The sequence below is a fragment of the Lepisma saccharinum genome, chromosome 12 (assembly GCF_977018435.1).
Source record: "Lepisma saccharinum chromosome 12, izLepSacc3.1, whole genome shotgun sequence".
Classification (NCBI taxonomy): Eukaryota; Metazoa; Arthropoda; class Insecta; order Zygentoma; family Lepismatidae; genus Lepisma; species Lepisma saccharinum.
This window is the reverse complement of record NC_139240.1, coordinates 25,785,705-26,074,062: the sequence shown is the minus strand read 5'-3', so window position 1 is coordinate 26,074,062 and position 288,358 is coordinate 25,785,705. Positions and strand designations below refer to the sequence as shown.

At 37.6% G+C, this 288,358-nt stretch overlaps 1 protein-coding gene and 1 non-coding gene across 2 annotated transcripts; one reads left to right on the top strand and one right to left on the bottom strand.

The window, feature by feature from the left end:
- Positions 1-4,918: 4,918 nt before the first annotated feature.
- TRNAK-UUU (transfer RNA lysine (anticodon UUU)) lies at positions 4,919-4,991 on the bottom strand. Its single transcript has one exon. It is a non-coding gene; the product is annotated as a tRNA-Lys (tRNA).
- Positions 4,992-49,440: 44,449 nt separating this feature from the next.
- LOC145996279 (uncharacterized) lies at positions 49,441-223,896 on the top strand. The gene is made up of 5 exons (XM_083132706.1): positions 49,441-49,585; positions 53,735-53,865; positions 89,724-90,214; positions 173,940-174,277; positions 223,880-223,896. The coding sequence occupies exons 3-5, from the start codon at positions 89,826-89,828 to the stop codon at positions 223,894-223,896; spliced, it is 744 nt and encodes a 247-aa protein (XP_082988832.1). The 5' UTR covers positions 49,441-49,585; positions 53,735-53,865; positions 89,724-89,825.
- Positions 223,897-288,358: the final 64,462 nt, after the last annotated feature.

Below are 288,358 nucleotides of genomic sequence, written 5' to 3'. Positions count from 1 at the left end.
GCTTCTGTTCAATTCAAGCCGGTTCTGGAGTGTAATTTCTCGCTTGTTTTGTACAAGGTACTTGCTTTGTCGTTCCAGAATGGTTTTTTTTCTTTTTAATACGTAATTTCGTATGGAATGTTGAACAGTGAAGAGGGGCAATCACATATATTGAACAACGCATATAGATTGCGCATGTAGTGAAGCTTGATCACTAATCCCCCCCCCCCCTTCTACCTTTGACTGACCCTTATGCTTCCCGTGCAAGCTTCTTGAACGGCGTACTCTGAGTTTCAAGTAACTAGTGTACTGGTTTATGGGAGCTATTTACCGGATGTTTTCATTTCTGTGCTTCCTTGGCGCGGGCGGGAACTTTACTTCCGGTTTTCAATAGAATAACATGGAGTTCAAAGGTGTAAAGGCAGTGTCTTAAGAAAAGGCGACAATCATTGTGTGGCTTTTGGTTACAACACGAGGTTGAGTGTCATTATTGGGAGTGTCACTATTCATCTTAGTGACCACGTAAACTAAGGATTTCACACTAATATCGGTCATTTTACATGTCACCCCCTTCCCACCTTCTCCCCTAGGGGTGTATTGGAGTTGAACGGCATTGGGAGTGTCACTATTCGTGTTAGTGACCACGTAAACTGAGGATTCCACACTAATATCGGTCATTTTCGCAACACAAAGTCATATCAGCCTGAATGTTTGACAACCCCAGAAACACCATCGTTGTGCGGGATTGCATAGAGTCACGGATGTCTGCTTGTGCGGAATTTAATATCGGTCGTTTTGGATTATTTTTACATGTCACCCCTTCCCACACCACCCCTAGGGGTGCCAGGGGTATCTTACCCCCCCCCCCCTCAAATATTATTTCCAGATTGCAAGTGATACGTGTACCAAGTTTGGTTGAAATTGCTCCAGGCCCAGGCGTTCGAGAGTTATGCCGGAACAAACAAACATACACACCCACACATCCATTTTTATATACGAGATAAGCTCGGTGACGATCTGTATTCCACTTGTTTACATTGGAAAATTACCCAAAGCGGAAGTTCTTTCCCCGCCATCTATAATCGAATTGTTTGATCGATTATTTTTTGTGTACTCAGTCGAGTCCACAACACTCCTCCACCTTGCGCACGGGGAGCAAGAGGGGGCAATTGCCCCCTAATCATCGCCGACCGCAGATTTTTTTTTTTTCCAGGGAGAGGCAAGCAGCGTATTTTTTTCCAGGTGGTAAACGAGGCATATGACGCCCATAATACAGTTGACTTCTCAACAAACACCACTTGAGTTTGAAATTATTACGTTCCTGCTTCCCCATTATAATAATTAATGTAAATATTATATATGAAATAAAATTATATGCGTGAAACATATACTTTTAGATTGACGTTCATTTTCCAGGGAGAGGCCATCCTTGCCCCCCTTCGGAACGTTCATGTCCCAATATTATTAGAACTTTCATCTAGAAATTTAGTGTAGAGGGATCTTTATCGTCGTTTCTAAATAAATACATTTTTTTAAAAAATGAAGAATTATCAAGCCGATGTATACAGGGAAGGGGGTGGGTGAGTAGATATCACTGGAGATAGTACCAAACAATAGACCCTTTAATTGACATTAATGGCTTTTTTATTCATTTTGAGGGGTGACGCTATTGTTAATTAATCTAGCGCCACGTGTCGGGGGTGGAGGAGGAGATGAGTCACCGATGACTCATGCACACGTGTGAGTTTGAAATTAATGGTTTTCCATTAGTGCACAAAAGACACTATTATGTATTCCGTTTTTGACCTAAGCTAACACTATTGTTGTATATTATATATGCGTTTCTGCCGGATATGAGTCACAGATGATTTATACTGACGTTGGAGTTTGGAATTAATGGTTTTTCCATTAAGGTACAAAAGACACTATTATGGAGTTCGTTTTCGGACTATTCTAACACTATTGTTGTATATTATATATGCGTTTCTGCCGGATATGAGTCAGGGTGCTTTATGCACACGTGGGAACTTGGAATTAATGGTTTTTCCATTAATGTACAAAAGACATTTTCGGCCTATTCTAAGGCGTCACGTCCGGCCATTTTGGCGTCGGTGGTGAGTCATATTTGGTATAATTGAGGAGCTCGAACGGTCCTGGGTAGAGGCTAGAAAATATTAACCAATGAGAGAAGGTTTTTAATAAATGATTCAACCAATCAGAGAAGAGTAATGAAAATAATATTTATATTGACTGGCCTTTTGTCTAAGAATCTATAAATATCGAGCGGAAGACGAAGCGGTCCAAGAGAGTTCTCAAGTGTTTGGCTTGAAAGTCGTACTGATTTTTTAGCGTGACTGAGTTGTTGCAGTGCAACTAAAGGCTTTTTAACTTGGTAAGTATCTTTTTTTGTGTACTATTCTTTATTTCAAGTTGTTTTTTAACTGCCATGCAAACAAAGTTTAAGCGTTTTGCATTATTTTTGAAAAGATTATACAAAGAATACTCGAAAATAACACTAACAATATGTATTGTTATTGTTCCAGGTTCTGTCACTTTCTCTTTTTCTGAATTCCACCCATTCTTTTGTCACTGCGATGTTTTTTAAAAAATATTATACAAAAATATTAGAAAATATCACTAACAATGTGTATTGTTATTGTTGCAGGTTCTTTCTGAGAAGCAGATGTGAAGTACTCTGCAAAGAACTGAAAGCCCGATTGGAAGAAACGAATAGTGAAAACGGACGTTGCTGAGCAGGACCCCAGGGAGATGAGTGATTTGGTGCTTATATGTCCATGTTTCTTCGATTATATCGATATGGATTGTGTGCTGGAGGCTTTGAAAAAGTATACCCCTTACAAGTACATTACATGCTGGGGGTGTTATTCAAATGAAGGCAACCAACTAGCCCACGATTGCGTTATTAAACATTTTTACGAGTGCGAGGATGTGCGCGGTAAAGACGAAGTTCAACTCTCCGATTGTTTTATCATTTGCCAAGAGGAATGCGGAGAGAATGAATGCCAGAATTGTGTAGAGTGGATGTGCGAGAGAATCCAGCGTTATCTGCAGGATCCGGACAATACAAGTCATATTTTCGATTTTTATCTTGATAATCATGAAGATGTAGGTGATGGTTTGAAGGCACAGGAGGAATCCACAGGATACAGAGACTTTTACAGTGTGTTGTGTGAAATTTCAAATGATTTCGAACTAGTAAAAACTCTTATAGCGCCTATACGAGAAGCGGAGCTTGCTCGTGGTTAAGAAACAATATTTGTTAATATCTAAAGTGAAAATGGCGCAATATATTATTGATGCGCAAGGTTTTATGTACAATAATAAATTTATATTGCGTGAGATGTGTGTTAGTTCTACAAATTTGGATACTGTGTATTATGCTCTTGTAAAAGTGCCAGAATATTTCAAAGACAATAATGAATCCCAATGGGTGAAAGAAAATATTCATGCTTTATCGTACGATACTCCTCTGGGATGTGAAGTGTACTATGTTCGTAGTGTAATTAGAAATTTGAACTGTCAAGGTTCAACTTTCTATTGCAAGGGAGAAGAAAAATCCAAACTTCTCAAAGATTTGTTCAATATTTATAATATTGTAGATTTGCAAAGTGCAAACTGTCCTTCGCTTAGAAATTTGTATATGTTTCAAGGAGGATTGTGCAAGTATCATTCTGATACTTCGCCTCCATCAGAACAAGGTTGTGCATTCAGAAATGTACAAAGACTTGTATCTTGGTACAATACTAAAATTACCAATATGTAATGTATTTTAGAGCAAATAATAAAAGATTTGTGAAAAAATAATTGTTTTCTATGTTGTTATTTAGCCTTACAGTCCTTTTTTCAAGAACTATTGACTTTTTGAGTGTTTAGTAATACCAGGGATTATTTGTGGGCGTTATATCATGTGAGTCTTATTTTTACTACAGTCAGGACTAAATTCCGCTGACTGAAGCTTAAAGCTTACGCTCTATAGCATGTTGATTGGTTAATCACAAGGCAATATGAACTTTACAGAGGGTTGTAACAGAGGCATAGGAACGCATGGCAGAGCATTATTAGTGTTCAAGAACCTTTTACATCGAGAAATAATGCTGCCTTGTATCTGTTTTTTAGTTTACATATTCATTTAGGATTCAAATGAAACAATTGCAGTATTTTTTAAAAGTTTATTTTTATTCAAGAATATATCAGATTTATATACACGAAAAGTAGACTACCAATAAGCGAAAATCACATAGTCATTACAATTTAGTCGTCGTTGGAATTCCTCCATGAGGGTGTCATAGTAAGAGAGAAATTTTCGCCATTGTTCAAAATTTAGTGTGACTTCTCCAGTGGCGTTGCTGATTTCCACTTTTATGTTTTCTCCACTGCCCTCGAAGGTGAAGTAAAGTTCTCCTATAATGTTTATAGATCTGCATCTCTCTTCTCGTGTGGGGAATCTGTTCTTGTAAGTGTCGAAGATCGCATCTCATTTGTACACGCATGCTGGGTACTCATCGCTATTTAGGACAATGTAATTTTTTTCATGTTTCAAAATCAATTCAGTGTCGGTGAAAGTACCTCGAATAACGACATCCATGTTGTTATCAATGTTGTAGCGGCTTTCTGGTTCCATCTTGTGTTTTTTATGTGTATCTCTAGTAGACTGCAATGCTTAGTGATTTTGTTGGATATATATATATATATATATATATATATATATATATATATATATATATATTTCAAAATAGGCGCAAAGTACTACAAAAAGCAAGCTTTACCAGTTACACAGCCAATATTTCCTAATTCAAGTAACTACATGTACCAGAAGCACTTGCACCCCAACACTAACTAGACAGAATTACAAAAGCAGATTCTGCTATGTAAATAGCCTTTTGCAAAAGTCCGATGACAAAAGTTTAAAAATTGTAACAGCCCAGACAGGGACTCGAACCCTGGACCAATAGGTTAAAAGCCTAATGCTATACCAACTAAGCTATCCGGGCACGCACTCTACACGTGAAAAGTTGGTTATGTTAAGAAATATCCAAGGGATCAATAGCATACAAACGTTTTGCGGGGAGCAAAGAAAAACTGCCAGACCCTAACCCAGGGGGGAAAATTTTCCCACCAGTCGCTCGCACGGGGGTGAGCCTCCATTGTTAGTTCTCGCGGTCTTTGCTAAAAGGTTTTTTCCCTCTCATCTATAGGGCATTACGCCCTGCCTCTATTATGATTTTTGAATGGTGCTTAAATTTGTAGTGGTTAGCACGTGTGGCCAATATTTTATTTTGGAAAGTTGCACGCGCCCCGGGATAGTCGAGACTTCAGTGAAAAAACATCTATAATTGTTTACCGAATATAGATAGTTTTACTGGAAAAAGAAATGCCACATATCTCACATTCTATAAATAGGAAGAAATAAGTTATGTATCCGGGAGGGCTACGAAGCGACTGCAAGACTGAATAGCAAAGTTAGCGGGTAAAATGAAAGCTGGATTTTTTATAAGGTACTTTATGATGCTTGGGGGTATATAGACGCTCCCTCTTGTAATCTGATACCAAATTGTTACTTTGGAGTGTAGTGAGAAGACCTTTCTATCCAAAGATGACATCTTTGCCTATCAGTATTGTAAGTATTGTAATTATATTTTCAAGTACCTTTTTTAGTAACTCAATTCCACTTTTTATAAATGAAACAAATGGTTTCTACACACGAAATTTTTATTTTCACAAACTAGTCTACTACAAAGTATGTAATACATCAAGCTTTTTCAATTGTTACATATCATTCTACTACAAAGTAGCGTTATACTAACGCTTTTTTTATCTTAAATATACATTTGTAAACATTACATTATTGTTTGAGAAAGAGCTCCTCTTTTTTTTTTTGCTAGTTTTTGGATTGATTGTTGCAAATTGCCTCCCAGAACTCATCCTCTAAAGAACGATCATGAATGTGAGCAGGGTGCGTATGTAATGCACACGTGGAGTCGAGTACATATATTGGTCCCTGACCACAAAAGTGAAACTTTTTTGACGGGACTTCATTATATCTAAACAAACAGTGACGTACGGGATTACCGTACAACTCCCTTGTTCGTAATGTCTGTATGGGGGTACCAGAAAAATACACTTTATTATCATTGGTGACAAATTTATTTATGTGGCTTACTCCTTTTTGCTCAGTCCTTGATTTGTTTCCTGGCCACAGATCATTGCATGTATATGCAAAGCTGACCTGAAGATCAGATAGCATTTTGGTATATAATTGCATAACAAGAGTAATATCCAGACTGTCTATTTTTGTTTCAAAGACTTGTTTATTTCTCACTACTATTCTGTTGTGACTGGATTGAAATAGGCCCCACACGCGTCCTTTGTATTTGTTGATCAACTGCTTCATTTTTTCTTTCTTTATGCACTCAAGATTAAGGCATCTATGATTGCTTTCTTCTTTTTCTCCAAGCTCGCATTCCACACAAGTAGGATGAGGATAGTAAAACACTATTGTCTGGGCCACAGCTTCTACGAGGCACTGCTCATTGATTAGGCTCTCACAGCATCCACACTGTTGATAAAGTCAAGAAAATCACATTTGTAAATTATTATTTTTTTTCAAATCTTTCGCAAAGATATTGTGTATCAGTTCCTGCTACACATTGGTCAAGGAATAATTATTCTGTTTATACACCAACAAAGGCACCTGCGTTTCAAAAACGCTGTCACAGAAGCACTGGGGTTTTCACCAAAACTGTCAAAGTATGTTCCGTGGCAATTCGAATCAATGTACAGGGCAGTCCAATGTATTCCAGGCCCCGAATCTCTGTCTTTATTGAAACTTGATATTTTTCGGTAACGTATTGTCTGCAAACACTCCAACAAAAATTTTCACATAGAACACTGACATGACTATGCTTATGGTATCCATTTTGCACCCGAATTCAATGAATATAAGTTCTCGTCTGACGACGAGATGCTGCCTTCTTTGTAGTCTGATGACGAGTTGTTCTCGTCTTGGGTTGAGGCACATGCAGGTACAACGTGCTGAATGAAACTGTAGTGGTGTAGAAACTGACCGTACAGGTGCACGTTTCTCAGAGCACAAGCTATTTTTCTCAGGCGGTGGTTCTTCTCACAGCAGGTATAGGTAGGGAAACTTAGTAGAGCTGATTTAGGGCATCCAAGCTGCTCCAAGTTAATCACAGTGCGTTGAAGTAAGGTAGAAAGGAAATGGCACTTTTCTGCGCCAAAGGAATAAATGCCTGCGGCATTTTCGGTACAGCAGGATAAAATAGTGGACATATTGGTAAAATTCACTTCTCCAGCTTGCCAAGAGAGGCCGTGCACATTTTGAGTTTCCCATAAATTTTCATTTTGTATTCTGATATCGAGATCATCCCATGCGCACGGAGGTTTAAATACCCATGATTGCAAACAATTAGAATCTGGATCCACAACAGCTATTTCTTTCGGAATATATTTTCCATGATTATTCCGAAATCCTATAAAATCAATAACGGCTCTCATATTGTGATCCAACTTTGTGGCTGACACTCACTCAACTGAAGGCTTATTTGCTATAATCAAAATATCCGTCACAATAAGACCCCCGTGAAATCAGTTTCAATAGTAGGAGAAAGAATAAAGATATACAGAACAGATTATTTTAGAGTTTCTTTGTTATTTAGAAGCAGGTAAAATTTTACCATTTTATTGAGGCTTGGTGGGTCCTAGAGCCACTTTATGCATGAGCTGAAAATTTCGAAGTCAGATAACCCCCAACCTTCTGTCAGAGTATAATATTTGTTACATGGTACATTTTTTGTTTTCAGGAAGACATAAAGCAAGAGTGCACCTTCTGCGAAATTGAAGGGTTTAGGGGGAAGAGAGAACTATTGCAGCATATATATTTGCATCATCCCCCTTACCTAAGAAGAAGAAGAAGAAGATCATCAAGGAGGCTGCACTCAACAATAACATTTATCACTATAAATGAAAAACAATATAATAGTGAGTGAAAAAAGGACTGTAAGGCTAAATAACAACATAGAAAACAATTATTTTTTCACAAATCTTTTATTATTTGCTCTAAAATACATTACATATTGGTAATTTTAGTATTGTACCAAGATACAAGTCTTTGTACATTTCTGAATGCACAACCTTGTTCTGATGGAGGCGAAGTATCAGAATGATACTTGCACAATCCTCCTTGAAACATATACAAATTTCTAAGCGAAGGACAGTTTGCACTTTGCAAATCTACAATATTATAAATATTGAACAAATCTTTGAGAAGTTTGGGTTTTTCTTCTCCCTTGCAATAGAAAGTTGAACCTTGACAGTTCAAATTTCTAATTACACTACGAACATAGTACACTTCACATCCCAGAGGAGTATCGTACGATAAAGCATGAATATTTTCTTTCACCCATTGGGATTCATTATTGTCTTTGAAATATTCTGGCACTTTTACAAGAGCATAATACACAGTATCCAAATTTGTAGAACTAACACACATCTCACGCAATATAAATTTATTATTGTACATAAAACCTTGCGCATCAATAATATATTGCGCCATTTTCACTTTAGATATTAACAAATATTGTTTCTTAACCACGAGCAAGCTCCGCTTCTCGTATAGGCGCTATAAGAGTTTTTACTAGTTCGAAATCATTTGAAATTTCACACAACACACTGTAAAAGTCTCTGTATCCTGTGGATTCCTCCTGTGCCTTCAAACCATCACCTACATCTTCATGATTATCAAGATAAAAATCGAAAATATGACTTGTATTGTCCGGATCCTGCAGATAACGCTGGATTCTCTCGCACATCCACTCTACACAATTCTGGCATTCATTCTCTCCGCATTCCTCTTGGCAAATGATAAAACAATCGGAGAGTTGAACTTCGTCTTTACCGCGCACATCCTCGCACTCGTAAAAATGTTTAATAACGCAATCGTGGGCTAGTTGGTTGCCTTCATTTGAATAACACCCCCAGCATGTAATGTACTTGTAAGGGGTATACTTTTTCAAAGCCTCCAGCACACATTCCATATCGATATAATCGAAGAAACATGGACATATAAGCACCAAATCACTCATCTCCCTGGGGTCCTGCTCAGCAACGTCCGTTTTCACTATTCGTTTCTTCCAATCGGGCTTTCAGTTCTTTGCAGAGTACTTCACATCTGCTTCTCAGAAAGAACCTGCAACAATAACAATACACATTGTTAGTGATATTTTCTAATATTTTTGTATAATATTTTTTAAAAAACATCGCAGTGACAAAAGAATGGGTGGAATTCAGAAAAAGAGAAAGTGACAGAACCTGGAACAATAACAATACATATTGTTAGTGTTATTTTCGAGTATTCTTTGTATAATCTTTTCAAAAATAATGCAAAACGCTTAAACTTTGTTTGCATGGCAGTTAAAAAACAACTTGAAATAAAGAATAGTACACAAAAAAAGATACTTACCAAGTTAAAAAGCCTTTAGTTGCACTGCAACAACTCAGTCACGCTAAAAAATCAGTACGACTTTCAAGCCAAACACTTGAGAACTCTCTTGGACCGCTTCGTCTTCCGCTCGATATTTATAGATTCTTAGACAAAAGGCCAGTCAATATAAATATTATTTTCATTACTCTTCTCTGATTGGTTGAATCATTTATTAAAAACCTTCTCTCATTGGTTAATATTTTCTAGCCTCTACCCAGGACCGTTCGAGCTCCTCAATTATACCAAATATGACTCACCACCGACGCCAAAATGGCCGGACGTGACGCCTTAGAATAGGCCGAAAATGTCTTTTGTACATTAATGGAAAAACCATTAATTCCAAGTTCCCACGTGTGCATAAAGCACCCTGACTCATATCCGGCAGAAACGCATATATAATATACAACAATAGTGTTAGAATAGTCCGAAAACGAACTCCATAATAGTGTATTTTGTACCTTAATGGAAAAACCATTAATTCCAAACTCCAACGTCAGTATAAATCATCTGTGACTCATATCCGGCAGAAACGCATATATAATATACAACAATAGTGTTAGCTTAGGTCAAAAACGGCATACATAATAGTGTCTTTTGTGCACTAATGGAAAACCATTAATTTCAAACTCACACGTGTGCATGAGTCATCGGTGACTCATCTCCTCCTCCACCCCCGACACGTGGCGCTAGATTAATTAACAATAGCGTCACCCCTCAAAATGAATAAAAAAGCCATTAATGTCAATTAAAGGGTCTATTGTTTGGTACTATCTCCAGTGATATCTACTGCCATCCACTTTAACTTGTAGATACTGGAACTGAATGTTCCTAGTTCAGCCAAATTCCTTACGGTTTTGGTCAAATAGTCTTTGCAATGTTACGAAAGGCGGCAGAAATACCGCGTAGATTACTTCCACCAAATAAAATTGGAACCTCAAAAAAATCAATACTCGTGTGTAAAAATTTGGCGACACTTGACTTCCATTCAACTTCGGAAGAAGACCAAGCGAAGGGGGCCGTAACAATGGCGACCCTTTCTTCCCCCACGCGTGTCCATGAACGCGCGCGGTTTGGGGGTGCCGATGAATGCAACCACATAACAGGTTCTTCCGTAACAGGTTAATATTAATAACATGGATTCCGCTCGCATACTTCGTTTTCATATAGAATACATCGTTCAATTTCTTCGCCTTTAAAGCGAACATGTGTTATAATATCTTCTACCTCCGATCGAACGCGTCGGCACCGGTTGAATACGAGTAAATCCTGATCCTTAATTATACCAAATATGACTCACCACCGACGCCAAAATGGCCGGACGTGACGCCTTAGAATAGGCCGAAAATGTGTTTTGTACATTAATGGAAAAACCATTAATTCCAAGTTCCCACGTGTGCATAAAGCACCCCTGACTCATATCCGGCAGAAACGCATTTATAATATACAACAATAGTGTTAGAATAGTCCGAAAACGAACTCCATAATAGTGTCTTTTGTACCTTAATGGAAAAACCATTAATTCCAAACTCCAACGTCAGTATAAATCATCTGTGACTCATATCCGGCAGAAACGCATTAATAAAATACCACAATAGTGTTAGCTTAGATCGAAAACGGAATACATAATAGTGTCTTTTGTACCTTAATGGAAAACCATTAATTTCAAACTCACACGTGTGCATGAGTCATCGATGACTCATCTCCTCCTCCACCCACGACACGTGGCGCTAGATTAATTAACAATAGCGTCTCCCCTCAAAATGAATAAAAAACCCATTAATGTCAATTAAAGGGTCTATTGTTTGGTACTAACTCCAGTGATATCTACTGATGGCATTCACTATTTGCCCTTATTTCTGGGTTGCGAACCACAGCCCATTTGATTATTGGGTTATAAACATCAGGATTCAAGAAAAATTGACCAGATGTTTTTACTGTTAGAGACAATATTTCGCATTTTTATGTGTTTTTTTACTCAGAAAACGCTATTTGAACGATTCAAGCAAGAGTTCGCATGGCAATTTAGACACACAAACTGTGTTTCTTCAACTTTAGTTGAAGTTTAGGTTTATTTTTAATACTGGGGTGGATTATTTACTTTTCAAGTACCCTTTTTTTTTTTTTTTAGTAACTTAATACCACTTTTTATAAATGAAACAAATGGTTTCTACACACGAAATTTTTATTTTCACAAACTAGTCTACTACAAAGTATGTAATACATCAAGCTTTTTCAATTGTTACATATCATTCTACTACAAAGTAGCGTTATACTAACGCTTTTTTTATCTCTAATATAATTTCTTCACAAGTGCGATATTCAGGCTGATTGTTTTTTACTGTTCACTCAAAATTCTGCTATCCATGTTCACATTTTACCCAAGTACTCTGAGGCTAACGAACCTCCAGCTACTACAAAGCTCTGTGCCCTGATTAGGCTCTCACAGCATCCACACTGTTGATAAAGTCAAGAAAATGCATTTGTAAATTTTTTTCTCACTATGCGGTCATTCTTTTTCAAATCTTTCCCAAAGAAAGATAGAAAGTATTCCATAGTTAGATTTCTGCTGGCATAATAGAGGAACATAATACAGTACAATCCGCACACACTGGACAACGGATTCTGAATAACTGTTCTGTTTATACACCAACAAAGGCACCTGCGTTTCAAAAACGCTGTCACAGAAGCACTGGGGTTTTCACCAAAACTGTCAAAATATGTTCCGTGGCAATTCGAATCAATGTACAGGGCAGTCCAATGTATTCCAGGCCCCGAATCTCTGTCTTTATTGAAACTTGATATTTTTCGGTAACGTATTGTCTGCAAACACTCCAACAAAAATTTTCACATAGAACACTGACATGACTATGCTTATGGTATCCATTTTGCACCCGAATTCAATGAATATAAGTTCTCGTCTGACGACGAGATGCTGCCTTCTTTGTAGTCTGATGACGAGTTGTTCTCGTCTTGGGTTGAGGCACATGCAGGTACAACGTGCTGAATGAAACTGTAGTGGTGTAGAAACTGACCGTACAGGTGCACGTTTCTCAGAGCACAAGCTATTTTTCTCAGGCGGTGGTTCTTCTCACAGCAGGTATAGGTAGGGAAACTTAGTAGAGCTGATTTAGGGCATCCAAGCTGCTCCAAGTTAATCACAGTGCGTTGAAGTAAGGTAGAAAGGAAATGGCACTTTTCTGCGCCAAAGGAATAAATGCCTGCGGCATTTTCGGTACAGCAGGATAAAATAGTGGACATATTGGTAAAATTCACTTCTCCAGCTTGCCAAGAGAGGCCGTGCACATTTTGAGTTTCCCATAAATTTTCATTTTGTATTCTGATATCGAGATCATCCCATGCGCACGGAGGTTTAAATACCCATGATTGCAAACAATTAGAATCTGGATCCACAACAGCTATTTCTTTCGGAATATATTTTCCATGATTATTCCGAAATCCTATAAAATCAATAACGGCTCTCATATTGTGATCCAACTTTGTGGCTGACACTCACTCAACTGAAGGCTTATTTGCTATAATCAAAATATCCGTCACAATAAGACCCCCGTGAAATCAGTTTCAATAGTAGGAGAAAGAATAAAGATATACAGAACAGATTATTTTAGAGTTTCTTTGTTATTTAGAAGCAGGTAAAATTTTACCATTTTATTGAGGCTTGGTGGGTCCTAGAGCCACTTTATGCATGAGCTGAAAATTTCGAAGTCAGATAACCCCCAACCTTCTGTCAGAGTATAATATTTGTTACATGGTACATTTTTTGTTTTCAGGAAGACATAAAGCAAGAGTGCACCTTCTGCGAAATTGAAGGGTTTAGGGGGAAGAGAGAACTATTGCAGCATATATATTTGCATCATCCCCCTTACCTAAGAAGAAGAAGAAGAAGATCATCAAGGAGGCTGCACTCAACAATAACATTTATCACTATAAATGAAAAACAATATAATAGTGAGTGAAAAAAGGACTGTAAGGCTAAATAACAACATAGAAAACAATTATTTTTTCACAAATCTTTTATTATTTGCTCTAAAATACATTACATATTGGTAATTTTAGTATTGTACCAAGATACAAGTCTTTGTACATTTCTGAATGCACAACCTTGTTCTGATGGAGGCGAAGTATCAGAATGATACTTGCACAATCCTCCTTGAAACATATACAAATTTCTAAGCGAAGGACAGTTTGCACTTTGCAAATCTACAATATTATAAATATTGAACAAATCTTTGAGAAGTTTGGGTTTTTCTTCTCCCTTGCAATAGAAAGTTGAACCTTGACAGTTCAAATTTCTAATTACACTACGAACATAGTACACTTCACATCCCAGAGGAGTATCGTACGATAAAGCATGAATATTTTCTTTCACCCATTGGGATTCATTATTGTCTTTGAAATATTCTGGCACTTTTACAAGAGCATAATACACAGTATCCAAATTTGTAGAACTAACACACATCTCACGCAATATAAATTTATTATTGTACATAAAACCTTGCGCATCAATAATATATTGCGCCATTTTCACTTTAGATATTAACAAATATTGTTTCTTAACCACGAGCAAGCTCCGCTTCTCGTATAGGCGCTATAAGAGTTTTTACTAGTTCGAAATCATTTGAAATTTCACACAACACACTGTAAAAGTCTCTGTATCCTGTGGATTCCTCCTGTGCCTTCAAACCATCACCTACATCTTCATGATTATCAAGATAAAAATCGAAAATATGACTTGTATTGTCCGGATCCTGCAGATAACGCTGGATTCTCTCGCACATCCACTCTACACAATTCTGGCATTCATTCTCTCCGCATTCCTCTTGGCAAATGATAAAACAATCGGAGAGTTGAACTTCGTCTTTACCGCGCACATCCTCGCACTCGTAAAAATGTTTAATAACGCAATCGTGGGCTAGTTGGTTGCCTTCATTTGAATAACACCCCCAGCATGTAATGTACTTGTAAGGGGTATACTTTTTCAAAGCCTCCAGCACACATTCCATATCGATATAATCGAAGAAACATGGACATATAAGCACCAAATCACTCATCTCCCTGGGGTCCTGCTCAGCAACGTCCGTTTTCACTATTCGTTTCTTCCAATCGGGCTTTCAGTTCTTTGCAGAGTACTTCACATCTGCTTCTCAGAAAGAACCTGCAACAATAACAATACACATTGTTAGTGATATTTTCTAATATTTTTGTATAATATTTTTTAAAAAACATCGCAGTGACAAAAGAATGGGTGGAATTCAGAAAAAGAGAAAGTGACAGAACCTGGAACAATAACAATACATATTGTTAGTGTTATTTTCGAGTATTCTTTGTATAATCTTTTCAAAAATAATGCAAAACGCTTAAACTTTGTTTGCATGGCAGTTAAAAAACAACTTGAAATAAAGAATAGTACACAAAAAAAGATACTTACCAAGTTAAAAAGCCTTTAGTTGCACTGCAACAACTCAGTCACGCTAAAAAATCAGTACGACTTTCAAGCCAAACACTTGAGAACTCTCTTGGACCGCTTCGTCTTCCGCTCGATATTTATAGATTCTTAGACAAAAGGCCAGTCAATATAAATATTATTTTCATTACTCTTCTCTGATTGGTTGAATCATTTATTAAAAACCTTCTCTCATTGGTTAATATTTTCTAGCCTCTACCCAGGACCGTTCGAGCTCCTCAATTATACCAAATATGACTCACCACCGACGCCAAAATGGCCGGACGTGACGCCTTAGAATAGGCCGAAAATGTCTTTTGTACATTAATGGAAAAACCATTAATTCCAAGTTCCCACGTGTGCATAAAGCACCCTGACTCATATCCGGCAGAAACGCATATATAATATACAACAATAGTGTTAGAATAGTCCGAAAACGAACTCCATAATAGTGTCTTTTGTACCTTAATGGAAAAACCATTAATTCCAAACTCCAACGTCAGTATAAATCATCTGTGACTCATATCCGGCAGAAACGCATATATAATATACAACAATAGTGTTAGCTTAGGTCAAAAACGGCATACATAATAGTGTCTTTTGTGCACTAATGGAAAACCATTAATTTCAAACTCACACGTGTGCATGAGTCATCGGTGACTCATCTCCTCCTCCACCCCCGACACGTGGCGCTAGATTAATTAACAATAGCGTCACCCCTCAAAATGAATAAAAAAGCCATTAATGTCAATTAAAGGGTCTATTGTTTGGTACTATCTCCAGTGATATCTACTTGGGTGCATTTTATCCTATGTAATTGGGCTATCCCGCTTCGTTCTCTAACACGTTTCTTGTTATTAATACTCCCACATGCTTTATTAGTCAGTTGTGATGTTTCTATGTTGCTGCATTTAATATTATAAAACGTTTAAATTACAGTAAAATTCAGTGGCTCCGGATATACGACCCCCGTATCCATCATTACAATAAAACATGACATGGAATAAGGTTTTTCTTTCCCGACTGAACTTTCATCAAGGCTTATGCCCCCCCCTTTCCTAATCTGCGCACCCCATTGTTCTCCACCTGTAATAAACGCTTTCATTAATTAATGCGCCTGGTCAGGCAAAGGTAATTGTAAGTAACAGAACTATTGTGACGAAAGAAAGATAACGGCCGTTGATCTTTATAGAGACTGCCGCCCAGTGGCGTAGCGCAGTTCTCTGGGGCCCCCCTGCAAGTAAAATATCGGGGGCCCCCCAGTGAAAAAAAGAAACATCAAGATGATGCCAGAGTGGGACGGACACACAATAGATGGCACCCCCCCCCAGTTGTAAAATGAATTAACTTTAACTCTTCCTTTCCATTTTTTTGTCATCGACAGGCTATATATCAGTTTAGTAGTTTGTCGAAACTAAATCAGGATGGTCTGAATCTGTGATAAACAACTGGATGAAGAAATTATAAATATTTTCTCTTAGTTAAACGCAGTGGCACAACCAGGATTCTTTTTTTAAGGAGGGTGGAGGCTTCACACAGCCAACTATTTTGTTCGTGATCCTTTGTATTTTTCTTCGAAACTTTTTTTTAATGTAGGTTACATATAATACTGTTTGGGGAAATCGTTTAAAGGATATTAAACACTCCTTTTTTGAACTTAGAGGTGGATGTACCTTGTGCCAAAAACGCCATCTTCTAAGCTATGACAGACCAAGATTCAACGTAAAAGCCTTTCACATTACGCTTATAATACTAATAGTGAGTTATATACTCAAGCAAACTTATCATTTCAGTTATGGGCTTTGAACTGGACTTCTAAAATGTCGATGGTGACCTAACATCCAAAGGTAAATTGCAATCTGCTACGAAGAAATAGCAACGGACTCAAGTCTTGAGAGATAGAAAATTAAGCAGCGACTGGATTTTATTCACTGAAAATTTGTCACTAAATGAAATGCCGATTCGAGGGATTGGAGCACTTTTAGCACAGTACACGATGTATACCCTGCGTGGCGGAATTTGGGCTACTGGACCTAAGGGCAAAGGGAAAATTGCTCCTGGGCTCAACATCCTGAGTTTTTGAAGTAAAACATAGGAGGTGTGAATGGTATGGGAAATTTATCTCAGATCTTATTTCAATCTCGTACTGAGGCTTGGGGCCCCCCTTGAGAATATTTGGTGGGAAGTTACATTTTAAATATCACGTAACATAAAAAAGGTCATAAATTATCAAGTTTGTTTGTTTGTTTCGACCGGTTGAGCAATTGAATCTTTCTACTAGATTCACAACTACACTACACTACACTAATATTACGAAAACCACGTAGCTATAAAAGCATGAGATGAGAGAGGTTTCCTATCGATTGCCATCTATGAGCCAGTAACATAATTCTGAATTTCGGAGGAGGCCCATAATGTCAAGTTGCCCGCAGGGACGGCGACAGGGGTGGGCATGGGTGGGCAAGCGCCCACCCAAAAATTCCTGTGCCCACCCGATTGCCCACCCAATCAAATTCACTAAGTACATATACTTCGAGATATGTGAAGTGAATGTTGCAATAAATAAGTGTATTGTGGTGTTCATTACATGTATATTTTACTAATGAATATTATATTGCTAGAGATCTTGAAACAAGAAAACTGTGACCAATTTAATACTTCTATGACTAGAAGCAGCTAGTGAGCTTAGGAGGCGCAAAATTATGCAGGGTATGGTCAAAATAAGATCAGGATTCAGGGTGAGCTTCAGGGCTGCAACTCCGGGCCTTCACTGGGGAAGAAACTGCTTTGAAAAGTACCACATAAAGAAAAAATTAGGTAGTTTGGATGTGATGTAAAAATGTAGAAATACGTATAACTAACCAAACCGACTAAACCTACAGTTTAAAGTGGAGTCCGAACCAGTGTGCATTGTACTTCCACCAGGGGAGGGAGCAGTAGAAACCAGAACCTCTTCATTATAAGGCGACAACGTTATGCCATTGGAGAAAAAATGTACAGAAAGAACCCACAAGGAACGTGTCATTTTATCACCATAAAAGATGCGTTCATATAAGAGGGTGTATTGCCAGAGAAAAATATTTGAGACTTTTGGAAAACAACGTTATTGTTCACGAAGTTAGCTGCCTTGATCCAACAATGAAACAATATGAAATTGAAACTACCACCTCAACTTTCGAATTGGTATGAACTAATGGAACTCCACTTTTAGAAGAGCAAGTTGTTGCTGATTCGACTGATTTGTTCTATGTGAAGTCACTTTTGTGCTAATTTTGGCTAATGGCGACAATGAGGTCCAATGGTGATTAGATGAAAGTGACGAAAGGGAGGGGAGGGGGCCAAATACACACGACATTGAAAATACAACCCCCACACAAATTATTATTTTGACTGTGGTTCCAGGCGCCAGAGAATCGTTCGCTTGCAAGATTAAAGTTTCCAGGGTGTACTGCGCAGGATAGAGGTTGACATTTGAGCGCTTTCGAAAAGGTCAAGCCATACAACCCAAGTCGTCTGTGAAAAAAGAGATGAATTACCGGGTATAGTGATCAATTTCGATGAATTCCTTGTGTCCAAAATCACATTCTGCAAAATGTAAACTATTTGTTACCTCAGTGCATGTGTTCATCTAACCATACGTGTATCACTTCTCCCGCATGAGTAACAAAGACTTACTTCGGAAAACTAATAACAACTTAGCTAACAGATTTTTCAATGTTACTTGACTATTACTTTTGGGCGATATTTTGTCAAATTAGCCTTTCATAAGCCTGGGGATACTTTATCCAGGATGAATAAAATTGGCTTTTACGTGTCTGTTTACATTCCCAACAACACATTAATTTTAATCCAAATATCCAGTGGCGGCGATTAGGATGAGTGAGGGGGAATCACCCCCGCCACATTTTGCCACTTGTTGCACCCGCACTATGGCCTCTTAATGCTAAGACTTTTCTACCAAAAAAGTAAACTGTCCTTGCCCCCAAGTTGTTGGTACCCGATAGCCGTTACTGCAAACATTCAGATCCATTTGTCAGTTGTAATAACCTTGTTAGCTAAGAAAAGTGATCATTAACCCCCAATTTTCAGTCAAAAACTCATATGATGAAAATAATATGATCAGGAACACGCATTTAAAGTACAAAAAAGTAATTTAATTCTTCACCATTGTCTGCCATCACAATTTCTATCAGTGTCGCCTAATATATAAAGTGGAGTAGGTATGTACCTTGCATTTTTGTACTTGAAGGACAAAATGTGATGCAACCAATTCACATTGATTTCACTACATTGACATGAAGGAAAGAATGATTAGATGGTTGCACACACACAAATACTTCCTTGAAATAATTGTGTCCATCGGCAAGGGCGTATCCAGGGGTTCTGGGCCCCCAATTCCCTTCTTCTTTTTGAAAATGCTATGGAGATTCAGCATACTTTCCGATGAGACACTTGATGTGGCAGGGATAGAAAATTCTCGGTGTGTGCACGGTTTGTGGATTCCGAAAATAACATCCACTCATTTTTTTTTTTAGTTTTACACTGGGTAGTGGTATAACAGCTGAAACTGTTTTTGTACATTTCATATCTATTCACCATATTCCAAGTTATAAGGAACTATTTCGTAGATGTTCATGAAACCGTTATAAAATTACAAATAAAATATATTCACAAGCTTAGATATACTAATACGAAGAAAGAAATTCAGAGTTAAATTTCAAATGCATGTGTATAAAGTAATTCCAGAAGTACAGAGCTATATCTGAGTATTTAACTTTTTTTGCAGATAACGTTTACAATATTGAGGCGACAGAATAATTAGGAACTGTAGGTCCAAGAAAACAAAGGGCGTAGTGTATTGGTTAGAGTTCTTGAAAGCATTGCGGTCCCATGTTCGATCCTCCATACTAGATGTTCCTTAAAAAATAATCCCTTCCATTAAACAAGAGCATGGTAACATTATTTGTAAGAGCAGTATATAGTGGCTACATTGTTCTGCATATGGAATTTATAAGAAAAAAAATAAACAAATAAATGAATTGACACACGTTCAACGGGATATTTTTATATATAAGATCGTGAATTATGACACTCTAACGATAATTGTGTACTGCTTCAAAGACATTGACAAATGTTAATGAAATAACTATTTATATGTGTGGCAATTCAGGACATGCATATTTAACCCCTTTTCCCACTTGAGTTCAATGCAAGGATACCTCCGCAAATATCGAATGAAAAGTTCTGAAAAAGTGCAATTCTCCATTAAATGTTTTCGCCGAGTCGTACTACTTTCGTTTTCTTTGTTACAAACAATACTTGTTTGCACGTTACATGCAGAAGAGTTACATCTACATTTCGCATTGGTCAGCTCCTTCTACCTGCGTTAAGGAGCGGAAGCTTGTAGGGTAGTGGCTACCGTTCAGGATTGTCAATCTGATGGTCGTAGGTTCAAACCCTTCCGGTGGCAGAAAATTTTCGTAAGTTTTAGACATATCCCATTGTGTTCATTGTCCACGCCGTGTGAAACGGAATGATTCAGTTTGGAATTAACGATGGGGGAGGGGAAATATTGAATTACAAAATCTCAATTTCAACGAACCGAGAAGTGGAGAAAAATGGGATAATTCTTATAAATATTAAAAATTACGTTCATTTTTTTAGTGGTGTAATCGCAGGTAAATTCAAATATCTTACATGGAAGATTTTAATTTGCTCTGAACTCAGCCAAAAGGCATTTCGCACCGATGTAATATATTCTCCAATACATTTCAAAATGTTCTTGATTGTTTCATGTCGATAATTTGACCAATGCATCCATTCTTGACGCTCAGACGATATTTTCTGCAACTGCCTCTTCTCTCCAGTTCCTTCTCCTTCTTCTCTCCCCTCTTTCTGTTCTGCTTTTATCTCATATCGCCTTCCCTACTTTTCTCGCATCGTATCTCCATCCCACTCTTCTCCACTCCTCTTATCTCCTTTCCTGTCTTAGATTTCCGACTCCACTGCACTCTCTTTTTTCGATCTTCTCTTTTTCTCTCCTTTACTCTACTCTCCACTTCCCTCTGCTCGTCTCCTCCTATCCTCTCCTCTCGATTTCCTCCTCTTTTGTCTTCTTTGTTCTTTTTTTCCTCATCTCTCCTCGAATCTTTTTCCATTCTCCTCACTACATCTCCTCTCCTCGTCTATCCTATCTTTCTTCTCTCCTCTACTTTTCCTCTTCTCCTTTCGCTTTCTCTTTTTCCTCTCCTTTGTAACCTTTCGTTTCCTCTCACCTCTTTTCCTTACTGTAGACTCATCAGCGATGAAATACTAGAAAACCTAGTTTTTTCTTTCAGAAAGAATTTTGTCATTTGCGATATAATAGTGATATTTTTAATAATTTTATACAATAATACTTGTTTATATTTCTTTCGCGTATTTTATAAATATCTATTGTGCATGTGGCAACCCTGAAATTGAGCCTAACTCTGCACGCAACCCACCAACGGCTTGTGTAAATTGGGTTGCCTAGTTTAAAATGTCGTTGTCCTAAAACTTTTGAGAGACACTGTACAATAAGTGAAGTTTGTGTCTTTTTATAAATAATAAATGCAGAGGTGAAATACTAGAAACAAATATATTGATGATTGCATTATGTACCAGACAGTAAAAACAAACTATTTTTAGTGTGTGAAACTCGATTTCTAGAAAAACATGATTCACTCCTTTTGGTTAAATGTCTTCAACCTTGTCAGTCAAGTGGAGCTGTCTGAGTGAACCATCCCAAGCAAGTGATCTAGCCGCAATTGAAAAGTGGACTTCCTTTATTGTGAAAAGGTTCTCAGTTTTACTGTACAGTTGCCAAAGTATTTAAAACCCTCATCACAATTTAGCCTCTACTCTTTCTTAATCCAAGAGACGTCACAGAACTGCTTCAGAAACTTCGTGAAATATTTCGAACTGCTTCTGAAAAGTGTTAACAGATTCAATTCTGAAATTTGCTATCATCGTAAATGTAGATAACTATAATCGTATTATTATAGAGGGGGACACGCCAATGGCCTTGGACAAGACCATCTTAGAGAGGCTCAGGCCGCAGCGCTCAGTCCTGACGTCATCATCTGGAGGCGATCATCTTAACACTACAAGGAAGACAATATTTTATCGTAGAGAATTTAAGTTCATTTATTTTTCTTTTGGAAGGACTGGAAGCTCAGAGGAAGTTACATTTGAACATTTATCCTCACCGTAAATATAGTTAGAAGAGATAGAAGAAATATTAAATATTTACACCAACATTCTTCGTTCAAGAAGCAACTTTGGCCACCACAAAAAAATCCCTAATGTCACACAAATTCATGTTCAAAATCGTTCAAACTTCCTGGTGGAAATTTTTTAAATAATGCGTGTATTTGTGATATATTATCGGTAATATTTTTAAGTTTTACATAGAACTCGTTACAGTTTTTATATATATATAAAAAGTAAAAACAAATAGAATAAGTTAAACCCCGCATGTTACGTTCAGAGAAAATTCGCCGAGTTGCCTAATCAATTAATAAACTCACAGAATCATCGCTAGCACTTTCATTATTATTATTATTATTATTTCATTGTCTTTCCGTTCATGAAAAGACGACGATAGATAGCACTTTATTACAAACATCAATTATTTTTTCAACAATTAATAAGGCAAACAGCAAAGAAGTTTAGAGTGTGGAGAGTTTCCTTCTTTTGTGTCGGCCTTCAACAAAGTTATTTACTTTTTTACAATAATTATTTAACAAAGCATTTGTTGAGGACCACAAAATTATTCTCAAAACCTTTTCGCATTCGTGTCCATTATTGCAGCTCACCCACCACTTATCTTCATCTTCTCTCAACTTCACAAGACTGAGATTGAATGCCACTTCCCGCTGGTTTACTGCTTTCAAGAATTCCACTTCATATTCACGGCTTATCAGTTTTTTCACAACAACATAATTGATCAGCACAATATCAACAACCACCTCGGAAGGACACAACAATCCACCTCTATCCAAACTTTTTATAAAATCCAATGAATCGTTTCAAAGATATTGCATAGTCTTGTCCAAAACTAGAATGTTGCTGCAGTCATCACACGTCAATTTTTTTCTTGCAATGTAAGAGCAATAGCCTGCTAGGTACATCAAAATAGGAGGATCTCTCTTCGCTTCCATAATATCCGCAGCACAAATTTTCAAACTCTGAAACATAGCCAAGTCTGTAACTGCCAGGGTCAATTCAGATGTACCATGCTCGTCAATTTGATTTACAAAGATGTCACCATATTTTAGTGACTTCAGTTTCAACTTCATTCTGCTGGCAAGACGCAGTTTGTGTTCCGTCTCAAAAATATGATGGAGAAAGACGTTGTACTGCGCACCTGCCAACTGTCGGTATTGGCCAAATCTCGCTTCAAGTGTGTCTGATTGAAATTTTCCTGGCAAAAGGTATTGCATTCCTAACTCTTCTGTACAATATCTGGTTATTTCAATTAGCCCATGTGTGGTTATTTTCAGGGCACTGGAAGTTTCTCTAGTGAGTTTTCCTGACGAGATGTTCAAACTTTCCCACTTTTCCAACCAATCAAGGAATTTATGTAGGTACAAGAGTCTCTCATCTGAGGCTTCGTTTGTCTTAGGATACTGTAAAATGTTTCTTAACCTCGCACCTTTCCATGGAGACTTGACATTAACTACTTCCCACCAGTTTAAAACAATCTTAATGAACTCTGCAGTGTCTTCATAGTTCGGCAAATTGTGTTTTGGCCCTTGTTGCTTTAAACCTTCAATTATCATATGGTTGAAAACTTGAGCAACTAGTTTCACGTTTTGTCTTTCTAGGGAAGTTGGCCACAGAGATTTTAATGATAAATTATGAGCATATTTTAGGATATTATCACTTTCCATACTAAAGAGTGTTCTTAAAGTTGCGAATGATGCAACATGAATATCACACAGGTTTTCAAAATCTGGGTAAACAACACTCACATTTTCATTTTTCTGATTGATTCAGTTGTTTCTAATACACTTAAATAAGTGCACAGTGTCCACAAGATAAAACAAAGGCCTCTTCTTATCACATGGGTGAATATACACAAAGTTCTGTTTATGTTCAACATTAAACATGGACATAGATTTCCTATTTATCATGTTGTTATCTGAAACAACACATATAATCTTAATACCTAAATTTTCAAGTCCCAATATGACATTCTTAATTACGCAATGCAATGAATCAGCAGTTAAAGTTTTCATGGGTAATATATGTACAACTTCCTTGTACTTAGAGAGCACACTGTTAATCATAAATAGGTGAGCACTTTTTGCAGCTTCAGAACTATCATATGCAGTGCCAACAATTGTACCTCCCTTATAATCAGTGTAGGATTTGATATGAATTTCATCCAATATCAATGAGCAGTACAACTCATGGTCTTTAAGGTGAGCCACTTTCTCTTGCATATGCATTAGAAAATTGCCTTCACTTTGCTCTGCGATTGGACTTGCGTGGATATCTGAACATAATTTCTTCAAAGTATTTGGATGGGGTAAAATAAAATATCCTGAATCACGGATGAACCTATATGCACATGGAGACATAAAATTCAACAACGATGAGAAAACAATAATCTCAGAATCATGTCTCAGCCGTTCTTTACGAACATTTAACAGCCGTATCTGCGATTTTATAAAATGAAGCACTGACACTCTACTATCATGTACAGTCTCTTTTACATTGTCCAGAAGGATTTCAATGGCTTCCAAAACATCACTAATATTACATGCTGATTCTACACTGTCGAACATTTCCAGAAAATGTATTGCATCTTCAATAGCATGTGTAGTTGATACCTTACGTGAAAATCTCTTCTCATTAATTTCAACTCCACGATAAAACATTGACAAAGAAAGTGAGTCATTTACAACAACATACTTAACTGCATGGGGCTTTTCAGAGAGGTTGAGGGATAAGAAAATAATGCAACTTTTCTTTTGCAAAATATCCCACTGCAAAGAACGATAGATTTTGTTAATCTGATCCTTCAGTTCATTTAAAGTCGAAAATGTGTGAGTTGCGTCATACTCCTTTTTTGTCCCTATACTTCTTTTCTGGACATTCTCGTGCCTCTTCATATTGCGTTCCAGAAGACAGGTACGATGGACATCCAGGGAAAATTGGTGGGATTGCACCTGGACGGATCCGAGGTCTTGCCAAAGCAACCCTGAAGATTTTTCCTGTACGGTTATCCACATGCACAGTCTCCCATTCAATGTCCCCAGTCTTGAAATGTGCCTGGCACACCTAGAAATAGCATAATGAAAAATGGCATTATAACTGGGAACATAAAGGTAAAGCGGGAGCTTTAGAATGAAGTGAACTATTAGGTACTTGCTTTATACAAGCAGAACTTAAGATATAAGGGAATGCAAATCTTGCAGAAATTGTGACCGTTTTCGAAATATAGAAATACAAGTGTGTGGTTACCATGAAAATTTTCAGCAAATCATGACGTGAGGTTAAGAATGCCAGGAATTGGCAGTAAAAAGACCATAGGCGGGTATGACATTCATTTTCACCAGCATAGAATGAACAAACTGGTAAAGCTCTTACAATTTATTGACAATACACATGTACAGTATTTAGTTACTTAATCTGTCCTCAAGTAGACATGTAATACTTTTGTTGAAAGGAAAATAATATTCTCTCATTGAGGTCACCTGACATCAGAATCGACTCGGTGGCTGAGAGGTTAGCACAACTCACTACAACGCCAGGGGATCCGGGGTTCGAATCCGACCGGGGCACGGATGTTCTTTGTGAGTGCTACATCAATTTCATCATATCGTCATTCGTTCTCATCGTCGCAATTAACCAAAAATTGTAGAAAAGCGACGCTAAATAACAACAATGAAACATGACATCAGCAAGTCTCAGTACTAGTAGTTATACAATTTTTTTAAAATTTTGAACCAATACTTTTTACAAGACTGTTTAAGGATTCAGGTTACGGTTGGTACAGAGAAAAAAATATTTGCTTAGACTAACGAAAAAGGTTAGGTTGACAGTTTGGCGATTTATTTGTTTGCAATAACCAAACATCAGTAAAAATTTCTAAATAATTTTGTTTAGGAATACCAAAAATAACTGTCACATAAAAGTTTGTAGAGCCAAAATGATTTATACACATGCAAGTAAAGAATATGATTAAATATATTCAAGAAAAAGAAAGTTAAACGAAATGACTATGTTTGCTTATTCACATAGCTCGGTAAAAAGTATGTTTTTTTGTGTGAAAACGTTTATTTGAAACATAAACAATATATTCTTGTATAATTATACAAGAAAATATTCCAACAAATTGCTTGTTATTACAAATGTACTTTGTATTTCAATGCATAACCTAAATATCAACTTGCCTTCTATTATCTCCGATTAACCTAAAGAGGCAGATCAACGGGCTAAAAATAAGATTATAAATGTGCATATATTTCAATTTTGCTCAGTTCTATAGTTTTCTTTCCTTAAGCATACTTTGAAACTAAAAATTTGTATAGAATTCTCGATGACGAACATGTTATCGAAAAAGACTGCTTTGGTAGATGTAACAATATTTTATAACGTTGAACATTTCATTTTGCATCGATAAACAACTATGTAACGTTAACCAAATATAGTAATTGAAGTTAAATTTGGCATTTCTAAAGAAATTAGCTTGGTTAGATTTACCAATTCGATACTGGTGATCAAGAATGATTTGCAAGAAACAAGTAAAACTTGACCAAATCTGAAATTATGTTAGATGCCTATTTCGTGCACATTAAATCTTTACATTATGAACTAAACTATCTCTCGTTTATTTATAAGTATAAAGTCTGTGTTACTTACCCTGGAGTTCATCGTAGGGTCAAAATTACGTGGAATTGCCCTAATCCATTTCCGTCTTTCAGTAACATCTTGAGGAAATCTAAATACATTAGTCTTACTGTTCTCATCATAATTTCCTCTACAATTGAGAACACAACACTTATAGACCATATTCCTTGCACGCTCCCAATTCACTTATACTTCGTTGCAGTTCTTAAAATTGCATTGCAATTCCACATACGCTAAAAACGATCCAACATTGCTTCCAACAAATAAATCAAACATGGCGACTGTCTCGCCTACAGATGATGACGTCGCTCACGTGACTAGAACAAGCCATTCGGCTTTCTCCAGTTTGAGAAGGTGATGCCTTGGAGGATGGGCACCCCTGGCTGCAAGGTACCTTTATTAGGTATGCCGTTCCCGAGGTTTCGAAATTTTTTCCCATGATTCTGTGCACGCTATGACGTCATTAAGAGGACAGAATGGAACTTACTTCGTTAGCGTATACGGAAGCTTGAGATAATTTGGTCGATTATTTACTTATACACACCTTTTCTTGAATGCCGGTAGAATGAGAACAAATCACCCTGTTTGTGCTCTTGCCACGTGCAATAATAATATAAGAAAATCGCCTGGAATAAAGTAATCATCGCTTCGCAAAAAAGAAGTTGCTGCAGCAGGATTGATTCAATTTGCTCCTCCAAATTTCGGACTTACTCAGTAGTGCAACCACAGGGTGGGCAGGGGCATTGCCCCCCAACCTTCGACAGAAGTCAATTCTAGGAGGGGCAAACATTGATGGCCAAAGGCACCTGTAGGGGGCACAGTCGAGCAATTGCCCCCTTCTATTTCAAATTTTATACAAATAAAAATACATTTCGTAAAATGTTCTTGCTCGCTTCGCTTGCAGTGCCTGCTTTTCTCAGTCTCGTCAAGTTCAGAGCCGTAGCTAGGAGGCGGCGGGAGTCGGCCATGGGCGCCAAATAATCTAAATTTTTAAAAAAAAGTTGTGAAAGAGAGAATGCCTTGGCGCCATGTGATATTATTTGTTCCCTATTAAATCAATATTATTTGCAAAAATTGGATCTAAAAATTTTCTTTCTCGCTTCGCTCGCAATATAATTGTTTTCTGTAATGTGATGTATTTAAATAATATGTTTTGCATATATGTAATGAATAAACTTTGAATACGTACATAATTTAGTGTTAGCATCTTGCATATGTATTTTCTCATTTTACGTCGCTCCATGTTGCATATGTGTAAAACATATGAAAGTTATACATGTTATATGTACAAAAAAATATCTTCGGCATGCATTTGTCATTCATTTTCTGCCATTCAAAAATACAGTTTGTGTGCTTGTTTTCAATTATTAGCTAATGTAAAATTTCTGGTGTTGAAAAAAAGAATGAAATTGTTTGTTCCAAAGAAATGCTTTAGCATGAAAACTTCATGAAAACTGTTTTGAGGTTCACCAGGGGTCTAAGAAATTAGTATTTTGGGGGCCGGAACGTGATGCTAACACCACCTTCATAAATGGCCGGGATTGTGAATCATAATTCCTATTCATTCATGGCATGTTACAACGCGCAGAAGGTACTTTTGCTTTTAAAACTTAGTGCAAATTTAGTCCACACCGTGGCCGTTCGGTCTAAGACGTCATGCTTTGGGCTCTGGCTACGGAACGCGCAGGTTCGAGTCTCCTAGGGGAGGCGCAACAACTTTCCTTCTGAGGTTTCGGACTGCGTATGGGACCGGTGGCCACCCACCATTGGGAGGAAATTGGAGAGCTACGAATGAGTAGCGTAATCCGGTCATGGAAACTTACAAAAATGACTGGGGGGGGTCGTCGTGCTGACCACACGCCACCTCGTAACAGGTTGGATGATCTCCCGCCTCGGCAGGTCGAAGTGAGGCCGGCAGTCGATAGGTAGGACTTAGCCCTGTATTAGTACACATTTGAATATATGCCGCGAGAATACACATTATGAAATTTGTTTGACTCAACTCAAACATACTGCAGTGTAGATTTAATAGCCGGCATCCGTGGCAGAGTGGTTAGCACATCGCGCTACGACGCCAAGGATCCCAGGTTCGAATCCCGGCCTGGGTATGGATGTTTGTGAGTGTCCATTCATCAATTTCATCATCATGAGTCATCCCCATCTTCGCAATTAGCCAAAAGTGAAGTAAAATAAACCAAATAAAAAAAAACTAGATTTAATATTTCATATTTGTGTTGCTTCATTGAATTGGCGTTTTAAGTCCGCTTTTTGCACAGAAAGGCTAATTGGGACTGGACCTACAGTTTAAAGTTGGATCCAAACCACTATGTGCCTACACCGAGTATCGAACCCGGGATCCCTTGACTACAAGGCGACGGCGCTGCCACCAGGCCAACGGGGAAGACATATTTATGTTGCTTCACAAGACTTATTTTCTCATTGAGCACTGTATTATTAGTAAAACACATTTTATGTGTGTGTTGGATATGGTATGAGATTTAATTAGGAAAAGCGATGGATAATGTAATATTTATACAAAGTAAATTAATGTATTATGTTCTTACAACAAATGTAACTATTACAGAATAGGAAGCCAGTGCCGAAATTAGCCGCAAGTTTCTTTTTAATTCTTCGCAGTAGTAAATATTGTTACAAATAAAATCTAAAAATTTAGTTCCTCAACTCAGGTGGATAAGAGACCAAATTATAATTCTCAGCTTGCATTTACCTCCGATTATTAGAAGTATCATTCGACCGAAAAGCAATCTCTGACTGTTGGCTGATAAATGCGACGTGCCTAAAATACAGGAAAACGTAACAGCATAATCGTTCCATTATTTTTGTTTTGTATTTGTATTGCTTTTGTTTTATTTCAAGTGTAATTTACCCCTTGGCTAATCGCAAAGATGAAAATGAATGGTGAGTAGATGAAATGGATGAAGGGATGATCACAAATCCATGTGGATCACAAACAGTGCAGAGTAATACACAGATTGTTGGTTGTTGATTGTTGGATTGTTGTTGATCCCTTCGGCTCTCGACCCGAACTAGCACTACACTGAGGCTCCGGAAATTCCGCTGTCGTTAATTTCTTCAGCTTTGGACCCAAACTGGAACTAGTAGTAGACTTCGTTACTTTACGGTATTTAGTCCTTTTCATCTTCGAATCACTAGATCTTATAAAGCCACCAATAGACACTGACTGATCACTAATCGACAGTATGAACTGTCACACTTATCTTTGAATTCTCATTAACCGATTCTGTTGTACAGATCAACCGGGAAATTGAAGCCGCGTATTTATATCCTCATTATATTCTAAAACGTTCCGCAGATAAAACGATTCGTAAATATTGCCAGTAGTTCGACTCCTCTAATTCAAGAACGTTTCCTCTCGCGCTTTCCAGAGATTAAAAAAAATACAATGAATCGCCATACGTGTGGCGCTACGTTTGCAGCTTCCAAATGGTGACAAGTCTTTACATAGTGCTGCGACAACACCGAAAGCTCAAAAAAAGTTTTAATGCAATATTATCAACAACAGGGTTATAGAACATTCTCCGTGTTGCCTTGGTAAGTATTTCTCTCCTTATATTATCGGCATACTATTCAAGAAAACAAAAACCTAATTTTATGTAGTGTAAACTGAAAAAAATTAAGGGGGGACTCCAGCCCCCTGATCCCACCTTGATACGCGCTATTAACAATAACAGGGTTATAGAACATTCTGTGTCTTGCTTCGATAATTATTTCTCTCAAATTATCATCACATTATTCAAGAAGCCATGAACCTAATTTTATGTAGCGTAATTTCCTGAAGGGGGTGCTGGAGCCATCTGATTCTCACCTTGGATACGTGCTTGACTCGATAATTATTTCTCTCCTTAAATTATCGTCACTATTTTATTTCCCACCACAAGAAACCAAAAACCTCATTTTATCTATTGTAAACAGCAAACTTTCGGGGGGGGGGGCTCGAGCCCCCTAAGCTCCCCCTTGGATACGTGCCTGCTGCGAGTGTCCCTTCATCAATTTAAACTAATCGTCACTCATCCTGTTCGTCGCGATTAGCCAAAAGTGGAAGAAGACGTTAAATAACAAAAACAGATTTATCCTCATCGTGGCGATCAACTAGAGAATCTTAAAAGTAGCGTAAAAATATTAAAGGGAAATTCCAGGACATTCAGTAAAAATTCATATCAGAATATGCCCGGACAAGAACTTTCCTTAGAATTATACATTTAAAATAAAGGCAATATGTTAGCTGGAAAGAAAAGCCGGCAGTGGACTACAGCCTACAGGGACAAGATATCACGCAAAAAATAAACTATGCATTGTTTCGGAATAAATGTATTCTTCTATCGCGTATTTGATCTCTTGTTGTCAAATTAAATTAACAGCTTTGGTGTATAATATCAAAAGATGCATGAAAACACAGCGTTTCATGTGCCATCTGCTACATTCTACGCATAGATTTCTTCCGCTCATGTCCTCTTGGTGACGTCACAAGCTCTAGCCAATAACGTGCAAGTCGCGGAGTGGCCCCCTCTGCCTGGCTGGACTCCCCCCTTCAAATTTTATTTCTGGATACGCCCCTGCCCATCGGAGACAAAGAAGTGGAAAAAGATGCTAGAATAGATTAGAAAGGAAAGAGGAAAGACACAAACACACACACATGTGATGTGTGTGTGCATGTAAGTTAAGAGAAACATTTGAAGAATTGAAGGAGAGACAGTCAAAGGGAGAAAGAGGTAACAAGCTGAGAAAGAAAGATATAAGAAAGCATTAGGGAGTAAAACAGAAAAGATGAAAAGGAAAGGGAAAAGAAGTGAAGGGAAATCGGGAGTAAGAGAGAAGGTTATACATAAGCATATGTCGTATATATATATATTTATTTATTTATTTATTTATACATACTCCCCATAACAGAGCTATTGCTCCACTTACAACGGGGGCTTACAAGTAAATAAACTATGGTACATAATATCCATATACATAAACATAATATTAACATATACATAAACACAAATATTAACATATACAAACACATAAACCAATTGCATATACACAAATAATTAAATGATATTAATGCCTATTTTCAGTTTGTGTTATATTATATTGTATTATAAAATTATATTTAGCATTGATAAAATAACTAAAAATATAAAATTACAATTTTTTTTAGACAAAATACTAATTATGAATAAATTGTTTAATGACAGATAAATATCTCTCGTAGGACATAGCAAAATCAATATTAACATTATTTTGTATTAGTACATTATGAGCTTTACATATTTGAACCATTACTGAATTCTGATGTACAATATTTTTAGAATTAACCAAAGAAAATGGCAAATAAGAACGCAACGTTCTAGGTTTAATTGTGAATCCTATCAACTGAAGACAATCTTGAGCATCAATTAAGTTATTTATAAATTTATAAAGTAAAATATGTTTGGCTAGTTCTCTTCTTGATTGTAATGAAGAGAACCCAAATTCAGATAAAATAGTATTATAGGATATTCTTTCTAAATATGAAGATCTTTTAAATTTTTTGTAATATAAATATCTTACGAACTTATTCTGAACATTTTCAATTAAATCACGGTAGCATTGAAAATAAGGATCCCAGATGACACTAACATACTCTAACTTACTTCTTAATATCGAATTGTATATTGAAGCAATAGCTTGAATATTATTAATTTCTCTGGTAGTTCTAAATATAAAGCCTAAAATTCTAAATGCATCCGATACTAATGTTTGTACGTGCTCTCTGTAAGTAAGCCTTGAGTCGAGTAAAAGTCCCAAATCCTTTATAAGTTTAACTCTATTTAAAACTATTCCATTCATAGTATAGTTATGAGTATAAGATAAGTTATGTCTGCTAAACGTAATAGTTCTGCATTTACTTATATTAAAATCTAACCTATTGGTGACACTCCACTGAAAGCAATTGTTTATATCTTTCTGTAATTGCGCTAAATCACTTATATTTGTAATGGATTTAAATATTTTTAGGTCATCAGCATATAGCAGATAATTAGAATTTTTTATAACAGAGGATAAATCATTAATAAATATTATAAAAAGTAAGGGACCCAAGTTTGAGCCTTGCGGAACACCAGATGTAACATTATATAAAGGGGATGATTCAAAATTGTAGGTGACATAGAATTTCCTATTTTTTAAATACGATGCTATTAATTTTAATAATGGAAACGAAAAACCGAAATTTGCTAACTTATATATTAATATATCATGATCTAACTTATCAAAAGCTTTAGCAAAATCTGTATAAATAGTATCAACAGAGTAACCATTGTTAAATGAGTCTGCCAAAAATTGGGTAAATGAGATAAGATTAGTTAAGGTTGATCTTTTGGATATAAAACCATGCTGATGGTGAGTTATATACGGTTTAACATGATAACAAATTCTATTATATAAAATGTGTTCAAAAATTTTTGCTGGTGTTGAAATTAAAGATATAGGCCTATAATTGATGATTTCCTTGGCGTTACCAGATTTTGGTATAGGAGTTACTTTACTTATTTTCCACCTATCGGGGAAAATTTGGGTGGTTATAATCAGATTAAATATGGTGCATAGAGGAAACAATAAGCAATCAGTACATCCTTTAAATATGTAAACGGGTATACTATCTGGACCACTAGCTTTCTTCGATTTCAGTTTTCTAATAGAAGTTTTACATTCAGATTCAGTAATACTATCTAATACTAATGGTTGATTTACTATCATAGGTACTTCACTGGGAATTGAGTAAGTTGGAATAGAATCATTAAAAACGCTCTTAAAGAATTGCGCAAAACCATTAGCTATATCTTTGTTATTGTCAAGTGATACTCCATTGTAGGTTAAACTACACTGATTATTAGTTGATTTCTTTTTACCTTTAATATAACTCCAAAAAGACCTAGGATTATTTTTTATGGATTCTTCAGAATTCTTTATGTAAATCTTATAAGCTTTGGTTATCATAGATTTTGATTTTCTACGTAATTCAACAAATTTCTTCTGGTTATATTCTGACAATTTACGTCTATGTCTATAATACTCTTTATATTTAAGTAATCTTATAATATCCAGTGTAAACCAAGGCGGGTACGATTTTCTCTTATTACGCTTCCTTATGGGTATATATATATATATGTGTGTGTGTGTGTGTGTGTGTGTGTGTGTGTGTGTGTGTGTGTGTGTGTGTGTGTGTGTGTGTGTGTGTGTGTGTGTGTGTGTGATCTTACATTTATACCTGCCCACCCTAATCTATCGATATACAGATTCTGCCCACCCGGTCGAAAATTTCTGGCGCCGCCCCTGGTTGCCCGGACCCCTCTGGCTAAGACAACACACCACTGCTTATTATCGCAGACGTCGTCATATGATATGTTACGGGGAACAAACTTTCTGTTTCGAATTTTTTTTTTTTTTTTAAATAAACGACACTAACTGTTGAATTTCCGGGGTTTGCGGGGTCGGCTGCTGCCGCCAGTACAGGAAGATATATGCGGCTTCCTCTTTCAGAGTAGGATCAATGCTTCTTGCTGTTGCATACAATAGCAGCGGTATCACTTCAAGTTCAATACCCAACACTCAGTGCACAATGTGACATAATATGACGCTTTAAGAGTTAATGTTTTTGGTTGAACATGTAGATTTTGAAAAGGGGGGCGGAAGAAACGACCCCGTCCTGGCGCCGCCCCTGCTCTCTGGCATAACCACACGCTATTTAGCCCGTTAGAACTACCTTGCCATTGCGCTTCAATATATTAATTCTTAGCGTTACAAGAATGCTATTTTTGGAAACTTTTGACTTGCGACATTATCTAAAAGGTTTTCAAAATACATTTTTATTGTCGATTTAGACTAGAAATTCTTCACTTCGGTGAAAGTAACGTTTAAAAAGCCACTGCGTTGCCCTCCAATGTACAGCTTAGAGCAACCAAATGACGAACGAAATTCTCCAAGGACATAACTTTGCTGGCGCCGTCACCCATTTTGTGTTTTACTGTCTTTCAACTGTGGTTTCAACAAGTACAGTAATCTGTGAGAGGGTAGTCAATCAGCTGATCGAGAAATGTAAACTAAGGCTGTGTCCGAAAGCTGCAAGACCATACTTGAAGCGAGCATACTTCGAGAGCATACTCGCAGTGCGGTCTTGAAGCCTGGAAGCGGAAAGCTTTCGAACTGCACTTCGACTGCAGCGCCAACACAAGTGAGGAATGCAACAAAAGTTGCTTCGAAACTAAAATTATCAAACATCGACTGTATGTGCCACTCTTGTTTTCCGTGAACAACACACACATGACTCGGCGTGCAGTTTATATAACACGGCACCTTATTAATTATAGAAATATGAAAGAAATTTGCTCTTTCAAATTAATTTTCACACATTCCGCAACATGGTTTACGATCGCGGGAAAAGAAATTGTTTTCTCACTTTTAAACACCTTCTCACTATAGAAGAAAGAAACCACGCATATATGAATAAAACCAATAAATAAAATTACATAGTATTTTAAAAACTTCTTTACTTACATTTCCACACAATGGAAGAACTACAACTACCAGCTGATTGACTTCAGACGTCCATTTTTTTAACAAATGAAAAGCAAGCACAGATCGCAAGTGTGCACCGCTCGTGTGCTGCGTCCTCTGGTCTTGTACACTCGTTTGCTTGGCGCTTTCGAACTGCACTAGGTGACGTCACTTCCGTCAAGACTGTACTTCAAGTATGTACTTTGTACCTTTTGGACACAGCCTAAATTCTACAAAACCGTTGAGGTTTCTCTGTTGCTGAAAAATTACAACCATATAAGAAAGTGTAAGAATAGATCATTTGTGTTACCTACGAATATAAAGATGACCATGCTTCTTACGTATTATGCAATACGAAAGAGAAAGCGGCTGTGTGAATTTCTCTCATGAACATGAGAATAATTATGCATCAAGAGTTCATGTCATGGAAAGCAAAGGAACCGTGGAAGTTGAAAACAAAAGTTACATTGGAGTTGAACGTCTACATCTAATTACTGCAGTAGTTTCATGAAGTCGGTGTTATAAATATCGTGCTGACAAGATCACTGCACTTGAGACCTAATTTGTCATTCTCAATTCAGTTTGAAAAATGATGGAAGAATCGAGTTATACACTGGACCTTACAAGAGATTTGGAAAATTGGATGCAGTATTTACCAGATGAGCTAAAAAACGTACCATTAATTCACCTAGCAATTCCAGGTAAAGATCATAAAAAATGTCAAAATTCGAGGGTGTAGAATAGGGTACCCGACCCAGATCATTATTTGAATTTCGATCAATATTTTATGTAAACAAGCGACAAACAAAAGACTTGCCGAAGTGCACTTATTTAGTGCTAATATAAATTAATGTAGCACTGTGATCGTTCAATATATATGGTGCATTTGTATAAATTTACACTACAGCATGTTTTATTGCAATATATCATGGGAGAATTGTACAAGTAAACAGTTCTGTGGGTAATCATGTACAATTGGGTTGTATTAATACGCATGCGCGAGATCCATGCATTTCGCGAGACGGAAGATATACAACGTTGCCAGTTTTCTTTGCAGCGTCTTACGCTGGCATTAGGGGTGTGTAGATGGCAGTACTCATATTAATGAGCAATTGCACATTCCAATATCTACCGGTATCGTGGGTATTTCTTGTTGCAGAATTTTTGAAATCCCGATATTCCCTGCATTCGGGATGTGAAAAATTCGCCATTTCCGGACTAAGTCGGGAAATTTTCCGGAAAGGAAGTGGTAGACATTTCCCGAACTTCTATAAATCTCGAATTGTACACGTCATTTTTACCTTAAGTCATTGTTTTTGCATTTCTGGAATAAAAACTAACAATTTCCGATAATTTTCAAACACTTGATTTTAAAACGACCGTTCGGCATTTCTCGACTGCTTAGGATAACGAAAAGTCGGGAAATCATTTCCCGATTTCGGGATCGGAACGGAAATTTTTTCCCCCGATATCCGGGTCACAACTTTTCGGGATCCCGTACACTGCATTTACATCATTTGAGGAATGTGCGGTATTCCGAAAAGTCGGGACTGGGATCGCGAATAAAATATATCTACAATTTCACTATTCGAATTACGTTAATTCTTTCTAGATATCTCAGGGAGGCAAATGCCCTCCCCCCCCCTGCGGTCACCTATGCATAATGTGGACTTTAATCAATCAACCATGCATGCTAACGGGTAGATATTAGAATGTGCAATTGCTCATTAATGACGCATTAGCTTGTGAATGGCTAGACCTAAGTGGGAAACGAAAATATGCTGGCAGCACCCCTGTTCAATCCCTACGCTTTTGATGGCCAATTGTTCTCCCATTTAAATACATAGGGAATAGCGTGCTTCTATTACATTAAATTGCAAGTTTAATTTCATCTTAACTTTAGAAATTATTTCAGATCATGATAGACGATTAATCAGTGCTGTGACACTAAGAATTTTAATGAGACAATTGTCAACAGAACAGACATCGGAACTAAAAAAAAGCCTTAAATTTTTCACAATTTAAGTGCTCTATTCATGTGAATCTGGTAAATAATAATACATAATACTTCCACGCGACTGTATTTTTATTTTTATAGTTATTATTTCATAACTAACTCTTTTTTTTAACGTGATATCATACTTTTCTATCATGGCTACTAAATATGGTTTTCTATTTTATACATGCACATTTATCGAGAAAAGTTATTACCAAAAATATTGTATACTCTGTTTCATGTCTTGCAATCTCTACCGCTTTCTTATTTACAGGAACTATAATTTTAAAATTGTTGTAACCAAAGAAATAAAGGACGAAAATAGGAGGGAAAGGAAAAATGCGTTAATATTTTAATATCGGATAGGGTACAGTGTCATCGTGTATAATAATAAAAAATATCATGCGCTTACGCACTTAATACATTTTCTTTTCAATTTTGAGAAGTTTATATCAGATTCCTACTTCCACTGTTGAATTAGTATTCGCAACCAGGAAAAGAAAACATTAGGCGTAGTGTAAAAAGTCTAACTTTTTTTATTTTCGACCCATGGCTGCTAGGCAAGGCCCAATTACATCAAATTTAGTGTTCTTTGTTTATAAACATACTATATTTAACCCGTCTCAGCTACCTTGCCGTTGCGCTTTAATATATTAATTCTTACGTTCAGGAGAATGTCTACACCGAAACATCAGGCGATAAACGGCACTCAACAGGCGACAAAAGACGGGGACCCGTTCAGTCAATGGGACCATTCAGATCGAAGCGACAGGCCACACGTGTCGTATGTGTCGGCAACCGACTCTCAGAAATGTAGTGTAGCCGACGAGACGAGACGAGACGAGACTTTGGTCTGTCCCGTCTCGTCTCGTGAAAGTAATCCAGGATATTATGCCAACAAAAGTTATAACTGGGAGACATCACAAATATTATTCTCGAAAATTGGTTAAACCTGTAATCACTTTGCTCACTGTAGCTATAGTGAGAATAAATATGATTCCTTAATCATAAGAACATGAGTATATGAAATAAAGTTTGTTGATTATCAATAGCTAGATAATGTATAGAATCTGCCTTGCTTTTCTAGCTCCCATCCACTCTTTATCCATCGTACACGCAGGGAGCTTTCAGACAGAAGGAACAGGCGACGAGCCACACGGGGTTTTACACTGAAGTTACAAGCGACAGGATCCCCTTCCGTTCCGTCTATGATAAAAGTATTCACCGCACGAGAAGTACAAACAGATCGAAGCGATTCTACGCTCGATATTAAGAAAACGAACCAATTTGAGCGACACGCAAGCGACAAGAGACACGTGATGCTTCGGTTCGGAAGGTTACTTTTACTGAGGGAGGGTTCGTATCCAAGCGAAACATGTTGCTGGTAATCATGTACAGTTGGGTTGTATTAATACGCAGGCGCGGGATCCATGCATTTTGTGAGGCGGAAGATCTACAACGTTGCCAGTTCTCTTTGTAACGTCTTCGATGGCATTAGGGGTGTGTAGGTGGCAGCACGCATATTAATGAGCAATTGCACATTCCAATATCTACCGGTATCATGGGTATTTGTTGTTGCAGATTTTTGCTCGGAAATTCACGTTTTGCGAGGTGGAAGATCTCCAACGTTGCCAGTTCTCTCCTTTTTAGCATCTTCGCTGTCATTAGGCGTGTGAGGGAAAGATTTTTTGGGGTCAGGACGCGAATTTTTAAAATCCCAACATTCCTTGCATTCGGGATGGGAAAAAATCGTCATTTCCGGACCAAGTCGGGAAATTTTCCGGAAAGGAAGTGGTCGAAATTTCCAGAACTTCTGTAAATCTCGAATTGTACAGTAGAATAGGTAAGACAAGAAACTCCTCGCGGCCTCACGCCCAAGCCATACGTAGGGGAAGGACGCACAGAAGCAGGGTTGGCAGTGCATAGGGGTCAAATGTCTACGCAGAACGAGAACACAAGAAAACTAAGCAAGACGATCTGAGTGGTATGGTGGTAAACATACAACTGAATGACCGCGTTCTGCTAAGATGGAATCAATTTTGAACATCTTCAAACGGGGTTTGTTAATTTTCACCAAGGAATACAATTCTGGTGTGCGTCAAAGGGGGTGTTGTTTTGAACGAGCCACTGAATGAATCATAATGTCTTTTCGGGAGGAGGAAGAAGTGGCAGGATTTATTTGTACGTTATGGCATGAGGCGTTGTCAACAACAACAACACTGTTTCGTGTCAAATTTGTGGTATTAATCGCCAAAAGATTTTCCAGATTTGAACATTAACCTCCAGCATGTACAACAATTACACGTTGCCCTTTAGACACCGGTGCTTTGACGGCAGCCGCGGTTCCATCCACCCAAGCTTCTTTCTTTGTTGTCGAGCTGTGAAAATAAGTCCGTCAACGTAAACAATGGGTCGTCCTTTTCGACGAAAGATTTTTATGGCTTTGAGGTACGATGAACGTAAACTTCTTATTTCGTCCTTTTCTATAAGCAATTGTCTATTATTTTCTGCTTTTCCCACTTAAACTCTAGGTCACGTATTATCTTCCGCACACACCAGACACTGCCTTGGAACTCTATTCTTTGTTTCAAAACCCTTCGGATACCTTCCCCGTCCGTAAGGTGAAATTCGTGCACAACACGCCTAACAACACACTTATCGAACTCGTCTATATGACTTTTGATTTTTCGGCGAGATCGTGTTCTATGGGGCGTATGAAAGTGTTTCTTCAACGTAGTGCATGCTTTAATTTCTATTAGTACAATTCTTCTCACACTGCTGAAGGAAACACCACATGCGCGAGCCACCCTCCTTTGCAATTGGTTTTCGGACATACGAACTCCCACCTGGTCTTTCATAAATGCATTGACATTATATACAATTTCTCGCCCTTGGCTGTGGATTACTTTCCGTCCACCGAGTTTACTTGCTTTCTCTGAACTGCAAGCTTCCATGCTAGCAAGTACACAGCACACAAAACAAACACATACTTTAAAAGAAGACAGGCAAGTCGATCGCATTGTTTCTCGGTGCTCACACAACATTAAGACGTTCGGCAACCCTGCCTGTGTGCACGATAGGGGAAGTTCGCGCATGCGCTTGCCGCGTTTCCGATCCAGCACATCGGTGGGAGAGTTTCTTGTCTCACCTCTTCTACTGTACAGTGGGATCCATGAGTATTACCGTGCAAATTGTCCATGACTATTTTCATTATTATTTTTTTAAAACCTGTGTGTTTTTAAGCGATGGATTTTTATGTACAGCTTGTTTTGAGTTTTTTTAAAATTATTGAAGCTGTTATTGTGTCAAATAAAGTGCACGAACATGGTGATGGACAATTTGCAAGGTAATACTCATGGATCCCACTGTACACGTCATTTTTACCTTAAGTCATTGTTTTCGCATTTCTGGAATAAAAACTAACAATTTCCGATAATTTTCACACTTCATTTTAAAACGACCATTCGGTATTTCTCGACTGATTAGGTTAACGAAAAGTCGGGAAATCATTTCCCGAATTCGGGATCGGGACGGGAGATTTTTCCCCGATATCCGGGTCCCAACTTTTCGGGATCCCGCACACAGCATTTACATCATTTGAGGGATGTGCGAGATTCCGAAAAGTCGGGACTGGAATCGCGAAAAAAATTCCCGTCCCGATCCAGACTTTTCTGGATCCTGAGCAGTCGAGAAATACCGAATGGTCATTTTAAATAGTGTACGAGAAATGAGAAAACAATCAACTAAGGTGAAAATGATGTGTAAATTTCGGGATTTTCAGATATTCGGGAAATTTCAAACATTTCCCGTCCCCATCCCGTCCCGACCCAGAAAATTCGGTCCCGCACACCCCTGATTATTATTAAAGATTTTTTTTTTACCTGGAATCCTAAAATTTATTGTCTTCCAATTTTCAACTTATACATCTGCATTTAAACAGCATTACATTATTATACAAACATTAAACAAATGTCATCTGGAATCGTAAAATATATTGTCTTCCAATTTTCAGTTTCACGTTGCTTAATGTTTCTGCGAATGCACAAAGAGGAGAAAATATGCTTGCATAAATAGAATTTTTTAATAAATATGTATTTATTTTAAATACTAAAAAGAGATATAACAACTTTCTTATACTCGGATTTGGAGCTATTGTTCATGTACGGAGATGTTTATTATATTTATTTTGTGATTACACGACAACATGTTACAGGTGGACCATTAGTTCCTCTAAGTAGTAATATACGGAATTTTCCTTGCACTTGAATAGCCTACGTTGTGAAATGTAAAATGTGTTTGCATTTTCCCGAATGGAAAGAAATATTGAAACAACAGTGGCGCTTGTCCTCTCGGATGTAAATTTTGCACAAAACAAATAATATTTGAAGTAAAATATGTATCATTTATATATCGGGAGGAGAGAAAGCTTTACCAACTAAAATGCAACGTGCTCGGTTCATAAAGCTTCGACATGTTCACAGACTCACGTAGTGTGCTGAAAAAAAGATAATCACAACAATAAGTTTATAAATTTATGTAAATATTGTGTACATAGACGGTCATACTTTCATGTATTATTTTTTCTCCTCTCTCTTGTTATTTATTCACAGTGTATTATGTTCAACATAATTGGGAAATGTATCCTGTGCTGAACACATAAATAATAATAATAATAATAATAATAATATATACACTACAACCAAAGTTACATGATCTGTTCCATTCTGCGGACAACATTGAATTGCAATAACACTTGGCTGGATGCAGTAAAGCGAAATGGTAATATTTTTATACTCCCTCTTCATCCCAACGCAAGTTTTACAAAGATATATCAACAAGAAAATGTAAGCGGGTCTATTATCGGTTTGTATCAACACTCGATTGTTCTCGAGTTACTTTTCTCTGATCGTGCAATTAAACAATGTTACAATATGCTATTGCAGTCATTTAAGGTAAATTTAAAGAAAAAAATACATGGTATTTTAAACAGTAAATAACAATGATACACGATATATGGAAAGAAAGAAGAATGGAAGAAATATTTATCATTGTTCACCTCGTTGTTCATGCTTCTTCTTTATTATTATGGAAACAGGATTTTATGAATTGATTCTCCCGTCTTGCCGCATACGTCCACTTGCAACACATTTTACAAGCAAATATTCGTTAGTACAGCCATGTTACAACAGCTGAACTACGGTCAATGTCTGCTGACCGGAGAAAAATCGCGGATCAACTTTGATCGCAGATCGCAGGGACTTAATCTCAGTTCAACACAAAATCAGAGTTCAGCGTGACTGCAGATCAATTTTACTGGCTAATCGAGGATCAACTTTTTATACAATCGGGCGTTACACTGGGTACTGATTATTAACACATATTAAAAATTCACTGAAAATGCTAGTGTGTGGGAACTGGTTTCTCCAGATAAATTCATGCAAGTATGAGGGAAACAGGGCTTCAGAGGTACCAAAATGGCATCTAAGTATCCTTTTTGCTCTCATCCACATGTTCTCAACATTTTGTGTGTGAACCTGTGCATCATTGGGGTCTACAAAGTTTTCCTGGTGGACCACAACCTGATGTTCGGAGACGCCGCCTCCAATTTCGTTTATACGGTTATAGACTCTCCAGGCATCTGACACAATGATAGTGCCAGGTAGTATAAAATTGAAAGAGGTGTAAAATGTTTTTAACACTAGAACGGCGAAAGATTTGATACCCCGTAGAACAGCGGAAAGGGGATATTTTGACCCCTCATAAGGAATGCATTTAAAATTATAATTATTTTACAATGGGAACATATTTTTATTTTGTATTATTTTCTGCGCTTTAGGTATTATAATCACAGTGTTTAGGTGGGTTTATGATATATTTTGATATCAAATAAAAATGATAATCGTCAACAACTGAATACTACAGAATACGCAACATTTCACTACGAGAAACTGTTACTTGATGCCAATGTCCATGAAGACTTTCTCCTACCCCCCTTGAAGAGGTCTGTTCTTAACAACCTCTTTTCCGCGAGGGGCCGGGATTGTAAATTTGTGACGTCATCGCGGACGCAAGCTTTCCCTCTGTCTTGAAAAACTCATTTGAAAACAACGATGAGTTGTCAATATTTTCCAATAGTTACAAGTAATTTTTTACTCATTATATCGTTTACTCACTATAAGGAATTGTATTATTATTACTATTGTCTTTTGTATTTCTAGTTACTTTTTTGTATGCAACTAATTCCTATGTATTTTTTTCTTCATTTTTTTGTATCTGTTCTTTTATTATTACGTTTAGTTTACTGCTCCATAAGTTTATCTAATCTTATATGTATTATCATATTGACAAGGGTTAGGTGGCAGAGCAGCCCTTGGCTGAACCTCGCCCGCTGAATAAAGAAAATTTATTATTATTAAATTTATTATTATTACTTTTTTTCTGGGGCATGGCATAGACGTGTAGGTGCTTATCTAGAAATATATTTCGGGAAGAGTTCTCAATTATATCACATGTAATAATACTAGCAAAATTGTCTTCATATTACAATCAAAAGCGTTATATGGTCGACTTTCGATCTCGCCACCGAAGTTCCCGTGTCTTGGTCTGGCCATGAGTGTTCTTCACCAATTTCAGCCAATTATCACTCATCGTTGCGATTAACCAAAAGTGGTAGAAATAATTATGGATTAGCTATGTCAATAGAGGCCGGGAGGGCGTCTGATTGTTACGAGACAGAGTTCGATCCCTTATGTGTGTGATCTAAGGTCGGAAATTTTTCCGGCTTTGTCCCTGCATGAAGCGACTTTGGGGTTCATCCAGCCTCAGAAGCTTGCATTGGTGAAATCCTCAAAGCGGTACTTATCACTTGTTGTTTCGATATGAAATTGTATCTATTCATACCGAAGCGACAAACACATGGCGCTTTGAAGCAAACCCTCAGAATGAACTTTTCGACCGGAAACGACACGGCAAGCTTCCATGTGTCACTCAGACTGGTCCGTTTTCCCAATAACATATATCGTCTCGCCCCGGTCTGTTTGTAGCGCATGCACGGTGAATACTTGCTTTTAGGGAGATTTTACACCGAAGCGACACGCGGCATGTGTAGCTTAAGGATTTCACCAATCGAAGGCAGGCTTTGTGCGACCTGTCACGCCTTTACAGCGTGAAACGTTGCTGTTGATTGGCTCGTTCTCAAGTGCTATGTGCCCGATCCTGTGGCCGAATGGTTAGCACATCGCGCTGCGACGCCAAGGGTCCCGGGTTCGAATCCTGGTCGGGCTTGGTTGTTTGTGAATGTCCATTCATCAATTTCATCATTTCATCACTCATCCCCATCTTCGCAAATTAGCCAAGAGGCACAAAACGCGAAGTAAAATAAACTAAAATCAATCAATCAATCAAGTGGTATGTGACACGCGAGTGCTTGAGAATTCACACCGGAGTGGCAAGCGACATGGGCCTGCCCCTTTAGTCCAAGGGAGAATTCACACCAAAGCGACAGGCGACATGTGTCGCTTGAGGATTTCACCAACCGAATGCAGGTTTGTGCGGCCTGTCATCAGCTACTGTGTGAAACGTTGCTATTGATTGGTTCGTACCCAAGCGACACGTGCCGCCTGTCGCTTCGGTGTAAATTCTTCCCAAGGCAAAATATTTACCGCAGTTGAGCGAACAACACAACGAAGCGACACTATGCATGATGTTGGAAAAATGACTGTATCCAAGTGACACGCGAGCGACAAGCGACACGTGTAGTTTGTCGTGTCCCTTTGGTTTAAAAAAAAAATGCATTCATTTCTGTAGTGTTGCCCACGAGACGGGACAGGCTTTTTAAAATTCGAGACGGGACGAGACTGACCATTGCTCCTGAAAAGTCTCGTCTCGTCTCGAAAGTCTCGAAAAAATATAAACAAAGTATCTAATCAATTGCAAATATTTATTTATTCGGAATAAAGCATTTTCTTTGAAACCCAAAACAGCTTCTATTACATGAATGAATCTGTAAGATTCCCCCTCGAAAAATCCTAATTCGTCGCACATTGTCCGGAACGAATTTGCCCAGACATTAGCCTCGTGTCCCTGTATCTTTCTACTGAAATTTCCTCAGAATACCTTAAATCTGGCAACTATCTGCTACCCCAAGAGCTCTGTTCCATTCATCCTTGCGCAAAACGATCCGTAGGTAGTCACTGCCATTGTTTTCCACGGCCCTGTTCCAACCATACTGGCGACAATCGTCATAAAATTTCTCGCCCAAACAGACCCTTCTTTCATTTGCGACCCTCTTCTCAAAATCCACAGCAGCCTCGAGTGGTGGTTGCAAACTTCAAAGATTTCGCACTAAAAACCTAGGTAAAGGTAAAGTTCCAAGTGCATATAACACAGTGCCATGAAGGCAGATTTACGGGATGTGGGGGAAAGGTCATTTTGGAGGCGAAGTGATCAGCATCACACTCCGGCCGCTTTTGCCCTCCAGGATTGCCCACATGCACCCATTAATATGAGGCTGTTGAGCCCCGGAGCTACTTTATGCGGGAACAATCCGGAATAATTCCGACCTTTATTCACCCACTCCGGGATTCGAACCCGGGTCTCCCGCCGGCAGTCAGACGCCCTAACAACTACACCACCGCGGCTCTAAAAAGCTAGTGCAATTAGATACTCTGCTTTGACTTAACGAACATAAAATTTGCCTGAAGTCAGAGGAGTAATAAGCGACATGCGACAGCAACAAGTGTCGCTTTGAAATTAACCCACAGTAATAAATGCAACCTTCCGAACGGAAGCGACTAGACCGGCAAGCGGCACCTGTTGCTTTGTCGCTTGCGTGTCGTTCGGACTGGGCAGTTTTTTAATAGCTTGCATTGTGTCGCCTCTGTCTGTTGGTAGTGAATTCACAGTGAAAGCTTGCTTATAGACTAAGGGAGATTTCACATCGAAGCGACACGCGACCCGTAACACGTGTCGCTTCAGGATTTCACCAATCGAACGCAGGTTTGTGCTGCCTGCCATGCTCCTACGCTGTGAAACGTTGCTGTTGATTGGCTCGTTCCAAAGCAAATTGTCTCGCGTGTTGCTTGTCGCTCCGGTCTGAAATCTCCCTAAAGGAGCGTGTCGCTCGTTGCTTTGATGTGGAAATCCTGTGTCGCTTGTCGCCTGTCGCTTCAACCTGAAAGCTATCTTGTGGAAATTTCACACTGAAGTTACAAGCGACACGTATAATTCACACCCAAGCGACAAGCGACACAATCCTCTTCAGTCGGAAGGAAAACATTCACACCGCATCCGTGAACAACGGACCGAGGCTACAAGAGACACGTGCAGTTTTTAGTGTCTCTTCTGTTCGAAAGGTTGAATTGACTATTGAAAGTTCGCTTCCAAGCGACTCGTGTCGCTTGTCGCCTGTAACTTTGGTGTGAAGTAATCTTGCTCACAGCAAACTCTTCGAACCGAAGCTGCACGTCTCGCTTGTCGCTTGCTTGTTGTTCTGCTTAGGCCGTTTTCTGGATACCGCATGCGCGATGAATGCTTGCTTATAAACTGAAGTGTTTCTGTCGTTCGTTGCTTCAGTGTGATACTTCCGTGTCGCTTGTCACATTGAACAAGTCACAGGAGAGAAGCGACAAGCAACATGTTTCGCTTGGATACGAACCCTCAGTAAACGTAACCTTCCGAACCGAAGCATCACGTGTCTCTTGTCGCTTGCGTGTCGCTCAAATTGGTTCGTTTTCTTAATATCGAGCGTAGAATCGCCTCGATCTGTTTGTACTTCTCGTGCGGTGAATACTTTTATCATAGACGGAACGGAAGGGGATCCTGTCGCTTGTAACTTCAGTGTAAAACCCCGTGTGGCTCGTCGCCTGTTCCTTCTGTCTGAAAGCTCCCTGCGTGTACGATGGATAAAGAGTGGATGGGAGCTAGAAAAGCAAGGCAGATTCTATACATTATCTAGCTATTGATAATCAACAAACTTTATTTCATATACTCATGTTCTTATGATTAAGGAATCATATTTATTCTCACTATAGCTACAGTGAGCAAAGTGATTACAGGTTTAACCAATTTTCGAGAATAATATTTGTGATGTCTCCCAGTTATAACTTTTGTTGGCATAATATCCTGGATTACTTTCACGAGACGAGACGGGACAGACCAAAGTCTCGTCTCGTCTCGTCTCGTCGGCTACACTACATTTCTGAGAGTCGGTTGCCGACACATACGACACGTGTGGCCTGTCGCTTCGATCTGAATGGTCCCATTGACTGAACGGGTCCCCGTCTTTTGTCGCCTGTTGAGTGCCGTTTATCGCCTGATGTTTCGGTGTAGACATTCTCCTGAACGTAAGAATTAATATATTAAAGCGCAACGGCAAGGTAGCTGAGACGGGTTAAATATAGTATGTTTATAAACAAAGAACACTAAATTTGATGTAATTGGGCCTTGCCTAGCAGCCATGGGTCGAAAATAAAAAAAGTTAGACTTTTTACACTACGCCTAATGTTTTCTTTTCCTGGTTGCGAATACTAATTCAACAGTGGAAGTAGGAATCTGATATAAACTTCTCAAAATTGAAAAGAAAATGTATTAAGTGCGTAAGCGCATGATATTTTTTATTATTATACACGATGACACTGTACCCTATCCGATATTAAAATATTAACGCATTTTTCCTTTCCCTCCTATTTTCGTCCTTTATTTCTTTGGTTACAACAATTTTAAAATTATAGTTCCTGTAAATAAGAAAGCGGTAGAGATTGCAAGACATGAAACAGAGTATACAATATTTTTGGTAATAACTTTTCTCGATAAATGTGCATGTATAAAATAGAAAACCATATTTAGTAGCCATGATAGAAAAGTATGATATCACGTTAAAAAAAAGAGTTAGTTATGAAATAATAACTATAAAAATAAAAATACAGTCGCGTGGAAGTATTATGTATTATTATTTACCAGATTCACATGAATAGAGCACTTAAATTGTGAAAAATTTAAGGCTTTTTTTTAGTTCCGATGTCTGTTCTGTTGACAATTGTCTCATTAAAATTCTTAGTGTCACAGCACTGATTAATCGTCTATCATGATCTGAAATAATTTCTAAAGTTAAGATGAAATTAAACTTGCAATTTAATGTAATAGAAGCACGCTATTCCCTATGTATTTAAATGGGAGAACAATTGGCCATCAAAAGCGTAGGGATTGAACAGGGGTGCTGCCAGCATATTTTCGTTTCCCACTTAGGTCTAGCCATTCACAAGCTAATGCGTCATTAATGAGCAATTGCACATTCTAATATCTACCCGTTAGCATGCATGGTTGATTGATTAAAGTCCACATTATGCATAGGTGACCGCAGGGGGGGGAGGGCATTTGCCTCCCTGAGATATCTAGAAAGAATTAACGTAATTCGAATAGTGAAATTGTAGATATATTTTATTCGCGATCCCAGTCCCGACTTTTCGGAATACCGCACATTCCTCAAATGATGTAAATGCTGTGTACGGGATCCCGAAAAGTTGTGACCCGGATATCGGGGGAAAAAATTTCCGTTCCGATCCCGAAATCGGGAAATGATTTCCCGACTTTTCGTTATCCTAAGCAGTCGAGAAATGCCGAACGGTCGTTTTAAAATCAAGTGTTTGAAAATTATCGGAAATTGTTAGTTTTTATTCCAGAAATGCAAAAACAATGACTTAAGGTAAAAATGACGTGTACAATTCGAGATTTATAGAAGTTCGGGAAATGTCTACCACTTCCTTTCCGGAAAATTTCCCGACTTAGTCCGGAAATGGCGAATTTTTCACATCCCGAATGCAGGGAATATCGGGATTTCAAAAATTCTGCACCAAGAAATACCCACGATACCGGTAGATATTGGAATGTGCAATTGCTCATTAATATGAGTACTGCCATCTACACACCCCTAATGCCAGCGTAAGACGCTGCAAAGAAAACTGGCAACGTTGTACATCTTCCGTCTCGCGAAATGCATGGATCTCGCGCATGCGTATTAATACAACCCAATTGTACAAATTTTTATAAGCAGACAGAAATAGGGGAGGATTACCATAATTTATGTCGGCTTTGCTTGACAAACACTAGTTCGAAACTGAACATCTGCCTAGATGAAGGACAAAGACGAGATATTCAAAGGAAAATATTAAATTGTCTATCCCTCATTGTGAGTATATTTTATTATTTGTAAGCATCACTTTTCATTTATTAGTTCATGAAGCTTGGATAATATATACCTTTAACAATATTTTGGGGGCTCACCTAGCCTTTGGCAAACCTTTGGAATAAAGGCGGCCAGAGTGTGTTGCTGATCACATCACATCCAAAATGCCCGAGATCTGGAATATGCAGGGCACTACGCCCTGCCTTTGTGGCACGATGCTAAATGCACGGGGAACATTTCCTTGGTACTAGCTAGTTTACTATCCTTCGGACAGACTTCTTCATTTCTACAGAAGAAACTACTTACCGTAATAAGTTCCTGTAGTATTGTCTAACATCTGGAAGGTGTTTTGTGTGATGTGGGAATGTTTCATAGCGGAAATTCAACCATTGACGCATAGCCCGACGAACCATTTCCGGTAAGGTTAGGTTAGGTAGGATCACAATAGGTTACAATAGTTAAAAATTGGTTTCGAAAAAAATATGCGTAGCCCCACACACCATTCTCACATAGCCCCACAAACCATTTGCGGAAACGTACGTTCTTCAGTTACAAAAACACTTTTTTTTAAAAAAAAAAAAAAATTGATCAAAAAAATGTGAATACACATTAAAAAATGATCCGCGAAGCAGATAGGTAAGTACAAATATCAAAAATTGACGAAACTCACGAGGTTATAGGTGTCCAAAGGATAGTAAAAATTTACCGGTTTTTGGGGCTAACGTCAATGGTTTGTGAGGCTAACGTCAATGGTTTGTGACGTATTAGCATAATTTCAAATCCGGGCAGGTATTTTCTGGTGAACGAGGTTGCAACACTGCATAAATCGACAAAACACTTCCACAATGTGCCCTGAACCAGTACGCTATCGCCCGCCATAATGTGTTACAGAATCGAAATAACAAGTAACAGTAAGTACTTGTAAATCTAAGAAATAGACATTGAGATGCATTATTTCACTTTAGGAAATGTTCCGCATTCCAAAATAGTACGTTAGCAATGTAAAAAAGTCCGAAATATATGTTTCATAGGTGTTTCCCCCATACTATAATGGTACCCTCATTACTTTAAGGAAGGTTCAAATTTCGTGTGACAATGATTTCCAAAATTCTACGATAATTAGTCTTTGTGCTAGGAGAAATCATGGTAAATATCCGATATCGCCCGAACGGATTTCTTCAAATTTACAGGAGAAACTATTTACTGAAATCAGTTTCCGTAGGATTGTCGAAGTTCTTGGAGGTATTTTCGGTAACAGTTTCATAGATCGGAGACATATTAAAATAGCATAGTTTGTGTTTCACATGGTTCGTACTTACCAATTGTGTATTGTGGAACACAGTTCGAGGTGCCATTATGCTTTTTACACGAAAACAAACTCAATTTTTCACATTCCGAGTGCTTTTTTTTAATTCCTTTCTTCGCTTCCGGAACACATAGTATGGTGGGCACATCTTGACTCACGTTGTGGTTATGCAGTGTTTCAACCTTCTTCACCGAAAAATACCTACTATCGTGTTCGTCACCAGTGGAAATTATACATTATGCACGGGTAGCTGACGGATAGCCCCACAAACCATTTCCAAAAAGGTTAGGTTAGGTTTGGTTGGGTTAGGCAAGCATAGTAAAAAAAAAAGGGGTTGAAACACTGACAGGGGCTGACGTCATCAAATGTACGCAGCATCCGGTTGTTGTAGGGCAAGCAAATGAAAGCAACATCAATTGTGCGTTGCTGTGATATTTCTCTTGAAAAATGAATGATTTCCCGGTTAAATATATTCCAGATGAAAGAAAATACCTTGACGAACGTTGTAAACCTTTGAAAACCTCATTTCCGTAAGTAGTTTCTTGTGTAAAATTGAAGAAATGTGTCTCCGATGTATGAAACTGTTACCGTATTTTCTTTCGCGGAAACTGAAAACTTTACCAATGCTGCAGAAGAAGAAATAATCGCTTTTTAAGTAAGGAACTTGCATTTTCTGTATCATTATGCCGTTGTTTCCATTATGTGTGTGCAGATGGCATGAGCATCAAAAGTCACACGGTCTCGCCATTGTTTTCAAACGTGCCTTTTTTTACGAGATTTTTTTTAAACTATGCTTACCTAACCCAACCTAACCTAACCTTGCTGGGAATGGTTCGTGGGGCTATCGTGAATGGTTTTTGGGGCTATCCATCATTGGTTCGTGGGGCTATCCATCAATGGTTTGTGGGGCTATCGTGAATGTTTTTTTTGGGGCTATCCGTCAATGGTTTGTGATAACATAATGAACATGAAAGTAGGTATTTTTTTGGTTAAGAAGGTTGAAACACTGCATACCCACTCTAAATCGACAAAACACAAGCAGATGCCCGATGATCCATGACGAGTGCATGCCATATTGTCTGTTACCTAAGCAGAACAAGGAAGACAAATAATGACTCGTAATATGAATAGTTGACACTATTTTATAGAAAAAGGCATAACCTCACCTTAAAGAATCTTCCGCAATGCTGAATAGGTAAGTATCAATGCTAAAATTAATTAAATAAACGAGTGAGAGGTGCTCGGGTATTATCGGATAATTTCCGAAATTATAAAACAATCGGAACCGTTACCGGTGCAGACAACAAATACACTACTTGACTCCAAATCAATGAACTAGACGACTCGGTGTTGCACCGTGCAACCAACTAGACGCTAAGGTGCAAACAGAGTCAAATCTAGTCAAAAAGTGCAGCCAACTACATGGGGCTATAGGAATATATGGGTAAAAATTTGGTATTCCCCGGTCACCTATAACTTCTTCTTTTGACATTCGTACTTACCTATCTGCTTCGCGGAACATTCTTTAAGGTGTATTCAAGTTCTTTTAATAAAAGTAATTGCAATTTTTCACATTACGAGTACTTCTTTCTTTCTTTCTTTTCGCTTGCCTGAGACACAATATGGTGCGTACACCTTCCTAGATTATCGCACGTCGTGCTTGTGTTTTGCTGATTTTCATTCGTTATGCAATGTTTCAACCTTCAGAACCCAAGAAATACTCATGAAAAAAGCTCATCTGATCTAATATTTTTAAAAAGTTTTTCACATTGTTTTACGAAGAAAATTGTAATGATTCGTGGGGCTTTCCATGAATGATTTTTGGGGCTATCCGTCCCGGAATTGGTGGGAAATTTGAACAAAAAAAAATATTTTCATTTGAAATTTTTGAGTCCAAATTTCCCACAGATTCCGGGCTCCACCCCTGGGGTAATTGACCTACCACTACCGTGGCCCTGCCTCAACTCTGGCTACCTGACTTTCTCTATAGAGTCCCTGTTAAAAGCATGTTAGAAATTGGCCGGAGTCACCTGCCCCCAAATGGGCCCTAAACTTTTAAATTTGAAAAAATCTGTTTTCTGTTCAAATCTACATGGAACTCTTTTAAACTGTAACTTCTCACGTCCCTGGACTCTCTTTGAACACGCATATACCCACAGCCCATTCCTTCAAATGAGTAGCTTACATTCACTGCCACATTTTGGACATTCCTTTCCTTTCTTCAAGATCCCATGTTCAATTAAAAAATCCACAGGATGTTCCGCACCCGGTACAAATTTCACCACGACACGTTTTGTTTCTAACTTTTGTTGCTAACACAGACAGTTTGAAACACTGGATACCCAATGAACATGAACAAAACACAGTCACGATGCGTGATGATGTACGAAAGGGTATGCGCCAAAGGCTATTCTCTGTCAGAGAATTAATTTTCAACAAAGAACATGAATTTTCGCTATCACACAAAACACCTTCCAGATGTTAGACAATGCTACAGGAACTTATTACCATAAGTAGTTTCTTCTGTAAAAATGAAGAAATCTGTCCGGGGAATATCAGATTAGTACCCAAAAGGGTCACATTTTTCTTATAGTGAAACCAACATTTTTCACTTGGTGGTTTATTTTCTTATGTATTTTAAGATATCCATTTCCTATAACCCTATCTATAGCAAAAGTAACCACAAGTAATTGGAGTATCGAAGTCTGACATTTAATATGCAATTTGTAAATATCTACTTTTGGGGTAGGCAAATAACATTTTCATAAATACCTATTATTTACCTACACAGTTTGTAAATACCCATGCTCCAACCCTACTTATGAATTCAATTTTCTCCATCTCAGGTTACAGAGGATGACAGTTTGCCAAAGTTTGTGTGCTATTCGTGTGTAGACAAGCTAGAAGATTTCCAGGATTTCTCAAGGAATACCTGTCGTCTGCAGAAAAGGGGCGCAAGAGGAAGTCGAGTGTTAAGGTAAAGATAATTTTATACTTGAACAAATGGTGGCATGTTTAAAAGTAAGTCATACTTTATTTGTTCATTGCGTGGTAATACATAGATGCATTTTTAAAAATTAAAATTTTTACACCTGCTATTACTGAGAATGGAATCATGTATTCTTTTGTGAAGACCCATAGTGAAAGTGGTATGTGGTTTTCTGGGCTCTTGTGTATAAAATTGTTTTTTTATTACTCTATTCTCCTCAATATTTTGAATAGCAATGCATTTTTGTGGATGTAGGAAGTGACCCTTTCCAAAGACATCCAAATGACAACCTCGCTTACACATAGCAGACTCTGGTCTGCATTGTTGCAGACTAACGAGGCTCTAGCACTTGAACCTGTAGCCTGTAAGTAGATAGCAAAATGTGGCTTCGAGCGCACCTAAATTTAAGGGGCAACTTTTCACCCAAAATCATAATACCTTTGATCCTTGCTTTCTGAATAAAGCATCTAAAACATTCTGTGGAAAATATTTTAAAGTTTCTCTTAATTGTTTCGATTCTAAGTTGGATGATAGAGCATCTAAACTGCTTGCTAGGAATCTAAACAAATCTATAAATCTTAATTCAATATAACCACCATCAGCCATTCTTAAAACTTTACTAAATGAAATGTATTTTTCTTCATTGTCTGCAATTAATTTAAGATTACTCTTAATGCCTTTGGCCTGAGCCTCTGCACTGTCCTCTCCCAGGTTTCTGACAAATAGATGACAATCATAAGAACTTAAATTATGGAACAGAATTGGAATAAACAATGGCCGTCTATATTTTAAATTACAATTTCTACAGGCCGCACCTCTGTACTTTGAGCTATAGTGATCGTGTTCTCTGACTTTCTGATTTTGTTTGGTAAACTCTTTTTTGCATAGATAGCATATTTTAGCCTTCATGTGCTCATCCCAATTTACATCTGTCATAGTTTCATTTTCCTTTAATAGTTTATAGATCCTTTTGGCTTGGACTGTAATCTGTTTTATAAATCTTTTATCAGCATTTTCTCCTCTATAAATTTTTATAGGATTTGTAATGTTTTCGTAAACACTCTTAATATAAAGTCCATAACTACAAGGAATATGGAGTTGAGTTTTTTGAGTATACGAATTTTCTGGATTTGGTTCACAGCTTTGAATTGGTTTTAGAATGGATTCAAAATCGGAATAAATTACATACGGATGCCTCAACATTCTTTGAATATTTTTAAATGATATTTTAGGTTTAATTTCTATTCCATTTTCTATGTTAGATTTAGGCATAACAGGTAAACAGGTTTCATTGTTATTACATATTACTTGATGTTTCTTAACAGCTTCTTCTCTTCTAGAACTATAATTTAAACATCTTCTACAGAAATATTTTTTATCTCTATTAATTTCTAATTGATTATTCAATAAACGACTTAAATTTTTAATCCAACAATAATGATTTCAAAATAAAGTAGATCAATATTTTTATTATATTCTTGTTTCTTGTTATGGTATAATGGATAAAATACTTGTTCTTTATCTTCAAACCCAAATACCGTTATGTTAAGTTTATTTAATTTTTCAAATTTAGGAATGTCTTGAATTTTAACTGGAAATTCAATTCCATTAAAATTTAATAAATCTTTGTATTGTGGCCTATCAAGAGTCACTGATGTGCAGCTCTGTTGCACATAATGTGACCATCTTTGTGGATCTTTTTTTGGGTTTTTTTAATGCACATGAAACTGAATATTTAAAACACTTATTATCTTTGTTTCTAATATTAATACAAGGCTGTTTATCCTTAATTAATTTGGGTAAATCTTTATGTGATGATCCGCTTAATGGTTTATATTTATTAATATTAATTCTTAAATTGTTTATTCTGCTTAAAGTCCAACCTGATCCTTTGGCTTCTAATTCATCACATCTGTCTATAAATAGATCTCTTTGTATATCCCAGAAATTAATTAAATCATTTTCTCCTCTTATTATTACATTGGGTAACTGAAACTTATGAACCATTTCTTGTTCTAAATTTTTAAAATCACATTCTAACTCTAAATTAATTTTAATGTTTTTATGCATATCTAAAGCATTTTTAATAAGATTATTTGCTTTATCCTTAATTGAGTTCATATAGTAAGACAAATCAGAATCTCCTTCTTTATTGTTATGTTGATAAGTTAATAACCTACCTTTAAAAGCAACTTCAACTAAAATAAAATCAGGTTCAGGATTATGTTTTGCTTTATGAAGCTGAAGTCTAGTTTCTTTAATATACTTTCCACAAAGCACGGCTTCGCCATTTGGTGATGTACCAATCACCGCATCACATTTTATTTGTTTGACTCTCTTTTTCTTTTGAGGAGCTATTATACTTTCATCAAAAGGAAATACATCGTTGATTTTCTTATTTTCTTTTTCTCTTTTGATTCTTTTATATTGCTTAATAATTTCTCTTATTAAATCAGATTTTTTATATCTTGTAATGTATTGTATTTTTAGTTCTTTAGCAATATTATATAACTCTGGTAGTTTAAGTTTATTTAAACGTTGTTCCATTTTAAGACAACCAATTTATTATAAAAAAAATTATTCAATAAACACCTATTCCCCTTTTGTGTAAATTTGATTGCAGGTGTCTTTTATAGAGTGTTTTAGTATAATATTTACCACATTCACATAGCAAACGCTCACAATTTGTGTAGATTTTACATTGTTTACATCTTCGATCAGTATGTTTGCAGTTGTAAAATTCATCTGGATGTTTAAATAGTAAACAAACAGAACATCGAATGTCATCCATTTATTTAGGAAAAGATATTTTCAATAAATCCATTTTGGCTAAAGTTTTAATTTTATTCTCGTGTTCTTTAAATTGAGCATTCATATTTCTAATTATTATTCTTTCTAACTCATTTTTTGCAGAATCTTCGGATCTGTATAAACCTTGCACTCTTCTTTGAAATTCAGCGATTTGTATTGAATCAACTTGATTCATTTATTTATACCCAATATTTTTTCAATTTAGAAAATTGGGCTAAGCCACAAAGTGTTCGAAGGACTTAGTAAAGTGCGCGTGCATTATAATTATAAATAAAATAATTATAATAAAAACAAGAATAACAATAAATACTCTAAGGTTTATTTAAGTTTGAAGTTTTAGGCAAATCATCTTTGCTGATCAAAGACGAACTCTTAACATTTTTTATTGCTTTGTTTCTGTAAATAATGATTTCCTTCATTGGATGCTTTTACATAAGCTCTGCTTACTTTATTTTTATAATCTTCAGGAATAGAAATTCTTTTAAATTTTTTATCTAATTCTTCTTCATCTACATCAATTTCATTCATTAATTGAACACATTCGTCTGGTTTAAGTGTTTTACTTTCTCTTGAAGTTAATGACAGTGATATGCCTGGAATACTAACTTTTGCTTCTTTTTGTTTCTCGTTGTACTTCTTTGCTAGAGCATTATGTTCATCACGTTCTTTTTGGTATGCCTCTTCTAATTTATTAATTATATCCTTATACTTTTTATTCTTTTGAATTGAAGCACTTAACATTATCCGTTTACAATCTGATTCACACATTTTGGAAAATAAAATAACAAATAATGAACGGAAGTGTTGTTTTTGTTCATCTGTAACATCTAAACTATCTATTTTATCAATTAATTCGTTCATCAAACCATTATATTGTTTCGCCGTTTTAGTAGTCAACTTATTATTACTAAACGCTAAAATATCATTAAAATTGATTTTAGATAAATCTTGAACACTTTTAACTGTGTCATGAAATGTTTTTAGAGTTATTTGGTTTGCCATTTAGTAAGATAATTTTTTTTTATTTTTCCTTTTACCGATTACCAATTACCAGTTACTATTCCTATAGCTGTTCCTATTACCTTGCCAATTACTATTCCTATTACCGTTCCGATTTCCTTACCTTTTGCTTTTCTAGTAGTGCAGATTAGAGAGTTCAACGTCAGAAAATGGGGCTCGGTGGGGCTTGCCTTAATGGATTTTTCTCGTAAGGCATGAGCCCCATTTTCTGGCAGTGTTGCCAGCTGCTTACTCGAAAAAATCACCAAGATTTTTTTTTGGGTCTAACCTAGCCTAAAAACAAGGAGCTGGCAATCTTGCTTGAGGCTCGCCTTAATGGTTTGCTCTTGTAAGGCATAAGCTCTATTTTCTTGCAGTGTTGCCAATATTTTACTTGAAAAAATCACCAAGGTTTTTTTTTTGGGTCTAACCTAGCCTAAAGCAAGGAGCTGGCAACCTTGCTTGAGGCTTGCCTTACAGTGCATAAAGCAAGAAGCTGGCAACCTTGCTTGAGGCTTGCCTTACAGTGCATAAAGCAAAGTTGCCAACCTACTGGTACTTTTGCCATAGCCTTTTACAAAAAAGAGAGAGGAGAGAGAGAGGGAAGAGTTAAACAACCGACAGCTGCCAACACCCACCTACAGCCTTTTTTTTTTCTTGGTCTAACCTAGCCTAAAGCAAGGAGCTGGCAACTTTGCTTGAGGCTTGCCTTACAGTGCATAAAGCAATTTTTGCCAACCTACACACACTAAACAAGGAGAGCCGGCAACAAACACGCACTGCCGTAAAAGAAAGTAGCGTATCGCATCAGTGCGTCGTTGTCGTTGGCCGCTCTTCGAAACGTGATCCTCAGTCCCCCCTTCCACATGATCTCCTTGTAGTCCGAGAAGAAACCGGGCAGCAGACGCATGGGAAAGAGCACCGTGTGACTTCTCGTCGATATTTTGGTCCCGGCTTCGAATCCCCCGGCCTGGTAGTACGCTGCGTCCGTTTTGGATAATTTCAACGTTCCCACCGCCGTCGACGTAATGCCTGGATAATCTATTCTGTCGATGACGGTGTTGTGTTTCCTCACCTCTACCTGCGAGAACAGGTGAGGCACGAAGTTGTCCACGAGTATCAAGTTTGCTGCTGCGGGAAACGCGTCTCCGCTTTCTTTCTTCACCACGTCGAATTGAAGGTAGAGGTCCGCTCTGTGAGGATGAACGAACCCATCGCCTACGTCCACGTCGTATTCGATCTCCCTGTTCGCCTCGTTGAGATTGGCGAACGTGCGACGGTTGGGGGGGAAAGATTGCAATTCGTAACTTTCGATTTGCTCCATTTTACATGTATGGTTATTTATTATATGTTGATCTCCACGATGGCCGTCGTAGTGGCACCTGCGAAATCCACCACGTCTCCTTTCTCGTTCGTCACCACCAACTCTATGTCGTCTATGCGGTTGCGACATACTGGAAAATAGATCGGCGAAGAGGGCGTGTAGATGATCGGTTCCATGAACTCGGAACTTGGTTTGAAAGTGGCTATGATTCCCGTCTGCTTGTGACTTCCTAACAATCCGTCTGAAGATTTCGTGATCATACCTTCGGCCACGTTACAGTGTACGTTCAGAGTCTCTATGGCCAAGAATTTAGGAATGTTGGTTGCTACGTGCTTGATGCCAGCTTCGAGTTTGGTGTCGTTCTCGAAACCTAAAAGTTCTCCCATGGTGCCCAGGTCCACGGTCTCCGTCGCGGATAGGATTTCCACTCTGTGCGTGACCGAATTTTGAGAAAGGTATGTGCCTTTGGGTAATTGAGCTTGCAAAGTGGAAAGATTGTATTGTCCTGGCGTGACGACGATGTGTTCGCTTCCGACGCTAATTTTGTTGTTGTGCTGCGTGACGTTAGGTATGAGGTACATGCTGTAGAATGCACGCAGAGCCACGGATTTAGGATAGACGATGTCGTCGTGCAGCGTGAGTTTCAAGATTGAAGATTCGCTCGTGAGATGGAACACGCCCATCCTAGTGATGCTGTTTGAGGTTCCACAATGCTTTCTGGAAATCCTCGATCGTAGGGTTATTTATTTTAGAGAGAAACGCGAGCACGGAGAGGCAGAGATGACCGCAGTTCACGTCTCCGAAATTTTGAATGCGTTCGTCGTTGTAGTATATAGAGGTTTTGCTCGTTTTCAGATAATGAATTAAATTTGTAGGTGGAACACCTCCGAAAGAATCGAAAACGAATGCTTTATCATCATTTTTGTGGTAACATATCCAATGCGTGCCTGGATTTTCTTGACCGTCCAAGTTGACTACTCCGCATTCTCTTCTTTTAACGCTTGAAGGTAACGAGTCGGACATGAAAACTCCTCTGAAGTGCTTGATTTGTAACGGTTCGATCAGAGATTCAATGTCTCGGTTGGTGAGTGCTGTTGTTTCTTTTTTTTAAACTTCTTCATCACGCCCTTCCCCCCTTTCTTCTCCATGGCCAGGTTGTGACGTTTCTGTTCTTCCAATTCCGCCTTGTTCTTCTTCGAGTCGATGAAGGTTTTCGCGATGGCGGCACTTCCGCCGGCCAAACTTCCAACGGCCCCCAATGCTGCCAGGATGGCCGGGATGCTGAATATGAAACCTCCGATCTTTTGCTGTTTCCGCGAACGCTGCAATCTTTTCAATTGAGGTGTGCTGAGCAGCAATTTCATTCCGTGTCCTTTCGACAAGCAAGAACGTTTCTTCTCACGTTGTTTCTTGGTAAGTAACCCATCGAGGGCACCTAGATTTTTTAGATTCGAATATGGTATCTGGTATACGACACCCTTGGGCTTCATGTTGATGCTCTATGTGTTATTTTTTCACGGTATGTTATTTATATATAAATGTTCTGAGATTTTTTTTCAATGGATGTTATTTTATATATACTCCGCGTAGCCCCGTTACACAAATTCTATTACATGCTTTGTTTTCTTACCAAGAAGTTCCTTTGTCCTCTTGTACACGATTCGAGTTTTGTTCTCGATTAAGATAGCTAGCTTCTCGTCGGATAACATGATAGCGTATCGATCTGGTAAAAATAGACTGTATTGTCCGTTGAGCAACAGACACACCTTGGGACCATACTGGGTAGAAACGATTGAACCGGAAGTTATCGTGTAAGGTTTGTCGACTTCCAATTCCTGAATTTTTACATACTCGACTGACAAATTTAGCATTTGTTTTAATGCTTGGAGGTCACTTATTTTTTCAGTTGCCATATCGAAGAAGAGAAATTTTCAGTGTGCGTGTTAGAGAAATTTTTTTTTTTTCACGATGTGTGTTATTTATATATACCGAAGATTATTTTTTTTTCACGATGTGTGTTATTTATATATATTTTTTTTTTACGATTTGTATCGAAGATTTTTTTAACAGAGGAAGAAAGTTCGTGCTTCGGAGAACGCGATGATGTGCGTGATGATTTCTTCAGTTTCCTGTTTGGACTTACGCCAATCATCAGTATACCGTCTTCTCCTCTGCCTCGCCTCGTGCAGTTCGTCCAACCTCTCGTTCAATTTTTTCCCCGCGGCCGACAGAAGAGTGTCGAGATCACCGCACCTCATTCCACTGATCTCCCGAAGACGGTCCTTGAGAACTATTTCACAAGGGATGCGAAATGCCGGCGTCGTTTTAGCTATGATCACAAGTTTATTAACATCTCCGTTAACTACTTTTTTGAATATTTTAGATAGTAGTTCGTGCGGCAAATCAGTTATGCAAGCTATGTTTTTTTTTTTACTGGATGTTATTTATATACCCCACCCCAATTTTTGTTTTGTGTTCATGGCGATGGTGGTACCCAGTGCGGCGACCCGTTCACCCAACGATGCGTCTCTGCTCACAAACCTTTCGAAAGCTGCATGTTCCAATTTTTTGTCTGCTTCGTGACGTGCGTCCAGATCCGTCTGCGTGGTGTTGTAGGCGATGTCGTGATCTTTGCATGCCGCGTCCAACGGATTCACACCCTTGTCTCCTCTCTCCAATCTTTTCTCGAGTTTGGTATCCGGTCCGCAGTACTGGTAGCCAGGTAAATGCATCTCAAAAGGTAACTTGTTGATGATGTCGTTCACGAGTCCCTTTCCTTCGGCCACGTTCCAGAATCTCGGAGGCAGCGTGTTGATGATTTTGATCAGGTAACCTATGCCCTTGTCGTCGTTCACGATGAAGTTGGAAAGTTTCGTGCTGATCATGTCCACGATGCCAACCTTCTCGTTGTAGAAATTACGATTGCCTGCATTCTCTTCGCCGGCTATCACCAACAATCGGTCCACGAGTTTCCTAACGTCGTCCACCCAAACGAATTCTTTGGGTAACGTGTTGTAGCGTTTGACGCCGCTGCCTGTTTTGACCTGGTTCCAAATCGGTTTGATGAGATTCCTGTACTTCTCGCCGCTGCTCGATTTCACCCTATTCTGCGAGGCGTCGTTGTTCTGGTACAAGGCATCCGTCATGATCAGAATTTCCTTGTAACTTTGGTAATCTTCGTCGGTGTAATCTTTCGGCTGCTTTTTGGCGACGAGTTCCCACAGTCCCACCGTACCCGGATACCTGTTCCAACTATCCTTGTCGCCTAAATTGACTTTAATGTCGTTGCCTTCGAAGGTCACCTTCGATTTCCCAATCTTCCACACCACACCGCCGCCTTCGCTGGTTTCCATGCTGGGATACAATCCGAACACTTCATCCTTGTCGAATTTCCCCGTGCTCAGGTAGTCTCGTGCCAAAGGTCCCAACTCGATTTTATCCGAAGACGTGCTGCCTATGGCTCGACGTCGTGCCGGTGCGTCCTTCAGTTCGAACGGGGTCGAAGGAATGCTCGAAATGGGCGTGGGTACAGCGTAACTTTTAGCTGCGAGCGGTACGAGTTCGTTGATCAAATTTTTATTTTGTTCCGTGACACTTTTAATTTCTTTACCTAGACCGCTGATGGCATCGATCACAGGTTGATCCTGACGTTTCTTCTCTTCGTAGAATCCGCGATTCTCGGATTTCCAACCTTTGAAGCGTTTCGTGAGGTAATCGCGAAGCTTGAGATTTTCGTCTTCGATTTTTCGTTTCGTCATGACGTTATTTATACACGTCGTTTCTCACAACGTTGCAACGTTTAGAAAATCGTTGATTTTGTTTCTGTATTTTCCGTCGTTGGGTTTCCTCGTCATGTCGATCGTTGCGAATCCGAAATCGTCACCGTTCCAGCAAGTAGAGCAGCAGCGTTCCGAAAATTGATTGTAGTTCATGTCTCCACCTACGTAGTCATCGTACGCGTGCTTGAGGTTGGTGTGATCTTGACGAAACAAACATATGAAATTAGCGTTGTCGCGTACTAACTGTTTTGGAATTTTGGAAAACGTTTGAGCTAGGTAGAAGCAATCCATTCCTTTGTGACGACCTTGCGTGAAAAAGTTGCGAATTTCATTTTGATTTTCCAGGATGGCGTCGTCGAACACAACGACTGAATTTTCACGACAATCGTCGAGTGGTTTTATTTCCGAGGCGAACGTTGCAATGTCCAGACCATCGTACAGTTTCATCAGTTGCTGGTATTTGGATTGCTCCAAACTTTTCGAGAACACGTACAGGTGCCTGTTCTTCCAATCTAACCAATTCGGTGCGAGGAGAAAATTGTCCACGAGCAGTGTCGTTTTCCCACACCCCGAAGGACCTACGATCAGACAGCGGATGCTGTCGGGAAGCAACTCACCGTTCTTTTTTTTTTTCTCGTTTGACTTTCCGGATCTGGTAGACGCTTCACCACGTTCCACGTACTTACAAGATCACTTCGTTCGCGTCGATCCAACTCTTTTCCGGAAGTCCCAGCCATTTGACCAAAAGTTTGTCACCTTTCCTACGCAATACTTTTTCGATGAGGTACGTGTCGGGGTGTTTCGTTTTAGAGAGTTCCTCTTCGTAAAATCTTCCTTTCAAAATCTCGCCGCTACTATCTTTTATTATATACGTGTGTCGGTTTCCGGGTAGAACTCGAACCACCGTAAAGAGTTCCGTGCTCCAATTTTTTGTGAATCCCTTCTCGAAGGTGCGTTTGAATTTGCTGATCCTCACCTGGTCTCCAATTTTGTATTTAGCTTTTTTTGTCGTGGGTGTGTACTTTGGACAGTAAACGGTAGAAATTAAACGCTGCTCGTCAGACTTGGTAACGTCAACTGGCTTCATGCCTATCGTTCTGTGTACCGTTTCATTATAGGTGTCGACGAGTTCCGGCAGGATGTCGACCCATTTGTAATTTCCCCGAAGCGTGAATCGTTTCCACATGTGTGTTTTCAAGGTTCGATTGAATCTTTCCACGATGCTGGCTTTGATGTGACTGAAGGTCGAATAATGTTGAATCTTGTGTTTTTGAATAAACTTTTGGAATACGGCGTTGTAAAATTCTTTACCGTTGTCCGTTTGCAGAAACCGTGGTTGTCTGCCGCCGCTTTCGCGAAAAATTGTCTTGAATGCTTCCGTGACGCATGTTCCCGTTTTGGCTTTCAAAGGTAGAGCCCATGCGAATTTCGAAAACGTGTCTATGACGGTGAGAAGATACTTGTTGCCCTTGTTCAATTTATGTACGTTTTTCAAATTGCCGCTACTCATCTCCACGAGGTCACTTTGCCAGAGGTCGTCGATGCCCTTGGTTACCACAGCCAAACGTTCGTAGTTACGGCGTGCAGGTTTATGCAATTCTTCGACGATGGCTTGCCTAGACATTTTTTTAGAGATTACGTTTCAAGAGAAGCACAAGCGTGATGGGATTCAAAGAGGGTGGCACTTCGCTCGTGTTTTGAATGATCAGCTTATCGCCGGCACTCACGTCGAAAACGGTAAGATCTTCGTCTTCGTGTATTTCATATATGTTGCGCGTTTCGTTCCAACGTGCCAGAGGAATGTTTCCTGCTTTCTGGACACCACGATTCGATATCAAGGTCATGGTGGGAACGCTAGCTTTTCTACCGTGAGACCAGTACGAAAATTCGTTTATCTGAATCGTGCCATCGAGGAGAAACTTGTAGTACGGATGATAAGGATGCAACATGTACAGTTTGTTACCTTCGACGAACGTGGAGATTCTCTGTTGATTGGGTACGCTGTTGATTTCGATGGCTTGCAGAGAATGCAGTTTAGCGAATTTAGTGTCGACGCCGAGCAGATTACTGTGAACGTGTCCGAGTTTATTTTCGATGGGCAGCAAATGCTCGACTATGGTATCCGTTACGGCAGACAACGACGGTTTGATTTTCACTTCCACGTTCAACTGCTTGTAGTTTTCGTTGAGTTCTTGCAACTTGGCACCGAAAGAGGCCAGCGTCGATTCCTGCGTGGATTCCAGCACTCCAACTTGATCTCTGATGTTGACGACAATATTCTGAAGGTTCTCGACTTGATTCAATTTCGAGCTCTTCTCGGTAAGATCGTTCACGATGCTTCGCATCTCTGTAAACTGCGTGTGAAGGTCGGCGACGCTCTGCGAAGTGGGCAGCGTCGACACCAGCGAAGTAATTTCGTCTCGAATCTGTTCCACGTTCGCCGTTTCCGTTTCTAGTCGTTTCAGCATTCGAGATATGTTTCTTTTCAAAGCGTGCAATTCTTTGGAGGTAGGGAGATTGGCCACCCTACTCTCGAGATCGCTCAATGAGCTTTTGATGTCGCTCGAATCGGATAGTGCCGTCACCGCCGTTTTCAATTTTTCCAAATCTTCGCTCGAAGGCACGCTCGTCCGTAACGATTCCAAGTCACCCTGTATGTTGTCCAGTACGTGATGAAAATGAGCAAGATTGGATTCGACGTTCAAATTTTCTAAATATTCGATCTTCTGCTGAACCGTGCTCAACGTGTCTTGAATGCTCGTCAACGCTCTCGCTTCAGCGTGAATATTTTTAATTTCTTCGTTGATCAATTCCAAGGACGCCTGAAGCGTAGCGATGGTGGTTTGAATGTGTTCGAAATCTCGATAGGCCTCCAATTGAATTTTTATGTTCGCGACGCTTTTACCGATGACCTGCAGTTCGTCCGACGATGGTAGGTTCGTCATGGTATCTTCCAAAGTCTGCAACTTGGATTTAATTTCTTCCAACGTGCCGGTGAATTCTTCTTGTAATTTGGAAACGACGACGTGCAAGCGTTCTACATCAATATCGTTCACCACGGTTTGAAGTTCTGAGAAATTCTTTTCTATTGCGGAAGTTCGTTCTTCGATTTCGAGTTTCAATTTTTCCAAATCTTCATTTTTCGATTGAAATTGCTGTAATTTGGCCAAATCATTTTGAAGCGAATCCACGCTCAACTGTATATTTTGAACGTTGTCGTAAGAAGGTACGTCGACATAATTTTTTATCAGCGTCTTCAGTTCGGAATCGATTTTCAGAATGGGGTCGAGACATTGCGTTTGGAGCGTAGCGATTTCCGACTCTAAACTTTTGTTTAAGGTTTCCTGCAAAGCGATCAAATCGGTCCTCAACTTCTTAACTCGAATGTCCAACATGAGAATCTCTTCTGCGTGGTCTACACGCTTGGTGTTGCCGAAAATGTCGTTAGGCATTTTTGGTTAACGGTTATTTATAATAGGATAAACGATTCGTAATTCTACGAAGAGAGGAATAAGTTTGTCGTAATCTCCGTGGAGTTCCATGTAAAAATAATCTCCTGCAGACACATCGTACGTAATGTTAGAAAGCATCTTGTCGTGCTTGATTCGAAAAATGTTCTTGCCGGTAGAAATTTTGATTTCGCCTGCGTTTTCCGGATTCACGGTGATTTGAAGTTTCCCGTCGATCGGAATTTCGTAGAAATGTAAATTGTTATTAAAAACATAAAACATCTTGCCCACATCGTCATTCAGTTTCGTCCAAATGCTGTTGAGGTGAATGATCAACAGACCGTTGAGTTTAGGTAACACGGAAGGTAAGACTTCATGATCTGGTATGGTTTCCATAATGATCTGTTTTTTGAAACCGAACAAATTCATAGGCATGCTGGTTATTTAAGAATACAGTCAAAGTTTTTTTTGTAATGACAGTCAAAGTGGTTTTTTTTGTTTTGTTTTGTTTTTATGAATCTTCTGTTGAAGATGGACATATGTTGCAGGTTTTGCTTTCTGCTAAGCGATAGTGCCCCCACGGCAATGTGTGAATACCACACTCGAGAACGCACCTCTTGTCGTCGTCGGGATCCAGGGCAATTTTTCTAACTTTGTTTGTGGTCAACACATGGTCGACGCTCTGGATGCGCTGTTCTGCTCTTAGAACCGACGACCTGGTCTTGAGGCAATCGACGAATTCCTCGAATGTGAGATGCTCCCGAACCACCTGTCTGCCGACACCCTTGGCCTTCTTGGTAACGCTGCCCTCGGCTTTGATGGCATAGGCCTTGGCGCGAGGACCTGCAAACTCGAGAATTACATCACCGTCCTTCTCGTCTTTGAGTTTGCCAGGCACCTTCTTGTTGCGGGGCAGGATACCGTACTTGTTTTGCTGGGCATAGCCCGAGGTGTCGAAAAGGTTAACCAAAGATGGAACTGTGGCTATATCCCCGTACGCGTCGTCCGTGCGAACGTGGTACACCAAGCTGTCCGTGTCCGTGTAGAGTAGGCTAATATTGTCGTTATAGTGCTGGCGTAGTTTCCCATAATATATTTGAAACATGTGCAGCTTGCTCAGGTCTAATACTGAGGCGCCAACATAAATTGGCTTGTTGAGCTTCACCTCGCTCTTCCTCATATGCACCAGAGCAAGCTGTTCGTTATAAATGGTCCTCGATTTGAATAACGGGTTTGCTACGAGCCTGCGACATTGTGCTTTGTTTGATATTAGCCTCACATCTACACGATTCCGTACATTCTCCATGGTTTTCCCGAACACCGCATTGTTCATAAGCTTGAAGAAATCCTTATCAAGCTCGGACGTGGCTGCGGTGCGGTGTTTGGTGTTGACTTCAATATATGGACGCAACCACGGAGAATGCTCGAACTTGAGGATGCGGTGAACTGCGTGGACCGCGACCCCTCGCTGCATCAACCACCGGAGATTCTGGTAGTGTTGGACGTAATTCTTCTTGGGCTCGAAATCCATGACGAGCTTCTTCTGGTTGGAATCGGGTGGACACTTGAACTCGGGTGCAGGGGGGAGATCGCTGAACAAATCCTGCAGCTTCTCGGAGAATTGCAGATCAACCTCGGCGAAGAACCCATGTTCTGAATCGTCGAAGCTTTCGATGTCGAAGTTGGAGGGGTCAGCCCACTCGAAGTCTCTAAAGGGGAGTGGCTGCATCATGGAGTGTCCGTAGAGGTTATTGACGTCCGTGTACATGATGTAGCTGGACGGTTGTGAGGGGTCGTAGCCGGTGGCCATGTGGTGATTGTTGGCGCGCGAGTGTCGCTGCGACACCTGGACCATTCCACCCCGCACGGCACGTTCCACAAACAGCACCATGTCATAATCGGAAAGAAGCTCCAGCTCGATCTTCGTTACCAGAAACATGGCTCACCACGCCAGTCCGGGGAGACTATAGAAGTAGGCAGGGTCCAGCTGGTAGAACTTTATTGCAGTCGCACGGAACGTCTGGAACACGTCGGCGAGGAGCGTCACATCAAGTCTGAGGTAGGCGTCGTGGTAGTCCCCGAGAGTTCGACAGCCCAGCTCGCGCCACATGGACTGGGCGTGGTGATATTCCTCGTCGGTGATGTTCGAGCCTCGCAGCTTGCTATAGAAGTTTGCTCGAGGAGGTAGCGACGTCTCTGCGAACTTGGAAGGGTCTGTGATGTATTCGTAGGGATAGACCCCCTTACGCTTGAAGAGGCCGGCGTCCAAGTTCGGAAAGTTTCCGGAGGTAATGAGCATTTGCTCGTCGCTAAGCTTCCCTGCGAGAGCATCGAGGCTGGTCGGGAGGAACCTCAGGGAGTCGAGGAAGCGAAGCTCGACGGTAGAGTGTAATCCTGAGATTCGCACCCACTTGCTCAAGCTAATGTAACGCTCCTCGTTCTGCGCCAGGACGTTGATTCGCATGTCGTCGTACCCAAAGTGAGGCACCAGATGGTGGAAGTCGTATCCCGAACCATTATGAAAAAACACAGGGATGAAGCGCGGGTCCCGGGCCATGAGGTTGCATCCGTTGCACCATGGACCAACATACCTACCGTTAAAGTGATCATGGTGTTGGACTTTACGGTTGTTGGCGGTGTACTCCTTGACGCAGACAGGGCAAGCGATGGCCTCGTCGTGTCTACGTTGATCGTCGGGAGACAGTGGGAGCATAGACTTGGGGGCCAACAGTACCTTCCCTATCTCGTTGGCCTCGACAACCATCCTCTCGAGGAAGTGTTTGGCTGCGTCGGGGCCACGGTACACGTAGGGCTCGGGGGCGATGTGCTGGTCACGTCGCACCACAACGTATGCGAAACTGGATGCCTCGTGGAGTTGGTAAGGGGTGGTGGAGGAAACTTCGGGATCGGGATCGCAAGTGGACAGGGGTTTGAGGAAGGCCTCGAAATCCGCGATGATGATAGCGGGGTGCTCCACCATGGCACCGTGCATGCGGAAACGCTCCACGACGCCAGATTCGGGTAAGACTGCCACACCCGGCTCGTTGTTACTACAGTAGGGCATGTGGCGAGCGAGCTTCTCTGCAGCGATGTTGGGACCTCTGATGTGCTGATAATCCTGCTGTTTTTGATTGTCAAAAGTGATCAGACACCTTCGACAAACTTCTATGCTACCATGATGCTTGCTTTTTTGGCTCGACACCAGCCGAGAGAGCGAGCGAATGAGGGTGTAGTGGTGATGGGTCTCGTTCTTGATAAGTAGGAGATGGATTTCTCGAGCATCATTGTTGTCTACGTCGCTCACGCAAATAGGGTACACCGCATTTTTGTCAGTGAGACCGTAAACGTTGATAGCCAACCGCGCACGAGCCTCGAACTTTCGAATATCTGGGACCTCTACGGGATAGTCGATCCCAACCATCGCAACTTCCAGCTCTGCCTCGTAGGGTAGGTAGTGGGTAACGCGTTTTGGATTATTTTTTGGCTCAACTGGGTGCAACGCTGCCAGAACACACCATACGAAGCACTTGGCGTCACTGTTCTGAATGTTCAGGACAGCCTTCTTTGCCACAATGGTAGGTGGTAAGGGGACGTAGCTGGAGGCGGAGAGAGGCACGAACTTACAAAGTTTGACGCACAGTTCGTGAGGCTCGCCACACAGCGAACCCCCCGAGCCTTTAGCTTGATGTTCTTCTTGTTTTGCCACCAGCTCATCGGCAAACTGGTTGTAGATGACCTCGAGGTTGTCGACATCCGCCAGATGCAGCATCTTCGCCTTGGTGTTGTGGCAGAAGCTGTAAATTTCATCAGACGGCTTCTTGTACTGGCAACGTAGCGATGCGTAGAATTTGGTGGAGTGCGTTGCAAGCGCATCACCGAGGATGGAAATAATTTTGGCTTGCACGTTCTCCAAAAAGCTACGCACGTCGCATGAGCCCTCCGAAGTGAGGACAAAGTCCTCTAACAACCGCTCGAAAGCAGTCTGGTTCGCTTTCGCCACAGGCTTGACACGTTTGGCGGATGGTGCATTGATGGAGGCTGCTTCTGCCTTCCTCTTGGTGGAGGTCGAAGGCTGGGCCCCAGATGTATTTTTGCTTAGACAATTAAGCTTATGCTTCTTGGCATACGCAATTGTAATCTGTTTATTGCATCCGGAACATAGTTCAGTGGCAGCCAAATGCTTGCCTGGCACGCAGGTACGACAATGTCTTGCAAAACGTTTGCTTGATATGGTTCTCTTGCACACAGGACAACTTTTCATGGAGCGCATTTTTTTGGGGGTATGTTTATTTATATGTGATCTGTTGGTGGTAGAGTGTTTACAAAAAAATGCCTTATGAGAAAAATTTTGTAGGCTAATTCTAATTAGTGTTAGTTTGAGGGGTTTATTTATATATGGGTGGCGTTGTTTTCCTCAAATATGTGCTTTAATCAACCCTGTAAAAAAATTTAAAAAATATATAAGAAAAATATGATTGTAGATAGAAAAAAGCACAATAAATATTGTATGCATGTGTAATTCTATTTAGCTTATTTTTGCTAGACACAAATCTTCTTTAGATTTTATTGCCCATTAGTATATTTTTCTACCAATCTAGTAGAGGTATGAAACTATAAAAATGTACTTGTTTATATATATTCTATTGTTTCGGCTGATATAATAGCAAATATATATATATAGCTATTTTGAAATTCTAAAACTTTCAGGTATACTTATTTTTACATGCAAACATACATCATAAAAAATTACACACTCGTATTTTTTTTCCATACACACATTTTTTATTTTCAGAAAACAAAGTTATTTTCAATTTTTTTTAAATCAAACAATAAACATTATTTGTGTTTATAGTATTTGTCGGACAATAGCAGATAAAACAAGAATGGGTTTTCTACGACCCCTAGTTTACGAGTTACAAAACAACTTAGAAATCGCATCTTGAAATTTAAATTTAAAATAACTCGAAAACAGTAAGCACTAATCATTATGTTTCCAATAGGTTGTAGAGTACATTCAATTTTTTATCAAATGTCATTAAAATTTTCGAAATAGGGTAAAAACTAAGCCAGCAAATCAAGTTTCTCAAAAAATAAAAAAAATTGTCTATATTTTCGAAACTTGAGGGGGTGGAATCGATTTTATTTGCTAGTCGTATAGTTTTCGTCAAATCCTATCCAACAAACCTAAAATCATCATCCTAGGTCAATTGGGAACCAAGAAAATCAATGTCTTGGAAAACATCTTAAGACAAATATCTTAAGAAAATTTTCTTGACAGACCGGAAGTAACATCTTGACAGACCGGAAGTCGACTTTCTTAAAGATTAAGACAAATATCTTAAGATGTTTTTCCAAGACATTGATTTTCTTGGTTCCTATGGGGCCTAGAACCACGCAACTTTGGATTATGTATATACCGTTGTTTTTTCCTACATATTCACTAGGGCTCGAAAGTGCGGTGGTTGTGTTGTTGCCTTGTAATCAAGAGGTCCTAGGTTCGAACCCGATAAAAGTACATAGTGGTTCGGATCCTACTTTAAAAAAAACTGTAGGCCTAGTCCCGATTAGTTTTACTGTGCATATGTGAATATAGGAAAGTACAATGCAAAGTCAGCAATGTGTGATGTGGTCAGCACCAAATATTTTAATTTTATATGTATATTTAAGTTCCATGCATAAACATGGCAGTCTTCCTATATGCTTTTATGGTATGGTGCTATGCACAAAGGAGCACTTTATTTAAGCATATTTAACTTCTCTTTCCATCTCTCAATCTATTCATATTTGACACGGTCATTGCAAGTCGGCCATTTTGTTTACGTAGCAATTAGGCTTAAAAAAACTTTGACACACTCATTGCAAGTCGACCATTTTGTTTACGTGGCAATTACGTTAAAAAACTTTAAACCACATTATTGTTATTTTTTTGTGAATGCTTGTTGTGATAAAAAAACATAATTAGATATATTTTATTTAATTTTATGTTTAATATCTTTTCTGTGTATAAAACTAAATAATAATAAAATTCGAAACACTATGTACCTCCACTAAATATCAAACGCACAAAAAAAACATGCTAACACGCAAAATTATACTGGTCTGCCAGACGCCAGAGCCTCGTTACTCTACAGTCCAGGGTGTACTACGTGGAAGTGAGGTTAACTGTTGGGCGTCTTACCAGAAAGTCGTCCTCTTACACCCCGCATATTGCTATTTTGCATATGCTTGGTGTATATAGTAATATGTAATAAATATATATATAAAAAAAAGCAAGAAAAAAAGAAGAGAGATACATGCAACACACTTAAAACTTGTATACTTTCTCTCTCTCTTTTTGCGTGTTTTGCGAGTATATATTTCTTCCACAATATGCTTAAGAATTGTTTGGTTTTTGTAGAGAGTTTTACCTTTTATCTACAATTCCTTTACATTTGTTTGGCTATTACAGAATCAACTCACAGAAGCAACACTACCTATTTATATAACACAAAGCCAACTCATGCAAGCTAACAAACAAATTTACTCACGTTAGTTAATTTCAATCACAATCACAATGTTCTTCTTGCAGCTCACAATGTTCTCCTTGCAGCTCACAGAGTAGAATGATGCTTTATTAGTCAGAATAGAGGAAGCTCGCTTGTGTGATCTCCCGTTACATGTCCACCTCCCACCCCACTCCCCCTAGTTGTTATAAAATGGCGACGGAAGCGTGTACATGTCTCTCTTCCCCCCCGTCTTTTTTTTTTTTTTGGTTTATGAATAGAAGCAGGAAACTTGGTTCTGGTGGCATCAGTGATGGGTAATGTGAAAGTCTGTGACAGTCTAATGTTAATGCCCTCGAGCTTCTAGTTTTATTAGTCGAGGAGTAATATGTAGGTTAACAACGTGGACTAGTAGAAATCCGCTCTGTCAGCATGAAATTCCATCATTATTGTTAGCTTTTAAAAAAACAGGAAGTACATCCGCCACTGTGAATAGCCAGAAATGCTGCCCCTCCCAGTCATCCATCTCTCTTACAATAGCGTGTGTGTGTTGGCAACTCTCTCTAGTTGCAGGTTTTTTTTAGTTAACTCGTAATCCCCGTCAAAAACTACAGTAACATCATAATATCATATTGCACAGAAGAGGGAGGACATCGCTCACCACTGTTGCCAGCCATAAATCTCTCTCTCTCTCTCTTTTCATCTTACAGCAAAGTTGGCATCTCTATTTTTTTTAGTTGTAAGTAAATTGCCAACACACTCTAGTTAATAATGCTACATATTATACGCACACACGCACACACATACTGTGTTGCCATCCACCCATCTCTCTCTCTTTTACGGCAGTGCGTGTTTGTTGCCGGCTCTCCTTGTTTAGTGTGTGTAGGTTGGCAAAAATTGCTTTATGCACTGTAAGGCAAGCCTCAAGCAAAGTTGCCAGCTCCTTGCTTTAGGCTAGGTTAGACCAAGAAAAAAAAAGGCTGTAGGTGGGTGTTGGCAGCTGTCGGTTGTTTAACTCTTCCCTCTCTCTCTCCTCTCTCTTTTTTGTAAAAGGCTATGGCAAAAGTACCAGTAGGTTGGCAACTTTGCTTTATGCACTGTAAGGCAAGCCTCAAGCAAGGTTGCCAGCTTCTTGCTTTATGCACTGTAAGGCAAGCCTCAAGCAAGGTTGCCAGCTCCTTGCTTTAGGCTAGGTTAGACCAAAAAAAAAAACCTTGGTGATTTTTTCAAGTAAAATATTGGCAACACTGCAAGAAAATAGAGCTTATGCCTTACAAGAGCAAACCATTAAGGCGAGCCTCAAGCAAGATTGCCAGCTCCTTGTTTTTAGGCTAGGTTAGACCCAAAAAAAAAATCTTGGTGATTTTTTCGAGTAAGCAGCTGGCAACACTGCCAGAAAATGGGGCTCATGCCTTACGAGAAAAATCCATTAAGGCAAGCCCCACCGAGCCCCATTTTCTGACGTTGAACTCTCTAATCTGCACTACTTTTTCTGTTTACCTAATTCCATTCCAGTTACCTTTCTGTTTACACATTGCCTTACCAATTACCTTTTTTTAAAATAAATAAATGGATTCTACACAAATAGTCGAGTATTTAAAGCAGTGGGACTTTCAAAACAGAAGTAAAAAAGAATTTGCTGAAACATATAAAATTAGTGTAAAAACAATTGATAATTATATTAAAAAGCATAATATATCTTATGAAAAACGCATATTTGGTATTATTATTCCAAGAGATAAATTGGGAAGATATTCATTAAATGGTATTTTAAACGAACATCCAAAGAAAACACAAATTAATAAAGATTGTAATACAACAAAGGAAGAATTAAAATTATTTGGTAGTGTTGTTACTCAAAACCTGAATGGAGTTTCAAAATCCACCAACAAACGAAGGCTAACTTATCCAGAGAAAGTAAAACGGCTTGAAGCAGCTTTGAAATAAAAAAAATCTTCAATAATTTACAATACTCTACCATAAAAAAATTAATAATAAATAAAAAAAACACGACCAAGCCAATTACACCTTATGAATTTATTAAACTTTTAACATCTTTACATCTTATAATTTTTTATCTAACTCTATTAATTCCCTGTTCGAAGAACAGATATAAAGTTAATTCTGAAACTGTAGTAAAATATTTAAAAGCTAATAATATATCCTATAATCAAAAAGGAGTTGTTAATTTACCACCCCGAGATAATTATGGACGATTTACTTTAAATTTACAAACACCCTTTGGGGTGGAAACAAGGTGTGCAGTCAAAAAAGCTGAAACTATTAAAAAAGAAGTTAAATTTCAAGAGCCGCTGAAAAACTGTCGATCATTAAAAGATTTGAATAGTCTTTAATTAGTTTAAATATTCAATTGCATAGTTACGACTTCTCATTGTAATTTCGTTATTATTCTTTGGTACATCAATTTTTCTATCTTATGAGGAAGATCTGTAGATATTATTTGATATTTGTGAATCAGTAAGAGTTTGTTTCTTTGCAGATTTGTGAATTATGGGGTACTATGATACAGTAAGGAGGTACATTGCAAATTGCAATGGTAATCCTGATGAACTGGTCAACTTAGATGATGCACTGATGACATCTCCCAAAACACCTCTGGAAGAAACAAGGATTGTTAAAATGGGTGAGGTGTTCAATGAAACAGTCTTCAAGGACTGCATCATCTCAAATATCTATCAGCAGCATCAGATTACTCAAGCAGACCTCAAGTTTAGTACATGGTTGAAAATATTGGAATTTCTAGACCAGGACTTCCAAAATGGCTCAGTCACACTTCAAATTTACCTTCAGGTTTTCCTTCATTTCAGTAAAATATCCATAAAGGAAGACATTCTTGACAAGAGCAAGTATTATAATGAATTGTTGAAAATATTCGTAACTCCTACTGTGAAACCCTTAAGCATCCACACTACAATAACAGAAATGTCAGGAGATGATGCTTCATCACTTAAACAGAGACTGTGTTCAAAGCCAGTCATACAGGCAATACTGCAGAATATTACTTCCTTGAAGACCTCAGACACAATGCCGACTGTCAATATTGAGGTGATCGTTCGTATAATCACTTCTGGAACCATATATCAAGTACTATTTTTTGAACCCTTCCAACCTCTGAGAGGTGCGTGTCTTAAAGATGGTATACTCATCTGCTTGAACAATATTGCTGGGATTACCAATACCCCCAATTATTTTGCTGATCTGTTGACCTTAGCGATACATGAATTTTCCCATCATATTGCCCGCATACTTTTCAATGATTTTAATTTTTCAAGTCCTTGGACTTTGAGGACCACCAATGAGGCACGATTTGACTTCAGGCGTTCACAGCCGTTGGAAACTGGAAGGAACACTGAGCTGATATTATTTGATGGCATACAGCCCGATTGGTTCATCTCTTTGGAGGAGGCAGCCTCTACATTTCTGGAACGTATCGATTCGAACGTCTGCTCACTACCAATAATTATGATGAAGGATCACGATAGATTAGGATTGGTTGAGGGAAAACCATCCTCATTTTTTGGGATAGACATTAAGTCAGAATATAATCTTATGTGTTAATTTCATTTGTATTTCTTATGGATACCAGCAAGAAGAATTTACATCACAAATAATAGAACATTTAGGCCTACCATTTTGTCTTTTCTGTATCTTCTATTTCATGCAACCCAGCTTCTTTGTTATTTCTCCCCATTAATTGTTTATTTTTGTTAAAAATAATGTTAATTATAATTATATCTGTTAGGTAAAACAAGTACTATAAGAAAAATTGTTAAAATACGTGTAAATTTATTTACTTTGATTATAAATGGAGTAAAATAAAAAAGTAGATTATAATCCTGCTTTTATTTCATGTGTAGTATAGGATACCTACTGCTTTGATTTATCCATTGAGAAGAAGTGTTGCAATCTTTATTGAAATATCGTTGACTAGGAAGAGAAAACAGCTCAAAATTTTCAGCCCGCAACTTAATTAAATAGTAAAATTATGTAGTTCAATTCGAAAGTAAAGAAAGATACGTGAAACAGTATTTTGTTGAGAACTTGGCGATTTCGGATTTTATTTCGTGTTCCACAATGGAGATGCTGTGATTTAGATACAGCTTGACAGTATTCACAACTGATTTTAATAACGAATTTCTCAATGTTTTTAAACAATCGTTTTTACGTTCGATTTAGGTAAAGTCGTTTTTACGTTATTTCGTTTTGACAGTTGGCAACTATGCTTGATGAAGATGGCTGCCTCCTTGTTTACGCTGACAGAAAGGTTGCTTTTTTAGGTTAAAAATAAATATTTAAATAATGCGAAGAACAGCATTTTATTTCACAAGGTAAGGAAGGTATAAATTATACAGTTTTATTCACGGGTTAGTTACATTTTCCTTGTTTAAAAAAAGATTTGCTCACAGAGGTGAGTCAGTCATTCAGCACTCTTGTTTACATTTATCTTTATCAGCTGGGAGTGGTAGTAATGCATCCTGCTGATAACAACTTTCCTTGTGATTCATAGCGACCACAAAAAGTGGAAAAACATTTTTGAGAAATTATTTTGTACACACCTAATCACCACGCACTACACACAGTATTGACACGGTTTATAAAGTGTGTTGGTATGTTATCGCTTTAAGTATCACTACGCTTTTTAACTTAAATCTTCATGGATCAGCAACAATCTACCAGCCGAATTAATGAAGAGGCAAACAAGGAGGTTTTAAAATTCATTTCCTCAACCACCTTTAACTATGATGTATCTGCTAGAGACACTGAAATTGGAAAGCTAAAAACGGAAAACCGAAAGTTGGGGATAAAAAATCGAAATTTAAAAAAAAATAATCAAAAACAAAACTGTTGAGTTGAGAGATGTGTTAATAAAGTTAAAAGAAAACAAGGCTAAGATATTATCACTGCAGGACATTACTACCGATTCTTCCCAAGAAGTCATGGATATAAAGTAAATTTTTGGTAAGTATATGATATCAAATAAAAATGAAACTATATGTGGGACAAAATTAGTTGTGTAACTATTTCATCTTAAAATTTTTAATATTGATTATTGTGTGCTCATAATACTGTCTAGTGTTACAGGGTGCTATTTTTTATAATAATTGTTTTTTTTTTGCTATTTTAATTAATTTTTAAAATTGTTGCACATAATTCTAGAAGTGCTTATGGTCCAACTGTGTCGACGGAGTGCTCGATAGTATGCAAGAACCGCTAGTGTAGAAACTGCTTTGTCCAAAGGAACCACCAGAATAAAATTTGGGTGTTTTTGTCAAAATTTTTATCCTAGCGATTTAAATTAAATTTATGCTGGAAAAATATGATGGTAAAAAGTAGTTTAAGGGGCTCTTTTTTTATAAAAAATGGGCTATTATATAGGCATTTTATTTAAACAAGAAAATAATACTCTGTATTCTTTGGTATTTTTTGTTGTTTTAGGTTAAAAAGTTAGCCCTTAATCGCAGCGAAGTTGGCCTGTGTTCAAGACCTTCGGTCGTCTGCTTGCTGACCCACTTCGTGCTAGCCCATAAAGTGCGCTAATGTTTTTTAGGAATTTAAAGTGATGCTGTTTTTTGCATTATTATTAGCAAAATATATTAAATTTTGGTGGGTATGGTATGTGCACTTCGTGCTAAGCCTCATAAGAAGCTTTTGTATTTTTGTTAGTCCTTAACTGGAGATGCGCCAGGAATAAATTGGTGAATTAAGGGGTGTGTTTTTCTAAAAACTGTGCTTCATTTTGTGTTTAAAACATTGTAGTTAGGTTGTTTTTTTAGGAAAAAGTACCCCTTAAACGATTTGCACTCATGTTTTTTATAAGTTTAAGGGGTATTATTTTTAGTTAAATGTGCTAAAATTTGTGATTAAAACATTGATTTTTGTTAGTTTTGGAGTAAAAAGTTGCCCCTTAATCGATTTGCGCTGGAAAATATGGATGCATAAAATTATTATTAAGGGGCTATATTTTTAGAAAAAATGTATTAAGGGATGATTTTTTTATGTTTTGTTATTAAAATTTCTAAATTTTTTATGTTTTTGAGATAAAAAACTGCCCCTTAAATTTTAATTATTGATTTAAAAAAAACATGAAAAAAATGCTCAAAAATAAATTAAGGGATGATGTTTTTAATGTTTTGTTATTAAATTTTAATAATTTTTTTAATTTTTCTCTCATTTTTTTATGATTTTGAGTGAAAAGTTGCCCCTTAAATTTAGGTGCGCTCGAAGCCACATTTTGCTATCTACTCCTGTATAATCCTCTGTAGGAATTGTGTTGTGTTGTCCATGTGTATTTGCGATGTTCTTCATCCACTTCATCGTATCACCATTCATCCTCATCTTTGCAATTAACCAAAAGTGGCAGAAACCTGAAGTAAAATAAATCAAATCTTTCATTCATTCATTTTTGTACGCAACATGGACATCATTGTAAAGTATTTGAAATTACATTCAGAATGAAATATACCTAGTCATATCATAAATTCTTTTACAAAGTTAGTAATGAACTACAGGCACAGTAAGCAAGCTAAAGTATTAATATTTGAATGTTACAAAGGTACAAGTCTTGTCAACACAGAGCACCAATCACTGTTCAAAATGGCCACCTCTGGCCTTCACACAGGCCCGAAGTTTCCGAGGACAGTCATCAATCACAGCATGTATGGTCTCGAGGGTAAAGTCCACCACTGTCTTACAAGAGAACGCTTCAGACTTGCAAGGTTTGGATGTCTCTTCCTACAGACCATGCCCACCAAAACGGACCACAACCTGTAGTCCAATGGGCTGAGGTCGGGGCTGGTGGAGGGCCAATCAGCTAGAGCAATGAAATCAGGCACATTCCTCTGAAGCCACTCCTGTGTGGTCTTTGCCTTGTTGGTCGGTGCGGAGTCCTGCTGGAAGCTCCACAGCTGATTGTTGAACATGGTGTGGGTCAACGATTTCACAAGTGGCTCCAACACTGTGGCTTCGTACATTTTTGCAGATGTTTTCACACCATGTTCACAAAAGTGGAGGTCATTTGTTGTGCCATCGTACAAAACCCACTCCCAAACCATCACTGACGCAGGATGATGGCCTCTGAGGATCCGTGGTGTGTTTTCACGAGCTTCCTGGGATGTCGAGGCATAAACACGGTCGTTTTGACAATTGTAAGACACTTCAATCATGAAGATTTTTTTGTCCGTGAAAAGGATCCTCCTGTGGCCACCATTTGTGTAACGCTGAAGGAGTACACAATGAACCACAGAAGTTATTAACCAATGAATGTGTCAACCAGCCCATGCTCTTTCTTATCCTTTTAACACATCTATTATTTGAATAGCTGGCCCCCGTGGCAGAGTGGTTAGCACATCGGCCTAGGCCTAGGCATCAATGTCATCATATCATCATTCATCCCCATCTTCGCAATGAGCCACAGGAAAGTGAAGTAAAATAAATCAGATCAATCACTTATTTAATGGATGTTTTTGAACCTGCAAATGTATTTTCGACTAGCCATTTTTATTGAGATTTCTGCACAGTGCCAGAGAAAGTTGTCTATTGTGAAATATGTGAGGATCATTTTAAAGAAAGTTATTACATGCTCATAACTGACTACTTATATTATTGTGGAGGATGAAATTACTGCATAGTCTTTGGCCAAATGTAGCACATATTGCCAAAAGTTCTGGCAATAATCTCATGCTGTCAGCACAAACATTTTTTGTAGGGATGGGACAGATTAATTGGTACACTATTGGTATTGGCCAATATTGGCATATCGGTTTATCGATAAAATTACTGATAATTTTACTGCATCCAATGTATCTATAAATATCTAATAATGTATTGCAATATTCTGCCATTTTGTTATAGTTTTTATGGGATATAAACATACAATCTCCATACTTTTGTTGAAAGTAAATCTCTAAATATGCAGCTTCTTTTGGATTGCAGTCGTGTGGTAACACACACTTATTAACCTTTTGCTGCCCAAGCGTCTCGATCGAGATACCCAAAAGTAACCCTCACGGGACCAAGCATCTCGATCGAGACGCTGTGTCAAGGTCGTAGTTTTTACGTTATAACTTTTCTATTTTTGACTAGAATTTCGATTTTATTTTTTTATATTGTTCCTAACACATGTATTTAACAGAAATGGTTTTTTGCATTTTTTTTGTCTTCATGAAAATGGAGGGGGAAAGGCGGGAAAAGGGACTTCTCTTTTGCGTCTCTTTTCAAGGTCAATTTTTTGCCGACACAGGAAGACCGGCTTTGTTGTTCTAAAGCAATGCTTTTCACTCCCTCCAGCTAAGTGCATTCGAAGGAAGCTTGTTTATCAGTATCCAATGTCAAAATGAAAGTTTTTCGAGAGGGCGAAGCAATGGGTGGGGGGAGGGGGGGAGACTGGTTGTTGAATCTGCTTTGTGAGAATGGAATTTCGAAGCACGCTGAAGGAAACCTTTGTTTTTTTAGCACAAGTGTCCACAAGTGGAAACAGGGGTTACCCAGCATTGTCTAAAAATAGAATTTCAAGCAGCTGCAAGAATTGACGCTCATTTGTCACTACGTTCTAGCTTTTCGTCCGTGAATGTTGTGCGTAGGTGTCGTTTTGTGCCCAAGTGCGAGGACATTTTTTGGGTGAAGTGACAATTTTTTTAAATAATTTTTGGGGGCTTTCTCCCTTCCCCCTCCATATATACACACCAAATTTGCATAAATTTTGCATTTTGTGCATATTGGCATTTTTTTCGGGTGGGGCGGGGGAAACACCATTTTTTTAAAGAAAAGTATTTTGAGGGGATTTCCCCCTTTCCCCCTCCATATATACGCCGAATGTGTATAAATTATATATCGTCTAAATCTGTGATTCATTCTGCGTACAACGGTATATCTTTCATATCTCTAGGGCATTTAGTTTCTGAGCTATAGTGATTTCAATGTATCACTGCATTTTGAAGCTTGAATCAGTGGCGTCCCGACCATTCCTTTTGGGGTTACAACTCAAGTTACATTGGTCATACGACAATGATGCAAATATTTTTCTGTTCCTTACATGCCAGCGATAATTTCTATGTGCATTTTGAACTTTTCATGTCCTTTTTTTCGGGGGCAGGGGCCGAAACCCCATTTTTTTAAAAAAAGTATTTTCAGGGGATTTCCCCCCCTTTCCCCCTCCATATATGCGCCGACTGTGTATAAATTATATATCGTCTAAATCTGTGATTCATTCTGCGTACAACGGTATATCTTTCATATCTCCAGGGCATTTAGTTTCTGAGCTATAGTCATTTCAAGGTACCGCTGCATTTTGAAGCTTGAATCAGTGGCGTGCCGACAATTCCTTTTGGGGGTATAACTCAAGTTACATTGGTCATATGATAATAATGCAAATATTTTTGTGTTCCTTACATGTTAGCGATCATTTCCATGTGCATGTCGACACTGTCATGTACTTTTTGCTTGAGGGGAGGGAGGGGGGAACAAAATTTTTTTCCCGAAATTTTGGAATTTTGAGAGTTAGCCCCCTCCCCCCCGCCACATATACGCCGAATTTGCAAAAATTTCATATAGTCTGAATCTCTGGTTCATTCCGCGTACAACGGTATATCACTCATCTCTCTAGGGCAATTAGCTTCCGATCTACATTCATTTAATTGAAACTCTGCATTTTGCTCAAAATCGGCTTGGGCAACCGAGGCTTACTTCTGAAAAAGGCCTTGGGCAGCAAAAGGTTAAGGAGATGAATGAAGTATTTAGATTCTTCAAGGATCATTTAGAATTTTATATGGGATCAGTCGAACATTGGTTATATATGGTTTATACCAAACCAAACCATTTCCACCTTAATTAATGACGAGAACAACACGAATATGACAAAGGACTTGGAAGAAACCATCAACTTCTTAATAAAGAATCTCATACCAGACGACAAACCTGAAAACGACAGTGAGGAAAATAAGGATACAAGAAAAATCTATCACCAGCCATATCCAGAATCACCAATATTACCTTTCACTACCCAGGAAGTAGAAAACGAAATAAGCAGCATGAAAATGAAGAAGTCCCCGGGACCAGACGGAATTCCTGTGGAAATAATACAAGAAATCACCCCAGTACTTACGCCTTACATTACTCAACTATTTAATGAGTGCCTTGTTCAGAAGATATTCCCAGAAACCTGGAAGGAAGCAAACTTAATAATCATCAAGAAACATCCAAATAAAGATGAAACCAGGGTCAATTCATACAGACCAATATGCCTTCTCAACGTTTTGGGAAAACTCTTCGAGAAACTTATCCTAAAAAGACTCAAAGAATTTCGCCTGCTCAAACCCATATCAGGGATACAATTTGGGTTCACGAAAGGTAAATGCACTGACGATGCATTACGCCTGCTATCGTCTACAACACAAAACACTCCAAACAAGTACATGGTTGGAATCATGGTGGACATCGCCGGGGCATTTGACAACTTGTGGTGGCCCAGCCTTTTTCAAACACTTAAAAATATGAACTGCCCAGGTACACTCTTCCTACTTCTGAAAAGTTATTTCTCTAACAGAAAAATTAGCATCAAATATCCGGATCTACAAATGAGTAAGATCACGTCAAAAGGTTGTCCTCAGGGTTCCATTCTGGGACCCGAGCTTTGGAATACTAACTTGGAGCCTGCGCTTATGAAACTACAAGACCATCCAGACATAGACCAGATCATAGCTTATGCGGATGACATTATCATGCTCACTTCCGGTAACTCAAGAAGGGAAATCGAAGATAAAGCATCCACTGCAATCAATATACTATCCAATTGGTGTGATCATGCTAAACTCAAAATAGCTTCGGAAAAGACTCATTATATTATCCTTAAGGGGAAGTTACAAAGAAACCCTCAAATCAAACTCAGAGAAAGAAATTTAAAAAGAGTAAGAGAAGCTAAATACCTTGGCATTACTCTTCAAGAGAAGATGTTTTTTAACAGACACATAGCCCTGGCAACAACCCAGGCCGAAACAACTATAAACAGTCTAGCCACATTGAGTTCAGCAAACTACAACCTTCCACTATCACACATAAAAACATATCTCATTACCATATATAATTCTATTATTTCCTATGGCTCGCCCCTGTGGGCCATGGAAACCAGTAAACAGTACATTAAAAACAGATTGAGATCTTCACAACGCAAAGTGATACTTCGCCTAACGGGTGCATTCAGAACAACCTCAACCCTGGCTCTTCTCATGATTGCGGGCCTACAGCCTATTGAAATCGTTATTAAAACTAGAGCATCAAAGTATTACTTTAGAAATGGACAAGAGGACGAAATCTATAAACTAATTGGAATACGCCCTGCCACGGTACCAGAAATTTACAACCACTTGTTTAGCGTCTGGCAACAGGAATGGACACAAGCTACGCAAGGAAGGAGACTTCACAGCTTCCTTCCAAACATAAAAGAACGACTTTCGATGGACCATTTCCATCCCACGAGAGGTCTCATACATTTCCTAACGGGACACGGTCCCTACGGTCAACACCTAAATAAGCACAACCTCAGACAGACTGATAAATGCCTGAAATGTAAAACCGAGACGGACACACCGGAACATAAAGCCTTCTTTTGCCAGACATCAAACAAACAAATCGAAGATTTAAGACAAAAGCTACCAAACTTCAACACATACCAGTTAATAAGAAATCCCGAGCACTTTACGTCACTAAACGACTTAACAAACCTGGTGTCGAAAGAGGAACATTCCCTCTTCAAATCCGGCATCACTCACCTCCCCATTCAACCCCTACCTCCGGAATGTAATATACCCCCCAGAAGATCACAAAGAATCCACCTTCGACAAACTCAACAACAGGACATCCCTCCTTAGGACTAAGATCACCAAGAGGATAATGAAGCAGAACCTCCCACAGGAACATCAAGAAGGAGACACTAATACAGAAGACAGTGATACGCCAAAACGAAAAAAGGTTACGTCTCCCCGGAGAAAGGCAAAGGATAACACTGCAAGGACTCGACCTAGGAACCAACCGAATTTAACCAAGATTCTTCTTTTTCGTTTCTTTCTTAAATTGTAATCTTACACCCCCTTCTTTATTCTCGTTACTAAACACACTGCAAACTTCTCTCACTGATTCTTGACAATTCTCTATATTTCCACTACCGAACGTACTAATGTACCCGATACTTCCCAGGAAATCCCTCCCTACTTCTTCCCTTCCTGATGATGTCCCGGGTACCAACCGTCGTACCGATGTTCATCCCAGTCCGACCAACTCTTGCTGGTCTCCCGCAAGTCTCCTTGCATCAGGTACCACTCATTCTTTCATATCTCTTCCTACTATTAATACGTACATCTCAAAGCCAATAATACTCTCACTATCTCAAACATAACATACTAGAACATAGACCCTGCTTAACATTCATAGAATCGTGTTAATGTCCATTCCTCATCTCATCCATCAACACTAATGCACACGACACACAATAAAACTTATCCTAAGAAAACATTACCCACCCAATTACACACTTATGTAATTTCGTATCTGTGATCATAAATAATATTAATGTTAAACACTAACACTTATTTACTTCCTACTATTTCTAACCTTTATCTTAATCTTCTTACCTTGTAGAATGATGTGAAACCAACTTTGTTCAGGAAAACCGAACAAATTTGGTTCTTCACACTGGGACATTCTTGCCAATGTCACAGTGAATTATTGTAATTAAAAAAATAATGGAAATCAAGGATGAATCAAAGAAAAGCGGGGGAATCCGTAAAAAATTCACGGAACTGACGCCCTGGGTTAATTTTCAGGTACCAGGGCATAAGCACATACCTCCGAAAGTAGCTTGACTACTTTTATCCGTATACATAAAAAAAAAAAATAATAATCGTTCTATGTAACCATATCTTGTATACTGTTTAGGAAATAAAATTCTTTGTATTGGTTATCGGTATTGGTAAATTTCATATCGAGTCATCCCTAATTTTTCTATATATGACTGAAGTACCAGCCTATGATGTGCACTATGTCATTGATGTCACTGTAGTGGATCTTCTAGCACTTCCGAACCTCATTACTCAACCAGTGGGCCCACTAAATTTGCACCATGATTCCTTGGGCTATGGTGCAGCACAATCGGAAGTCTACCAAGAAGTTTTGTCATTTCTGACATATCCAGAAAGTTACTGTAATACCCACTGTTCACAGTGACAAAGGAGAATGACCTTGTAGTTGTAGGCAACAAGATGCACCACCTAAATGTTGCTGGGTGCTTGTCAGAACTTTCACAGTGTTGGCAAATTAGTGTAGCGAACCAATGTTGGATATCGAAGTGCTTCATCACCACAAGCCTGCACAAGTCCTTTGTGACACTTTGCAGCATTTCTTCCACATACAATTTGAATTTTGATGTACAGATTTAGTTCTTTTCATTTGAACATTATTTAAGAGTGCACTACTCAGTAAGGCTACAGTCAGCATATTGCTGTCACCACATGTCACTCTGAGGAAATTTGACATGTCATGTGTAGAGGCAGGTATAAAGTCATTTTCGGATTCCGTGATTCATTGTTGCTACCAGTGGTAAGTTGTGGGCATTTTGTTAATCACTTTTTTTAAGTGCTCTCTTGTTTTTTGTTACGTTAAGGCTTGATTCACATCTACGCTCAAGCAACACTCAGGTCACTCTCCCGTAACGCTCTGCTCACAGCCATGGGTGGTCCCTCTGATAAAACATCAATATTCACAAAATTATTCGAACGGACTGTGTAAAACATTGTAATACTCCAAAAACTGAACCTGCTTTGCAACACAAGGAAAATGCCTCATTAAGCAATCAATGTGCCGTTCTTAAGTTGATAAGTTCAGCATGGGACTATATTTTCAATAATGCTGATGGAATAATTCAACAATGTTCGTTAAATGACAATGGCTCCTTACCACAAGATTATAATTATTCTTTCGTTGCTTGTGTAACCACACATGTATGTTTTCCAGTGACTTATTGCAAGGGTTGGTAGGGCCCCCTTGATGGCGCAGTTGTAGAGTCCTCGCATTGTAATCAAGGGGTGAAGGCACATAGTGGTTCGGATTCCAGTTTAAACTGTGGGTCCAGTCCTGATTAGCTTTACTGTGCATAAAGTGGATTTAAAACAACAAATCAAAATTAAAAAATAAAATTATTGCAATGGTTGGCTATTGTACTTGACCCAATAAAATAAACTTATTGCGTGAGGCAGATTCACGTGAACCAAAAATAGCCCCCAAAAATTAATTTACCTCAAAATGACAAAACGGTATTTACTTGTGTAAATTTTTGATTCATCGAAAAGTTTGATAAGGAGTTAAATAGTATAAAGGTAAAAGTTATTTGTTGCAAATAATACTACTTGCCCGGAGATATGATAATCTACATAGGCATCATGCCAGCATTATACTTATTTTAGCATGTGTTGGGCTCTGATTCGGGACTGGTTGTAACTGTTTGCATATATGCAGTTTACTGCCACACAAGCGGTCATTCGTCAATCTGGTCACAAACTACACAAGCTGGAAACATTGTTAGGATGCAATGGCGACACCAACCCTGCCTGTTTATGACCTGCGAGGGGTGGAAATGCCACTCCCTCAAAATTTCTAGAAACATCGAAGTGCTCGGTTCCTACACTGACATCCACTATAGGCAACATCTGCTGCCTAATTGGTATAACTTGACAAGTTTAAAAACAAGATGCTGCAATCCATTGTTTGCGCACCTCACATCACATTTCCCCACTCCATTGTCTGCGGCGACGTTCATTCGCAGTGTTGCAAACTGGAGGGAGCTGAAACCTCTGAGAATTTTCAACGAAATTTGAATGGGAAAGGCATGAATTAGTATCCCGTCACCTACGCTACCTATTGATTGCGCTAAATTCTAAATACATTTTGATATTTTCCCTTCAAACCTTAAATGAATGAAGTTATATTAGAGATATTTCTTACCAGCATAAGAAATGTATGAAATAAAACGATAGAAAAATGAAAAATATATAAACGATAGAACTGAGCTCACCTTCTAAATGTTTTCCAGTTCTCCTTATTCAGTTTCACTCTCCCACTCATCCGAGTCTGTGTCTACCAATGAATCTGTGTCCGTGTCTGAATCGGCTTCACCAAGTCTAATTATCAGTTCATCTACACGCTCGTCCATAAGTCCATCTCTTTCAATGTAAGAATCTTGCAGCCAAGAGTAAAGAGCATGAACATTTCAATGCTTTAGAAAAGAACACAGGCAAGCGTGTTATCAGATTGCATTCTCGTAGTGATTGTTGTACGATAAACAAACGAACCACCACCCCACTAGTTAAAAAAAACAAAAACTGGCCACTGCTCGTTGTCACATTCAGAAAATGAAGTCATTCGCCCTGTAGTTTCTCTTCGTTATAAACCTTAGTTTAGTTTAGTTTAGTTTAGTTTGTTTGCGTCCAAGGACTACCGGTGTGTACAAATTACAGTACATGGTAATATAGGACATGTCAATACTTACATTACAATACAATATTACATTAATAGATTTTACAAATACAAAATATATAGCCAAAAATTGTAAAAAAAAATTGAGTCTTACTCTGGTCTTATCAAAATCACAAAAAAATATAACATGAGAAGATATAGAACATTGCAGCCTAATTCTAGGTGATACTAATTATCCACTTTCATTTGACATTTAATTTTACAAGAATAATATGTGATTATACTACATTATGTACATTTGTCTTATGTAAAAGTCGCTTCCATGTATTCAGCTATAGAATAAAAAACATGCTTCAGAAGCTTTGATTTTATCTTGTGCGTAATACTACAGTTTACGATCGGCACACCGCACGCATTTTCAAAGGCCGGATTAAATAAAACGAACCACTGATATTATAGAAGCCTGCATGCACCGTCACGCTAAACAGTGAAAATTGTTTGTTATATTTGTTTTAGCTTAATTTTGCTGAGTTGGTACCACTGGTACTCTCAACGCCAGACCAGTGAGTAGAAGAGTGGTGGGGAGGATGACGTAATAGGAAGTGCTCCGCAGCGATCTGTGCATATCGGGACTTAACTTGTCAGGCTATAGCCATAGTCAAGGTGAAGTGATCAGCATGAGACTCCAGCCAGTACTCGTTCCCCCAGATTCACCAGAGCCTCTTTGATTAGAGGTTTGGTGATAATTGGAGCTGGGATGTTGCCTGAAAACTCCACCTGAGATCACTCACTCCGGAAATCAACTACACGTTCTGTAAAAACAACCCATGCAGCCTTGTAACTCAGTCCCATAATTGCTGTAGAGAATGGGTTCCCAGAGTACATTGTGCTGCATGACGGCGTACTCTAGCAGACAAAATATCAACTTCTACATCAGTGTGTGTGTTCATTGTAACATCTGGTGTAGAAAAAAATATTACTGAGGAGTCATGGTACTGACTAATAGCCTTCATACCAAGCAAATGCAAAGAAATAAACAGTGCAGATGCAATCTTATGTCATGGAGGATAAATGTTATCCTTCATTCGCCGTTGAGGTGTGCCTGGGAACACTGAAGCAGCCTTTCTTTGTTGGTGGCTTCTATACTCCATGAGGCCTTAAAAAGATCGCTTCGCGGGCTTGCAGCAGACGACAATATCGGGGTGTGTCTGCGAGAACCAATCAGATCCGCGAATGAGCGAGCCTGGTTGCCACAGCTAGCTGGCTGCACCCTTCTGGAAGGGTGAGTGACCTCTGCCTGTTGCTACCTCGGCCTGTTTGTTCGGCTGAGGAACAGACGACATGAGAGTATCGGCAACAGTGTGCGAGCGATGTCTGCTGTTAGCCTGCGAAGCGGCCTTTCTAAGACCTCCTGCAGTATAAGCTGCACAATTAGGATAGTTATTTCTGTAGGAAGAGGGAAGGGTTGTTTTATATATGAAAAGGCAATATCATAAAATTTATGTACCTTACGGTTGTATTTCAGAAGCATTCTGCATCCTTGTCTCGTGGTAGTGAAGAAACTGTGCCTGCTCCAGTATCTGATACGGGTTTCCCTCTTCCAGAAGTGACAACAATAAAGTCTGAAATGGAAAGTGCTGATTCATTAGTTTGTGAACAATCATCTCTGGAGAATGTTTGGCTTCCAGACGAGTCATGTGTCAAGACTGAAACCAAATCATTCGAAGATCCTCCTAATGTTGACATCAATTTATCCAGTCAGTACATTGATGAAACTTTAGTTGTTAAAATTGAAAGTGAGAGTGATGAAAAATTGATGCATTTTGAAGGCACAAGTGAGGAAGGTCCTAGTGAAAGTGAAGGATTTTATCCGTATGACTGTAAACAATTTGTGGAGAAAGTGCCAGCTGAGGATAGTGACAATGATGCGTTAGTATTAAGTGATGACGAGGACAGGAAGAAGAATGCAGTGATCACCGAAGAAGTGGAAGGCCAAGGGACAGATCCTGGAGAAAGGTAGGTGCAGGAAATTTTAGTACAAGGATTGAAAGCGAACATGACAGTACTAAAGTTCAAAATTGGACCTTATTACGTACGAGTTACAATGCAATTAATTTATTGAATATTGCCACCAATGCTGCAGTGGTAGTGGGTTATTCCATACAAGATCATCCAGGTATCCACCCCACCATCTCAGATTTGGATGAAATTTCGTGTGTGATACCTGTGGATAAATATATTAACCCATTTTTTTCATTTTAGGAATATCAACTCTAGTTTGAAATTTATAGTTCTTTAAAATTTTCTGCCATTTGATGGAATTTTTTGTGAATTTACATGCTCTACTTCACATTGCTTAAAAGTTTCAGACCCAATTATTAACATGAAAGTTTGAAATTTATCATAATACTTAATCAAAATTTTATATGGCGTTTAATATGCACATATTTGCTTTTGTAACTTTTCTATTAATTTTTACAAACTTGGACTTATTCCCATCAGTGTTGGATATTTTGCCTGTTTTTTGTATAAACAAAATACAACTGTGTGGTTTGCTGTTTATGCAGATATTCAAGTTTGTAAAATATAGACCATTGTGAACCACACAATGAAATGCATGGTTTTTACTAAGCACAAGTAGAAGCACCTGTTCAACCATATTCTGGAAGTATGTACGTGGGTCATTCCACGTCAAATCAACGAAAATAAATGCACCTTTCAGATTCATGTCAAGAGTGAGGCAGTCAGAAATGATGACAAGAGATGTATGCATCAATGTTTTTATTGTTGGATCTTGGAAATAGATTGTGAAGGGGTGAACTGTTGCCTGGGCATTGTTCCAGTGGAAACCTTGGGCTGCATCCTGGAGAATGAATGAATAGTTGTCAGCAAAGTCGCAGATTACAAGATAACCACCTTCTTTCAGAGATTGCTTCAGATGGGTGAGGTAACTGGACTGTTGACTAGCAAGAAATGAGTGTTGAAGAAGTTTCGGAAGTTTTTCAAAAGTATACTGATGAATTCTTCAGTAGGTTTGACTAATGTCTACTAATACACAAAAAATAATTTGTAAACTAAATGTGAGGAATACTGCAATCTCTGAGGTCAGTAACACACTGACAAGATGGCATACAACTTTCCGTGCGATGAAATGTACAAAAAGAATATGGAAACTAAATTTGAAAAAATCCTTCGTTGCAGTTTTACCTGGTGCCGGAATCAGCAAATAGACATCTCCATTTCTCCACACATCTTTCATATGACGTACTGAAAATATGCTTCCAACATGTGATTCGCTCTGTGTGCGTAAAGCTTAATGCCCACTGAGACGTGGAGAGACACGGAAGCAGAACCCAACTGATGCATTTCCGACGTCTCAGTGGGCGATAACCTTCAAGATAACCTGCAGACTTCTGGGACGGAAATTTTGTGCTTCTGTTCCCCACGTTTCCCTGTAGAGGGCATTACACCATTCAATTTCAGTGGAAGCAGACAACAGAAGTCCTGTTGCCACATTACTCAGTGTTTCTCCGCATCTCAGTCAATGGGTGGTGTGCTTAAAAGGCATTGTTGACAAACTGTGATTGTACGTCTCACACTGAGGACTGTAGCAGCGGCACTGCTCTAAGCATAACATAAACTCGTTCTTCAAGGTCATACCAATCACTACTGGCAGACTTGACAACTAATTCAGATGAATGCCTTAGAAGCTTTTTTTTTTTAAAGTATGAGTGTGGGGACTTTTCAAACGCACTGTATGAATGCTAGAGCGCCAAATTATACGTGTTCTTCAGTACTGACTAGGCTATAAGCCTATGGTCGAAAAAACAATTTTAATTTACCAAGAAGAAAAAATGAGTGTAAATACACATTTTTTATACAAAAACTGACATTTGTCGGATCCTCACACGTGCAACGGCAGGATGCGAGTGTTCAAAATGATACCTACATATTGCCTGAGTATTTGTTCCATTCTTGTGTCAAGAATTTTGCACTTGTTGCCATGGACGTCCGCAGGATTTTTTCCAGGGAGGGGCAAGGAAGGTATTTTTTTCCAGGGGGGGTAAACAAGACACATTTTTTCCAAAAAATAGTGTTGTTCCCTAAAAAAATGTATACATTTGAATTTATGGTGTTCATACAATAATTAACACATAAATTGTGGCTAAAATGAAATTATATGTGTGAAATACATAATTTTTGGTTGACTTTCATTTTCCAGGGGTTGGCCACGCCCCCCCTTGCCCCCCCACTTCCGGACGCCCATGCTTGTTGCTGATACTTTTGTAGAAGGAAATATTTTCTAATGTAAAAGCCATGCTTGTTTTCTGTGGTAAATGTAAAATCCCCCTGAAGACTTATGTAGCACTCAAAATATTGTATCTCTGAACATTACCTGAGGTACAGTATGCTCCAAAAGTCTAAAATGTTCCATGTGGCATGTGTGTCACATGCCAGAGTTAGCTACCTGACCAAAATGTGACACACATGTCACATCAGAAGCTTAAGGGATAAAGGTACCTACACTTAAATTCAGTTAAACAAGCACCCACGTTTAAGTTAGTAACTCCAGCTTTGGAGGTGATCAAACATAAAAGTACATCTGAAGTAAAAGATAAACTATGACTTGCCATGGAATTTTATATGAATTAAACCATGGATTTTTATTTGTAAAATATGCTATCCATCTACATAAGTAATACCCACTACCATAAATTGTTCCTTGCACCAGTCTTTCCAATGATTCATGAGTTTGTTTTTTACTCAAGGTAATAAATCTGTGTACCATAATCTGTTGAAACTTATGTGTTGTAAATCTCTGGCTATATTAGCATATATGTCCACTCGTTCATTTCCCAAATTAATATATAATTATATGCTTTAACATAACTAAATTGTATATCAATGTTCCTTTTACGAGCCAATTGAACTTGTTGAATTATTAGAATATTGAATATAAACTCATGGCATAATTTAGGATAAGATGTAGATAAAGCTTGTAATACATTCAAAGCATCTGTAAGATAAGATTTTTTTAATAACCATCGGATATTCTACTTTGTACAGCTCAGTATAATGCTTAACTTTCCACAGTGAAAATTGATGAATCTATAGGTAATCTAAACTGCTTGTACTTTTTTTCTCTGGGATGTAATAGGCGCATCCTACCCCTTGGTTATCCTTTGAACCATCAGTGTATATAATTACGTGTGTTGGCCATTTTTCTCTGTACAATGCATGTAGTCCTAGATCTCTGAAGTGTATTGTACATTGTGTTTTTAATGGTCAGACGAAGCAAAGTAATAAAAATTTTGCATTGTAAATATTTTAGAGAAAAAGTAAAAATGAGTCAGAATATTCGCATCTTTGTGCGAAATTAGTCAAATGATGCCATGATACAGATAGAAATACGCAAGAGATTCGCTAAGTTTAGCACATCAAAATGGGAGCCCAGTTCTACCACCCGTGCCCAACCTTTCCACTATGTTTCCTGTTGACTACAATGGTGTCAGGCAGCCCAAGTCATCACAGCAGGTCTGCGAATCCAAAGTCCTTCGACCGCTGGTTTCTACCGCTCTTGAAGGTCTGGTCATAAAATACCTTTTTCAGTCCCCATGTTTACAACCACAGTAGGCTTTCTGTGACCGGATTTTGGAGGCAATACGAAATTCGGGGAGAGAGGTTTAACAATTTTTCCATTTTTCAGGTTATCTGAAATTTTGTATTTTGTATAGGATTTGCTCTCCCAATTTTTCGTAACTTCTCATCTGACGAAAATATATGGTAAACAGACTCAAAAATTTTTCGTTTTCTTCAGATAATCTACACATGCTAATTACTGTCAGATATTATCATCACTCAGATACTAGAATATGAATCATACAACATAATGCATGACCTTTGTGTTTATCCTGGAGAAATATCCCCCCTCCCCCCACCTCCTGACATTTGGCAAGTCTTGCGATGACTACGTAAAAATGTCACGCTTTGCCACTGTTAATGGTATATCAAGTTGATAAATCAAAGGATGTAGGAGAGTGAAAGGCTTGGACCGAAATTCTGGGTCTAAGTAATGGCAGTATACAAGGAAATATGAGGTTGTTTGTGGATTTATAACATCGGCTTCAGTCCATTGTTTTTGTATTTCAAACAGTTTATTAAATGGATGAGGATGATTTTCCCAAGATTTAAGGAGGAATTTTATTGTTAATTGAATCCACCTGTGTCTCAGCATGTTTCTTTGTTCTCCATATAAACACTTACATTGGGGCTTGATTGCATGAGACCTAAAGAAATTCGCAATGCTTTTCTTTGTAATATGTCTATTTTGTCGAGTAGACTGGATCTTGCTTCCCGGTAACTAAAAGCTGCATAACCCAGAAATGAACGAAAAGCATTTTTATAAAAGAGAAGTAAAATTTTTGGGTGCCTACACCATTTAGTTGTTGTCATACTACAGAGTATATTTAAAAATATCTAAATATTTGTAAATTGCATAATGAGTGTATTCCATGTAAAGCATTTATCAAAATACACACCTAAATATTTGTGAGTATCTGTCACTGGGATGTCGGAAATTTGTAGGTTGATGATTAATTTCTGCATTTTTATTACGTCTTGGGTTGCATCATCTGTAGTTATAAAAACAAAAATCATGTGCATATTGTACTATCTGGAATGGATAAAGAGCTAAGGCATGCATTTCATTAGTGTAAATATTAAATAATAAAGGACTCTATGGTGCACCTTGAGGAATTCCATTTGAAGTAAAGCGAGGGTCACTAAGTTTTTCTGAGAACCATCCATGCATCTTTCTGTTGGAATATACGTAGGTTCCATATAATTAACAATAGTTGGGGTGAATATGAAGGTTTTCTAATTTATTGAAGAGCATATATAAATTCATTGAACCATATGCTTTTTCTAAATGTATAAAAAGACTAACAGTATGATCGATTAAATTTACTATTTTGAATTGGAGCACTAAGGATGGCTATTGCATCTTGACTGCCATAATTAATTCTAAAAAGAAGTTGAGTAGGATAAAAAAACGATAACGTTCTAGTGTCCAGGTAATTCTGAAATAGATTGTTTGCTCGAATATTTTTTCTAAGACTGAAATTAGCACTATGGGTCTGTATGATGTTGCGCAATGAGGTTGTTTGTGCACTTTCAGAACTGGGAGAACTACGTAATTTTTACGTTCCCTTGGTACTATAGCAGTACAGAATATGTTGCAAGTATATCTAAACCTGCTTCCGGTAAATATCTTATAGCTTCATAAGGTATTCCATCCAAGCCTGGTGCTGTGAGTTTAGCATCATTCATTATATTTTTTAGTTCCTCTGTAGTAACAGGAGGGAATTCTTCTGTAAAATTTGAATTATTGTCCTCCATTTTATCATATGGAAGATGTACCGATGGCGGAATCAATTGCATTAAAAATTGGTACTGCCAGCTATTATCTATTGGCTGTTGACGAGGTGAATGTGGTTTATGTGAGGAATTAAATTTATGCCACACGTTTCGGGATAATTCCTGCATGTGTACTGAATTGCAATATTTAATCCACGCTTGACGTTTGGCTTGCAGAAATATTTTCTTTGCTTGTGCTATTGACTTTTTCCATAATATACAATTTTCAAGGGTGGGGTATGATACAAAATGAAACACTCTCTTTTTTCGGTTGGTTTTTGCCGTCTCGCACTCTGTGGTCCACCAATGTATTTTTTGAAATATTGTTTGCGAAAAATTGATTCTGTGAACTAAGAATGTCTAACACTTCTGTGATGATTTGGAGTAATGTATTGTATGTAATCGGTTGAGAGGAATTTATTCGTTTTTTTAGTATATGAGAATCTATTAGTACTTTATGAGAGGAATTTATTCGATTTTTTTTGGTGTATGAGAATCTATCAGTACTGTATATGATCCATGATAGATTATTAATTTTAAAGAGAATTATTGGAAATATGATGTGTGGGATTGGTTGTGATGATAAAAATTGGGCATTATCATAAATGGGAAAATGATCACTGCCATGAAGTTCCTCCGCTGTGGTCCACTGTAATTTGGGGAATAATGACACTGATATTATTGTAAGGTCCATTGATGTGGAGTTTTTTCCATTGCATGGAATATGTGTGGGCGATCCATCATTTATGACAATAAATAGTTGTTTTCTATCTAGTCAGCAATGCTGGACCCAAGTCTATCTGATGTGTGTGTCCCCCAAATGACATGATGATTATTAAAGTCACCAGCAATAACGTATGGACTAGGGGTATCAATGCTTCTAACTCTGAAGGTTTTTATATTCTGAGAGTTGTAATTTGATGGAATATAAATATTGATTATTGTTATTTTTTGTCCTTCTATGGAGATTTGGATAGTCCGTGCTTGTATTTTGTAATCGCGGAAGAGTTTATGATGTTTGGATAATTGTACTTCCTGATATGGTATTGATTCATGGACATATATGCTAATACCTCGTTCAGGGTGGGCCTAAACAATAGTGAACAATTCTGTATGTTTCATATTGTCTGCCTTTAGTTTCCTGTAAGCATAGTATTAACCCTCGGATGCATGTGTGGGGTCATTTTGACCCCACTGTCTGGTTATTTCCTGGTATTATAATAAAATCTAAATAAAAAGTTCTGATTTTCTGTGACATCTTACCATGCTACTTCAGCTATAGGAACATGTATAAATACATTTCTTACAATTTATTTTTAATTACATTTTTAACGTTTTTTTTAACAATACCCCTCCTTTCCATGTGTGGGGTAATTTTGACCCCAGCCTGAAAACATTCATAAAGGGAAATTGATCCTACATATTGTGATCAATTATGGCCAAACTAAACTAAATCATCTCAAGGTCAACCACCCACCCTGCCATGACTCACTGCAAAGTGCGCATGCGCAGATGTATTTGGCGCGTATCGAGGCGAACTGAGAGAAGTTGGGATGTTCCTGTTCGTGAGCTATTTCTCAATTAATTCTCCTACCCGAAGTACAAAGCAACCTTTGGAGTAAATCGTGTCGATGACATCAGAAGACTACTCTGATCTGATGACACATACTGGCACTGCACGTCTGGAGACTGATCACATGGCTGCATTTCAATATATGTGGACACTTTTTTGTCAAAAACTGTCGCAGAATCATGGTACCCGGCGTCTTTCTTACGACTGATGAATAGTTAGTGCCTTTCCGTGGGAGATGCAAGTTCGTGCAATACATGCCAAGTAAACAAGCCAAATACGGCATCAAGATCTTCTGGTTGTGCGATGCTAATAACTTTTACGCCAAAGACGGTCTAATCTACTTGGGACGACAGCCAGGAGAGCCAGTTCAAAGAACCTCCGCAGCAACGTCGTGAAGAAACTGTGCTACACACTGCGGAATTCTGGAAGAAATATCACAACTGACCAATTCTTCACTAGTCGTGACTTGGCTAACGATCTCCTGTTACAAAATGTAACCATTGTCGGAACAGTAAGGAAAAACAAGCGTGAAATCCCACCTACACTATCCAATATCAAGACAAGACAGCCTTGCACATCACAATTCGCCTTCCATGAAAATGAGACCCTGGTAAGCTACTTGCCGAAGAGAAACAAGAATGTCATTCTACTCAGAACCATGCATCATGACATACACATGATGATGATGATTCTAAGAAGAAGCCACAAATCATAAAGTTTCACAACCAAACAAAGAGTGGAGTAGATGCCATGGACAAACTGCTTCAAACGTACATCTGCAGAACACAAGACACTTGGATGGCCAGTGGCCCTCTTGGATCCCACTTTAAGCTGTAGGTCCAGTCCCGATTAGCCTTACTGTGCATAAAGTGGACTTAAAACAACAAATCAATCAATCAATCAAGCCAGTGGCCCTCTTCTATAATGTAATCAATGTAGGCGTTCTCAATGCATACACGTGCTACTTGTCTGAGCATTCTGATTACCAATCAGGCGTCAGTCACAGACGCCGTATGTTCCTTATCGAGTTGGAGAATGAGTTGATTCTTTCTCACATGCGGGGGAGGTGCCAAAGCTTGAACCTGAAAAAACCAGTAACCGAGGCAATGAAACTTTGCGGCGTAGTAAGGCAGGCACAGAGACTGGAGGAAAGATCTTCAAAGAAAAGAGCAAGATGCCAGGTCTGCACAAGACAAGAGGACAGGAAGACGACAGAACGTTGCAGAAGATGTGGGAAACCTGTGTGCAGGTCCACAGCAGTGTGACTGTGGTGTGCTCAGAATGCGAGTGAGGTGTATTTAATTGCCATGAGAGGCCGGCGCATTCTTTTTTATTTCTTTTTTATTATTATTTTTATTTTTTTTTAAATTTATTTGTTCTAGATAAAATAATATTTAGTGCTGTATTGTGTTATCTCTAAAATACTGTTTCTTAGGTCAACTGAAGTTCTGATAATTGCGAGCGAAGTGTAACTACCATTATTATGTAGAACAGTGAATTGTCAATACATTGTTATTTTTTGGGAGGGCTCTTAAATAATAATAATAATAATAATAAAAGGGTAATTGTTTCCTATGTTATATTCAGATAAATTATTGATCAATAAACCATATTAGCTGAACTATTTACTCTGTCGTACTTAGTTCAATGCATAATTGCATTGGGGTCAAATTGACCCCACATATGTAAAGTTGTAAAAAAAAAGTGACATGCATCCGAGGGTTAAAGGATGATATAACTACAACCTTGGTGACAATGAAGTTCGACCAGAAAGGAATACGTGATTAAATGCACAGAGGCATAGGCGGTGGAATGGGTGACCCGCAGAAGTGACGCATGTGTGTAAGAGGAGGCGTGTGAGCAGGCAAGAATCGTAATCCCAGCATGTTGCACCCAAGGTCACGTAAAGAACGAAAACGGGGAACTATATGCGTGACATTGAACTTCGACCAGGCACCAGACCCATACGGAAAATTCCAGATAGTGGCGCATTCAACGGAAGCATGACGTCACGGACACGATAAGGGAGTCTGCCGTATATAAGCGCGTGCTGTGCACAGAGGAACCGCAGTGCATCATCACCATGGCCAGGGGCAAACCTATTGACAACACCGTGAGGAGAAGAGAGGTGGTGTTGCAACGGGATGGACTCAGTGAACGGGAAATAGGGCACCAACTGAACTTACCCAAGTCAACCATCCACTGCATCACCAAACACCACCAAAATACGGGTACTACAGAGCCAGGTAAGGTCCCCGGTCGAAAACGCCTGCTGAGCGTGCGTGACCTACGAATATTTAGGTGCTATATCCAGACCAACAATCATGTTTCTGTGGCCGAGTTACGACTGTGGACTCGAGAACGCTTTCACATTGAAGTGTCAACCAGAACCATTCGCCGTTACCTGCAGCGATGCGGTTACCGAGTGTACAAGGCGAAACGTAAACCCTTCCTTTCCATGTTGAACAAAGGCAATCGACTACGGTGGGCACGAATGTACCGGGGATGGACATTTCGGCAGTGGAACAGGGTTTTGTGGCTGGATGAATCCATTTTCAATGTTGTGTACGGGAAAATACGGAAAACAGTCATTTGCCGGAAGGAGGAACAGAATGAAGCAAAATGTTATGCACGTCGGGTACAGAAACCTGCGTCAGTGATGGTATGGGGATGCATGACGGCATCTGGGGTTGGCCCACTACACGTCTGCGAGGGCATTGTGAATGCACACGCCTATACACGCATACTGGAGCGGCATCTTCCCACAGTGCGAAGGCACCTGTTCCACAGCCGGCGTCTCATCTTTCAACACGACAATGCCAGGCCTCATACGCGTGGCTGACAAGAGAATGGTTGACTCGCCATCATGTGCGAACTCTGCCATGGCCACCATCGAGTCCCGACCTCTCGCCCATTGAGAATGTGTGGCGTGTTCTTAAGCGACGTGTGCAACAGAGGGGACCCACGACAGTGGCTGCTCTTATCGCCTGCCTGCAGGAGGAATGGCACCGCATCGATGTGGAATACCTTGAACGACTCGTCCGCAGCATGCCCCGACGCATTGCCACAGTTATTCGCCGACGGGGCGGCGTCACACCATGGTAAACAGGATCCCCTCTAACAGTGGTCGAACTTCAATGTCACGTGTAGATGGACGAAAATGTTTTATTTTGTGTGGACACCATACATTGCTGCGTTGCAGTGGAAATTTATGTTTTCCTATGTTCCATGTAGCCTGCTGAATAAAATATATTCAGCATATGCATGTGTTCTCCTTCTTTCACAATGCACTCCTATATTTGTGACTGGTCGAACTTCATTGTCACTAAGGTTGTAACTAACTCTCTAGCCTTCTCAAACCCTAAGGTTCATGTTTGCAGCAACACACGCCTTCCATCTGTCCCTATCCTGAGCAAGTTCTATATACTCTTTTCCATCCATAATTCCAATTTTTTTCCTGTCAATAGTTAATTAAATTACAAGGGACTCTACACCGATATCATTATTAACAAACCCGTCTAAAAATTTCCATTTAAGCGATTTAGATATGTATAAGCACACGCCACCTCTAGATTTGTTTAATCTACATCGAAGTAATGTGTAATTTTCAATGTCTACTATATTATTACTAATATTCGGTTTTAACACTAACAAATATAATCGTTCAGAATATTTATAATTACCGAAATATATGTTTTCTGTTGCAACTATAGTATATCGATATAGTAGAGTGCCACTTTATTTCTTTTGTACCTAGATCTATACCTCTAATTTTTTCCATTGCCCAGCTGGTACATATTTTTACCTTTTGGAATTTTCTTTGACTCAGATAATGTTCAGAGATAAATGCTTTTATTGCTACAAGAACTTTAAAATATATCATTAGTATTAATGAATACTAATTTTATGATGACTATATTGGAAAAGGGGGAGTGGTCATAATTAGATTCATTCTTTCCTTCTAATGTATTTTCAGAATCAATTCTGTAGCCTAAACATGAGTTTTGCCAAGGCAAAGTGACGTGTTCTTGTATGTAGACAAATGCAGTGAGTTTCCATTTTCAAAACAGAAAGGTGCTGTTGTAGTGGAGGAAGGGGAATGAGTTGTGTTTCGGTCATTGCAATAGAGTGTTCAAGAGAGCAGTGTGTTTTCACAGTCACAGCTTGACGGCCTGTCAACCAAGGAGTGTGAGTACATGGTCACTCTTGTTCTTTTGTGATGCCTTGAACTAAGAGGGTACACTTGTTCCAGCACTCGAGACCTGGCATTATGTGATTACATACTCATATTTTGATGGTGATCCTTACCTGTCTGTTCAAAACATATGATTGATTTGTTGTTTTCTGAATCTTTTATTTCTTGATTTAAGCAGTAACAACTGATTAACATAAAGTTGTTGTCTGATAAAAGGTTCCCAATTTATATTTGACATCATCTCTTTCTCTGCTTTTACTGAGCAATTTACCATTGACCACCGTTCAGCATATTAAGAAGAAGTTTTACAGAATATTGAGGCAATGAACCCCACCAGGCAACTCATATTTCTTCCTAGCCCAAAGATGAGTTTTCCCTCACCAGAAGGTGGCAAGATGCCCTGCATCACATTATTACATTATTAGATTGAGAGTCGTCATTTGATATACTTTGATAGCAGTGTTACCATCTGTGACTTCTTTTTGCTAGTTTTTGAGATGTCTACAAATAAATGATTCTTAACCAGAGGCAAACCCTGTTAGTAATGTTAAACATATGTTTGAAGTTACTAAATATGTTGGTAAAAAATTACCGAATTTAATAAATGTTACCATTTTTTGTTAAAAACATAACCAAACACATTAAGGCAGTACTAAAGGTGATTTTGCAGTAATTTTTCGATAACAGATTGCAGTACTGTTTGTCATGGCAACTGAGTGCCATGTTGCCAGATCTATGTGCATAATCAAGATAAGTAGAGACAGGTTGGTCGATCAGGTTATTTACTGATGGAAGATAACATCAGATTAATTAGTGTAATTTATACAAAATTTGTAGGGGTGCAGCAATGTTATTGATTTTTATGAGATCAGTTAGAAACTCTTTATCAGAACGAGTGTATCAGCAATAAAAAGTAGTAAAAGTCCAAAATATTCCAAAATATTAACAAAAAAATAAAAACATCTGTGTAGTTAGTTCATGCACCGAACAGAGCAAGTAAGTATAATGCAACTTTGTTTGAATCAACTGCTTCTTGCTATCTTGCCTACAAGATAATAGGTGTGTTTCACCTATGTCACAAACTGTTGAATTATGACTTCGAGCAGCCATGATTGAGACCAGTTCTTGTAAGCATACAGAATTGGAGCAGGCATGCGGAAGATAGTAACACAGATATTTGTGATTTAAAACAAACGTGCAGTTCATAGAGATGTAACAAACGTTACGTGGTGGATATTTCCTTGCAAACGACAAATAAAATTGACTGCAAACATGGCTGCTGTGTGCATCCTGACATCACATAAAACCCACCTATTGAAGATACTTACAGATAACCCATTTTATATAACACTACTTGATGACATTTCTCGCTTTTGTCAGAAATCTTTACCATATTTTCTTCATAACTTTGCAGGAGGAAGTTTCGTCTTCAGTATATCAATATTTCTCATAGTTACTCTCTAGTCATTCTCCAGTCCTTTGCTTATAAGTGATTAAAGATTGAGTTCTTTGGACTTACTATTTCTGGAGTTATGTTTCATTTTTAAAATATTTTACAGAAATACAACAATTTTGGAAAAAAAAATAAAACGCAAGAGTCCTGGGTCCACAATTGAAGTCAGTAAAACGTGTTTGTTCTAGGAATTTTTTGCTTGCATGTGATGGTGATTGTTAGTATTACCTCAAAATTTTCTTGGGTAGACATTTCAGGTTTAGATGATTTCCAAAATAGATAACATTTTCCAAGAGAAAGACAAAAGAGAATTGAGTATTTTAGAAACCACGTAATGTATTCGTTTTAGTTTCATAATATATGTTTTGAGAGTTTTTAAAATAGAAAATGGAGTCACAGACACAATATATTTTCTAGAGATGTTACTTTTTAAAGAAATTGATTGATTTGCTTTATCTTACTTCGTTTCTTGTGCAACTTTTGGCTAATTTGCAAAGATGTGGATGAGTGATGATATGATGAAATTGATGAATGGACACTCACAAACATCCATGCCCAGGCCAGGATCCGAACCCCCGACGGCTGGTGTTGTGGCACGATGTGCTAACCACACTGCGATGGAGGCCGGCTTTTTAAAGAAATAAAAACATTATGAATAAATGCTTAAAATTCACTCTTAATGCTAATTTTCTTCAGCTGCAAATTGGCAATATTTTCAAGCAAATGACAGACTGAAAGAAGGATGATTATTAAAATTGTAATAATAATAATAATAATATATTTTTATATAATTAATATTTAAATAATTATATAGATTATTAAATATTTTATAAATTAATATAATTTTTTTTTTTTAATTTTTGTTTTAAATCCACTTTATGCACAGAAAGGCTAATTGGTAACTATATCTACAACCTATTTCCATCACCAAAAATCAACAACTGCATGTGTCCCTACCTTATTTATATTAGTACACCTACGACATGAGTACAAACACATGCAATCTTCAACAATTATCTTGGGGAATACACAACTTCTTGGTTGATCAGCATTCCTACAAAAATATATTTTTCTAAACAAAAATAAAAGTCTGATCTTCATTTTTAAGTAACAGAGATTTAGTTTAAACGTTATTGCACATATATTTTTATGTATAAACATATATTAACTAAATTTTAATTTTATGTGACTTAAGGTGGTCATCGGTGAAAAGTGTTATCATTGTTATGAAACATATTTAACTAGTTTTATCAAATACAATGCAATAGTCCTTAGTTCAAAAAGTCAAAAGTACGTACAACAAATTCTGCTTACAGAGACTACTAAAATTAGATACTTAGGGTATCATCAAAATTTACGTTAATATTTTGTTTCAATGTATCTTGGTACTTTTTCTCCTCGTAACATGTAAATCATTATCTGTTTCTCTGAGAGGTATGCTTCTTGCTGTGCGACACTCATCATGTAGTTCAGGACGAACTTATGTCCTACGTTTTGGGGAAAAAATATCCCTTAAAATTGCAACTAACAAATATCTCAATGAGTTTGTTTGAGTTCGTGTTTTAAGTCCACTTTATACCTACAGTTTAAAGTGGGATCCGAACTACTGTGCCATGTGCCTCCACTGGGTATCGATCAAACCCGGGGCCCAAAATATCTCTGATTATTTGCCATTCATTAATACACAAGACAAACAAATCAAACCACATGCACTGTTCCTTTTTAGTAGCTCTAGAATATAATTCACAATTTCTGTATACATCATACTGCCTTCATCATAATTTCTTGAGCAGATTATGGACTCTTGATGTCTAGTAAATCATCTCCATTGCACCAAGTTGTCTAGAGAAACGAAACACAATGAAGGCCTATGCACTCCAAATAGCGTATTATACTCTGTTATGTAAATTACACACAATCCTCATTTATGATTTGTACAAGGTTTGTCCGGAAAGTAAAGATACAAACACATTTGCACTGTAGGGGAAAAATGTGTACCAAAGTTGGCAACACTGGCAATAACCGTGATCCATACGATGAGGATTGGGAGTGAGTCGTTAGTGCTGCGCTGAGTCTTGTGCGAGGAACACTCGTTGGAAATGGCAGCGGCGATACCGAATCCTGCCAAGTGCAAAGTGCACGCTGTGATCAGGTTTTTGCAGGCACAAGGAAACCGTTCATCGGAGATCCACCGAGAAATTGTGACTGTGTACGGAAACGTAATGAATCATCAAAATGTGGAGAAATCGTGCCGTGCCTTCGTAGAAGGTCGACGTGATGTTCATGATGAAGAGAGAAGTGGGAGGCCGTCCTTGATCACGGACGACCTTCGCAATCGTATTGTGTATATGAAGCAGAGGTGCATGCGAATAGGCAGGTGACAATTCGAGAATTGTATGTGATGTTTCCTGACAGTTCGAAAACCACTATTCATGAAGTTGTGAGTGGGTTAGGGTACAGAAAGTTGTGTGCACGCTGGGTCCCAAAACATTTGACTGACGAACACAAAACAATACGACTGGGATATGCACTGGACTTTCTTACTCGCTAACGCAGAAGAGGGAGATGCATTCCTGGACTCCATTGTGACAGGTGATGAAACATGGGTGTTCCACCATTAGCTTGAATCCAAGCAGCAGTCACTGCAGTGGTGCCATACTCATTCTCCAAAAGAAAAAAATCAAAACGTGAATTTCAACCCGCAAGCTGATGGCAACCGTTTTCTGGGATCGCCACGGCATCCTCCTGGTGGAATTCATGCTGCCTGGAAGAACAATTAATGCTGAAACCTACTGCCAGACTTTAAAAACATCTTCGACGTGCAATTCATGACAAACTGAGAGGCATGTTGTCAAGTGGAATCCGCTTTCTTCATGACAATGCCTGCCCCCATGCAGCGAATGTCACCAAGGATCTGCTTGCACAGTTTCAATAGGAGGTCCTTCACCATCCGCTATACAGCCCTGACCTTGCACCCAGCGACTACCACCTGTTCCTGTACCTCAAGAAAAATCTTGGTTGAAAACACTTTGTCGATTATGATGAAGTCGGGGAAGAAGTCACAACTTGGTTCCAGATGCAGGCGGCGGATTTCTACAATTCAGGGATACAAAAACTTGTTCCGCGTCTGAACAAATGTTTGGACAATGGTGGCACTTATGTGGAGAAATAGCCTCTGTATCAGTGCATCAAGTGTAACTTTAGTTGCGAGCAATACATTTCTTTTATATCTTATTTTTGGTTTGTATCTTTACTTTCCGGACAAGCCTCGTATTTCACAGCATCTTATCTGCAAACTGTGATGGTGGACAGCTGCCATTGTCAATCAATTTTGTTGTCCTCTTTTACAAAAGTTACTCTCAAATGCTTCTCTGAAAAAGAAGAATAAAAATAAAGTTAATATCGTGTATGAGTCAACTTATAATGCATTTTAAAAATATTTACATTTTCTTGTTACAACCTTAGATAAGTTAAATATTAATAATGAAATACAAAACTTACGTATCTTCTGTAAATGGACGTGAAAATAATAGATCTAAATAGTACTACAGCGGTTGACGATATCGTCTTGTAATTAAAGGGTTACTGGTTTGCTACACGGTAGGCGATCACTTCAATGCATCAGTTCCAACTTTATAATGTTTGTTAAACATTAATTTGTACCTAACAGGAACGTGCATAATAAATAATAGCAGCACTTATTGTTACATTCATAGATTGATTGATTTGGTGTTAAAAGTCCATTTTATGCACAGTAAGGCTAATCGGGACTAGACCTACAGTTTTAAGTGGAATCTGAACCAGGTATCGAAACCTCCACCAGGTATCGAAACCAGGACCTCTTGATTACAAGTGACGACGCTGCCACTGTGCCATTCATTGAAAAATACAAAATAATCGTTGGATATGTTTTCATATAATGTGGCAAGTACAATGCTTTATGGAGTCAGGTTCGTCCAGGTTCGAACCCTGGTTTCATTGTATTTATCCTCATCATTCATAATCCTCATAATGGCATCACACACCAAATAGAAATTTTAATGTACATTGACAAAATATTCAAAAATGATTTACTTTATGCTACTTATAGTTTTATATAAAAAATTGTCAATAAATTGCAGCGAATAAAAAAGTTGATCATATCGTTAGAAATCACAGAGTGAAATTTTGGCAACAGTGTATGCTAAAATTAGCACCACGATGATACGGCACTTCAAAAACCATGAACATAACCACTACTTTCTTAAGATATAAAAGGTGTTCGCCTTTTCACATAGTATTTCAGGTACTTTCGGCTACATACTGGATTTGTTGTTTCACAACAAAATCTTCCTTACTAGTCATAAAAGACAAAAATGCACCAGTCTTGACAAGAACTACCACTTCAACACCATCTGCATGCAGCAGTTTGAACCTGATGGAGACATTATATTTTCTCTTATTTACTTAAATGCCTTTAATTGTAACAAAATTATAGATATTCCAGATTCTAGTGAATAAAACAATCTTTCATGTCAGAAAATTTCTTCCTTACCGAATCTATATTAGTGCTACAGTTGTGTCTGGGAATTTTGGGCCTATTCTTTAACATAACATAAAATAAATCATTTTTTGTGTAATGGCAACACACACCAAATAGAAATTTTAATGTACATTGACAAAATCTTCACAAATGATTTACTTTTGGCTACTTGTAGTTTTATATATAAAAATTGTCAATCAATTGCAGTGAATAAAAAAGTAAAAAGGTAAAGTGCTCCCCTGTGCCTTGCACCATGCCATGAAGGCATATAGGGGGTGTGGAGTTAGGGCCCACACTTTCTTGATCACAGCCGAAGGTGTGGGTGATGTGATAAGCACCATGCCCCTGACCACCTTTACCCCCCAGAGTTTCCTCCAGGTACCCACTTTGTACGGTGCTGGTTGGATGCCAGAGCCGCTTGAACAGGTGTAAAGAATCCCGGTTCTCCCCCGCCAGGGATCGAACCTGGGTGTCTCACATGGTAGAAAGATGCCCTAACGACTGAGCTACCACGGCACATACAATTGCAGTGAATACACTTGCTTTTTATTTCAACCCATGGTGCAACAGCCTGTGAAGTCGATGGCCTACTTACTGACTGCTGTCCTCACTCCACATGCCTCAGCAGAGGTGGGCCATCATCCAACCAGTTACAGGATGATGTGTTGAGGCCACGACGAGTCATTGTTGTAGGTCTTCATGACTGGGTTATGCTACTCATTCCTAGCTTCCAAATATTCTCACAATTGTGGGTGGCCAACGGTCCCATGGACTGGTTGAAATCTCATGATAAAAGTTGAAACAATTCCCCCAGGAGACTTGAACCAGCATACGTCCCATAGCCCGAGCCCAAATCCTGATGCCTTTCACAGCCATTTGTAAGGAAACATATGTGTTAATTGTGGATTGAAAAATAAATTAAGTTAAATATGAATTTTAATAAGAAGGAAGTGTCATGCTTACATTTTAAATATCAGTATACTTTATGCAGGTGGAGAGTGGTGAGCAAAAATTAAGGAGCACTTTACAGTGATCACTTATAAGCATATTGAAAACTCATAAACCCTGAAATGTGGAGCTCCCATTTTCCATTTGTCCAATGTTACCTTCTAGAATGACTTTCTGTAATTTTACATGTAAATATGTTGAGAATATTTACAAAAGCATTATGTAATTTCTATAGCATTCATGCTTACAAGGAATAACAGTCTTATGTATTTGTGCCTAATAAATTTTATTGGAATGTACATATTGTGTATCTGAAAATATCATGCAAATACGGCACCTAAATAATTTTTTGAATATTAGGCATCCCCCCTTTCCGACGCCTGTGAATGAATTTCTCACACAAATGTTAAGCCTCCAGAGACTGATACTGAGCCTACAAGAGACTTATGAGTGTGAGACCATGTATGACCAGAGGTCGACCTTGAGTTCTGAGTCTGAGGCAGAGGCCATGTGAAGCTAGAAGCTGGCCTTGATCTCAGAGTCTGACCTGGAGCTTTGACACTGGCAGGGTGGCGACAGACCTGAAAAACTGGGAAAAGTCAGGGAATTTGATGTGTCAAAAAAAAGTCAGGGAATTTTGTCTTGATTGACTTTTTTAAAAAATTATTATTAAGATAAGTTGTGTTTATGAATGTGCAGTGATGTCTGGACACATTTTTCGCCTGTTCAAAATATTGAAATAACGCAAATTTGGCATAAAATGCGATTTTTTTGCGTTTTTAGCTATTTTTTTTAAAAAATGTCCTAAAACAGTGAAAAATTCCCTGAAATCCAAGATTCTTGTCTTTTCTAGGCTTAAAGAAACAAAATGTGCCATATTTTTTGTACATAAAATGTGCAAATTTTCCAACATTTTATTCAAGAGTAAACTATAGTGCTTGTTATGCATGGAATGCTTCCGAGAGCCACATTAAATCATGTATTTCCCACGATTTTTTCAACTTCTATGAAAACAATTTGCATCACAGGGCAAAGTGGCAGGGTTCTAACAAAAGATCGAGTGCATATCTACCATCACATGGGAGCTGCATCTTCTGTATTTGTCGCGCGAGATGTGTTTTGAATTACCAAGCTAAGTGCGCACCATTGGCATTTGTCGAGCGAGAAATACTGACTACTATGCGAGAGACCCGGCGTCGATCCCCTGCGGGGGAGAAGCAGAATCTTTTCCACCTGTTCAAACTGCTCCGGCACCCACCTAGCGTTGTATCAAGCCGGTACCTGGAGGAAACTGGGGCGAGGAGGTAAAGGTAGCCAGGAGCGTGGTGCTGATCACATCACCCCCAATTTCTGCCATGATCAAGAAAGTTTGTTGCCCTAACTCCACACCCCCTAGATGCCTTCATGGCTAGGTGCTAAGCAAAGGGGAGCACTTTACTTTTACTTACTCAAAAATCTGTTCCAACATATCAAACTGTCACGAAAATACGTAGACCATGTGACCTACAATTTAAAATAATAGTTTAAAAGCACAATGGAATCATTAGGTTTTGGTATATTTGGAAGAAAAATATTCTAAACAAAAATGCGAATTTTGAGAAACTTAACACTAACAAGTCAAAAAAAGATAATGCCACCTGAGATTGATTGGTTTAAAATTTTTGGGTGCATCGCCACTTATGGCCATTATGCACCCTTCAGTATGTATGGGGAAAATTCCATTTACGGGGAAAATTCCATTATCTAAAACCCTTACAAAATTAAAAAGGTGGTATGGAACATAAGTTTCCTGAAATAACTTCCAAGATATCAAACTCTCACGAAGAGGGGTAGGCCATGTGATTTACAATTTGAAACAGTAGTTTAAAAACACCATGAAGGTATAATTTCAGGTATTTGCCAGAAAATGCACTAAAACAAAAATGTGAATTTCAGGGAAAATAACACCGAATAGTAAAAAAATAAAAAATTACACGAATTTGAAAAAAAACAACACAAAAATCAAGGTCCCTACCTATTAGGCATAAAAAAAACAAGAATATCAGTTGTAATTTATTGCATTAATAACAGGGAGTCCTAACCTAATTTTCGGCATAATCACCACCTTTGTTCTGGCATTTGTCGTCACATGGCACTAAATTTTGTATGCTCATGGCATGTGTGTCTGACAGCAAAGACTGGAACAGTCTCTACCACAGTGTAGCTGTCAAATCCTTGTCTGCCAGAAACCTCTTCAATTGAACAAGGAGATGAAAGTCGATACATGGAAGGCCAGGGCTGTACACGGAGTGGTCAAAGATCTCTCACCTGAAGTGATGCAAAGGGCCCACGTGTACTCAGCTCACCATTGTCTGACCATACCATCACTCACGACGTTCGGTCTGCACACCTCACACGATTGCTGGTGGCTCTGTGCCAAATTCTGAGCATGAAACAATCTGATTACTACACGTAGGCTACATCGCAGTCGGTGGGAGACTATATGAGAGCTGCAATCTTTAACCTAGAACTGTCCTAAAACTGCTGAATTGATACTGTACCAGATTACAGCTATATGCCACTTCTTCCTGCCCGCCCTCCAGTCACTAGTGCTGCATACAGTCACCATTGGAGCCTTTTTTCAGGATGCCCCTCATATATGAACTTTCAGATGCTGTTATTAACAGAGTGGTCCTGTTTTAATATTTGGTTAGGTAAATCAGGTACCTATACAATGCAATTCTATAAATTGGTTGCATTAAATATCTAATACCTACCTAAGGAGGGCGAGGGTGCAAACATTGATGGCCAAGGGCACCTCAGACGGCACAGAGATGCAATTATTGCACTCGATTTCAATTTTATGCAAATAAAAATACATTTCATAAAATTTTCTCATTCGCATGCCTGCTTTTCTTAGTCTTCTCAAGTTCAGAGCCATAGCTAGGGAGCGGCGGGAGTCAGCCCTGGCCGCCAAACAATCTAAATGATAAAAGTTGTAAAAGAGAGAATGCAATGGCCCCTTAAGAAATTATTTGTGCTCTATTAAATCAATATTGTTTTCAGTTTGCAAGAAAATGGATTAAAATTGTTCTTGTTCGCTTCACTCGCAATATGATTGTTTTCTGTAATGCATTGTAAATTACCAAAGAGAGAAATAAGACTTCTCTTAATTGATTTTGTCTTAAATGCATGAACAATTGTTAGTAGGAAAAGGAGCGTGCACATTTGAGAGACAATTGATATAATTTTTGCTGTTGGTTTGTTATGAGGTGGATGAATTGATTATGTAATGAATATAAATAATAGTCCTATATGCTGTGTGTGTATATATATGTATGTATTAAAGTAATGTTGAATACATACACAATTTAGTGTTGGCATGTATTTTCTTATTTTACATCACTCCATTTTGAATATGTGTAAAACATATGTTGTACATGAGAGTTTTACATCTTATATATACAAAAAAAAGAAAAAGGTGAAGTGCTCCCCTGTGCTTTGCACCACACCATGAAGGCATATAAGGGGTGTAGAGTTAGGGCCCCACACTTTATTGATCATGGCCGAAGATGGGGTGATGTGATAAGCACCATGCCCCTGGCTGCCTTTACCCCACAGAGTTTCCTGCAGGTACCCACTTTATATGATGCTCGGTGGGTGCCGGAACCTCTTGAACAGGTGGAAAAAATGTCGGTTCTCCCCTGCCGGGGATTGAACCCTTGTCTCTCCCATGGTAGTCAGATACCCTAACAACTGAGCTACCACGGCTCTTATCTTGTATATCGTATATATACAAAAATAATAATATTGGGACTGCATTCATCATGCATTTTCTGTCATTCAAAAATACACTTTGTGTACTTGTTTTCTATTATTACTGAATGTGAAATTGAACGTTTTTTTTAAAAAAAAATGTTTAAAATTGTTTGTTCCAGCACAAATGCTTTAACACCGACTTCTACCCCTCTTTTTGTGTAATTTACGAGGATGATAATGTCTCTGACACTACCACAACTACTACTAATAATAATAATAGCAGTTGGGCTGAAAAGTTCGTAGGCTAACATAGTAAAAATATTTTTTTGACAAAATTCGATTTTATTATTCAATATAGTTGCCTTTGAGGGCGATACAACGATTATAGCGGTCATACAATTTTTCGATGCCATTTTTATAGTACGATTTCTCTTTAGCCTCAAAATAGTCCTCAGTTTCGCCGATTACCTCTTCATCAGTGCTAAATTTCTTTCCAGCGAGCATTCTTTTAAGGTCTGCAAACAGGAAAAAGTCACTGGGGGCCAGGTCTGGAGAATATGGTGGATGGGGAAGCAATTCGTAGTCTAATTCATATAATTTTGCCATCGTTTTCATTGATTTGTGACACGGTGCATTGTCTTGATGAAACAGCACTTTTTTCTTCTTCAAATGGGGCCGTTTTTTCGTGATTTCATCCTTTAAACGCTCCAACAACGCTATGTAATAATCGCTGTTGATGGTCTGGCCCTTTTTGAGGTAATCGATGAATATAATACCATGCGCATCCCAGAATACTGATGCCATAACCTTGCCAGCCGACTGTTGCATCTTTACACGCTTTGGATTCGGTTCATCACGTGCAGTCCACTCGGCTGACTGTCGATTGGACTCTGGAGTGTAGTTATGGAGCCATGTTTCATCCATTGTAATATATCGACGGAAAAATTCGTGTTTATTACGGTTGAATATCGCTAAACATTGCTCCGAATCATCAAAACGTTGTTGCTTTTGATCGATTGTGAGCACGCGCGGCACCCATTTTGCACACAGCTTTCGCATGTTCAAATATTCATGCACAATATGTCCAACACGTTCCTTTGATATTTTTAAAGTCTCAGCTATCTTGATCAACTTCACTTTACGATCATTTAAAATAATTTTGTGGACTTTTTTGATGTTTTCGTCGGTAACAGCCTCTTTGGGGCGTCCACTGCGTGCATCGTCTTCGATGCTCATAGAGTCCGAATAATGTTTATCAAGCCAAGCCTTGGCTTCAACAGTATTTTTTTTCGCCAAAAAGCAATGCTTTATTAACACACGAAATTCTTTTTTATCCATTTTTTCACAATAACAAAAGCTGCTTCAATCACAATGCTATATCTCACGAACTAATTATCCGGCAGCTGTGAAATTTATACACGTATCTTTTGAAGGTTAGTACTAAGTAAAAATCACATGGATTTAATTCTAGTAACGCCATCTATGAGTCAGCCTATGAACTTTTCAGCCCAACTGTTAGTCGTCATGATAATGACATTATTATTGGTACATTTTTCCTAATACTTGCCCCCCCCCCCAGACAAAAGTTCATGGCTGCACCTCTGGCGCATGTGTGTGGGTGTTAAGAGGCGGTAATACACAATATTGAAATAGAGAAAACATCTGCTTGTGGCCTTGAATTTTTTTGAAATTTTGCCTCGAAAACCAGCAATTATACTTGAATTTTATCAAGCTGTATGTACTGTCTCCTATGTACTCATTGTCATAGTTCTTATGTGACACAAGATTCATAGAGCTGATTACATAATACAGCATGTTAAAATGGTGTTTTGAAAACCACTGATGTAGCTCCTGGAAACTATATTTCTCTCACCACATAGAACTCAAGTTGTGCTCCTTCGTCTACTGATGCACTGAGATAAATTAATATTATATAATTTAATTTGAATTTAGAATCGATAATCTTAAATTTTGTCTTTTGACCTTTTCCTGAAGTGTGCCTATAAATAGCAGCAAAATCAGCATTGCTATAGAACTTTGTAGATAATTTATGTTGCGAGAGATACAAATCAAATTTTAAGTCTGTATACTTGGGAAATTTTCTTGTTATATTATAAGTGTTCATGGACAGAAATTTTTCAGTGGTTTTTTTTACGTTTTTCAATGTGTTTTAAAATTTAATAAGCTGATGTAGATACTTGTACCTTGTTTTTAAATAGTGTCCATGTTCATAGTTTGCTCTAATGTAGTACAGTAAAATTAGACTTTTTAACAAAATATTAAGTCCAATGGTGGAGTATCTATCACCTTTCCAACATTGTAAGCTCAGCATCAGTGATTTAACCACACATTCCCTAAAAATTTTTTACTGAGGCCTAATTTATGGTCATTTTGGCTCTAAATTTACCATTTTACCCCTACCCCCAAATTCAAACTTTTACCCCATCAGATGGAACATTTTGGATAATCCTCTGTACTGGCTGCTGTACTGATTTCTGCATTTTTGGACAGGCGTGGTCAGCGATTTATCCCCATACTTCCGACCCCTTCCCTCCTCCATTTTTTTGTACAAATGTTCAATTTTTTTAAACTACATTTACCCTTACGCCACTTTTGAAAATGTTTAGTACATTAGTATTATTATAACCAATATTACTGTTATATCTAACACTAATTAGTATTTCCGATTTACTTGCTCATTTTTATGCGTTTCATCTTTTTCCCCTTTTTGTAATTTTTAGGCTTCAATATTCCCTGTTTCTGGAATAGATCCTCCAGCAAACAACACTGGCTCAAACCAAAGAGAATTGACTGATTTGACATCCTAGTCTTTTTGGCTCAAACCCTTTGTGGTTTTAGTGGGGGGTACATGACCCGTTCGTGTGATTTTCAAATGGGAAGGGTATGTTTGGAATTCAGATTTGGAAAGGCAGGGAAAAAATATGATTGTCATATGAAACATTTGTCTGTACCACCTACCGTTTTCCGTGTAGAAAATGGTTTTGCAAAAAAAGGAAGGTGAGCTAAATCGAGTATACCAAGCTTAACAGTTAACCCTTCAAGCCGGGAGTTAAATACCCATCAGCCGCTGCGAGAGGCGGTAATTTTAAATCACCAAAACAGCAATTTTTGCATAATATCACAAAATTGAACATATCTTAAAAACCATTTGCTCAATTACAATGAAATTTTCAGGACTTTTAAACGAAACTTCACACTACACAAATATATATAAATGGTGACATTTATACTATAATAACAAAAATAATAATAAAAATAAGAACTTACATGTTGCGCTTACAAAGTACTCCTTCTGTCTTGTGTTCTTGTTAGTTTAGAAGTTCAACCAGTGGCGGCTGCTTAATACGTGCTACCGTGCTATAGCACGTTATTCAATTTACTAAAATGAAAAGAAAGAAAGGGACACATTTCATAGATTCAAGAAGTTTAATAAAACACTGCAGTGAAATGAAACTTCTCACGTTAAGAGGCTCAAAAATTTGCAGCGCACTATAATATTTTCCGCACGCTGTTAAGCAACAACGAATACCGTGCTATTGGCTTCATAGCACGTTTTCACCACCTCCCCGCATGCCGAATCTGGCCGAATGCCCCTCGGTTCTACGGGGGAGGTATGGTCGGAGCCAATCAGCTTTTTTTTCACGCGGTTCATGGACATGCGCGTGGCATATGGAGAAAAGGACAGTTGTGCTCTGTTGTTCCAAGCAGTAGCGTTCGAGAGGTTGGGTTAGGAAATTGATGGGGGCTACATCCCATCTCCAAATTTTGAGTTTTAGATGAAAGCAGCAAAGAACTTGGAAACAAAAGAAATAGTGTTAAATGCAAACACCCCTTAAAATGATCTCCGATTACCATTTTTGTCTTTGAATAACTTAAGATGATGGTTTAAATCGGTGATTGCAAAATATTTTATACTTTATTCCGGCCATATGTAGAAAGCAGCTAAATAATACAGACATTTACAATTCCAGACCCCTCGGGAAAAAAACCCTGCGTACACTAGCAGCTCCAAGTGAGTGTGTAAATTTGTATGTGTTTGGCAGGGGGGGATAATTGTAAATGCAAGAAACAACATCTACCTGTAGCACGCATCTGTGAAAAGTCACGAGCTGCCGCTGAGTTCAACGTTGTGTGTTGTGTCAAAAAACAACAAAAAAGGATCAAGAACATTATTGACTGCTTTTTGGGGACCGCACAATCCACAAAAGTCAAGTTTATTTGCTTTGAAAGAGTCATCAACTTCTTTCCAGTTCCAGGTTACATTCGACGACGCAACAGGTGAGGATGTAATGTCATCCAATTCTCTTTCGCTATCACTGACATTATCTACTTCCTGTTCTGCGTAGTTTACTTCACTTTCACTTGTAGATAGAAATGAAGAAATTGAACCTTCACTGTAACTTTCCTCTAAAAACGTACAAATTTCGTCCACTTCGATGCCCTTTACCTGCCCATGCGACGCCATTTGTCAGCTTGTTTTTTTACGTAATAAAGTGATGCAATCGCACACGATTTCATGGAATTGGAAGGAAAACCAACAGATGGCAGCACATTGTAGTCTACTCTTGAGTTACATGCATTTTCGTTCATGTGGGAAAACAACAGATGGCAGAATATGCATCATTTCGTCACTACTACACGGACGTATATGTGTACGTCGAACCGCTTCTAGAAGAACTATGAGGGTCCGTACATGTGTACGTCGAACTGGCTTGAAGGGTTAAGATAAGTGCAGCACCATAACAGTTTCGGAAAGTGCAGGACTCAAGCTTTCCAACGATATGCCACATGATGACTGCGGGACTAAAAAAGGATGAAACAGCGTGACCCATAAAAGGGTGTCTAAAGTTAGGGAAGAACTCGAAAATTTCAAATGGCAAGGGGTTTCGAGTAATACCTCGTTTTAAAGGTCACAGAAAACGTGAAAAGGATGCGAACATGATTTTGTAATCCACTGACCGGTTTCAAAATGGCGACCAAAACAATTCCGACCCCTGAAGTTAGTGTTCCAAAGCGACAGAGTACAATGACAAACACTGGACAGAGTACATAAGATCCTGTACAAACAATTACGGTAATGGGTTCGCTATTGAAACACCATACTACTGTAAGCTTTGTTTGAGCTGCAACTTTGACCGCCCGTCACACTTTCTCCAAGCTTAGTGACCGGCAACGAATGGTTTAACGGCTGCTTAGCCAACGAAAAAGGTCCTTTTCTCACAATTGATTGCCAAACCATTGTTTGACAAGAGAAATAGGCCTAACTGAAATGGTTGATAAGAAAAACGAAAGAACAATCAGAAACCAATGAACAACGAAAACGAGAAGAAAAGGTAAAGCACCCAGTGTGATGCACATTTACCAAATTACAGTAGATGTTTGAAATGTCTTCCCTCGGTCTCAATTCATTTCTGCACACAGACACTGAAATCTTTCTGTGCTGCAATAACTTCTGCCTCACTAATCTGCCTGCATGCAGCAACTTTGCTCTCGATCATGTCATCCCTCGTTGTAGGGCGATTTTGGTAAACAATTTATTTCAGTCGTCCCCAGAGGTAATAATCTAAACATGTTAAGTCTGGTGACCTAGGAGGCCAGGGCACAGGCCCACCTCTACCTACCCAGCGACCACGAAACATTGCATTCACCTGATTCCTCGCTGTCAGCTCAAAATGTGTTGGGCAGCCATCTTGGTGTAGCCACATGTGTGTTCTGATGTGTAAGGGGACGTCTTCGAGAGGACTGGACAATTGTTCTTGAAGAAATGTGCGGTACACAACACCCGTAAGTCTCGCTTGAAAAAAAATGAGGTCCAATTATTTGTCCGCCGATGATTCCACACCACACATTCACATACCATCTACGTTGATGATCAACCTCTTGCATCCACCTTGGGTTTTCAGCGGCCCAGTAATGCATGTTGTGCCAATTTACCTGACCATCACTTTTAAATGTAGCCTCGTCAGACCACAACATTTCGTCAACGAATCGAACATTTGCATTCACTTGAGCTTGAGACCACATGGAAAAGTCTAGCCTGCTTTGAAAATCAGTTCTGTGTAGCTCTTGATGCAAGGACACGTGGTACAGATGAAATCTGTGATCCTTTAAAATCCTTCTCACTGTACTTGCGTTGACACTAGAATAACGAGCAACTTCCTGATACTCATGTGAGGATTGAGATGGAAGACTGCAAGTACACCAGCAGACCTCTCATCTCGAACAGGCAGAGCTATGCGTTCATGTTTGTGACTGCTAGAAGGCTGAACATTGCCCCTTTTGCGTACACGATCGGCAAGGGTGCGAAAAACATGTAGTGAACAATGTTCCTGATCGGGATACCTTGCAGCATACACACGAACAGCAGCAGAACTATTTCGTTGGCACTCACCCAACACCATGAGCATATCAAATGCTTCTTCGTTTTTAGAAAGGCATTATTAGTTCACATTCAACAATTTGCCACTGCGAATTAAGTATAGGAATGCACACTACCTACAAGGAATGCACTGTAGAACATCCTGAGGTACCACACAATGCCTTCGAGGATGCAACCACTTGTAACAGACAACGGTGAATGAGACCAAGATTGGAGGAGCGTATTCGCGTTATCAGTGGAAGCATATGGGAACCGACTGCTATGCAGGAGAGCTCGTCACACCTTGACCCGTGTTACTTTCCGATTGCCTTTGTTGAACCGGTCAGTGGGAACTGCGTACGTGCAGTCTAATGGAACTGGATGCACCGGCAATTGGCGTACTTTGTAATTTGTCGACTGGGCCAGCATGCTGTGTTGTGTACTTCAGCCTACCCAACGTGCTTATGCTTATTCCTACTCGTACACAATGGACCTGAAGTTCTACTCACTTCATGTTGTACACTCACAGAGGCATGTACTAATACGAAACCGCAAACCTCTCACCTGGACGTTCAGTACACTGACGTTACATGTGATGGGTGGCATGGTCTGACAATGGTAGCGAACCAGTAACCATTTAGAAACCTTGTCACGAATAAACAGCTGTTCTGCTGGCATTCTTTGTACAGGATCTAGTGTCCTCTGTCCAGTGTTTGTGTTTTGCTATTTACATACGTAATTCCTCACTTTGGAACACCAACTTCAGGGGTCGGAATTGTTTTGGTCGCCATTTTGAAACTGGTCAGTGGATTACAAAATCATGTTCGCATCCTTTTCACGTTTTCTGTGACCTTTAAAACGAGGTATTACTCGAAACCCCTTGCCATTTGAAATTTTCGAGTTCTTCCCTAACTTTAGACACCCTTTTTTGGGTCACGTGGTTTCATCCTTTTTTAGTTCCGCAGTCATCATGTGGCATATCGTTGGAAAGCTTGTGTCCTGCATTTTCCGAAACTGTTATGGTGCTGCACTTATCTTAATTGTTAAGCTCGGCATACTCAATTTGGCTCACCTTCCTTTTTTTGCAAAACCATTTTCTACACGGAAAACGGTAGGTGGTACAGACAAATGTTTCATGTGACAATCATATTTTTTCCCCACCTTTCCGAATCTGCATTCCAAACATACCTTCCCATTTGAAAATCGCACGAATGGGGCATGTGCCCCCCACTAAAACCACAAAGGGTGGCTTTCGGCTTTTGTTAGTTTTTCACAAGCATTTCCAAGCAGCGCTTGCTGCATTGTAGTGACCACACACACACACACTCCCCCTTTGCTTCAATTTCTGGTTGAGTGCCACCACTGTGCTATGAGCAATTGGCCGGTCATCTCTCAGGATGTGTAAGGTTGAGGTCTGCAACTATCCTTGCACTCTGTCCACCACAATGTAAGCTAATGTTAATGTTCTCTACTTTGATCGATGACATCTTGTTTCACTACATAACAAGGAACTAACATTGATGAATAGCGTGAACGTAACAATGGCAGTCTTTATTCTTAACATTGAATAACTTGAAAATGATTGTAAAATGAATTTCACTATTCTATTTGGCAGAAAATTTCACTTGATTTTTACCTGGTACTACTTGTGGTCAGATCTGCCATGCTGTTACTCGCAGGTGAGTATGGCACTCAACCGAAGTAGTTCCGTATTTGTAATGATTTTGGTTGCTAAATTTGAGTCAGATCAGGAAGTTTATGCAATATATATACAGGGTGGTGCAAAATTCCGTTTACATCGCGGAGGAGGTAAATTGCCAAGTGAAATGAAGACGAAAATTTAAATGGAATTTTGTCGAATGACGCACCGTGTCGGAGCTAGAGGATGTCGAAATCGTGTGAAAATTGACTTCACACCTCCATATGCCGACAAATAGTACTTATAAAGAAGGTGTGGCACGATATCCCCGAAGAAAACACACCTGGGCTAGCGAATGATGCACAAATCACGTGTCGAAAATGAATGTGGCAGGGATTCCCCACAGGAAGTGATGGATTCCTGGGAATATGTCCGACATTGAGCGCAGGTATCGAATGGGGGTACAAAGGGAAATGATGGAGATCACAGCACATGAAGAACATTTTGCCAGTAAGTGTCCGAAAAGCAGGCTGCAGAAGGGGATTCCCCAGAGAAGAGGGGACACAGACAACATGTGCAAGAGGTGTATGATGACACACACGTACACAAGTAGTATTCTTTATTGGCTGTGGAAATGACATACGATACATATCACAGATGTTGTTGAAAATGTCCGCCAGCCACATCTACACACAGACGGCATCGGTGTAGCAGGGACGCTCTGATATGCTCAAAAACGTTGGGCATGTCAGTGATCATCCCAGCAGCGACGGTAACTCGAGCAATGAGGTCTTTCACACTTTCCACTGGGGTTTCGTAGACCAGCTTCTTCATTTCGCCCCACAAGACGAACTCTAGCATTGTGAGGTCGGGTGACCGAGGTGGCCACAGAACAGGTCCACGCCTACCAATCCATCTATCACCGTATGTATTGTTGAGTACAGCTCTGGCTTGGCGGTCAAATGTGCAGGGTCACTGTCATGTTGATACCATACAGCTTGCCTAATTGCAAGGGGTACATTTTCCAACAGTTCAGGTAGAACTTCCCGTAGGAACACACAATAGTTCCCACCGGACAAAGTATTGGGCAACACGTACGGACCTATCAGGTTGTCCCTGACAATGCCACACCACACATTCACTGCAAACCGTCGCTGAAAATGACGCTCAATGATTGCATGCGGGTTTTGCACATCACACACTGTAACGTTCAAGTTTGCAAGGTGCTTTTTATTTTCAAAGTCGTGACTGGGCTTGATCTAATATGCTACCTCAAAGGCCGTGGTATGGTTTTAAGCACCTTGGTACGAACTTACAAAATCAATTGGGGGGTGGGGGGTGGAGGTTATTGCCACGTTGTTCACGGCACCTCAAAGTTGACTACGAACTTCACAATTCCTAATTTCAATTTAAAATAAAAAAAGGGCGGGGAACAAGAATGTTGCCGTTTACGAATTTATTCTGGAAATTAAGAAAGACGTACTGCAAGAACTTCCGAAATGCATTATACGCTACACTAACCTTATTGCAATCTAGAATTATTCATCTCCACCAAAAACTACAATTACATGCAACTACAAATGCCTATTTTACTCTTCTTTTGGTATTTTCGACCACGCAGTGATAAAGGGAAAATTAAGTTTACATGAAGTCAAAAACAGATGCCCAATTTTCAACAATTCAATGACGCATTTTATTCAACAATTAAATCTTCACAACAAAACGAATGTAGTCTTTTTTACAATTACCACAACAAGATTTCGTTAAGTAAATCATTAACAAGGTTCTCCTTAACATTAAGATAATATTGGCTAACTCCAATCAAGCAACAAGTTACGCCCCTTTCGACGTTGACAAGAAACAATTTGTTTGAACCATTTTTTTGTACCACATTTATCACTATGCTTATATTTGTACTTCAAAAATGTTAAGCAACTATTCAACAAAAAAAAAAGAAATGTTCAAAATTTGGAAATAAGCAAAATTTGTGAAATCTACAATTTTGTTGTCTTACTTTAGCATCTATGCTTCAATCATTTTCTGAGACGATGATTAAATCCAATGATTTCGACATTTTAAAACACAGTCATCATTATCATAGGCGTATAAACTGCAAAAAAGCCATACAAAAGAAATTGCGACAATTTCACATCAATTCTGTACAAGGTACCCTCCTAGATGCTCATTCAAAAACCCAAGTAATTTAACTACTTTGCCATATTCGCCAGTAATTGACGGAATCCCAAAAAAAGGGGTGAAGGGAGGAACTGCGTTGTTTAACGACGCAGTCGCGATTAGTTAAGATAACTATTTGCGACGTGTTAAAAAAAAATGCTACAAGTCTTTTCGCAAAATAACGAACACACGCTAAAGAACGGTAATTATCAAGCAGATTAGCATGCGCATATTAAGGTCGCCATTTTAAACTTTCATCCATTTGTTCAGACTGTACTAGGTTCCTAACAAACACGTGACACACCAATTAATTTTCCTACGTGCTGCACTAAAGTTACGTCTTTGGTATCAATTACAGGATTCAATCCAGTCGTTTCTCTGGCAATCGCATATACATATATGCACCAAGTAAAACAGAACTTGTCCAGTAACAAAATAGTTATTTTTAGCACTTTGAAGCAAACGTTACGAAAAATCGAGTAGTTTCTTGTCGAGTAAAAATCGGCATTTTCTGACTCACACTCTAATTCACCAAAAACTACAATTTCACTTTCCTACCTTCGTTTTATGTGTCGCAACTTATAGGTTCTGACAGGCGACGATTTCCTTCACTCTTGGGTGTACGTGCCTCGTGGTAAGAAAACCGAAGTACCTCACTCTCCCATTTTCCATATCACTGGCTGCATACAAATCGTCAAATGCCGCGTTCCTTCCTATGCTTCAATTCTGCAACTGGCACCATTTTCCAAACATAGCTACGTCTATTTTTACATTGAAGACTCTTGATTAATGTTCAATAAATCTCGGCAATTCATCACGAGTTTCTGAAGACGACAAAGTCCAAACTACGTATCCCGAGAGACATTTTGCAGTGGAGTGCGTGAATTACGTGTATTGCCGGTACCAAGCACAAGACGTAACTGTTCTTGTGCTCACGCACATACCCACACACCGCCTTCACTTCCTGTAACTTCCGAGCTGCAGATGGAGTGATTACAACGAAATATTTTGCAAATAGTCAGAGGTGCCATCTGTCGGAAGATCAGGGAATTAAATGATAAGTCGTTTTTTATCTCTATTCTGAGCGGAGCAATTTCCAACACAACGAGTTGGACCTTGTAGGATTTTGCGATGTGAATTGCAGTAAATCGCTACAACACGTGACTATTATGGGTATTGAAGATGCCTTCTCTGGTGAATAGTCGGTCCACAACACTGCATTTGGAAAATTGGGGTTTGCAAGGGTTTGTTGCAAATACAACTGACAAAAATCAAGGTGTAGGGGAAAGTCCGTCGGCTGCAGGTGTTGCACCCTCTGCACTTTGTATGGGTGCATACCTCATCGTGCAGCTCGCTAAACACATTGGTATGGTGCGTGTGTCGCACATGGGCAATGGCACGGGTGCTGGTGCCTGGCGTCTCCTGTATCCTGTCCAACACTTCCTCCTCAAATTGGACTGCGTGGTCTTCCACGATCCCACAACATAGGTCGTACAGATCCAGTTTAACGTAAACGAGCATCGACCTAACAGGACATGTGATGGTAGGCGCCGATTTGGAAATCGTTCGCGATACACATGCCTTGCCTGATGGCTATTTTGGTGTGTCTCACTGTAAACGAGATGCATATCGGCAAGCTCGTTGGTGGTGTATGTCGCCATTGTCAGGCTCACAAAGAAGCACACGAATACATACGAAACTAACTTGTGATGTACCATTCACGACTACAGCACTGAACACTCCACACACGTGTCCACCCCTTACAGACAACACAGATGGTACGCACTACGTACTTCCTAATGGTCAGTTTAGCAATGTGCTCAATTTCACCACATGCCTCAGGATGAACACCTTGCGACAACACGCGTAACTGACAGGCAGATCGCTAGTCACATACACTGACGTGTTAGTAGTATTGATGTGAGATAACGGATGTTGCTATTTAATATTCGCAATTTATTTGCACGTACTTAGAACTAATTTGCACGGGTTTTAATTACTTCGCATGTACTTAGAATTCATTTGCACGTACTTAGAATACTTTACATTTATGTATTTGCATGTTTATAACTTTTTATAAATATATAATTATTTATTTTATGAAAAATATGTATATAAAAGGTAATTAGAGATACTAAATGCTATGCATATGGTTTTATATTCATTACTGTAAAGTATGTAATGTAAGAATCGATAATATTAATGTTTATAATATTGAAAATAAGAGTTTATGGTTTATGAACCGCTATGAATGGTGGTAATGGTACAAAAGAAGACGGTCCCGGTATTCGAACCCGCGATATGCAACGGTAATAAATATAGTGCACTATGTAATAATGTTATATGGCATGTAATATATTGAGTAGAGACGAACTATGTATAACGTGTGAGCTGAGTCTGATGCCAGACAGACAAGGGTGAACTCCATGCAGGTAGATGAGAAAGGAATTTGGGGGGAAGTGCGGTCAAGGTCAAATGACGTCACAATGTCAGAACAAAGAAAGAACCCGATTCACCAATCAGAACCGGTTTTTCCAAGGTTAACCAGTAGGCAATAACAGGGGAAAGGTATGCAATACTGTAGGGCAGGGGAGGGATTCAACCAGACAACAAAGTATGTCTGGTAATGTGCAGCAAGGGTCAAATTTTTGAAACTGTGCGTCGCTTGCATGCTAGAACATGTTTCTGTCTAAGTAGGCCAGGGTTACTGAGAACACAAGAAAAAAGGATTTTTGGATACCCAATTAGATTGGAGCGAGAACTTTAATTTGAACAAGGAGAACGAAGCGTAAGGGTTTATTATATGTACTATGAAGAAAAAAGAGTTTTGAGGGACTGGGCCTACAGTTTTCACTATTTGCTTTTATCACGGCATATCGAACCTAGGACCCATTGATTAATTGATTTAGGTAGTAAATTTATGTTACTGTGTGCTATTTAAAATAATATTGAGTTTATTTTTTACCAAAGTTTGACTTTATGTCAAACATTTTCCCAGATTATCCATATTTTTTCTCAAATAACACTATTTATACTATTCAGGCAACATTTTTTATTAAATTTTGGACTCGCAAAGACATTTTTTCAACTTTTAATTTATTATTTTACAAGTTTAGGCTTATTTTTTACCAAAATAACACAATTCAATCTGTTCAGGAAAGACTTTTAGTTACATTTTCTACACACAAAGTGTGTGTTCTCAACTTCTATCTGTTTATTTTACAAGTTTAGGCTTATTATTACCAAAATAACACACTTCAATCTGTTCAGGAAAGACTTTTAGTTACATTTTCGACACACAAAGTGTGTGTTCTCAACTTTTTACTGTTTGTTTCACAAGTTTAGGCTTATTATTACCAAAATAACACTATTTATACTATTCAGGAAATACTTTTAATTACATTTTTGACACAAAGTGTGTGTTCTCAATTTCTATCTGTTTATTAGGCTTATTATTACTCAAATAACACAATTTCATCTGTTCAGGCAACATTTTTTATTGGACTCACAAAGATATTTTTACAACTTTTTAATTTATTATTTTACAATTTTATGTTAATTTTTTACCAAAATAACACTATTTATACTATTCTAGCAAGACTTTGTTACATTCTCGACACAAAAAGACATTTTTTCAACTTTTAACTTATTATTTTACAACTTTATGTTAATTTTTTACCATAATAACACAATTTATACTATTCAGGAAATACTTTTAGTTACATTTTTGACGCACAAAGTGTGTGTTCTCAACTTTTATCTGTTTATTTCGCAAGTTTAGCCTAATATTTACTCAAATAACACGTTTTGAACATGTTTCTTATTACATTTTGAACACACACACACACATTTACACACACACACACACAGAGAGAGAGAGAGAGAGAGAGAGAGAGATTTTTCCAAGTTTACAGAATTATTCTCCAAGTTTACTCAAATAACACAATTTAAATGTGTTTTGAATTAAATTTTGTACACACGAAGTGTGTTTCGTCAAGTTTTACCCTTTATTTTTCAATTTTATGCTTATTTTACCAAAGTAAGACGTCTTAGTCTATTCAAGAAAGAGTTTTCAATTATATTTTGGAAGCAAAATTATGTTTTGGCAAGTTTTACCCTTTTATTTTACAAGTTTAGGCTTATTATTACTCAAATAATACGGAAAGTTTCTTTATTTTAGAGTTTGCTGAGTATCTTGTTACTGTTGTACTAGGTAAAAGTTTTCTAAATATATTAGATAGGGCTCCATATACTTTTGTTTTTGCTATTTTTGAGATGATGTGATCAGCACCACTCTCCATCTGCTTTTTATCTTATGTACCCAATATTATTTTGAGGCTTAGTGAATTCTAGAGCCTATTTATGCAGGAGAGAGGGCTTGAAAATTTTGATCTCAGATAACCCAACTATTATTTTAAAGGATATTTTATACTTATTATGTGCCACTAGAATATCTAAGCTTGCTCAATTTTTATGTCTGTAATGCTGTTATTGTATTTCTAGCTAAGGCTTACTGGATAAAGTACACGAAATGTTTAACATTTCGACTATTTGCCTAATTTTTAGTGTAACGAAAATTATTGTGTGTCTATAAAGACTGAAATGCCTTTACCGAAGGGTCCACAACTGGACGCTTACCAACATTGTTTCTTTTTTTAAATATAACCATTTATCAATATATTGAAAATTCACAGGACAAGACGAAGTTCACAGACGACTTACTATATGGACCATAGGTTCATTTGCTAAACGTTTTTTCTATGCTAGAAGAATAATTTAGCCTTATAGCCTTTTTCAAGGTATTTTTGAAGTATTACTGGTTTTTTGGGTGCATCGACATTTGGGTTATTTCCATTTGGTTTATTATACGAGGCTACAATCACTATCTGAACACTGAAATCCTCTGATTGAAACTAAAAGCTTAGGCTGTAACTAGGGACTTAGTATGTATATCGACAATTTATAGGACAACACGAACTGTACAAAGGATTATATGTGACGTAGGACCACACGCCAGAGGTTTGCTAATCTGCAAGAAGCATTTACAGCTAAAATTACGAGGAAATGAGGTTGATTTTACTGTTTCACAAGAATGCTCTTTTTTATACACCCAATATTTGCTTTATCAAGTAACTACAGTATGCGGCAAAACAAACGGTACCGAAAGTCACAGACAGAGTGCGCGCAGCTGCAAAGTTGTTTCAGCCAGCAGCGGTGCCTGCGTGTCCAGTTGGGTGTGGACTAGCGTTGTGTGTAGTTCGCGCGAGGAGAATGGGACTCACAACAGAGGAGAAGGTGTTTATTGTCGAGCACTACTTCCGCTCATACGGTGTTGGGCGTCAGAATGGACCGAGCGTGAAGGTTGTGAAAACTCGGTTCGTGTAACGATGCAACAAGGCGGCTCCAAGCAACACAATAATCTTGTCCGTCATCGAGAAGTTCCGTCGTACTGGATCAGTGTTGTGTGCACCTTGATGGGTGCATCAACCGACAAACAACTCGTTTTCTCAGATGTAATCATTGAGAAATCATTGCATAGTACGCGGGTTACGATTTGGTGTGCAGTGTCGGAACATGGAATATTGGGCCCGTATTTCGTGGATAATGAACACGTGAATCCACAAACTGTGAACCAGGGACGATACAGACACTTGATTATTGAGCCATTCTTGCGTGATTTGCGCGCTTTTTGCCGCGCAAGAAATCTGCCGCTACAACAACAATGAATGCAACAAGACGGAGCTAATGCGCACACTGGGGGACCTCAATTGCTCTTCTGCGATAAGAGTTTAAAAATCGCCTCATTTCCCGTGGAACGGACTTCCCCTATCCTTCCCACTGCCCTGATCTCACGGCTCCCGATGCCTACATATGGAGTATGCTGAAAGAGGACGTTTTCCGATCAGATGACCCCCCCCCCCCCCCCGTCCACTATACCAGAGTTGCGAGAGAAGATTCGGTCATTGTTTGTGTCGTTGCAGCAACCCATGTTCACTAACATGTTCCTCAATCTACAAGCACGCTATGAGGAATGTGTGCGCAGTGGCGGGGGACATTTCGAACACATTATGTACAGACGTAAATCTCTAACTCTCATTGCATTTCATTTCACATTTCACATCATTTTTATGTCTCATTATGTTGTACAATAAACCATTGTCAATGATGTGATTTCAGTACTGTTTGTTTTGCCGCATACTGTATATGTACCAGAAGCACTTACAGGCCAAATCTAACTTATTCTATATCAGGTGCTAAATTTATAAAGAACTATGATTGTGTATATTTCTGAGGAAGTACGCAAAAGCAGATTACCCGATTAAAGTATCTGAAAAACAGATTTTTCTATGTAAGTATATTTTTATTGACTTCTTTTTTGCAGCTAAGGCTAATCGCGACGCTAAGGGTAAATAGCGATGAAATGTAACGGAGGAAAAACAGTCCCAAAAGTTATGGGTTGCATGTAAGTTAATACCACAGAGATATTACAGTAGGTGTAGGTTCTACCACCAGAACTTTTCTATCATAATAATACTGGTTATGCTGTACTGTTAGCTAAAGATGCTGATATTTGAGAAATTTAAAAGCTTATTTGCAAACTTTTAAGATAAATAATAATCTGATAGACTGTAAACATATTTTATATCCATTCTGCACAAGATCCGATGACAAAATTTAAAGATTGTAATCGCCCAGACAGGGACTCGAACCCTGGACAGATAGGTTAAAAGCCTAACGCTATACCAACTAAGCTATCCGGGCACAAGATATTCTTTTTTTGAAAAGTTAGTTATGTTAAGAAATATATTGAAACACTTGAGATACTTTTGGTCTGGTTCGACAGAGAAGGAGACAACATTTCCAAATGTTTACAGACTGGGTGTATTTTTCCACTATAGAGACCTTCACTATATGTAATTCGAAACACTAAAGTTCAGCTAGCTTTCAAAATTGAGGTAAAGATTGTGTTTGGCGAGATTAACAAGGTACATTTATATCCAGTTACAGACAAATAAAGCTAAAACTCTCAGATTTACTGTACTAGCCAAGTTTTAGTAACATTTTCCTTCACTATAGTACAAATACCAAAGATATAGGTATATTTTTTTATAATTTGACAAAATGTACTAGTATTTAATTCACAAAGTTAGGTAAAAAAAACAGTATTTTAAAAAATATTGTTACTGCCTTCAAATTTTATGTTATTTAGCCACTAACATCTGGTTTACACCGTTTGGCATCCTTTAAATAGGAAAAGAAGGAATTATTTGTTTAGTATTTTTACTATTTTATATTTACTTAAGAAAACAATTCTACAGTTTAACTTAATTTTTAACAAATTGTTACTAATTTATATATCAAAGTTATGTTATTTAGAGTGTATGAAGCCATATAAAGTTAATATTTGTACTTATCAGTGCAACTATCAATTATATTTTACACACAAAAGATGATGTTTACAGTTAAATTACTTGAATCAGAGAATAATATTTTACAGTAATTGATTTATTCAGCACTAGTCAGTACTTTTACGCATCAGAAAGTTTTCTTAATTTTCTATTACGCATGCTATTTTGGGCTATTTTTAAAATGTATTTCTAAGGCAAACTGGTTTAAATTTCTGCTTATAATGCAAAGTTGACATAGTTTTCGCACAATGCATTGTACATTTGTTATATTCTCTACTGACAATTCAAATATTATGCTTATTTAATGTATAACTAACTAACTCTCTAGCCTTCTTAAACCCGAAGGTTCATGGCTGCAGCAACACATGCCTTTCATCTGTCCCAGTCCTGAGCAAGATCTATATACTCCTCTCCTTCCCTACCAATTTCCTTTAGGTCCATCTCTACATTATCCCTCCATCTTTGTTTTGGTCTTCCTATTGGTCTTTTACCATCAGGTTTCCCAACAAGAATTCTGTATACTCTTCTTTCCTCTCCCATTTGTACCACATGATCTACACATCTAAGTCTTCTTGATTTAATCATTCTAATAATATCTGGACATGAATACAAATTATGTACTTCTAAATTATGTAACCTTCTCCACTCATCTGTCTCCTCATCTGTTTTAGGCCCAAATATTTTCATAAGGATCTTATTTTCAAATACTCTCAATTTATGTTCCTTTTTCAATGTAAGGAACTAAGTTTATTTACTGTTTTTAACTTTCATTTTTTGTAATTAACAAAAATTAAAAGCTTATACTGTAGTTATTATCTTTTTTTATATCAGCTTATTTTGAAATTAATATTATTAGGTATAGTCTTTGATTTATAACTATATTGCTTTTTTATCAATTTATCTAAGAGTACACGCAGACAAACTTATGTGTACACACTTTTATGTACATAGATATGCCTTTTTTCAATAATTTAGTAAGAAGATTGCACTTTAGCTATTTAAGCAAGGGTAGGAAAGGTAGGATTTCTGATAATTTGTTGCAGGATTTTGTTGTCCAAGTATAGATGAGAACTGAGCTGGGAGACTGTTTAGAACCTTTTCATGAGAGTTTGCATGTGAACTGTATCCAAATTGAGCACTATTGACTGTGCATGCTTCTAAGTTTTGCTGTTATTTCACATCAACTCTGTGAGACTGTAGACAGTTTTCCCATTTCAAGTAGTTTTTACTGATTGTATTTGTATATGTTTTGGGGACTTAACAGTTTTATATTATGAGGCAGTTTATTGTAGAATATTTTTACCTGATGGTATGATATATTGAATGTCTGCTGTTTTAATTGTAATTATTTTCCTTCTTGTGTTGTGTATTTGACTATATTTTGCCCAAGTTCGTAGTATTTAGAATAATTGTTATTGACTTGTAGATGTAGGGAGTAATAATCCTTTGCAAGATGCCCTATACTTTAGTCTGACCATTATTCTTAGTGTTCATTTTTGAAGCCTTAGTATTCTGGTAGTATTATTAATGTAGAGGTAAATTAGGCTGAAATGTAGGCATTTTTCTGATAAATTATACTCACTTAGTTGTTTCAGCAGGTAGAAGTTGCATGATGGTTTACTGCTGATGATGTTAATTTGCTCTTCTTATGTACTACGTATGATGTAGCTTACTTGAGTAATTGGAATTTTCTACTGAAAAAGGGATTGCTTGTCTATTTTATTCCTATGTTGTTAAGTTTGTCCATAAGCAAGCCATGTTTTTACTCTATCCTATGCCTTGGAAGAATCTAGATATATTGTGTTTGCAGTTTTATGTTTCTCTAAGGTTTCAGCTATGTAGTTTTTTAAACTGTGCTAGGGGTGTGACTATTGATTTCTCTTTCTGGATGCCATGTTGGTTTCTGTGTATTCCTTTTGCTGCTTGAATTTGACTTAGGTTGTTTGCTTTTTTTCTTAGATCTTTATTTGTTCAGTATTTTTTATTTTTTTAATATTCTTTTACATAAAAAATCAAAGTACATTGTTAAAATCAAAGTGTGTTAAAATTCAATTTTTCAGAGTTAAAGTTTTAAAAATACAATTTTCTAAAATTAAAAGTTATAATAGTACACTTTTGTTAGTAAAAGTTTTTATACTAGAGTAAATTATTTTGTTAAAGTAAAATATGTTAGTTAATGTAAAATTAAAGTAATTAAAATTTTAAAACCTTAGAGAAACATAAAACTGCAAACACAATATATCTAGATTCTTCCAAGGTATAGGATAGAGTAAAAACATGGCTTGCTTATGGACAAACTTAACAACATAGGAATAAAATAGACAAGCAATCCCTTTTTCAGTAGAAAATTCCAATTACCCAAGTAAGCTACATCATACGTAGTACATAAGAAGAGCAAATTAACATCATCAGCAGTAAACCATCATGCAACTTCTACCTGCTGAAACAACTAAGTGAGTATAATTTATCAGAAAAATGCCTACATTTCAGCCTAATTTACCTCTACATTAATAATACTACCAGAATACTAAGGCTTCAAAAATGAACACTAAGAATAATGTTCAGACTAAAGTATAGGGCATCTTGCAAAGGATTATTACTCCCTACATCTACAAGTCAATAACAATTATTCTAAATACTACGAACTTGGGCAAAATATAGTCAAATACACAACACAAGAAGGAAAATAATTACAATTAAAACAGCAGACATTCAATATATCATACCATCAGGTAAAAATATTCTACAATAAACTGCCTCATAACATAAAACTGTTAAGTCCCCAAAACATGTACAAATACAATCAGTAAAAACTACTTGAAATGGGAAAACTGTCTACAGTCTCACAGAGTTGATGTGAAATAACAGCAAAACTTAGAAGCATGCACAGTCAATAGTGCTCAATTTGGATACAGTTCACATGCAAACTCTCATGAAAAGGTTCTAAACAGTCTCCCAGCTCAGTTCGCATCTATACTTGGACAACAAAATCCTGCAACAAATTATCAGAAATCCTACCTTTCCTACCCTTGCTTGAAGAGCTAAAGTGCAATCTTCATACTAAAATATTGAAAAAATGCATATCTATGTACATAAAAGTGTGTACACATAAGTTTGTCTGCGTGTACTCTTAGATAAATTGATAAAAAAGCAATATAGTTATAAATCAAAGACTATACCTAATAATATTAATTTCAAAATAAGCTGATATAAAAAAAGATAATAACTACAGTATAAGCTTTTAATTTTTGTTAATTACAAAAAATGAAAGTTAAAAACAGTAAATAAACTTAGTTCCTTACATTGAAAAAGGAACATAAATTGAGAGTATTTGAAAATAAGATCCTTATGAAAATATTTGGGCCTAAAACAGATGAGGAGACAGATGAGTGGAGAAGGTTACATAATTTAGAAGTACATAATTTGTATTCATGTCCAGATATTATTAGAATGATTAAATCAAGAAGACTTAGATGTGTAGATCATGTGGTACAAATGGGAGAGGAAAGAAGAGTATACAGAATTCTTGTTGGGAAACCTGATGGTAAAAGACCAATAGGAAGACCAAAACAAAGATGGAGGGATAATGTAGAGATGGACCTAAAGGAAATTGGTAGGGAAGGAAAGGAGTATATAGATCTTGCTCAGGACAGGGACAGATGAAAGGCATGTGTTGCTGCAGCCATGAACCTTCGGGTTTAAGAAGGCTAGAGAGTTAGTTAGTTATACATTAAATAAGCATAATATTTGAATTGTCAGTAGAGAATATAACAAATGTACAATGCATTGTGCGAAAACTATGTCAACTTTGCATTATAAGCAGAAAATTAAACCAGTTTGCCTTAGAAATACATTTTAAAAATAGCCCAAAATAGCATGCGTAATAGAAAATTAAGAAAACTTTCTGATGCATAAAAGTACTGACTAGTGCTGAATAAATCAATTACTGTAAAATATTATTCTCTGATTCAAGTAATTTAACTGTAAACATCATCTTTTGTGTGTAAAATATAATTGATAGTTGCACTGATAAGTACAAATATTAACTTTATACGGCTTCATACACTCTAAATAACATAACTTTGATATATAAATTAGTAACAATTTGTTAAAAATTAAGTTAAACTGTAGAATTGTTTTCTTAAGTAAATATAAAATAGTAAAAATACTAAACAAATAATTCCTTCTTTTCCTATTTAAAGGATGCCAAACGGTGTAAACCAGTTGTTAGTGGCTAAATAACATAAAATTTGAAGGCAGTAACAATATTTTTAAAAATACTGTTTTTTTTACCTAACTTTGTGAATTAAATACTAGTACATTTTGTCAAATTATAAATAAAATATACCTATAACTTTGGTATTTGTACTATAGTGAAGGAAAATGTTACTAAAAGTTGGCTAGTACAGTAAATCTGAGAGTTTTAGCTTTATTTGTCCGTAACTGGATATAAATGTACCTTGTTAATCTCGCCAAACACAATCTTTACCTCAATTTTGAAAGCTAGCTGAACTTTAGTGTTTCGAATTACATATAGTGAAGGTCTCTATAGTGGAAAAATACACCCAGTCTGTAAACATTTGGAAATGTTGTCTCCTTCTCTGTCGAACCAGACCAAAAGTATCTCAAGTGTTTCAATATATTTCTTAACATAACTAACTTTTCAAAAAAAGAATATCTTGTGCCCGGATAGCTTAGTTGGTATAGCGTTAGGCTTTTAACCTATCTGTCCAGGGTTCGAGTCCCTGTCTGGGCGATTACAATCTTTAAATTTTGTCATCGGATCTTGTGCAGAATGGATATAAAATATGTTTACAGTCTATCAGATTATTATTTATCTTAAAAAGTTTGCAAATAAGCTTTTAAATTTCTCAAATATCAGCATCTTTAGCTAACAGTACAGCATAACCAGTATTATTATGATAGAAAAGTTCTGGTGGTAGAACCTACACCTACTGTAATATCTCTGTGGTATTAACTTACATGCAACCCATAACTTTTGGGACTGTTTCTCCTCCGTTACATTTCCTCGCTATTTACCCTTAGCGTCGCGATTAGCCTTAGCTGCAAAAAAGAAGTCAATAAAAATATACTTACATAGAAAAATCTGTTTTTCAGATACTTTAATCGGGTAATCTGCTTTTGCGTACTTCCTCAGAAATATACACAATCATAGTTCTTTATAAATTTAGCACCTGATATAGAATAAGTTAGATTTGGCCTGTAAGTGCTTCTGGTACATGTAGTTACTTGATAAAGCAAATATTGGGTGTATAAAAAATAGCATTCTTGTGAAATAGTAAAATCAATCTCATTTCCTCGTAATTTTAGCTGTAAATGCTTCTTGCAGATTAGCAAACCTCTGGCGTGTGGTCCTACGTCACATATAATCCTTTGTACAGTTCGTGTTGTCCTATAAATTGTCGATATACATACTAAGTCCCTAGTTACAGCCTAAGCTTTTAGTTTCAATCAGAGGATTTCAGTGTTCAGATAGTGATTGTAGCCTCGTATAATAAACCAAATGGAAATAACCCAAATGTCGATGCACCCAAAAAACCAGTAATACTTCAAAAATACCTTGAAAAAGTCTATAAGGCTAAATTATTCTTCTAGCATAGAAAAAACGTTTAGCAAATGAACCTATGGTCCATATAGTAAGTCGTCTGTGAACTTCGTCTTGTCCTGTGAATTTTCAATATATTGATAAATGGTTATATTTAAAAAAAGAAACAATGTTGGTAAGCGTCCAGTTGTGGACCCTTCGGTAAAGGCATTTCAGTCTTTATAGACACACAATAATTTTCGTTACACTAAAAATTAGGCAAATAGTCGAAATGTTAAACATTTCGTGTACTTTATCCAGTAAGCCTTAGCTAGAAATACAATAACAGCATTACAGACATAAAAATTGAGCAAGCTTAGATATTCTAGTGGCACATAATAAGTATAAAATATCCTTTAAAATAATAGTTGGGTTATCTGAGATCAAAATTTTCAAGCCCTCTCTCCTGCATAAATAGGCTCTAGAATTCACTAAGCCTCAAAATAATATTGGGTCCATAAGATAAAAAGCAGATGGAGAGTGGTGCTGATCACATCATCTCAAAAATAGCAAAAACAAAAGTATATGGAGCCCTATCTAATATATTTAGAAAACTTTTACCTAGTACAACAGTAACAAGATACTCAGCAAACTCTAAAATAAACAAACTTTCCGTGTTATTTGAGTAATAATAAGCCTAAACTTGTAAAATAAAAGGGTAAAACTAGCCAAAACATACTTTTGCATCCAAAATATAATTGAAAACTCTTTCTTGAATATACTAAGACGTCTTACTTTGGTAAAATAAGCATAAAATTGAAAAATAAAGGGTAAAACTTGACGAAACACACTTCGTGTGTACAAAATTTAATTCAAAACACATTTAAATTGTGTTATTTGAGTAAACTTGGAGAATAATTCTGTAAACTTGGAAAAATCTCTCTCTCTCTCTCTCTCTCTGTCTCTCTCTCTCTCTCTCTCTCTCTCTCTCTGTGTGTGTGTGTGTGCGTGTGTGTGTGTGTGTTCAAAATGTAATAAGAAACATGTTCAAAACGTGTTATTTGAGTAAATATTAGACTAAACTTGCGAAATAAACAGATAAAAGTTGAGAACACACACTTTGTGCGTCAAAAATGTAACTAAAAGTATTTCCTGAATAGTATAAATTGTGTTATTATGGTAAAAAATTAACATAAAGTTGTAAAATAATAAGTTAAAAGTTGAAAAAATGTCTTTTTGTGTCGAGAATGTAACTACAAGTCTTGCTAGAATTCTATAAATAGTGTTATTTTGGTAACAAATTAACATAAAATTGTAAAATAATAAATTAAAAAGTTGTAAAAATATCTTTGTGAGTCCAATAAAGAAAGTTGCCTGAACAGATGAAATTGTGTTATTTGAGTAATAATAAGCCTAATAAACAAATAGAAATTGAGAACACACACTTTGTGTGTCAAAAATGTAACTAAAAGTATTTCCTGAATAGTATAAATAGTGTTATTTTGGTAATAATAAGCCTAAACTTGTGAAACAAACAGTAAAAAGTTGAGAACACACACTTTGTGTGTCGAAAATGTAACTAAAAGTCTTTCCTGAACAGATTGAATTGTGTTATTTTGGTAAAAAATAAGCCTAAACTTGTAAAATAATAAATTAAAAGTTGAAAAAATGTCTTTGCGAGTCCAAAATTTAATAAAAATGTTGCTTGAATAGTATAAATAGTGTTATTTGAGAAAAAATACGGATAATCTGGGAAAATGTTTGACATAAAGTCAAACTTTGGTAAAAAATAAACTCAATATTATTTTAAATAGCACACAGTAACATAAATTTACTACCTAAGTCAATAATCAATGGGTCCTAAGTTCGATACCCCGTGATAAAAGCAAATAGTGAAAACTGTAGGCCCAGTCCCTGAAAACTCTTTTTTCTTCATAGTACATATAATAAACCCCTACGCTTCGTTCTCCTTGTTCAAATTAAAGTTCTCGCTCCAATCTAATTGGGTATCCAAAAATCCTTTTTTCTTGTGTTCTCAGTAACCCTGGCCTACTTAGACAGAAACATGTTCTAGCATGCAAGCGACGCACAGTTTCAAAAATTTGACCCTTGCTGCGCATTACCAGACATACTTTGTTGTCTGGTTGAATCCCTCCCCTGCCCTACAGTATTGCATACCTTTCCCCTGTTATTGCCTACTGGTTAACCTTGGAAAAACCGGTTCTGATTGGTGAATCGGGTTCTTTCTTTGTTCTGACATTGTGACGTCATTTGACCTTGACCGCACTTCCCCCCAAATTCCTTTCTCATCTACCTGCATGCAGTTCACCCTTGTCTGTCTGGCATCAGACTCAGCTCACACGTTATACATAGTTCGTCTCCACTCAATATATTGCATGCCATATAACCTTATTACATAGTGCACTATATTTATTACCGTTGCATATCGCGGGTTCGAATACCGGGACCGTCTTCTTTCGTACCATTACCACCATTCATAGCGGTTCATAAACCATAAACTCTTATTTTCAATATTATAAACATTAATATTATCGATTCATACATTACATACTTTACAGTAATGAATATAAAACCATATGCATAGCGTTTAGTATCTCTAATTACCTTTCATATACATATTTTTCATAAAATAAATAATTATATATTTATAAAAAGTTATAAACATGCAAATACATAAATGTAAAGTATTCTAAGTACGTGCAAATGAATTCTAAGTACATGCGAATTAATTAAAACCCGTGCAAATTAGTTCTAAGTATGTGCAAATAAATTGCGAATATTAAATATTATCTCACATCAATACTACTCGCGTTGTTTGTACGTACGTATATCAGCGATAGCAGACCATTACAGGTAGCTTCCCGCTGAGCGCTTCTAGCGGAGCTTTATCAGGGTGGCGACAGACCTGGAAAACCGGGAAAAGTCAGGGAATTTGAGGTGTCAAAAAAAGTCAGGGAAATGTCAGGGAATTTCGTCTTCATTGATTTTTTTTTATGATTTATTTATTTAAAGATATCGTTATGGAACTCTGCAGGGGAACAGAAAACCTCGTTCGTAAATTTCGGCCCCAACTTTTAGGCCCCTTTTATGCGCAACACAACCACGGCGCCAGAAACCAGTGATGGCAGGAGGAGAGAGAGAGAGAGAGAGAGAGACAGAGAGAGAGAGAGAAATTTCTCTCACCCGGGCTTCTCGGCGGGAATTTTAAATTCGAACACTCTTTGGAGGAAAATTGTTATAACTTGCGCACTATGGGAGCAATGTACTTCGGATAACTTTTGTTTTGCAGCTAAGCTAAAACATCAGCGCATGCAACCGTGTACAATTCACAACACCGGACCGTGGAAGAGGGCTTGGGGGGGGGGAGGGGCACGTCCCCGAATTTCAATGGAAAAATATAAAAATCTGGAGTTTGCCCCCTCTTCTCCCGCTATTTTGGGGACAAGGCGCGAAGCGAACTTTAGCATTCTTTTCAAAGAATGGACATTTCTCAAGAGAATGAAACATGTTTCATGTTCTTGGGTGCCATACAAGTCGAATAATAAGCCAAAATGTGATTTTTTATATTTTTTTTAGGAAAAATAGGCAATTTGCATTTTTGGAGGAAAATTGTTATAACTCTGGCACTATGGGAGCAATGTGCTTCGGATAAGTTTTGTTTTGCAGCTAAAACATCAGAGCATGCAACCGTGTACAATTCAGAAGGCCGAACCGAGGAAGGGGGGTTGGAGGGCGCAACCCCCGAATATCAATGAAAAAACCATAAAAATCTGGAGTTTGCCCCTTTTCTCCCGCTGTTTGGGAAGAAGGCACAAACTTTAGTATTCTTTTCAAAGAATGGACATTTCTTAAGAGAACGTAACATGTTTCATGTTCTGGGGTGCCATACAAGTTGAATAAATAAGCCAAAATGTGATTATTATTTTTTTTACGAAAAATAGGTAATTTGCATTTTTGGACGAAAATTGTTATAACTCTGGCTCTATGGGAGGAATCTACTTCGGATAAGTTTTGTTTTGCAGCTAAAACATCAGAGCATGCAACCGTGTACAATTCAGAACGTCGGACCGAGGAAGAGGGGCTTGGGGGGCGCGACCCCCGAATTTCAATGAAAAAACAAAAATCTGCAGTTTGCCCCTCATCTCCCGCTATTTTGGGAAGAAGGCGCAAACCTTAGTATTCTCTTCAAAGAATGGACGTTTACAAAGAGAGTGAAACATGTTTAATGTTCCTGGTCGCCATAAAAGTTGAATAATGAGCCAAAATGTGAAACTCTGTCGGAAATGTGGCATGGATATATTACGGAGAGGGGGGAGGTTGTCATCAATATGAATTTCCCAGGCTTGCTCCAGACCTGTGTCAGAGTTTCCACCCACACATAAGAGTATGAAGGTCCAAAAAGCACATTCATTTCGTAATCAGCACCATGATACCATATGGTATCATCGGGCGAGTACAACCTTACTCTGATGATACCATATACGTAGTATCATCGGTGGATTAAAGGTTAAGCCTCTAAATATTATGTGGAAAATGCATTGAATTATCATTTTTTCTTTTCCGTATTGGGGTAGTAAGGGGACTTGTCAACAGATGGAGGGGATAAGAGCAGGTGGCGCCGTCCGACAAATAAGTTCCATTGATTCATACGATTTTTGTCGAATATCGCCACCCGACAAAGTATCTCACAACAACATGCGACAGAAATTGCATGGACTGCAACATCCAACAAAAATCGAATACATAAACAAGAAGAGCTTTAGACTGCAAATATGCTGCTGGAATTTTATTACTCTTCTGGCTCACTTCACCTTATTTAATGTAGCAGTGCTTACGAAGGTTTTCTTTCATCATCCTGATGTATTACTGGTTTCGCACAAGCTAACATACGTGTACAATGACATTGCATTATTCTTAGATAGCAAGAAGAATCCAACCAAATGGGATATATATTGAATACTATCACGAAAAAGTGAAACATAAATCTGCATTGGTGAACGTTATTAAAATTTGCAAGTGCATGCTCCCAACCTCAAATTTACTGCAACACTAGTATTGCAATGAAATTAACACCACTCTCTATCCTGTCTGTTTAAGCTCATGAGAGATGGTCATTAATCTCTCACTGAGTAAGGTTAATGTCTAATATTATGAAATAAAATACTAATAATAAATACGTAAATATTTTAATATATTTACTCGAATCATTCAGTCATAACAGCAAATCACTTTCTTCAAGAATTGACTTTTCTCTGCCAGCCCTGCTAAATTTTCACTTTCCATCTACTGATTTATACGAGGGGTGACCAGAAAGTAATTTCCAATTAGTAGGGACATTGATTTTTCGCAAACGCCAAAACCGTGAAAAATGGTAATTGCTGCGAAGTTATGTTTAGGAATGTGCAGTGATGTCTGGACACATTTTTCGCCCGTTCGAAATATCGAAATAATGCGAATTTGGCATAAAATTGGCGTTTTTAGTGATTTTTTTAAAGAAATGTCCTAAACAAAAAATTCCATGAAATCCAACATTCTTGTCTTCTCTAGGCCATGTTTGTGTACATAGAATATGCAAGTTTTCCAACATTTTACTCAAGAGTAAACTATAGAGTTATACGTACATGGAATAATTCCAACAGCCACATTAAATCATGTATTTCTCACGATTTTTCAACTTCTATCAAAACCATTTGCTTCACAGAGCAAAGTGGCAGGGTTCTAACAGGAGGTCGAGTGCGTAACTACCGTCAAATGGGAGCACGAAATATGTTTTGAATTACCAAGCTAAATGCGCACCATCTTTTAGGGATAAAGGTAGCTGGGAGGGTGGTGCTGATCACATCACCCCTACCTTCAGCCGTGATCAAGAAAGTGTGGGGCCCTAACTCCACACCCCTACTATACATCTTCATGGAAAAGTGCAAGGGAGCACTTGACTTTTACTTCCTCAAAAATCTGTTCCAACATATCAAACTGTCACGAAAATACGTAGACCATGTGACCTACAATTTAAAATAATAGTTTAAAAGCACAATGGAGTATTACGTTTCAGTATATTTGGCAGATAAATGTTTTAAAACAAAAACGCGGATTTTGGGAAACGTAACACTAACAAGTCAAAAAAAAATTAATACCAATTTTTGGTGCCATAATATATCGGTATCTGTCACGTGAGATTGATTGATTTTTAATTTTTTTGGATGCGTCGCCACTTATAGTTATTATGCACGCTTCAGTATATACGGGGAAAATTCCATTATCTAAAATCCTTACCTTAAAATTAAAAAAGGGGTATGGAAAATAACTTTCCCAAAATAACTTTCAAGATATCGAACTCTTACAAAGAGGCGTAAGCCATGTGACTTACAATTTGAAACAGTAGTTAGAAACACCATGAAGGTATAATTTCAGATATTTGCCAGAAAATGCTTTAAAATGAAAATGTGAATTTTGGGAAAAATTACACCGTAAAGTAAAAAATAAGAAAATAAGAAAATACACCAATTTTAAAAAAAATAACAAAATATCAAGGTCCCTACCGATTAGGCATAAATAAAACAAGTATATCAGTTGTAATTTATTGCATTAGTAACAGTGAGTCCTAACCTAATTTTCAGCATAATCACCACCGTTGTTCTGGCATTTGTCGTAGCATGGCACTAAATTTTGTATGCCCATGGTATATGTGTCTGACAGCAAAGACTGGAACTATCTCTACCGCAGTGTAGCTGTCAAATCCTTGCCCTGCCAGAAACCTCTTCAGTTAAACAAGGAGATGAAAGTCGGTACATTCGAGGCCAGGGCTGTACAGGGAGTGGTCTAAGATCTCTCACCTGAAGTGATGCAAAGGGCCCATGTGTACTCAGCTGTATGGGGTTGTGCACATTCGATTGGCCTTCCGTGAATTGTCTGCACCATCGTCTGACCGTACTATCACTCACAACATTTGGTCTGCACACCTCACATGATTGCTGGTGGCTTTGTTCGAAATTCTGAGCTTGCAATGTAGGAGACTGTATGAGAGCTGCAATCTTTAACATAGAACTGTCCTAAAACGGCTGCATTGCAACTGTACCAGATTACAGCTACAATCGACTTCTTCCTGCCTGCATGTGTGTGTGTCACTCTCCGACCACTATTGCTGCGTATAGGCACCATTGGAGCTTTTTTCAGGATGCCCCTCGATATGAACTCTCAGAAGCTTTTATTATTAGAGTGTTCCGGTTTTAATGTGTGGTTAGCTAATTCAGGTACCTATACAATGCAATTCTATAAATTCCTTGCATTTAATTTCTAATACCTACGTTCTCTTTTCGTCAGCATTAATGTTATAACTGTACTTCACTTGGATATTCTGTACTGAAGCAGAAATCCCATTGATAATGTTAGGAAACTTTATTTTGTTCGATTCAATTATTTCACTTATATGCAAGAGTTAAGTTGTTTGATTTACAGAGAAGAGAGAATTAGCTTTATGCATTGAAAAATGAGTCCACACTCATGGTTCTTGCAAGCAGAGGTTTCCAAACCTCAGTGGAAATATGAACATATAATACCGAGAATGTATAAGGAGACTGATAAATTACAAATTGTATTTCTTAATCATTCACTCTTCACTCTTATCTCATTTAGTCGTAACTTTAAAAATAATCAAGTATTTTATTTTAAACTTACTGCATATGACAAAATTCCGTAATCCTTCCCTAGCTTGTGAATTGTAATAATTTTCCAAATTCACTTTTTTGCTGTTTGAATTCAAATCATAGAGAATAGAGAAATTAAGTCAATTTCATAGAAGATAATATTGGTACTTAACAAAACCATACGTGGATCTGTGTGAGTTTATTATTTCTATTTGCAAAAACATCGATTTAGTTTAGTTTGTAATTGTCAGGGAAAAATGTAAATTGTGTCCTGGAAAACCTGGAAATGTCAGGGAATTTCATTTCTGCTTGTTTGTAGCCACCCTGTTTATGTACTACTACGTCTTCCATCGTAGTATTTGGAGCCGATATCAGTACGTGCTGGTTGTTCTCTCACGTGTACATACGTATTTAATTTCTACGTACAGCCTTGGATACTACTTGTGTACGTGTGTGTCATCATAGTACACCTCTTGCACATGTTGTCTGCCCCCCCTCTTCTCTGGGGAATCCCCTTCTGCAGCCTGCTTTTCGGACACTTCCTGGCGAAATGTTCTTCATGTGCTGTGACCTCCGTTATTTCCCTTTGTACTCCCATTCAATACCTGCGTTCCATGTCGTACATTTTCCTGAGAATCCCTCACTTCTTTTGGGGAATCCCTGTCACATTCATTTTTGACATGCGATTTGTGCATCATTTGCTAGCCCAGGTGTGTTTTCTTTGAGGATATCGTGCAGCATCTTCTTTATGAGTACTATTTGTCAGCATATGGAGGTGTAAAGTCCATTTTCACACGATTTCGGCATCCTCTAGCTCTGACATGGTGTGTCATTCGACAAAATTCCATTTACATTTTTGTCTTCATTTCACTTGGCGATTCACCTCCTCCGTGTTGTAAACGTAATTTTGCACCACCCTGTATTTTGTTTTTAATGCTTCACTTACTTTATTTAAGAATCAAATAGAATCAACTGTAACTCATTGCCAATTGAAAAATACATTTACTCGTGAGTGAGCTTTGTGCTCCTTTCTTTTCTCGCCTCTGAATCATATGGAAAACAGAGATGGCTCAGTGTATTTTATTGCATGGGGATACTCGAAAAGGAAGGTAGACGAGAGTTTGGCCGTCACACTTCCATGAAGCTTGAATTACAAGCATTTCAAAGCAAAAGTAAGCTCAGTGCTCACCCATGAGTAACGGCAGGTTAAAGTGTCACTTGCTCCTTTTCCCATTTCAAAAGTTGTAGTTGAATTCAAGATGCTGAGTAGAGTGTATAATACGAGGGTGACTATTTATATTTTGAGCCTTGGCAATACTGATTGAAGTTTGGCGCGATTTGACATTTGCACGGAATCGTCTGGCATTATTGACCATAAGGTACTTCAAATGTTTTGTCAATAGCTTCATTTGTGTTGTTTATGTTGCCTTGGAGATTGCGCGACAACAATAAATTGTAATTAACTCGTGAACATTTTCATGCGATGATTATTTACGATTTTCGACGTGGATTATCAAGACAAGAGTGCATCGATCAACTTACTTCCACATTTGGTGATGAAGCCCCATCCTTTGCCACTGTGAAACGCTGGTATAACGAATTTAATTGTGGCCGTCATTCGCTCACCGACGAGATTCGCGAAGGTCGTCCAAAATCAGTTGTTGTTCAAGGAAACATTGATGCTGTGCAAAACCTAATACTGCAAGATCGTCATGTGACATACTGTGAGATTGAGGCAACCATAGGCATTAGTTCCACCAGCATATAAAAAATATTACATGATCATTTAGCTGTGAGAAAGGTATGTTCTCGTTGGATCCCACACAATTTGACAAAAACTCAAAAAGACGCTCGCATCAATTGGTGCAAACAAATGCTCAATAAATACAATCGTGGTGCTTCAAAAGACGTATATAAGATTGTAACAGGTGACGAATCATGGATATATGCATATGAGCCGGAATGTAAACAGCAGTCGACTGTATGGGTGTTTCAAGATGAACCCAATCCAACAAAAGTTGTTCGCGCTCGATACACATCGAAACAAATGGTCGCCTGTTTTTTTGGGAAAACTGGTCATGTGGCAACTGTGCCTTTAGAGGAACGTAGAATGGTCAACTCTGAATGGTACACAACAATTTGTTTGCCAGAGGTCTTCGATCAAATATGAAAAACAAACAAACGCCGTCGGATCATTCTTCATCAAGACAATGTCAGCTGTCACACATCTCGTCTATCAACCGACTTTATGAACAGTCAAAAAATCGAATTGATGGGTCATCTGCCATACAGTCCTGATTTGGCACCCAATGACTTCTTGTTCCCGAATGTCAAGTATAAATTGCGTGGACAATGATTTTCGTCGGCGGAAGATGCCGTTGATGCGTTCAAAAACCATATTATGGAGGTGTCTCAAGAAGATTGGAAAAACTGCTTTGACAAATGGTTCGAACGAATGCAAAAGTGTATTGACCATAAACGAGAATACTTCGAAAAACAATAAAGCAGTTTTCAATGCCAAATTCCTGTTTTTTCATTGTTAGGCTCAAAATATAAATAGTGACCCTCGTATGCATCAGGGATGAAGCAATTGGTCTCGAACATACTGCATATGGTTCATTGATGTCTGCAGAAATTATATGGATGGTTCCACACAAACTTTCGAATCACCATGTACTTTGTGTTCAAATTTGAGTTTGTTGTAGAGGTACTCTTTGTGTATCAGAATCAGTGGTGACAATGCGAGGGAGTCAGTTGCCCCCTTACTTTTCGCCACTTTTGCCCTTGCACTATGCTAAACCTTATCTACAAAGGGAAATATACTGTCTTTGCCCCCCCCCCCCCCGGTTTCGTAACCCAATCGCTGCCACTGATAAGAATAGGCTATATTGGTTGATACATGTTGAAGAAATCTGTAAGTAACAAAATACATTATATTTCAAACATTTCAATTCTTGAGAAATCAGCATTTAATTTTGCTGGTTAATGTGAAATGGCAAAACCTTAAAAGTATGTTGTGTTTTTTTTATTTTCCACTGACCTTTTATAATAAAACACTATGTCTGACTATTATGTATTTTATTATGAATACTTCAGAAGATTGGTTTTGAAATGCTCATCTAAGTATTCATCACAATCAAAACCCTTTTAAATGCCCACATTAAAAGTTCCATATACACTCCTTACAAAAAAGGTTTGAATATTGTTATATTAGGCATTAGGTGATAGGCACAGCCTTGGAATGCAACAGCACATGCTATCTGTGTCTGCTGGATATTCTTATGTTTTCACCAACATATGCCACTGTACGTAACACCTACTTCCAAATATAACAATATTCCAAACTTTTGCCTAATATAACAATATTGCAAATTTTTTTCAAGGAGTGTATTATGTGCATATGAGTTTTCACACCAATGAGAAGCTTTTTATTTGTTTAATTTTAAACATAGATTTTATCCATGAAGAAACTTAATACACCTATGAGAATTCATAACAAAGGACAATTCAAGGTAAAAATTGTGACCTATTACAAGAAGAAAGGACAGCATGATACCAAAATGATCACTTCCTGTACTACTCATGTGTAGTTTCTGTATAGATGTTTTAAAAAAATGAATGAATATTGTACTTGAACCTCTGATTTATTGAATATCATAATTAGGACAAAGTTAAGACTGAATCCAACAACCTTACCCCCCCTCCTCCCACCTCTGTCTATCCTGATAGTGCAGCACAGTAACAATTATACTCATTCAGAATATATAAGGTGCCATCAAATGTAAAGGTCCATTTCCATATACAGAGTTTGTTACTGACATTGACTACACATATTCGCCATATGAGGTAAGCAGTGGTCAGAAGTAGCGAGCTACTTGCAGCGTTGCTACTGTAGGTAGCTACAAAATTTGTAGCTGTAGCTGTAGCAACGATACATTTTGAAAATTGTAGTTGTAGCGGTAGCGAAGCTACAAAATTCCTGTAGTTGTAGAGAAAATTTCGCTACAGCTACATTTTTCTCGGCATTTTGAGGTGAATTTTGAATGTGGCAACAGCATCAGAAAAAATCGACAATAACCCTTAATTTTGCAGAAGGTTCATAAAGACAGTTTATTACATGGAGATAACGATTATTTAGATTGTAGATTATAGATATCTGCGTAATTTATTTAATTAGTATCTGAAGAATTCAGATATCCAGATAACTAACTGACATATATGAATATATTCCTGCTAACAGCTACTTTTTTTTAGCTGCATCGCTATTTTGCCTCGTTTGCTGCACCATTGGAAAAAAGTGCCTCATTTGGGTCACCCCCGGAACAAATCCTGTGGATATTCATGGTGTAAGAGACACCAAAATGTCATTAATTGCTGTGTAAGACACAACTTGCAGTGCAAAAACGAGCAATGGAATATCCACTGCACTGACAAGGGAATAGTGCCACCAATAAATGGCTCAGTACGTTATCAGCATTGATCATCGTCAGTATATAGGATCTCACCAGCAAGAAATTATTGTTACAAGAATGATAGAGTTTCTGGAATTACAATTATTTTCGCGATAGTATTTGTTCACAAATTTTAAAATTACTATATGTTTAGAACACTCAGGTTTATACGACAGTTTCCTCAATAATTTTATCATATTACAAAAAGTATGTACGTGTTATTGACTTTCCTGCAGAAACGACAATTTTCTTTAGTTAATATACATAGTTTCCAAATTTATGTATTTCTCCTACTTTTGCGTCACTTTTCTGTAACTTTTGCTAATCATGACATCATCATTCTTCGCTGTTTCCTGCCTCTGGCTGGGTCGGCATAGAAGTCAAGTCTCTCCATTTTCTCCTGGTCTTCCACAACTCCTCTCTTTTTCCAAGGTGTTCCAATCTTGTCTCCTAACACTCTCCACTATCTGCTCTTTCCACCGACATCTTGGTCTCCCCCTTGGCCTTATTCCCACTCCTTATACATTGTAAGGTCTTACTGGTAGTCTTTCTGCATCCATCCTCTTCATGTGTCTGTGCCTGATCTATCCTGTCCTGAAGCTTCACCCCCCACCCCCCCTGTCTGTTGGATCTCCTCATTTCTTGTTCTATCCCTTCTAGTCTTCCTCAAAAGACACCTTAGAAATTTAGTCTCCACTGCCTGCATCTTTTCTTTGTCTCTCTATGTCATTGTCCAAGTCTCTGCTCCATACGTAATTATTGGCACATAGTATGTGCTATATATTACCTTCTTGCATTTCATAGGTACATCCCTATTCCATATTATTCTTCGAACGCTTTGATATAGTCCACCACCATTCATTTGTCCTCTTCTGTTTACCTCCTCATCTATTCTTCCACTTCTCTCAATCATGACAAGGAGGATGAATGGTTTATTTAATTATTCTCTTATCTATAGTCGCTTTCTGCCACTTTCGGCTAATTGTGAGAACGAGGAAGAATGATGAATGATGAGCAGTGTGGGGAATGGAGGAGCAGGAGAATCTCATCCTCCCAACTTGGCATTTTTCCTAGTTTTTGTTTTGAGTCCATTTTAAGCATAGATAATCTGATCGAGACTGGATCCTAACCACTATGTGCCTCTGCTGGGTATCGAACCTGGGGCCCTTTTGTAGTCAAAGGGCTCCAGGTACTTTTCATTTAAAATGCTGACTTCATATCAGTCTATAAAAAATGAAATATTTATTGTCAAGAAAAATATGTTGATGTGAGCATAAATACGTAATCCTACCAAATTTTATTTGTGTATAATTGTAATAATTAATTTGGGTAACACCCTAATTGCAATATTCATATATCAAATAATAGAATCTATTTACCAGTAGTAGGGGATTTTTTTAATACCCATATCGTTGTTTTCATTTTTTTTATGCAGAAGTAGCGCAAAAAGTAGCGAAGTAGCGAGTAGCGAACAGCAGTAGCGTAGCAAGCTACTTTTAGGTAAATGTAGCTGTAGCTGTAGCGAAGCTACATTTTGGAAGAGTAGCTGTAGCTGTAGCGAAGCTACTTTTAAAATGTAGCATTCCGATCACTGGAGGTAAGGCACTTATCCCACTTGGGTACCAACTGATGAATGCCTTGGTAGAAGTAGTCCTTGGGTTGTGAGGCAAACCATTCTGTCACTGCAGCCCGCAGATCTGCATCCAAAGCATAGCAGCGTCCTCTGAGGTGTTTCTTCATTGGGCCGAAAATTTGGAAATCACATGGACTCAAGTCAGGACTGTAAGCAGGGTGGTCGAGCACTTCCCAACCAAAATAATTCAACAGGTCCTGTGTTTGAATGGCGACATGGGGACGAACATTATTGTGCAGTAAAATGAAGCCTGTGCTGAGCTTGCTGGGTTGCTTATGCTTTATTGCTGTCCGCAGATGATGCAATGTTTCTCAGAACGTGTTGACATTAATGGTGTGTCATTCTGTCTTCTTGAATAAATGTGTCAATAGCATTCACTTTCACATCAGGAATGTGCTTTGTCAATTGTCCTGGCCGCGAATCGTCCTTCAATGTGTTGCGTCCAGCACGAAACTGTCGACACCATTTCCTCACTTGTTTGTCCAATACACATTTTGTCACCATATACAGCCTGCATTCTCCGGCATATGTCTGCTGGATGCATACCTTCAGCGTGCAGAAAGCGTATCACACCACGCTGTTCTTCCATGGTCATGTCTGTGAACAGCTCCTCCATTGTGTTGTCACACAGTACCACATTTCACCAGGAGGAGAGCAAGAGAAGTGATTAGCCAATGACCCAATGCCATCCGAGTCAACATTGCGCATGTGCTGATCCCCTGCCACTGACGTGTCACATACACCTATGGGTATACACCACACCGAAAAGCACTGTTGCAGGTAACACATATTTCGGGATATTTTCCATTGGACCTTTTTATTTGATGGCACCTTATATATTTGTTTTCTTTTGTAAGTATACTACATCGATCTAGTAGAGTTCCACTTTGTCTCTTTTGTATCCATATCCATACCAGCAGATTTTTTTGGCCAATACCCAGCTGTACTGTACCTTTCGGAATTTACTTTTACTCCGATATTGTTCATAGATAAATGATCTTATTGCTATATGAGCTTTGAAGTAAATCAGTAGTATTAATGAATAGTAGTTTCATTCAGCCTGTATTGTGAAGGGGGAAGTCCTGTATTAGATGCATACTATTTTCTTTAATGCATTTTCTGGTGTTCTTCAATTCTGTAGCTTAAACATGAGTTTTGCAAAGGTAAAGCAATCTGTTCTTGTATGCAGAGAACTGCAGTGAGTTTCCATTTCAAAGAAAGAAAGAGCTATTGGAATGTGGGGGATGAGTTGTGTTTTTGACATTGCAATAGAGTGTTCAAAAGTTCAGCATGTTTTCACAGTCACTGACTGACAGCCTGTCAACCAAGGAGTGTGTTTTCATAGATACATTAGTTATTTGGTTGAGTGCATGAACCAGATGTGAACATTTGTTCCAGCGGAGTTTCTTCTGGAAGGTGTAGAACAGTTGAGAACTGGCATTCTGTAATTACAGATTCATATTCTGATGATGATCCGTACTTGTCTGTTTGAAGCATACTAAAGATAATGTCTTTCTGAATCTTGTTTCTTGACTTAAGCAATAAAGACTTATTGACATAAAATTGTGGTTTGATAAACATTTCGCATTTTATATTTGTCATCATTTCTTTTTCTGCTTTTCCTGAGCAATTTACCATGTGTCACTCTTCAGCATATCAACAACAATTTATACAGAACTCCAGGGGTGCCCAGGCTGCACCATCAAGATTTTTTGGGGATTTTTTCCCTTCAAATAATGTAATATTCAATATTTATATATTTTCCCAAAATATAGGTGTGTAAAAATTTTACACCTTAAATACACCATATTTGATTCATTAGACAAAGAAAATAAAGTGTTTAAGGGTATTATCGAAGGCAAGCAATATTCTCGATATTCATTAATAACCTTGAATCTTAAAATATAATGCTTAGTGTTGGTATAGTGTTTAATTTAAACAGGGTGGCTACTCACCCAGAATTCCTTGAATTCCAGGAATTCTACGTGAATTATTGGCTCCGGGAATTTTGCGTGAATTCTGCTTGAATTTTTCTTCGTAGAAGTGAAAAATTGCAACTTTTATTAATCCAAATTCTATTGAATTTATACATATTAATAAATGCCCTGATGCGAGATTTTCACAGTTGAGTTTTTATTTTTATCGAGGAAGGAAAATAATGTGTGAAAAAACAGAAATCTCTCGATCTGTTTACTTTGTTACTGTCCTTTGCAGAGCAATCTGACAGATGGAAGATTATTGCAAGATAAGATTTCTTGAAGATGATTAGGTAGATTTGAGTTTGAAATTCTTACACAATTAACAATTTTTCGCAGGTTAGAATATACACCATAACATTTGTGTGACTTGTGTTTGTAGATGTATTTCAAGTCTGAGTATGTGAAATGACAAATGTAAACTAAGTACTTCAAATTAAATGTTTTAAATATACTGTTTAATTAAATTAAATTAGAATTTTTGGATACATTGGAATCACACAGATACTTCATATTGCTACTATATTTTTGTGTCCATATCAGTGGCACCAACCACAGTGGGGCAGGGGGCACCCCTTGAACACAGGCAATAAACCCCACCAAGCGACTGCTTTACTTTTTCCTAGCCCAAAGTTGAGTATCCTCACACCAAAACGTGGCAAGATTCCAAGCCTTTTTAGTTTCAGCATTCATGTTCAGTAATAAGTTTGGAGTCTGACCTGTCCAATTTGACTATATTCTCGCATCTACACTGGGATATAAATCTAGGTTCGTCCTTTCATCAAATACAGCATACTTTTCATTTTTATGAATTTTTATAAAATTTATTTGTATCTAATTAATAGACAGCTTTTAATTTTATCCTGTCACTATTTTTGCTTTGGTACTGCACCAGTATTGAGCAAATATATTAGCAGTAATCAGACAGCTACACTTTAAGAGTAGCTTCTCTACAGCTAATCTTCCCAAAATGTAGTTTTGTTACAGAAAGAAGAAGAAAAAGAAGATCGAATGAATGTAAATTTGCAAGGCAATGACAATATATTGTCACACTATTATTGATATACATAAACATAGGCGTAGCTAGAACTTTATATTTGGGTGTGCACAAAGAAAAAAGAATGAGGTCTTGTACCTTTTTAATAGCATATTTTGCAATACAATCACTTGACTCTTTAACTGCACTGATGTTTGTAAAGGAATATAAATTCACTAAATGACAGTGTTGAAAATTTCTGAATATATGTAGTAGAAAAAAATCAAATTGCATAGAAATTACACACACACAAAATGTTCATAAATGTTACAAACAAATACATCAAAATACACGTCATCCATAACAAGAGACGTCTGTCAAAAGCTACAATGTTCTTAGACTCATCAATAACTTAATTTACATCAACAGACGAAGCTTTTTCCTGTTCCACAAATAACAAGAGCAGGGCTTCCAATCTATCTTGCTTCTGAGTTGCTCTTAATTTAGTTTTAACTTGGGTAAGTTGGAGAAAGCTCTCTCACACGTGCAGCTTGTGACAGGTATAGAAGAAAAGTGCTGTAGTACAGAGTAGAATGCAGTAAATATCTTATTTCTCTCTTCTTTCTCCAACCACTCAAACCACTCCTATAGCGTAACAGAAGAGCTTCCCTTAGGTACAGAGGATTTTCCTTTCAGAAGTCTTACTTCTGCTTCCAACTCGTCACCTGACAATTTGAAAGTTCTAGCTAAGACGGCTATTTCTTCATCCTTTACATTCAAGTCAACCAGATTTCCCATGGCACTGATGACCCCAAGATTTTCTTGACGAAATTTCTCATCAATACCACAAACAACTGAGTCTTAAAAGAGGATAATAACAAGAAATTCTCATCTCCTCTTCCTTTGTTTCGTACAAATACCGTGAGCTGACTGATTCGTCAAGAGTCTTTGCAATTTTGTGCCTCTTCACTTGAGGAATTGAAATCTCCAGACTATCACAGACCTTAATAGCTTCGTTGAATTGAAATGAATTTCTCATGGATTCCACAGCATTGCGAAGCGATCTGACACTAGATACAGCTGAAAGTAGATTTACATCTGGACTTTGGACTAACTTGCTAACCTTCAGGATAATTTGTAGGACTGAATGCAGCATCGTGAGACAAAAGACGAACTCAAACGATCTGACTTGTTGTTTTAGTCCATTGCCTTTAACTCTCACATCACCCTGATGACTGTTTTGAGTGATTTCTTCCAAAGCCAAAATAATTGCAGAGTAGTTCCTTTTTACTGCAGAAACAGCTTCAGCACGGCACGCCCATCTCGTTGTTGACAAAGACTTCAGTGTTCTTAAACTAATTTTCTGGCATACACTTTCAAAAACTGCATACCTTGACAAACTAACTTCAATGAAAGAGTAAAGGAATTGAATTGTTTCGAAAAAATCTGAAACTAGTCTATTTTCGGGTCGTGAGTTACATGAGTCCACAAGTACAAGATTCAAACAATGAGGATAGCAGTGAACACACATTATCGAACTGTTCTTTTCTTTGCACTTCATTTGCAACCCAGATAGTCTCCCAGACATTGTTGAGGCAAACTGAAAGAACATTTTGCCAATCAACACCATACTCTGACACTACTAGTGCTAACGTATTAAAAATTGTCTGTGCATCTACAGAAGGTAGCTTACGAAGAGCCACTAAATGCTCAACAGGTAACTGTTTAATGATATCAAAAAACTATAGACATCTGTTCATGATGACCACAAACACTCGTTTCATCAGTGATAATGCACACATTTGTACCAATTAATGACATTTTCAACTTCCTTACAAGAACATATTTCAAACTGCGGATTAGATCATTCTGAATTTGTGGACTTAAGTAAGTGCTATTTTTTTGGCCCGTTCACTAAGTGTTCTTTCAAAATGGGGTCATATTTGGAAATATGTATCTTCCACAATCCCACCACAAGGCTCTCCCTTCTACAGCGGTCTCTTTTCTACAGGCTTACTCACTCATATATATAATAACTTGCCTCAAAATGTGGACATATTCTTGCCAGAAGAAAGTTTTAGAAAATTGTTAATGATGTATGTATAATTTTGATTTGTTTTCAGTGACATCTTGTACTCTATTTTGTTGTTGTTGTTATTGTTATTTTCCTGCTGTTACTTTTTCAGTGTAAAATGGTCATTCAGTACTGTATCTGAAACTTTAGGTAAAATAAGAAAATAAAATATAAATTAAATCAACTTCATCTAGAAATAACCCCCTGTCGTATGCTTCTTTATTCTCAGTATGACCTCTCAATGGGCGGCCTCCTTTTCTAAGACAAAGAATTATGTTTATTAGCCTCTCCATGATTTGTCGATTTGCAGTCTTGTTTGTCCTTGCTTTCAAAGAAAAGCCTTCTTACACTCATCTAATTTGATGCCAATTGGTTTATTTTTATTGTAGTTTAACCAGGAACTTAAGCTTTTCTGGTGTCCTTTAGATTTTTCATGACTTCGAAAACATTTGTTTGCTCTATGCAAGTTTTTAAAACCTCATCTAATGAATGCTTGATCAAAGTGCCCTCTCACTGATGCATTGTTTGAAGCAAAAACTCTGCAGTAAAATCAAGATGCAGAGTCAACAGCTATACTATATTCCAACCATTTGTAACTGTGAAACCAGCTAGATTGAAAAGCCCTTTCTTTCCCACCTGTTCTACTTCTAGGGAAAACTACCAGGTTTGGTTGGTACGGTCCTAATTTCACCCTTACATCACATTCTGTTCTGTTATGTGCTATTGCATTCACAGGGTCACAAGGATCTACTGATATGTCAATAGGCTTACCTGGTGTTTGTTCAGAGTCAGGAGCATCGAAACAGGATGATTTGTTATTTACAAGTTCACCAATACCACTACAACTTTCACTATCGCAGGCACTACCACTTGAACTTTCAGCTGTCTGGTTTCGATCCAGCACTATCACAGGCATTTGAACTTTCAACTGTCTGCTTTCAATCGGGACCACCTTCGTTTCTTTTCAGTCTTATGACAAAACGATCCATCTTCTTTTAGAGCATAAACTCACTATTTAAAAAAAGTAAGGCATGTTTACACGAACGAAATATCACGTCCACAAGCTGCAATTTCCATCAAGTAATGGCTCCTTCGATCATTCTGAGAGACGAATTTGCAACAGAATCCAAAAAACCAAGTACAACGACAGTTACAACGAAGTAAACTAATCGGTTCAGGAAAGAGATTTAAATACCAGCCACCAGTGACATTGATAAATAAACTTCCAACAATATAGTTGCATTGTTAAAATGTTTACTGATAAGCTTTCTGCCTCACAGAAAGCATACAATAATTAGTTGATTGTGAGAATGGAGGCGAAGGCGATTGTTGGCAGCAAATATGTTACTGTGACATAGTTGTTATTGTTATACATATTGTTTCCCTGTATTGTATCAGTTTTTAATTTCGAGCGTTCAGTAAAGAAAAGAACCGGTTTCCACATTTCCACAAATATAGGTAAGTTTTAGACCAATATTGAGGAAGGGGGGGGGGGGGTTGGGGATAAATTCAGTGAGTTCAATATTTCAAATAATCTCTACTTTTAATAATTTTGTCCTAAAAAAAGAAAGATGCTTATTGAAATATGTCTTTAATTCTCTTTGATAAAGCAACCCATTAGGGTGTGCCTAGGCACACCCAGCACACCTCATAGCTACACCTATGTACTACTATGAGCTACCAAGCTGAACTGGTTTCGCCTGATATTTCATTTCTGCTGGAATACATGGAATCCTGCCATGGAATACCAGAGACCCGGGTTCGAGTCCTGATCGACCCTGCAATTTTTGCTGAAAGTTCTACGTAATAATATACATGTATTTACCTTTTCATGAGTACGTCCCCATCAAGTCTATTCTACTCTCCTTCCCTTTCATAGATTTGCACATGTCAGTCATTCTCAGTATTTACCTTTTCATGAGTACGTCCCCATCAAGTCTATTCTACTCTCCTTTCCTTTCATAGATTTGCACATGTCAGTCATTCTCATTATTTACTCAGTAAGTGAAACTACATTTCAAGAACTATGTGGAAGAACAGATACAAGGAGTCCCAAAATCAGTTCCAGATTTGCTAGTGTCTGCAGGAAAGTTAAGTGAACAAGAGCAGCCAAGTGAAATTACAGAATGTATCAGTAGAGAAGAAAATTTTGAATGTGAACCTTCACCAAAAACCCTTCCAAGCAAGACATATGTTGATGGTTTCAAGTCTAATACCAGAAGAAAGCGATGTATAGGTCCCATCTCCAACTATACTTTCTCTGGCAAAGGAGACTTGATAACGCATGAACCACAGATGCTTTTTAATTGTTCAGTTTCGAATAAAACTTTTGTCCATGAAGCTGAGCTTAATACATTTATGAGCTTTCACACAAAAGAGAAACCTTTTAGTTGTTCAATTTGCAACAAAGATTTTGCCCGTAAAGTTCATCTTAATGTGCATGCTAGGGTTCACAATGGAGAGAAGCCTTTCAATTGTTCAATTTGCAATAAATGTTTTGCCCGTAAAAGAGATCTTAGTGTACATGTGAATGTTCACTCAAAAGAGAAGTCTTTCAATTGTTCAATTTGCAATAAATATTTTTCCGTGAAGTTCATCTTAATGAGCATGCGATGGTTCACACTGGAGAGAAGCCTTTCAATTGTTCAATTTGCAACAAAGATTTTGCACGTAAATATTATCTTAATGTGCATTTGAGGGGTCACACTGGAGAGAAGCCTTTTAATTGTTCAATTTGCAATAAATATTTTGCTTGTAAAGGAGATCTTAGTGGACACATGATAGTTCGCTCAAAGGAGAAGCCTTTTAATTGTTCAATTTGCAATAAACATTTTGCCCGTAAAGGAGATCTTAGAGTACATTTGAATGTTCACTCAAAATAGAAGACTTTCAATTGTTCAATTTGCAACAAAGATTTTGCCCATGAAGTTCATCTTAATGAGCATATGAGGGTTCACACTGTAGAGAAAACTTTCAATTGTTCAATTTGTAACAAAGATTTTGCCTGTAAAGATAATCTTAATATGCATGTGAATGTTCATACTAAGGAGAAGACTTTCCAATTGTTCAATTTGCACTAACTATTTTGCCTGTAAAAAGAGATGTTAATGTACATATGATTGTTCACTCAAAAGAGAAGCCTTTTAGTTGTTCAATTTACAACAATGGTTTTGCTCCTAAGGGCCAACTTATGTGCATGTGAGCATTCACAGAATGGAAAAGCTTTTCCATTGTTGAATTTGCTAAGATGTTTTGTGTGGAGGTGTATACTTAATGTACACATGAAGTTTGACAGTGTACAGTAATATTTTAAATGTTCAATTTGCAACAAAGATTTTGGAAATGATAGACACTTTAATTCACATATGTGCATTCATGCTAAAGAGAAGCCTTTCAGTTGTTCAATTTGTAGGAAATTTTTTGTCTGGATAGATAACTTTAATAGACATGTGAGTATGTTTCATCTCAATGGGAAACTGAATTTGTGTCAAGATTTTCCTGTAAAGATAACTTCAGAGTACATATTGGGACACACATATAAAATGGAAACCTATTAATTGTTTAATCTGAATCAAATATTTTGTCTACAAACATAAAGTTGTTATGCATGTGAGGTGATTACACACCAAACAGAAGTCATTAAGTAATTATTGCAAACAATGATCTGTATAGAATATTTAGAAATCATACCATCAGTGTTTCTAAATGTTTCTCTTGACTGTGCACATCTCACATGCTTTAGTATCTTGACATCTGTACAGTGTTATTACAAATGATCTTTCCGATTACAAACTTGAATAACTCACTTTTAATAACACTCAGATACCTGAAAGTTTATCAATGGAAAGGGAAACTCATAAAGTTTCAGTGGTTAGTGATTTCGTCGCTAGGGACGATAGGAGAGAAAATGGCTGCCAACGAAGGCAGGAAGACTTTTGTGTGCTGGATTTTTACGTCTGCCAGTCTGTTATCACTGTGCAACATAATTTTAGAAGGCTGTTTGGTGAAAATGCACCCAGTGGGACCAGTATCCGTAAGTGGTATTCTGAGTTTATAGCAAAGGGATGCATCTGCAAGTGAAAGTCAACCAGCCGTTCACCATAAGCGAGGCAACTGTGGAGCATGTGAGAGAGTTTCATACGAATTCCACAGAAATCCACCACCACAGCCAGCACAGAATTAGACATCCTGCAACTTACTGTGTGGAAGATTTTACACAAACGTTTGTGGTTCCATACTTACCGTCTGCAATTGTTGCAGGCATTGAAACTGGTCGACAAACCAAGAGACTTTCTTTCTGCGAGGATATGCAAATCGAAATGGAAACTGATGGCTTCACGGAATCATTGGTGTTCAGTGCTGAAGCAACCTTCCACCTGTCGGACAAAGTGCACAAAAGTAATGTCAGGATCTGGAGTCTGGAAAATCCTAGAGGTTATGTGGAGCATGTACGCAAGTCCCCCAAGCTGAATGTTTTTTGCGCTATCAGCCATGAAAAGGTATATGGCCCTTTCTTTTTCGACGAGAACACAATCACAGGGATTTCGTACCTACAAATGTTATGCCCATGGCTTCTTCCACAACTGGAACAGGATATTGAAGGTTTAATTTTTCAGCAGGATGGGGCACCAACCCATTTCCACTTAGATGTCAGACGTGAAGTGAATAGGCGACTACCAAAGAGATGGATTGTGCATGCTGGGTGTGACGATAGTGAATATTTGCATTGGCCTCCATGTTCCCCCGATTTTACATACTGTGATTTTTTCCTCTGAGGTTTTGTCAAACAACAAGTGTATTGGCCACCTTTACCACCTACCATCCAGGATCTTCGTGTTTGCATTACAGAGGCCATTGCATTAGTGGATCGTCCAATGTTACAACGTGTATGGCAAGAATTGGACTACAGGCTCAATGTGTGTCGCATGACACAGGGAGCTGACATTGAGCACATGTGATGTGATACCAAATGTAATACAAATCTTTTTGAGTTTCCCTTTCCATTGATACCACTTTCATGTATCCGAGTGTTATTAAATGTGAGTTATTCAAGTTTGTAATCGGAAAAATCATGTGTAATAACCCTGTATTACCAGAATCAATTGTCTGCACATCAGAAGGAATGTCTCTATATCCAGTAGGGATCTCAACCATGCTTTCAAACATGTCACCAATAGTTGAAAGATAATACCAATATATTAATTTGAACTTAAAATTGATGAATTTAATTTTCATCTTTTGACTTCTTCCTGGATGTGCTCCTAAATATCAACAATATCAGCATTCCTACAGAACTGTTTTCACAAGCATTGCCAGAACCATGGTTGCTGCTTGATAGTGACCACACACACTTTCCCTTTGCATTAACTTGTGGACGAGTTTCACCACTGCACTACGAACAATTGACCAGCCACCTCTCAGTGTATCTGCAGTTGAAGAGATGTGCAACTTTCCTTGCACTCTGTTCACCACAATGTAAGCTAGTGTCAATGTGCTTTTTGATCAATGGCATCTTTGTTCACTGCATAACAAGGAATAAACATTGCTGAATAGCATGCACACAACAATGGCAGTCTTTATCCTTAGCATTGAATAAATTGATAATGATTCAAGACATTGTTAAATGGATTTTACGATTCTCTTTGCCAGAATATATCACATGATTTTGATGTGTCACTTGCCCCCTATTCCCATTTGAATACGTTAAGTTGAATTCAAGATATGGGATAGGGATGATGCAAGTGATCTTCTAGTTACTTCATATGTTTCCACTCGTGTACAGTGATATCTGATGAAATTATATGGGTTATTCCACACTTTTGAATGACACAGAATTTGTGATTAAGTTTGGGTTTGTTTTAGAGTTTCTCTGAGTGAATGAGAATGAACATATTGTTTTATGCATGTTGAAGAATTCTGTAAGTTATAACATGTAACACGAGTATATTTAGAAAATTTCCATTCTTGAGAAATGTGTGTAATATGCTGTCTTTTTATAATAAAACACTATATATGATTTTATTATGAACACTTCAGAAGATTGGTTTTGAAACACAGTTCTAAATATTCATCACAATGAGAACCCTTTTAAATCCCAACTTTAAAGTTCCACATATTATTTACATATTAGGTTTCACATGAAGGAGAAGCCTTCTATCTTCCTATAGCATTCATGTGTAGTTTATGTAAAGAAGTTTCAACAAAATGCTGAGCCTCAGATTTATTGAATATCATAATTAGGACAGATATGCTAATAATCTTACAGTCTGTCCCCTTTAATCGTGATGGTACAATACTGTGACAGTTATACACATTCAGAACATTTATACATACTCAAATATATGTTTTCTGCAGCAACTATACTAAATCCGAGTGGCTAATTATGCCTGAATTCTATGTAAACAATTGCAACTTTCGAAAATGCAAATGTATTCATACATTTAGAAATGCCCCGAGGTAAGTTTTTCACAGTTTATCAAAGAAGGAAAGAAATGAAAACTACATTGAAAATGTAACAGAATTCTCTCTCAATACGTTTACTTTGTTAGTGCCCTTTGCAGAACAATCTATTATTGCAAGATATCATGAAATTGATTGTGTAAATTTGAGTTTGAAATTCTTATGCAATTAACAATTTTTTTGTAGAATAGTATATTCCGTAACATTTATGACTTCTGTTTGTAGATGTATTTGAAAGCTGAGTATGTGAAATGGCAATTGTAAACTCCACACCATAAATTGAATATATTAAACAGTGTATATACCATACCGTTACATTGAATTAAATTAGAATTTTTGGATTCAATGGAATCACACAGACCCATTAATTTGTTAATATATGTGTTTGTGTGTGGGTGGTGAAAGGTGGTAATACATAAGGTTGAAATAGAGAAAGCATCAGCTTGTACCTTTGAATTTTTGGAAAGTTTGCCTTCAAAACTGCGAATTATACTTGAATTTGATCATGATCCTAGAGTGGCCACCTAGTATATTGATCTAGTAGAGTTCCTCTTTATCACTTTTGGACCAAGATCTGTACCAGTAGATTTTATTTTTGCCAATACCCAGCTGCACTGCCCCTTTCGGAATTTTCTTTTACTCAGATATTGTTCAGAGATAAAAGTTCTTAATGCTACATGAGCTTTGAACTGCACGATTAGTATTAATCAATAGTAATTTCATTCTGCCTATATTGTGAAGGAGGGAGAACCATATTAGATGCATACTCTTTTACATAAAGTATTTTTGAATATCACTCCTGTTCTTCAATTCTGTACCCTAAACCTTTGTTTCGTAACGAACCTTAAAGTTCGTGGGATCTTAAGAGTATCTAGAAGGTTAACCAGTTAATTGATGGGGTGATGTAAACTACTCATCATTCATCCTCTTGATGAGACCACTCGTCATTAGCATGGCGAGTTATCGCTTGGCAATGCAAAAGGTACAAATTACACAAAGGAATTAAACTACTGAAAAGACAATGGTCACTCGTTGGGTTTTGCGAACCGTTGAACCTGTATTATGGCTGGGTGTAGGATAATTACCTGTCTATCTGAAGTCTTTAGCTGAATGAAAATAGCGAAGTCCTCTGTAAGCTTCTCTCCTATTTGTCGACCAGAGCGTCGTTCTACTCTTCACCTACTGCCTTGCTGACCACCTTCTCTCTCTCCACTCAATCCCCCAAGTCAGTCACCTCCCAGCTTGTCTCACCTCTATATTCCCTGGCCATCGAGCTCTTCCTCGATGCCGAATCGCCGAATCGTGTGTTTAATATAATTACTACCATGCAAACCGCTGACACCATAACCAGAAGTATTACCTGTTTCCTGAATGCTCAGGAGGTTTGCATGGCACAACACAATGCATTGTAAACATGCCTAAGAGGCTTGAGACAGCTGAGAAAAACAAGTGAATGCCCTGGTCAACATGAAGCGTTCAGAGAGACTTAATAAAATAAACATACAATCTTAGGGATTGATACGTTCGCCCCGACGGAGAAAAATTTTCTCCTTTGAAAATTTAAAAGTCAAATCGCAAAGCTTGACATGACTCAGGTTCGCCAATCCCATATATTTTCTTAAAAAACCAAATGTACAAAAGAAATCCACCAAAACATAACTTTCTCTTGTTTGCCGCATCCTGAAGGAAAGAAAATTTTCATTTCCTAAACTTTATAATGAATAATACCATTAATACTAACAAATTCGTATGTTTATACGATGTAAAAAACAATAATATGTACTATTATAAGACTAGAAATCACAAAAGTTCGTGTCGTTAGGCGATAACACTCTTAATGTACCACCTTTGTGCGTACATAATGTTTATTATGTAGAATTGCTCATCCGCCAGCGCTTAGTCAATAGTCTGTGATGCCTTGCCAAGCGGTTTCTACTCTGTGTCGCCCAGCGAGGCAAATGGCTGGAGCGTCTTCGCAAGGTAGAACGGAATTCACAATGTTTGTTTATATTGCCACTCGATATAGACTCTTCAAATAAATAACAAAACCTTAAAAAGGTGCACAAGTAAGTAAACGTAAGTAGGCATGTAAAACACTGTCACAATACATACATCTCACTGTTTTGTCTGTGTGAAAGCCTGATCATATCAAAGTGTAGTATGTTTTACGAACTACGTAGCCAGTTCACTCCTAACATCGTTGAATATATGAACTTGCACGGCTATGTTGCACATTCCAATGTATTATAATACAATATTCAATGCATATAATTGGTTACACTGATAACTGTCGCTGGTAAAACATAACTATAGCGTTCAATTTTCTTTTCTACGTTAATCTGTACACTGTATACATATATATGGCTTGGTGAATACCCTTGTATGACTGCACACAAAAATTAATAATCTTGCAAGTGTCAAAAAGTATGTTCTCGAGTTATAAATATCAAAAAATGTTCTGCGAACAAATGTGTCGCTTTTGATATTCCATATTGGTGAAAAAAAATTACTGCTTGGGATAAACATATGCATAAAACATTGGCACTAAAGCATGCTTTCTAAAATGTTCGAAAGTGCTGTAGTTATGCTTGTTATTGCTTGCATGTTCAATTGGATATCCATTGTAAAAGCTTCTTCTTAAAAAAAAATTATGCACTAGTTAAAGCTAGCAATGGTCAATTGACACCACTGGCGCTTGTCGCTTCCTTGTAGTATAATGTAAACTTGAATGCATATAAAACTGGTTCTCATGCATGGCACAAAACTGAAAATGTGTATAAGGGCTATGGAAAAGTATTGTTTCCCATAATGCATGTTAGATGACCAAATAGATACACATGATAGGAGCTCGCATGTGTATGTGTAGAAACACTGTAGCACAATTCTGTAATTATTGTTTGTGACCGGAACTGCTGTTTGTAGAATGTATGTTTTTTATGCTTTTTCTTCTTTCTGGATTGCTTGTCGTCTTGACTGCATTGGGGCAATGTAAAAAATGTGGAAATTACCCGTAGAACTTGGGAGATAGGGAAAAGTTGTTGTTCGAACTGCAAACAGTGTGGAGGGAAATTTTATCTAGCTCCATCACTAGGTGTTGTTGATAATGTATAGTCTGCTATACTGGGAAATGTATGGTTGATTACATCCTTCCTGTAAAAGGTAGTCACCGTGTAGTAATAATCAGAAATGTCTGCATGTCTCCCTCGTAGAATGGTAATAAGTCTTTCTGCCTGGTAATATTAGACTGCCTGCGGATGTCTGTCATGAAAAATGCCCATGGATGGTGTAGGCATTGCTTGTCCATGGTGTTCCGTATAGACAGGTTAGGTTGAATAAAGGGAAAATTATGACAAAGAAAGGAAATAGTGAAGGATAGGAAATGTATAATTCATGTTCATGCAAGTACACAATATCAACTTATTTCCATTGCCTTTTCTTTAAAATCAAATTAAATTGTCTCATCAAAATAAAATAAATTAAATAAATAAATAAAATAATTGCCATAACTCTTTGAAAATAAATAAGGAAAATTGAAATAAAATATCCAACCGTAATTAAAATATTAATGTCCATGATTAATGTGTTGCCTTAACCTATTAATTATTATTGCACTGCTCTAAATGAATCTGTTTCGCAAGCTGATGATGCTTAAAGAAATAATATCCTAGGGTTGTGGTTAGTAAAACATTCCAAATAACAAAAACTAATATAGACATGGGCAAATGGTTTAAAATTAATTCCTGAAATGAAATGCCCTTACTAATCGATTGATTAAGTTGCTTTAAAGCAAGTTCAAGCGGAGTCCATTGAGGAATAGTAAAATCAGATAAATTCTTGGGAATATTAAGTGGTAACTCAATTTCCTCCATTTTCACTTGTTCGAAAGCTAAAATTCTTGTATGTAAAATTTGTTGATCCACAATAATCTGCGAAAAATCCTGATAATTAAAAAATATAGATTGCCCTTCGTTTAGCTGAATTGATCTGTGGGTGTTCAAATTATTATTTAAATTCTGAATAACAATAAATTGACCTGAACCTGATATTAAAATACCATTACGTGTTCTAATAAACTGAAATAATTTATTGTCAGTAATAGACTTCACTTCAAAATTACAAAATGTAAAATTAATAAACAAAAGTAAGTGTTGCAAGCATGTTCTAAATTCTGTTTAAATGTAAAAAATTATTATGTTGTGAACCCTTAAAATAAATATATAAAATTTGTGTTGTGCAAAGCAAGCTATTAGTGTCCTAAGAGGTTGCTTTGACAAGCCTCTAATGGCCTCCTAATAAACAATAGGCCGGTGCAATTTGCCGTGGTTCAATATAATGCAATATAAAACAAAATTTCAGTAAATGCGACTTCTGAGTTTCGTCGAAACTCCAGGTGGTAACAAAATATAGCATTAGGGAATTAAAAAGGTGATATTCAAATTTTAAACAAAATAAGAATAATGAAAAACTTTCTCAATTTCAAATTTTCTTTAAACAAAAGAAATTTGACCACTCAAAACTTCTTGAGTCCGCCGTATACCTCAAATCACTTGGTCGTGTAAACAGACCCGCCGCGGAAAGGTATACTTGACTCATATAAGAATGGTGTGTCAATCCCTTAGGTATGTCCAAACAAAATAGATAGAGAATAGTTATGCAATATATTAAAATATAAATACAAATTACAAATTATTACCTACTGTACTAAAATTAACATGAAGTTAATCAGTAAGAAGTAATGAATTTATTGCTGCATGGTCGAATAAGGTGCAAATTGGGTAAGTGAGCTAAATTTCCTAATAATAAATAATAATAATAATTTCTCAAATTATAACATTTGTGGTAAACCACGCTGTTTAAATTTGGAAAGGCTAACGATGCCGTGGCGACTTTTGCTGCACATGCCTGTGCCAATCACCGAGGCGGCTTAGCTTGGCATGTTGCTGACAAATTTTGATTACTCTAAGTGCATAAAGTGCTAAAATTACCCTTTAGTAGAAATTTCCCTGATTTTATCAAAATTTCGTTTGACTTTATCCTGATTTAAACCAAATGTACGTCGATTTCCCAAAACATTTACTTACTATAAATATCTCTATGAAAAACGGGAAAATTTTGCGAGAAAAACGCAAAAAATTCGTCTTGTTGTTCCTTTGTAAAATTATTGGTTGTAATTAACCTGAAGTGCATAAATGCGACGTTTTATGGCAAAAGTTATTTATGTAACAAAAAATATCCCTAACATTGTTGACATAAAGTTCTATCGTGAAAATCAAATTCTGATGGCTATATGCGTAACTAAACTGTTCCCATAAAATTTTAAAGAACGAACGCCACTGATTCGAGAAAATCTATGCTAAGTGTTTTCTGAGCTTCCAGCGTGTTCAAAGTACTCGGGAGAGAGCTACAGTGCGGAGAAAGGAATTCGCTGACAAAGTTCCTGCAAAGTTGCATTTTCGTGGTCGCTTGGAAGGACTGAACTAATTTCTCTACAGCGAAGAAAATCGTAGGCTCGCCTGTCGGCGTTTTCGGTCGACATCTTCGGGTACATTCGGGATGCCGTCGGAGAGGTGGAGGGGGAAAATCGCTGCTTCGGGCAGCGAGCAAAGGAACGGAGGAAGAAAATGCAACGCCATGATTCGCTAACTACCAACATGACGCGTTAATGTGTACAAAACTTTAAATTACTACAAACAAAGTCTAGTAAGCACTGCGAGAATCGAAATGGAAGTCAAGGACTTTTGAAAATTACATCATAGGCGGAATGGAAAGGAAAAAAATATCGTCGCGCTTGCGACAGTGTGTTTACTTGAACACTTCCGTGCTCGTACAATAACAAAACTTGGAAAGCTGCTAGCAAACTAAATGACTAATAAACCTTGCATAAGGTACAATCAAACGTAAGAAATGAATTATACTTAAAATTTAAATCGTAATGAATTTAAAAATTCTAGGCGAACGTGAAGTCGTAAAAAATATGGTCTGTAAACGATACAACAGGTTCGGAAACCTGAGAATTTGGCTTACTTTCTGCTTTTAAAGTAACACTTGAAACTTTCTCGACTTTTACTGGTGACTGATTCGCAAATAACTCTTTAACTTTTACAACTGGCTGAACACAGTGTGAAATAGGCAATTCACTTTCCATTTTGCGGCTGTTTTGAACAAAATTAGGATCCTTGCTTACGGCAAATTCCTGAACTCTATCTTTAACGGATACAATATTCTTCGGCAAATCTATACTGTCGTCTTTAGTAACTAAAATATTTCTGGATACATCTTGAACTTCTTTTTGTATAATATGTGGAATAAGAACAGTTGGAGGAAAGGGCGGGGTGGTGGAGATGCGGGGCAGCATCTCCACCACGTAACGAACCTTAAAGTTCGTGAGATCTTAAGAGTATCTAGAAGGTTAACCAGTTAATTGATGGGGTGATGTAAACTACTCATCATTCATCCTCTTGATGAGACTACTCGTCATTAGCATGGCGAGTTATCGCTTGGCAATGCAAAAGGTACAAATTACACAAAGGAATTAAACTACTGAAAAGACAATGGTCACTCATTGGGTTTTGCGAACCATTGAACCTGTATCATGGCTGGGTGTAGGATAATTACCTGTCTATCTGAAGTCTTTAGCTGAATGAAAATAGCGAAGTCCTCTGTAAGCTTCTCTCCTATTTGTCGACCAGAGCGTCGTTCTACTCTTCACCTACTGCCTTGCTGACCACCTTCTCTCTCTCCACTCAATCCCCCAAGTCAGTCACCTCCCAGCTTGTCTCACCTCTATATTCCCAGGCCATAATTGCTACCATGCAAACCGCTGACACCATAACCAGAAGTATTACCTGTTTCCTGAATGCTCAGGAGGTTTGCATGGCACAACACAATGCATTGTAAACATGCCTAAGAGGCTTGAGACAGCTGAGAAAAACAAGTGAATGCCCTGGTCAACATGAAGCGTTCAGAGAGACTTAATAAAATAAACATACAATCTTAGGGATTGATACGGTTTTCAAATTCAAAACGATCTGTTCTTGAGTACGGACAAATGCAGTGAGTTTCCTTTTCAAGGATGAAAATTGATAATGGAATGGGGTGATGAAGTGAGTCATGTTTCAGTGAGGGCAATAGTGTTCAAGAGTTTGGCATGTTTTCACAGTCACTTACTGACAGCCTTACAACCAAGAAGTGTGAGTCCATGGACATTCTACTTCTCTGGTTGAGACAAGGAACCAAAAGAGAACACTTGTTCCAGTGGAGTACCTTCTGAAAGGTGTAGAACACTCGAGAACTGGCATTCTGTGATTACAGATTCATATCCTGATGGTGATCTGTATTTGTGTGTTTGAAGCATACTAAAGATTTTGTCGTTTTCTGAATCTTTTGTTTCTTGCCTTAAGCAATAAATACTTCTAAAATTGTCGTTTGATAAAAGGTTCCCAGTTTATATGTCATCATTTCTTTCTCTGCTTTTACTGGGAATTTACCATATGTCACTTCATCATATTAAGAACAATTTTTACAGAAGACATGGGCAATAAACCCCACCAAGCGACTCCTTTACTTCAAAGTTGAGTATCCCCACACCAAAGGGTGGCAAGATTCCAAGGCTTTTTAGTTTCAGCATTCACAATCATTAATAAGTCTTGAGTCTGGCCTGTCCAATTTTGACTGTCGAGGGTTATGCTCTATGTTCTCGCACCTACACTGAGCTATATATCTAGGTTCATCCTTTCATCAAATACAGCACACTTTCATTTTTATGAATTTTTATAAAATTTGTTGTATCTAATTAATAGACAACATTTAATTTTATCCTGTCACTATTTTTGCTTTGGTACTGAACCAGTATTGATCAAATATATGTATGAGCAGTAATCAGATGACTACACTTTAAGAATAGCTTCCCTACAGCTACAGCTAATCTTCCAAGTAGACTCCTTGTTCTATGTGATATTGGCCACTTTTCTACTTTTGCATAAGAAATAAAACAACCGTATGGATATTCAAAATAATTGCTTAGCACTTGTACTTACAAGATAATAGGTTCCCTTATTATTAACATGAGACTCAATGGCAACAGACACCAAATAGAAATATTAATGTACATTGATAATATCTTCAAAGATGATATAATTTTGGCTTATTTATACAATAAAAATTGCGTTGAATGCAGTTGCTTTTTTTCCCTCAACCTGTGGTGCAACAGCCTGTAAGGGTCAGGGCCTACATAATGACTGCCTGCTTCACTCCCACATTCTTCAGCAGAGGTGGGCGATCATCCAACCACTTACGGAATGATGTGTTGTCAGCACAACAATCCCCCAGTCGTTGTTGCATGTCTCGATGACTGGGTTATGCTACTCACTCATAGCTCCCCAATTTTCTCATGATGTTAGGTGACCTTGGTCCCATTCACTGGCCGAAATCTCATGAGAAAAGTTGTTACACTTACCCAGGAGCCTGATTGATGTTTTAGACCACACAGCCACAGTGTGGGACCAATGCATTTGCTAGTAGGTAATAATAAAGGAGTATCTTGAAGCTTATGGAGATGGCCATTTTTAAGATTGCCCAGAAAAACATGTGATACTTATGGATTGATAATTATTTTAAACTTAAGATTTTTTTTTAAAAAAAAAGAAAAATATGTCACACTAATATTTAAAATATCAGAATACTTTATCCTGAATTTTGAACTGAGGGAGGTGTGGACATAAGGAGCACGTACAGGCATGTTGAAAACTCAGAAAACCTGAAATATGTGAAGTTTTATTTTCCAATTGTCGAATTTTTTAAATGAATTTTGCCCTTCTACAATGACTTTTGTGCCTAATAAATTTTATTGGAGTGGACATAGTGTGTAGTTGAAAATGTGAGGCAAATACATCTAAATAATTTCCTGAATTATTTGAGGCATCCCCCAATTCTGACTACTGTGAATGAATTACCCTTGCAAATATTCAACCCTCAGACTTGTTTCCAGCCTGCAAGAGACTTATGAGAGTGAGTCCATGTAAGACCAGGGGTCGACCTTGAGCACTGAGAATGAGAATGAGAATGAGGAAGAGGCCTAAATGGAGTTCAGAGGCTGAGGACGTGTGATGCTGGAGGTTGACCTTGAGTTTGACACTGTGCAGTGTCATCCCTTAGTCAAATGGATATCACTGGTCACAAGTAGATATGTATGTTTACCCTGCAACAGAAAGAAGAAGAAAATGAAGAATGAGTGAATGTAAAAGTGAGAGGGAGTGACAACATATTTTCACACTATTGATATGCACAAAGCTTTATGACCAATGTAATAAGAATTACAGCAAAAATATGAATATTTTTTGACTAAATGGTAAAAAAATATTATGAATTCATTCTTGAAGGAATAATATACATTAAATTAGGCACATGCAGGAGATGTATTACATAGAACTTTAGGCGAAAAATGCAGGCTCGACTGGATTCTATGGATTCTACACAGGTAAAACAGCGGAAGTGAAAAATCAAGCGAAAACAGGCCGGCTTGGCAGCTCAGTGGTAGAGCAATGGCATGGTACGCCAGAGACCTGGGTTCGAGTGAAGGGTTGGCAACATGGTAGAGGGGAAAGTAATCAAGCAAAATGAAAAAGAAATTGCTTGTTTTTAGGAAGTTGGTTCAGAGATTTGTGAGTGCTGGAACACTGATATTAGGTTCATTCCATGTCAAATCATCCAGAATTTTGTGAAAATGTCACCCACCATCCCCAATTTTTATGAGTTTAATTAATTTTTTTTTAATTTTTAAAATCTCCATGTTCCCCACTTGTGGCTCCACTTTGAATGACACGCATTAGGTTATAAATGATGGTATCTTCCCTCAGGTTTGCCGTATTAACTTCAAGTTTCTTTCCTTTTGTTCAAAATAGTGTAAATTTTCACTTAAATAAGGTTTCAGATGATTGTATTAACAACCATGTATTTTTATGTATAGTTTCATGTATTTTTTAGAAGAAAAATGACTAACTTCAAGAGAGAATTTCGTGCAATGCCCCCCCTTCAATTTGCCCCGAATTTTATATGTAGGTAGCTCAAAGTGTGTACTAATACCTGATGAAAAAATTGGAATGGGTGGTTCAGAGACAGGGTGATACAAAAATAATTTGCATCAAATGACATTAAAAGTTAATCTTATTAAAAATGCTTATGTATTTAGCACAAAGCCTGAAGTACAATATGTTGTAAGGTATAATATTCAAAATTTCTGTTCACTATGTGTGAAGATAAGCATAGGCGTAATCTGTTGGGGGAAAGGGAAGCATTTGACGCCTGCAAAATTTATAGATTAATTAAAATTTTCCAGTTTAATATATATTGTGAACCTTCTGGCACTTGAGGAACAAACAAATTAAGAGTAATAATTGTGATTTTTCAAATGTATTTAGCAAATAATCTTGGACACTATTTTTATGGTATGGAAAACTTTGTGATTCTTTCAACCCAAAGATAGTTCCCAAGTTACGCCCATGAAGATAGTAATAATAATAATTACACTATTGTACTCTATGGATTGCCAAAGTTTCATGTACTATCAATTGTGGCCTTCACATTTTAGAGGAATATTTTGACCATTTTGAACACACTAAAGTATTTGACTTATCACTAAGTACATATGTCCTTCCATTTGTGTTGTTAATGTCCACTGGACACAGAATATTTTGTGGCCAGTAGTAGGAAGTTGATGGACCAAGTGGATGCAAGAATTTAATTGTTGCATTTCCTTGTTTTCCATGGACTTTTGAAACAATCTTACAAACAAGTTTTAGTCACACACACAAGCTACTACATAACTGTTTAGATTTGGAATTCAGAAAGAAACTTCTTCACAACAGTCAAACCACACAGTTATACAAAGCTTATTTCATCAGCTTTTATTATTTTTGCATTGACAACTAGTGTTTCAAAGTAACTGGTTGCAAGCAACAGTTACTTTTTATTTAGGAATTCTAACTGTAACTAGCGACTGGAATTGCTGGCCTGGCAAGGAAGCTATGCTTTGTTGCATGCTAACAATAGAACATCCACGCTTTACTTCAATACATTTTTAATGACATGTGAAAACTTCAGTGTTTTTGGTGGTCTGCTGCGTTCGTTTGGAATGTGGTTCTCGAGCTAAGAAAAAGTCATTGTCAAAGGAGTGGGCCTTGTTGATCTTGGAATGGAGGAGAAAGAAATAGGTGCAATGACACCATATTCAATATACCGTGGTTAGCATACTAATGATTTCTTAATTAAAATCGTTCAAGCAAGGCTGACTCTGTGTTCCATCATTTATTTGCAGTAATAATGTAAATATATGAAGGCATATTCTGTACTAGAAACATAAATAAAACACTCAAGTCTTCACGATCATTGATTTTGTTTAATTTTTACACAAATCAGATTGTTAACTGCAAGTTACTTTCACAGTAATTGCAAAGAAACTCATAATTACTTTCAAAGTACCAGTAACTGTAACTGAGTTAGTTTTTAAATGAGTAACTGTAACTCTGTTACTTGTAATAGTAACTTACCGAACCTGTAGCCTAAGTTCAAAATAATGCATACTTAATTTTCCTGGTTCTGTTGTTTAGTATTTTGCAATCGCTGACACATCATACTGCGCGTTTTGTCATTTCACCTTACATCATTAATAAGAAATTTATGCCTTGAATAATATTTCTAATTGGTACATCATTGCCGCACTTGTTTTAACTGTTCCAACCAGCCCGTCGCAACCGTTTCTGTGGTATATGAAAAAATCTCCATGGAAAAACTTCAATCAGCACAAATGTGTATTATTAAGTCTAACTTCATATTACGTATCCCCGTGAAGAGTAGCCAAAAAGAACTTCCGTATTGAGATAAAATGCACAAAAAGAATGTTCCCAAAGATAATTTGCTAAACTTGGGAATGCTAATAATGATGATTAAATTTCTTAAAAAATTGAAGACAGTTGAAACTGACTTAGATACAGTGGAACCTTGATTTTATGTTATTCAGGCGACCAAGCTGAAAAACTTAGAATGCGAGAAAATGTAAAACGGAGGAAAATTTCATAGCAATTTGCTCTGTTGGGACCACCAAGATTGAATATAAAATGCAGGACAATGTAAAATCAAGGAACATGAAATCGGGGTTCCGCTGCAATTATTATTTGTAAATTTTAATTAATTTATGGATTTTGGAGGGGTCAAATGCTTCCCTTTCCCCCGACAGGTTACGCCTATGCTTATCTTCACACATAGTGAACAGAAATTTTGAATATTATACCTTAAAACATATTGTACTTCAGGCTTTGTGCTAAATACATAAGCATTTTTAATAAGATTAACTTTTAATGTCATTTGATGCAAATTATTTTTTTATCACCCTGTCTCTGAACCGCCCATCCCAATTTTTTCATCAGGTATAAGTACACACTTTGAGCTACCAGCCCAGCCAGTGAGAGACAGAGATGTATGGAGACTAAGATATAACAATGAATTGTACCATCTATACAAAGATTTATGTATATCCCACTTTATAAAATTTAAAAGACTAGAGTGGGCAGGACATGTCCAAAGAATGGATGCATACCAAAGTTAGATGCATATAGTACAATAGGAGGTAGAAGATCTGTAGGGAAGCCCAAGAGAAGATGTATGGAGGCTGTGGAAGAAGATGTGAAAGGAATGTTAGGAATGAGAAATTGTAGGAGGAAATCTTTGGACAGAGAAGCATGGAGACCAGAGCTCGATATCGGGCTGCAGTGCCATAGAAGAAGAAGAAGAAGAAGAAGAAGGAGGTGGGGACCGAAATAAATGAGCACGTATAGGCATGTTGAAAACTCAGAAAATCCCTAAATATGTGAAGCTTCTTTTTCCAATTGTCGAATTTTTTAAAAGAATTTTGCCCTTTTACAATGACTTTTTGTAATTTTAATATGTAGTGAATATTTATAGAAGCAATTTGTAAATTCTATGACATTCATCTTTACAAGTACTTAAAATCTTGGAAGAATTGTAAAGAAAGAGAAGGGTGAAGGGTAACATGTATTTGTGCCTAATAAATTTTATTGGAGCAGACACAGTGTGTAGCTGAATATGTAAGGCGAATGTAACAACTAAATCATTTGAGGCATCCCCCAATTCTGACTACTGTGAATGAATTACTTACAAATGTTCAATCCACAGAATGGTTCCCTGCCTGCAAGAAACTTATGAGTGTAAGACCAAAGTTTGACCTTGACCACTGAGGTCAAAATCAGGCAAAGCCAGACCGGCTCGGGAGCACAGTGGTAGAGCAATGGCATGGAATGCCAGAGAAAGGTGGGTTCGAGTCCTGGTGGAGCCTGCTTTTTTTGCTGAAAGTTCTACATATAATATACTTTTATTTACTTTTTCAAGAGTACATCACCAACAACAGTCCATTTTATTCTCCTTTCTTTTCATTGATTTGCACATGTCAGTCATTCTTATTATTTACTCAGAAAGTGAAACTACATTTGTATCATATTTTTTTCAGATACCTGATCAAGAACTGTGTGGAGGAACAGATACAAGATGTTGCAAGGTCAGTTCCACATTTGCCAGTGTCTGCAGGAAAGTTAAGTGAACAAGAGCAGCCAAGAGAAATTACAGAATGTATCAGTAGAGAAGAAAATTTTGAATGTAAACCTTCACCAGAAACCCTTCCAAGCAAGACATATGTTGATGGTTCCAGAGCTAATAACAGGAGAAAGCAATGTATAGATCCCATCTCCAACAACACTTTCTCTGACAACGGAGATTTGATAACCGATGAACCACAAATGCTTTTTAATTCTGCAGTTTCCAAGAAAAGTTTTGTCCATGAAGCTCAGCGTAAAACATTTATGAGTGTTCACACAAAAGAGAAACCTTTTAGTTGTTCAATTTGCAAAAAGGATTTTGCCCGTAAAGTTCATCTTAATGAGCATGTTAGAGTTCACACTAATGAGAAGCCTTTCAATTGTTCAATTTGCAATAAGTATTTTGCCCGCAAACAAGAACTTCGTGTACATATCAATGTTCACTCAAAAGAGAAGCCTTTTAATTGTTCAATATGCAACAAAGGTTTTGCCCAAAAAGTTCATCTTAATGAGCATGTGAGGGTTCACACTGGAGAAAAGCCTTTTAATTGTTCAATTTGCAACAAAGATTTTGCACATAAATATAATCTTAATGTGCATGTGAGGGTTCACACTGGAGAGAAACCTTTCAATTGTTCAATTTGCAACAAAGATTTTGCACATAAATATAATCTTAATGTGCATATGAGGGTTCACACTGGAGAGAAACCTTTCAATTGTTCAATTTGCAATAAATATTTTGCCCATAAAGGAGAACTTAATGTGCATGTGAGAGTTCACACTGGAGAGAAGCCTTTCAATTGTTCAATTTGCAACAAAGATTTTGCACATAAATATAATCTTAATGAGCATCTGAGGGTTCACACTGGAGAGAAGCCTTTCAGTTGTTCAATTTGCAATAAATATTTTGCCCGTAAAGGAGATCTTAATAAGCATGTGAGTGTTCACTCAAAAGAGAAGCCTTTCAATTGTTCAGTTTGCAACAAAAATTTTGCAGGTAGGAAACTTCTTAGTGTACATATGAATGTTCACTCAAAAGAAAAGCCTTTCAATTGTTCAATTTGCAGCAAAGATTTTGCCCATAAGGGAGATCGTAGTTTACATATGAATGTTCACTCAATAGAAAAGCCTTTCAATTGTTCAATTTGCAAGAAAGGTTTTGGCCATAAAGATCTCCTTAATAAGCATGTGAGGATTCACACTGGAGAAAAGCCTTTCCATTTGTTCAATTTGCAATAACTATTTTGCCTGTAAAAGAGATCTTAGTGTACATATGAATGTTAACTCAAAAGTGAACCCTTTTAATTGTTCAATTTACAACAAAGTTTTTGCTCCTAAGGCCAACTTAATGCACATGTGAGCATTCACAGAACGGATAAGCTTTTCCATTGTTGAATTTGCTAAGATGTTTTGTCTGGAGGTGTACATTTAATGTACACATGAAGTTTAACAGTCAAGAGTAATATTTTAAATGTTCAATTTGATTAAATGTTTCGGATATGAAAGATGTCTTAATTTGCATATGTGCATTCATGCTAAACAGAAGCCTTTAAATTGTTCAATTTGTAATATTTGTTTTGTCTGGAAAGTCATATGAGGATATTTCATCTCAAAAGAGAAACTGAATTTGTGACAAGATTTTCCTGTAAAGATTCCTTCAGAGTACATATGGGGACAAACACTAGAAAGGGAAATCTATTAATTGTTTAATTTGAATCAAGTATTTTGTCTACAAATACTACAAATATTATGCATGTGAGGAGATTACACACCAAACAAATTCAATTGCAATAAATATAATACGACTTGTTTGATGTTTGAAGTTTTTGTGTGTTGTAGCAAAAGAAACATAATCGGGAAGAGCATTCCAAACCTTTGCAGACCAGAGGGAGAAGGAGCCTTCGAAACTGACAGCAGAGTGGCGGGGAATGTCGATTTTCCGCCAACCTCTAGTATTGTATGGATGTATGGAATTTCAAAATGTCAGTTTCTCATGGAGATAGCTAGGTGTTTGCAATTTTAACACCTTATATATTGTAGAACACTGATGCAGAAGACGTCGCCTAGACATGTTAAGGATTTTGTTTGTATTGAGCAAGGTTAGGATGGGCTGATTTCTCCTGATCGACAGTACGTAACAAATGCAAGAAACCTTTTTTTTTTTTATTCTGTTCGATATTTTACGTTGTAAATTCACTCTGTACACCACATCACAGTAATCAAAAATAGGATATATTAGAGTTTCGATGAGAGATAATTTCGTTTCTCTAGTGAAAAAGTATCTTCTCCTGTAGAGTGATCTCATTATTGGTAGTGCTTTTGTGCACTGCGCTGAGATATGCGCTGACCAGGAAAAATTTGGATCAAAAGTAAGGCCCAGATTTTTAACCGTTGATGCATAAATTGATGTTTTGGTTTTTCATTTTGATGTTAATTATGCCATAATTTACTTTTTCAAGATAATAGTTAGAGCCTAAAATTGGCAAATGAAAACTCTACACCTTAAATTGAATATATTAAACAGTGTATACCATACCATTACATTGAATTATATGAGAATTTTTGGATTCAATGGAATCACACAGACCCATTAATTTGTTAATATATGTGTTTGTGTGTGGGTGGTGAAAGGTGGTAATACATAAGGTTGAAATAGATAAAGCATCAGCTTGTACCTTTGAATTTTTGGAAAGTTTGCCTTCAAAACTGGGAAATATGTTCAATTTTATCATGAACCTAGAGTGACCACCTAGTATATTGATCTAGTAGAGTTCCTCTTTATCACTTTTGAACCAAGATCTGTACCAGTAGATTTTATTTTTACCAATACCCAGCTACACTGTACCTTTCGCAATTTTCTTTTACTCAGATATTGTTCAGAGATAAATGTTCTTAATGCTACATGAGCTTTGAAGTGTATGATTAATATTAATCAGTAGTAATTTCATTCTGCCTATATTGTGAAGGGAGAACCATATTAGATGCATACTTTTTACATAATGTATTTCTGAATATCACTTCTGTTCTTCAATTCTGTACCCTAAACGTGGGTTTTCACAGGCAAAATGATATTTTCTTGAATATAGACAAATACAGTTAGTTTCCTTTTCAAAGAAGAAAATTGATAATGGAATGGGGTGATAGAGTGAATCATGTTTCAGTGAGGGCAATAGTATTCAAGAGGTTGACATGTTTTCAATGTCACTGACTGAGAGCCTTACAACCAAGGAGTGTGAGTCCATGGACACTCTAGTTCTTTGGTTGAGACAAAGAACCAAAAGGGTACACTTGTTCCAATGGAGTTCCTTCTGCAAGGTGTACAACACTCGATAACAGGCATTCTGTGATTACAGATTCATATCCTGATGGTGATCTGTACTTGTGTGTTTGACAGGGATGCCCACAGGGGGGATTCATGACGTGCCTGCATCATGGGAATTTTTGGGGGACAAAATTTCATAGTTAAGCTAGCAATACTTACTACAGTCAACTCTCGATACAACGACCTTTCACAATTCCTGGGAAAAGGGTCGTTGTTTCGAAGGGGTCGTTATTGGAATTTGCACTAATTTTCAGCTTAAACGGAGCTCAAACGGACATAAAGATGCCTAGGAGATGGTAACACCATGTATCCTGATAGTTATACAACCTGTTATGCACATGACGCGTGTTGTGAGAAGGAAAAGAAAATAGAACATGAAAACGTTTCATAAAAAAGGATTTAAAATAATGTTACTTTCTTTCAATTCTGCACAGTTGTTGCTCTCCCAGGAAATTCTTACAATTCTAGTTCATGAGAAACTCGTTTGCACTGAGACCTATGGAAAGGAAAACAATCTCTCCCCTATGGAAAGGAAAACAATCTCTCGCTTATTGCAAGCGAAACTCAAAGAATCTTGACACCAGTCAGACTGGCGCCAACAAAAGTCGGGAGATATCTGGCAGAATGAAGGTTGGATTTTATACGGGTCTACTGGAGCATTGTCTGTTACAAGATTAACTGGTAAGATTAGATCTTTCGGGAGAAACAACACAACCTTTCCAGGCGCACAAAAAAAAGGGCGGGGCTGTAAATTTCATTCTGGTTCGGCAGTGTAAAATACATCGTAAAAAAAGGTCACGTTTTCTTTGCTTCAACTAACTTCATTCACCCCCCCCCCCCTCCCCCATTCAAAGGAGCAGTCCAAACTCCTTCCTTGACTTGCATTGTAATCCAGCGTGAAAAGGAAACACGCAACTTGCGATCTGTTTTCACTCAGTGCGTATTCTAGGACACGTCATTAAACAGCGTCGCAGTCGATAATCATTCGGGTTTGGAATTGGATTTCACTTTAAACTGTATATTTAGTCCCGATTAGCCCATCAGCATAAAATGAACTTAAAACAAGCTTTATGAAACTGCGCATTTTCACGTATCAAAATGGTAGATCGTTATTTACTCTCACGTTAATCGATTTAATTGTTGGATTTAGGACTATTCTCGATGTAAAACACCCACTCCTCCAAAAGTTTTCCCCTTGAATAATGTCTTTTTAATCGGTCTCAGCGAACATTCCTACATTTAACATTTTTTTCCCCCTGAATGGTTCTGAAGAAAAGGCTGATGCGAATTAAATTTACAGTTTTGCTTATCAGAACAGAAGGCGCAGAACATGAAGTTGTTTTAACTCTTGTTTTCCTTTCTGGAGATCGAATTTCGTTATCGTCAAATCAAAACAGCTTTGCGAGATTCAAAACAATAATCTTTTCCTTTGCGCTGCATGAGTAATTGCTGTTATCAGCAAGCAAGAGCTTTGCAGATGCTAGACAAAACACTGGCGCCAGGTGCATCCTAAAAACAAGGAGACCGGCTGGAAGTTCGAGCAACAGATGGCGGAAAAGAAAAATAAGACGGAACTTTTAACAGCAGTGTAAAGAAGAAAGAAATTACCCTTGCTATACGTTTTACCATGCAACAGACAATAATACGGGCAACATTTCCTATGCAGACAACAGCATAAAAAAAATTGCACCTTAAATCTGCAATTATCAACATTGCGTGCACACCAGTGGTGAAGAATGAGCTGGGGAAAGGGGGTCACTTTTTTTTTACTTGTTCTATGGTTTTTGTTCGTTTTCAAGATTATATCCAGAACTGGTTGCCCCATTTCAGATGTCAAAGGAAACTAATAGGGGTGGGTCCTCTTCCACCCTCGCCTGTAATCAGCCCGTGTGCACGCACGAGCAAGAAAATCGTGGCTGAAACAATCGGCATTGCCCCTCCCCCCACGTTTGCTGACAGGAAAAGAGGGAGAAGTCAGTCAGCCAACGGAACATTTTTTTGGCAGATATTACGACATCGACACAATTAGGAAAAAGTATGAAGTGGGATTATGATGCATGTAAGATCGAAGTAAACTTTTATGGAAACCTGGATGACAACACATTAAGCGGGTTGACGATCTTTAGTTGGCCTATGTGGTTTTGATTATCTCTAACAGTTTTGCTTTTTTATGACGTGTTATAGGGAAAAAAGAACACGTTTTGAATGAAAGCGGTTACCGGAAGTTGTCGGCTACAAGGCCAAGAGTTGCTCACTCACGGGAACCTTCTGAACTCTAGGTCAGAGCTGGACAGACTTCCAGGTGCCACGCGTCTGTATTTTGGAACCTTCCAGCGATCTTATCTCTCAAGCTGGTGTATTTATCGATGAGATCTGCCATACACATGGCAAAGACTGCAAATCCAGTGGTCATTTCGGTCTGCTCACCCCCCCCCCCAAGTTTTCAGCCCCTCTTAGGACAAGGAAACAAGTCAAGGTCGATTTAAAATAACATCGAAGCAAATTCGATCTTCTCTTCTCATGTATCCAAGAGTAAGAGTGGCAAAACATGCCTGGCTTGGGTAGCGGCCATCGGGTGCGGAGTAACATTGGTGCACTTGAGGGAGGGAAGGGCAGAAGTCAAGTGCTATTGGATATCACTCAAACTGGTGTAGTGGTGTCTATTTTTAGTTCAGACCCAATTGTGAGCGGTAGAGCGCTCGTGAAGGGAATGAGAAAAAAAAAACGCATTTTTCGGCCGATTTCCTTCAATTTTTTAACTTTTTTCCCAAATTTTTCAACTTTTTTCTAAATTTTTCACGGTTCCCGGGAAAAGGGTCGTTACTTCGAGAGGGTCGTTATACCCGGGGTCGTAGAATCGAGAGTTGACTGTATGTATCTTAACACAAGAATGGGGGATCGTTTCATTTGATTGACTTGTTATTTATTTTTAGTTATGGATGTTATGTAGTTTTTCTTTACGTCTGTGGGTGATTGCTGCAATGGGGTTGAAATGAAACATCACCACTTATGCCTTTAGAATCAGTTTGGAAATGAGGGGGCGTGCTTTTCACATTTATACAAGCAGTGGGGGCGATTAGTGGTGCGAGGGGGCAGTACCTCCCACGTTTTGCAACTTTTTCTTGCGCAGTCCTACTAAATCTTATCTACAAAGGGAAAGTAAACGGTCTTTGCCCTTCTAGTTTTGGAACTCAATCACCGCCAATATATACAAGGTTAAAATGTTAAAAATACAGTTCAGTACACTAAGAATGAAAGTGAGCGTAGGCGGTTTTGTACACTTTATGTTAGGAAACATGAAATTGAGCGTGGTTTTCTTTATTTAGTCTTTTAATTTCAACTGGAATGAAAAGTTTGAAATGTCATGCGCCTTTCGATTGTTGGCATTTTCGGCCAATCGTAAACAATGTCTGGGGTTTTCTATGTGGCTTTTCGTTGTCTAAAGCTTACTTTTTGTTGACTATGTAAATTCAAAGGGGAACATTCATTCCAAAGAGTCTTACAAGCCAGTTCAAATACATGAGTATGGAGTACATGTGTAACACCATTCATCGCCAGGATAAGTGGAAGAGACACTGAACTTAAACATGTATATAAAACTAAAAATAATCTTCAAACTGTGGAATTTATATTTGGAAGTGGGCCTTGGCAAAATCACACCAATGATGAAAGTGCTTCAAGTTCAGGTTCAAGGATCAGGTTAACAAAATCAGTCTAATGAGAGGATCCTGTTTCTGAAGCTTTGCAATGGAAAACATTATTCAGCCTGAGTTATTTAACATTGCTACCTTGTGGTTAATCGTGAAGGAGAAGAAGAGATTGATCGATTTGATTTGTGTTTACTTTGCTTTCTTGTGCTAGTTTTGGCTAATTTGCGAAGATGGGGATGAGTGAATAGGGTGACCAGACGTCCTCTTTTGTACGGACATGTCCTCCTTTTTAGGTGTATGTCCGGCGTCCAGGTGGATTTTTCAGAAATTAGTAAATGTCCTCCTTTTTGGAAGGAGTAGCTATAGCAAAGCCCATAGCCAATGTGCTGCCTAGAGAATGCTTCTACATATAACAATCATCGTTTAAGGCATATCAGTTGGGGTGCGTTAAGTATTCGAGCAATGCTCACCTAGCATGTGGGAGCTCAACACGATCACTTTCCCAACTGAGTCATTAATGGGGTGCGGATTTATTGGCACTAAAAACAGGGGTTTAGTGGTGCCAGGGTGCCACCTTGGTACTTTTTTTTTTTAACTCCAGGGTTCGCCGTGGTTCTTTATTTTTGTAACAACTATTTTTTCCTTTAAAAGTCTTCCTTAAAATATATGTAGGCATATATCGAAAACATATTTACTGATATAATAAAATACATCTACTCTGTTATAAATAGCCAGTAAAGCAACCGTTATTTAGGCGAAAGAATCAATCAGCTGGCTGCATTGTGTTGACACCGCCAGCATTTTCACTGTCAACAATGGATTTTAGTTGCGATAAGATGGTGAAGCATAAGAAAGGGAGAATTTGTAGCTGACTCTCACTTGCGTCCGTTCTTTGTCTAGTAAACATAAACTAAGTTCAGCAATTGTGAGAACCAAACTCTTTAAAAAGGAAGTGTTCAAAAATTTCTACTAAAGTCTAATCTTGTTACTGTAACTGTATAATTTGGAATATTCTGTTTCTACAAATTCACAGAATTCCTGTAAAATATTCACACTGTATTTTCAACTGCTTGAGCCTTGTAATCAAGGGACACCGGGTTCGATTCGTGGTGGAGGCACATAGTGGTTCAGATCTCATTTTAAACTGCATGTCCACTCCACACTACGCAATTCAGTTATTTATCAAATGTCAAACAATTAACAACAACTGCTGAGTGTTCAGTTTGCCTGCTTTGGGTAAAGGAAAGAAATCGGTAGTATGCAATCTAAAGTTCTGCAATTTGAAAAATAAAATAACACAATAAATACGAAATCATGTAGTCACTTTTATGTAATTATAAATTCACTTTTTTTTCTCCCCACTTTTCTGAAAATGTTTCATTGCTTTGTTACCCCTCTTTTCGTTTTACATAATGCATTGCCTACCTTTCGTCTGCCCAGATGCTGTGGTGTCAGGACTATAAGTGCATAGCAACTTCTTAGTTATAATTCCTTGGACCGCACTGTCCCCAATAACGAATTATAACATTTCTTTGCGAATATTTGGTATCTTCGTAACAGTCTTTGAAAAAGTCTAAGGTACGTTCCTAGATCAAATAGAACGAATCAAGAAAGAAACTACCGTCACGATAAAACTCCTGTTAAATAATTTTCCTTGAATAACCTGATGATACTTGAAAGCAACTTAAATGTTTGTTCCCATTCAACTTGAGGAAACGAGGATGAACAAGTAGGCAGACAAGAAAACTATGTACAAACAGTGCAAAGGAAAAAATATAACTGACAGTGAGCCTGACTGAGCTATATACATTTCTCGAAAAACACAAACAGACACAAACAACAAATCTGAACAAATGAAGACAAGGTGTGCTGAAGTTACAGTACAGGAAAATAGATGTGGAATCTCATTGAGAGTAGGATCAATGCTTGCCTGTTGTAAATTGTGATAGTAGTCTCACTTCAGTACCTAACATTCGGCCCTCAATATGACAACAACATGACATTATATGACACTGTAAGAGGTAATATTTTCGGTACAATATAGGTTTTGGATAGGGGGTGCTGAAATGGGTGCAGAAGAAAATTAAGGGGTGCGCAAGCACCTCCTCGCACCACCCCTGTCTAAATCTTAAATCGATAAAACTTCGATAGCGTCCCAACACCTCTCCCTCATTTATTTAATCATTTATAGCATTTGTACTTACCAATTCGCAATTAAAATTAACCGATATGCCATCTCGTGGGATTTTTAAGAAGTAGTCTAAGTAGGATACGTTGTGTTGAAGTCCTTTAAAGCATGGGGAATATGCGAGAGAGTAAGGTATACTGTTCAGTGTTTTTTTTTTTTTGTTGTTCTAAATCGTTTTATGGGTCAGAACAAATGAAAAGTTTTCATCTGTTTCCACCCTGTGGAATCAACAAAATGAAATTTGTTAATAAATCAGGGAAAACGTCATTGACAGAAGATTGGTATGGGGAATATAACACTGTAATTCGGCAAGGAAATTACGAAGAATGCACGAGTCTGCTTACTTTATTTTTCGAGAGGTAAATATATATTACCATGAAAGTAATGTTTCAAATTGTACTTTATAAATAAAGTTGTTTTTTTTTTGTTTTGTTTTTTTCTAAAAATCAGGAAGCGTCTTACCCAATGCATCCATGTATTATCGGTATTATGTATGTGTGAAATTTGGAACAGGTGCAAGTCGATTAAGGTAGAAGATGAAAATAGTTTGAGAATGAATTAATGTCAAATGTAACCAGAAAAAAAAGTGGACATGCTAATGTTACTGTTTCATTCAATACGATGTCCTTTTTCAGTGAGTATAGCCTGGTCATGAAATCTTGAATATTATTATTAAACCAGCCATTCTCTTTCGAGAAAGAACTGCAACGATATGTTCGCAATTGTCTCCTGTCCCAGCTTTTCAAGTACAGGTCAATTTCAATTCCTTTATTTTCAAATAATTTCCGAGAACCCCAGTTACAACATGACGTGCAGATAATACAGCACTGCTTTGGACAACCACTGCGTATACATAGTTTCGTCTGCATTTTCCGTGTTATTTTTGCCTATCATAATTAAATGCTTCAGTAGAATGACAGCACTTCGTTCCTACGCGTCAGCAAAAATTCGATGCGACTGGTGTTATGTTACATCCGGTGTAGCGGGGTACGAGCGATTTTATTGTTGAGTCAGCAGAACGTGTCTGATCACGTTGAAGGCATCGGAAGCGGTGGGGGAGGGGGGTCAATGGATTTGTCACGTTGTTTCTTGATGTATGCTAACCTAACACGTGCGTATGTTTGTGTGTGTGTGTGTGTGTGTGTCTGTGGAGGAAATGCGCGCGCAACCATTGCGTATGATGCAAACACATGAAGAAATGATTTAAAGATGGCGCCGAATTTTGCTGTACCCCCGAAAGTTTAGCGGCTAAGGTTATTGCTCTGTAAAACAAGAGGCGTCGAGGGTTCGATTCCTGGTAGAGTCAATATTGATTGATTGATAGATTGAGTTAGTTTTTTTAAGTCAATTTTATGCACGGTAAAACTAATCAGGATTGGACCTACAGTTGAAAAGTGGTGATTCGGACCACTATGTGCCTCCACCGAGTATCGAACCTGGGACCCTTTGATTACAAGTCGACGATGTCAATATTGAATGGTCTCGATTAGCCTGTGTGTACATAAAGCCAACAAAATGGTTGAGTTCGAAAATCGAGTTGGGTTAGTGGTTAATGTTGTCACCTGGCAATGAAGAGGTCGCAGGTTCGATTCTCTAGGTAGTTAAATTAGGCCATTTGTTTAGCCCCGCCATTATAGGTCCCCGATTAGTCCATCTGTGCATAAATAGTGTTTGAATAAAATCAATATGGCGGCCTTGAATTAGTGGTTAATGTTGTCGCCTGGTAATGAAGAGGTCGCGGGTTCGATTTTCTAGGTAGTTAAATGAGGCCATTTGTTTTGTCCCGCCATTATAGGTCCCGATTAGTCCATCTGTGCATAAATAGTATTTGAATAAAATCAATATGGCGGCCGCGTTTTGTGTTTAGCGGCGGCGGCAGCGGCGACCGGGGGCGCGGCGCGGCGCGGGGCGGGGCGGAGCGGGGCGGCGCGGGCGCGTGTTTTTTATTCCGCGAGATGTTTTAACCAAGTGGTTGAGGGTTCGATTCCCAATGTTGGTGAAAATTGGATATTCAATTGTATTTGTTTAAAAGTTCCGATTAGCTTTTTTGTGCACAAAGAGAAAATGAACTAATTGGAAATAGGATGTTTATGCTGTAATGAAAAGGTCCCCGGGTTCGAATCACAATGTCAAATTGGCTGATAATGATGTTGTTTTTTTTTTAAAAAAAAAAAAAAGAAGTGTGGTGAGTCCCCATTAGTATTTAGGCAGGAACAGATATTAAAAATCAAAACAAAATGCCTTTTGATTACAACGCAAAGACTTTACCGCTAATGTATAAAGATAAATTAGAATCTGTTGTTTTGCCGTGTGGGGCCCCAGTACCGATTAGCTTAAATGCATAAAGAGTAGGTAAAATAAGCAAGATGGCCGTCACTATTGTTTTGTGATCAAAGAGGAGTCACAGGATCGATTCAATCAAAGGAGGCAAGATTCTATGTTTCAATTCCATGTAAAAGTCTAAAGTTATGTTTCGATTAACCTCAATGCATAAAGAGGAATTAAACAAAAACAAGCAAAATGGCGACAGATGTGATAAAAGAAAAATTGAATTAGTTTTTTATAGTGACAAGAAAAAATAGTGAATCATTGTTAGAAATAGAATGAAAATAAAGATACTTGCCTTTGCGTGTCCAGCGCTGTGCAGAAAAGCTCTCATGCTTTATCTCCGACAAGTCCACAATACACATTTTTTTTATTGTATAGTTAATTATTAATGTTGTTATTAACACAGATTCTTACCAGTGTGAAGAAAAGCTCTCATGCTTTATCTCCGACAAGTCCACAATACACACTTTTTCATTATATAGTTAATTATTAATGTTGTTATTAACACCGAGTTTTACCAGTGTGAAGAAAAGCTCTCATGCTTTATCTTCGACAAGTCCACAATACACACTTTTTTCATTATATAGTTAATTATTAATGTTGTTATTAACAATTGTTACCAGTAAAAATATAAACCATGAGGATTTTTAAAGGGGTGATAAGTGAAAAAAAGCCAAGACATATATTTTATCCCTGTTTATTACCAATATTTACATAATTCAAAAGAGCCGCACACACACACACAAACATACATATGTAAAATGTTTATATTGTGTCACCAGTTTATCAGCATGTTATTTAACAAGTTTTTATTCTTCAAATTTGTTCACTCACCCACATTAGGAATTGTGTCACTATCATATCCATTTTCTGCTGCAACCACTGAATTAAAATGTTTCACTATTTTTTCCACAAGCATGTTCTCGCAAAAAACAAACACTTATTTGGAAAGTCTTTTTCCGTCGATGTTTTGTATAGACAAAGGCTCAGGTTTTGTACATCCATGTAGATGGGAAAGCACAAACTTCTCCTTATTACATGCATGGACAGGGGAAATATCTGTGCAACCGAAACATTGTTCGCGAAGGTCGAGAATGCAAGATTCCACACAGTTTCCAAAATATGATTTCAGATACGGCGACACTGTTTCACACATAACTTTCGCATGCTCGATGCACACAAATATCTTCATAAAGTTCCGCCACGAACTTTCTGCGATGAACACTATCTCCAGGGAACCGTAAGCTGGTTTCTTCCTTATAATGATCTGACGGCGATTGTACAGTGTGGTTATCAGCAATTCATGTTGCTCACTTAGTGGGTAGGAAACACGAGGCTGCTCACCTGGAATAGCGATGTAATTGTCGATTACTGGAAACAATTCCTGAAGAGCGTGCCACTCCTGCAACTGTAGTTCAACACCGGCCGCCCCGCTTCTGTGTAGCCTGACCACAGGTTGGAAATCCAGATGAGAGGAAAGTCCGATTGAGATAACTTTTGTTTTCGAAGCATTCAAATAGTAGACGTGATCAAATAATATCGACTGGCGTATAAGACTAGTTACTTGTTTTTGTTCTTCAGGTAAATGCTGATCGCTCTCTTTCTGAAGAACCCCCTTGAAATTAGTGTACGGTTGAAATCTTTTTTTCAGCGGCATCGAAATAGAGGATTCCATGACTAAGAACTGCGAGATGCTGCATGTCGCAGCGTGCAGGTATACATTTGAAGAAATGCGTGGGTGTGTTTTTGAGACGCATGCGCGCGTAGCAAACCAAGCATGTGCTGGAGAAAAAGGTGGAGGGGGCGGGGCATTACAAAGATCAATGGTGAGAGAAAAATCAGCAGAATATCATAAACGTCATATTGAGGAAATATTGGATAACAAATATTAATTAATTTAATTAAAGCATCAACCGCATTGTCGATCTGAAATTAGGTTTATAGACAGGGGGCAAAATGGAAAATATCGACGATGTTCTAGTATTGGATTGTTTCTGTATTTCCATCGGTATAATCCTCCACCACATTTGAAGCATACTGTTTTATCCTCTTTTTGAATGTAAAATAATCCTGCTTCGGACAGAGCTTCTACAAACGGGAATTCTTTTGATTGCCAGTTTCTGAAAGAGGACAATCTAGCATTGAAAGATCCCATCTCTGGATATTGCGTCATTGTTCTGTAAAGACACAAAACAAGATAAATATTATAAGTAAGCTGTTGTAAACTGTAACGCTAAAAAATTATTAATATACTATTAGGACTATATGTAACTTGTATAAAATTTCAAACAGTATTTACTGTCAATATTTTCTAGTATACGTACCGAGTATTATAAATTTAATTTACGAGTCAGCAAATAAGTTGTTATAATATTGTCGTTTTTTATCGGTACTGGGAATAAAATTTGAAATTTATGCATGGGTTTACCAGAGGCTCTATGGAATAAATACAGAAAACAGTAATGCCCACAGTACACAGACCCGTAACTTTGTATCTGATGAGTGTTGTACGTATAGAATTGAGTTATTTTCCAAAAATCGCAAATGGTTATGCACATGTGGAGGTTTTCCGTAACTATCAAAAAATTCCCCCCGGGAGTTACTGTCTATGTAAATTGCTACCCAGTGCTTCCCGGGGCTATCTTTGGGATCTGTATTTACAATCAACGCTGCTGGTAGTTCCACATGTACAGGTAATTCATTAGCTGCGAAAACCCCAACATGATGATTGTCAAAGGCTCTATTTGATATTAACCCGTGAAGCAAATTTAAAGTCGACAGCATTGCTGGACACTAAATAGTAATATTGTGCAACTCACCTTTTTATACTTCAAAGTAGACGGTACACGTCACAGTAGATTCCAGAACCAATTTGATCTGGGCCACCAAGCTGTTTATCGTTGTTGAAACGATGGAGAGCTATCTAACACAACGCTGATGCTCGGAATATGTAGGCGGGGTTTACAAACGCGCATGCGTACAATGCTATCTGGCATTTGTTGTGCTGTTGTAAAATGAATTTTGTACTATAAGAAAATTGTCTGTATGTGTGTGTGTGTGTGTGTATATATATATATATATATATATATATATATATATATATATATATATATATATATACAGACACACACGCATATTTATTTATTGATGAAGTGTATATATATATATATATATATATATATATATAATACAATACAATATAATATATATGTAATTTGAAGATACAACATATCAGTAAAATCTAACAACTAGAAAAATATTCATAACATTCGACTTTTATATTATATGTAATTTAAAACATTCTTCACAGTTGGAGAAATGGAGTGCTTGTGGAAACACCCGTTCTCTGCAATATTGGCTGGTCCATCAGGATGTGGAAAGACATATTTTGTGAAGCATTTTCTCCAGTGTTTACCCCAAATGGTAAATGTAAAATTCAACAATATTTTGGTGTGCTACGGGGAATGGCAATCTGCATACAATGATTTCCCTGGTTTTGTACAATTTCGGGAAGGAATGCCTAATATTGACCAATTTGTGCCAAATTCTGGACCTCATCTTATTATTATCGATGATCAGATGAGGGAATGCGATCAAAGAGTCACAGATTTATTTACAAAAGGGTGTCATCATCGTGATATTAGTCTTTTCTTTATCACTCAAAATCTATTCCATCAGGGAAAAGGGAATAGGGATATATCTTTAAATAGTCATTATATTGTATGCTTCAAAAATCCAAGAGACAGAGCCCAAATTAATTATTTATCTAGACAAGTATACCCGGAGAATCCAAATTTTATAAAAGATGCATATTACAATGCCACCGCTGAACCCCATGGATATTTGCTGTTTGATCTGAAGCAGAACACTCCGGAAGAAGTACGTTTTCGGTCGCGGATATTTCCCGACGATGATATCAATTATGTATATATTCCTACAAAAAAAGCAAGCATAATCACTAGTCGTTTATTCTGTCATCATGGCTCCAAGAGTGAAACACGCTAAAGTGCTCCAAGTTTTGTCGGATGCTAAACCAGCTCTTCGCACAGCGATATTACAAGCTGCTGATTCTTCCTTAGTTAATTCAATCTGTGAGTGTTGTTACAATGTTCTAAAAGGGAATGTTCCTCTTTCAACACCTCAGAAAACAAGATTGAGCCGGTACAAGAAGGTGATACGTAATCTCTCTGCCAAAGGACACTCTACAAAGCAGAAGAAACAGATACTAGTGCAACACGGAGGATTTCTACCTGCGTTATTAGCCCCTTTAATAGGAGGTGTGTTATCAAGTTTATTTAAGTGAAAAAAAAATCTGAACATGGAGCATGCCAAAAAAATGGTTATAATACCTCAAGAATTTATGGATAACATGAGACATCCTGTTATGTCTGCACCGTCTACATCCTTATCGCAATTGGATCAGGATATGCAAATAATTTTGAATCTCAAAGGTCTTTCGGATGATGAAAAATGGAATCGTTACAGTATTGTGCTCCAAAAATTTCTGTATATTACTCGAAAACAAAGAGAACCTGTGTCGCTACCGATTACAGAATCTACTGAGAAGTTGACTGATATGAAAGAAGAAATTCTAGCTGCTACACCTAGCATGTATCGTAGAAAAGCCGAACTGTTGTATGAACGTCTTTTACATAATAGTAATATTGATTGGGATAAATATGGGGCAGTTTTTATTAACAATAATAAAATTGAAGGCTCAAATATTGTCGATCTAGTATCGGATATAATTCGACCACGAAAAACAAGCAATCCTGTTGGGTGGCAACTATTCAATAGAGCTCTGGCGTTATCTAATATTCCTCAAGAATATATTGGAAACCCCCGGAGACAGGAGTTTATTCAACAGATTGTTTTTGGCAACCCCGGACGCCATATTCCGCTGTCCGGAGCTAACCAAGAAGAGGCACAAGAATTAACAGAAGCAGAAGAAGAAGAAGAAGAAGAAAAGGAACCAATTTCTTTTGTATCATCATTTCCAGGGCACAAACGTAAACGTACTGTTCCAGTTTGGTCAAGATACAAACCATGAGCGAAAAAATATTAGAGAATATCTGGTACAATCCATCTCATCCAGCATCCTATTCTACAGCTTCAACACTATGGAAAGCTGTAAAAAAATCCATACCATTGTCAACAATCAAACATTGGTTGACAAAGCAAACTGCATACACTTTGCATAGACCTGTAAAGCGTCGATTTCCGAGAAACTTTTATTTTGTGCATAACATCGATGACCAATAGCAGGCTGACTTGAATGACATGCAGAGTTTGCGGAATCACAACAAAGGGTACAGATATATACTCACAGTTATCGATATTTTTAGCAGGCATGCTTGGGCTGTCCCTGTAAAAAATAAAACTGGTGTATGTATAAAAAAGGCTTTCCAGCAAATTCTCAAACAAAGCAAAAGAAAACCTTTGAAATTACAAACTGACAAAGGCCGTGAGTTTACCAACAGTATTGTGCAGGAATATCTCAAAAAACAAAATGTAATTTATTTTACAACAAAGAATCCTGATATTAAAGCTAGTATTGTTGAAAGATTCAACAGAACTTTAAAGGAACGCATGTGCAAGTATTTTACTAAGCAAAGAACCAGCTGCTATGTTAATGTACTCCCAAAGCTTTTGAAAGCTTATAATCATAAAATTCACTCGAGTATTAAAATGGCACCAGCAGATGTTACTCCTGAGAAGGTTTTGAAAGTATGGCACAATATGTATGACAAAAAACTCAAATCTGATTCATCTCCACTATTGTCATTGAAGATGCCATTCAAAATAGGAGATACAGTGAGAATAACAAAAACCAAAAAACGCTTTGACAAAGGTTACATGGAAAATTGGACAAGAGAAATATTTGTGGTGGAACGTATTTTGAAAAGAAATCCTCAAGTGTATGAATTAAAAGATCTACAAGGACATAAAATCGATGGAACATTTTATACGGAAGAGTTGCAATTGGTCCGCTTACCGGATATGCATGAAATTGATAAAATCCTTGCGACCAAAGGTAAAGGAGCCAGTAAAAAGTTGTTAGTTCATTGGAAAGGTTACTCCATATTATTTGACAGTTGGATTAGCGCATCGTTTTTGGAGTCAAAAAAAGAGAGAGAGAGGCATAATTTTTTGTAGGTATTCTCATCAGTGGTACAAATAACCTTCATAACACATCATGAGAAAAGCAAACGCTTTCTACCTTACTTTGCCTAGTAACAGTTCCATGAAATATTTCCCAAGTAATACTCTAACTAATTACACCACAAAGCTTCAGAACCGTGTGGAGTTGGACACCAACAAATGGGAGATGGCATTGGTAGAAGTGCATTATCCTTATTCAATACTAAACATTACAAGATTTAACAACTATATTCAATATAAATCTATGGATGATGTCAAATGGAACGAACTTCGAATATCCGAAGGCTATTACGCATCTATAAACAGCATTGTTGCAGAAATCAATAAATATTCTGAAACATTAAATTTTAGTCTCCGAAATCATCCTGCGTACAAACATGTGACTGTTGATATATCTACCAAGCAGAGAAACATAAATGTACGATTGTCACCTCAACTGGCACGGATATTAGGTTTTAAACCGACCGATGATCTATCAGAAGTAAAAATTGGACGCTCGCCTCCAAATGTTGTGAGAGAAATTCCTTCCCAGATGTATATTTACACAGATATTGCGGAATCACATATGGTGGGAGATGCTGTCGCCCCTCTATTACGTATTATAAACATTAATCCTATGGAACATACTTTTGGAAGTGATGGTGTGCAAATTTTCGATTCACCACATTACATCCCAGTGCAGAAACATAATTTCGAACAAATAGAAATTGACTTAAGGGATAGCACTGGTGCACACATCCCATTCTTCTTCGGACTAGTGTGTTTGAAACTTCATTTTAGACGTTGTGGTGAAAAGCTCTGATTATGAATGACCCATATTTTCAATACTACCATCAACAAGCTGGATCTGGTGTGGGTAACATATATTACGGTGCTGCCTATCAAAAAGGACATGGCATTGGAAGTTTTCTTGGAGGACTTTTTCGGTCAGCTTTGCCTCTTATCAAAAAAGGAGTGAAAGCTGTAGGGAAAGAAATGTTAAAAACAGGGGTAAATGTGTTAGGTGATGTTGTAGACAAAACACCCCTAAAACAGTCACTACAATCCAGAATTTCGGATGCCAGATCAAATCTTAAAAGAAAAGCTGAAACAAAGCTAAAGGAAATGATTGGTTCAGGTTATCAGGGGCATAAACATTTCAAAAGGAATCACTCTGCTTCGGGACAGCGAACTGGAAGGATCGCTCAGAGAAAGAAGAGGTCCAGTGCCAATACAAACACCAAGAAAACAACCAAACGCAACCGTAAGAAAATTCAAATAACATCAGATATTTTTGATTAGATATGGCGCTAATTAGGGAGAAATCATGTGTGTTTTAAAAGTGAATTGGATATTTTCTCGGTAAAACCTACTCAGACAAGCATCTTAGAACACCACACCATCGGATACAAACCTGTTAGTTCTCTGGCAGATAATGCCCCCACCGAGTTTGTAATACCTGGACATGGTGATGATTATATGGATTTAGCACACACAATGTTGAATATAGATGCCAGAATTGTAAAAGCGAATGGTCAGTTATTGCTACCCACAGATAAAACAATTGGACCTGTCAATGATTTTCTCAATGCAATGTTCAGCGAAGTACAAATCTACTTAAATAACAAACTCATCTCGTTTCCATCTCACATGCACCCATACAGGTCTTATTTTGAAAAAGCACTGAACTATGACATATCTGCAAAATCATCTCATCTCCAAAGTGCATTGTGGTACAAAGATACAGCAGGCGCTTTTGATAACGTTTCGGAAGACAACAAAGGCTTTACAAAACGTAACCAACTAACAAAACAGAGTAAAACATTTGATATGTTTGGTTACTTGCATTCTGATATTTTCAATCAAGAGAAATTTTTGATCAATGGAGTGGAAATGCGAATAAAACTGATTCCTTCGAAAAACACTTTCTGCTTGATGGGATTAGATGACAGTGAAGGCAAAGTGGAAATTCTGGATGCTACACTATATGTGAGAAAAGTATCGGTCAGTTCATCCATCAAACTTAGTCACAATCGCATATTGCAAAAACATACAGCAAAATACCCTCTAACAAAAGTACAACTTAAAGCTGTAACTATTCCAAAAGATATTGTTTCAAAAACAATTGACAATGTGATACTTGGACGTCTTCCGAAACGATTAGTTGTGGGGTTTGTTACCAACGATGCATTCAACGGCACTCTGTCTACAAACCCATTCAATTTTCAACATTTCAATTACAACTTCTTTACTTTATATGTTGATGGAGTCCAAATTCCCGGCAAACCACTTCAACCAGACTTTGAAAACAACAAGTACATAACAGCATATCACACATTATTCTCTGGAACAGGGATACACTATATGGATGAAGGAAACAATATATCGCGTGAGGAATACCCCCAGGGATACGCATTACTTGTTTTCGATATAACACCAGACGCAGCTGCAAGTGCCATATCCCACTGCAGTCTTCAACGGCAAGGGGCTGTTAGCTTGGAAGTCCACTTCAAATCGGCTTTGGAATCTACTGTGACTTGTGTTATCTACTCTGAATTTGACGCTCTCATGGAAATTAATAATCAAAGAGATATTCATCTGGATTAATTGTATAACAAGGTGAGTTGCACAATATTACTATTTAGTGTCCAGCAATGCTGTCGACTTTAAATTTGCTTCACGGGTTAATATCAAATAGAGCCTTTGACAATCATCATGTTGGGGTTTTCGCAGCTAATGAATTACCTGTACATGTGGAACTACCAGCAGCGTTGATTGTAAATACAGATCCCAAAGATAGCCCCGGGAAGCACTGGGTAGCAATTTACATAGACAGTAACTCCCGGGGGGAATTTTTTGATAGTTACGGAAAACCTCCACATGTGCATAACCATTTGCGATTTTTGGAAAATAACTCAATTCTATACGTACAACACTCATCAGATACAAAGTTACGGGTCTGTGTACTGTGGGCATTACTGTTTTCTGTATTTATTCCATAGAGCCTCTGGTAAACCCATGCATAAATTTCAAATTTTATTCCCAGTACCGATAAAAAACGACAATATTATAACAACTTATTTGCTGACTCGTAAATTAAATTAATAATACTCGGTACGTATACTAGAAAATATTGACAGTAAATACTGTTTGAAATTTTATACAAATTACATATAGTCCTAATAGTATATTAATAATTTTGTAGCGTTACAGTTTACAACAGCTTACTTATAATATTTATCTTGTTTTGTGTCTTTACAGAACAATGACGCAATATCCAGAGATGGGATCTTTCAATGCTAGATTGTCCTCTTTCAGAAACTGGCAATCAAAAGAATTCCCGTTTGTAGAAGCTCTGTCCGAAGCAGGATTATTTTACATTCAAAAAGAGGATAAAACAGTATGCTTCAAATGTGGTGGAGGATTATACCGATGGAAATACAGAAACAATCCAATACTAGAACATCGTCGATATTTTCCATTTTGCCCCCTGTCTATAAACCTAATTTCAGATCGACAATGCGGTTGATGCTTTAATTAAATTAATTAATATTTGTTATCCAATATTTCCTCAATATGACGTTTATGATATTCTGCTGATTTTTCTCTCACCATTGATCTTTGTAATGCCCCGCCCGCTCCACCTTTTTTGTCCAGCACATGCTTGGTTTGCTACGCGCGCATGCGTCTCAAAAACACACCCACGCATTTCTTCAAATGTATACCTGCACGCTGCGACATGCAGCATCTCGCAGTTCTTAGTCATGGAATCCTCTATTTCGATGCCGCTGAAAAAAAGATTTCAACCGTACACTAATTTCAAAGGGGTTCTTCAGAAAGAGAGCGATCAGCATTTACCTGAAGAACAAAAACAAGTAACTAGTCTTATACGCCAGTCGATATTATTTGATCACGTCTACTATTTGAATGCTTCGAAAACAAAAGTTATCTCAATCGGACTTTCCTCTCATCTGGATTTCCAACCTGTGGTCAGGCTACACAGAAGCGGGGCGGCCGGTGTTGAACTACAGTTGCAGGAGTGGCACGCTCTTCAGGAATTGTTTCCAGTAATCGACAATTACATCGCTATTCCAGGTGAGCAGCCTCGTGTTTCCTACCCACTAAGTGAGCAACATGAATTGCTGATAACCACACTGTACAATCGCCGTCAGATCATTATAAGGAAGAAACCAGCTTACGGTTCCCTGGAGATAGTGTTCATCGCAGAAAGTTCGTGGCGGAACTTTATGAAGATATTTGTGTGCATCGAGCATGCGAAAGTTATGTGTGAAACAGTGTCGCCGTATCTGAAATCATATTTTGGAAACTGTGTGGAATCTTGCATTCTCGATCTTCGCGAACAATGTTTCGGTTGCACAGATATTTCCCCTGTCCATGCATGTAATAAGGAGAAGTTTGTGCTTTCCCATCTACATGGATGTACAAAACCTGAGCCTTTGTCTATACAAAACATCGACGGAAAAAGACTTTCCAAATAAGTGTTTGTTTTTTGCGAGAACATGCTTGTGGAAAAAATAGTGAAACATTTTAATTCAGTGGTTGCAGCAGAAAATGGATATGATAGTGACACAATTCCTAATGTGGGTGAGTGAACAAATTTGAAGAATAAAAACTTGTTAAATAACATGCTGATAAACTGGTGACACAATATAAACATTTTACATATGTATGTTTGTGTGTGTGTGTGCGGCTCTTTTGAATTATGTAAACATTGGTAATAAACAGGGATAAAATATATGTCTTGGCTTTTTTTCACTTATCACCCCTTTAAAAATCCTCATGGTTTATATTTTTACTGGTAACAATTGTTAATAACAACATTAATAATTAACTATATAATGAAAAAAAGTGTGTATTGTGGACTTGTCGAAGATAAAGCATGAGAGCTTTTCTTCACACTGGTAAAACTCGGTGTTAATAACAACATTAATAATTAACTATATAATGAAAAAGTGTGTATTGTGGACTTGTCGGAGATAAAGCATGAGAGCTTTTCTTCACACTGGTAAGAATCTGTGTTAATAACAACATTAATAATTAACTATACAATAAAAAAAATGTGTATTGTGGACTTGTCGGAGATAAAGCATGAGAGCTTTTCTGCACAGCGCTGGACACGCAAAGGCAAGTATCTTTATTTTCATTCTATTTCTAACAATGATTCACTATTTTTTCTTGTCACTATAAAAAACTAATTCAATTTTTCTTTTATCACATCTGTCGCCATTTTGCTTGTTTTTGTTTAATTCCTCTTTATGCATTGAGGTTAATCGAAACATAACTTTAGACTTTTACATGGAATTGAAACATAGAATCTTGCCTCCTTTGATTGAATCGATCCTGTGACTCCTCTTTGATCACAAAACAATAGTGACGGCCATCTTGCTTATTTTACCTACTCTTTATGCATTTAAGCTAATCGGTACTGGGGCCCCACACGGCAAAACAACAGATTCTAATTTATCTTTATACATTAGCGGTAAAGTCTTTGCGTTGTAATCAAAAGGCATTTTGTTTTGATTTTTAATATCTGTTCCTGCCTAAATACTAATGGGGACTCACCACACTTCTTTTTTTTTTTTTTTTAAAAAAAAACAACATCATTATCAGCCAATTTGACATTGTGATTCGAACCCGGGGACCTTTTCATTACAGCATAAACATCTTATTTTCCAATTAGTTCATTTTCTCTTTGTGCACAAAAAAGCTAATCGGAACTTTTAAACAAATACAATTGAATATCCAATTTTCACCAACATTGGGAATCGAACCCTCAACCACTTGGTTAAAACATCTCGCGGAATAAAAAACACGCGCCCGCGCCGCCCCGCTCCGCCCCGCCCCGCGCCGCCCCGCCCCGCGCCGCGCCGCGCCCCCGGTCGCCGCCGCCGCCGCCGCCGCTAAACACAAAACGCGGCCGCCATATTGATTTTATTCAAATACTATTTATGCACAGATGGACTAATCGGGACCTATAATGGCGGGACAAAACAAATGGCCTCATTTAACTACCTAGAAAATCGAACCCGCGACCTCTTCATTACCAGGCGACAACATTAACCACTAATTCAAGGCCGCCATATTGATTTTATTCAAACACTATTTATGCACAGATGGACTAATCGGGGACCTATAATGGCGGGGCTAAACAAATGGCCTAATTTAACTACCTAGAGAATCGAACCTGCGACCTCTTCATTGCCAGGTGACAACATTAACCACTAACCCAACTCGATTTTCGAACTCAACCATTTTGTTGGCTTTATGTACACACAGGCTAATCGAGACCATTCAATATTGACATCGTCGACTTGTAATCAAAGGGTCCCAGGTTCGATACTCGGTGGAGGCACATAGTGGTCCGAATCACCACTTTTCAACTGTAGGTCCAATCCTGATTAGTTTTACCGTGCATAAAATTGACTTAAAAAAACTAACTCAATCTATCAATCAATCAATATTGACTCTACCAGGAATCGAACCCTCGACGCCTCTTGTTTTACAGAGCAATAACCTTAGCCGCTAAACTTTCGGGGGTACAGCAAAATTCGGCGCCATCTTTAAATCATTTCTTCATGTGTTTGCATCATACGCAATGGTTGCGCGCGCATTTCCTCCACAGACACACACACACACACACACATACACACACACAAACATACGCACGTGTTAGGTTAGCATACATCAAGAAACAACGTGACAAATCCATTGACCCCCCTCCCCCACCGCTTCCGATGCCTTCAACGTGATCAGACACGTTCTGCTGACTCAACAATAAAATCGCTCGTACCCCGCTACACCGGATGTAACATAACACCAGTCGCATCGAATTTTTGCTGACGCGTAGGAACGAAGTGCTGTCATTCTACTGCTTCATTCTCAGTACAGCTTTACGTTTGTTAGAGTACCTGGAATTCACATCGCATTCGCAATATTTAAAAAAAGTGCGTAATTTAAACGTTTTCTACCACGCCAGTCATGACAACACACTGCTATTTTGTACTACTGCTGAATGTAAACAAAGATTTATCCTACTTAGAGCGGCCATATTGGAAGCGACACTAGCGCTCAGGTGGTAATTTTAATCGCGAATTCTGCATTGCAAAAGATTCTTCAAGGTGCTAGTTTGCTTTTTGCATGAATTAAGTTCAATTTTTGACATAAAGAGTAATTATTAAACCATTGGCGTTAGCCCCAAAAAACATTGACGTTATTCGCACAAGCCATTGACATCAGTTGGTTTTTAGCTGTGAGTTTTGAGGTGATTAAAACAAAACGTCTTTTCGGTCGCTCTCTGATTTTCTGTTTGAAATGAAAAGAAGGTGTGAGAACAAGGTTATAAATTACTTAATTATTATTTCCAAATTATTTGCAATTATTACCTTAACGTTTGACTTATCCTCTATTTTGTAGCTTTTTAATTATTAATATGCAAGTAAATTCCATATCAAAATGTTCTTGTATTTTTAAAAACCAAATTGGAATTTGGCAATAGATGCATTATGGGAGAAATTGGAAGGTTACAATAATATTTATTCAATTTATGAAATACTGTGCAGTGAATATGTCTCGAAACATCCACGTTAGTGACACGGAGATGTCTATTATAAGAAAACACCGAAGGGAAGGGACCGCCCTGGTACTATTTATTTTACCACTACACCGCTGACTAAAAACCTCTGAAATAGGCACTATAAACTAAGAGAAGACATCAAAATAGGCAATTAATGTGAACTTATTTCAATTTTCTAGTTACAATGCACCAGACTGTATTAACTAGGGGTGTGCGGGATCCCGAGCAGTCGGGAAATACAAGGGTCATTCAAGGTTGACCGGGACTTTTATTTCTAGACAGGAAATATACATACATAGAAGCACCAAACTATGTCAGTTTTTCAAAGTATTCCCCCTGAACATCCAGACACTGTTGCCGTCGTTGTGGAAGTTCCTTGATGCCTTTGGCGTTCTTGAGTTCCTCACCTGTCTGGAAGTGCGTCTCGCCCAAATGCTCTTTAAGTGCCCCAAACAAGTGGAAATCACTGAGGCATAAATCTGGACTGTAAGGACTGTGTGGTAAAACCTCCCAGTGCACGCTGGCCAGTGTTGTTTGAGTCAAATGGACCGTGTGGGGCCTGGCATTGTCATGGAGAAGAATGACGTGTTTCGACAACATTCCAGGTCTTTTCTTCCGAACAGCCCCACGTACAGCACCGTGAAGCAGTGTTAAGTAATACTTGGCATTAATTGTGGCACCCTTCTCCACAAAATCCACATGGATAACACCTTTCATGTTCCTGAAGTCTGTTCCCAAAATCTTACCGGCAGACGGCAGCCCTTTGCTTCTCTTGGGTGGAGGGGAACTTTTATGACACCATTCGTACACTCTTGCCCGTGACAGTGTTTGTTCACCATACTGTGCTTGCAGTCTACGCCAAATTTGAGCAGGTTTCACCTTCTCCTTCACGAGAAATTTTATTATACACCGCTGTTCCACAGCAACAGATACACTACTTGCCGCCATCTTTGTTTACACTACTGCGCATGTGCCAAATGTGTCGCAAAGGATCATGGCTACTCACAAGGAATCATGGTCTGTCCTGCCCTAGTAATGCAGCGCTACATTGATTCATTAATATTTTACGCACGAAAGTCCTGGTCAACCTTGAACGACCCTTGTAAAATACCGAATGTTCACTTTAAAAATTCATTAATTTTCGACATTTCCTGCATTGTAACTGTCTGGAACTTATCGGAAATTGTTAGTTTTTATTCCAGAAATGCAAAAATATCAACTTAAAGTGAAAATGGCGTGTAGAATTTGAGATTTCCAGAGCTTCGGGAAATTGTTAATTTTTCCCGTCCCAAATGTCAGGATTTAAAAAAATTCCCATCCCGACCAAAAAGATTCTGTCCTGCACACCCCTAGTATTAACACTTCAGTTTATCCATAAAAGTACGATAACAAACTATTAATATTAATTAACACTCTTTTGATTGAAATTCACATTTGTGGGGAAAAGTAATTCTCACAAAAACATCTTGTGCTAACTATCGTGCGAATTTGAACAAATGATGAAAAAACAATTTGCACCATTGTAACAAAAATAATATTTTGAAATAATGTTCCAATCAATTGAGAACTTCAAATCTGGTAAATACCAGATTTCAGTCAGTACAACATCAACAAAGCATTACATTCTTCAATCTAGGAAAAGCCAAAGGCACGTAAAAAAGGCTGAAGTATGAAAAATTGCAGAATAGTGATTTTTGGGCATGATTAATCAAAATAGGCATTTATAGGCACTATAAAAATGCATTTTAGGACTAGAAACACAATGAAACGAATTTTAAACATTGAAGACTATGTTATACTACAAAGGAATATAAATGGCAAATAGGCAAAATTCGGCACCCTAGTCATTACTATTATTCTAAGTTCTATCTCCTCGTTTCACCCTCTGAGACTGCTGGTACGCATGTAGTCTGTTAAGTTCCTTTTTGGTTGATTGATTTGGTTCATTTTACTTCGCTTTTCTGTCACTTTTAGCTAATAGCGAAGATGGATATGAGCGATGGTATGATGATTTTGATGAAGGGGCACTCAGAAAACTCATGCCTAGGCTGGGATTAGAATCAGTGACCTCTGGCATTGTGACGTGGTGTGCCAACCACTTTGCCACGGGGATCAGCCAGTTCCTTTTCGAGTTATACATACTCGATACAGAAACGCATAGTGAGAATCTTGATTAAGTAATACTTACTTTCATGAAATAACGAAGCATAGGTGTAATTCAACAGTTATCTTGCAACAAAATATCCAGCTTTTAAAGGATGGAGGAAGATACAAATATGAGGTAAACTGTAAGTTGGCTGTCACTTTCCCCTGCTGTTGAAAGAGTGATAGAAATGTTCATGGCATTAAAATCATATTTCTCTACCCCCCTCCATGTAGGACTGCCTTGACGGGGCGAGGGGGCTTAGTAGGGAGGCCATTTTCATCACATCATTTCACCCATTCTTCACATCCATACTTCACGTTTTTCACCATTCCATCACATCATTCATCTCCATAACTTTGACCTCCCTATTAAGTAAGGTAGGGAGGTCATTTTCATCTCATCATTTCACTCGTTCTTCACATCCATATCTTATGTTTTCACCATTCCATCACGTCATTCATCTCCATATCTTTGACCTCCCTATAACTAAGGGTCCTGCTAGAGGAGACAACCTCGATAAAAAAAAACCCTATCCCAAAGTGTGAGTTGCACGTGCCGATGGGACAGTGTTGGCTGCAGGGGTAGGTGCAGTCGCGAACGTGGCCTCGGGGATTTCGGTTTGGTCCTCGAGTAGCCTCCATTTTTGGGGGTAGGCCTTCCTCGGCATAGAGGGCATGTCGAGGCGACAATTTATGGACCCTCCACAATAAATAATTTTTGTATATGGGTACAAAAAACAACTCAAAGGGGGGAAACCCCCAAAACGAGCGTGGCCTTCGAGCCCGCTTCAATTATCGGAAAAGACAAGTAACGTGCCACGTTATATTGTGATTAGTATTGTGCAGAAGACCGAGAGTACCGATGCATCTGCAACAACCAAAAAAACATGGAGCTGCTACTTTGAAGGACTTGTCACCGTTCCTTATCAAGAAACAGCTAGACTACGCCGCTGGTTCAGACGTACCAGAAATAAAAAAGCTGCGAAATGGGAGTCTACTTATCCAGACCAGCACAGATCGCCAGACCAACAACCTTTTAAAGTTAAGATCTTTGGGCAACTTCCCTGTTAATGTTGAACCACATCGTCAACTTAACAGTAGTAAAGGTGTCATTCGCCACTGGGATCTGCTAAATGCTGAGGAGGAAGAGATTCTTCAAGCACTCTCAGACCAACATGTCACCGCAGTGCAGCGAATCAAGACACGAAAGTCCGGAGAACTTGTTGCAACTGCTTCCATTATTTTGACCTTCCAAACGACCACTCTCCCAGATATTGTGCGGGCTGGATATTTGAGACTAAAAGTCCGGCCATACATCCCTAACCCGATGCGATATTTCAAATGCCAGCACTTTGGGCACACTCAGCCTTCCTGCAAGGCCACTACCGCCCTTTGTGGTAAGTGTAGTCTGCCTGATCATGGGACCGAACCTTGTTCTTCAGGTCCCAAATGCATTAACTGCCAAGGCGAGCACCCAGTCTGGCATCGTGACTGTCCCTCTTTCCAACAAGAGAAGAAAATCAGAGAGTTGGTCGTCACAGAGAAAATCTCTGCTGGTGAAGCAAAACAACGTCTCCGTGACAGCATACGCACCAGTTTATCTGTGCCATTCGCTACAGTTGCTGCAGCTGCTCTTAGTCGTCGCAGTGTAGGTGTACAAACCAGCGACGTGTCCACGCAAACAACAACGCTTCCTGTAGTAGCTCGTCCTGCGTCGAGGAAATCAGCAACCACTCCTCGCTCCACAGAGAGAAAGATCAAGCAGGTACACAGTAAAGAATACTTCCTGAAGACCAGTAGCTCTCCAGTCAGGGTGGCAGCCACCACCCTGAAACTTAAGGCGCAGCTGAAAGCTGCCCGGTGGGCGCTCAAAGCACCCGCCCCCACTCCTCCTTCTTCATCCCCTTCGCCCTCTGTGTCCTTACCCGAGGACATGATACAGGACGAAGCCGCGGATGAAGAATTTATCAAGGTGACAGGGCCTAGAAATAGAGTACGCCTTAAAAGATAACAATAATACCTCCAGCTATGGCTTATTGTCTCCAATGGAACCTTAACGGTTTCCGTACACATCTCGAGGAACTGCAAATTCTAATATCTGAATTTGACCCTGCCATTATATGTCTCCAAGAGACACATTTTCGTCCAAATGAATCGATGATTCTAAACGGATACACGCTTTACCGCACCGACAAGCTTCCTGAGGGTCGTCGTGCACACGGTGGTGTTGCAATCGGTGTTCGAGATACCATCCACTCAACACCAATCTTTCTCACCACCCCCCTCCAAGCTGTCGCCGTGCGGGTCCATCTACCACAGCCAATATCTGTGTGCTGTGTCTACATCACAAGGGAGGAGCGATTCTCTCTTGAGGACCTCCTTTCTATATTCGAACAACTTCCGTCTCCTGTAGTTCTTTTGGGCGATTTTAATTCCTACCATTGTTTGTGGGGCTCCGTTCGTACAGAGCCCCGGGGTCAAATTGTAGATCAATTCCGTGAGGCATCAGCTATAACGTTGCTGAATGATGGGACTCCCACATATCTCAGTCATTCCTCAGGCACATACTCTGCGTTGGACTTGTCCTTCTGCAGTCCCAGCCTTGCTCCTACCACATCTTGGAGCCTTCACCCTGATCTCTGTGGGAGTGATCACTTCCCACTCTTTCTTACTTTTGAACATCTTCAACACTCACGCGAACAACACCCTCACTGGCATCTCAGTCGGGCCGACTGGGGTGCCTTCGAGTGTGCAGTGGACCTTGAAGTCGATCTTGCGTCGACTTTACCACCAATCGACGCCTTAGATATCTTTGTGTCAAGAGTGCATGATGCTGCACGCACCACCATCCCACATCCCAGTGGAACTGCGAGGCGACGCCCAGTCCCCTGGTGGACTGCGGACATCAGTGCAGCCATTAAGGACCGCAATCATGCCCTAGATCGATTTAATAGGAACCACACTGCCGCCAACCTCGAGCAGTTCCGCATTAAGCGTGCCCGTGCCCGTCGGCTCATCCGAGCCAGTAAGAAGGCGTGCTGGGTCCAATACGTGTCTTCTCTGATGAAGCAGGCTTCGTCGAAAGCCGTTTGGACCAAAGTACGTCGCATCCAGGGGGCTGCATCTACTCCTCTGAGCGCTCTTGAGCACGATGGAACGTTGTACACCGATTCCGAAGACATAGCTAATATCTTGGCCACGCAGTTTTCTGATGCGTCTAGCTCTGAAAATTATGAACCACGTTTCCGCCGTGAGAAGGACCGTCAGGAACGACGCCCTCTAGTTTTTCGAAGTCATAACACCGAGCCATACAACTCTCCATTCACTGAACGGGAGTTCGATCAGGCACTTCGAGATTCTAAGAATACAGCTCCTGGAGTGGACAAGATCCAAGATGAGATGCTTCGTCATCTGCCCATTGGAGCAAAATATTTCCTTTTGACGGTATTCAACAGGCTTTGGTTGGAGGACTCTTTCCCCTCATCCTGGAAAGAAGCAATTATCGTTCCCATCCTGAAACCAGGTAAACAACGCACCGCAGCCTCGAGTTATAGGCCTATTGCCTTAACTAGCTGTGTGTGCAAGTTGATGGAACACATGATCAACAAGCGTCTCACCTGGTTTTTGGAGGAAAACTCATTGATAAGTAATCTTCAATGTGGTTTTCGCTCCAACCGTTCCACACTGGACCATCTGGTTCAGCTGGAAACACATATTCAGGATGCATTCCTCAACAAGGAACATTTAGTTGCAGTTTTCTTTGACCTCCAAAAGGCATATGACACAACGTGGCGCTTTGGCATCATAAAGCAGCTCCATTCTTGGGGCGTCCATGGCCATATGGCGTACTTTATTCAAAACTTTTTATCTGATCGTTTTTTCCGCGTACGTGTTGGGAATTCCTTTTCGGATCTTCACGAACAAGAGAACGGTGTCCCACAGGGCAGCGTTTTAAGTGTGACTCTGTTTGCCATAGCAGTGAACAGTGTTATGGCAAACATTCTTTCCCCTGTACATGGCCTCCTCTATGTAGACGACCTCATGATCTTTTGTCGCTCACGGAATCTCGCGTCAGCTTCTCGTCAACTCCAACTGACGATAAACCGTTTGGTTGAGTGGTCCTCCCAAACAGGTTTCACCTTCTCATCCGAGAAATCCGTGTGTGTTCACTTTTGTCGTCAGCGTACATGTCATTTCGATCCTGACCTGTACATGGGGAAGTCTCCCCTGTGCTTCGTGAATGAGGTCCGCTTCCTGGGCCTCATTTTCGATAAGAAATTAACATGGCTACCTCACCTTCGCCAGTTAAAGTTCTCTTGTCTTCGAGTTCTCAACCTTTTACGTGTTTTATCCCATACTTCCTGGGGTGCTGATAGGACGGTACTGCTTCGATTGTATCGTGCACTCATCAGGTCGAAGCTTGATTATGGATGTGTTGTGTATTCTTCTGCCCCCCATCTAGACTTCGCATCCTAGACACCGTCCACCATGCTGGTATACGTGTGTGCTCTGGTGCTTTTCGGACCAGCCCTATCGCCAGTTTGTACGTAGAGGCATCTGAGCCATCGCTGTCTCTGCGAAGACAGCGGCTGGTAGTGAACTACTTCCTCCATCTTCGCTCGATGCCTTCACATCCTTCATTTCACACCATCTCAGACGAGAATAGGCTGGCAAGGTATCGGCTCCGCCCTAGTGCCACAAGACCATTTGGTGTTCGTGCAGACGAGGTCCTGTCAGCACTTGGTGTTGACAGTGATCTTCCTGGCGTCTCTCCACTCATTCCGCCTCTCCCTAGCTGGGAGTTTCCTGCACCTTCCATCGATTTATCTCTGACTGCCCTTCCAAAGTCAGAGACACCAATGGTTGTATACCAGCAAAGGTTTTTAGAACTTCGTGAGAAGCACCCCAATTTTAATGTGTTTTACATGGATGGGTCCAAGACAGTCGAATCAGTTGGTTGCACCTTCGTCCTAGACTCTCAAAGCTCCACTTACTCACTACATCCTGCCTGTTCCATCTATATGGCAGAGTTGTACGCCATTCTAAAGGCACTGGATTTTGCAGATGTCAATGGTCTGAAGAAGGTCCTTGTGTGCTGTGATTCGACCAGCGTTTTGCAGTCTCTGGTTTCGCCGTATTCCCGGCATCCAGTAGCGCAACGCATATTCAGACGGCTTGTGTCCTTATCTGCCAGCACGGATGTACACTTCTGTTGGATCCCTAGCCACGTGGGCATCCAGGGGAACGAAGCAGCTGATGCTGCCGCCAAGTCTGCTGATGCAGATGGCGACGTTCTCGTCCACCTTTTGCCTGCTAGCGACGTGCAGAATGTGTTCCGTTCTCGCCTTCTTGACACTTGGCAGACCGAGTGGGATGTGGAAACGGGGAACAAGCTTCACGCTGTTAAGCCTACCATAGGTGTTTAGCGTTCCTCGTCTCGTCCCTCTCGGCGAGAAGACGTTATTCTTACCCGCCTGCGTATAGGACACAGCCGTCTCACGCATGGTCACCTACTGCAAGGACTGGACCCTCCGTTGTGTCATACTTGTAATGTTATTTTAAGCATCCGAAACATTCTCATTGAATGTGTCGATCTTGCTTACCTCCGGCAGACTTTTAACCTTTCCGGCTGTTTGTCATCTCTCTTGGGTGATGGCAGCAGTATTTTATCACATTTTTTTAGTTTTTTGCGAAGAGCTGGACTCTTCCACCGTCTGTAAGGAGGTTTTTAGTTTATTCTGACTTTTTAATGTGTTGTGTTTGTCTCGTGCAGGTCTTTTTACAACCTTGCACTTTTAGTTTTTCCCAAGGGGCTCTCTACACCCCCTTTTTTAAGTTCTCTGTCAGAATTTTAGATAAGGGATATTTTCCCGTATACATAGAAGTGTGCGAAATGGCCTTAAGTGCCGACGCACCCAGAAATTTTAACTCAATAACAACATATTTCTCTACCCAATGTAAACAACTTAAAAATTGTAATTCTGTGTTTGGAAATAAGTTAAAGCTAATCTTACTTCTACATTTGTATTCACTTGTGGGGATATTTCATTGCAATATCCAAGAATTAGAAAAGGAGTAAAAATATGTGCTTCAAATTGTAGATATTATTTGTCATTTGTTAAATGACAGATTCGGAGATTGCTTTCTTTGCTTAAAGATAAGAGGAAGTTATTGAAAGAGATCAGCTGAAAAGTCTCTGTAAGCAAAGTGTTATTAAGATTTTTATATACCGATTAAATTATGAGTAATGTCAAATGTGTTGCCATTTTTTGCGGCATCCTCTTTTTTATGACTTTGTCCTCCCTTTTTGCCTGCTCTGTCCTCTTTGTTGAATGTGTGTGTCTGGTCACCCTATGAGTAATGATATGATGAAATTGATGAAGGACACTCTCAAACATCCATGCCCAGGCTGGGGTTCGAACCCTGGATCCTTGGCATCGTAACGCGATGTGCTAATCACTCCGCCAAGGCGGCTGGCAAGATGGGATTGAGAAACAAAGAAAATTCCGGTGCAGATGACATGACGGATTCTGATTAAATTTTTTATAAGCAGAAATAGGTTAACAATGGATTTCTTAAACCATACCGTGTTGTTGTCCAGTTTTCGACCTTACCAAATTTGCAGGTATTGTATACAATGATCTCCATATCACTGACAAGTTGCTCTGCTAAATGCACAATGAGAATCATTTTCTACCGAAAATGTAGAAGAATGAATGGAATTTAAAACTTAACGTGTGACAAATCGAGAAACAATACTGCTCAGTTAGTTTTTTTTTAAAACAATGTAAAACACATTACACTTGCGAGTGAAGTCTGTTTAAATTTTGAGGACCATAGAATATGTTCGGCGGTACATGCTTCCTTATGGTAAAATTGAAAACTCATTATAAACAATACTTAAAGTAAACATACAGTATAATGCTTAAATGTGTGTGTTACATTGTTTCGAAAATTTTGTCTTACCAAATAATTTGAGTAAGAGATTCGGCATAAAGCGAGGATATGTTCTACCATTTTTGGGAAAAGTTTGTCATAGGCCTTGGGGGGGGGGGGGGGGGGATGGGTACCCCTGCTGTTTGAAGCATACTAAAGATTTTGTCGTTTTCTGAATCTTTTGTTTCTTGACTTAAGCAATAAAGACTTGTAAAATTGTCGTTTGATGAAAGGTTCCCAGTTTATATGTCATCATTTCTTTCTCTGCTTTTACTGGGAATTTACCATATGTCACTGTTCATCATATTAAGAACAATTTTTACAGAACACAGAGGCAATAAACCCCACCAAGCGACTCCTTTACTTCAAAGTTGAGTATCCCCACACCAAAAGGTGGCAAGATTCCAAGGCTTTTTAGTTTCAGCATTCACATTCATTGATAAGTCTGGAGTCTGGCCTGTCCAATTTTGACTCAGGGGTAAAGCTCTATGTTCTCGCACCTACACTGAGCTATAAATCTAGGTTCATCCTTTCATCAAATACAGCACACTTTTCATTTTTATGAATTTTTATAAAATTTATTTGTATCTTATTAATAAACAGCATTTAATTTTATCCTGTTACTATTTTTGTTTTGGTACTGCACCAGTATTGAGCAAATATATTAGCAGTAATCAGAAAGCTACACTTGAAGAGTAGGTTCTTTACAACTGCAGCTAATCTTCCAAAAATGTAGCTTTGTTGCAGCTACATCTTCATGTACCAAAAAGACACTTTGTTCTATGTGATACTGGCTGCTTTAGTACTTTTCCATAAGAAATAAACCAACCATATGTATATTCAAAATAATCGCTTAGCACTTGTACTTACTAGATAATAGATTCAGTTATTATTAACATGATACTCTCAATGGCAACAGACACCAAATAGACAATTTAATGTACATTGACAATATCTTCAAAGATGATATAATTTTGGCTTATTTAAACAATAAAAATTGCGTTGAATGCAGTTGCTTTTTTTTCCTCAACCTGTGGTGCAACAGCCTGTAAGGGTCAGGGCCTACATAATGACTGCCTGCTTCACTCCCACATGCCTGAGCAGAGGTGGGCGATCATCCAACCACTTATGGAATGATATGTTGTCAGCACAACAAACCCCAAATCGTTGTTGCATGTCTCGATGACTGGGTTATGCTACTCACTCATAACTCATTAATTTTCTCACGATGTTGGGTGACCTTGGTCTCACTCACTGGAGGAAATCTCATGAGAATAGTTGTTACACTTACCCAGGAAACGAACCAGCACTTTTTCCATGCCCTGAGCCCAAAGCCTGATTGATGTCTTAGACCACAGACCCACAGTGCAGGACAAATGCATTTGCTAGTAGGTAATAACAAAAGAGTAAGATTACGGAGGTGGCCATTTTTAAGATTGCCCAGAAAAACATGTGATACTTATGGATTGATAATCTTTTCACTAAACTGAGGACTTTTTTTAAAAAACAAATAAATAAATATATATGCCACACTAATATTTAAAATATCAGAATACTTTATCCAGAATTTTGAACTGAGGGAGGTGTGGACATAAGGAGCACGTACAGGCATGTTGAAAACTCAGAAAACCTGAAATGTGAAGTTTCATTTTCCAATTGTTGAATTTTTTAAAAGAATTTTGCACTTCTACAATGACTTTTTCTAATTTTACCTGTAAACATGTAGAGAATATTTATAGAAGCAATTTGTAATATCTATGGCATTCATCTTTCCAACGAATTACAATCTTGAAAGCATTGTAAAGAAAGAGAAGGGTGAGTGGTAACACGTATTTGTTCCTAATAAATTTTATTCGAGTTGACATAGTGTGTAGTTGAAAATGTGAGGCAAATACATCTAAATAATTTTCTGAATTATTTGAGGCATCCCCCAATTCATGGAAGGAGAAAGTTCATTCCATGCTCTTGTAGCTGAATATGTGAATGATGATTCGAAAAACACTAGTGTGTGCTTTGGAAGCTCAAGTTTTGATTTTCCCCTTGTCTTGTAATCATGTGCATCCCTTGTGATTCCTAATTTCTGGAATAGGTTTTTAGGTGTTTAAGTTCTAAAAGATTACGAATAAAACAACACAGATGTAATTTTCGTCATCTGGCCATGTTCAAAATTTTGTTTGCATTTAGGGTTGGGAGGATATGATCATATTTTCTTATATGATACACGAAATGGAAACATGAATTTTGGTTTTGTTTCGAAAGGATAGATTTGGTCCGTAAATTACGTTGCAGTAGTCTAGTATAGGAAACATCAATGATTGTATTAACTAACGAACTTTAACTCTCTAGCCATCTTAAACCTAAAGGTTTATGACTGCAGCAACATAGGCCTTCCACCTGTCCCTATCCTGAGCAAGATCTGTATATTCTTTTCCATCCCTAGCGATTTCCTTTAGTTCCATCTCAACGTTGTCCCTCCATCTTCGTCTTGGCCTTCCTACAGGTCTTTTACCATTATGTTTCCCAACAACACTCCTGTAAACTCCTCTTTCCTCTCCCATTCGTGCAACATGGCCTGCCCACCTAAGTCTTCTGAGATTTAATTATTCTAATAATATCTGGACATGAATGCAAATTATATAACCTTCTCCAATCACCTGTCTCCTCATCCCTTTTAGGTCCAAATATTTTCTTAAGGATCTTATTTTCAAATACTCTCAATTTATGTTCCTCTTTCAATGTAAGGGACCAAGTTTGACATCCATATAATACTGCAGCCAAAATTACTGTTTTGTATATTTTAACTTTTAGTTCCTTAGATATTAAACGAGATGAGAAAAGTTTATGAAGGGAAAAGTAACATGCATTTCCTGAATTAAGCCTGCTTTTTATTTTCTCTTTAATAACTTTTTCATTTGTTATTATTATTCCTATGTACTTGAATTTGGAAACTGGTTCAAATGAGTTGTTATCAATAATTAGATTTTGATTATTACCTAACACTTGGTTTTGGCCTGTAAGCATATATTTAGTTTTCTCTTTGCTAACTTCCAAACCTATCTGTTTACCTGTTTTGAAAAATATTTTAGCATTATTCTTAATTGTATTTATGTCATCCCCTAATAAGTCTACATCATCTGCATATGCTAACAACTGAGTCACACCATTTAATTTTAGTCCTTTGTTAGTTTCTTTTACCTTCCTAACAGCATATTCTAAGGCAAATTTAAGGAACAATGGAAATAATGCATATCCTTTTTTTATCCCATCATGATTTGTAAATTTGTCAGACACATTACTTTCTGTTTCACTGGTGCATACTTTTATCATGAAGCTTCTTTGGTATTCCAAACTCGACTAATATATTATATAATTTATATATTTTGACCGAATCATATGCTTTTTTGAAATCAATGAATAGCTGATGGACATTTTGATTATATTCACACTTTTTCTCAAGTGTCTGTCTGATGTGAAAAATTTGATCTGTAGTTGATCTTTTACTTTTAAATCAACATTGATAATCACCTATAATTTCATTATCATATGGGGTTAGTCTTGTTGAATGTTAGATAATATTTTATTTGTTGTTGAGAGTAGAGAAATTTCACGGTAATTATTGCATTGAATTTTATATTTCTTTTTTAAATACAGGAACAATTATGGATTCTTTCAACTGTTGCGGCATTCATTTTGGATTTATTGTGTATTATTCACAATATTAAATATTAAAAAAAAATATTTCTGTTATGAACACAATATAAATATAATATAAAAACTGTTTTACCTCTGTATTTGTGAGTCTACTCCTTAAGTTAGCTACTTTTCGGGGAAGCAACTGCCCCCTTCCTCGGGCATTCTTTAAGCATGCAATACTGCGTCGTTCTTTCATACAAGGAAAGGTTGAATGGGTAGGATTGGGGAATAAGTATCAGATAAAACTATTTATATATATAGGGAAAAATAATTTGTAGTTGATTGTCATTTGCGTAAAAATGAACTGTATTGTGATTGATTATGGTAGGTATGTAGGCTGTAAAAATGGTATAGAAGAGAGGGGCTAGAATGGATCCCTGTGGGACACCAGTTTCCAATGGCAGGGTGAGAGAGGGAGAGGCCAAGGCAGCGTTTATGAATACTCTCTGTTGTCTGTTGTTCAGATACGATCTAAACCATTGGAGAGCAGGAGATGAAAAATTGTAGTATTTGAATTTGCTTAAGAGCAGGTCATGATGAACACTGTCAAAAGCTTTAGTGAGGTCCAGTAATACTAAAGCTACTGTCATTCTCTTGTCTATTGATTGTAATAAATCGTCGGTGATATTAAGGGACACCGTTGCCATGCTGTTTGAAGGATGGAAACCGGATTGACATTTCGGAAGCAGATGTAGGTTATTAACGTGCTTGCGAGTTTGCTTGTAAACAGTTTTTTCAGTGATTTTGGAAAATATAGGTAGGAGACTTATTGGCCAAAGGTCATTCAGGGACGTTATTACTTTTTTCTTTGGTATCGGAACAACACGTGCTGTTTCCCAGCTGGCCAGGTATTTTCCAGTCTGGAATGAGAAATTTACAATGTGCGTCAGGGGAGGTAAGATGTGCGATAATAGTTTAATCAATTTTATGAATATTCCATCATTACCAGAGCCATTGGATTATATTTCGTTTATCGCTTTTATTGTGTAGGTTTTGTTTATATCTTGCAGGTGGAAAGTTTGAGCGCTTTCGATAAAAGTGTTACGATCAAAGAAGTCTCGAGTTTTGTTAACAGCATCTTCTGAAACATCCGTTTTGCTGCATACGCTAGAAAAATATCAGTTAATTGAATCCACGTTTCTCAAGACTGATGGTATCTCGTTGTTGATATTTTTACTCTTTACACCCCATGTTTTTAATTTTTTCCACAACTCTTTGCTGTTACTGTTGCAGCGGAGGTGGTGACTAAAATAGGCTTTCTTTTTCTGCCGTTGGACCGAGGTTAAAAAGTTTCTCAGTTCTTTGTAATACCCCCAGTTTACAGTTTTTTTGTTTTTATTAATTTAATTTCAAGGGGCTCATGCTTGTCGAAGAGATTTATTAAGTTTTGAGTAATGAAGTGCACTGTATCGTCGATAATGTCAAAGCTATCTATTTGCATCCATTCACTTGTTGCACATCCCTATCACATATCTCTTTGTCGAGGGTAGAGAAGTTTTGATATTTGATAAACTGTTCAATTAATTTTGTTTTTTTGATAGCAAGTGTCGCATTTACTAGACAGACATTCCGACAGGAGTGGTTACGTTAAGTAAGCATACAAGATCCGGGTCATACGTTACTAGTACATTGAAGAGTGATTGAGTGGTTGCTGTTATTCTGGTTGGTTGGTTAATGATCAGGACCATGCGGAAAGAGTCGATTATTGATTGTAAATATACTGTTTCTGGTTTATGGGGAGAAAGGAAATCTGTGTTTAAGTCACCTAGAATAAGTAATTTGTGAACGAGTGGGAAAATTTCCGAGATCGTCGTTTCTAGGTGTGATAATTTTGTATACAATATGTTAAGGACTTTGTACACAACATTGTACTATGTGAGAGCTGGACATTCAATAAGGAATCTGAGATAGACTTGGATGCTTTGGAAAGAAAAATTCTGAGAAGAATATGGGGACCAGTGAGAGACAGGGATGGATGGAGATTAAGGTATAACTATGAATTGTACCATCTATACAAAGATTTATGTATATCCCACTTTATAAAATTTAAAAGACTAGAGTGGGCAGGACATGTCCAAAGAATGGATGCATACCAAAGTTAGATGCATATAGTACAATAGGAGGTAGAAGATCTGTAGGGAAGCTCAAGGGATGATGTATGGAGGCTGTGGAAGAAGATGTGAAGGGAATGTTAGAAATGAGAAATTGTAGGAGAAAAGCTTTGGACAGAGAAGTGTGGAGGCTAGGGCCTGATATTGGGCTGCAGTGCCATAGAAGAAGAAGAAGGAGGTGGGGACCGAAATAAATGAGCACGTACAGGCATGTTAAAAACTCAGAAAACCCCTAAAAAGGTGAAGCTTCCTTTTTCAATTGTCGAATTTTTTAAAAGAATTTTGCCCTCTTACAATGACTTTTTGTAATTTTAATATGTAGAGAATATTTATAGGAGCAATTCGTAATTTCTATGGCATTCATCTTTACAAGTACTTACAATCTTGAATGGATTGTAAAGAAAGAGAAGGGTGAAGGGTAAAATGTATTTGTGCCTAATAAATTTTATTGGAGCAGACATATTGTGTAGCTGAATATGTAAGGCAAATGCAACACCTAAATCATTTTCTGAATTATTTGAGGCATCCCCCAATTCCTACTATTGTGAATGAATTACTTACAAATGTTCAACACCCAGACAGGTTCCCTGCCTGCAAGAGACTTATGAGAGTCAGACCGGAGTTTGACCTTGACCACTGAGGTCAAAATCAGTCAAAGCCAGACCTGCTCGGTAGCTCAGTGGTAGATCAATGGCGTGGAATGCCAGAGATGTGGGTTCAAGTCCTGGTCAAGCCTGCATTTTTCGATGAAAGTTCTACATAATAATATACTTGTATTTACTTTTTCAAGAGTACATCACCAACAACAGTCTATTTTACTCCAGTTTTGTTTAATTGATTTTGCACATGTAAGTCATTCTCATTATTTACTCAGAAAGTGAAACTACATTTGTATCATATTTTTTTGAGCTACCTGATCAAGAACTATGTGGAGGAACAGATACAAGATGTCCCAAGGTCAGTTCTACATTTGCCAGTGTCTGCATTCAAGTTAAGTGAACAAGAGCAGCCAAGAGAAATTACAGAACGTATCAGTAGAGATGAAAATTTTAGTCTCAACCTTCACCAAAAACCCTTCCAAGCAAGACATATGTTGATGGTACCAGAGCTAATAACAGGAGAAAGCAATGTATAGATCCCATCTCCAACAACACTTTCTCTGCCAAAGGAGATTTGATAACCCATGAACGACAGATGCTTTTTAATTGTTCAGTTTCCAAGAAGAATTTTGTCCATGCAGCTGAGCGTAAAACATTTATGAGTGTTCACACAAAAGAGAAACCTTTTAGTTGTTCAATTTGCAAAAAGGATTTTGCCTGTAAAGTTCATTTTAATGAGCATGTGAAAGTTCACACTAATGAGAAGGCTTTCAATTGTTCAATTTGCAATAGATATTTTGCCCATAAAGGAGATATTAATAAGCATGTGAGGTGTCACACTGTAGAGAAGCCTTTGAATTGTTCAATTTGCAACAAAGATTTTGCACGTAAATTTCATCTTAATGAGCATCTGAGGGTTCACACTGGAGAGAAGCCTTTCAGTTGTTCAATTTGCAATAAATATTTTGCCCGTAAAGGAGAACTTCGTGTACATATGAGTGGTCACTCAAAAGAGAAGCTATTCAATTGTTCATTTTGCAACACAGATTTTGCCCGTAAGGTTTATCTTAATGATCATGTGAGTTGTCACACCGGAGAGAAGCCTTTTAATTGTTCAATTTGCAATAAATATTTTGGCCATAAAGTTCATCTTAATGAGCATGTGAGGATTCACACTGGAGAGAAGCCTTTTAATTGTTCAATTTGCAATAAATATTTTGCCCGTAAAGGAGATCTTAGTCAGCATGTAAGGGTTCACACTAAAGAGAAGCCTTTCAATTGTTCAATTTGCAACAAAGGTTTTGCCCGTAAAGTTCATCTTAATGTGCATATGAGGGTTCACACTGGAGAGAAACCTTTCAATTGTTCAACTTGTAACAAAGATTTTGCCCGTAAGGATCAACTTAATATGCATGTGAAAGTTCACACTGAAGAGAAGGCTTTCGAATTGTTCATTTTGCAATAACTCTTTTGCCCGTAAAAAAGATCTTAGTGGAGGATGAATGTCACTCAAAGGAGAGGCTTTTTAATTGTTCAATTTACAACAAAGGTTTTGCTCCTAAAGGCCAAGTTAATGTGAGCATTCACAGAAGGGAGAAGCTTTTCCATTGTTGAATTTTCTTAGATGTTTTGTCTAGAGGTGTACCCTTAATGCACACATGAAGATTGACATTCAAGAGTAATATATTAAATGTATAATTTGCAAGACGGGTTTTGGGAATGAAAGACGTCTTAATTTGCTTATGTGCATTGATGCTAAAGAGAAGCATTTTAATTTTTCAATTTGTAACAGTTGTTTTGGCTGGAAAGATAACTTTAATAGACATATGAGGATGTTTCATCTTAAAGTGAAATTGATTTTGAGTCCGACCCTGTGGCCGAGTGGTTAGCACATCGCGCTGCGACGCCAAGGGTCCCGGGTTCGAATCCCGGTCGGGCTTGGTTGTTTGTGAATGTCCATTCATCAATTTCATCATTTCATCACTCATCCCCATCTTCGCAAATTAGCCAAGAGGCACAAAACGCGAAGTAAAATAAACTAAATCAAATCAAATCAAAAATCAAATTAAAGTGAAACTGATTTTGTGACAAGATTTTCCTGTAAAGATAAGTTCAGAGTACATATGGGGACACACACATGAAACAGAAATCTATTAATTGATTAATTTGAATAAAATATTTTGTCTGCAAGCATAAACTTATTATTATTCATGTGAGGAGATTACACTCCAAACAGAAGTCATTAAGGAAGTATTGCAAATAGTGATCTGTATTGAATATTTAGAAATCATACCATCAGTGTTTCTAAATAGATTTCTAAATAGAAATCTCTTGACTCTGTGCACACCTCACATGCTTTAGGATCTTGACATCTGCATTATCAGAATCAATTGTCTGCACATCAGGAGGAATGTCTCTATATCCAGAAGAGAACTCAACCACGCTTTCAAAAATTTCACCAGTAGTTGAAAGACAATACAGATACTTGAGCCTCCCCGATGACACAGTGGTTGCGTCATTGCCTTGTAATCAAGGGGTCTCAGGTTCGAAACCTGGTGGAGGCACACAGTGGTTCGGATCCCACTTTAAACTGTAAGTCCAGTCCCGATTAGAATTTCTGTTCATAATGTGGACTTAAAACAACAATTCAATCAATCAATCAATGCCGATACTTTATTTTTAACAGAGCAAACCATTTCTTATGCCTGTTTCTTATCGAAGAAACCATACAGAGAAGGAAGCTGTTATAGCAGGCACTTTCTCCTGTAGGTTGTGACCATTGTGGGTAGGGATTTTTTATTGTCCTGAGCTGTGCACATTGTCACCTATGTAAACATGATCATGTTTCAGCAGATTACATAATACATAGAGGCACATATTTTTGGTAAATAAAAAAGCAAAATTTTGATACAAAAACAGAGTCGATTTCGGGTTCAAAAGCGGTAAATAAAATTAAATGTCGGTGTTATAGTGGTGAATAATTACATCAAAAGTGCTATATAAAATGACATTTTGGTTTTAAAATTGTGAATATAATCCTAAATTTGATTTTAAAACTGCACTTATTACACAAAATGAACTTATCCCTTCTAATAGCACATTTATGTAGTTACCAGAGTATTAAGTTTATTCCTGTGTAAGGGGGTCAATTTTTGCTTCTCAAATATTTACAGCAGAATTAATCAATTTCCCATGAATTGCATAACTCACAGGATACTTCAGACTTCAGAAAGTGTCGCATCGGTATATAAATGGTACATTTCGTGTTTAAGAGTCAATTTCGCATTTTTCAGTTCATTTCGCATTATTTTGTGACAAAACAGGGTAGAAAAATGCACCTCAGACCTTTCAGAAACATGAAAAATGAACATTACAGCATGTTATTTCATATTTCGTGTTTTTGTCAAAAACGAAATTTGCATGCCTCTAATAATACAATAACAATTGGCCAGCCACCTCTCAGTGTGTCTAAAGCTGAAGAGATGTGCATCTTTCCTTGCACTCTGTTCACCACAATGTAATCTAGTGTCAATGTGCTCTTTGATCAATGTCATCTTGGTTCACTGCATAACAAGGAACAAACATTTTTGAATAGAATGCATACAACAATGGCAGTCTTTATCCTTAACATTGAATAAATTGATAATGATTAAAAACATTGTTAAATGGATTTCACCATTCTCTTTGCCAGAAAATGTCACATGATTTTGATGTGTCACTTGCCTATATTCCCATTTGAAGACGTTAAGTTGAATTCAAGATGTTGTATATGGATGATACAAGTAGTCTTCCAGTTACTTCATGTTTCCTTGCATGTACAGTGATATCTGAAGAAATTATATGGCTGGTTCCACACTTTTGAATCACTTGAAATTGTGATCAAGTTTGGGATTGTTTTAGAGTTACTCTGAGTGAATGAGAATGAATATATTGTTTTATGCATGTTGAAGAATTCTGTAAATTATAACTTGTAATACGAGTATATTTCAAAAATTTCCATTCTTGAGAAATCACCATATAATTTCACTGGTTCACTTGAACTGGCAGAATCTTAAAAATATGTTTTGCTTTCTATTTTGCACTGTGTATGTAATATCCTGTCTTTTTATAATAAAACACTATATATGATTGTATTATTTGTTGTATTGTGAATACTTGAGAGGATTGGTGTTGAAACACATTTCTAAATATTCATCACAATGAGTACCCTTTCAAATCCCAACTTTAAGGTTCCACATATTATTTACATATTAGGTTTCACATGAAGGAGAAGCCTTTTAATTGTTTAATTTTGAGGATAGATTTTACCCATGAAGATTCTTAATATAGACTTTACAGCGCAGAAAGGTATATTTTGTTTCTTCATATATTTTAATATATTTAAATAATACCCTTCCAAATATTTATTTACTTAATGATCCTGATACTCTTCTTTCTACGGTTTACGAGATCCTGCTCAATACGTAGATTAAGCCAAAACTTTGGCTATTTATCGTTATCAGACAATTCAAGATTACAATTAATAAACAATATTTTTACTGCGTATACTCACAATAATAAACTACGACTTCATTCCAATGTATCAAGTATTATTCTTCTTTCACTTGCACTCACACTAACACTAAACACTGGTAAGTACTTGTTCTTATCTTCATTAGATTATTTCTTATTGCTTTATACACTGCGTTAAAGCTGGATCCGTTCCTCACTAACTGTATAGTAAACTTTATACGGATTCCTTCTTGTGATTACGACCACACAAAAGTATATTTTATGAACGTAATCGTGTCTCTAAAGTACCTTAGAAACTAGACACAATACTAAATTGTCTAGGTCTTGTTCAATTTCAAGTCCACGTTATAAAATACCTCTAAAAAAGTATTAATTCTCGCCGTACACCGCAATTACTTATTTGGCACAAGCTCACCATGCGGACTAACTAAGAAAACCATTGGCGCTCTCCCGAGGGGACAATTTCTTTGTACAAGGAGGGTGGCATAAAACATTGGTTACAATTGCCCACCTCCTCAAAAAGTCATTAGATGGACAAAATTTGGAGAGTTAATGATGTTATGAGTCATATTAACCCAAACTTGACAATCGCTCCTCATACATACACATGAACACAATAACAGTTGAACATAGTATTACAACTTTAGATATAAGTATACCTTTAAACCATAACTATTACAGAAAGATTTCTATTATTTCTTTTACAATTTTGCAAATTGTTTTCGTTATTTTCTAATTGCGGAAATAATTTTCATTGATTAATTTTTATCAAAATTTTCAAGGTATTCTGTAAACTTATCTCAAGCACAACAAATGCTGAAGTTTAGTACAAAACAATAATATTGATTTCTGAACCAAAATGCTTATATTTCTGCATATACTAAATAAGGAAAATTAAACCTTTCTTAATAGTGCATTTTCCTAACTACAATAGAAATGCACTCTAATAACATAATTACTTATCAGTAGATAAGTGAGGTACAAAAATATTCATTTTTACACACAATCAAATACAAATATTTTTGTGTTATTATTATCATTGCTTTAATTTGCTTAAATACAAACCTCTTTTACTTGTACTAACTTTCAGAAATACCAATTTACCTTTTTGAATTTCTCTCCTCTGTTTCTCTTTTATAAATCTGTTTGAGAATTTCTAAAATTTCCTTTTTCTTTCCTTCTAAATATCCAGAACAGTACACATCAAAATGTCGAGAATATTCAAAATTATTCATTCTTGTGTTAGCATAATTATTGTCAATTTGAGTGACTTTTAATATAGTAGTTTCATCGTTGTCTTCCCCAGTTGTTTAGTGGCAGACAGCTTCCTTGTTTTTTGGATCATTCTCATGATGAACTTCTACTATGGTACATTCACTATTTCCATATCGTCCAATTGGAGAGTAATTTCGCTCATATGTTCAGTGCTGTGCCTCCCTAATAGTGGACTGTTGTTGAGGATCATTGGTCTGGGTACCACTTCTTGACCGCCACTGAAATCTGGAATATCTTCCATAGTTACGTTCTCTTCCATGTTGAAATTGGTTTCTATTTGAGCTCTGGTCCCCTATCCCCGTTGCCAAATCCATTTCTGTTTCCACTCTGTTCAATTGTAAAATCATCTCTACGAGGAGAATTTGGAACTACATTAACATTTCTAACATTGTAGCTCTGTTCTTCCCTCCCTCTGTTGCTTCTTTCATCATTCTTCTTACTCCGATAGGAAGACTGATTCTTCTTCTCCAACCAGAGCAATTCATGTCTGCGTAACAAGTCAGCAGCAGCAGATAAAAATTAGCATCTAAATGTTAAGAGTATTTCTCTCAATCTGAACGAGAGTTGGTTAGAAATCAAGCTTATACATTTGTCTTTGGATAAAGATGGTTGTAGCAGTCTGAGCTGTCTGGCATTGTCCCAAAAAATTCCTCTAACCTTTTTCCTTTACACGACACAAATTTTTTCACAAGAATTTGCGTCTGTGTGGTAGATTTAACATCTTCGAATTCAAAGGTCTTGAGAAATTTTCTCTTGAAAGTGCCATAGTTGTTCAATTTGTGTTTATTTTCCATAAACCACAGTTTAGCTGTCTTTGCAAGAACAGAAAGGATTACATTCAAATACTGTTGCTCACTCAAGGCCATTAAAGTTAAGCTATCCTCTAGGTCCTGGAGAAATTCTGATGGAAGTCGCTCATCCATTTCTCCAGAGAATTTTTTCAATTTAGTAATTTCACTATACTTAATGCCAACCTCTTGTCTACTACTTGTGTGCTGAAGATATTTCAAGTCTTTTTCTTATTCACAATTGTTCTTCTCCCTACCTGCAGAACTTTCAGCTTCTTTTTCTTACGACCCCTCAGTGAAAACTCGCATTCGGAACTGCTTGATGTCCTTGTCTCCGCCTATAAATTTTTTCTTCCTTTCCTCCTTTTCTTTCAATTTCTTATTTTGTCGTCGTCCATAGCCCATCACAATATCCTGTCACCTGTCATCTTGTGTTTTCCCTTTCGTTGCTCAAATAATTATTAGTGAACTGCATTTGAAGGTTAGTTCGTTCCTAACATTATGTATTGCCTCTTCTAATTCCTTTTTCATTCTAGCCTGATTATCTGCCATCTTTCTTTCTAACGCACTTATTTGTTTACAAAGATCTTGGATCTTTTCAGCATTCTCTTGATTTCCACAACAACTCGATTTTGTTTGAGTTGGTTTGTCCTCGACAACGACCACATTACGCCATGGACTGGCATACCGTCCTAAAGCATTGGCTTTCTGCTGATCATTCTCTTGTGCCCTAACTTCTAATTTCTCTACTTTTTCTCCTTATCGGTCACTTATTTCTTGAAAAGTGCGTTTAGTCTGCTCTATACTCTGATATAGGAAATCAAATCTTTTATCCTGTTCTAACTTGTTTTGCTCGATAATTTTAAGTAGTTCCTGTTTATCTCTACTCTGCTCTAGCTTATCTTCTTCCCTAAATTTAAGCTGATCCTTTCACATGCTAAACAAAATAGATTTCAAATCACAGCTCTCATCAAAAACTACATCTTCCTTTTCTTTAAATTTGTCCACTACTTTCAAGACACCTTGTGAAATTTCAGTGTCGTTTCCCTTTCTAAACGTTTGATTCTCCAGCTGATCTCTACAACGCTTACAAGGCTTATACTAAATTCTTTTTAAACTCCTCCTCACTCATATCTTCGCATTTTCTGTGTGACCATTTCTTACACAATGTACATTCAACAGCGGAATCAATGTCCAGCCTCTTCCCGCAGCAATCTAACACTGTATCCCAGATAATTTCTGCGGCCTGATCCTTCTCAGAAGGTGACACTGTTATACGATTCATGTTTCTGCTGACCTACTTCTCCCCTTTCCGATAACAAAAAACAAGGAGGTGTCAGTTTTTTCCTTTAAGCCTAACAGCTGACGCAACTCAACTTCGTTCGATGACAGAATGTCTGGGCACAGGTCTGCGTTTCCTTTATACACATGACATAACCAAAAGTTGTTCCCGTGTTTCGTGCACCATACAACGCAAAAATATATATTTTGTTTCTGTATAAATTTTACATGTTTAAATAATACCCTTACAAATATTTATTTACATAAAGGACCCTGATACTCGGCTTTCTACGGTTTACGAGATCCTACTCAATATATACATTAAGCCAAAGCTTTAGCTATTTATCGTTATCAGACAATTCAAGATTACAATTAATAAACAATATTTTTACTGCGTATACTCACAATAATAAACTACAACTAACTGTGTAGTAAACTTTATACGGATTCCTTCTTGTGATTACGTTCACACAAAAGTATATTTTATGAACGTAATCTTGTCTGTAAAGTACCTTAGAAACTAGACACAATACTAAATTGTCTAGGTGTTGTTCAATTTCAAGTCCACATTATAAAACATCTCTAAAACAGTATTAATTCACGCCGTAAACCGCAATTATTTATTCGGAGCTAGCTCACCATGCGGACTCATTAAGAAAACCGTTGGCGCTCTCCCGTCGGTTTTCTTCCTTCTTTTTATTTTTTATCTTTCAACATACCACCAAGCAGTGCTGATCAAATGATCCATTGTCACCGAGGGGTGCAATTTCTTTGCACAAGGTGGGTGGCTTAAAGCATTGGTTACAACTTCAAATATCATAATTAGGACAAAGTTGAGACTACTTTCAATAACCTTATAGTCCCCCTGCCCCCTTGATCGTGATGATACAATACTGTAACAATTATACACATTCAGAACATTTATACATACTGAAATATATGTTTTCTGCAGCAACTATACTAAATCCGAGTGGCTAATTATGCGTGAATTCTATGCAAACAATTGCAACTTTTGAAAATCCAAATGAATTCATACATTTACAAATGCCCTGAGGTAAGTTTTTCACAGTTTAACTTTTATTTTTATCCAGGAAGGAAAGAAAAGAAAACTACATTGAAAATATAACAGAATTCTCTCTCAATACATTTACTTTGTTAGTGCCCTTTGTAGAACAATCTATTATTGCAAGATATCATGAAGTTGATTGTTTAAATTTGAGTTTGAAATTCTTATAATGAACAATTTTTTGTAGAATAGTATAATCTGTAACATTTATTACTTCTCTTTGTAGATGTATTTGAAGACTGAGTATGTGGAAAATGAATCAAATGGAATTGAAAAGTCTTTTTATTTGCTACAGAGCGAGATTCAACCTTTGGCTGCTCTACCACCTAACTCTGGTGATTAAAAGTTACAATACATATATTTATAATACTGGAATGAAATATATAACATAACATGAATGAATTTGACATAAATGAAAAGTAATAAAATTTTAAGAGAATGCAATGACAGATACATTAACACACACATGCACACCCATACACACGTGTACATACGCAATTTCCAAATTGAGACTAAAATAGCATGCAGACAGATTGAAATATTCGTTGTGTCAGATATGTTTTTGCAAAATACATGTTTTTACTTTACTTGATTCTTGTTGCTTATCCTTATGAGCTAATGCTCAATTGCAATAAATATAATACGACTTGTTTGATGTTTGAAGTTTTTGTGTGTTGTAGCAAAAGAAACATAATCGGGAAGAGCATTCCAAACCTTTGCAGACCAGAGGGAGAAGGAGCCTTCGAAACTGACAGCAGAGTGGCGGGGAATGTCGATTTTCCGCCAACCTCTAGTATTGTATGGATGTATGGAATTTCAAAATGTCAGTTTCTCATGGAGATAGCTAGGTGTTTGCAATTTTAACACCTTATATATTGTAGAACACTGATGCAGAAGACGTCGCCTAGACATGTTAAGGATTTTGTTTGTATTGAGCAAGGTTAGGATGGGCTGATTTCTCCTGATCGACAGTACGTAACAAATGCAAGAAACCTTTTTTTTTTTTATTCTGTTCGATATTTTACGTTGTAAATTCACTCTGTACACCACATCACAGTAATCAAAAATAGGATATATTAGAGTTTCGATGAGAGATAATTTCGTTTCTCTAGTGAAAAAGTATCTTCTCCTGTAGAGTGATCTCATTATTGGTAGTGCTTTTGTGCACTGCGCTGAGATATGCGCTGACCAGGAAAAATTTGGATCAAAAGTAAGGCCCAGATTTTTAACCGTTGATGCATAAATTGATGTTTTGGTTTTTCATTTTGATGTTAATTATGCCATAATTTACTTTTTCAAGATAATAGTTAGAGCCTAAAATTGGCAAATGAAAACTCTACACCTTAAATTGAATATATTAAACAGTGTATACCATACCATTACATTGAATTATATGAGAATTTTTGGATTCAATGGAATCACACAGACCCATTAATTTGTTAATATATGTGTTTGTGTGTGGGTGGTGAAAGGTGGTAATACATAAGGTTGAAATAGATAAAGCATCAGCTTGTACCTTTGAATTTTTGGAAAGTTTGCCTTCAAAACTGGGAAATATGTTAAATTTTATCATGATCCTAGAGTGGCTACCTAGTATATTGACCTAGTAGAGTTCCTCTTTATCACTTTTGAACCAAGATCTGTACCAGTAGATTTTATTTTAATCCAATACCCAGCTGCACTGCACCTTTCGGAATTTTCTTTTACTCAGGTATTGTTCAGAGATAAATGTTCTTAACGCTATATGAGCTTTGAAGTGTTTGATTAATATTAATCAGTAGTAATTTTCATTCTGCCTATATTGTGAAGGAGTTAGTACCATATTAGATGCATACTTTTTTACATAATGTATTTCTGAATATTACTCCGGTTCTTCAATTCTGTACCCTAAACATGCGTCTTCACAGGCAAAACGATCTTTTCTTAAATACAGACAAATACAGTGAGTTTCCTTTTCAAACAAGAAAATGGAAAGGGGTGATGAAGTCAGTCATGTTTCAGTCAGGACATTAGTATTCAAGAGTTCGGCATGTTTTCACAGTTACTGACTGATAGCCTTACAACCAAGAAATGTGAGTCCATGGACATTCTAGTTCTTTTTTCTAGTTCTTTGGTTGAGACAAAGAACCAAAAGGGAACACTTGTTCCAGTGGAGTTCCTTCTGGAATGTGTAGAACACTCGAGAACATGCATTCTGTGGTTACAGATTCATATCCTGATGGTGATCCGTACTTGTGTGTTTGACAGGGATGCCCACAGGGGGAGATTCATGATCTGCCTGCATCATGGGAATTTTTTTTTTGGGGGGGACAAAATTTCATAGTTTAGCTAGCAATACTATGTATCTTCACACAAGAATGGGGGATCCTTTCATTTGATTGACTTATTATTTATTTTTAGTAATGGATATTATGTAGTTTTTCTTTACCTGTCTGTGGGTGATTGCTGCGATGGTGTTGAAATGAAACACCACCACTTATGGCTTTAGAATCGGTTTGGAAATGGGGGGCATGCTTTTCGAATTTATACAAGCAGTGGTGGCGATTAGTGGTGCGAGGGTTCAGTACCTCCCACTTTTTGCAACTTTTTTTGCGCAGTCCTACTAAATCTTATCTACCAAGGGAAAGTAAACTGTCCTTGCCCTCCTAGTTTTGGAACTCAATCACCGCCAATGTATACATGGTTAAAATGTTAGCCTGTTTCTGAAGCTTTGTAATGCACTCTGAGTTATTTATCACCGCTTTTCTACCTTGTGGTTAATCGTGATGGAGAAGAAGGGATTGATTGATTTGATTTGTGTTTACTTCACTTTCTTGTGCTACTTTTGGCTAATTTGCGAAGATGGGGATGAGTGAATATGGTGACCAGACGTCCTCTTTTGTCCGGACATGTCCTTCTTTTTAGGTGTCTGTCCGGCGTCCGGGTGGATTTTTCATAAATTAGTAAATGTCCTCCTTTTTGGAAAGAGTAGCTATAGCATAGCCCATAGCATATGTGCTGCCTAGAGAATGCTTCTACATATAACGAACATCGTTTAAGGCATATCACTTGGGGTGCGTTAAGTATTTCAGCAATGCTCACCTAGCTCAACACGACCACTTTCCCGACTGAGTCATTAATACGGTGCAGATTTATTGGCAATAAAATCAGGGGTGTAGTGGTGCCAGGGTCCCGCCCCGGTACTTTTTTTTTAACCCCTGGGACCACCCTGGTTCTTTATTTTTGTAACAATTGTTTTTTCCTTTAACAGTCTTCCTTAAGATATATGTAGGCCTATATCGAAAAGATATATAATGATATAATAAAATACACCTACTCTGTTATAAATAGCCAGTAAAGCAACCATTATTTAGGCGAAAGAATCAATCAGCTGGTTGCATTGTGTCGACACCACCAGCATTTTCGCTGTAAACAATGGATTTTAGTTGCGATAAGACGGTGAAGCATATAAAAGGGAGAATATGTGGCTGACTCTCCCTTGCATTTGTTCTTTTGTTTTTAGCTGTGAGTTTCGATGTGATTAAAGCAAAACGTCTTTTCGGTAGCTCTCTGATTTTCTATTCGAAATGAAAAGAAGGTGTGAGAACGAGGTTACAAATTACTTAATTATTTCCAAATTATTTACAATTATTACTTTAACGTTTGACTTATCCTAATTATTAATATGCAAGTTGCATATCAAAATGTTCTTGTATTTTTAATAACCAAATTGGAGTTCGGCATTAGCTGCATTAAGGGAGAAATTGGGAGGTTACAATAATATTTATTCAATTTATGAAATACTGTGCAGTGAATATGTCTCGAAACAGGCCTGCTAGTGACACGAAGATGTCTATTATGAGTACACCGAAAGTAAGGGACGGCCCTGGTACTATTTATTTTACCACTACACCGCTGACTAAAAACCTCTGAAACAGGCACTTAAAAAGACAATATAAGCTAAGAAAAGACATTAAAATAGTCAGTGAATGTGAACTTATTTCAATTTTCTTCTTACAATGCACACAGACTGTATTAACTAGGGGTGTGCGGGATCCCGAGCAGCCGGGAAATAAAATACAGAATGTTCACTTTAAAAAGTCATTAATTTTCGACATTTCCTGCATTGTAAGTGTCTGGAACTTATCGGAAATTGTTAGTTTTTATTCCAGAAATGCAAAAATAACAACTTAAAATGAAAATGGCATGTAGAATTCGAGATTTCCAGAACTTGGGGAAATTGTAAATTTTTCCCGACCCGAATGTCGGGATTTAAAAAAATTCCCATCCAGACCAATACAATTCTGTCCTACACACCCCTAGTATTAACACTTCAGTTTATCCATAAAAGTAAGATAAGAAACTATTAATATTAATTAACATGCTTTTGATCGAAATTCACATTTGTGGGGAAAAGTAATTCTCACAAAAACAGCTTGTGCTAACTATCGTGCGAATTTGAACAAATGATGAAAAAACAATTTGCACCATTGTAACAAAAATAATATTTTTTAATAATGTTCCAATCAATTGAGACCCTCAAATCTGGTGAATACCAGATTTCAGTCAGTACAACATTAACAAAATCTTACATTCTTCAATCTAGGAAAAGCCAAAGGTATGTAGAAAATGCTGAAGTATGCAAAAATTGCAGAATAGCGATTTTTCGGCACGATTAATCAAAATATGCATTTATAGGCACTATAAAAATGCATTTTAGGACTAGAAACACAATGAAACGAGCTTTAAACATTGAAGCCTATGTTTTACTGCAGAGGAATATAAATGGCAAATAGGCATAATTCGGCACCTAGTCATTACTATTATTCTAAGTTCTAACTCGTTGTTTCGCCCTCTGAAACGGGGATCGGCCAGTTCCTTTTCGAGTTGTACATACACAATACAGAAATGCGTAGTGAGAATTTTGATTAAGTAATATTTACTTTCATGAAATATAATATACAGTATAATGCTTAAATATGTGTTACATTGTTTCGAAAATTTTGTCTGACCAAAATAATTTGAGTAAAAAATTCGGCATAAAGGTGGGATATGTTCTACCATTTTGGGGGGGGAAGTGTGTCATAGGCCTTGGGGGATGGGTACCCCTGCTGTTTGAAGAATACTCAAGATTTTGTCATTTTCTGAATCTTTTGTTTCTTGACTTCAAGACTTATAAAATTGTCGTTTGATAAAAGGTTCCCAGTTTATATGTCATCATTTCTTTCTCTGCTTTTACTGGGGAATTTACCATATGTCTCTGTTCATCATATTAAGAGCAATGCTTACAGAACACAGAGGCATAAACCACACCAAGCGCACCCTTTACTTCAAAGTTGAGTATCCTAACACCAAAAGGTGGCAAGATTCCAAGGTTTTTTAGTTTCAGCATTCACGATCAATAATAAGTCTGGAGTCTGGCCTGTCCAATTTTGACTCAGGGGTAAAGCTCTATGTTCTCGCACCTACACTGAGCTATAAATCTAGGTTCATCCTTTCATCAAATACAGCACACTTTTCATTTTTATGAATTTTTATAAAATTTATTTGTATCTAATTAATAGACAGCTCTTAATTTTATCCTGTCACTATTTTTGCTATGGTACTGCACCAGTATTGAGCAAATATACGTATTAGCAGTAATCAGATGGCTACACTTTAAGAGTAGCTTCCCTACAGCTACAGCAAATCTTCCAAAAATGTAGCTTTGTTGCAGCTTCATCTACATGTACCAATTAGACACTTTGTTCTATGTGATATTAGCCACTATTCTACTTTTGCATAAGAAATAAACCAACCATATGGATATTCAAAATAATCGCTTAGCACTTGTACTTAGTAGATAATAGGTTCCATTATTATTAACATGAGACTCTCAATGGCAACAGACACCAAATAGTTAATAATGTACATTCATAATATCTTCAAAGATGATATAATTTTGACTTATTTATACAATAGAAATTGCATTGAATGCAGTTGCTTCTTTTTCTCAACCTGTGGTGCAAAAGCCTGTAAGGGTCAGGGCCTACATAATGACTGCCTGCTTTATTCCCACATGCCTCAACATAGGTGGGCGATCATCCAACCCCTTAAGGAATGATGTGTTGTCAGCACAAAAAAAACCCATTCGTTGTTGCATGTCTCCATGACTGGGTTATGCTACTCACTCATAGCTCCCCAATTTTCTCACGATGTTTTGGTGACCTTGGTCCCATTCACTGGCCGAAATCTCCTGAGAAAAGTTGTTACACTTACCCAGGAGCCCAAAGCCTGATTGATGTTTTATACCCACAGTGTGGGACCAATGCATTTGCTAGTAGGTAATAACAAAGGAGTATCCTGAAGCTTATGGAGATGGCCATTTTGAAGATTGCCGAGAAAAACATGAGATACTTATGGATTGATAATCATTTCACTAAACTTTTTTTTTTTTTTTAAAAAAAAAAATATTTCACACTAATATTTAAAATATCAGAATACTTTATCCTGAATTTTGAACAAGGAGCACGTACAGGCATGTTGAAAACTCAGAAAACCTGAAATATGTGAAGTTTTATTTTCCAATTGTCGAATCTTTTTAATGAAGTTTGCCCTTCTACAATGACTTTTTCTAATTTTACCTGTAAACATGTAGAGAATATTTATAGAAGCAATTTGTAATATCTATGGCATTCATCTTTCCAAGGAATTACAATCTTGAAAGCATTGTAAAGAAAGAGAAGGGTGAATGGTAACAGGTATTTGTGCCTAATAAATTTTATTGGAGTGGACATAGTGTGTAGTTGAAAATGTGAGGCAAATACATCTAAATAATTTTCTGAATTATTTGAGGCATCCCCCAATTCTGACTACTGTGAATGAATTACTCTTGCAAATATTCAACCCTCAGACTGGTTCCCATCCTGCAAGAGACTTATGAGAGTGAGTCCATGTAAGACCAGGGGTCGACCTTGAGCACTGAGAATGAGGACTAAACCTAAATGGAGTTCAGAGGCTGAGGATGTGTGTTGCTGGAGGTTGACCTTGAGTTTTGACACTTTGCAGTGTCATCCCTTAGTCAAATGGATATCACTGGTCACAAGTGGATATGTATGTTTACCCTGCAACAGAAAGAAGAAGAAAATGAAGAATGAGTGAATGTAAAAGTGAGAGGGAGTGACAACATATTGTCACACTATTGATATGCACAAAGCTTTGTGACCAATGTAATAAGAATTACAGCAAAAATATGAATATTTTTTGACTAAATGGTAAGAAATATTATGTATTCATTCTTGAAGGAATAATATACATGAAGTTATTCACATGCAGGAGATGTACTACATAGAACTTTAGGCGAGAAATGGAGGCTCGACTGGATTCCATGGATTCCACACAGGTAAAACTGGAAGCGAAAACAGGCCGGCTTCGTACCTCAGTGGTAGAGGAATGGCATAGAATGCCAGAGACCTGGGTTCGAGTCTAGTGTTGTCAAGTAAAGGGGGGAAAGTAAACAAGCAAAATGAAAATGAAAATACTTGTTTTTAGGAAGTTGGTTCAGAGATGAGAGCTATTATTCGTGAGTGCTGGAACACTGATATTGTTCATTTAACAATAGAGTTTTTAGTTTGTCTTTGGAGTTGTTGCGATTACTGAGGGACGTCATGGAAGGAGGAAGTTCATTCCATGCTCTTGACACTGAATATGTGAATGATGATTCGAAAAGCACTAGTGTGTGCAAGTGCATTGGAAGCTCAAGTTTCGATTTTCCCCTTGTCTTGTAATCATGTGTTTCCCTTCTGAATTTTAATTTCTGGTATAGGTTTTCAGGTGTTTAAGTTCTAAAAGATTATGAATAAAACAACACAGATATAATTTTCGTCATCTGGCCATGTTCAAAATTTTGTTTGCATTTAGGGTTGGGAGGATATGATCATATTTTCTTATATGATACACGAAATGGAAACATGAATTTTGGTTTTGTTTTGAAAGGATAGATTTGGTCCGTAAATTGCGTCGCAGTAGTCTAGTATAGGAAAGATCAATGATTGTATTAACTAAGTAACTCTAACTCTCTAGCCTTCTTAAACCCAAAGGTTCATGACTGCAGCAACACAGGCCTTCCACCTGTCCCTATCCTGAGCAAGATCTATATACTCTTTTCGATCCCTACCAATTTCCTTTAGGTCCATCTCAACGTTGTCCCTCCATCTTCGTCTCGGTCTTCCTACAGGTCTTTTACCATCGTGTTTCCCAACAACAATCCTGTAAACTCCTCTTTCCTCTCCCATTCGTGCCACATGGCCTGCACACCTAAATCTTTTTGATTTAATTATTCTAATAATATCTGGACATGAATGCAAATTATGTAACCTTCTCCACTCACCTGTCTCCTCATCCCTTTTAGGTCCAAATGTTTTCCTAAGGATCTTATTTTCAAATACTCTCAATTTATGTTCCTCTTTCAATGTAAGGGACCAAGTTTCACATCCATATAATAATACAGGCAAAATTACTGTTTTGTATATTTTAACTTTTAGTTTCTTAGATATTAAACGAGAAGACAAAAGTTTATGAAGGGAAAAGTAACATGCATTTCCTGAATTAAGCCTGCTTTTTATTTTCTCTTTAATGTAATTTTCATTTGTTAGTATTACTCCTAAGTACTTGAATTTGGAAACTGGTTCAAATGAGTTGTTATCAATAATTAGATTTTGATTATTACCTAACACTTGGTTTTAACCTGTAAGCATATATTTAGTTTTCTGTTTGCTAACTTCCAAACCTATCTGTTTACTTGTTTTGAAAAAAATTTTAGCATTATTCTTAATTGTATTTATATCATCCCCTAATAAGTCTACATCATCTGCATATGTTAACAACTGAGTCACATGGTTTAATTTTAGTCCTTTGTTAGTTTCTTTTACCTTCCTAACAGCATATTCTAAGGCAAAATTAAAGAGCAATGGAGATAATGCATCACCTTTTTTTATTCCATCATGAATTGTAAATTTGTCAGACACATTAATACCCACACGAGTTTTACTTTCTGTTTCACTGGTGCATACTTTTATCATGAAGCTTCTTTGGTATTCCAAACTCGACTAATATATTATATAATTTATATATTTTGACCGAATCATATGCTTTTTTGAAATCAATGAATAGCTGATGGACATTTTGATTATATTCACACTTTTTCTCAAGTGTCTGTCTGATGTGAAAAATTTGATCTGTAGTTGATCTGTTATGTTTAAATCACCATTGATAATCACCTATAATTTCATTAGCATGTGGGGTTATTCTTGTTGAAAGAATGTTAGATAACACTGGTCTACAAATTTTCATGAACTTTCTGCTTATGTTTATTTTTCAGTTTTATTTTCATAATTTGGACCCGCTGAACACAAATATGACCTTGGTTTTGCTGTAATGTCAGTTTTTAAGATCATATGGGTGGTTTTGCTGTAATATCAGTTTTGAAGATGATATGGGTCGTTTATATTTTTTTTTATTCAAAGTGCAATATGTAGCCTATATGTCATATGTATTATGCAAAAAGACATAAAATTACAAACACAGTACAGTCAGTTCTCAGTAAATTACATATATAATAAACAGTATAACAATGAAAAATAGCTAAAGCAATACAATGAAATGAACAATTAGTTCATCTTATGTGACAACATGCTCAAAATTGAATATTTGTTGTTAGTTGTCTTTTGTGGGAAATGCTCCCTTCCCCTTAGTCACGAACTAATCCCCAAATGTAATCGCCCATCATGGCACAGTCCCATCTTCCCTGGTATCTGCTTTCCATGAATTGAATGTCCTTATGACAGCATTCGTCATGTTCTTCACTTATTTCTCCCAAAAGAAATCAAGATGCGAATGAAGCATGTGTAATTTTACAGACATTCTACAGCCCAGTGTTCTATATCTATCAATTACTGTCTTAACTTGATCGTCAAGAGCTTCACTTCTGTTGTGGACAAGAAACACCTTCACCAAGTTGTGGATGGCCTCCCAAGCATTTCTTTCCAGCTCAGTCATAATTTAAGTTCATTACTATTTAGCATGAAACGAATCTTTTGTCCTGTTAAAATGCCACCCACAATTTTTGCATCTGACAGATTAGGAAACATTTTTTTATGCACTGTAGAGCATCTGACTCAGTATCCAATGCTGTCACAAATTGTTTTGTCAAGTCCAGTTTAATGAGCGGCGTTTGTAGGAGAATCTTCTCTCTGGGCACTAAAGCTGCGCTTATCATATTGTGTTTTCCTGGGATTAGCTCTGTTCTTTCAGGCCACACAGTTTGCTCATAGTTCTTGCTTCTTGCTTGACTGTCCCAGAGACAGAGAATACTTATTATTCCCACTTTGTAACCCAAGAAGAAAACCAATTATTTTGAAATTACCACATATGTCCAACTGGTGTTTCTCACATTGGATTTTCTCCAACATCAACTTCACACTTAAGTATCTTTCCTTCAAGTGGATGGAGTACGTGACTGGAATTGAAGGATACTGGTTACCGTTGTGTAAAATAATTTCCTTCAGACTACTTTTGAAACTGTCCATGAATAAACGCCATTGTTTTGGTTCGTACTGAAATCCAATTGCACTAAAGAGACCCCTTATATCAGAACAGTAGCACAGCGACTCTTCCACAGCAAAAAAAAACAACAAAAAAAACACCTGGTGTGTCTTTCTGTATTTTGTTATTCTACAGGAAGGAAGTAGCAAGTTCTGCTCCTTCAGTCATGAAGCTAAAAGTTCAGACTTATTTTTTGGTAAGTTCAGGTCCCTAATAAGGTCATCTAGCTCTTTCTGGTTCAGTAAATGTGGTTTCTTGCTATCCTCATCATTAGTAACAAGGGTCACCAGAACTGTCCAAATCACTGCCTTCTTCCGCAAAGGTGGTTTGGATTGGAGGCGATGGTATAGGAAGATCTTCACTGTGAGGAACAGGTGCTCGGGAGGATGGTATGGTAAGGGTATTGTAACTGTTCTTCCCTCTCTTGAAATGTGTCAGGTCAATCATGCAAAAATAAGAATCATCGTGATGATTTGTAGGTTCCCTCCAGACTCGCGGAAGCGCAAATGGCATTCTTTTCCTGCTACCATGCAACCAATGTTCCAGCGTCAACCTGCAGTTATCACACGAAACATGTGGAGCCCATGGTTTGTCCAGATCACCAACAGCCATTCCAAAGTACGCTTTATAGGCTTCACAAAATTTTGTCCCTGGCACAATGACATGTTTAACTTGCTTTGGCCCAATATAGTATCCACATACATAACAGAACGAGTCTGCATGGAATTTGCACTTCCGACCCGCTGACATACTGTTCCATAACAAAGCAAATGAACTTAACGCAGATTAACACAGGACTGAAGTAGTAGACATGGTGGCGAAAAAAAACAACCTTGAAACACACAACCACAAGGCCAAAGTAGGAATTCAGGTGGGTGCTTGTACTCTTCAAATTTACGCACCGATAAAAACACAAAAACATCTTGATAAACCACACAGACGAGGTAGATATGAAGGGGGAGTTTCGGACCTTTACACGAGCTAAAATCAACAGCAACTGTGCTTCCATCTAGCAACTGTAAGAGTAAATACATCCATATTGCTGTGGCTAAGCCAGCAGTGTGAGAACAAAACATGTTAATATCTTTCAGAATGTTGGTATTTCGAAAAAAAAAAAAAAAAATGTTGCCGGATTTGTGTTTAGTGGGTCGAAATCTATAAGAATTCATCACAGAACAATGTTAAGCAAAATCTTGTTGACCAGTGTAATATTTTATTTGTTGTTGAGAGTAGAGAAATTCCACGGTAATTATTGCAGTTCATTTTATCACCTTTTTTAAATACAGGAACAATTATGGATTCTTTCCACTGTTGAGGGATTCATTTTGGATTTGGTGCATATTACTCACAATATTAAATATTCAAAAATATTTCTATTATGAACACAATATAAATATCATATAAAAACTGTTTTACTTACGTACTTGTGAGTCTACTCCTTAAGTTAGCTACGTTTCTGGGAAACAACTGCCTCCTTCCTCAGGCATTCTTTAAGCATCCAATACTGCCATGCCACATCATTCTTTCATACAATGAAAGGTTGAATGGGTAGGATTGGGGAGAAAGTATCAGATAAAGCTATATATATATATATATATATATATATATATATATATATATATATATATATATATATAATTTGTAGTTGAGTGTCATTTCCGTAAAAATGAACTTTATTGTGATTGATTGTGGTAGGTATGTCAGCTGTAAAAATAGTATAGAAGAGAGGGGCTAGAATGGATCCCTGTGGGACAGCAGTTTCCAATGGCAGGGTGAGAGAGAGAGAGGGAGCATGGCAGCGTTTATGTATACTCTCTGTTGTTCAGATATGATCTAAACCATCGGAGTGGGAGGTGAAAAATTGTAGTATTTGATTTTGCTTAAAAGCAGGTTCTGTCAAAGGCTGTAGTGAGATCCAGTAATACTAATGCTACTGTCATTCTGGTGTGTATTGATCGTAATAAATCGTCGGTGATTTTAAGTAACGCCGTTGCCATGCTGTTTGAAGTACGGTAACCGGATTTACATTTCGGAAGCAGATCTACGCCATTAACGTGCTTGCGAGTTTGCTTGTAAACAATTTTTTCAGTGATTTTGGAAAATATAGGTAAGAGACTTATTGGCCGAAGGTCATTCAGGGGCGTTATTACTTTTTCATTGGTATCGGAACAACACGTGCTGTTTTCCAGCTGGGCAGGTATTGTCGAGTCCGGAATGAGAAATTTGCAATGTGCGTCAGGGGACGTAAGATGTGCGGTCATAATAGTTTAATGAATTTTATGAATATTCCATCATTACCAGAGGCATTGGATGATATTTCGTTTCTCGCTTTCATTGTTTTGGTTTCGTTTATTTCTTGCAGGTTGTATCGGTATATTTTGTGCTTTTAAGCCGATTCTCAGCAACATACACAATACACACAACCATACATTTTTGAATCCTTGTCCCGAGGTTCAAAACTTGCTGTACCTGAAGTTCTGTGGATGCTTGTTTAGGCAATAGACACGTACTTCTTCAAATTATAGCTTAACACCCATTTCCTTTTAGATATATACATAGGTTTATTCATATTATATTTACAGAAGTTAATTCTTGACAGTTATTCACAAAATTACATTCCGGTGTACCCTGTCCCCCCTTCCTGAAGAGAGTGTGTAGACTCGCATAGCCACTGGCTCCACGAGTAAAAAAAAATATAACCCTCAGTACCAAAAAATGTGGCTGAAGATATGTGTGTTGTGTACCTGGTTTCCCACATGAAATAAACCATTGGAATAATGTGAAAAGAGCAAGTGTGTGTATTAAAAGAAAGAAAGTTAACATCCCCGTCAGTTCACATAGTAAGGAAAGAAAACTCACCCAGCCGTTCCCTCAGAGAAAAAGATACCTCTTACATTGCTGTACTCCGCCAAACATCTGAGACCCACTTCTCCCCTGCCCTTCCTATTTATAGGCCCCGCTAATGACCTAAACCGTTACTGGAAACTTACCGCTCCCCAACGGCCAAGAACTCAAACGTACAGGAATACATAGACATACACAATTTATAAAAAAGGATTCAGTAATGATCGCATCATTACAAGGTGGAAAGTTTGAGCACTTTCGTTATAAGTGTTACAATCAAAGAAGTCTCGAGTTTTGTTAACGGCATCTTCTGAAACATCCATTTTGCTGCATGCGCTAGAAAAATGTCAGTTAATTGAATCCACGTTTCTCAAGTCGGATGGTATCTCATTGATATTTTTACTTTTTACTATATACACCCCACGTTTTTAATTTTTTCCACAACTCTTTGCTGTTATTGTTGCAGCGGAGGTGATGACTAAAATAGGCTTTCTTTTTCTGCCGTTGGACCGAGGTGGTAAAGTTTCTCAGTTCTTTGTAGTAGCCCCTGTTTGCCTGGGTTTTTGTGCGCTTATATTTTATTAGGATATTGTCATGGAGCTTCATAAGTAGTTTTGTATTTTCAGATATCCACGGAGAGTTTTTTGGTTTTATTAATTTAATTTCAAGGGGCGCATGCTTGTCGAAGAGATTTATTACATTTTGAGTAACGAAGTGCACTATATCGTCGATACTGTCAAAGCTATCTACATCTACATCCATTCAGTTGTTGCAGCATTCCTATCCAATATCTCTTTGTCGAGGGTAGAGAAGTTTTGATATTTGATAAACTGTTTAATTAATTTTGTTTTTTCGATGGCAAGTGTCGCATTTACTAAACAGTGGTCAGACTTTCTGATGGGATCGGTTACGTTAAATGAGCGTACAAGATCCGGGTCATCCGTTACTACTACATCGAGGAGTGATTGAGTGGTTGCCGTTATTCTGGTTGTTTGGTTAATGATTTGAATCATGCCTAAAAGATTCTATTATTGATTATAACTAAATATACTGTTTCTGGTTTATGGGGAGAAAGGAAATGTGCGTTTAAGTCACCTAGAATAAGTAATTTGTGAACGAGTGGGAAAACGTCCGAGATCGTTGTTTCTAGTTGCGATAATTTTGTATACAATATTTTAAGGGCTTTGTACACAACATTGTACTGTGTGAGAGCTGGACGTTCAATAGGAAATCTGAGATAGACCTGGATGCTTTTGAAAGGAAAATTCTGAGAAGAGTATGGGACCAGTGAGAGACAGGGATTGATGGAGACTAAGATATAACTATGAATTGTACCATCTATACAAAGATTTATGTATATCCCACTTTATTAAATTTAAAGACTAGAGTGGGCAGGACATGTCCAAAGAATGGATGCACATCGCATACCAAAGTTAGTATCATATAGTGCAATAGGAGGTAGAAGATCTGTAGGGAAGCCCAAGAGAAGATGTATGGAGGCTGAGGAAGAAGATGTGAAAGGAATGTTAGAAATGAGAAATAGGAGGAAGAAAGATTTGGACATGGAGGCCAAGTCTCGATGTCGGGCTGCAGTGCCATAGAAGAAGAAGATGGATGTGGGAACCAAAACAAATGAGCACGTCCAGGCATGTTGAAAACTCAGAAAACCCCTAAATATGTGAAGCTTCTTTTTCCAATTGTCAAAATTTTTAAAGGAATTTTGCCCTTTTACAATGACTTTTTATAATTTTAATATGTAGAGAATATTTATAGGAGCAATTTGTAATTTCTATGGCATTCATCTTTACAAGTACTTACAATCTTGAAAGCATTGTAAAGAAAGAGAAGGGTGAAGGGTAACATGTATTTGCACCTAATAAATTTTATTGGAGCAGACATAGTGTGTATCTGAATATGTAAGGCGAATGCAACACCTAAATCATTTTCTGAATTATTTGAGGCATCCTTCAATTCCGACTACTGTGAATGAATTACTTACAAATGCTCAACACCCAGACTTGTTCCCTGCCTGCAAGAGACTTATGAGAGTAAGACCAGAGGTTGAACTTGACCACTAAAGTCAAAATCAGTCAAAGCCAGACCGGCTCGGTAGCTCAGTAGTAGAGCAATGGCGTGGAATGCCACAGACCTGGTGTTGAGTCCTGGTCAAGCCTGCATTTTTTGCTGAACGTTCTACATATAATATACTTTTATTTATTTTTTCAAGAGTACATAACCAACAACAGTGTATATTACTCTCCTTTCTTTTCGATGATTTGCACATGTCAGTCATTCTCATTATTTACCCAGAAAGTGATAATACATTTGTATCATATTTTTTTCAGCTACCTGATCAAGAACTATGTGGAAGAACAGATACAAGGAGTCCCAAGGTCAGTTCCATATTTGCCAGTGTCTGCAGGAAAGTTGATTGAACAAGAGCAGCTAAGGGAAATGACAGAATGTATCAGTAGAGAAGAAAATTTTGAGTCTGAACCTTCACCAAAAACCCTTCCAACCAAGACTTATGTTGATGGTTCCAGAGCTAGTAACAGGAGAAAGCAATGTATAGGTCCCATCTCCAACAACACTTTCTCTGCCAAAGGAGATTTGATAACCCATGAACCACAGATGCTTTTTAATTGTTCAGTTTCCAAGAAAAGTTTTGTCCATGAAGCAGAACGTAAAACATTTATGAGTGTTCACACAAAAGAGAAACCTTTTAGTTGTTCAATTTGCAAACAGGATTTTGCCCGAAAAGGTCATATTAATAAGCATGTGAGGGTTCACACTGGAGAGAAGCCTTTCAATTGTTCAATTTGCAATAAAGATTTTGCACATAAATATCATCTTAATAAGCATGTGAGGATTCACACTGGAGAGAAGCCTTTCCATTTGTTCAATTTGCAATAAATATTTTGCCTGTAAAAGAGATCTTAGTGTACGTATGAATGTTCACTCAAAAGGGAACCCTTTTAATTGTTTAATTTACATCAAAGTTTTTGCTTCTAAGGGCCAACTTAATGCTCATTCGAGCATTCACAAGACGTAGAAGCCTTTCCATTGTTGAATTTGCTAAGATGTTTTGTCTGGAGGTGTATACTTAATGTACACATGAAGCTTGACAGTCAAGAGTAATATTTTAAATGTTCAATTTGATTAAAGGTTTCGGATATGAAAGACGTCTTAATTTGCATATGTGCATTCATGCTAAACAGAAGCCTTTAAATTGTTCAATTTGTAACATTTGTTTTGTCAGGAATTTGTGTTAAGATCTTCCTGTCAAGATTTCTTCAGAGTACATATGGGGACAGACACATGAAAGAGAAATCTATTAATTGTTTAATTTGAATCAAATATTGTGTCTGCAAACACAAAGTTATTATGCATGTGAGGAGATTACACACCAAACAGAAGTCATTAAGGAAGTATTGCAAACATTGATCTGTATTGAATATTTAGAAATCATACCTCGGTGTTTCTAAATGGATTTCTAAGTAGAAATCTCTTGACTCTGTGCACATCTCACATGCTTTAGGATCTTGAGATCTGCATTATCAGAATCAATTGTATGCACATCAGGAGGAATGTCTCTATATATACAGCAGGGATCTCAACCATTCTTTCAAACATGTCACCAGTAGTTGAAAGATAATACCAATATTTGATTTTTAACAGACAAACCATTTCTTATGACTATTCCTTATCCAAGAATCCAAACAGAGAAGGAAGTTGTCATAGCAGGCACTTTCCCCTGTATGTTGTGACCATTGTGGATAGGGATTTTATTGGCCTGAGCTGAGCATTGTCATGTATGTACACAGATTACAGATTACATAATACAACATGTTAAAATGATATTTATAAATACCAGTTGTAGCTCTTAAAAAGATGTTTCACTCACTGAAAAAAAATAATATTGTAACATTTAATTTGAACTTAAAATTGATGAATTTAATTTTCATCTTTTGACTTCTTCCCAGATGTGCTCCTAAATATCAACAATATCAGCATTCCTACTGAACTGTTTTCACAAGCATTGCCTGAACCATGGTTGCTGATTGATAGTGACCACACACACTTTCCCTTTGCATTAACTTGTGGACGAGTTTCACCACTGCACTACGAACAATTGGCCAGCCACCTCTCAGTGTGTCTTCACTTAAAGAGATGTGCAACTTTCCTTGCACTCTGTTCACGACAATCTAAGCTACTGTTAATGTGCTCTTTGATCAGTGGCATCTTGGTTCACTGCATAACAAGGAACAAACATTTATAAATAGCATGCAACACAACAATGGCAGTCTTTATGCTTAACATTGAATACATTGATAATGATTCAAGACTTTGTTAAATGGATTTCACCATTTTCTTTGCCAGAATATATCACATGATTTTGATGTGTCGCTTGCCCCCTATTCCCATTGAAGACGTTAAGTTGAGTTCAAGATGTTGTATAGGGATGATGCAAGTTGTCTTCCAGTTACTTCATATGTTTCCACACATGTACAGTGATATCTGAAGAAATGATATGGGTTATTCCACACTTTTGAATCACACTGAATTTGTGATTAAGTTTGGGATTGTTTTAGAGTTTCTCTGAGTGAATGAGAATGAATATATTGTTTTATGCATGTTGAAGAATTCTGTAAGTTATAACATGTAATATGAGTATATTTAAAAAATTTTCATTCTTGAGAAATGTATGTAATATGCTGTATTTTTATAATAAAACACTATATATGATTTTATTATGAATACTTCAGAAGATTGGTGTTGAAACACAGTTCTAAATATTCATCACAATGAGAGCCCTTTTAAATCCCAACTTTAAAGTTCCCCATATTATTTACATATTAGGTTACGCATGAAGGAGAAGCCTTTTAATTGTTTAATTTTGAACATAGATTTTACTCATGTGAGACTTCATAGCAAGATAAATTCAAATTGAAAAAATGTGACCTGCACACAAGAAGAAAGGGCAGCATGATACAAAATTTATCAATTTTATCTTCCTATAGCAATCATGTGTAGTTTCTGTAAAGAAGTTTCAATAAAATAAATGAATACTTGAGCCTCAGATTTATTGAATATCATAATTAGGACAGATATGCTAATAATCTTACAGTCTGGCCCCTTTAATCGTGATGGTACAATTCTGTGACAATTATACACATTCAGAACATTTATACATACTGAAATATATGTTTTCTGCAGCAACTATACTAAATCAGAGTGGCTAGTTATGCATGAATTCTATGTAAACAATTGCAACTTTTGAAACTCCAAATGAATTCATACGTTTACACAGTTTAACTTTTATTTTTATCCAGGAAGGGACGAAAAGAAAACTGCGTTGAAAATATAACAGAATTTTCTCTCAATACGTTTACTTTGTTACTGCCCTTTGTAGAACAATCTATTATTGCAAGATATCATGAAGTTGATTGTGTAAATTTGAGTTTGAAATTCTTATACAATTAAAACTTTTTCTTTAGTAGAATAGTATATTCCGTAACATTTATGACTTCTGTTTGTAGATGTATTTGAAGGCTGAGTCTGTGAAATGGCAAATGTAAACTCCACACCTTAAATTTAATATATTAAACAGTGTATATACTATACCGTTACATTGAATTAAATTAGAATTTTTGGATTCAATGGAATCACACAGACCCATTAATTTGTTAATATATGTGTTTGTGTGTGGGTGGTGAAAGGTGGTAATACGTAAGGTTGAAATAGAGAAAGCATCAGCTTGTACCTTTGAATTTTTGGAAAGTTTGCCTTCAAAACTGGGAATTATACTTGAATTTTATCATGATCCTAGAGTGGCCACCCAGAATATTGATCTAGTAGAGTTCCTCTTTTATCACTTTTGAACCAAGATCTGTACCAGTAGATTTTATTTTTACCAATACCCAGCTGCACTGCACCTTTCAGAATTTTCTTTTACTCAGATATTGTTCAGAGATAAATGTTCTTAACACTACATGAACTTTGAAATGTATGATTAGTATTAATCAACAGTAATTTCATTCTGCCCATGTTGTGAAGGGGGGAGTACCATATTAGATGCATACTTTTTTACATAAATTATTTCTGAATATCTCTCCTGTTCTTCAATTCTGTACCTTAACCTGGGTTTTCAAAGGCAAAATGATCTGTTGTTGAATACAGACAAATGGAGTGAGTTTCCTTTTCAAAGAAGACATTTGCTAATGAAATAGGTGATGGAGTGAGTCATGTTTCAGTCGGGGCAATAGTGTTCAAAAGTTTGGCATGTTTTCACAGTCACTGACTGAGAGCCTTACAACCAAGGAGTGTGAGTCCATTGACACTCTACTTTGGTTGAGACAAAGAACCAAAAGAGAATACTTGTTCCAGTGGAGTTCCTTCTGGAAGGTGTAGAACACTTGAGAACTGGCATTCTGTGATTACAGATTCATATCCTGATGGTGATCCATACCTGTCTGTTTGAAGCATACTAAAGATTTTGTCGTTTTCTGAATCCTTTGTTTCTTGACTTAAAGACTTATAAAATTGTCATTTGATAAAAGGTTCCCAGTTTATATGTCATCATTTCTTTCTCTGCTTTTACTTGGAATTTACCATATGTCACTGTTCATCATATTAAGAACAATTTTTACAGAACACAGAGGCAATAAATCCCACCAAGCGACTCCTTTACTTCAAAGTTGAGTATCCCCACACCAAAAGGTGGCAAGATTCCAAGGCTTTTTAGTTTCAGCATTCACGATCAGTAATAAGTCTGGAGTCTGGCCTTTCCAATTTTGTCTGTCGGGGGTAAAGCTGTATGTTCTCGCACCTACATTGAGCTATAAATCTAGGTTCATCTTTTCATCAAATACAGCACACTTTTCATTTTTATGAATTTTTATAAAATTTATTTGTATCTAATTAATGGACAGCATTTAATTTTATATTGTCACTATTTTTGCTTGGGTACTGCACCAGTATTGAGCAAATATATAAGAAGTAATCAGAAAGCTACACTTTAAGAGTAGGTTCTTTACAACTGCTGCTAATCTTCCAAAAATGTAGCTTTGTTGCAGCTACATCTTCATGTACCAAAAAGACACTTTGTTCTATGTGATACTGGCTGCTTTAGTACATTTGCGTAAGAAATAAACTAACCATATGGATATTCAAAATAATCGCTTAGCACTTGTACTTACTAGATAATAGATTCGACAGGTAAAAAAGTGGAAGCTAAAAATCAAGCGAAGCCAGCCCGGCTCGATAGCTCAGTGGTAGATCAATGGCATGGAATGCCAGAGACCTGGGTTCGAGTTCTGGTCGAGCCTGGATTTTTTTCTGAAAATTCTACATAATAATATACATGTATTTACTTTTTCATGAGTACATCCCCATCATCAGTCTATTCTACTCCCCTTTCTTTACATTGATTTGCACATGTCAGTCATTCTTGTTATTTGCTCAGAAAGTGAAACTACATTTGTAGCATATTTTTTCAGCTACCTGATCAAGAACTATGTGGAAGAACAGGTACAAAATGTTTGAAGGTCAGTTCCACTTTTGCCAGTGTCTGCAGGAAAATTAAGAACAAAAGCAGACAAGAGAAATTACAGAATGTATAAGTAGTGAAGAAAATTTTGAGGCTGAACCTTCACCAAAGACCTTTGCAAGCCAAACATACGATATGTTGATGGTTCCAAAGCTAATAATGGAAGAAAGCAATCTATAGGTCCAATCTCCAACTATACTTGCTCTGACAAAGGAGGCTTGATTATCCATGAACAACAGATGCTTTTTAATTGTTCAGTTTCCAAGAAAACTTATGTCCATAAAGCTGAGCGTAATACATTTGTGAGTGTTCACACAACAGGGAAACCTTTTAGTTGTTCAATTTGCAACAAAAATTTTGCCCATAAAGTTCATCTTAATGATCATGTGAGGTTTCACACTAATGAGAAACCTTTCAATTGTTCAATTTGCAATAAATATTTTGTCATTAAAGGAAATCTTAGTGTACATATGAATGTTCACTCAAAAGGGAATTCTTTTAATTGTTGAATTTGCAATAAATATTTTTCCCATGAAGTTCATTTTAATGCACATGCGAGAGTTCATACTGGAGAGAAACCTTTCAATTGTTCAATTTGCAATAAATATTTTACCCATAAAGGAGTTCTTAGGGTACATATGCTTGTTCACTCAATGGAGAAGCCTTTTGATTGTTCAATTTGCAATAAATATTTTTCACGTAAAGGAGATTTTAGTGTACATATGAATATTCACTCAAAAGAGAAGCCTTTCAATTGTTCAATTTCCAACAAAGATTTTACCCGTAAAGATCATCTTAGTGAGCATGTGAGTGGTCACACTGGAGAGAATTCTTTCACTTGTTCAATTTGCAACAAAGATTTTTCCCATAAAGATCATCTTAGTGAGCATGTGAGGGTGCACACAAAAGAGAAGTATTTCAATTGTTCAATTTGCAATAAAAGTTTTGTTCATAAAGAAGAACTTAATGTGCATGTGAGGGTTCCCGCAAAAGAGAAGCCTTTTAATTGTTCAATTTGCAATAAATATTTTATGCGTAAAGTTTATATTAATGAGCATATGAGGGTTCACACTAAAGAGAAGCCTTTCAATTGATCAATTTGCCCAAAAAAGAAAATTTTGTGTACAGATGAATGTTCACTCAAAAGAGTAGCCTTTTTATTGTTCAATTTACAACAAAGTTTTTGTTTCTAAGGGCCAATTTAATGCACGTGTGAGCATTCACACTAAGGAGAAGCTTTTCCATGTTAGATTTGCTAAGATGTTTTGTTTTGAGGTGTACACTTAATGTACACATGAAACTTGACAGTCAAAATTAATACTCGTATTTTAAATGTTCAATTTGCACATAAGGTTTTGGAAATGAAATATTCTTGATTCGCATATGTGCATTCATGCTAAAGAGAAGCCTTTCAATTGTTCAATTTGTAACAATTGTTTTGGCTGGTAAGATAACTTAATTAGACATATCACTGGAGCCCGGATTTATAAGCACAATCAAAACTAGGGAAGTACACAGAGCAACTAATGTTATACTACATAAATCTATAATCAGTCCAACATTTCAATTTCAATTTCCGTTTATTAAAGGGTGATGTTTAGCCTGCGGCTGTTCTACCACCTAACCCCGATGGATACATATACTGTACGTACTAAATGTTTGTACAATAACAAACAAAGAAGAAAGATAGAAATATAAAGAAGACACAAAGAGAACAAATACAAAATTGAGAACAAAGGCTCATCTTCACACTAAAAAAAGAGATTGAAAATAAATACACAAAGGTTACACAAATTAATTGACACAATTGTGCTTGTTGTGATATAGTTAAGACTAATACAAATTAATATTATGTGTAAAAACATATATATTTGTATGTTCTTAATATACAAGAATATCGTCAAGGGTTGGCAACATATAAGGGGGAAAGTAAAGAAGCAAAATGAAAATGAAAATACTTGTTTTTAGGAAGTTGGTTCAGAGATGAGAGCTATTATTCGTGAGTGCTGGAACACTGGTATTGTTCATTTAACAATAGAGTTTTTAGTTTGTCTTTGAAGTTGTTGCGTTTAGTGAGGGACGTCATGGAAGGAGGAAGTTCATTCGATGCTCTTGCAGCTGAATACTATGTGAATGATGATTCGAAAAGCACTAGTGTGTGCTTTGGAAGCTCAAGTTTCGATTTTCCCCTTGTCTTGTAATCATGTATTCCCCTTCTGAATTTCTGAAATAGGTTTTTAGGTGTTTTTGTTTGTAAAAGATTATGAATAAAACAACACAGATGTAATTTTCGTCATCTGGCCATGTTCAACATTTTGTTTGCGTTTAGGATTGGGAGGATATGATCATATTTTCTTATATGGTACACGAAACGGAAACATGAATTTTGGACTTTCTGAATGTTGGTTTTGTTTCGAACGGTTATATTTGGTCCATAAATTATGTCGCAGTAGTCTAGTATAGGAAAGATCAGTGATTGTATTAGTCTCGTTTTAATCTCTGTTTTTAGGCATTCTTTAAAGCTGTACAGCGATCTTAGCACAGCGTAAGCTTTTTTTGATTTGTTCTTGGACATGAATATCCCAGTTAAGGTGTTCATCGAAAATGACGCCTAGATTTTTCACATCTGTTGAATAAGGGATTAAATGTGTCTAGTTTGATGCATATATCGTTAGGATTTATCAGAGAGAGACTATTTCGGGAACCAATAAGAGAGAAAGTTGATTTTTGTAGGTTTATTTTTAGACCGTTACTTTTACACCAGGTATTTATGCTGGATAAATTAACATTAAGCAAAGCTAAGGCTGCATCCGGCAATTTCGGTGGAAATTAGGTATGTCGGCTGTAAAAATGGTATAGAGGAGAGGGGCTAGAATGGATCCCTGTGGGACACCAGTTTCCAATGGCAGGGTGAGAGAGGGAGGGAGCATGGCAGCGTTTATGTATACTCTCTGTTGTCTGTTGTTCAGATACAATCTAAATGATCGGAGAGCTGGAGGTGAAAAATTGTAGTATTTGAATTTGCTTAAGAGCAGGTCATGATGAACACTGTCAAAGGCTTTAGTGAGATCCAGTAATACTAATGCTACTGCCATTCTCTTGTCTATCCCAGCTGGAAATTCTTCCAATTGGTTTGGATAGCCAATATGAGTTTTTAGACACTATTGGAACCAATTGGTCAATTGTATTGAATTAGTTTCTATTGGAAAGTATTTTATTGTTTTCAATATATTGCTTGTGAAAATTGCAATGGAGAAATCATATAAAACAACTGAAATAAATCTCTGGTAAAGCATGTGGAATTTGTAACTTAGAAAAACTTTCACATACAAAACTTTTTCAAATATATGAACACGTTTTTAACTCTGTAGCTTCATTGTGATTAACACACTTATAGAAAATCGAAAAATATGCTACTTCAGTCATAAATGTATATGTTGTTCTTTCTTTATACCTGCGAAAACAGCAATAAATTAGGTTAAACAAAGAATCTGACCCACAACACTTGAGAAAGTGATAAACAAACAAAACACTTTCGAGGTTGACTTAGTAGATCAAAAGATTGCTCATTTTTCCAATTGCATTACATACACATAAGAATAACCATGGACATTTCATATTGCAGAAACAAGAACTAATGTGAACATTTATTCCAACTACTAGCTCCTTTAAGATCGGGTTGGTTCTTAAGAAAGAGTTCTTGTTAGGTATTTATTAAGATAAATCTGACATCAGTAGTATGCATTAGAATTCAGAAGAAATACAGCTCAAATGTGCTGTATTTTCAATTGACTACTAAATCACAGAAAATGTGGTGTTAAGAATCAAAGTACTTATGCTTTGAGTCAATAAATGGATTGATAACATATTGATTCTACAATATATACAAACTTACAATTGGATACAACTGACCAATTGGAAATTATCTTGATTTTGCAATTGGTTTCAGTTGAAATTCCGATTGTAACCAATACATTCCGATAGAATCATTCCAACTGAAAACAATTCAATCAAATTGAAATTTTAGTTGGAACCAATAGAAAATTCCAGCTGGGGTCGTAATAAATTGTCAGTTATTTTAAGTAATGCCGTTTCCATGCTGTTTAAAGGATGGAAACCGGATTGACATTTTGGAAGTGGATCTAGGTCATAAATGTGCTTGCGAGTGTGCTTGTAAACAATTTTTTCAGTGATTTTGAAAAATATAGGTAAGAGACGTATTGGTCGAAGGTCATTCAGGGACATTATTACTTTTATTCGTTGGTTTCGGAACAACGCGTGCTGTTTTCCAGCTGGCCGGTTATTGTCCAGTCCAGAAAGAGAAATTTACAATGTGCATCAGGGGACGTAAGATGTGCAGTAATAATAGTTTAATCATTATTATGAATAGTCCATCAATACCAGATTCATTGGTTGATTTTTCGTTTATCGCTTTCATAATTTTGGTTTCGTTTATTTCTTGGAGGTGCAAAGTTTGAGCACTTTTTGTTAACGGCATCTTCTGAAACATCCGTTTTGCTGCATACGCTAGAAAAATGTCAGTTAATTGATTCCACGTTTCTCAGGTCGGAAGGTATCTCGTTGTTGATATTTTTACTATATACACCCACGTTTATATTTTTTTCCACAACTCTTTGCTGCTATTGTTGCAGCGGAGGTGATAATTAAAGTGGGCTTTCTTTTTCTGCCATTGGACCAAGGTGATAAAGTTTCTCAGTTCTTTGTAATAGTCCCAGTTGGCATGGGTTTTTGTGTACTTATATTTTATTATTGCATTGTCACAGAGTTTCATAAATACCTAGTCATATCATAAATTCTGTTACAAAGGTAATAATGAACTACAAGCACAGTGAGCAAGCTAGTGTATTAATTTGGATGTTACAAAGGTACAGGTCGTGCCAACACAGAGCACCAATCACTGTTCAAAATGGCCACCTCTGGCATTCACTCAGGCCCGAAGTCTCTAAGGCCAGTCATCTATTGCAGCACGCACGGTCTCGAGGAGAAAGTCCGCCACTGCCTACACAAAACAACACTTGAGATTCGCAAGGTTTGGATGCCTCTTCCTACAGACCATGCCCTCCAAAACGGACCACAACCTGTAGTCCAATGGGCTGAGCTCGGAGCTGCTGGAGGGTCAATCAGCCAGAGCAATGAAATCGTGCACATTCCTCTGAAGCCACTCCTGTGTGGTCTTTGACCCGGTGGAGGCACATAGTGGTTCGGATCCCACTTTAAACTGTAGGTCCAGTCCCGATTTGCCTTACTGTGCATAAAGTGAACTTAAAACACCAACTCGTTACAACTCGCTGTGTGGTCTTTGCCTTGTGCGCCGGTGGTGAGATGCAGATGAGGTGCAGATGTTTCACACCATGTTCACAGAAGTGGAGGTCAGTTGTGCCATTGTACGAACCCCCCCCCCCCCCCCCCACCAAACCATCACTGAAGCTGGATGATGGCCTCTGAGAATCCGTGGTCTGTTTTCACGAGCTTCTTGGTATGTTGAGTCATATACATGGTCGTTTTGATGATTGTAAGACTCTTCAATCTTGAAGATTTTTTCATCCGTTAAAAGGATCTCCTGTAGCCACCATTTGCATAATGCTGAAGGAGTCTTTTTGTTTTCTGCTCCCTCTGGATCTGAAGCTGTGGAGTGAGGAAGTGACCAGTAATTTGCCGGTGAGCACGGAGTCCTAGGTCACTTCGAAGCACACGCGACATTGACATTTTCAAAATGTTCAGCTCTCGAGCCATCACTGGTTGTTTCCTGACAGGATTTCATCGAATCTGCGCCGCCACTGCTTTCACAAGCTTCTGGCTCCTCACGCTGCAAGGTCTACCTTTCCTGGGAAGGTCCTCAATTGTCCCTGTGTCACAGTACCTGTTGATGGTCCGATGCACGAACATCCTGCTGATATTCAGCTTTTTCAGGGTTGAAAATGTCCGATGGTGATTTGCCAACTTTGTGCAGTGCGATCACTACCACATGGTTCTATACACCCCACTCCATTCAACTCACAGTGAAATTCACCTTTCCGCTACCACAGCCAGACACACAATGATACTGGTTCTTGTTTGATCCTACATTGCGGGGTTACCTTGCCAACCAGTGTTGCCATCCCTGTCTAAACTTTGTAACAGAATTTATGATATGACTAGATAGTTTTGTATTTTCGGATATCCACAAGAGAGTTTTTTGGTTTTATTAATTTAGTTTCAAGGTGCGCATGCCTGTCGAAGAGATTTATTACGTTTTGAGTACGGAAGTGCACTTTATCATCGATGTTGTCGAATCTATCTATTTGCATCCATTCAATTGTTGCAGCATCCCTATCGAATATCTCTGTCGAGGGTACAAAAGTTTTGATATTTGATAAACTGTTTAATTCATTATTTTTTTTTTCGATGGCAAGTGTCGCATTTACTAGACAGTGATCAGACATTCCAACGGGAGCGGTTACGTTAAATGAGCGTACAAGATCCGGGTCATCCGTTACTACTACATTGAGGAGTGATTGAGTGGTTGCCGTTATTCTGGTTGGTCGGTAAATGATCTGGACCATGTCGAAAGAGTCGATTATTGATTGTAAATATACTGTTTCTGGTTTATGGGGAGATAGGAAATCTGCGTTTACATCACCTAGAATAAGTAATTTGTGAATGAGTGGGAAAACTTCCGAGATCGTCGTTTCTAGGTGCGATAATTTTGTATACGATATGTTAAGGGCTTTGTACACAACATTGTACTATGGGAGTGAGAGCTGGACGTTCAATAATAAATCTGAGATAGACCTGGATGCTTTTGAAAGGAAAATTCTGAGAAGAGTATGGGGAGAGTAGTGAGAGATAGGGATGGATGGAGACTGAGATATAGCAATAAATTGTACCATCTATACAAAGAATTATGTATATCCCACTTTATAAAATTTAAAAGACTAGAGTGGGCACGACATGTCCAAAGAATGGATGCACATCGCATACCAAAGTTAGATGCATATAGTACAATAGGAGATAGAAGATCTGTAGGGAAGCCTAGGAGAAGATTGATGGAGGCTGTGGAGGTAGATGTGAAAGGAATGTTAGAAATGAGAAATTGTAGGAGGAAAGCTTTGGACAGAGAAGCATGGAGGGGCTCTATTTGAGGCCAGGACTCGATATTGGGCAGCAGCACCATAGAAGAAGAAGAAGGAGGTGTAGACCGAAATAAACGAGCACGTACAAGCATGTTGAAATCTCAGGAAACCTAAATATGTGAAGCTTCTTTTTCCAATTGTCGAATTTTTTAAATGAATTTTGCCATTTTACAATGACTTTTTTGTAATTTTAATGTGTAGAGAATATTTATAGGAGCAATTTGTAATTTCTATGGCATTCATCTTTACAAGGAGGGGAACTGTGGAACTTATTCAAGAGGGGGGGGGGGGTAGGTTTTCCAATTTACCAACCAATTTTTATAATCTCTTTTCCCCCATACAGTGGTGTCGCGTGCGGTTCACATAGGGGTCTTCACAATAAAATTTTTATACTCAATGAAGATTTACTCTTCTCCCTTTTAACTTCATCTTCAATTGAAAAAGTAAGAATAACAGTTCAACCTATTTTCAATAATTTCTCCCAAAAATCATGCTATGTTTGAAGTAATAAAAGATTTTTTATTCAGTTTACACCCTCTTAATTACGTAAACCATTAGTAATGGCTAGTGCAAACTAATTAGCATAACATGCAATCTCAGGTATGTACAACGCAAGATTACCATACTTTGCAATCTACTTTCTATTGCACGGACCATGTGTTAACCAAGAACATTCACTCAGCATTGAAAGCACGTGCATCGTTAGCAGGACAGAGGGGAGGATGCATCCAGTCCAGAAAAAAATGTATTTTGTGTATTGAGATATTTGGATATTATACAGAATGCCCCCCCCTCCCCCTTGCCTACAATAACTTGGTTGCAATGCTTATGATTGAAGTGTCAGTGCTCATATCCCTTCTTCCCTCGTGTTTCTTATTTTTCCTCCTAGCATCATTTTGCCATGGTTCAGAGAGTTTGATTTTCGACCATTTAAAGCAAGGTTTCCAAATTTATTTGCTTCATGGCACCCTTAGTGTTCTAAGATTTTTTCTGTGGCACCCAGAATACAGCCCTCTCTAACACTTGCAATGCTCAGTTACTTGTAAGATTGCATGCCTTAAGTTAAAAATTAGACACGTATTTCAAGTTCAGAAACATTTCATATGTAAAAATGTACTAAATAAGCACATATTTGAAACATTCATAGCATTGACTAACAATTCAGTGAAAATTTGGAACATTTTGAAGCACCCCTGTAAGTCAATCATGGTGCCCCAGGGTGCCACGGCACACACTTTGGGAACCACTGATTTAAAGTGTATAGTAACATCTGTTCATCGTCGTCATTAACATGTTTACCCGTCGTCGCCTTGTAATCGAGGGGTCCCAGGTTCGATACCCGGTGGGGTCACATAGTGATTCGGATCCCACTTAAAGCTGTAGGTCCAGTCCCGATTAGTCTTACTGTGCATAAAATGGACTTAAAACACCAAATCAATCAATGAAACATATTTACCATCCTTGATCTTATGCATTGCACAAAACGAATCGTTCCAGAAGCAGTCATTTGGAAGTGAGTCTCTTGTATTGTGCAAATGATAACAAACGCCCAGGATGTGCCCTTTGCCCATACATGCATTCAAGTGAATTGATCAATTACAAGATCTGTCCGATGAAAAAAGAATAACAATCCCATTTTAGGTATATTTATATATTTTTTAAATGTATCTATTGCAAACAAGACTACTTACTGATTTGCCCAAATAAGTGGCTAAGGAAAGTGCATGTTTAGTGTGTGTTCCTTAGCCACTTACTTGGGCAAATCAGTATGTAGTCTTGTTTGCAATAGATATGTTTGCACACGAACTCGTTCCTGAAGGATGACCGGCTGAAGCCTATAATTGAGCTCTAGATTTTACACAGAAAATAAAATTCTCACTGTATGTCAAGTAATTGAACACTACACACCGACACACAATGCACTTAATAACGATATCAAGAGAAATAATTAACATTATGCAACTATGTAGCGCAGATTGCCGCAGTATTGTCGCTTTCATCAGGGCTCGCACCACCATGTGTTCGCAAAGTGCAGTGAACATTTTCGAGGTATAGTGGCCAACAGCCCCTTAGCTGCCAGTTTGATGTAACACGCACAGCAAATTTTGTTCAACGCAATCCATGGAACACAGTGGGAATCAGTGTTACCAACTATCTAAAAAAGTTATCTGTGTGTGTGTGTGTGTGTGTGTGTGCATGCATGCATTTAATAGGTACTTAATTTAAAACCTATACATTAGTGTTCAGTGTTCACGTGCTCATGCGAACATTATCAGGCGATGCGACTGGAAAGTACATATGTATACATACATAAATGGGCTATGGGTATTACATATTCACATAATTTTATACATATATATATGTATATATATATATATATATATATATGTATATATATATATATATATATATATATATATATATATATATATATGTGTGTGTGTGTGTGTGTGTGTGTGTGTGTGTGTGTGTGTGTGTGTGTGTAATTAATACATATATTGTCATTTATTTATATATAGCTACTTATTAGGTATGCATTTCTAACAAACCACGATAAATAAATTAACCCACTATTCAATGCTCTGTTGATTTTTTTAATGGCGTTTATTCTTAAATTGAACTAAACGGAGAGATGAGGGGAGGATAAATAAATCTCTCCTTCGCAGGTACTATAACTGTGTCAAGAAAGTGTCCATGTTGATCATACATTTTAATAGCAAGGGGTAGACTGTAGAGAAAGAAATTGCATCAGCCCCTAAGACATCCTACTTCTTTTCATCATGCCGACCTCTGTGGCATAGTGGTTATTGCAACATGCTACGAAGTCTGGTGTCCCGGGTTTGAATCCTGGCCTGGGCACATGGCCATATTTAGAGGGGGGGTTAGGGTTCAAACTCCCCCCCCCCAAACTTCTGGCACGTTGGATTAATTGAAGTTCAGAGACCAAAATTTGTAACACATTTTGAAAAATGTATACGCAGTTTCACAAAAATACAACAGGGAGACAATGCTGAAATAATCGAGCTAGAATTTTCAAACATTTTGAATTCTGAAATTTGAGCGAAACGAGTTTAATTCTAGCAGCTCACCTGCGACTCCTTCATTTTCACTTATGCTGTCCTATTTCCAGTGCTGTTCCTGGATCAGACTGAAAATTTTCTTGTGATTGTCCCAAAATTGCTAATGGTAGCACTGTTAAGCCTTATTTCCATGTTAATAAAAAATTCAAATGCTGGCCAAGGCAAATTTATTGTATAAGAAAATACACTAAAAACGTAACATTTCCACCCTCTAACAGGTTCTTCTTCAGCCAAAGATTCACAAAAAATTGATCTCTTTCAATTAATTGTGAATCTTTGTCTGAAAAGTAGAAAAGTCTCCTCAAGGACAGCAATAATAATAATAATAATACGTTTTTGAATAAATTAATTAATTATTATGAAATTTTAATTATTATTATTTAATAATTGTTACTGTTTCTATTATTCAATTTTCTTGTGTGATGCCCATGGGAACAATTATGAGTGAACCCCCCGAAAAAGTTTCCTGCCTACGGCCATGCCTATAGGTGCTATTTCTGAATAATGTCCTTTCATCAATTTCATCGTGTCATCACTCATTCTCTTACCGATTAGCCAAAAGTGGCAGAAAAGCGAAGTAAAATAAACTAAATCAATTCTTTTTATCACAAAGTGTGTGAAGACCTCAGCTGCCATAATTTTAGATAACATCAGGAGTTCCGATTAAATTTTCTTTCCTATTAAAGAAAACCAAAAAACATAGGAAAATATTGTGTGTGGTACTGTTAGAAAAAATAAATAAAGTGACAAAAATTTGATTCGAAGTCAACATTATACACAGGGTCTCAACGAAGCTGCATCTATGGGGTAGATTTTCATAACGAACAGTTACAGGATCTGTCACTCGAGTGACACTGTGGTGTTTCTTCACACATGGAAATGCTGAGCATATAAAGATGTTAATACTATACGCGTAAATTAATATCATTTATATATGCACCCAAAAATCCGTCATCTTCGTGAAGGTGCCGTGATAATGATCTAAAAGTATGAAATTAATCACTATCAAACTCTGTATATTTTCAACTATCTCTGCTAGAACCTCCTCTGTAGTATGCATTATTCACAGTCACATTTTGCTTTCGTAGGTCATATATTTACATCACTTCTCCAATTTATCCAATAATATTTTAGCTATCAAACACATTGCTTAGTGTGAAAAAATAAATTGCACCAGAAGGTGGCGTTTTTCACCCCTCTCAACTTCACAAGTCTTGACAAATCAATAACTCTTTGGTCAGATGTTTCAGATTTCAAATAAATTTTTCATGAGAATCATATATAGGCGGAGGGAGTGATTACCCCCCCCCCCCCCCATTAACAGACTTTAAAGAAGGAGATCAAGCCTTGTCGACATCTAAAACAAAATCACCCTCTGGAAGTAAAATTAAATGACCCGTGAACATAAGAATGCATGACAATACGTCTAAAACTAAGCGATCAGTCACCCACATTTAGACATGACATTCAAAACTAACAGTAAAGCTTAAGGCGAGGAGGGACAATTTCCCCTAGGTCTTTCTCGCTGGGGCACCTGCCGATCACTGTTGCCAACTTCACTCTTTTGGAGCCAGATCTGGCTCCTTCGTGCACTTGTTTGGCTGTGAACTGTGGCACCCGCCCCTGCCCCACTATTATGCCGCCACTGGCTCCGACCCACAAAGACCAACTTTGCCATGAGTGTACATTTTGCACATAACTTGATATTGTTATATTGGCTGCATCACCCACCCCCATCTTACCTCCTCAGCTACTTTTATATAGCACTGTGGCTAAGGTGAAGATGACATTGTTGTTATCCGGAATTCCTTTATTTTCGATTTCAAATGAGCATCAGTAGATTATTGAGATTGGTGATGCCACCAAATCTAGGCAGTGAAAATTAAGAATAAATTGCCATCACTTTAAAGCTAACGATAATAGCAACACCCCATCCATCTGAACATAAAATTACCCTAGGGGGCTCTTCATGCAGCCTTCGTTAATCTAGCTCCTTGAAAGTCATCTTTAGCTTTATTAATGGTGAAATTTGGCTCTTTTATGCACATCAGGTTTGGCAACACTGCCAGGATGGCTGTAGGAGGCAAGGAGAAATACACTAGGCTTATGGGACCATTATATTATTCGTTCTCTCGAAAATATCAAACATCCAATGACGTAGAAAAGTACATGGATGGAAAAAGGACATGTTGAACTATGTCATAGTAGTAGGAACTCCCATTTGATTAGCTGTATCTTGAAGTTGAAGTTGATTTCCCATAAGGAATACATGGGATTCTGTAAATACTTATTAATCATATTTTTCAAACATCGTGTCTAGCTTACTAATCAACTTGAAAAACAGTTTCCACTTGCAACATGGAGAGAAATTCATACTCTTTTCCATACTAGTCCCGTTCTTAAATAGCAGTGCCCAATCTGATGATATTGAAATAAATGCACAACTGCTGCGCAATTGTCCCTCCTCGCCTTAAATGAACCTATCAGGCAAGAACTAAAAAAAAAGTTCATCCGCTCTTCCCCTCCCACATCACAAGTGCTTGATATGTTGTCTTATGAATAAATAAATAAATAAATAAATAAAAAAAGCTGAATGACAAGATTTTTTTATATCCGAATTTTCTATTTCTCATTACTGTAGGTTGGAATATAAACAACAAAATATACACTTCAAAGTTTGCAGCACTAAAAACCGAAAGCGTGAAGAATGGATGATATATTGAGAAGGTACTTCGTCTCGTCCTTATTTGTCCTTTAACACAGAAAACAAATTAGTCAATAAAATGCAAGGAGAGAAGTACAAGTTACCAGTCTATTGCTTCTACAGGCGACTGACTTCAATACAGTGATCTTCCGACGACTTTTCCTGTACTTTCGGCCATTGAAAATGCAACTGTTCTCTGGTCAATAAGTGTACCACCTGACCAAAAGGGAAGGGACTACTACGTAGTACACCCTGGACTACAAATTAACGAGGCTCTGGTGACTGGCCCTATGGCCAGTATAATTCTGTGTTATCCTTGTTTGTGCTGATTGCTCTTTTTAGCATCAGCTTTTAACCAAGGTAAGGAAATTTAAGTTTTCAGACACGCTTTTATTTTTGTTATGATAAGGGGCTGGACCCCATGTAGAGTGATGGGTGCAAAATAGTCTCAGTGCTGACGCACCCAAATTTTTTTAGTTCAAATTAAAAAATCAAAAGAAAGGGAGGAATGCACTGGAATTTTCAAGAATATTTTATGGTATGTCTGAGGCGGGTACTCTTTCTCGCATGGCCAATGACCTACTTGACTGTGGGGTTCCTAACGAGGGATTATTTCCACAAAGACCGAAGTAGCGGTCAGGATATTTGCAAATGAATCTTGATCCGATACCGCTCTGTTCCTGAATGACACGCTGGCTACTGTGTTGGCAAAGTGAATTCAGCTTCCTGACCTACGTCGTCTCTTGCTTCAGCTTTGAATGTTGTTTTATGTCAAGAAACTGAACACGATTAAAAAAAGAAAGAAAAAAGTTGGAATATTCACTTTCTCATTACTGTATGTTTCAAAATAGACTAACCCCTTCCCTTTGAAGCTAGTTGAGGAGGCGTCGTGAGCATCTTCTGCCGAGAGCCCAATTTTATCTTTCTCATATTTTGAAAAATAATTTGCACAGTTGGAATGAAGTGCCAACTTCACGGAGCCGCGTTGGTCTAGTCTGACTGCCACACAGGAGACCGGAATTCGATTCCTAGGGTGGGAATTTTTCCTGCCTTGTTTTAGCATAAAGCAGCTCTGGGGCTTGCCCAACCTCAAATTAATGGCTACCTGCAGGGGGAGGGGGCGTTAAAGCTCACCGGAATGAGGTGCCGTTCACATCACCTTCAAAATGGCAGAAATCCCCTAAATGTGCCTACATGGCATATGCTATATGCACGGGGAATGAAATGAAATGTTATAACCTTTTAAAACACATACAAGGATGCATTAAAAATATCCTCAATGCACCAATCTCAATTTCCAGATAACTTACAAAATTTTCGGAGGAGCGTTGGTCCAGGGAACCCTGGCTTGACTATGACTGTGGCCCGGGCACTGAAAGATAAGTAATTTCGAGAGAATTTATTACCAAATTGTTGCAAGAGCAGATTGTGGCAGGCTGTGGGGCATCAACTCTCACCTGAGGATCTTGTGTATGTGTGTGTTTGCATGGATCTCATTCACAGGGGGCGGATAATTCAAATTTCCCTGATATTGATAAATAATTTGCACAGCTAGATTGAAAAATAGCAAATACTGTGACATTTTATGACACACATGGTAGGTCTGCAGCTAAGGGGCTGAATTTTGTGAGGAGAATGGGGGGGGGGGGGGCGAAAGATCGAAACACTGGAAAGAACTTTAGGCAAATGGCAGAGATAACTGAGGACAGAAGAAATATTTTTTTTTCTGTTATGTTGGGAACGGGGTGCCGTAAAGTTGTTATTCCGCCACTGAGGGAACAACACCGATACTTGTCAGTCTCTCGTCTTGTCTGGAAGGAGAGGATTACCTCGTTCTTGGTCTTGTCTCCAGTTGTAAATGTTTATCTTGTACTAGGTCTCATCTCTAAGATCTAATCTCATCTTATCGTTATTGTTAAAAGGTCGTCTCGAATATTTTCCACCTTGATTTTTTTAAAAGGCTCAAGCTTCATGTGCCTACCTTGTTTGGAGCTCTTGCCATATAGTTGAAGATGGAAAAGAAGAGATTTAATATGAAGCTGTCCTTTGCCCCCCCCCCCCCCTCCGTCTCTAACTCGTTTCCCACCGAGGTACACTGGGTTTATTGTTTCACTCCGACCTCGCCTGTTCGTACAAAACCGGTAGATTCAATGGAAACCTAGAAACGGAAGCAGCTAATTCCTAAGGGTGTAATTCCAAATTACACTTGATTTTTGGAGACGTGGCTGCAATTCTAATCTGCACGCCAATCTTTGTTTAACACTTGAGGCTACGTTGATCCAACCAGCACAAACATTTTCTTAATTTTTTTTTTTCAAAACCAGAGGTAAGTTGGAAAAAATATATTCTCATTTTTAGCATGAGACAGGGGGGCAGAAATACTATATTGTCCCCCCTTGATGATTAGTGGTGGGCAAGTCGCACCCCTGCTCTCCCGGTTCCGATGTCCCTGTACAAGGAATTACAATCTTGAAAGTTTTGTAAAGAAAGAAGTGTGAACGGTAACACGTATTTACACCTAATAAATTTTTATGGAGCAGACATAGTGTGTAGCTGAATATGTAAGGCGAATGCAACAATTAAATCCTTTCCTGAATTATTTGAGGCATCCCCCAATTCCGACTACTGTGAATGAATTTCTTACAAATGTTCATCACCCAGACTGGTTTCCTGCCTGCAAGAGACTTATGAGTGTAAGACCAGAGGTTGAACTTGACCACGGAGATCAAAATCGAGCAAGGCCAGGCTGTCTCGGCAGCTCAGTGGTAGAGCAATGGCATGGAATGCCAGAGACCTGGGTTCGAGTTCTGGTCGAGCCTGCATTTTTTGGTGACAGATCTACATAATAATATACCTGTATTTACCCTTTCATGAGTACGTCACCAACAACAGTCTATTTTACTTTGCTTTCATTTAATTGATTTGCACATGTCAGTCATTCTCATTATTTACTCAGAAAGTGAAACTACATTTGTATCATATTTTTTTCAGCTACCTGATCAAGAACTATGTGGAGGAACAGATACAAGATGTCCCAAGGTCAGTTCCACATTTGCCAGTGTCTGCAGGAAAGTTAAGTGAACAAGAGCAGCCAAGAGAAATTACAGAATGTATAAGTAGAGAAAAAAATTTTAAGTCTGAGCCTTCACCAAAAACCCTTCCAAGCACGATGTATGTTGATGGTTCCAGTGTTAATAACAGGAGAAAGCAATGTATAGGTCCCATCTCCAACAACACTTTCTCTGCCAAGGGAGATTTGATAACCCATGAACCAAAGATGCTTTTAAATTTTTCAATTTCCAAGAAAACTTTTGTCCATGAAGCTGAGCATAATACATTTATGAATGTTCACACAAAAGAGAAGCCTTTCAGTTGTTCAATTTGCAACAAAGATTTTACACGTAAATATCAACTTAATCAACGTGTAAGGGGTCACACTGGACAGAAGTCTTTCAATTGTTCGTTTTGCAACAAAGATTTTGCACGTAAATATCAACTTCATGAGCATGTAAGGGGTCACGCTGGAGAGAAGCCTTTCAATTGTTCGTTATGCAACAAAGATTTTACACGTAAATATCATCTTAATGAGCATGTAAGGGTTCACACTGGAGAGAAGCCTTTCAATTGTAAAATTTGCAATAAATATTTTTCCTGTAAAGGAGATCTTAATGAGCATGTGAGGGTTCACACTAAAGAGAAGCCTTTCACTTGTTCAATTTGCAACAAAGATTTTGCCCGTAAAGGAGATCTCAGTGTACATATAAATGTTCACTCAAGGGAGAAGACTTTCAATTGTTCATTTTGCAACAAAGATTTTGCCTGTAAAGTTCTTCTCAATCAGCACGTGAGGGTTCACACTGGAGAAAAGCCTTTCAGTTGTTCAATTTGTAGCAAGGATTTTGCCCGTAAAGATCATCTTAAAATGCATGTGAGGGTTCACACTAAAGAGAAGCCTTTCACTTGTTCAATTTGTAGCAAGGATTTTGCCCGTAAAGATCATCTTAATATGCATGTGAGGATTCACACTAAAGAGAAGCCTTTCACTTGTTCATTTTGCAACAAAGATTTTGCGTGTAAAGTTCATCTTAATAAGCACATGAGGGTTCACACTGGAGAAAAGCCTTTCAGTTGTTCAATTTGTAGCAAGGATTTTGCCCGTAAAGATAATCTTAATATGCATGTGAAGGTTCACACTAAAGAGAAACCTTTCCAATTGTTCAACTTGCAATAACTATTTTGCCCGTAAAAGAGATCTTAGTGTACATATGAATGTTCACTCGAAAGAGAAGCCTTTTAATTGTTCAATTTGTAAGAGTTGTTTTGTCTGGAAAGGTAACTTGAAAAGACATATGAGGATGTTTCATCTCAAAGAGAAACTGAATATGTGACAAAATATTCCTGTAAAGATAACTTCAGAGTACATATGGGGACACACATGAAACAGAAATCTATTAATTGATTAATTTGAATCAAATATTTTGTCTACAAACATAAAGTTATTATGCATGTGAGGAGATTACACACCAAACAGAAGTCATTAATGAAGTATTGCAAACAATGATCTGTATTGAATATTTAGAAATCATACCATCAGTGTTTCTAAATGGATTTCTAAGTAGAAATCTCTTGACTCTGTACACATCTCACATGCTTTAGGATCTGGACATCTGCAGTATCAGAATGAATTGTCTGCACATCAGGAGGAATGTCTATATCCAGCAGAGATCTCAACCATGCTTTCAAACATGTCACCAGTAGTTGAAAGATAATAGCGATATTTGATTTTTGGCAGACAAACCATTTCTTATGCCTATTCCTTATCCAAGAATCCAAACAGAGAAGGAAGTTGTCATAGCAGGCACTTTCCCCTGTATGTTGTGACCATTGTGGATAGGGATTATATTGGCCTGAGCTGAGCACTCCTGAGCTGAGCACGTAGTTACACATGATCATGTCTCAGCAGATTACCTAATAAAACATGTTAAAATGATATTTATAAACCACTGATTTGTAGCTCTTAAATGGATGTTTCTTTCACTGGAAAAAATAATATTGTAACATTTAATTTGAACTTAAAATTGATGAATTTAATTTTCATCTTTTGACTTCTTTCCAGATGTGCTCCTAAATATCAACAATATCAGCATTCCTACAGAACTGTTTTCACAAGCATTGCCAGAACCATGGTTGCTACTTGATAGTGACCACACACACTTTCCCTTTGCATTAACTTCTGGACGAGTTTCACTAGGATCAATTGGCCAGCCACCTCTCAGTGTGTCTGCAGTTGAAGAGATGTGCAACTTTCCTTGCACTCTGTTCACCACAATGTAAGCTAGTGTCAATTTGCTCTTTGATCAATATCTTCTTGGTTCACTGCATAACAAAGAACAAACATTGATGAATAGCATGACACAACAATGGCAGTCTTTATCCTTAACATTGAAAAAATTGATAATGATTCAAGACTTTGTTAAATGTATTTCACCATTCTCTTTGCCAGAATATATCACATGATTTTGATGTGTCAATTGCCCCCTATTCCCATTTGAATACGTATAGTTGAATTCAAGATGTTGCATAAGGATGATGCAAGTTGTCTTCCAGTTACTTCATATGTTTCCACTCATGTACAGTGATATCTGAAGAAATTATATGGTTTATTCCACAATTTTGAATCACACTGAATTTGTGATCAAGTTTGGGTTTGTTATTAGAGTTACTCTGAGTGAATGAGAATGAATATATTGTTTTATGCATGTTGAAGAATTCTGTAAGTTATAACATGTAATATATTTCAAAAATTTCCATTCTTGAGAAATCACCATATAATTTCACTGGTTCATGTGAACTGGCAGAACCTTAAAATTATATTTTATTTTCTATTTTCCTCTCTGTATGTAATATCTTGTCTTTTTATAATAAAACACTATATATGACTGTATTTTTTATTTTATTATGAATACTTGAGAAGATTGGTGTTGAAACACAGTTCTAAGTATTCATCACAATGAGAACCCTTTTAAATTCCAACTTTAAAGTTCCACATATTATTTACATATTAGGTTTCACATCAAGGAGAAGCCTTGTAATTGTTTAATTTTGAACATAGATTTTACCCATGAAGATACTTAATATACATGTTAGACTTTTTTAGCAAAATAAATTCAAATGGAAAAAATGTGACCTGCACACAAGAAGAAAGGGCAGCATGATACAAAATTTATCAATTTTATCTTCCTATAGCATTCATGTGTAGTTTCTGTAAAGAAGTTTCAACAAAATGAATGAATACTTGAGCCTCAGATTTATTGAATATCATAATTAGGACAGATGTGCTAATAATCTTACAGTCTGCCCCCCCCTTTTATTCGTGATGGTACAATACTGTGATAATTGTACACATTCAGAACATTGATACATACTGAAATATATGTTTTCTGCAGCAACTATACAAAATTAGGGTGGCTAATTATAAAAACACTAAGTTGCTGACCAAGGCAGTTTATTAAGATAAAAAACACTTAACAGGTAACGTTTCAACCCTGTATCAGGGTCTTCCTCAGAGGAAGAACTAAACTAAAATGATGAAATATACTACACACAGAAAGATTACATACACATAGCATGGTCACTAGCCACACAACAACAAATCAAGTTGACAGTCCTTTTCTAGGAAGATTTCTCCAAAGGAATTAAACATATCACCTCTTGACAGTTGACTAATGGGTCTACTACACTGCCAGGTGATTGACAGGTCAAGATTAGCCAGGTCATATCCTGCCTTTTTGGATATGGATGCATACCTCCTCCTCTGGTCTTCTTCTTTTCTCTTCTTTCTCCCTTGTTCATACTTCTTTTTCCTTCATTCCTTTTCTTCATCCTTTCAACTTTCTCTAACACACTCTTCCATTCCTTGTTTATCTTGAGTCCTCCATTCCAATTCATGATGTCTTCTCCTTTCTTTTCTATTTCTTTGGCCTCCTTCCATTTTCTCACTAGTTCTCTCTTCTCTTTTCCTATTCGCCTAGCCGAATCCCATTCAACTTCATGTCTCATTTCTCTAGCGTGTTTGAATATGGCACTCCTGTCTCTCTTCAATCTCACATCATCCATGTGTTGCTTTATCCTGTCTTTAAGTCTCAACTCCGTATGACAGGAATGCCATATTCAAACACACTAGAGAAACAGGACACGGTACTAATAGTTTCCATTTTCAAGAAGGGTGACAAAAAGGAATGTAAAAATTACAGAGGAATAACACTTTTGTGCCACTCAGCAAAGATGTATGAGTAAATATTAGATAAAAGAATAAGGGAAGTAACAGAGCTGAACAGTATGGATTTAGAAGAGGCAGATCAACAGTAGATCTGATATTCACCAAAAGGCAAATGCAGGAAAGGTACTACGAGTATGGAAATGATTTGATTATGGCATTTCTAGATATAGAAAAGGCATACAATATGGACAGGACAAAGATTTGGAAGGCTCTAAGTGAGATAGGAGTCTAGGAAGAGATAGTGTGTAGAGTGCAGATTACATACAAGGCCAATGAGAGCTGTCTGAAGACATCAGTGGGAAGAACAGTGTTCAGTATAAGTAATGGACTAAATCAGGGAAGTGCTCTTTCCTCACTGCTCTTCATAATTACAATGGATGCAATTAATGAAGAGTTTGGGAAACAAAATTGGAGAGGAAGAGATGAAGGCCCTGTTGTTTGCTGATGACTTAGTAATATGGGGAAACAGGGAAGGAGAAGTACAGAGACAGCTTGATAGTTGGATTGAGGAAATCAGAAGAGCAGGAATGAAATTCCATGCAGAAAAGAGTAAGGTGCTAATAACAATGAGAAACAGAGCCAGAAATGAACCAAGAATAAAGATGAACATGGAAGAGTTGAGTGTAGTTTAGAGTTACAAATATCTAGGAAGCATAATTGAGAGAAGTGGAAGAATAAATGAGGAGGTAAACAGTAGAGGACAAATGGGTGGTGGACTATATCAAAGCATTTGAAGATTAATATGGAACAGGGATGTACCTATGAAATGCAAGAAGGTAATATACCTAGTCTGGCCATAAATAATGTTACAAACTTTCGGCATGGACTGTACATCCAGTAGTCAAGCTAATGAACCATGCTTGTTCTGAAGTTCACTCCTGACCATTGTGTGTTCAGTTGTGAAAGAGCAAGCGTGTATCTTGTGCGAAGCATGGAGTGGGGCGAATATGAAAACAGAGTAGCCGTAATTGCTCTGCATATGGTTGGGAAGTCACTAACTGAGATTTTCCAGCCCCTAAAAATCCCGAAGGTCAGCAAAAGGTTTGTGTATCAGACAATCCAGAGATTCACTGATACTGGTAGCATAAAAGATCGCCCAAGAGTTGGTCGACTTCACACCCTATGAACAGCTGCGACTGTTAAAGCAGTGACGACTCGCATCCGCCGAAATCCAATCCGGAAGCAAGTGATAATTGCACAGGAGCTGCACATTTCACAACAATCAATGTTCAGGGTACTTAATGAAGACCTTGGAATTGGAGCTTACTGGTGGAGTACTGGAAATTTCCTGACGATACAAGTGAAGAAGCAGAGGGAACTGAAATTGAGATGGCCCCTGCAGCGGTACGTTGTCAATGAGCATTGCAAGATTCTCTTCACTGATAAGAAATTGTTCACCACTGAATAAAGTTTTAACAGCCAAAATGAAAGGGTGTATGCTTCAAACTCTCGAGAAGTTTGTGAGAGATCAGAGATGCCACCAGGCCTCCTCAGTCATGGTTTGGTGGGGGGTGAGCTATGAGAGTTCCACCAGGCCTCATTTTTGAGAAAAGGGCTTAAAAGCCATGCGAAAGTGTATGTGGAAAGTTTCCTGGGCCCTCTCGTGACACTGTTGAACCAAACAAAGTTTCACAGTGAATCCTGGATGTTCAAGAAATATTCTGCCCCAGCTCATAAGGCAAGGATGATGTGACGGTGATTGGAGACCAGTGTACTGTATTTCATCTCCACTTTTGATTGGCCATCTGATAACCATGATCTCTGTACCTGGGACTACAAACTGTGCCCAGAGCTAGAGGGGACTGTCTGCAAGAAGAGGCACCCTATAATTGAAAGTTAAAAGCACTCCTTGATAGCAGCAGGGGCGGACACCATCCGTGCTTCAATAAATGCCTGGCCAGTGAGACTTCGAGCCTGTGTGAATGCAAAAAGTGGACATTTTGAAAACTGATTAGTGCTATTTGGGTGCAATATATTCAAGTGTAACATACTAAAAGAACGTTTAAAAAACTGAAATCATATTCAATGTATTCACAAAATATTGTGTAACAGTATTTATGGCCAGACTATGTATAACACATACTATGTGCCAATAATTACGTACATATCAGAGACTTGCAATGGCAGACAGAGACAAAAGAAAGATGCACGCAGTGGAGATGAAATTTTTAAGGAGAATATTGGGGAAGGCTAGAAGGGATAGAATAAGGAATGAGGATATCCAACAGACAGTGGGTGTGGTGAAGCTTCAGGACAGGATAGATCAGGCACAGATGAGATGGTTGGGACCATGAAGAGGATGGATGCAGAAAGACTACCAGTAAGAGCTTACAATGCACAAGGATTGAGAACAGCCTGTCATTCAAGGAGTGTGAGTACATGAACACACTAGTTCTTATGAACCAAAAGGGAACACTTGTTGCAATGAAGTTTCTTCTGGAAGGTGTAGAACACTCGAGAACTGGCATTCTGTGATTACAGATGCATATTCTGTTGGTGTTCCTTTCTTGTCTGTCTGAAGCATACTAAAGATTTTGTCATTTCCTAAATCTTTTGTTTCTTGACATGGACCTTTAGCTCTGACAGTCAAACTTGGACAGACCAGACTCATTACTGAACGTGAATGCTGAAACTACAAAGCCTGGTCATCTTGCCACCATTTGGTGTGGGGATACTTATCATTGGGCTAGGAAGAAGTAAAGGAGTTGCTGTAAAAATCTGTAAAAATTGTTCTAAATATGCTGAATGGTGGTCAATGGTAAATAGCTCAGTAAAAGCAGAGAAAGAAATGATGACAAATATAAACTGCGAAACTTTTATCAAACAACAATTTTATGTTAATAAGTCTATATTGCTTAAGTCAAGTACTTATTTTTATGAAATTACTTAAACAAAAGTTAACAATTTCTGAGAAGTGTCAAGACACTTACAATGCAAAAATAAAACATCAAGAATTAACCAATTTAAAAAATGACCATTTGGAAGTTCCCGACTTTTCGGAATCTCGAGCACTCGGAATATACCGAATGGTCATTTTAAAAAGTCGTTAATTCTCGAAGTTTTCTACATTGTAAATGTCTGGAATTTCTTGGAGAATGTTAGTTTTTATTCCAGAAATTCAAAAACAATCACTTAAGGTGAAAACGACGTGCAGAATTCGAGATTTCCAGAGCTTCAGAAAATTTCGAACATTTTCTGTCCCGAAGATTTCCGAGAAATAAGAGTTTTTCACATCCCGAATGTCGGGATTTAAAAAATTTCCATCAGCTCCCAGATTCTAGGTGAGCATTGCTTGAATACTTAACGCGCCCCAAGTGATATGATGATCCTTATGCGCGAACCATTCTCTATGCAGCATATTTGCTACGGTCAATGCTATACTCTTCCCCTCAAAAAAAGGAGGACATTTACCGATTTCTAAGAAATCCACCCGAACGCAGGACAGACACCTGAAAAGGAGGACATGTCCGGATAAAAGAGGATGTCTGGTCACCCCACTTGAATGGAAATCAATTCTAAGGAGGGCAAGGGGGCAAACAGTGTTGGCCAAGGGCACCTGCAGAGGGCACAGAGGGGGAATTATCCCCCTCGATTTCAAATGTTATGCAAATAAAAATACATTTCATAAAATGTTATCGCTCACTTTGCTCGCAATACCTTCTTTTCCCAGTCTCATCAGGTTCAAAGCCATAGCTAGGGAACGGCGGGAGTCGACCCTGGCCGCCGAATAATCTAAATGATAAAAGTTGTAATGGCGCCTCGTGAAATTATTTGCACCCTATTAAATCAATATTATTTACAGTTTGCAAAAAAAATGGATTAAAAATGTTCTTGTCCGCTTTACTCGCAATATGATTGTTTTCTGTAATGCACTTTATAATTTTTGCTGTTGGTTTGTTATGAGGTTGATGATTTGATTATGTAATGAATATAAATAATAGACCTATATGCAGGGCTCGAAAAATCCCGGTCGCCATGGCGACTAAAAATTTCAGCCTGGCGACTGTGATCTTATGCTGTAATATGTACGAAATTTTAATGATTCTAAGTTCAAATTGCAGTACAGCGTAAGTTAGCAAATTGATTTTTTTTTTTAAATCAACGTTGTGAACATTCCAGAGAGTCAGTAATAATTTCTTACTCTTTGTCCCCAACACCCCATTTCCTGTTTTCTCGAATGATTTAGCGATGTTTTGAATACTGTGATGCTCAGCTTCTTATACAGAGTGTTTCAAAAGTTACACAACCCAAACTTTGAAAATGTATATCATGAAAACCGTAAGAGATATTTACACCGGGTTTCTGCATTATAAAGTCTCATCCATTGAGATATTTTTCAATGCTTAAAATTATCAGTTTTCTCCATACAGTAAATTTAGATAAATTATACTCTTTTATACTTTTTAATATGCATAAGTATGTGTTAATTCCTTTGTACTCAAAATCATACGTGTAATTAACCTATCCCATATCATAGTGCTATTTGTTTTTATAAGATCAAGTGGATGGAAATAAATCATATCATATCAGACTGTCTCGTGACTGTTAAACTAATGTAGTAGCAGTGTCATATTGTTTAATTGATTGAAATGAAAATTTTGTACATTTTGTGGGAGGGGACCAACATACATTCGAGGGTATGTGTTAATTCCTTTGTACTCAAAATTATACATGTAATTTTATTTTATTTTTATTTTATACTCTTTATACTTTTAATATGCTTAAGTATGTGTTAATTCCTTTGTACTCAACATTACACATGTAATTGACCTATCTCATATCATAGTGCTATTTGTACTCATATGATCAAGTGGATGGAAATAAATCTTATCTTATCTTAACTGGCGGAAGGCAGCATTAAAATTTTTCCACAAATGAACTTTTGAATGAGAAAAATACGTAAGAAATTATCGAAGGGTCATAATTAGATGTCTGATGACTGATGCCATATCAATCTGTCATTTTTGATCAGGTTATGCGCATTTTATTGGCGATTTTATGGGTTGAGTGAAAAAGTGTCATTTTTGGGACATATATGGCAATGGTCGAAAGAAATATTTGATTGATTTGATTGATTTATTTTATTTTAATTCGCGTTTTGTGCCTCTTTGCTAATTTGCAAAGATGGGGATGAGTGATGAAATGATGAAATTGGTGAATGAACGTTCACAAACAACCATGCCCAAGCAGGATTCGAACTCAGGACCCCTGACGTCGCAGCGCAATGTGCTTACTTACAGCCACAGGTCCGGCAGGTCGAAGTATTGTCAACAGACGCACGCCACATGTGCCTAAGTATTGGCTATACATTTATGTGAAAAATCATAAACCAAGATTTTGTGCCAAAATTGGACTCTTGAGAGAATCCTAGTCTGCCTCTGGTTACACTGAATTCTCTTCACTCACTTTCGACGCTACACTGCAAAAAAAAAAGGTGTGTTTGGGGTGAGTTTCGCTCTTTGGAAGCTTTGAAGGTCAGAATACTCGGAATCCTCACCCTTTTGAGTGAGTTTCTCCTCCCTACCCTAGGGTGAGTGCAGATCTGTCGTGAAAACCTTCCCTATACACCTCTTTGGGTGAGTTTCGGCTGCACCGTGATGCCACATGTACAAACTTTCCCACTGAAAATCCACTCACAGGCCTTGTCATAGCGAAAGAATTTTGATGGCATGACAACGTTTGTGGTCCTGGACCCCCTGCCAGGCTATCCGAGCAATTTGTCTACCTGCTGAACCCTTTTCCCAACAAATTACCACCCTGTAGCAGTTCTCTAAATATTCAACAGAGGCGCTGTACTGCAAGTGGCGCTGGTTCGAGTGACCAACTAATGAAATACTTTCAAAATAGGTCGAAAACCCAAGGTCCGTCGACGTTGTTCCTGCGGGAGATACTAGCGGTCGACGGCCTTGGAATAAACCTATCAGTTTTGAGATCCCTGTGATGTTTTTATAATTAAAAAGTGTACGAAATAAATACCTGTATGTTACATGTAAATTTCAGGAATAATCTATTTGAATAGTCATTTCATATTTTCAAGTACCATTTCACTGCTTTACGTCAGTAATTAACAAAATTTGAGCCGAAAGAAAAATATGATTTTTCCTGTCACATTTCATATTGAGGTTTAGATTTGCTGCTACATTTCTTACTGCACTTAAACAAAGGAAATACATGTTTATAGCCTGAAAGAAAGTGTGACATATGCAACTGTGCAAGTGCATACAAATTAAGGCATAAAAAGCTGTGTGTTTTTGTTTACAATATTTCTTCTTTTTTGTTGTTCGAACCTTCAGTAAGGTATGACTGTATCTTTGTAGTTATTTTATCATGAAAATATAATGTGCCTTCATTATCAGTGTTATCTTGGAGAAGTACATTTTGTTATTTGGAGTCGGTATTTCTAGTGTTCATTCATAACGCTTATCTGCCGGGCTGCATTACACTTTTCCTTTTCTTATTTCATTATTTTTTTCGGCTATTAGGAAGCTCTTATGCAAAACACAGATTGCAGATATAACACCAGGAGTACACATCCTGAGTACTCAATGTAATTGGAATTATTTTTTAACGTTTAAATAATTTGTTTAACCTTACTACTTTACAGTAAGTTTAACGAGAGGCGTCAAGACAATTCTCTGTGCCGAGATGTAAAATTAACTTAATGTTTCAAATGTGATAATATTTCCGAAGTCACTGGGATTATCGTAAAGGATTATGACAATAAGAGAAGGGTTATGCCTTCTTGTTATGAGGCACGTAGCCAGGGGGAGGGCTAAGGAGGCTGAAGCCACCCGAAATCCTACAAATATCTAATTTAAATAGTGCATAGAGGTAATTAATTTTTCTTACTTAGCAGGATTAAACATTAGATCGAAAAAAGTTTAGTGTATAATAGAGGAACCAGTTTATATTTTTATATTCTATCATTTTATCCAAAGAATAAATTGATCCACCAGCTCTCAAAAATTGTAGTTTTCTTTGTTACAAGCCATACAATATAAACTTGATGAGTAAAATTTGGGAAAAACTTTTAAAGCCTTTTTCTAACGGAATGTGTAACGGTTAATAACAAAATACAATAACTATGAATGTCAGTAAACTAACTGTACAAAATGTAAGAAAAAATGGACAATGTGTTGGATATACACAGTGGATCGAGTAGCAGTCTCTCTCCATTTACACAATAATAATAATAATAACAAATAATTTGGATTAAAATTAATTTATTTTCAATAACTTATAATACTTGTTATTGTAAAATGATAATTATAACCGTAGTAAACTGGTAATAATTATTGTTGTCATTATTCTTTCTACCAATGAAGTTTTATCAATGGCCTGTCCCCTTTCTGCAAATATTTCTGGCGACGCCTGTGCTGATAAGAGATAAGCCCCCCCCCCCGAAATAAAATCCTGGCTACGGGCCTGTGTTATAGTCATGTTCCTAGAATTCCCATCCTTCCTTCATTTAAAATTCTTTTTTTAAAGTTCTCTGCCAAACAACTTATGTACGCCACCAATATGACATGTGACGAATACTTCAATTTGCAATTTGATGAATGGTTTAATTGTAACGATGAGGATAACACTGATGAGACAAAGAAAAGGACATATTCAACCTTTACCCAAAATTTGAACCTAGAACCCTCTGCTTCGTAGTTTACTACAACAACGACTATCTTTGCATTTATTCAAAAGGTAAACCTAAGTGCGGTAACGTCAACAAAAAATAGTCTAGTAGGAAATCTTTCATCCCACTTTGCGTTTTATCCTTGCAAGGGACCGCAACTCCAGAAGACATTCAACTTTCATTATTTTTCCCCCACCCCCTACATCACAGTCAATGTACAACCTAAAATGCTTATCCATATCTTTGAAATCTTTAGAGCAGCACAAACAAAAATCATAAAAGCTTCTAAATTAGTCTGCTTTTCTAAATATTCAAAAGAAATTTTGGTTAGGCTAATTAATTTCAATGAGCACATAATACCATAAACGCAGTTCCAATTTGTTATTCTTGTTTCATTTCCAAATATACGCTACATTGAATGAGGCAAGTTGGTTCCCTTTCTGAGCCAGTCTTCAAATAGATGTGGCAACAAATAAATTTTGCAACGACGTGTTGAATACCACACGTGAATATCCTCCAAAGTTCCGTTTCTGGACTTTCTCTCCTTTGTAACGAGCAACCCCTTGCTGTGCGCATCACGCGTCAATGCACCAAACCTGAAGTCTTCCCTGGAAATGACATTACAAGTCGAAGCAGTGTTTTATTTCCGGTACACGATTATATTCCGCTGATAAACGCTGTGATTAAAATTTCTAACTAGCTTTGAAAGCTTTTTCTTGAACAAATTGTACAAAAGTTAATTGTCCTCGTCCGTGGCAGTGCGGTCTAAGGCGCTGTGCTTTGGGCTCCGACGGCATGGGTTCGAGTCCGCCTGGGTCCAGTCTCTGGGTTCTCGGCCTGTGCATAGGACCGGTAGCAACCCACCATCGTGAGGAAATTCGGGAGCTACGAGTGAGTAGTGTAACCCGGTCACGGATATCTCCTATAACGGCTGGGGGTTCGACGTGCTGACCCCACGTCACCCCATTACTGGTTGAAGATCGCCACACCTCTAGGTAGAATTGTGGGATGGAGACTGGCAGCCGGGAGATAGGTCAAGGCCCTTCGAGGGCTGTAGAGTCACGAGTTATTATTATTATAGAAGTTAATAACAACATTTAATTACTATATGCATTTCAGTCAAGTTACTGTTGCGCTGGAAATTCATTTATCAAGTGGATCGAGAAGAAAATTCTCCCCAAGGAGGATATAATAATAATAATAGTAATGATAATACTTTTGGAATAAAGTTGGTTTATTTCAATTAGTTTATAACAATAATAATCATAAGCATGATAATTATTATTGTTATTAATATTACTGTTTAAATTTTATTGTTGGCCTGACCACCCCTATAAAGAACTCCTCTTCCTTGTAATCCACGCGCACGTCGCCTACTAAATCAAGAGATTATTATTATTATTGGTTTGTATATATGTGTGGACCTGTTCATAAGCCAACTAATTGATCGTCAAGCATTCTGTATAAAAATCCTTGAGTCTACTATTCAACGTGCTCTGTCACAGCTTACTTATTACAGACAGTTTGCATTACACTGGCACGTAAGATTTCTCCAAATATGGTGAACTGAAGTGAATCAATGCAATTGAACATAGGATTACTTTTACAAAAATTAATAAAAGTGGAACATTAATTTAGGTTACAAGCTGAGACGAGAGTCGTGAATGAAGGAACCTGTCTGGCCTCTTTCGTTCTTCGCAAGACGTCGTGGTAAGCAGACTCGTTCTCGTTGCTCTTTCTTTCCCGAAGGAAAAGCCTCGGTCTCGTTTAGATTATCTCAATGATAAATATATAAAAAAAATGTTTAAAGACATTTAGTAATAGGACTTAAAAACGAAAGTTTTAGAAAATTAAACATCTTTAAATAAAAAGTAAATCAATTTGCATATTAAAGAAATTTTGATTATAACGAATTCTAAAAATAATTTACACTACGATTTACCAAACCCTTGAACAATACAAGGCTTTCGGACAGTATAAGTCTCGATTATACAGACGGCTGTCCCTCTCGGTCTTGTCTTCATTTTAAATTGTGCTCGGTTTCAGCCAAAGTGGCACAAAAGTGAAGTAGAATAAATCAAATCAATCAATCAAAATAATCATAATAATAATAAATTTTATACCAACGGCTGATCTTCCTTTAAAAATTTCTGGCGACGCCCATGCTTTAATTCTATTATTCTAGTCAACAGTCGAAGACAATCGATATATGTAATACCTCGAATGACGTGTCTGCCTACCAGTGAGAAAGAAAAAAAAACAGCATTATACCTGCTTACCACTATCTAAGATAAAGTTTTATTAGTAGTGCAAGTCCCTGCATTCAACGACTAGTTAAAAAAAATTGAAGTTACTTATTCTATTTTGGATGATACGTCCTTCATATCTTCACATTAACGCTTGTTATTAACTACCTGGATTTTTTTTTAAAAAATGTTATTTTTCGTAAGTTCTCATGTCCATTGGCAATATGTACAAATATAGGAAAATAATTTATCTTATGGAAATGGCTATTTCAACAGTCACTCACCCAAGCTCGAACCTGGACCCCAAGTGGCGAGAGCGTTGCACCACAGCTCTGCACCCTGTCCATGGGGGTCCCCTTATTGAGAAGAACTTATTGCTTACAAATCCCGCAGGAAGAGTACATTTTCTTTGGTAACGACCACCATATAAGTTATATTTTCTGGAGTTCTTTGTTCCAATCAGTATATTAGGACACTACAGTAAATGCAAAGACAATATTTTCAACAATAAGACATTAAATACTCATTTATTATTATACAAATTTTCATTACAGATTATTGTAACGAACTGATAATAACCAGCATTACACAATAAACTAAGTTTGAACCTTTCTTTATATAAAAGCGACAAAAATAACGTTCTCATGTTCACATTAGTTTTTTAGGTGGTAAAAATCTAGATTTTTGGTCAACTAATCATGTGTATTCGAAAGTATCAATGTCAACTATTAACTAATAAGTTCTGGGGAAGTTTGAAGTTGTTTGTTGCGGAACCTGAATCAACTGTCCTTATCCTCCCCCCTCCTTCTATAGGGCTGTTTCTGGATGAGAAATACAATATTATATTCTACTTTAATATTATTATGAAGTACTTAACCTTATGAAGGAAAGCCAATTTCCATGGCGGTGTGGGTAGCGCAGCGAATCCAGGCCTGGGGATGTGTTTTCTTTGTGAGTGTCCCTTCATGAATTTAATCATATCATCAATTGATCCTCATCTTCGCGATTAGCCAAAAGTGACACAAAAGCGAAATAAAATAAACCAGCTCAATCAATTTGTGGAGGAAAGAAATTCTGTCCTTTATTTTCTTAGAACTTTGGTATCCACAGAGCGCTTTCAAATTGCCACAAACCAGTGGCGGATCCAGAAGTTACAGTTGGGAGGGGCGAATTTCATTCGAATGCCTCACCTCACCGAACCTCAATTCTAACACACACTTGCACTGCTATATATAAACAACATATTATACTGTAAACAGGAACGACGCTGTTTTTTGTGTTCTAGAAGATAGAGAATTCCTTTGCAAAAATAGAGGTCGAGGAGTGGAATAGGTGGTTATTATTGTATCATAATTCCTCTTGACCTCCTATTGCCACAATGTAAACTGAATGAGCACATATCAGAAATATAGTGAATACGCAGAGAACACAAAAGTCTATTCCCTCAAGGGGTCTCAGTTCGATTTCATTTTGAAGCATATTGCACAGTGATTCAATACAAATTTAAACTGTAGTGTCTTTTCCGATTAGCTTATCTTGATCATAAAGTTTACTTTTATAAATATTCTCGAGCCCTTTAAATTTGGGGATAAAAGGCGGAACATCTGAGTCTCAAAAATATCAGGTACAATATCATATCCAAGAACTGGCAGTTGGGAAGGGAGATTGCTCCCATCGCCCTCCCGGTGGATGCGCCTGCCACAAACAACAGAGTGTAAAAGCTATCTGAACCACCCCCACCCCCAAAGATCGTTGCTTTGTTTGAAGGACATTCACTTTCAGCGTCTTTTGTTACGAGTCACGCGTCATATACCGCGCGGTTTTCGTGGGGACCAATCGAATGACGTCTGGGACCAGCAGGAAGTCATCCCAAAATAGGCTTGCCTTTGCCATTGTGTGAGGTCGTCTGTGCGGTGGCCACTGGCCACAATAGTTTGTCTGCTGAGTGGGTATTTGAAAGTGGAGATAAGAAAGCAACATTCAAAGGTAAGTAAGTTCAATAACGTTTTCAATATTTTTACACTGTAAGTTTTCTTTATACATATATGCTCAGATTGTCGTATCCGCAATGATTAGACCAAAATTTGTTTCACATTTCGAAATAATGACAGTACACGGTGAGAGGACATTGTTTAGCATACAGTGTGAGCCCTTTCAATATTCCTCGTCCGAGGATTGACATTCGTCATGGTTTGATTTGATTTGATTGATTTGTTTTATTTTACTTCGCGGTTTGTGCCTCTTGGCTAATTTTGAGAAGATGGGGATGAGTGATGAAATGATGAAATTGATAAATGGACATTTACAAACAACCATGCCCAAGCGGGATTCGAACCCGGGACCCCTGGCGTTGCAGCTCGACGTGCTAAGATTCGTCATGGTGTCCCTATCTTTGAGCCCTGTAACCTGGAGCCTACTTTTGAGGGGGAAGAATGAAACCTGAGGCTTAACTTTGGGAGATTAGGGGAAGAGTCACGAAAAATTTTCCATCTCATAAAAATAGAGTCCAGTGATTATTTCATAAATAACTAGCGAAATCACAAATATTACTCTTTATTACTTTGCTCCTCAGGTCGCCTAACTTGAAGATTTTAACAAATGTGAAAATTTTGGGGATCCTTGTCCCCGCCAATTTACGCCTATGGTTACGGAGACAGAGAAAACATGGTTTAAGTTCGTTTCCGTTCTTCCCACTCCCATTTTTGGAGAGAAATAACTGGAAAACTATAAGGATAAAAAATAAAATTTCAAGTGCACAAACGAAATTCTATCCAAGAAGTTGCTTGATTTTTCTTCCTCCATGATGGGGAGCTTTTAGTTGTTTAGTTTAGTTATTTCAATGGTTGAACGTAATGATTTTGTCCTTCATTTTAAAATTGGGGGCGAGGGAACTTCAAATTTTGATTTAATTTACTCTCAAACCGTTACGTTACAATCGAAAAAATGCACTGGGATAAAACTGTACGGGCTACCTGAAGTCCCCCCCCCCCAAGTTCAATTTGTGAATACTCGAACGCTGTAATGTTGCAAACGAAAGTAAATGGGATACAATCCGGTACAAACAAAGGATAATCTTATGACATACTTTAAACAGAATATGTGTATGTTTGGGGGGACAACGTCACAAATGTTGACCGTACTACAATTATCACTGTTACTAGGATTCTCTATCATCTTTATTTCTTTCTCCATTTTTCATATGTTTCAATTTTTCTTTGCTCTCTTGGTTCCTCTGTTTCCATTTCCGTTATTCTTCTTTACCTTTTCCCTTTATTTTTCTACGCTTCCTTCTCTCTCTCCCATTTCCTTCTTCTATTTCTGTTCTCTGTCATTCGCTGTCAATGTATCTTTCGGTCTCTTTCACCCTCTCTCTTTGTGTTCTTCTGACCTTGTGTGATTCTCGCTGTGCTGTAAGCAATCCTAATTTTTAACTGTTGGCTATTTGTGTTAGGAGGAGATGGGCCAAAAATATTTCGTGGTGGGCTAGAGCCCCCTTTGGTGTCGACTATTCTGACTGCGACTGGCACCTTCGTTTGGTGTGTGATGTTCCTAAAGTTGTAAAGTAACTTGTTGCGCATAATTCATAATCTTTCGTTATTGGCTGTCGGAACGTACCCCAGAGGGATTTGTAATTGACTTTTTAAGTAAAGAGGCCAAAATAATGCAGTGGGATACTGTGGGACGTAAAGTTAATTTCCATGGGAAATATTATTTACAAAACAGGCTTCTGTAAGAGTTTATAAGATTTGTAAGGTGCTGCTTAAACTCACTTCATTCATTCGTTGTAGTCGATTGCGTCTAATATCACAATTTTTTAAAGGAAAAAAGACACATTGTAAGCAAGGGCGTGAAAGTTAAATATACAATGACCATGGCCGTATTTAGAGGGGGGTTCTAGGGTTCAACCCCCCCGAAACTTCTGACATGTTGCATTAATGGATGTTCAGAAACCAAAATCTGTAACAAATTTTCAATTTTTCTTTCGAAGCATCACAAAAATACAAGGAGACAATGTTGAAACGATCGAGCTAGAATTTTCATACATTTGGAATTCTGAAAGTTGAGTGAAACAGGATTTATTCTCGGAATCGCAGCCCACCCGCGGCCCCTCCATTATCACTTCTGCTGTCATCTTTCCAGTGTTGCTCCTGCGTCACAAGGAATATAGACTGAAGATTCCCTTATGATTGTCCCAAAATTCCCTTTCCAGATTTTAAATTCCCCGTCCGATAAAGTCGAAAATAAATCCCCCTTGATAGGAGTTCAAACCTAGTACCTCCAGTTTCGTAGCGCATTACGTTCGCGATTGAGGTTACAATCCATGCACCAGGCTAAGCTTTTAAAGAGAATAACTGGTTCTACACTTTTCAAAATTCCAAAAATTTAATTTTAAAGTATTTTCTTGAAGGTATCTAAAGTTTAATGACGAAGTAAAATAATTGTGCATTACAGTACACACTGTATGAAACGTAAAAAAAAAAGAAAGAAAGAAACTTATGCTGGATATTCACTCATCTGCTGGATTGAGTAAGCCCCTCAAGGATATAACAATAATATAATAATAATAATAATAATTATTATTATTATGGAATAAAATTGTTTTATTATTATGAAATTTTAATTATTATTGTACAATTATTATTATTATTTCTATTATTCAAATTTCTGGCGACGCCCTGGGAATAATTATGAATTAACCCCCCCCCCCGCAATTTTTTCCTGCCTACGGCCATGACAATGACATTAATTTTCGGGAGCAATGATCGCCTTCCCACACTCAGACGCTGATATTCGTGAGGTTTTCTGTAGTGTGCGTCCATAGTATCTTCAGATTTTCGGTCCTTGGGGGATTCTAAACATTAACAATTTAAGTTAAGGAAACTTACAATTTCAAGCAGCAGCTAGAATTTCTTTTAGAGTGTTGTCTTAGATTTCTTTTACACATAAATATGGTTGTGTAACATAAAATTTTAAGCATTATTTTAATTTTCAACTCCTTTTCAGGAATGTGCCATGCATAGAGCAGTGGATACGGATAATGCCCACAAACACACTTGCCTTAGTTAAAAAACAAATTCAAACAACAAATCTGGAAATAGGAAAGGGTGGGTGGGTGTCTCAGCTTCGGTCTTTTCTGTTTCAAAGGGAGTGTTCGCTAATGGGAAGGACAGTACTAATAGTTATACACATTGTAGGCTGGAGTGTAAAACTTTGTTGTGGCTGTCTTAAGAAGTATTTTGAAATTGATATGGCATGCTAATTACACAATGTGTACAGCGAGATGTTAAAATATTACCAGGCAAGTTGTTCATAATTTTCAATATTTTTTGGCGTCCCATGTGTATTTAAGGAATTGAACTGCATTGAACTTTTCCTGGAAATATTTATGCATCTCCCTCTTTACATACCTTTCCTAATATCTTTGTTACACAATTAATTTCATGGAGGATTAGTGAAAAAAAAAATATGGTTGACTAGACCACACAGCAAATATACTTCTGTGTCAGCATCTTTAAGTTCTGAGAATCGATTGCTGCTTGTGTACAATTTAGTGTTCTTGTGGATGTGGGATGAAGTAAGTGATTCCTACATTTTATTTGTTTTCTCTTTTCAACTTGCAAAGTGAGGGTCTGTGATGCTACATTTATTGGCTATCAGTTACCCTGTAAAAGCCTACATACACATTTTGTCTTTGGAAATTAAATTCATTTTGAGAAGTTATGTAGAAGAAAACAAATAGATAAAGAAATTAATTCTTATTTGAAAAGTATCTAAACTTTCATCATTCTGGGTTTCTTTCATTCAATCTTCCACTGTATGTATAGACATTCCTTAGGAGAATTTAAATTGCTGGGGGGATCCAAATGATACTAACTTTGCATGATAATTAACTTTTATATGTTAAATCTACTTGAACGCTTCAAGTAGTCTTCCATCTATTAACAAATATAGTTGTACAATAAACTGTGGTATTGAAGAAGTTAAAGTTTTGCTACTTTCAAGTTTAATCTAATTTAAATTTATTCCTTATTTCAGGCATTGAATGCTGTTTAACTAAAATAACCACCTCTTATGTTTGAAGATGATCCTGATTTTGTAAATGGAAATGTAAGTAAATAAATTAATTAATCTGTATGTAATCTGAAAATGTCAGAATCACATAAATAGAACTACGAACGTAAAATATAATGCTGCGTGTGCAAACCATACATACACACCTTTCATTTTGTAATTAATAATCTTTGGATATGCATTTCCAAAATGCACCTTAGCATAAATATACAAATTATAATCTTTATGTATTTCTTTCGTAGCCTACTAAACTTTTAATAGAACTTTATTTCTGCTACTTGAAAACAGAATCATATCCATGATTTTATTTTTGGAGAGTTGAACTTTCATGTAGCTATGTCTTGTTTCTATAGAAAATATTTAAAATTGTCAAGGGTATGTGTCTCTTGTCAGCTGGGTGAAGGGATGGAATGAGGCATCCACTCACTTCTCCTTCTGGCACTGTGCCTGTTACATGATAGTATAATGTACAGAATAAATAAAATATTTTTGCCTTTTCGCTACATGATGTTTACACATACACTTTGACAGGACAGAACTACAGGGTGCGAAATCATTGAAAACTGGTGGGGAACAAAGTTCTTAATCTACATTCCCCCCTCCGCCACATATGTGTATTATTAAAAGTAAATTAATTTGTTACTTTTATACATATCAGATATTGTAAAGCAGCCAACTAATTCCTTTAGTAACTTGGTTAAAGATGTTATAAATTATGAAATAGTTGAAGTGCTTTTATTATGTGTAAGTTTTTGTTTTGTTTGTGCTTTATGTTAATATAAATCAATTAGATTTCATAGTTATAATTTTCTTGCATTCTTGTCTTACTTTAATTGTGTGTATTGTAGATTTGTTAATGATCTCTTGAGAGAGAAAGCATTCAATACTCACAACTACACTAATTTGTGTGTGTTCGATATTATTCTTAGTACAGTATATTTGAAATTAAAAATAATTGCTTATCTTTCGTTTGTTATAACAAAAAATCTTCCCCCTGGAAATTTTTGGTGGGGGGATTTTTGAGGCCAAGATTGTTGGTGGTGGGAAATCCCCCTGTCCCCCCAGGATTTCGCACCCTGCAGAACTAACAGAAACACAAGAAAGCTAAAGCTAAACACTCAAAAATTAGTAAAAAATTATTTTTCACACCAACATTGAATGGTAGTGTTTGAGCTCTTAGGCGACACCAGAAAGGTATTTGTGTGTGTGTATTGGGGGGCAACCCATTGACTTAACTTAATAGTAGAACAAATATTAACAATAAGAATCATGGTTATGATAATAATTTTACAGTAATAACTATTATAACAAAAAAATAAAATTATATTATTATTATTACTATTATTAAATCCTTTGGGAGGACTACTAGATGAATGAATATCAAGTACAACTTTTCCTTATTATTATAATTTTTTTTTTTTTACATTTTATACAGTTAGTGTACTGAAATGCACAGTTATTCTGTTTTATCTTTAACTTTTAACTTTTCAATAAAAGCTTTCTAAACATTATTTATGTTATAACAACTTCTGCTTTTTGTGACTTGAAATGGCCGATGGCAATTCCAGGGGGTGGGGGGGTGGAGGTCAACGGATATGTTCCACCTCCATCCCGACACCGATGTTTCAGCACAAAATATTATCCTAAAGTGTGCCATTTCCAGTTATATGCTGTGGCGTGCCCAGTAGTCAGCCCTCATTTCGATATTTTTTCCTGCCTGTTTATAGCCTCATCATCACGCTCCTTGTATAGGCCCTTGCTTATGAAATAAAAGCATGCATGTTTATATTACCTTTGCATAATAGGGTGACATAATCTTAGTCTCTCCACCTGTTCATTCAATCAGTGGCGTATACAAGAGGGGTTACTGGGTTTAACCCCCCCCCCCCGAGCTTTAAATATTATGGGAAATGCTGTGTAAAATAAATTGCCAATTTAGCGCTACTGCATTCAATGTAGAAACTGATCAGCTTGAGGGCCTCCCTGATGGTGCAGTGGTAGGTCGTTGCCTTGTAATCAAGGGGTCCCGGGTTCGATACCCTGTGGAGGCACATAGTGGTTCGGATCCCACTTTGAACCGCAGGTCTAGTCTCGATTAGCCATACTGTGCATAAAGTGGACTTAAAACACCAACTCAATCTATCAATTGAGCAGCTTGACTGATTGATTTTGTTTATTTTTCTTCGCATTTCTGCTGCTTTTGGGCTAATTGCGAAGATGAGGATGAGTGATGATATGATGGAATGGATGAATGGACACTCACAAAGAACACCTGTGCTCAGGCTGGAATTCGAACTCGACACCCCAGGCGTTTTAGCATGCTTTCCTAACCACTCATCCACGAAGGCTGGCTACTTAAGCTTGAATCATTTGGTATGCACACATCACTAGTATACTTTTCAGGGAAGTATTAAGATTCATAAATGTTATAAGTACATTCTAAACTATCACACTCTGACCTAAATGCATTCTTGGTTATATTCTTATTTACTCTTACATTTTTTTCTCCTTTCAGATCATGGACGCCTTTCCATACAGACATTTTAAAGGAATACAGCATGCATATTTTTAGCAATGAAGTAAAATTGGTAATGAAAAATCAATCCTCTTCTTTTGGATAAAATTGTGAGAACTATGTTGAATTATTGCAAGATGAAATGTACGAATATTGTAAATAAAGTTGAATTTTTTGCTAACTGGTAACTTTATTTCTTCAACCTAATCTTTGGGGCGAAAAAAAATAAGCTCTGTATTTGAAATAGAGTGGTTAAAAATTATGTAAATGAACATTTATAACTTCTACTAAATTTGCTCTGCCTTCTTAGGAATGTACATTTTCGTTTCTAATTAATTTATTAAAGTACTGAAATAGGTTCTAAAAGCACCAAAAATCACTCACATTGTAATGATTGTGGCATTGAACTGAGTGTGCAGAACCAACAGCAAAGGAAAGGTAAGGTTGAATTATTGCTTAATGTGCATGCATTTAGTGGCAAGGTAGTATTTTTCATGTATGTATATACTTCCATCCAACGTATACATAAAATTTATCTACGGATATACAAATATACAGTATTTTGTTGTGTTAAGTATGTCATTTATTTATCCTAGCAATGTATGTGAGCATGAGTGTTGCTTTCCAAACAGTACAGAAAAAAAGTTGTTATTTTTTAATTAACGGGTGTGACTTCTGAAGATCAATCCCCTTCATGTTATATTGTACACGCAAGGACACTTCTGGGTTGTAACAGCACCATTGACTTTCAATTAAATCATTACAACCCAGCAGTGTATGTGACTGTACATATATCCAGTCCCAATTGGCTTCTAATCATCAAGTGGAAGTCTCAAAAAAGACTTATTGGAAAATATGTATGTACATTAAAAGTTGCGGCTTTTTTGTATGATTTAGAAATCGATACATAATATTCCTTGCAAGCTTCATGTAATTTATGGATGGCTTGCTCTTCTACATGAATACCTTGGTGAGCGTGCCGCATCTAGTTTCCTCTAAGTTTTTTAAGCTTTGTCTAAATTTAATGCTGAATTGAATGGTATTCTTTTTATAAAGAAGAAAATTAATCACATTAAAATCTGAACGCATTAAATGAAGAAACACTGTTTTCCCTGTGATGTTGTATATTATACAATGCAAGAGTTAACATTGCATTTCTCTACTTTGATACATTTGCCATCTGAGAAGAAATTACAATGAAGTTATGATTGCTCTATCTTATTCTGAATTCATGTTGGATAAGATAGAAAAGATCTGACTGATTCTTCAAGGTTAAAGGTAAGCATTATTATACTAAACTAAGATCATTTACCTCTTCCTCACGAACCCCTCAAACTCACCGTATGGGAGGAAAAACACACTCTATACTATGGTGAGAAAACTCACCCTATGGGAGGAAAAACACACTCTATACTAGGGTGAAAAAACTCACCCTTATGGGAGGAAAACACACTATACTAGGGTGAGAAAACTCACCCTTATTGGAGGAAAAACACACTCTATACTAGGGTGAGAAAACTCACCCTTATGGGAGGAAAAACACACTCTATACTAGGGTGAGAAAACTCACCCTTATGGGAGGATAAACACACTCTATACTAGGGTGAGAAAACTCACCCTTATGGGAGGAAAAACACACTCTATACTAGGGTGAGAAAACTCACCCTTATGGGAGGAAAAACACACTCTATACTAGGGTGAGAAAACTCACTCTTATGGGAGGATAAACACACTCTATACTAGGGTGAGAAAACTCACCCTTATGGGAGGAAAAACACACTCTATACTAGGGTGAGAAAACTCACCCTTATGGGAGGAAAAACACACTCTATACTAGGGTGAGAAAACTCACCCTATGGGAGGAAAAACACACTCTATACTAGGGTGAGAAAAACTCACCCCAATATGGGGTGTGGAAACTCACCTTTTGGTGACGGCTATTTGTGACAAGCCAAACTCACCCCAAAAGGTGAGTTTCCACACCTTTATTTTTTTCAGTGTACTATGCCTGTTCTTTTAATTGATTCAGCATGACGTATTCTTTGGAGCAGCACGTGTGCATTGCTAAAGAGTATTTTACTACTCATTCTTACACTCGTATGCAAGAGGTTTTCAAAGAAAAATCCCCTGTTTCTGCTGTACCTCACAAAGCAACTGTTTTACGACTAGTCAAACACCAACAAATGATCCCACAAATTGTTAAGAGTTGGTATTATTATTGAAGATTAGGCACACGCAGGAGATGACCTACGAAGAAATTTTCAGCGAAAAATGCAGGCTCGACCAGGACTCGTACCTGGGTCTCTGGTATACCATACGATTTCTCTAACCACCGAGCTACTGAGCCGGCCTGGCCTCACCTGATTTCTTGCTGTCGCTGTTTTACCTGCGTGGAATCGTCTCTGCCAGTGCTACCGCAATGGGATCTGTTGCCTTTGAAACACAGTAGACTTCGACTTTCAAGTAGACTTTGACTTCATTCAAAAATACAGTTTTTGTACTTTTTTCCCATTATTAATGAATGTGAAATTGAACGTTTTTCTTTGTTTTTTTTTTAAAATTTAAAATAATTTGTTCCAACACAAAATCTTTAACACCGACTTTTACCCTCTTTTTTGTGTAATTTATGAGGATGATAACGTCTTTGACACTACCATCACTACTAATAATAATAATAGTCATAATAATGCCATTATTATTATTGGTATGTTTATCCTGGTACTTGTCCCCCAGACAAATGTTCGTGGTTGCGCCTCTGGTGCATGTGTATGGGTGTTGAGAGGCTGTAATACACAAGATTAAAATAGAGAAAACATCTGCTTGTGGCCTTGAATTTTTTTGAAAATTTGCCTTAAAACCCAGGAATTATACTTGAATTTTATCATGGTTCTAGAGTAGCCACCCTGCTTATGAAAGTCATGAGGGACAATCATAAACAGAGAACTCTGGACTTCTGATTTCACAGTGCCCTGCTGATGCACTGGGAGGAAATTATGTGTATCCCCCCCCCCTTTCTTTAGCGTTGCTCTTCCATTACTTTCCCTAACTTCTACCATGACAATGAACGTTGATTAAATTAAACGGATGAAGAGTGGTTACAAAGGAACACTCATGCACAGGTCAGGGCTCGAGCCCGAATCCTTCAGTAATGAGATCATGAGATGGAGAAATTAGGGAAATCAAGCAATGCAATTTTTTTGAAAAAGCGTTAATCATGTACAAAGATGGTGCCTCAAAAATCCAATTGAAATTTACGACTGAGGAAAAATGCAGTTTGCTTTACCGATACCCACTTATCCGAATACTTTGAGCTGTCCATGTTGTCGGCCGGGGCAGTGCAAGTGGTCCCGGATCAGTACCCTGTGGAGGCATATAGTGGTTCTGATCCCACTTTAAACTGGAGGTTCAGTCCCTATTATCTTTTATGTGCATAAAGTGGACTTAAAACACCAAATCAACCAACTGTGGGGTAGTATCCTGCACTATACGACTCCAGGAGTTACAGGTTCTAACCCCGACCTCGGCATGGGTGTTATTTGTGTTTGTCTCTTCATTAATTGTATTGTATCATCTTTGCAATTAACTGAATGTGTCAGCAGCGGCGTGCATTCTGGGTACGCAAGATACGCAATGCGTACCCACAACACAATAAGAAAATAATAAATATTTTATTCGCCTTCCCTTAACATGAAAATTCGACAATTATCATTCTGAACTTCCACTGCAAGAAATTCAGATTTCCGCATGAACACGCTACTGACTGCCTTGTGTCGTCTGCACCATCTGGCCTTCCTGGATGGAGTCCCGAACGATCTCGATGTGTCTTTGGCGACGCACCCGATCTGCGTTTCTGCTGATTTCCGCGAGCAAATGCAGCTGCTTCTCATGAGTACCCTAGAAATTTGGAAGGCAACTCCATTGGCTCAGATCGGCTCCGACCATATGTTTGGGTCTGCTCGCGCTCACCTAATCCTGCGTTTCCCTTTTCAAAGCACAGAGGTCTGGGAAGCCAGGGTACCAAGGATTTTGGCAGCATTTGCAGTGTTGGCAGTAGTCAACATATATTTATTTCTGGAATGTTTAGCTTACTCACATTTAGCAGTCACACGTAGATAGATCACTGTGCTCAATTGCAATAAAAAAAAATGATTGCTAAGAGGGGGGCCAGGATATTTTTTGGTAGAATATACGCGTAAACTATCAGATATAAAATATTTATGCGAGGTTAAAATTACACTAGCAAGGTTTTTGCGTTAGGGAGGCGAGGATAGCAGGATGGACTGTGTAACTAAGCTGTAAAAAAGGGCCCATCTCATTGTAGTCACGCTCAATCTCAACTACATAAAGCAGGATCTACCGTATATAGAGTGCCAGTGAAAGTAAGCTGTTGTCCCAGTCCATTCTTCTAAGAAATTATTTTTACGAATTCAAACCAGAACTTAGATCTTTTCAATTTTATTTTAACAATGCCAGAATATAGAATTCTAATAGACAACTAGTTAATATTTCCCTTTCCTTTTATAGCAAATTCAAATAAATTTATATCCTACCACTTAATCGATTAATAATTGGGTTATAATACGTGAGAAGTGCCTGCGGCCATACGACCGAGAATTATAGATTAGGTTCCTGGATACTGAAACTAATAATAATCTAATTATCAATTGAAAATAACAAACCTAATATTGAACAAATAAATAAATATCTAACTAAAGAATTAGAAGGAACCCCAATCTACTTACATCCCCCATCGCATAGCCACACTCACCATTCACGTGTACAGTAAGAGTCACTCCACTCTTTTCCCCTTAACGGATGCCTCCCCGACTGATCAGGCTTGATTCTTCCTCATGGCTCTGAGCATGCTAGCCAATCAAAATGAGGCAAGACGTCATACAATGATACCAACTCACTTTGTGGGCAGAGGGTTATAACATCCCCTCCCCCTAGTGTATAACAAACCTTAACCTCTGAACACAAACATCTTCAACAACTTACAAATCAATTACATTTACCAAATTACATTCATCATATTTTCATTTGGTTTATTCAGAACTTCAGGAATCATATCTACGAATTTCGTTTTAAGTTGA

What these genes read in the sequence shown, in the direction of transcription:
- LOC145996279 (XM_083132706.1), top strand. Translation starts at nt 89,826, where the DNA reads ATGGAAAGTGCTGATTCATTAGTTTGTGAACAATCATCTCTGGAGAAT. An exon ending in GGGACAGATCCTGGAGAAAG is followed by an intron (nt 90,215 to 173,939) that starts GTAGGTGCAGGA and finishes TATTTTTTTCAG; the next exon opens with ATACCTGATCAAGAACTGTG.